The sequence below is a fragment of the Anopheles stephensi genome, chromosome 2 (assembly GCF_013141755.1).
Source record: "Anopheles stephensi strain Indian chromosome 2, UCI_ANSTEP_V1.0, whole genome shotgun sequence".
Classification (NCBI taxonomy): Eukaryota; Metazoa; Arthropoda; class Insecta; order Diptera; family Culicidae; genus Anopheles; species Anopheles stephensi.
This window is the reverse complement of record NC_050202.1, coordinates 64,888,381-65,139,229: the sequence shown is the minus strand read 5'-3', so window position 1 is coordinate 65,139,229 and position 250,849 is coordinate 64,888,381. Positions and strand designations below refer to the sequence as shown.

At 44.8% G+C, this 250,849-nt stretch overlaps 9 protein-coding genes across 39 annotated transcripts; 4 read left to right on the top strand and 5 right to left on the bottom strand.

Annotated features, from left to right (window-relative positions):
• Positions 1 to 10,884: 10,884 nt before the first annotated feature.
• LOC118508410 (ichor) lies at positions 10,885 to 35,891 on the bottom strand. 7 transcript variants are annotated; one of them, XM_036048175.1, is made up of 6 exons: positions 35,716 to 35,891; positions 33,293 to 34,008; positions 32,785 to 32,939; positions 32,560 to 32,670; positions 27,055 to 27,117; positions 10,885 to 15,520 (listed from the first exon to the last, which is right to left on the bottom strand). In XM_036048175.1, exon 6 carries the CDS (start codon positions 15,198 to 15,200, stop codon positions 13,251 to 13,253), a length of 1,950 nt encoding a protein of 649 aa, XP_035904068.1. In that variant the 5' UTR covers positions 15,201 to 15,520; positions 27,055 to 27,117; positions 32,560 to 32,670; positions 32,785 to 32,939; positions 33,293 to 34,008; positions 35,716 to 35,891; the 3' UTR covers positions 10,885 to 13,250. The 7 variants fall into 7 exon arrangements, with proteins under 7 accessions (XP_035904068.1, XP_035904067.1, XP_035904071.1 ...); XM_036048174.1 differs by lacking the exon at positions 27,055 to 27,117; XM_036048178.1 differs by lacking the exon at positions 27,055 to 27,117 and having other exon boundaries at positions 32,836 to 32,939.
• Positions 35,892 to 48,596: 12,705 nt separating this feature from the next.
• LOC118502442 lies at positions 48,597 to 49,574 on the bottom strand. The gene has a single exon (XM_036034670.1). The coding sequence runs from the start codon at positions 49,572 to 49,574 to the stop codon at positions 48,597 to 48,599; it is 978 nt and encodes a 325-aa protein (XP_035890563.1).
• A 17,561-nt stretch (positions 49,575 to 67,135) lies between these two features.
• On the bottom strand, positions 67,136 to 68,012 carry LOC118506297. Its single transcript, XM_036043236.1, has 2 exons — positions 67,853 to 68,012; positions 67,136 to 67,787 (listed from the first exon to the last, which is right to left on the bottom strand). Exons 1-2 carry the CDS (start codon positions 67,862 to 67,864, stop codon positions 67,221 to 67,223), a joined length of 579 nt encoding a protein of 192 aa, XP_035899129.1. The 5' UTR covers positions 67,865 to 68,012; the 3' UTR covers positions 67,136 to 67,220.
• An 11,641-nt stretch (positions 68,013 to 79,653) lies between these two features.
• LOC118505306 (ATP-dependent Clp protease ATP-binding subunit clpX-like, mitochondrial) lies at positions 79,654 to 99,131 on the top strand. 7 transcript variants are annotated; one of them, XM_036040940.1, is made up of 7 exons: positions 79,654 to 79,749; positions 84,030 to 84,499; positions 95,572 to 96,778; positions 96,868 to 97,144; positions 97,278 to 97,427; positions 97,504 to 97,725; positions 97,795 to 99,131. In XM_036040940.1, the coding sequence occupies exons 2-7, from the start codon at positions 84,427 to 84,429 to the stop codon at positions 98,014 to 98,016; spliced, it is 2,151 nt and encodes a 716-aa protein (XP_035896833.1). In that variant the 5' UTR covers positions 79,654 to 79,749; positions 84,030 to 84,426; the 3' UTR covers positions 98,017 to 99,131. The 7 variants fall into 7 exon arrangements, with proteins under 7 accessions (XP_035896833.1, XP_035896835.1, XP_035896830.1 ...); XM_036040942.1 differs by having other exon boundaries at positions 79,730 to 79,815; XM_036040937.1 differs by having other exon boundaries at positions 79,741 to 79,955.
• A 660-nt stretch (positions 99,132 to 99,791) lies between these two features.
• LOC118505304 (tumor necrosis factor alpha-induced protein 8-like protein) lies at positions 99,792 to 133,728 on the bottom strand. Of its 13 annotated transcripts, XM_036040934.1 has the most exons (7): positions 133,579 to 133,720; positions 131,525 to 132,101; positions 109,816 to 110,087; positions 108,610 to 108,816; positions 108,002 to 108,156; positions 107,907 to 107,921; positions 99,792 to 101,439 (listed from the first exon to the last, which is right to left on the bottom strand). In XM_036040934.1, the coding sequence occupies exons 4-7, from the start codon at positions 108,620 to 108,622 to the stop codon at positions 101,041 to 101,043; spliced, it is 582 nt and encodes a 193-aa protein (XP_035896827.1). In that variant the 5' UTR covers positions 108,623 to 108,816; positions 109,816 to 110,087; positions 131,525 to 132,101; positions 133,579 to 133,720; the 3' UTR covers positions 99,792 to 101,040. The 13 variants fall into 13 exon arrangements, 12 of the variants coding, with proteins under 12 accessions (XP_035896827.1, XP_035896821.1, XP_035896825.1 ...); XM_036040928.1 differs by lacking the exon at positions 108,610 to 108,816 and having other exon boundaries at positions 133,648 to 133,728; XM_036040932.1 differs by lacking the exon at positions 108,610 to 108,816 and having other exon boundaries at positions 109,816 to 110,109.
• A 495-nt stretch (positions 133,729 to 134,223) lies between these two features.
• LOC118505307 lies at positions 134,224 to 135,315 on the top strand. Its single transcript, XM_036040944.1, has one exon. It carries the CDS (start codon positions 134,463 to 134,465, stop codon positions 135,135 to 135,137), a length of 675 nt encoding a protein of 224 aa, XP_035896837.1. The 5' UTR covers positions 134,224 to 134,462; the 3' UTR covers positions 135,138 to 135,315.
• A 2,635-nt stretch (positions 135,316 to 137,950) lies between these two features.
• Positions 137,951 to 211,279, top strand: LOC118505859 (adenylate cyclase type 6). Of its 3 annotated transcripts, none has more exons than XM_036042240.1 (19): positions 137,951 to 138,306; positions 139,394 to 139,647; positions 171,659 to 171,819; positions 172,148 to 172,378; positions 179,343 to 179,439; positions 185,567 to 185,706; positions 198,016 to 198,202; positions 199,515 to 199,908; positions 203,629 to 204,078; positions 204,170 to 204,329; positions 204,392 to 205,210; positions 205,271 to 205,602; positions 205,674 to 205,758; positions 205,830 to 205,946; positions 206,025 to 206,105; positions 206,189 to 206,346; positions 208,902 to 209,142; positions 209,220 to 209,571; positions 209,630 to 211,279. In XM_036042240.1, exons 3-19 carry the CDS (start codon positions 171,706 to 171,708, stop codon positions 209,887 to 209,889), a joined length of 4,218 nt encoding a protein of 1,405 aa, XP_035898133.1. In that variant the 5' UTR covers positions 137,951 to 138,306; positions 139,394 to 139,647; positions 171,659 to 171,705; the 3' UTR covers positions 209,890 to 211,279. The 3 variants fall into 3 exon arrangements, with proteins under 3 accessions (XP_035898133.1, XP_035898132.1, XP_035898134.1); XM_036042239.1 differs by having other exon boundaries at positions 139,131 to 139,647; XM_036042241.1 differs by lacking the exon at positions 172,148 to 172,378 and having other exon boundaries at positions 139,131 to 139,647.
• A 128-nt stretch (positions 211,280 to 211,407) lies between these two features.
• Positions 211,408 to 214,408, top strand: LOC118505860 (SET and MYND domain-containing protein 4). Of its 2 annotated transcripts, XM_036042242.1 has the most exons (5): positions 211,408 to 212,167; positions 212,242 to 212,605; positions 212,672 to 213,593; positions 213,885 to 213,899; positions 214,088 to 214,408. In XM_036042242.1, exons 1-5 carry the CDS (start codon positions 211,609 to 211,611, stop codon positions 214,235 to 214,237), a joined length of 2,010 nt encoding a protein of 669 aa, XP_035898135.1. In that variant the 5' UTR covers positions 211,408 to 211,608; the 3' UTR covers positions 214,238 to 214,408. The 2 variants fall into 2 exon arrangements, with proteins under 2 accessions (XP_035898135.1, XP_035898136.1); XM_036042243.1 differs by lacking the exon at positions 213,885 to 213,899.
• Positions 214,299 to 217,892, bottom strand: LOC118505861 (proton-coupled folate transporter). Of its 4 annotated transcripts, none has more exons than XM_036042244.1 (4): positions 217,535 to 217,892; positions 216,276 to 216,871; positions 214,773 to 216,187; positions 214,299 to 214,701 (listed from the first exon to the last, which is right to left on the bottom strand). In XM_036042244.1, the coding sequence occupies exons 2-4, from the start codon at positions 216,294 to 216,296 to the stop codon at positions 214,566 to 214,568; spliced, it is 1,572 nt and encodes a 523-aa protein (XP_035898137.1). In that variant the 5' UTR covers positions 216,297 to 216,871; positions 217,535 to 217,892; the 3' UTR covers positions 214,299 to 214,565. The 4 variants fall into 4 exon arrangements, with proteins under 4 accessions (XP_035898137.1, XP_035898139.1, XP_035898138.1 ...); XM_036042246.1 differs by having other exon boundaries at positions 217,797 to 217,890; XM_036042245.1 differs by having other exon boundaries at positions 216,276 to 216,799; positions 217,535 to 217,886.
• Between the last annotated feature and the right edge of the window lie 32,957 nt (positions 217,893 to 250,849).

The window sequence follows — 250,849 nt, the reverse complement described above, 5'->3', positions numbered from 1 at the left end:
GGTAAAGCCAAAGCGGACACCACCACCACCAAACTGGCCGCGTTTGTTTCGGAATAATATTTCATTATCGTTCGGAAGACGCCGGGCCCAACGGTGACCGGGCAGCCTGACAGAATCTACCCGAAATCAAGGATCACCGATCGGTGGGACTGGTACGGGGAGTCATTTTTCAAATCACACCCCCTTCTAAGGGGTACCTTCGCCGCGATAGTCGCCAACCCCGCTATCTATGTACGGTTCTTTGTTCGGAGATCTCCGAAATCTGAAGTGATTTTTCATCCATCCTCGATTGGTTGGCACCGGGTGATGATCGAGCATGCTCCAAACGAGGGATTGCATGAGCCCAAACGAGCTGACAAAGAATGGGTTTGGGAGTCGTTGCGTTTTGAAACAAGTTGTAAGAGTATCGTGGTGGTGGACTGCGTAAAGCAGGACCGTTTGCAACCAGTTTGATGGTGGAGTTTTTTTTCCGTCTGAAAATGTTTTGATCTAGTCCACTGTCAGACAGTTTGCCCCATTATGCCATGGCTTGCAGTCAACAGGATAGTCGGTGAATAGTGTAAGAAAATTAACAAAATTTAAAGAAATTCTGAAGCTCTGGAATTTAATTTTAAAATGTTCTGGAGGATTTTAAACTACATTCAAAAACGCCACATCTCTACAGCGTAAGTTGAAATGTCCCATTTCGATAGTACTGGAGGGTTCGCGATTCGCACACCTTGACGTTGAAAATGTGCACGGAGAGGCTGCGCCATGGCCTAGACCCAGACCTCCTAGACCCGGGCTGTATGCTTGATTGGTCTCGCACAGCTGCCTGCAGATTGGACCACTACTACAGCGAATGCGCCACCGAGGGACAGTGCCGTGCAAGCCCCACGTTGGAACGTTGGATCGAAAGAGAAATGAAGGAAAGAAGAAATTTAGGTTACGGCACACTTTTTCCTTTTGCGCCGTTGGCCGTCCATTGCACGAGCGGATCGGGTACGGTACGGTGACGATGCGGTACGGTGCTGAGACGCTGTTACGAACTGAAAACTGGTTGCGAAGACTTGGTTGGGAAAAGGGGTTCGGTGAGGAGCAGCGCGAGCAGAGAAACGCCGTACCATGTCCAGCAGATTGACTTGGTTGGGGGCTTTGGGGAAAGAAGTTCGTGGTCTGTGTGTGTGTGTGTGTGTAAGTTGGGGCGCGAACGTTTCGGCCCTGGCCGTGACCACTCCCGACACTGCGACAGTGGGTTGCGCTGTGTTGTGGTACGAGCGACGTGCACTCGTTCCTCGTTGGGTTTTTATTATTGTCATCATATAGTCGTCCTAGTGCGCCGCCACAAACGGGCATTGGACCGTTTGGTTTAGAGAAGTCGAGGCCGAAAAAGTTTCCCTCTCGCTAGGTCGCTTGGTGCGTCTGGAGCGTTCGGAGCAGCTTTAAAGTGCGGTGTAGCCATCTTAAACAGCTTGCCCGTTCACGAGCGACCCGAACTCGCAGCGCTGCCAACATTCCACCAAAACTCGTTCGTGTTGCTGCGCCTCGGAAGACCGTCTTCGGCGGCGTGCCTTCTCCGGCGTAGATTATAGCCAGGGGGCCAGTTGCTTAGACGGGGCTTATTCGTTCCTTGTTTCATTTTATTATCATTATTTTCGTCTGTTTGTGGGCGATCGTAAACGCTGCCCGGTATGCATGCATCGCCCGGGTGCCCGAATCCTCGACAGCACGACACGTTCGAGCGGGATGGTTAGGGTGGATGAAATGTTTCTCCGCCGTGCGCTTTATTCGCCTATCCTGCCCGAACACCCGTGGGCCGGTTCCTGAAGCGAGGTTTTATTTTTATTATTATTTTATCTGCGTTTACCCCCAAACCTATACCAGCTACATTTTCGGGACAGGACTGGCTCTCGCGGGGATTGTTTTATATGTTTTGCTACAATGCGCCTTACAAGCGGCAATCGACCCCTACGTCGAAGCTGCTTCCCTACTTGGGGAACTGCTCAACAAGAGCCGGACGGTGAAGACGCTTGTACTGGTTAAATTATTTTTTGAATAACAATTAAAATTGATTAAAGTGGACTCCTTAGCATTCGTTTAGAGGTGTTTAATGAGTACATAATGGGTCGTTTGTTCGGTTGCCTCTCCAGCCTGGTTCCATCCGGTTACGGAGGTGGAACAAACCAGTTAAAAGTAACGAGAACCATTGCTTTTTAACAACATCTTTCCAGTTTCGATCTTGAGTCACTGGTAGACAGCGATGATTATGTATTTGGTTCGGTAAAGATCAGTGGGAAGTGATCAGCGGAAGATCATGTTGCTTGCATGGTTTTTGTTTAGTGGGTTATTTGAATGCTACGGACCTTTTGTTCAAATGAACTTAGCTTATTTTTGCCTGTTCAAAGTAAAACGTTGTTCAACTAGGAAGGAAGGCACTTGGTCACGTTAGGGGATTGCATGTTACACACAAACCTACAGGTACAAGAAGCAAACCTCAAAATGCTCAATTATTATCATCGAGTCTTATGTGATTTTACTTCGCTTGCGTAGATTTAGAAGTCAGTCGATGCAGCAAAGCTATGAAGCATTTAGTTGCGTTCCAAAATGCATTCAACACAGCTTGCACAAAACTATCGCTGTTTGTTAAATGTGAACACTGGACTTCTTGGTGCGTCGTTCTACCAGTAAAGGATCAACCGATTGAAAAGCGTTTCTCATCGTCACCGCGCATTATAGAATACGGTACACGAAGAACATGGTCATCAAGCGACGGTGGAAGAGATCGCTTCATCCAATAAAGTGTCGGCATCCGCAGCGCTGTTCAAAGCGGCCTAGGTGTGAAAAGGCGTGAGCTGTTAGGATGCATTCTCCCGCACCGGGCAGCGTTGTGCTGCGCTGGGAATTGGAAGGTAATTTGCCTAAAACACCCATCACCTCATATGTGCGCCAGCTCAATTGCACCTTTCTCTGGAGGTCCTTGGAGAATGTTGATGCGAGGGGATGGCTTTCTTGTGCCGCTGTAACAAGTGAATGGGTTGGCTGATTCTAGGTTGCAATAGAGACGCTAGCTTACGGTATTCGGAGCTTGGATTGCATGGTCGGAGGTCTCGTGTTTCTTGGCAGACTGGCCGGTCACAGCGGTGTCATGTTCATCGCACACACAACACGACGTCATTCTTTGTGAAGGGTTGGATGGGAAATGGAAAAGTAATGTCGGTACCGAACAGTCGAAGCGGCGGGCTCTTCCTGGGACTCGGTAAGTATCTCAGTAATGTGAGACCGGGAATGCTATGATACGGGTGATGGCACCTGCTCAATTGGACGGTTGATTAGTGGGTTGGAAATGATTGAATTTAAGGTGTATAGAAAAGAAAGGCTGACTGATGTGAAGAATTGAATAAAATGTCAGTGTCTAGGGAATGGGTTTGAATGTCTATCGCTAAGGTAGGATAGTGAAAGGCTTCGAGTATTTTAAAATTAAAGATTCATTGTCCGATCTTTGGGGCAGTTTTTTTTTCTCTACTTGTGAGACATAACTGTGTATTTGTACACCGCTGCACCCAAGACAATTATTTGAGAATTTCAACAAAGATTGAAGTACGCACAAAGCTTAACCTTCAAGCGAGTCATATTCATGTTGTAGTACGCTTTGCGATAACCTTCAAACGAATCTTTTTGGCTCAATAACGTCGATCGTAAGTGAGGTTGTACGTTTGGCTGACATTCAGGTCTGGAGGTTTGTAACCAAAGCTACCACAACATCCAAATACCGACGTACCCACACACCTTCGTTTGGGTCAAACGGTGCACATTCTATTGGCTGGCGCAAACCATTCCCAGTGCCTCAATTAACCGATTCGCGATCGGTGTGGAAGTCGGACATGAAGTAATTGCATGCCGTGCGGTGTAATTGCACAAAGCATTAGCCTCTGAGCCGGGCGTGGGCGCAAACATTGAGTTCGATCGATCGGGCCGATTGAGTATCGGACATGCGTCGGACGGGCCCGCATGGCTTGGCTATGAGCTTGTAGCAGTTCGGTACGTACTGCCACTGTTCACGCACGCAAATGATAGCAATCAATCTGAAAGCCCCCACCAGAGCGGTGTGTGTTGGAGTGAGGGGCGAGACTGAGGATGCTGGTGGTAGTGTGGATGCACAATTAAGCATGTGTATGCGAGACGTTGGGGCGAAACCGTAAACGGCACAACATAATCGCACTAATCGATGCTGAATATCAAGGCCACACGGATATGCGTGATTTGCGGACATGGTTGCGAGGCGTTGGATGAGAAATGTGTTAATGTAAAATGTAAATGTTTTTATGCACGATGTGTTGACCGATGTTTGCATCTGGATAGAGGTATTTAGTACAGTTCACAGTTAGCAATTACCATGCAGGACGTCTTGTTTAGGATCAAAGTGTTACTATGGCTCTTCAAGTATCATTAAGTTCTTTATTTGGGATAAAATATCTCCAATGATTAATTTCGATTAGTTGAAAAGATAGAGAAACGAAAAGTATTGTTTTACAATGAAGAACATTTAAAAATAGGCTCTACAAGTGCACTGACAAGCGCATTTGTTTTGTCTTTCGTGAACACTCTATAAAAATTTACAAAAGCCCACACAGCCCGTAGCAGATTCAACTGTGAACTTCAGGCACAGCGGCACATCTCACGACTCATGAAGATGTCCCAGAAAGCCGGGATAGGTTACAGTCCCGGTGGATACACTCCACGAGACCTGGCATCGCTCAGCCAAAATGTCTTATCTTTACGAGTCATTCCGAACCGATACCCGCCCGACGTCCTCCAATCCACGGATTCGGTTTCATCCTAAACCTTAGAGAAGCTTTTGTCGCTTCCTACCCTTTAAACTATCCGATAGCCACTTGGAAAGCACTCTTGTGTTTCCTTCATTCTCGGTCTCTTGTTGCTGGTGTGTGTGTGTGTGTTTTTGGCAGCCAGTTTTGACATCTTTTGCCGGCTCGGGCAAGATGGATGTAGCGCTGTAGGTATCGGTTTAAATTGAGCACTCAAGAGCAAAAGGGGGGGTTGTTTTGCAAACAGCCCTCACTGGGAAACACTGCTCCAGTCGCGCAGGAGAGGTTCTGAGCGGTGACCGAAAATCAACTTTGTAGTAACCTCAATTTTCAATTACGACGACTTCCCGTAACTAAAAACGCGCTGCAAAGCGAGCTGGTGGCGGGTGATGCTGCGGGAAGGCTCACGGAACGCAAACGATTCGAAGTGATCTGCAAATATTCCAACCCTTGTTAACGGTACTGCAGGGATTAGACACGGAGGATTAGTTTCCCATAATGGGGAGAGTTTGTCCAATGTTTAAGCAAACAGCCAAATAGAGTGTAGAGAGCCGTGCTTAGATTTGTCTTTGGCTGGTATTTGAAGATAGTTAATACAATAGGTTGAATATAGCTAGCGTTTAGAATGAATGCATGTTTCTGAGTGCGGTAATTAATGGAGAGCAAGAGTTTCCTTTGTTGACTGCTCTACCTATAAATGATAGAGTACATGAAATATAATGCTTTCCATCAAATATATCAACTTGATCATGTATAAAGCTCAATAAACATGCAGACTACTATCATTCTCTGTGTATCAAATCTAAAGCTCTAACATAAAAAAAATCAATCGTTTCACCCCCTATGCCATTGCATTCCTCTAATCTAAACAATGTTCTCATCTCCCATTGCATTCGTGGCGCGAAAACACATCACAATACACAGCAACACCCAACGGCAAACAATCAATGCACTCGCATCATACGAACGCATCTCGGTGGGGCACTTAAATGGAATGGTACGTCGGTCATTCACTCGACACTCACGCGCGCGCCCAGCACCACTCCACAGTCCGGTGGGTTAGTCAGCAGAGGCGACAGTGACACTGACCGTGACACGGCCTCCGATGGTTCGCGTTCGCCTGTGCAAACCGTCACGTTTATCCCGTTCATACCTGGTGACTGGTTTACTGGCGCAAAATTTTCATTATCATGGCCATTTTTCCCATTGTGGTGTCGGTGTCTGTGCGCCACAGATTGTGAGCGCAGTCAATGGGGACGTCGAGTGTTTGGTTGCGGTGTGCAACTTTATTGTGTCTCTTTCATGCTGGTTTGACGAATACGGTGCGGAGGCCTGGCTTGCTCTGTGCCGAGAGGTTTGATCGTGGCTCGTGCTTTGTTTTGGACTGATTGAATTAGCCCTTGAATGGTTAAAGCTGTCGAGAAATAATAAAAAGATTATTTTAGGAAAATATTTTATTTCTTATTTGATTTAAAGCTATTGTTAGTTAAAATGCTTTCGAGTGCGCATTTTTGTTACTGAATTTTAAATAACAAATTTAGAAATTTAACATAGAAAATGATAATTTTCCGTACACAAAATATGAAAATTCTTAAGTTATGAAGTGCTTTTTTAATCTAATTTATGTTATATTAAATAAATCTTATGGAATATCTTTACCATTCAGGGTTAGCGTTGTGTGCAGAGTAAACGAAACAACTAGAGGCCAAAGCAAACTCAGAATGGATTCAGCTTTCCATCAGCACACCACCGGTGGCCCACCCAAACGATTCGATCACGGTTCAGGAAGGGTGTAGGGAAGACGGGAACGACCGAAGAGTGGCAAGCATGCAAACAAATTGAATAATGCCGATGTATGTCTGTGTGTGCACACCGACGGGAGGAGGACAGTCGGGTGGGGAAATGCACGCCCATCCAGATGCAGTTGAGATCCAATGCACTCGGGCGCCTTAGCTGCGCATTAGCAATTAAATTGAGTGACACAATTTATGCAATTCGATTGCACGCGCGCTTCGTAGTCGCGGGCGTGGGCGTCCAGATGCCTTCCCGTGCGGATTCCTGTGGAACTGATCTTACCGCCCCGGGGGTACGATTGCATGATGCAGCGCAAGAAAGTGCGGTGCTTTCTTTGCGATTTCGGACCGACGGTAGCGGTGTGCAGATCTCCGTTTGTATTTTCTTGCCTATGTTTGATGGGAGATTGCTGCAAACGCATGCTACGGAAAGTAGGACAGCTAGAGACACTGGAGCTATTGTACTGCACGGGATATAGTCATTGTGTTCCGCAAAAAAAATACGGGGAAAATAACTTCGAATGAAAAGATCGCGCGTTTGAGATTTTTTTACTTTGGGAGTTGCAGCATAAAACAAGACTGATTGGATTAATAAAAGGATCGGACAAGCGTCAACGATTGTAAATTTATTGTAGCTTTATTGAAAAAAAAAAACTCGCTAGTTGTACGTTTTGAATAGATAATAGCTCGCGTCGGGAGTTACAGGAAGAAACCGATCCAATCGATCACAGTATTTGCTCTGCGTGCTTGTACTTCATTCGTTCTACATGAGATGAGGTTCTACGGGGGGAGATGAGGTTGGGTTTGATTTACTTTCCGTGTGGTTACGTCTGTGCCGCTTGAGCGTGGGCGCGTATGCGTGTTAAATTGTGATAAATATGATGCGATGAACATAGATCCAGCGTGCGAAGAGACGATGTTTATGGCGGGCTAGAAAATGCTCACCCATATGCTTGTCTTCAAGGGTAGTTTTAAGCAAACGGCGTGATGTCTTTATACTTTGTTGGAATTCGCACTGGATGTTACAAATTATGTTACACTTTGAATGGTTGGATGGAAAGTTTATTTACACTAACTGTTTAATTGATAATCGGAGCCTCGCTGTGAGTGCTGTTTAAATGAATGGTAAAGTATGCTTTCCTACAGGAAGATTGACAGTTTGGCGAATGTTTTTATTTGCTTATGTAAGAATTATGTTTCTAGAACGACGCAGTGTGCCCGTAATTCATTCTTTGTTGTTCTTCGAATGCTGCAAGGGTGTTTATTGTTATTATTTTATCCAATATGTCGGGCACCATAGATAATATTTAAAATATTAATCACAATATTCAAACATGAAAATCATTTCACATCTGCTAGGCTTAATGAACGATCATCACAATTTTATATGGTTCTGGATTTCTAAAGATCGAATCGTGAAAGAGATGTAGAAGAAAAAAATGTAAGAGTCTTTTGTTTTTATTCATCCTGAACGGGTAAGAGTTTTAGTTTTAAGTAAAATATCATTGGTAAAAGCAAGGGTTGTCCATTTTATTTTAAAAATTTAGTTTATTATTTTCTATATTAATTATATTTCTATATTATTAATATATTTTCCATTTGAGGAATTTTTTGGGAAGTTTTTTTCAATCAAATCGATTACTTGAAATGTGCTCTGCTTCTTTACTAACAGCCCCTATATCAAGTAGTAATTATTGACAACAACTATTTTGGTATTAACTTTTGTAAAACATCCACTGCCCGAAACTAATAACTACAATTTTTTCGGCCCTGTAATCGCCGATCGAAACACAGCCTTAGCCAGCGCCCTAGCTTTGGGGCTGTGCGTGTTGTTTCGCTAGGAACTTTCCAACCGCACCGGAATCGACATTCGGTGGCAAACCCTGTTGTAACCAGCTCGGCGTAAATGAATTACTAAATCGGATGAAATAGACGAATTAAGGTCAATTTACCTCTAAAAAAAGAAAAAGGAAAAAAAACACACACACACAAACCTAGTGAATCGGGCAGTATGGCACGGCGTGCGGTGTGCGCAAAGACGAAAAGAAGTAAATCGAGGTTAAGATTATTTAGGAAAAACCTAAACACGGGTAAGGTGCGCAGTGATTCGCATCGGATTCGACTCATTAAAGAGTGGTAGGAAGAAGGAGCGAACCCACATACCGCGCCACATTTCGGAACCGCGCGCGAGCGAGATGGTTTTCCACGTACTGGTGTGTGTGTGTTTTTTTTCTTTTAGAAATTGCCCCACTTCCTTCGCTTGCGCTTAGCTCGTTAATCGCCAAGCTTCAACAGGGAAGTAATGATTGAGATTGAGTGATCGCGACGTTTGGAAAAATTGCAGTTCATTTTTCTTCGGTTGGCAATACGTGCGGAGTGCGGCAAACGGGCAAAGTTGCTACCGGTGGTGGGCACTTTTCTTTGGGCCGTAAGGTCGAGAAACCCCGGTCGACAGAGGTACACTAATTTGTCAATCACCTTCCTAACGCCTTCGATAACTACCATCATTATGAGCTGTCCGCGAGTGACGGGTTGGACACCGTCAAATCAGAATCGATCAATCGGTCGACGAAATTGGAAGTAAATTTCTCCCGTTCTCGTTCCGGCCTGCAATGGGAAAACAATTCCGTTGGGCTAATCGGTGCTGGGCAAAGCGTCTGAGAGCTAGGTTTATCGGGTAGCTGATCAGATTACAATAAACAAAAAATCTCTCCGTAACCGGCTCACGCTTCAGACCAGTAAAAGTGAAACTTGGGATCAGATTCGACTTTGATCGAATTGGTCCACTCGTTCGCGGAGATTTGTTATAACGATGTCGAAAGGAACCTAACAAAAAAATCGATCGTAAGTCCAATAAACGGACCGACTAATACCACTCATTCGCTCTGGTTGCGGTTCAATCTAGCAGCGGGGCATGGTCTTCCTTTTGAGTCGATCCAATTTGATGCAGAGATCTTCATTTTAATCGTGTTTTTCTTACCTTACCTGGTAGATTTAGCATTTTGGGGTTTGTCACTTGGTAGGCGTTGAAGTCGTTTATTTTATAAACACCAGCAAACTCCAAGAGTATTTCCCCAGTATATTCAGCAGAGCGTAATATTGAGGGGGAAGTACAGTAGTTGGGAGCATTGCATTGCACATTGCGGCCCTACTTACCACAAGCTATCGATCTGCAGGGTTAATCATTTACAGCTTTACAGCTTATTAGTACGAAGCATGGTGTTACATCTCGTCGGCCCCCTCCAGCATCCTTCGAAGGTTCATTTGGACACAGGGGCAGCTGATGCATGCAATTGTAGGGAACGATCATAAGAGACATACCCGGCATTGCCTCACGATCGCAGATCACAATAATCAACCGCGCACGATGGCGATAATTTGTGGACCCGTTGGTGAGTTTTTCTTTACCACCGGGCTGGATGTCGAAGTCACCGGTCGAGTCGCGCAAGGTGCCACGCGGTTGAAAACGGTTGCCTCAATTTTGATCGCCATTCCAATTAAACCAATATATATCCAGCAAACCAATATCTCTGGCGTCCCCTTTTGCTGCAGTTTCTCATTTCAGTGTTTCTCAACGGTAACTTACCTTCATGCTGCGACCGAAGCTTCGATTTTTTGAACCATTTTTCGCCACGATGCGGAAAGCTATAAAATGGAGGGCATACGAAATCGAAGACTACATCTAATCGCACTAATCCTTTCGGCGGGCTGTGCGAATGTGCCCACACAGCCAATGGGGTTGTCGTTTGTTGGCTTTCCAGTAGCGTGAGAGAAAAAAAAAACAGGGTGTTACGCGAGGTTTGGCCAATTACAATCTGGGTTGTGTTCCGGGATGAGTGAACCGAACGATGCATTTAAATTTCCGCAACAAGTCAGCATGTAGTAACGGTTTCGGTTCGTTGCTTGACCAACTGTATTTTGAAGATGGTTCCTGTGTGCAAAGTGCAATTTTGTTAGCCTGACGTTATTACATTGAATTTTCGGAGTGCTTTTATGGCTGTGAGAAACCAAGATCAATACGTAGATTGGTTGCGAAACAGAACGTGGTTGAATAGTAGAAATGACAAAAGTTGATCGTGGAAATGATGATTGGCGTGTTACAATTAAATATGTACAGTTTTCGAATGAGATTGAGCAAATGGAATGAGTTTTCCGAAAATCGTTTACATAAGAAAAACTAAGAAAAATACTCCAGAAGGCTCTCGTAATTGCCGGGTGAAATAAATGTCATACAAACCGATAGATTCCTGAAAACCGTAGAAAATGAGAAAAACAAACAATCCACAAAATTCAAAACTTGCATGCATCTCCTAACTGTAGGTAAGATTGATTTTATTTCTTCTTTATGCGTGTCCATATTAATACATTTATATAGATGAGTCCGTTCCGCTTTGGAGACTGTCGGAAAGATCGCTTACCAGGCTAACACAACTTTTCCTATTAACGCTATCGCCTACCGCGGGAAACTGCTTTACACTGCTTTACATCCTACGCCGGCGCTTGTCTCAAGCTTGTAGCTTTGCAGGCTTGTGTGTACGTGATTGTGTGCGTGTTGTAATATGTGTCGATTTTTTCTTTACAATACATCCCTACCGAACTAAGAGTAACACAAGAAACAGGAGCTGAAGAGAGGTCGAAAAGGATGTAAGTGTCTATCTCACAGGTTAAGGGTTAAGCTATACGTAGCAGCAAGTGTCACAATGACTGTCTAACATTCGTTTGCTACACTCGAGTGCAAGAATCGCTCTAGGTCGCTCTAGGTGGAAAAAGTGCAGCTGCCAGCAAACAGACAGACACACACAGCGGAAAGTAAAGAAAGAAGAACGTTATAAGAAAATTAACGTAACGTATTCGCACACCTACTTAAGAAGTGGATATGATTAAAGTTAAAAATTGCACATGTTTTTATTTCTTCTCCTGTCGGCCTTTTCCGCCTGCCTACCGTCGCATCATTTGTCGCTTGCCTGCCCCGTTCATACTCTCATACACCTATACATACACTCACTCAGACGCTTACTGCTAGTGTATGAATAGTTAACCGATCGTATTTTAATTTCCCACATCCCAGTTTGTTAGCTCTACTGTACCCTACACGTGTAGTTTTTTTTGCGCTAATCTTTATCTGACAGCCGAACGTCGAATCGTAACGTAGACGGTTAAGTGAAGTTTATGGCGCCCGAAGAATCGTTGACTTCGAAAAGCTGATGTTGCGTGTTTTTTTTTATATTGTTCTATCAATAGACCGTACCGTTCCGGCTTTGTCGCGTTTTTCTCTAGCACGCTAGCTTTACAATGCACACCTATCGATACTGTTTACCTCCACGCAGCGTTCCACGTTCGGGTGCAATCCTATGTACACCACAGCTTGTTCTCGCTTCCGAACCGAACCGAACCTGTACAGATTGGTGTTTTGTATCAATTAACTATAAGGAAGACAGAGTTTTGTTGCGTCCGTATTAAGTGTTTGCGTTTATTACAATTATTACTAAGCGAAGGTACTGAAGGCGTCGCACAGTTTTGTGAACTAGAACTAACGCGAACTAAGAGTGGTAGAAACTTACATCGTACCTATGCAATTGGAATTCTTTCCTTTTTCGTTAGAGGGAGGAGCATTTTTGGAATGAACGTTTTGCACGAGAAACTCTAATGGACGATACTAATATAAGTTGAACAAATGGAAGAAGAGTACAGATGTGACAGCGAACGGGAATTAAAAAATACAAACAAACATTTATAAAACCAGTAACAATAACAAATCTTTAGTTCCCGTTTCGCACTGTCACACCGTCCCCAGTCTGTCCATCTGCATATCGTGACAGTAAACTGTTAGAAGTATGGTTTCTTCGTGCATGAAAGACGATGCCCTAACCGTTACTATCGCTTACCTTCTAGAAAGGTTGATCTGCAGCAAGCCCTAAAAGACCAACAGCTGATGTTGGAGTTAAAGAATAAATATCTAGCTTAGCGTTACATCGTACATTTGTTATAGATATAAATTACATCCACCAACAGCCCTAACTCTATTCTGCTCTTCCCGCACACGGATCAACAGCGGTCACTCTCAAAAAAAGCTTTGACAGCAACGTGTTGCCAATAGTGATAGGTGTAAACGCCGGGAATCAATGCCGGAAGGAAATAAATATGTTTTGTTTGAGTGTTACGAGTGCTTCCGTTGCATCGGTGTAACACCATCCGTTCTATATGTACACACCGGAACCGGGCCGTCCTTGTGGCAGGGTGGGGCCCACATTCAGCTGAAAAGCAGAATGGATTGCAGAATCTTCCTCCCAGCAACTACATCACTAATCTCCTGAGGTACGAGTGTTAACGTGTTTTGTTTCTTTGACATTGGCTGCACAGTGCTGCCCAACCCGGGTGCTTGAGAGTACGCAGACTCCTTCCGCCTGAACACGATCAATGCGAGCCACGCAGCTCATACGAACGGTACGTAGGTTCGATGGTACCGCTGATTCGATTGATCCTGCTCCAGCTCCATGTCGAGGTCCAGCTCCTCTAGGTCCAGGTCGGATGCAATGTTGTGCCGGTCGCCGTTGGGATGATACTCGTCGGTGACGGTGCTGTACTCGGAATCGTCCGACGTTCGTTTGCCTTTGCGCGAACCGGACGAACTCCTCGACGGCACCGTCTCTGATGGTCAATCGCGCCCAATCCGTTTGTGGATCTGCTGGTGCTTGATCAGGTGTGCCTTCTGGCGGAAGGCTTTGGCGCAGACCTCACAGCGGAAAGGCTTCTCGCCCGTGTGCGTCCGGAGGTGGACCTTAATGTTGCTTTTGTTAAGGAAACCCCGGTTGCAGATGTTGCACCGGTGGACCGGTTTCTCCTTGCCGAGAAGCCCGCTGAGATCGTTCGCCGCCTGGAAGCTAAGTGCTGCGGCCTGCTGCGACTGAGCGTTAAGCTGATGCTGCTGCTGATGCTGCTGCTGTTGTTGCTGCTGCTGTTGGTGGTGTTGTTGCTGTTGCTGGTGTTGCTGCTGCTGTTGATGGTGCTGTTGCTGTTGCTGCTGTTGATGGTGCTGTTGTTGTTGTTGTTGTTGTTGTTGTTGTTGCTGGTGTTGCTGGGCAGAGAGGCCACCGTTAGGCGTCGGTACGAGCGTTCCCGGTTGCTTCGACTGCTGTTTGTGGTTGCGCCGTTTGCTTTTTGGTGTCGTCGGGGAGTTGCTAGCGCTCGAGGAGGACGTCGAGGTGGTAGTGGTCGTGTGGGGATAGTTGCTCAGGCCGAGCTCGGGACTGCAGAGACCGTCCGGTTTGGTGAGCGAACCCATGGACCCGAGCCCGAAGTGATGTCCGTTTTGATGGTGGTGATGTCCCTGCAGGTACCTGCCGTTGAGTATGAGATTGTCGGTGGAGGTCGAGACGACCGAGCCGGGTGGACTAGTAGAGGTGGATATCAGCTCGCCGCAGTACGAGGTTGAGCTGGGCGCTTCCAGTTTGATCGGCGGTCCGTGCTGTAGTCGGTTCTGTAGCAGAGGCATGTACCCGTGCGTCAGCAGACTCTGCAGGGTGGAGCTGGTACCGGAGGAGGTATGTACAGGGGAGCTCGGCAGTATGAGTTCGCTGAGCGAGTCCTGCTGCGTCACGATTAGCTTACCACCGTCCGGCACACCGGTACAGGTGCCCTCGATCCACGCGTCTAGATCCATCCAGGAGTCGCGCGTATCATTGCCATCCTCCTTCTCGACCTTACTGCTTGGCACGGTCGTGTCAGCGATCGCAGAACCGATGATCGCCGCAATGTCCTCGATCGAGCTCATGTCGTACTCGGACAGCTCCTTCGTGTCGACGAATATCCGCGCACCGGACACCGAATCGGCCCCGTTCATGACACAGCTGTCGGCAGGTGCACTGTAGATTTTGGTACCGTCAAGCGACCCATCGGAGAAGAGCTTCACGTCCGCCAAACTGCACGCCGCGCCACCATTGTCCGCACTTGAACCGTCCGGATTCAGTACCGAGTCGGGCAGGCAGGTTGATGTGGACGAAACGATGTTGTTGTCGCTACCGGTCGAACCGACACTGGTTCCATTTCCGGTACCGTTTCCGTTGCCATTCGTGGTCCCACTGTTACCTCCCAGATGGCTGGACCCGCTGGTAGCTGCACTCGTGTACGAGTTCTGGGTGTAGTTGTTGTTCTCCTCCGGCAAGCGTTGAGCGATCGCCGTATAATGGTAGCCCGAGATACCATTGATCGAGAGGTGACCAGTGTTGAAGGAGGTAAACGAAGGCAGCGGCTTCACATCACCATTCCCGAGACCTCCTCCTCCTCCTCCTCCGCCACCACCACCACCACCACCTCCTCCTCCTATGTGACCGTTCGAGTGTCCGTGGCCGTTTGCACCGTTGCTCGCGATGGAAGCGGCCGAGTTGAGCAGCAGGTTCTCTAGGACATCCATCGAACTCTTTTGCGTTTCGCCATCGCTCGGCAGTGAGTCGAGTTCGGCCTCGAGCAGTAGCTTGTGGCCGTCTAGCAGGTACTGATCGGTGACGCTGGTGGACTGGTTCCAGCAGGGGCTCATCAGTAGACTTTCCACCTCGACCGAATCGTTCTGCGAGCTCATCTTGCAGTTGACCATGCTCTCGATGTGCATGGGGCTGGCGTTAGGTGCAGGCGTTGTCGCATGCGACGCCTCTCGCGTTGGCGATTCTCCGTGAATATCCGTGCGATCGCTTCCGAACTGGTTGATGGGTTTGGAAGTAGTTGTTGTTAGATTGAATCAAAAGTGACGTCGCTCTTGTAGCGTGTGGTTTGGCGAGGCTAGGGGCTTGCTGCCTGTGATGAAGACTAGGTACCCCACTAGGGTACCCTGGTGCACTATGCTATGCGCTAGGCAACGTACGTGCGCCCGTAAAATATGCTCCGTTGAAGATTCTCCGTTCGCATCCGAAGCTGTTCGTGCATGGTCTCGGCCTGATGTGTGTTATGGTTAGGAAAAACCGGATCGTTTATGAAACGAAACGAAAAAGATAGAAAAAAGCGATTTTTTTTTTAGTCAAGTTGGACATCTCAGTGGGTTGAAGTGTGCTGATGGATACATTTCAATATGAACTGGCAGTTATGGTATGTTCTTTCTAAGCAACGTTCAGGAAGCTACTATATCTATTACTTACTAAAATCTAAGCCACTGTATGTGCGTGTTTGTGTACGTGATGGTTCAGTGATGAGTGATGAGCTTTCAAAGTATACTTTTAAACTGTTCGCTTATCGCAACCCTCATAATCCCCCCCAAAAGAAAAACAGTCTAATTGCATGAGCAAATACCTGTTGTTGGTAATGTGTTCGAAAAAAACAGACGCTTTATTAATACGCAAACATATTTTCCGTTGTTTTACCAGCGTATTATTTTACGTGTATCTCTGTCTCGATCCCCAAAGCCCCCAAAGCAGGTTACTGTTGTTTGTCAAATGCATTAGAATATTTTTAACATCGGTCAAGAGCTGCGTGTGTTTGAGTGGGCCTATGTTTTGATTGTCATTGATGCCGCAAAGTTAAACAAGCCAATTGTAGGTCGAGTACATAAAACCCTTTCCTGCCTAACCGCGTAGATTTACCGAGAGTGTGTTCCGATATGCATACAATTCTCTCCCGCCGGGAGATGAACAAATGGCCGGGGTGATATGGATGTTTCCCCGTGCCGTTGACGCTTTTCTCAGACAAATCACTCATTTACCACCGCAAACAATGCACCGGGAACTCGTGACGCATGACAAAAATGCGTCAAATGAACACCGAAAATAATGGAATAGGTGCCAGTGTGTCACATCATCTGTAAACGTCAACGAACGCAAACGTCGAGAGTCTGCTGGCACTAGTACACCGGGGTACACTTTTGTGGAGCTATTTCATGCAAAACGGTTTCAATCCCGCGCGATCGGATCCCTAGCAGTGCCACCAACCCATCTGTCATCTGGATTAACGCGTTAATGGTAAAGCTCTATGCGTGTGCGACGCCCGGGAAGCAGCCCCTTGTTCCATGGGTGACTTTAATAACCTAGAAATGAATGTAGGTTTGTGGATGAGCTCTTTCACCTCCCGTGGTCCATATCCATAAGCATCGAGTGCTCTAACCGCAACACAGCGTGCTAGATTTTGTTGTTGCTGTTTTACCCTAACCCGGTTCCCGGCGCTCCGATGCTCGTATGAGGTTGCAGTTGTCATGTCTCTTTTTTCCATACCCTCGCTGGATGGGTTGGTTGTCCGGGTTTTTCTGCTTTAGCAGTGCATGCGTGCTGCGTTCCACCACTTCTCATTTGCATGCGACACCAAAAGCGCAACTCGCTTCACACATTGCTACCTCGTTCGTTCGGGGTCGTTGAAGCGCAGGCTTGAAAAATACTGTGTTTATGTTCCTTCCAGTCTCATTAGCCTGGGAAGGGTTGAGTAAAAAGGGGAATGTAGGGGGTCCAGTGGGTGGAAAAGCACAAGAGACAGGTTCGCGTATACCATCTGCATCAGGGAAGATGAAGAAGGGGAGGGCAAGTAAACAGATCGGAGAGCAAATAAACAAAAGTAAACAAAACGGAGCGCTGGCTGGGGCACGATCTGAGTGATGGAGTGTCACCTGGGAAAGGTGATTTGTCTTCGCGAACGTGATGTATTGGGAATTTATTCGCGTGGATTTGTTTGCCGTGGAACCGCTTTTTGTGACATATTTACTTGTGTATTTGTCTTTGTCTCATTGTCGCTGGAGGATGAGTTGTGTTTGTGGGAGGTAGAAAGAAGGAAAGAAAAGACCATCTTGCTGAAGTTGTTTGATGGCATTGAACATCCAGGCAGTTAAGTATTATAACGAAAAATAGAAACGATATTTTACTCGAAATTCTTTGCTTAAAAAAATAAAACAATTATTATCAAGCAAGCAAGCACCTATGCTGTAGTCGACTAAGCAAATCTACAGGTCTTGTCATAAGCTGTAATAAATGTCCAGCAAACGTGTAATCCATTTCCTTTCTTCTTACACATGATAGCGAAAGTATTCGACGGACCGACGGACGAAACAATCGTCAGTGGCACTGGCAGGAAATGAAAATCGAAAACTCCCAGCAAAATAATTACGAAAATAATGCCAGCCGTCGGCACGCGGCCAGGCACGGAAGCACGGGTAGACGTTCTAATGAGCGGGAATGGAAGAAAAATGGCACCCATGAAGTGGCAGTAAAAGCTGCCGCCCTCTCCGTTCACCCCCACAACCCCCCCTCCCCCTCCCCCACTTACCGATTTAAAGCCCACGAGAAGTTAAAATAAAACAGAAATCATAAAACATCCCGACACTCGGTGGAAGAATAATGCGAGAAACACGGAAGGTAGCAAGAGGCAACAAAAAATCACTCTTCCTATCATCCGACCCGTTGGTCCAATCATAAACATGGTTCTGTGCTGGCAGTGCTGGCAGTGTACAGGCTCCGTTTTGCAGGAGCATTCCTCTTGGGGGCATTATTATCGGGGCACAACTTCCCACCGAGAATACCAAGCGCAACGCCGCATCCAGCCAGTGCCAGATTGACCTATTTTCCACGTTCGGGTTTTTCCATCCACTGCCAACGCTCGGTGTGAAGCGGACAGAGTTGTCTGCCGTGGCCAGTGAAAGAGCGAGAGTGTGAGTGAGAGAGAGAGAGAGAGAGAGAGAGAGTGAGAGAGAGAGAGAAACCCAAGCGCGAATGCGTGGTGCGGTGGATGTTCTTCGCGAAAGCGTACTAAAATGGCCGGTGGATGCATGGAATGAAAAATACGTACACATCAAAAGATCGCGCAGGAAATGTGCCGACCAATTCCATACACCGTGAAAAGGGAACGGGAAAATTCGCTTTCAATCCGACCGGCTTCGTACCGTTCGGGAAGAGGCAGAGCGGCCTGGGGATGTTGGGGATGTAAACCTTTTTTTGTTTCTGTCAGTACCAACATGAAGGCGATGTTTAGTGCTATTGTGTTGCAATGGAACTGATTGCCACCTGCATTGGAATAGAATGGAGGAGGAAATGAACGAGCAGGCAAATGGCCATCATTGCTCGATGGTTAAAATGAATCCCCGAGAGTAGTTGTCTATTCGATTTTGTATTCTTCAAAATGTCAATCTTTCCTTTCTTAACAAAAATCCAATGAACCATCCACTCAAGCAATAATCCACCTTAAACTTAAAAATCATAAGATCAAAATTTTAAAATCACTTCTTCCACCAAGAAACATCTTTATCGCACACCCGGTAGGTTCGTCGCTGCTGTCGACGTCGAAGTCTCTTCGGTTATTTTCCTTCCTAGCCAACGGATCGGCAAAGCGTTATGTTTTTTCTCCTTTTTTGAAATCACATACTCCCCAAGCAAACCGCACTACCCGGACCCATCACCCAACCCCACCGCTGTCAACCGTTGTTGGGCGCACTTGAAAAACGGGTCTCCCCGGCACGCACGCACATCACCCGGGCGCAGGTTTGGTGGCCCCCACCGCAAAGAATGGAGCATAAAGCGGAGACGAAAGTAAACAACAACAACAAGAAATACCGTTATTCGCGAGACCTGCTAACACACTTCCGAATGCGCTGTTCGCAAGCACGAGCCGATCGTGGCGTCGAGCATTACTCGATCGTGCCCCTCTTGGGGTAAACTGTGTGTGTGTGTGTGAGTGCGAGTATGCGCGCGGGAGACAAGGAGAACAATGGGAGCCAACGAGCGTCAGCATGTTCGCGGAACAGAGATATATCTTCGCTGATCGCGTACGATCTTTCTCTCTTTCTTGTCTTGTCTTGTCAGGGGGGGGCAGTTACTTCTTCGTGCTGTTTTCCTGCTCTTCTAGCGTACAATTTCTCTACTTTAATGTGCCATTCGCATTCCACACTGGGGAGCAGCGCATAAAAAAAACCGAAGCTTTTCTTCTCTAGTGGTCCTATCAAAGAAATGTTCAAACACTTTAGATTTAACTTAAGCGAAAAAAGCTAGACATAAAGCAAGCTAGGGATAATCCACTTGAAGGTTAACAATTTCGTTAAACTTATGAAGCTCAAGTTTAAAATTACCATAAGAATAATGCTTGTGTGTTACAAAAGGTGAGCTAATTTTTGGAACATGAAACATTTCAAGTACTGAGGACAAAAAAGGCACCTGTTTGAAAGTTCGATTTTTTTTACATCTCGCTTTTGTGCTTCTCGATCATTCAGTTCAAAACGCAAGCGGAAGGAATACGGATGAGGGAACACATTGATTTCGATGCCCGTTGCTGCCACTGCGATTTCCTCTTTACGATTCCTTCATGCTTTCTTCGCCCGAGGCATGTGCCGCGAGTGCCGCCGCCCGAATGATAATGATGCTAAATGATGTTGATGATGAGGATGATGATGATGATGATGAGGATGCGGTATGCTCTCGTTTGCCCCTTTCCCATATGGCGACGTTGCTATGCAGGTTTTTGGGGTGGTGTGCTAATTGTTATGTTTATGGAATATGTGTGTGTGTGTTTTTTTCCTTCCAACAGCTCGACAGTGTGAGCTACATTTATGTTACAGTTTTCCGCATCCCGTCCCTTGCCAGGCGTCCCTCTCTCTCACGCACTTCTGTCGGTGAGCATCAATCGTAATCGAACGGCTGCACATCGTCAAACTCAAAGCACCAGCAACAATGTGTGCACCAATAATTTTCTTAACGATGCTGCTGGAAACATTTCGTCCGTGAAGAGTTGTGGGTTTGTAGGTTGTAGCTCTATCGCCTTTTTTACTCTGAGCTCTTGGAAAACGTATACTACGTACAATTAATGTTTTAACTATTTTAAAAGAGGCATTTGGACACACGCTGAAGGTGATTTATCTTCACACTCATCTGACCCATAAGCAAACAAAAGATGCAATACCACCAGGAAGGTATATATATATCTTTTTCTCACAACCGGCTTTTGATGTCTAACCTTTGACTATAAGGCACGGTGACCTTTCGGTGGTAGGGGGTATAACATATACCACCATATTCGGTTGCCACAACGCCGATTCCTTTAATGTCACCATTCAACCACAAAAGACTGGTCTGCCGGTGGTGTTTGTTTGTTTTTTCCCCCTTTCGGTGCTTTATCACCAGAATGATAATAGGCTGTGTGAAGAATACCCAAACGAGGCAGCAGTGTATCGTCGGCTTTCCATGCTGGGGTAGCTATTTTTATCTTAAGCTTAAACACAGCTTAAAATGAGATGTGAAGAAATGTGAAGCCGCTCATAAATATTCCTTGATAATGGTGCGTTTCGGACGGGGCGAAACCCCAAACTGGTGGCGCTATTCGCATAGGCGACACATGAAAAAAAAGTAGCTTTCTTTTGCTATACCGTTAGGGGAAGCATGCAAATTGAATGGAGAAAAAGCGGCGGCCAGCTGGCCAACTGACCAACTGGTTAGTTAAACTATTGTTGAATTCAGAGACGCGCAACATTATTCAAAACGATTTTGCGCTGTTATCGGAGTAGAATAAATGTTTAGAGAACTTTGGTGTCAATGTTCATAGCTTATTAGCACATGCAATTGATTGATTGATTGCGTTGACTAAAGTAATTGCGATAATTATGTTCTCAGTTCATCTCTTAACTCATTGGAATTTTTGGTGAATAATTTGTTTGAAAAAATAATCTCCCAGAGTCATTTGTCGACAAACTTTTAAACGTTGGTTGGCAAGACGCGGCATAATTTCACCACAACCGCTGTCCATCTTACTGCTGAGCGACAGCCATGCGAGGCCAAAGTCAAGACCGAACCACATTAAAAGGTCAAAAACGTTCTACCATGGACGAAATCCCGCCGAAAGAATCAATGGCACAGGGGTGTACGAGCACACTCACGGCTGAATGTGGGTCAGATAGGCCCCAAAACGAAAAAGCCTTCAAAATCGGGATACGATAAAACATGGCAAGAACTTTAACCCCGCGGGCGGTTTTCGTGTTGCGATGCGCGTGGTAAGTCAATCCTGTTTTTTTTCTGGGTGGGCAACAATGGCTCGCCGTTGGTTCGTGATCGTGAGATGCAGTCCCTCGGTTTGCAAAGACCCGCATAGAGAAGCATTTTTGGGTAGCTTATAGTACCCACAAAAAAAAGAATAACGATAAAAACCGTACACATATCATGGATTATTTGCCTGCAGCAAAGTTCTTTATGCGCCTTGTTCTTTGCCGGCGATTTAAGCGCGTGTAATCGAGGAAATAGCCAAATCAGTTATGAGGATCAAGGATCGATTCATGCAAACTTTTTCGAGAGAAAAAATAATATTCTTCAAAAAAAAACCACAAACCACGAAAAAAATATGACAGCAAAGAAAAGAAATGCTTTCTTTCAAAATTTCTTTCTCGTGTCATTAAGAAAGAATTTCTTCTGTCTTGTGTCGGTTTCTTCCAGTTTTTTACACGTTTCAAGGCAACGATTATTTTTTGCATCCGAGATCTTCGTTACGGTTCGTAGCCAGCTAAAACTCGATTCGGAGGTTCCTCGCCTGTCCGACTGTTGGAGTCTCTTGATGTTTTTCGTCGATGATGATTTACGACTTTCTGTGCAAGCTTTCGTAAGGCCATGGAAAGCAGCAAAAAAGGCATTCCCAAACGTTTTGCATACGAAAGAATTTGATATTTATCGTGCCGATGGGCAAGAAGGCGCACACTTCTGACAGACCGTTCGTTTTTTGTTCTTATGGTAAATTATTTTTTGGTTGAAATTTCGGCAAAAACTCATCATCTCATCGTATGAATGAAAAGGTTGACGATTGCAGCAGCGTAATGATAAATGAGCAGTACCGCTGCTGTTGCCCACCCGCTTCCACCCATTGCTCAGTGTGGTGCCATAAATCAATCGTTCACTAATTTGTCCATCAAAATTTTGCCACCGGACGCAATTTCTACGCACGGGTGAACTGTGGACAGCGTCGCTGTGGGCAGACTGAGACTTTTAATTTATTAATGAAATGTTGCTCGAGAAAGGTTGTACAATTTATTGCGATGCGTTCGCTCGAGGCGATCGTCGAGCGATCGTGTAAGCAGAGCGTGACCGCGAACCGCTCCATTGCAAGTGCAGTGCGTATCGTCCCAACGCGTTCACGGGCAAAGATTCCACTCTTCGCTAGCTGTCATCGTGATTGCCAGACTGGTAGGTTTAATAGCATAGCTAATCCCAGGCTAATAGTACTCCGGAAACGGGTTTTGTGCACCCAAAACGGCTACCGGAAAAATGTGTTATCAACCGGTTACAACCGGGCTACCAGCGGAAATGTGCAGGAATTTGGACTACGCACTACCACCAAAGGGCTAGAACCTGTCAGCAAGTGCAACCCCGAAGCACCGGATTCATTAATCACCCGGACAGTATGCAACCGGTGCAGCAGCAGTTGCAACCGATGCCGTGACCCCGGGGATGGATTCATTTTTCTCATTTAGCACCACACCCTGCTCACCGTCCGGGCTACCGATTTCCGAATGCCGAGTGTTTGGATACGGAAAATGTGCCTCAACCTTGGTGTGGAACGTCGGGATCAACCCAAATCCACCGGGCAAGTGGCAAAAGGAACGAAAACACACAGCGCAAGTGTGCCGGTTGGAAGGATGTTTTCCAGCTAGCCGTCCGTAATGGCGGCGCCCGGTTTGCTGCCGGGGCCATTAAAAATTAATCAGAAGCGAAAACTAGATTCCCTCCCGGTTACATCGATCCGACGCGGTTGTCTGTATGTGTGTGAGTGTTGATTTTTCATGCCTTCCTCCCCCCCCCTCTTCCCCCTCATACACCCGTATGAACCTGGTTGGCTCGGTGAACTTAGCACTGTCATCACGCCTAACGATGGTTTGATGGATGATGTTTCTCTCTATTACCGCGGCTGCTGACAGCGAGGATCACGAATGTGGCAGCAGATCAGAAGGAAGGAAACAAAAAATCAATCCATGTACGGGAAGAATGCTTTGGGAAGGAATGATTAATATTTTCATGTACTTCTGCTCAGCGCTTTAGATCAATCTCCCGATTTCAACAATTTGTAGATTCGGGCGTGAGCGTGAAAAGGTTAGAAGAATCGAATCGACATCATTCTGAAGCGTGTGGGATTGGGGAGTCTACTGCTGTATGGGGAAGGTTTGCTGTATAGGCTTGGGATTGTATAATTAGTTTGGATTCATTTGCTTTGGATGGGAAATTGAAAATATGTAGTGTGATGGAATATTTCCTGTTCTACCAAACAATGGAGAAGGTGGGAGCACAATCCAACCATAAGTTTGATCTTTTTTTTTTATTCTATTGATGCCATGATCTTCCAATTAATACCTTCGGAAAAAGCAATCAAAGTAAGCAATGTCTAACTGTCCTATAGTTGTCCACACAAATGCATGCATTATTTTGCCAGCCACCAGCAGTCACATAATAATTCGGCTGTTGCGACTAACAAGCTCGGGGTGGCCCATAACAAAATCACCGAAGTGCAGGAGTGTGTCTGCACACACGAGGCGTTCTAATGCGGTGCTAATTAATTTGCTTTGCTGATTAGCTGCCACAGCCGGGGCGACCGCGTGACGCTACCGCTCGCTAACGGCAATTAGGGGCGGGTGAAGAAAAACGACCATTTCTTGGCGGCGAACCGAACGGTGAAACAATATTTTGAAACGCCGTGTCGGTGTGGCTTGCGCTGCAGGTGATTACGATCGCTAGAACGTCGGGCAGAACGTCGGTAGAGATCGTGGAAATGGTACGCCCAAGTGTGATCAAACCCAACAAGTGTATTTCGTCTCTAAATGTGTTTTTTCCTATACAGACCTCGGTGACTTACGATACGAATCTTGAACCACCGTGAAAAGTTAATTATTTGCGGATCGTAGCTGCGCGGTGTGGGAAGTGGTGCAATAGGACGAACGAATCGCGCGTGCCTGTCTTGGCTAGCTGCGTCATCGTCGTGCCGCAAGCGTTGTCCGATCGAACGAATGTGTTGCGTTCGTCGGCACGTTCGAGGACTGGCTTGTTGCCGGAATAAGAAATGAAGCTCAGTTTTGCGAGCTGTTAGAGAAGGAAGGAAACCTCGATCTTACAGGCTTACCAGGTGATTGGAATTGGCATTGCCGTCGTCACCACCACGATCGGAAGGTTGGGGTAGACTGGCAGCCGTGATTCCTAGCGCCGACAAGACATGGTCGATGGTTTTGCGATCGTAAAAATCAGCGAACCATCATTACTGCCATATCTCTATTATTACTATCATTAGTATTATTAGCCGCGGTGAGGCGCTAATGGTACTGCAAAGGGGTTGTGTTAGGAGTTTCGGAGATTCCGCACAGACGGGTGCATGCATCTCCTTTTCCTTTCGTCGAACCGTATGCTGGAGGATTTATCGTCATGTGTGTGTTGGTTACATGTGTTTAGGTTTGAAGCTAAATGTGTCAGCACACCCCAAACGGTATAAGACCGAACTGTAGCCGGTCTGTTTCTTAGGCTACCGTTGCGTGCTAAGGCTGCCCCTTTGGTGATTAGTGTCCGGGGGGAGGGAGTGTCGTCGTTTACCGTCTATTGTTGGCGTCGTTTTGGGACTGGTTTCGGCAACACGCGAACGGTAGCCAGCAAGTGGAAACTGTTTCGGTGCGGCTTCGGAAAGGGTTGGAAATTGCATCGGATTTAGAAGAACGGCCCCTCCTGCCTTACGGTTCTCGCCGCCTGCAGTTCATCGTCCGCTCAAGGTGTTGCAGTTACCTTGCGATGCTATTTATTAGATTGTTTCGACGATCGTTACGATCGTGCCGGTGTTGCTGATTGAATTTGAGTGGTCGGTAGTATATTGCATCGCACGGTTTTGGAAGGTTTTGAGCCGGCCGAAGCCGCTCGGCGCAGTGTATCGATGTCTCAAGGAAATAAAATCAAGATGAGGCAATACCATCAACTGCTTCGGTTGACCGCCCATTCATTTAATTAGCTCATCCACCGCACACCAACCGAAGGGCACCCGGATTGATCACGGCACATTTGGTTCTGCCGTTTGAAAAGCGGGCTGCGTTTTATACGCACTGGAGGACCGTAAAAGAATGTGGAATTAATAATGGAGAAGAATTTCGAACTCGAACCAAAAAAAACTCGGCTTTGTGAATTAACATTTTGATGATTGAATATGTGATCATTATGACATGCAAAGATTTGAATGCATTTAGTGGTAGCATTAGTTAGATTGCTTTTCGTCTATCACGAATGCACGAGCATGACATGGAATAGTCCGAGGACTTACGAAGGGCTCTACATTTAAAACACTGCAGGAATCAAAAATTTAACGTATTTCGAGTTTTTGGAAGCAGAAAGAAGGATTGCTGAGCTTTTCGAAGACAGAGAAAGTCTCAATTGGGTTCCAGTAAATTATTTATTTATTTATTTATATTTATAGTTAGACGGCTTGGCGCCGTATTTACAGGGTTCCAGTAAATTGGGTGTTATATTTATTTATTGTAAAAATATTCCAAAAATGTAATTTAATTACTTTGAATCAACTATGCTCCTTACTTGTAGCACAAATAAATGAATGGATTAATGACTATAAGCTTTAATGTTTCATTCGAAATATTTTACTTAAGTGCGAAGACTTGCCTCAACTCATCATATATGGGTAGTACGCAATCGTGAAGCGCATGATATGATAAAGGCAATGAAAAAGAACAAGACAAAAAACGCACACCTCAAAACATTCCCGATCATCGCTCGAGCTTCGAGGCCAAACATCATGGTCCATTATGAGGTCAAGTGTGCGCCCGAGTGTTTCCTATGCGTGCCATATGCACAGGTTCATATGCTCAGCGACCTAATGAAATTATCAACCCTCCGCAACGTTTTCCTCGGGAGTTTTTGCTCCATCGAACCGTGTTAAAAAGCCAACCCCCCAAAAATGAAGCGATGCCCCACGATGAAACGAGCAGTGCACCGTTTGTAGGGGGTAGGGAGTTTTATGTTTTCTTCCCTTTTTTCTTTCTTTTGCGGTCACGGAAAAAGCACAGCAAAGAAAATGGACGAATTAATTATGATTGGGTACAAGAAATGCATGTTTTTTGGAGGGGGGAAATGAATATGAAACAGATAAAGATACGATACATGTGTTGATAGTTGTATCGATAGAATCATAAATGGATGTTATATTGTTAACTAAATACTCCACTTTGAGACACTGATTACCTGATATTTTTGTTATGCTTATCGGACTTTATGCTTATTGGACTTTTGTTTCTTTTGAAGGCTGCATTGGAATTAAAATATGTAGTCGATAAAAGTCATGAACTTGATAGTTTTGTTGTGGATCGTTAAATTCCAATACAAATAATCAATTAAATACACTGAGAACTTAAAGCACAAACGTTACTCCAGTGTTTTTTGCTTACTTTTCTTTGGAGCATCATACGACAGCACCATCTAACGGTATTGCTGTGTGGACCGCACGAGACAGACAGGCGAGAAAAATTAAAATTTATGAGGTTTTAGGTGGGAGGCTATGCTTACCTTCCTACGCTGAGGACGCGTTTTATTTTGTCTCGTAGCTCGAGCCGACGTTGATACGTCACCCTGTGGAAGCAGTGATTATGGTGCTTTATCATTCGATTACCAAAAGAAGATCAAGAGATTTAAACGGTGGCGTAGGACAGGAACACACCGTAAAATAAAATACTATTCTCAGCTCCAAAACTTCAAGTAGTTCCAACCGGACCGGTGTGGCTTGAATGTGTACCTACTCGTTCCCACTGGTTGCTATGATCGCACGTGTAGCATATTCGGCAGTGGTAGTAATTTAAACGACAATTGGTGTGAGCGTACCGCACAGCAGAATGCTCATTTTGCCAGTTGTTTAATTAAATTCAACAAAGTTTTGTTTTGTTGTAGCCTTAGTTCTGCAGCTCAGTTCTGCGTGGGTGCTTTACGGGCCGGGAAGAAACAGTTTAATGCGATGCATAAAAAGGAGCTTACTCGCTCACCCTCGCACTTGGACAAATCTGGCGTCGAAGACGAAATAAATAAATAAATAAACAATATCCATGCCTAACGTGAGCAAATGGCGGTGTAGCCATAAGGAACCTCCCGTGCGGTAAAATGTAGTCCAGCCACCGATGCAGTTATGTTTAAATGTTCCATCTAACGGGTTTCGGTATTTTACAACGCCACGCGGACCAAACGCTCGGCCACAGGGCCACTGCGCTTCCCACCTGTTGGAACGGTCCGGTGCGATACAGTTCGGAGCCCGGTTGCCTTACCGGCTCGGTACATTAGGAAGCGTGCCGGGGCCTGGCGTAAATGTGACTGGAACCGAAGGTGCACAAGGCACGCAAACTTGGCGAGCATTTTTTGTTTCTCTACTCTCCGCCCAACGGGCACCTGCGCATCCGTGCGATATGCACGAACGATTTTGAAGAAAATAGAACAGAACCGAAGGCGGCACAGAAGCTTAGGTGGCCACCTACAGCTAATTAGCGCGGTACCGTACCGGACGGCTTGGGGGTCCTGGTCCGTTTGCAGGTGCATTGTTTACATAATAATGCAACTGGTGCATGCAGGCGCGATGGACAGTGTCGAGCAAAGGCGGACACAGAAGGAAGATCGTTGGTACAGACATATCGGTTCATAACATTGGACGAATGCTTTTTCGTGACCAGCGTTAGCGGGATTTAAACTCTGTTTAAAGCACAGTTGCTTATCGTAACAGTATCACTAATGTTGGATAGAAATCAGAACATCGTGCAGAGGCGTTTGGCATCTGATGATGATGGAGCTTTGGCGGAATATATTTGTGTCTTACTATAAATGTACGACACTGCAGGTAATAACCAGAGGTTCAGAGAGTACAAATTTCATATAAGTAATGCAAACAAGACGCTTGTGTTGATCTGCATTTATATTGTACGTTTCATACGTACATATTGAACATCCAACTTGTGGTGATCGTGAGAAACAACTTGTCGTGGTCCTTATGTAAATTCTTACTGTAATGATCAGATATAAACAATACCATCCATAATGATGAACGTTATTCGAAATGTTAAGCTTATGCCAAGGATCTCTATTAGTTCACGATTAGATCGTGTTTTACGATTACTTCAAGAAGCGATTCGACTTATCACCGTCCGATTTTATCAAACCGATTGCAACAAAAACGAAGCCTAGCTTGCTCAAAACTCGTTTAAATTCTAAAGTGCAACAGGGTGGCAGCGTTGCAATAAATTTTCCAAAAACCCTTAGCACCACAAATTAGTGCTGACGCGTTCGACCGTACGCATGCGCTCACATAGGGTCAAAGGCCTTCACATATTGATATTAAAGTAACGGCTTCCCAAACTTGATCTTGTTGCTCGCTGCGTTCGAAAGGGCACCCGATAACGGGTGCGTTGCCCAACAAAAATCGATGAGCAGTGTCGGCGCAGCACCCGGCGCGCGAGGGAGTGATTTGGTGAGCGTGCGTCGACTTATCTAAAATTAGAAGCCTTATTTCCAATTCCGATCGCGCTCGTGTCGGATCGGAATCGGAATTGGGCTCACAATCCGAAACCGTTTCGTATCGGCGTTGCGCCATTGGAGCTGCAACCGGTTGCGCGGTGTTTTGATTAGCCGTTCCGAAGTTCCGTTGCGACAGTTTTACGAAACCTGTCCCCAAGCCGACAGCAATGTGCAGCGATGTGCCACGCTGGGCCAGCCAGCATGTTCAACCCAATGGTCAATGTCAAGCGCTGCAATGCTCTGCCACGCGATGTTTTGGGGGAGGGAACGCATTCGCATAGGGTTTCCGACCCACAGCACAGGTTTAAGGTCACCCTGGTGAAGGAGAGAAGAGGTTGCTGATGGGTCGTTGAGGTGGTTTCGGTTCGGTGGTAGAAACAGGTCCACGGATGCGTAAGGAACGATGCGTTCCATAATGCATCTGCCCCCAGTGTGCGGAACGTATCATGCATAAATTCATAAACGGTCCCCACAAACCCTTCCCTGTGGGTCGCCGAAAAGTGGCCGAATCGAATTCGAAGTTCGGAACCTTCGGCAAACATCTGACCGGCGACTAGATGGATTCCTCCCCCAGCCGTTCTTCCTCTCGTTGGCCGTTAGCCCCGTTCACCGTTAAGACATCCATTAAGTGGGCCCACTAATTTGCTCCGAAAGCAAATTGAGACCCACCCGGGCGTTGTTGCGTAGCGTTCGGGTACGCACTTTTTCGGTAAGCATCTTGCGACTGGACGAACCGACCGACGGTACGGATCGGGCTTGGCGACGGGCGGCGGAATAATGGAGCACCGACCGGCCAGGCAGGGTCACGGAATTGAACGCGATGCGTAAGCGATACCAAACGAAATGGACACTGAAGGCCGAACCGTGGGGAGACCCGAGTGCCGTTAGTTTTTCACAGTCACTGACCATGATCATGATCGTCTGGTGGTGAGCCGTGAGATGCTGTTCGAATTGGGGGGAAGGGAGCATCTTGAGGACCACTCTACCAACAAGCCTTTTTTTTTTTTGGTTTGGTCCACTGATGGTGGCTTTTTAAGCGATTCTTGCATTATTATTCTTCGTCTTTTCCAGCGGTGACTTGATTCTCTGTTTTTGAACCAACAGAGAACGAAGAACTTCAATGGGTGTGAAGGGTAGAAATGCTCCGGGTTTGGATGGAATCATATTGCTGGTTCGCCGGGTGCCGGATACAAATTATTAGAGGTGGTTTAATTTGATCAAACAATTTGGTTGTTCCCGATCGAAACAATAGCCGTCGACTAGAGACAGGAAGGTTGCTCAGCTAGGGCACCCAACCTGATTCTCATTCTCAGAGCACACTTAACAGCTCAAACAATTAGCGGTACCTACATTTTCTCTAATTATGTCTGTCAACTCGTGCCAATTGCCTTTCGGTGCCTCATTTATACCAAGGGGTTTGTGGTTTTTCTTGCTACCTTTGAAGTGGACGTTGAAGCAGGTTGGGATTTCTATTAGAGCAAACAAAAATCATGATGCATTTGAGCCATAAATTATGTTTGATACCGTGGGCCGTAGATTGAGACCGATGACTGTTTGACCATGTTGCATAAATTCATCCTTCGCCGTGCGTTTTTGAGCGGCGAGTGCGAAACGAGTTTTCCCACTGGGAAAGAAGTTTTAGTGGGAAAATGTATTGCAATTTTTACCTCCCGTATACCGTATACCCCATATAATGATCGTGTTATCGATCAAACAAGTTTCGTACGCCACGGTCGCTTCCACACGTATCATTGACGCTGGAAATGGACACGATTTTGCATCCGGGAGCGCTCCAAAGACGATAATGTCGGTAATTGGAGTCCGTAAAAGTTCTCCCGTACTCCCGGGAGAAATTTATTCACGCTCTGAATTTCGCCCAAGGCACCACGCGCTAAGTGTTGATGGTTTTATTGCGTGGTCAGTTCGGTTTTCTTTCCCGCAGAACTTTGGCCTCATGCTTCATCCATTCAGCCCAAAAGACTCGAGCGCGCTTGCTCGGAAACCAGATCCATCATGCTCAACCTTATGTTGCTGGGCTCCTGCATTGCTCAACCAACCACCAGCTCGTACCTTTACCGTGCCTGCCGACGGTCAGTTCGGGAAGAAGCCGGTTTCGGCTTACGGCCAGCATGAATGATTCAAGTTACCGATAAACGCTACGCCATGTTTGCTGGTCGACCGAACCAAAGCGGGCAGACAGCATCATTCTTGGCGCGGCTGACAAAACGTTGCGCTGTCCCGGAAAGTACGCTGCGCAAGAAAACGCTCCGGCGGGATGGAATTGCATCCGTTCGGCGCAGACGACGGCGATGATGACGGTGGCGAGTCAGTGAAATGGAAAGTAGGTCATGCAGCCCGCGGGACCAGGATCTTGTTTTTCGGACCCTGGGCAAGATTCTTGTACCGGGCCTGCTCCCGTACCGTTTACACTCTACCTTGAAGCAAATGAGACGCGTTTGCTCGTTTGCAAGAGGTTTGAAATTGTTATTTTCGGTTGTTTTATTTCATACCTATCAATCATCGCTGAGAAAGCATGTTCCATTTCCGGAAAGGGGGTTTCCAATTTTAAGCTCAGATAAGTTGGAGGCGTTTGGTGTAATTGTATGGTTTTTGCTCATGTACAAAGGTTTTGCGTAATGTATTTTGCGCTTCTCAATGCGCAATGGCGATTTATCATAATTATTTGATGCCTACTATTAGCGGTGTGGGTCAGAGTGTTTATTGTTGATATGAAAAATGTTATTTAGGGTAGTTTCGTTTGGTGCTTTTTAATAGGTATACTATAAATACTTGGTTACTAACAAATCCAGTAATTGTCTGTATGAAAGTCGAGTATAAAAATTAGGTTGATTTTGATAAGTATTTTTGTGATGTGATTACCATCTGGTATGATGGTTAAGAATGGGGATAATAAGCAGAAAAAACTACGACTTTAACGATCGACAAGATTACTATAACAAAGATCATAGCCAGGTTTCAAATAAATCTTACTTTATGGTTGTAAAACACAAACACAACCGTTCAATATGTGATCGTAATAAAGGGAATGCCAAATCATCACATATTCCCATGTATCACTTAGCGCGGATGATGCGAGAGTTAGTAATGTAGGTCAACAAACTTTAACACTTAACTCACTGCGAATATCTTCCATCGTTCGTTGGTGACTCACGGACGTGTTTATGCATCATGGATCGTAGTGTATGGGTAAAACTACTACCGGTTACTATGCGGGAAGGATCGCAACGATGAGTCAAGTAGTTCCGCAGATTGCGCAATTCAATTTTGGGAAAATACAGCTATGCATTTACTAAGTGTACTATCGGTTCCGTGAATGATAAAGGATCACTATTTTAAATGTGGAGTCATGTATGACTCATACAGCCCGAAAGTATTTCAAGACTTAAGTCTATTTCTAGTAGGTTCAGTTTTTCGCAGAAATAAAATATTATTTATAAGGTAAAAGCTAAAAAGTGTTGCGAAGAAAGCAGGAAAAGGAGAAATATTGCAAAGTAAGCCAACCTTCAGTCAAGCAGTTAAACTCCAGCGGTGGAAGGATATCGCCCTCGGCATCCGTGTAGTACGGTTACGATCCATCGTCAGCGGAACGGTTCAAAGGTTTGGCGTGCGTGACTGATACCCATGTAAACATCGTAAAGAAATCATTAAAACGATTTACGGAACCTATCTGTCGCCGCAAACGAATCACACAGCTGCCGAACGAACGAGAACGGGCAGCTTACTTACTCTGTACTGCGCGTACTTTCGACTGGGGTAAAAGTATTTAATCACACTCACTGCTCTACGATGTCTTACACTAGGCGATGTCGTACATTTTTCGGGAGCTTTTTTTTTGTTTTGGAACAGCCGACGGCTCGAGGGGTTTTCACGGTCGGGGCAAACTTGCGTATCCGGTTGTAACGGTGGAAGAAATTTGAGAATTCCCCAAAAGACGTAAAATGGTCATATTTTTGGTGGTTTGCTTAACAGTCGGTTAGTTACAGTGGAGATAGGGTGAAGAAATGTTAGCTGGAATGAGGAAACTTTGGAAGCAAGAAGCAGTAGCTAGTAGTTAGCAACGTAAGTGAGCTAATCGGTTGTACTGATAAGAATGAAGTAAAGAAATTGGCAACAATTTCTTTATGATAGATTAGTAGTTAAAAGTTCTTCTCTAAAAAGCTACTAAGCAAAAAGGATAGACAAGTTCTAGCAGGTGAAATGATTTACAATAGAAAAGGATAAAGGTTGTACTCACGCAAATCGTTTACGATAGTTCGATGATAGAAGATTTGGAAGAGAGTATTTGCATAGATGGTGGAGTGTTTGTTTGTTTTTTTCTCTATCGATGTTCACCTCCTTTGGCTTTGGGGTGAATGGTTTAAAATCGTGTTCTGTACAGATCCAATTACAATGAAAGCCCACTTAAATTCGGTCATAAGAAGGAAGAAGGCCAACAAGGACGCATAGAACAGGAGGTAGTGGTGATAGAAGAAGTTTCAGGCTGTCAGCCGAACAAAACTGAAACTAAACGTTCTTTTGAGGAATTTCCAAATCATACGGCAGAATGTGCAGTATTTACAGACGGAAAGGTCACGGTGAAGAGGGGTGGGGGAGGGAAAGACGCGTGCTGCAGGACCACACAGATGATCGGCGTTGCTGTACTCGTAACACTTTTCGACGAATGCTGCGACGATTTGCACACAGGCAGCTAGCACTTCAGACACTTCTTGCTCCTACTTTGGAGCTCACTTTGGAACGGTTCTTCCGTTAAAGAAATGCACTTCTTTTTTATTTTTATTTTTTTTTGCGTAAAACGATGTAATACTATCACTTGCGTGTAATAGTTGGCGCGTGTTGATAATGTTGTGTTGGGTGATGAACTTCACGCGCGCAACCGGAACTTGGTTTGGAACTCACTTTTAATCACTCACTGTATTGTGAACACTGTACGATGTACCTATGTCACTGTCACTGTATCACAAGAAGAAAAAAAAACAACTTCGTTAGAGATCATAAACCATCATTATTAAACACCATGCATCGTTTGGGGGATTGTCGTTATGGTGATTGGGATAACTGATAGCACTGTTAACATATTCAGGTTTCATATGGGTTTTCATTGCGATCACCGTTTATTTCGTTTATATGTAATGCACTTTATCTAATTAGCACATGGTTCACTTCCTTCTTGGCGGGCCGAACTGAACCAGAATGAGCCACGTGTTTTTATTTATCTTTTTTTTCTCACACTCGTGGTACGGTAGCACGGCGATGGTTGTTTATGTGCTTACTGCTATAAGTATCAAAACAAACAGATCGGACATCGGCTTTGAAGACAAAGTAGGGAAAGAGCCCAAAATATGTTGTGTTAACATTAGTAAAAAAAAAACACTCAACGAAAAAAAAACTTCGAAACAAAGTATGAATAATGCTTTCAATGTACTTTGACACACTTTTGGGAAGTTGTATATTTTTGACGAGTGGCTTCATAAAACAAACCGCACTTATTTCCTGTATTTTGTTCCAAATCCAAAATATCATAATCTTGAGGTACATTCTTTGAAGCATTTAATCACATTTGGAAGACCACTTAAAGACAACTCCCGACACCTCCATTACTTGATTCTATCACAATCACACACTCACACAACCACACACTAGCTCACATATGTTGTCTTCCCGTTCACAACTTCTTCCTACACTTGTCACACGCACCAGCGACGTGGAATTCCAGCACGGAAAAGAAAACTATCCAAAGCAAAAAAATAACGACCAACTATAAAGTGGGTCATCGTCACCATGCTTTGACAGCGGGCTCCGGGGCAGTACCGTCTTCTGGTGCGTGGTAAGTGGTCACTACCGCCCATCAAACTAGCACCTCCACCGAAGCAACGCTCGACTGGTGAGTGGAGTGCCCGGCCTGTATCGGGTAGACGTCGAATGTGCGTTCTATTCACAGCAGCACGTTAAACAGTCACTCTCGTCCGCAGTAATCCATTCTGCACTATTCGTTTTTATTTACTTATTACACACGATCTTTATTTTTTTCCACTATCCGGTCGGCCGGTGAACTAGGGAAGTCAATTATCATTACTTGGTGTTAAACCCATTTTTAACTTCTCACTAATATGTCACTGGCTGCTAGCTTCGCTGCGTACGGCTGTGATAGCAGCCAACGATCCGAACCTTATCTTCGTGCACGATCACTTTGTTTTCGATTGGCAAAAATGAGCCCGGAAATAATTTGGTGCTTGCTTTACCATTACATCACACTTATGCACCTGTATGTCACATCCTGTTTTGCCGGGGTGAAAGATTCCTGACACGTGCTGGTTGTTATTCTTCACTTCTTGTTCACACTTGAAATGTGGGTCACTAGGGTACTACGTCACACTTTCTTCCTGGCAATGTCGATGATCGACGATCGCTAGCTAGTAGTAATGGCCCGAATGGCTGCTGGTATAGCCGTTCACAGCCGGTAGCAGCCGTTCACAGCAAGGATACGTAGTCAGTTCACCCCATTTAGCTTTCTTTCCATTTGAGAACCATAAGGATCAAGTAAATTTTCACTTCAGCTCAGTACGGATTCTTGCTGCCGTATTGATCCGATCACTCACACATTGATTCCACATACACGCATAATTAAAAACTAATCACTTGAGCACGCAATTTACTCACTAATTGCACTGGAAGTCCTGCGAACTGCAATGACGACAGCGACAGTACGGTCAAGGGTGCTGGCGGTGACGACGACGACGACGATGACGGCGGTGGCGACGGTGCTGACACACGGGACGGGACAGGCCAAAACCAAAATAATGCGCACGTGAACCGCACGGACGCAAACGCATAGAGCAACGATCGAAAACAAACTGGCATGCTGGCCACGGCCTACCAAACGGTCCGGCTGGCTTCTGGCAGAAGGGATGCTCGTCTTCGTGTCTCGCTTCCTCTGCGTGGCCACAGCCGCAACCGTCCTTCTCTCTCACGCACACTCTTTTCTTATACCTGGCCGTGTGGTGGTATGGGTAATGGAGGTCCCAAACGCACCACCAACCGTGAACTCGAATTCGGCCGCCTATAGGCACCGTACCCGTTCTTTCTCTTTTCCACCCACGGCTGGACGACCGAGGGTTGGAATTCACTGCCGAGGCAAACTGGAAAACTCTCTTCACATGGAAATCCAAAAGCTCGGCTACGATCGGAAACGCGATCGGTCTTTCTCTTTTCACCCTCCAAGCCCGATCGTACCCAAGGGGCTGCACGTGCGTGCGTGAAAGTAGGAGAAAGAAGAAATGGTAGGAAAGAGACCGTGTAAACAGTCGACGAGGGCGAGCCGACAATGCGTACGAGCGAGTCGGGAAGAGTGCAGTGCGAGCTTTCAAAGGCCCGAAAGCTCGGCACGATCGCGAGCCGAAGAAATGGGGTCATTCGTGTGCGAGCGGGACCGTACGATCGTCACCCATTTGGGGTGGCTTTTTAGCGTGGCTTACAAAGGGGTGGGTTGGGAAAAAGGGGTGAGGGGTGGGTTTGCGCGGCCAAGCGCGATGTATGCGTGAGCGGAGAAATGGTCCACTGGGACAACTGGGCGGCGGTAGGTAGCGAAAGGTGTGCGATCGGGAGAAAATTTCTTTTTGCGGTTGTGTGCGCGAACGATGTGGCGGCCTGGCACGGTGTCGTATCATGTTCTTTTTTGTGCTCTTTTTCTTCTTGTGCTGTTTTTTTTTTATGTTCGTCGGCGACCATGCCATCTATTGCCGTGTGGCTGGCTGGTGGTTTCAAGTGGCGCGCGCCCGTCTTAAGCGTGTGGTTTTGCTGTTGCGATTTAACTGAGTTGAAAAATAATATAATTATTGTAAAAATAATTTACTGATAATTATATTCCGACATTTAAATTATTAATTTAAAATTCTGCAAGCAATTGCAGCATTTTTAAATTAAATTGTACAATAATTTAATAAAGCGCTGATCGTGTCTATTTTGATCATGATAAAGATATTCTCATTAAATTAATTTTTGTAGTACAAAACCTTAAAAAAAAAACAAAATATTTCAATTACAATACTACCCATTTCTCGCGCCAACTATCGGCCAGCTGGATTGTTGTGTGCCTCAACAAACGGCCCGGTTCCTCCGTTCCTGGCTTCGCAGCATCATCAAGGAAAACACGAACAAACGGCAAAAGGGGGTCAACTATTTCCTCGTATCCATTTCAGTCGCGCACTGGTTCGCCAGGCGGCCCACCGGTGAAAAAGGCCGCCCGTTAGTGGTGTTGCGCTCGCTCTCGTGCTCGGTGCTTTCTCGCTCTTCTCCTTGCACTTGAAATTGGCCCTCCGGCCGGATGGCTTCGCGAGCCATTCGAATCAGGCTAGGGTCAGACAGAAACAACACCAATTCAATGCGACACGTAGCAAAGTGCTTGCATTGCGGCAGTGCTCCAAGCGTGCCGGGAAGGCAAGCGCGGGTTTGCAGTGTTTTGGCACTGGAGCTTTGCAGACACACACACACACACTCACACGAACGCAACCAGGCACAAACAGGCCACCCCAGTCAGACGATGAACGAAGAGCTTCCAACTACCCTAGAAATGCGGTGGAACGAAGAGAATAATAAAAGCAACATTGGCAGGAGCGGGCAAACAGTAACAGTGTGGAGCAAAAACATTTGAAAAGCAAAAAAACCAAATCATACACATCCCCAACCGGCCCGATCGAGACTTTGCATCGTATGGCATGCAACCATGTGGGAGGTTTTTTTTTGTTTTTTGGCCAGCGTTGTTTCCTTTCGGCAAACCATCGTTCATGTTTAAAATAACTCTAAAAGATGCAGCGCAAGCAAATATGGCCAAACGCGTAGACACCGAAAAGGGTTTTTTGGGCTCAGTTGACGAACTATTTGCATGGGTTGCGATCTACAGGGGAACAAAGTCAATGAGTGCCAGTGGTGAGAAATGATTCATACAGTGAGTTACATATAATTATGTGGTATAATCACGCGCACTTAACGTATAGCGTTGCTGCTGGTATAACTGGTATAAGACCAGCAGAGTTAGAGTGATAGAGTTGAAGGTACGCGTTCGAAGCGAGTAAAGCTGCACGTTCTTCTCTCTCGGAACGCCAAACAGTGAACATCTAGATTGCGATACTTAGAGCTATTATAAAATTAGGGTTTTTTAACGTTAGGTTTAGTTAGTTTAGATGTAGTTGTAGGTTAGGCTTATCAATAAATTATAATTGGCGCTGTAGACAGTTCAGGAAGTGCTTAAAAACAGTGGAATAGAATTGGATTAATAATCCTTTCTAAAGTGGTTCCCGCAATTTGCACCGGCAGCTAAAGGATTGAATCCGTTGTTTGGTTCGAGGACCCCCCGGCATAACCTGCACCACACGTAAGTAAAACTTTTTTATTAGTTTTACTAACGCATACTCGATACTACAAGATAGGTCGATAATTGCAAAAAGTGTTTATAATTGTAGTTATTTTCGTTATAAACACGTGGTGCGAGACAATTCATCGAGTCTTCTCCACACACACATCCAACCAGTACTACTAGATAGGCTGAGCGGACATTGGCATTAGTATTATCACTCGTGATAATAGATGCCGAGAGAGATCGAAAGAGAAAGAGAACATTTTGACCAACACGTTAGCTGGCGTTCACCTAGTGTTAGGTCAGATTCGGACACAGAAACAGATTCTAACAGTTCCATAAAATCCGTAACGATGGAAAATCAAATTGTTGAACAACTTAAGCAGTTAACTTTAGGTCTATCTCAAATTAATGAGAGACTTAATATTCAGGAACAATCTATTAAATGCACTCAGGAACAAATTTGTGCTCAGGCTCATCAAGTGAACCACGTGGAACCTACCACTACATGCAAGGTTGAAGATTTTTATAGGATCCCCGATCCGATCAAATCTCTTCCTACTTATGACGGTAACAGAAAGCAACTGACCGCATGGCTTGATACTGCTGAGAGCACATTGAACCTTTTCAAAGACAGAGTGAATAGTGAAGTGTATGGTGTGTACGTAACAGCTGTTTGCAACAAAATCGAAGGAAAGGCAAAAGACACAATTTGTGTTGCTGGTAACCCGAAGGATTTCGATGAAATTAAAATAATTTTAATCGATGCCATTGGAGATAGGCGTGAACTTTCGACTTTTAAGTGTCAATTGTGGCGACACACAATGACAGAAGGAATGACAATACATAAGTATTACCAACAGGCTAAAGAAATTATTCAGAATATTAAATCAATTGCAAAGCAAGAAAGAGATTATAGGGACAACTGGACAGTGATCAATAAGTTCATCGATGAGGATGGTTTGGCAGCTTTTGTGGCAGGGTTGAAAAAACCATACTTCGGTTATGCTCAAGCAGCTCGCCCAAAGGACATAGAAGATGCGTACAATTTTCTATGCAAATTTAAATCGCAGGAAGTAAATTCCAATAGAATGAACAGTCAACCACCTCCCAGTTCACCATATAAGCAGGTTCAGCAAAGCAGACCAAATTTTGGTAATTATTCACGAGCACAATCGGGTTATTTGAAAAAGCCTGATAATCAATATCCGCAACCAATGGATGTTGACAATTCCATGAGAACAAAACACACTAGCTACAATAGAACGGTCAATAACACTGAAACTACGAATAACAGTGAAAATAATTCAAATTTTCAACGGGCCACTTCGATAGAAAATCTGACTTGAAAGAATCATTGAATTTTTTGCCATACATAACTGTTTACGACAGCTCTTTGGACAGAACTATACGGTTACTTATTGATAGTGGAGCAAATGAAAATATTCTTAAACCAGGAATTATTTCCAATTGTGAGGATAATTGCTCTGCTACAATATCGAATGTTTTTGGAAATCATGCTACGAGCAAGAAAGCGACATGCCAATTGTTAGGAAAACAAATAAAACCACAAACGTATTTCATTTACAATTTCCATAATTATTTTGATGGACTTATAGGCTCAAAGTTCATGGCCGAAACTAATACTGTAATAAATTACCATACTAATACTATCACTATACAAGGTATAAAAACCAAATTCAAAAAATATTATGCTGACAAATATTTTCATCACACTATAACAGTAACAACTGATCGCAGTGGAGATTGGTTTGTGCCAACTTTTCAACGAATTGATCAAGATACAATAATAGAACCTGGGATGTATTCTTCACTAGACAATAAATCCACCATTAATGTGTTATCAACAAAAAAGATCCCTCCAGAAATTACAACGCTTAAAATAACTGTAAATAATTTTGAAACGATTTCGCCCATTCCGTTTGATTCTAATACCATTCCAAACAAAAGTATGATTGAACAATTAATTAGAACTGATCATTTATCGAATTTTGAAAAAGAGCAAGTTATCAACACCATTTTGAAACATCATCGAGTACTTTTAAAAAATAATGAAAAACTCACGAGTACCACCATAATAAAACACAAAATAAATACAAAAGATGATATCCCGGTGTACACTAAAACTTACAGATATCCACACGTATACAAACAAGACGTAGAAGCTCAAATTAAAGAAATGCTAGAAACGGGCATAATTAAACCTTCAAAGAGTCCTTACGCATCTCCTATTTGGGTTGTTCCAAAAAGAAAAGATGCATCAGGAATACAAAAAGTTAGAGTTGTAATCGATTTTCGGAAACTAAATGAGAAGACGATTAGCGATAAATTCCCTATGCCTGAAATTGAAGATATCCTGGATAGCTTGGGTAAATCACAATATTTTACGATATTGGATCTTAAATCTGGTTTCCACCAGATCGAAATGCATCCCGATCATCAAGAAAAAACTGCATTTTCCACAAGTTACGGTCATTTCGAATTTACTAGAATGCCTTTTGGGCTAAAAAATGCACCAGCTTCATTTCAGCGCACAATGAACAACATTTTAGCAGAGCTTATCGGTAAAATTTGTTATGTTTACTTAGACGATATCGTAATTGTTGGAAACAGTTTGGAAACCCATCTGGAAAACGTTTCAACAGTATTAGAACGATTGGCACAATTTAATTTAAAAATTCAGCTGGACAAATGCGAGTTCTTAAAAAGAGAAACAGAGTTTCTTGGACATACAATCTCTCCTGACGGGATAAAACCAAACCCTGATAAAGTAAAGAAAATTTTGAACTGGCCATTGCCCTCAAACGAAAAACAAATCCGACAATTTCTGGGTTTATCTGGATATTATCGTCGATTTATTAGAGACTATTCAAAGATTACAAAACCATTAACTAAATATCTTAAAAAAGGGCAATCAACATCAAGATTTAATAGAAACACCGTTCGCACATTATAGAAGAATTATTATAAAAAGAAGAGAATACGATGAAAATACGATCACTAATATTCTGCAGAAGTACCATAACGGAAAACAAACGGCCATATTAGCTCCAAAATGTATCATATCATTAATACAAAGTTCTTTCAAGAATCATTTTAGTTGCTGTGGTTACATGATCATGACACACTCACAAGTCAAAGATGTGACGTCGGTTGAAGAACAGAACCAGCTTATAGCAAAGGAACACGAAAGGGCTCACCGTGGCATAAATGAAGTTGAAAGCCAAATGAAGCGATCGTTCTTCTTCCCCAAGATGCATGAGCAAATCAAATCCGCAGTCAACACGTGTACTGTATGCAATAAAAACAAATACGAACGGAGGCCATATAACATCAAAATATCGCCGAGACCGACAACAGAAAAGCCAATGGAACGTGTCCACATGGATATTTTTTCCATCAACTCGAATAGTTTCCTTTCGTTAGTAGATGCGTTTTCGAAATTCGCTCAAATGATTCCTATAGAAACGAAAAACTTGATAGACGTTAAAAGTGCACTGGCAAAATATTTCAGTAATTTTGGAATCCCAAGACAAATAGTTACTGATCATGAAACGACGTTCAGATCCATACAGCTAAAACAGTTCTTGAGCAGTTTAGGCGTTACTCTTACATACGCATCATCCTCAGAAAGTAACGGACAGGTAGAAAAAACGCACTCAACAATAATAGAAATCTACAACACGAACAAACACAAGTTTTTGAACATGAATACGCCAGATATTATCGCCATATCGATTTCGTTGTACAACGCAACAGTTCATACTGCAACAGACTACACTCCAAATGAAATATTGTTTAATCAATTGAATCATACAAATCCTATTGTAATAAAAGAACTAGCAGAGAAACTATTTAGCCAGGTGAAAACGAAAATTGAACTATCAAGGCAAAAACAAATGAAAGGAAACAATAACAAAGAAGAACCACCTTTGATACAGGAAGGCCAGCACGTTTATGTTAAACCGAATATCAGGAAAAAATTAGATGAAAGAGCTAAAATAACTACAGCACAAAATGTAAAAGATAGGACTTTCGAGAACTCAAAACATGTTAAGAGGCATAAAAATAAGATCAAAAGAACTAAAGCCGCTTAGGAATACGTCCGAGGACGTCCGTCTTTCGCCCCGGGGACGAATTATGTGGTATAATCACGCGCACTTAACGTATAGCGTTGCTGCTGGTATAACTGGTATAAGACCAGCAGAGTTAGAGTGATAGAGTTGAAGGTACGCGTTCGAAGCGAGTAAAGCTGCACGTTCTTCTCTCTCGGAACGCCAAACAGTGAACATCTAGATTGCGATACTTAGAGCTATTATAAAATTAGGGTTTTTTAACGTTAGGTTTAGTTAGTTTAGATGTAGTTGTAGGTTAGGCTTATCAATAAATTATAATTATATATTTGCTGCATATTTTGATTTTGGATAACAATTGAAGGAATTGGTTTGCTATCGATGTTATCTATAAATTTTATTTCAAACAATTTAGAAAAATTTAAAACTAGTTCAATTTTAATGTAAAAAAAACGAGATAAAACCATAAAATCACATTGAAATTTAAAGTCATAAAGCAATAAAAGAAATTTGTAATAGTTACAAAAAATGATAAAAGCTGTTTATTCCTAATAAGTTTAAACTACGATATAACAGTCGATTTATTTACAACCAGCATCGTCTGTCTACGAAATGCAACGAGAACACCGCCGTCAATTCGTCTGTCTGACGGTTATGGAATGTTATGATCGGCGGCACGCAGGTGCAGCGCATTCAAAGGGAGAAAGTCATTAGGTTGGGAGGAAATCTTTGGCGTAAGCACCGGGAAGGTTAGCTCCGTGTCCATCCTTACGTAGGTTGTGCGAGGAAAGTGAAGCCGGCGCTCGTCTTGCCCGGGGTAATGCGTTAGCCGTGCGTCGCACTGATGAAGGAGTGGCGAGTAAATGCGAGATGATTTTGCGGTTGCCCGAACGGCCCCGACGGAACGGCTGATGGGCCGGGTGTGATAATCAACAGACGATGGTACTAGGGCCGGAGCGAATCACGGGGGTACGATACTGTAAAAGATGCGATTGGTATTTTGAAGTTGTCACGTGCCGGTCGAGTGGAATGCAATTTTATAGTTTGATGATTGGCTTTTCGGCTTGCCTGGAAGAATAGGTTCGTTCTCTCTGCGGGCGTTGAAGTCTTTTGGTGTCGCTTTGAAAATAAAAGATGTGCAACGGTCCTATGAATGTGATAATTATTATGCAGATTATGGGTGTTGATACTCGCGTTGGGTTTGGTTGTTGAGAAGCTAACGCCATGAAAAACACTCATTGGGTATAAGATTTTTTGAAAGCAATTGCTTCTCGGGAAATCAGTGTTACTGCAAGATATTAACTCGATACAAGATACTCTATTTAGGTGGAATGACAACATTTCCAGCACTTTCTTCACGCAAACATGGTAGCTGCAAATGTGTCATCTGGACATACAAATAGCAACACTGTCTACAAATACGGTGCTCAAGTTTTCGCAACAAAGTGGAGTTTGGCACTTTGTTAGGCCGCACGATGTTTCGTGTGTCCCAGTGAACCCCAGTCCGTCCCAGGCCAGTTCTGTTGCGGTGGGTCCTTTGTTTGACACTTTTCCCCAGTAACCCAGAACACTCGTGTCAACGTGGGGTGCGACATTCGTCAACCTTCTCATCATCGCCACCATGCGCAACACACGAGCTGCGGTGATTCGATCCATGTCGTACCCGGTTTGGTGGGCATCTTGCACCGCAGTTGTTGCAATCCCGACAGGTTGCATGCTGTAGAGGAAGCGAAGAAAGGGTGAAGGGTATGTGGAGGAAAACTACATCCAGTGACAATGTTACTGTAGACTGTGCCGACTGCACATGACCATAAAAGCAATTAAATCATAAAGAGAAAGTTTTCAACCTGCAGCCAGCACCGGCGCACCACCGGTGAGCTGATCTCTTGCCATGGCCGGAACACGGATCGGGTGGCCCAGCACACATATTAGTCAAGCGCAAATAACAACAATAAAGCATGCTCGTACAGTTCGCGAGTCGTTCGTCGGCAGGTCTTGGCAGGAGCACGCAGGGATGGTCGAGGAAGAAAAAATCGCTCCAATCTGTCGGAACCGAAGTAAGCGATTGGGGCAATGTACGGGAAAAACAACAACATAAAATGGAACGAAGGATTGAGGGAGAAAGAGAGTACTAAAACTGCGAAAAAGAGAGAGAGAGTGAGATAGAGAGAGCGAGAGAGCACTAGCAAATATTTTCAGAAGGAAACAATCGATCGCAGGATGCCTGCAACAGGCAAGTCAATAGCAAATGGTAAACGATCGCGGTCAGAGCAGGATCGAAAGTATCGAATCGCGAGAAAAACCAACCATTGTTCGGGCGGGGAGAAAAAGCAGGAAGGCCAGTAGGGGTTGGTTGTTTTTTTTCCTTTCTCGGCCGCGAGGAAGAAACAGCACCCAGCGGCTTTTGTGGCAGACGACGACGCTGGCGCTTGGGCTCTTTTTGGAGGCATCGCAGCATTTATTGCCAGCAGTAACAGCATCGTCCAATTGTTCAAGTGAATTTGACCTACATCACATCGTTTCGATGTAATTTTCCCTTCCGTTCCACCTGCTGCTGCTGCCGCTGCTGCCCGTTGCCGTGTGCTTTCTTCAGTTACCTGCATGCCACAAAATGGTTTCGTGTTGCAGTTTCCACCAGCCGGCAGTGCTAGTGTGGGGTGGGTTGCCAATGTCGGGTGGGCTGGCCCGAGATAGACACTGCGAAGTGCAGGGCATGAAAACGATTTATGAGTAATTAATTATAAGTGGATTCGTAGCTTTTGGAGGGGTTTAAAACTGTAAGAAAATATGCTGCATGTGCTGTTCTTCAGACTATGTTAAGCAGGGTTTGTTAAATAACAACTATTGGGAGAATTAGAGAAGACCCGAAAAAAATCTCCAAGGGTGTATAAAAGCTTCTAAGGCACATTGGATTCTTTGATGGGATTTTAATCTGTTTTTATTTTGTTGGATAATTCGATATAATGATATCAACACCTTAGGATCCAATGCAGTATTGTTTAAAATTTGATGTGCTTGTTGAAAGGCCGTTTAACATTTTACAACTTCAACATTTATTTATTTATTTATTTATTTATTTATTTAGTTCATATTGTCCGCCAATGATGGTTCAACAATGTTCATTAACACTTAAAGGGAAAGCGAGGATGACAGTCAGGATTAGGTGGCAAGGAAAGAGACTTCTCGAAGACGGACACGAAAACGAGACAAGGAGACATTATAGTCGAACAGGTGATAGCACTTGTTGAAAGCCGACAAAGCTCGTAGCAGAGGATCGTTCGAACCGTAACGGGTGTGGCGGGATGGGATATAAAGGGGAGGTCTATCGCGGAGGCGACGGGAAGGAGCATAAAGGGGGATGGCAAACAGAAGAGAAGGGACATCAAGTTCATTTAACAGGAGACCTGCAATGAAGCTAGCACGGATATGGAAATGCCTATCCTCAATGGTTTCTAGCCCAAGAAGACGGCAACGGACTGGATAGGGAGGGAGAGCAAGATGATAGCCGTTAAGGAAGCGACGAACAGCCACACGAGTGAATTTGCGCTGAACACTCTCCAGTCTTGCCATCGCAGTGGAGCCTGGGGGAGACCAGACTACAGCCGCGTATTCCAAGGAGGATCGCACCCAACAGCAGTACAGGGACTTCAAGCAGAGGGGATCGCGGATTTCGGACGATAGCCTAATGATCAGACCCAGTGATTTATTAGCCTTGCTAATTACATAATCAACGTGGGAACTGAAGGACAGCGTTTCGTCGAGCCACACACCTAGATCTTTTACAGAGGATACACGACGTATTACTGTATCACAGAGGGTGTAGCTAAACGGGAAACGAGAACGAGAACGAGAAAACGAGATCACACAACACTTATCGGGGGACAGGAGTAGGCCATTCTTACGACACCAAACAGAGAAGGAATCAAGTACAGTTTGGAGAAGACAACAGTCAGCAGACGAGGACACAGGAAGGAAGATCTTAAGATCGTCTGCGTAAAACAGAAAACCTTCGGCGGGGAGGATGGAAACACAGTCATTAACAAATAACAGAAATAAAATAGGACTAAGGACACTACCTTGAGGAACACCCGAGGAACCTACGAAGGAATCGGACAGACAAGACGAAACTCTAACTCTATACGATCTCGCAACCAGGTAAGTCTTCAGCCAGGACAGTAAACGACCCCCGATACCAAGTCTTTCGAGTTTGGCAATCAGCAGATCGAGAGGAACACTGTCAAAGGCAGTACTGAAGTCGGTGTATACGACGTCAGTTTGACCACCGGATGACATGTTCGATAGAGCAGAGGATACAAGACACATAAGGTTGGAGGAAGTTGTGCGTTTGGGAATGAATCCATGTTGGCGCGGGGATAGGTGACCAACAATGATAGGAAGGATGGAGGAGAGAATAATTGATTCAAGGATTTTGGAAATGGGGGGGAGTAGTGAAATACCACGGTAATTGGAGCATACAGAGCGGTCACCTTTTTTGAAAAGGGGGACCAGCCAAGCAGACTTCCAAATGGTAGGAAAGGAACCCTCATTGATGGATCTCACAAAGACGCGAGTCAAAAGGGGAGCAAAAAAGGAAGCACATTTCTTAAGGACAGAGGAAGGGATACCATCAGGACCAGGCGAGTAGGACAACTTGATCTTTGACAGGGCAGACAATACAGAGGGAACATCAACGTGAACATCGTTTAGGGAGAAGACGTCACAAGGGGTGTACGATAGACCGTCGACTAAAGGCACTGCACTACTGCAAGGATCAACGAAAACACTAGAGAAGTGTTTGGCAAAGAGGCGGCATTGATCGAGAGGATTGGAGGCGGTTTCATCATTAAGGGATAGGATAGAAGGGATGCCGTTAGGATTACGACGCGCATTACTGAACCGCCAGAAAGATCTGGGGTCGGTTGTGAAGCGGTCTTGTAGCCGTACTACAAAGGACGCGTAGCGCCAACGGTTATAAGAGCGATAAGCGCTGGATGCATATTTAAAAATACGAAGCGTAGTCGGGTTACGGTTGCGACGATAATTACGAAAAGCTCGATTCCTGTCGGATTTCAGAGTGCGCAACGATCTGTTCGACCATGGGGGGTGAGGAGGGGGATAGAGGAAGGGACAACAGGAAGGAAAGGCAGCGGTGATCTTCTCATTGAACTTGGAGACAGCAGCATCGATGTTGCAGGATTCCTCGATGAAAGACCAGTCGACAGCCGACAGGACGGCAATAAGTCTCGAATGGTTCATTTTCCGGAAGTTGAATCCACGGAGACCACGGTCACTGCGAGGTAGATGAGCGGCTGGGGGTGACGGAACCGAAATAGTGGTCTCCAGTGCGGGGTGATGCAGGTCGATAGGCACAAGGGGGCATGGTGCGGAATGAACAAACGAACAGCTTTCAGCGGCGGCAGGGTTAGCGAAAAGTAAATCCAGCTGGCGATCGCGATGATTTTTCACCCCTGACAATTGCAGCAATCCATTGTAGGTCATGCCATCGATGAGAGAGCAACCGGATGATGAATAGTTGGGCATGAAGTGGCGTGGTGGGTCGGTAGCGGCATGCCAGGTAATAGCTGGCATGTTGAAGTCACCAAACAGCAACAGTAGGTCGTTTTGCGACATACGTTCGGAAATGTCACATACACTCTCATGCAGATTGTCGAACACATCCACAGAGGAACTGCGTTCAGGAGCGATGTAGATAACACCGATGAACAGGCTGCAGCGATGAAGTTTTACGCACACCCACAGGAGCTCAAGCGATGAGAAAGCGTGACGTAACATGAAGCTGTTTAACGAAGCGGCACAAGCGATGAGCACACCTCCACCACGAGAGTGTATGCTGTTATCAGTACTTCGGTCGCAACGGTATACGATGAATTGCGTGTCAGCTAGTAGTGCGCTGGGTATCGATTCGTCGAGCCAGGTTTCGGTAAGTACCAATACATCGAGATCAGCCTCAGATAATGCGAGTCGGGTGTTGTTCAGCTTGGTGCGCAGTCCTCTGACGTTCTGGTAGTATAGGAGAAGCTCTAAGTTAGGAGCCTGTGCATGTGTCGGCGGAGTATCACGGAGAACACGTGTAGTTAAGGCAGTGGTGGCTCGGGCATAGTGGCGTGGTGCGGATCGGAGAGCGGCGGATTCAGGTGGTTGGGCGGCAAGTTGACTCGTGTACTGGTGGTCGGAAGTGGTTCCCGGGGTCCTGTGTGCCAAAAATTCTGTGCTGTTTGTGAAGTGCGGTGGTCGGTGAATTCACGGAACACTATACCGTTGTGCCAAGTGGATGGTGAAAGCGCCTTTTCTTTTAAGTCAGGCGACATCCCAACTTTAAAGGAGATAAAGCTGAGAGTGCCTGGATCCTTGTCACGTGGCACCAGTCTAATAGTGATGACGTCATCAGTACCTAGCTGAGAAGCCACCATCAGCTTGAAATCGGAGTCCGACACCGATGGAGCAATTCTGGTAAGGTATAACCAGAATTTCGGCCCGTTGGACACATTCAACGGGACGGTCAGCACGGTACGAGACGATGGTGAAATCGGTGCAGTGCCAACGTTGAGAGGTGGCGCAGAAACGGCATCAGGAGGCGTGAAATCGACAAGCCTACGTTTAGGCGCATTGCGGTTAGGAGCGTTTTGGGACGCTCGGTCCAGTTCACCGGGGCGGGAGCTTAATGGCGTTGCTGCGGCGGTTGATGATGTTAGTGGTGCGAGTGGCATCAACGTGTGCGTGTTGGAATTGCTCCTGTCAACAGCCGACAGTACATCAGCACGCACAGCATCCAAGACGGCAGTAAGACGACCGTCAAATTCACGAAGCAACTCGTCCTTCAGAACATCGAGAGCGGTATTGAGCTCATTGAATATAGCTCTACCGCTAAGCCGCGATGCGTTGCAACTTGCGCAAATCCAGAGGGCTTGAGCATCGGGCCGTGTGAATTCCGGAAGAGCAGCTTCGGGGACTCCAATACAACGAAGATGGTAAGATGTATCGCAGGAGCCCGCACACTTGTACAGTTCTTCGTTGTTTACAGGCAGGGAGCACGAAGGACAGGACGTAGCCATCGTAAACACTGAGCTGCACTGACACAGGAACGAAACGCACTAACACAAAACAAGAACGAGTGCGTGAAACGTCGAGGACGCTAGCTCGAATAATAGTCGATAACAGCGCGGTGATGCAACAAATCAGGCCGGAATCTGACACGAATTGAGGACAAGACACCAGTGCAACTATAGACAGCAAATTTCACACGGCAAGGCACGCAGAACACGTTGAAAACACGTAAAAACAACGGAGCTCGAAGAAGTACCAATCGAACGTGACGAAGTCCAAGATGGATCTCTCTAAACAGTGATCCGAAAGTGATTTTTAAAGCAAAAATCAGCAATCAATGCTTTGTTTCGGTCCAATGCTCAGTCCATACAATTATCCCAGCTAAACAGTACCCACATTAATGTTGAGTGTTTTGGCTCCATTCTACAACTCTTCTCGGTCAGCGTTTGACGCCTTGCGTTCAGCATCAACCACCCATCCGTCCATCCATCCATCCACCCACCCAGCAAAACGCAATTGTGCATCGCTGTCAGTGCGATAATTGTAGCACACATTTCGCGGGTTCAACCAGTGCGGTCATAAATTGGGTCGGTGTACCTCGGTGCACCGATTGAGCAGCGAGCCCACGGAAAGATGCAAACAATGGTGAAGATGAGGTGATGAGCTTACGTGAAACGAAAGAAAGCAAACCGTAGCGCTTCTCTATCCGGTCCGAGACAAACAGAATTAGCTTTAATCGATCGACAAATTGACCGCGCTCTGAGCGCATTAGATGGTTGTGTGTGTGTGTGTGTGTGAGGGTTTTTTTGTAATGTGAAGGTAAAGGCAACTATGCTCTTGAAGATTTGAAGTGACCGTACACCCAACATCTTTGTTGGGGTGATGTTCGCGGAGAATGCACGCTAAGCACTTACCGAAAATGTCGAGCAAAGCCAAACACACACAAATTGTTCACCTTTACGAGCGGCCTTTAACGGTTTCAATGCGACGGTCTGTTCTCTGCGCCACCCGGCTCGCTTTCAATCCCACTAGAACCAACAACCCAATCTAATTGTATCGCATCGATCGGCGGTCGAGGTCTTGGAGGTTGTAATTGATTTGAACGATGGGTAAAATGGCATCGCTGACTCACGAGAACGGATTCGTAAACATAATGACAGACGTGAGGCGAATATTCAAGAGCAGAGGGTACAATTTAACTGGCCTGCTAATTAATTCGTACGGTTTGTGTTTTAGTTGTGATCAATGGTGTTATGGGCTCCATGCAGATGGTTACCTATTTTGGCTGGTCTGAAAAGGCTTTAATGACCAAACGAAAGCTTAGCGGTATAAAACTACAATTTGTGCTATAAAAAGCTTTAATACTTGGGGAGACTAGATTTGTTATGTGCATTCTACCACTGCATCTTATATATTTACAAGTTTAAGACGATGAAGCTCACGCTGCATGTTTCAAACACTAAGCCATGCAACGCCATTGTAAAAACCTACGCCATTGAGCCTGTTTCTTCGAACTTCATTTCCATAACATTACGCGCAGCTCTTCCTGTGGACATGCGGCTCGGTGTACAAAGGAGTTCTATGTAAATCAAATTTATTGGAGCAGTTTTAAGCAGCTACCTGTTTATGTTTTTCTTCATTCATCCTTTTTTTCTCCTCTCTCGCTCTCACTCTGCATGGTGTTTGTCGTCCACAATGTGATACACAGTTCGAAATAAAAAGAGCAGTAATCCCGTGCTTCGATGAATGCCGTGAAGAAACATTCCGACAAGCCGCATTGAACTACCGGGCCGACCCGCGTAACAGGTTATGCGGCAAGTGATCCTCTTTCATTTCTGCTGAAAGTGGAACCTGCTGCACTGTCGACTTCTGGGTCGCCACGTCCTCCACCAAAGCTGGCCAGATCCCCTTGGTCAGACAACACATTGTGTCCGGCCTATCCTATTGATCCCGAACTCCGGATCTGTGTGTGTGTGTGTGTATAGATACATACATGAGCGTCCAGATGATCGATTTATCATTTATGCTTACTCCATACACACTCTTTCGCATGCTCCCCCCCCCCCCCCACTATACATCGTGTCTGTATGCTTTTTTTCTTATTTCGATCCACTCTTTTCACGTAGCCCACGCCAAATAGCTTTACCACGAGTAGCCGGTTCGTCGTCGAATTGCTCGTTGAAGTCGTTCGTTTTGTAGTGTTTGGCTCGGCTGCGCTTCATCAGTAGGTCAGTTCACGCGTTTTTACGGGATGATTAATGTCAGCTATATCCACCGCCGGTGTGTATGGAGTGTGTATTGTAACCATTTGCATAGCCTGGCCCATGAACTTGACTCATGAACGTGAGCCGCGCAGCCGGTGGAACGTTGAACTTCAGCACGGTCGTAAGCGCTGGGATGGAATTTCGCACTGACGACGGTGCGAAGGTGCGGGGAGCACGAGTCGGTTTTTAAACGGTGTTTACAATTTTATCGGCTTGTGGTGTGTTTATGTGTGAGAAGGAAGATATACAATTGCCGCATTTATGATAGTCGAACACAGCGTAAACCTAAGGATCGAAATTTAAAGTTGTAAATAAGTTATACAAAGATAATATATTGTTAAGCAAGTATTATCCATTTTCTACTGATAAACACATAAAATTCCATGAATTTGAAAATTGAAACTAAACTGAAAAACTGAGGCGTTTCTGTAGGAGCAGACCCGAAACGGTGTAAAATTTATTATCGTTATTAGGCTACGACACCCTGTCTTTTGTACCGTTCGTAGTGACCTTGATTGGTTGATACATCTCCTGTTTGGTTTTGCATTAATAAACATGCATCAAATCCAGCAAACAACATTAATTCTTCATCTTTGTTGTAATAAAAGAACGACAAGTCGCTCGATCACGTTTTGTCTCCTGGCAGTAAAGCTAAAATTGGAAAGTGAAACTGTTGTTTCGATTAGTTTATGGTTGACACAATTGGATACTGTGGGATAGAAGAGAAATGGAGACATTAGCACGGCTAACAAAAAAAAGAAGAAGAAAAAACGTTCGTTATCGGGTTGCACTGAACTTACAGAACTGCTAAGCTTGGTGTAGAAATATGATACCAAAAGTTGCTTGATTTCGCCCTCAACTTTCACATGTTATGAGCTACAACAATATGGCAATATTTAGCTGCTAATTAGCTGGCATAGTTATATGGGATACTGACCATGTTGTTGTAACGGGAATATTTATCATGAGTCGTTATGGTAAATGCGGTATCTTCCTAAATTGCGTTAAAAAAAATAGCCGATACATTCAATCAAACTTGAAAGATGACTTTAAGTAAAGAAATGAAAGTTTTATCGATTCGAAGTACCGTTTCGGATACTATTTGCTAGTGAGGCTACACACATAAACTACAGTGACGCAGTAACGAGCCAACTGACCGAGAAGCTATGTTCGAAACATCGAATCAAACAAAATGATATTAAACACCGAAAAACCTGATCCCCAAAACCCAATTGACCCACAGCCCGAGGCCACCGAAAGTTGTTCAATTACGTTGTGCGTGCGACAACTACACGAAAAGGGCTGGGATCGGTTCGGGTTTCGAGGTTGGCTGTAGTTGTTATTCTTTTCCTCCCTTTTTTGCTAGAATGACACGTACCCGGGATGGGTTTGACGGTGAAGCTGAAGTCCCTAAAACGGTCTCGGGTTCCTTTTAACACAGTCGTTCGATATTTTTGCACACCCCAAAAATACGACCTATTAAGCGTAATTAAGCGTGTGCGGAACGGAGGGAAGAGTTTTCTGGGTATTCGCAGCAAACGGCTCATGATCGGCAAAAGCAAAGGGAGGATTTTAGAACGTGCGCACGTAAGCGTCGTGTGTGTGGTGGATTTCGTTCGCTGATAATTAATCTTAGCCTTTAAGCACCAGCGCTTGGCTCGTGTAAAAATGCGCCGAAGAAACGCGATCAAGGAAACAAAACCCGCCAATCTGCCGGTTTCGGAAAAGGGACTATCGATTGGGATGGCGATCCTATCATCAGGGCATTAAAGGAAGGATAGATAAAGAAAGGTAGGGCCGAGATGATAGCGGTTTCTAGCTGACGTTCTTCGTTCGCTTTTTCCCCTTCCGTACAACAATATTCAAGCAACAATGTCAAATCGCATAGGTTTACTCCATACCATCGTGGGGACAGCGTCTGAAAGGGCCTTTATTGCATGAGCCACGCTGCTAAATAAATCAAATTTCACTCTAATCAGATCAACCGCCAGGAGTATGCGATCATGAAGGTCTACGCGGTCGTATCGGCGGTCGCGGCTGTGTGTTGGTATAAGGTTCATTATCAACAGAAAGAACCGCCCCAGGGTGTCCACTTTCAGGCAAATGGACGATCCGCGCCGGTCATTTGGTGAAATGATCCCACCGCCACACGATCATACATTCCTTTGGTAGTTGCTGTGCGGCCGTAGTCGGAGCGGTCATGCTAACATAACGGCAACTTAGTCGCTGTCCAGTCTGCCTGTTTGACGTACATGTCGTCGCAACATGTCGATTGACAGAATTTTTAAGTTTGATGGCTTGTGCCTTCTGTGTCTTTTCTATTAATCGCTTTTATATTGTGACTGCTCTGCAAGCATGCTATGTGTTACTGTTATTTGGGCTACGTTATTTCAAGTTTCGACGATTAAATTGAATACTTTTTTTTGCTGATCGTGATGAGGTGGGAAGCTACGAAGCTTCCTCTACCGGTGGGATCTCTCAAATCGGATTAGGAGAAATGCACACAATTAAGGCCGATTAAAGGTACGTTTTTGCAATGCAAACCTTTCGGCGGGGTTTCTTTATACTTGCCGAGTTTGCCTCCAGGCTTAAGGGGGCTTCATTTTATCGTCGAGCATGAACATACGTAAGCAATTAGAAAAGATAAAAATTAACGCACACGGTTTCATTAGCTTCTTTCGCACAGTGTGCCTGCTGGTGCTGCTGAGCGTATGGCTCAGAGCTCTGTCAGTCGGTCAGTCGGTTAGTGTTGCGGGTTGTTTGTGGTACGTTATCCACTTTTTCCTTTGAGTAGAGACAGCGAACTTGGTCGCAATAAACCTATACGTTTAATGTTAAATACGGTAGATTTTTACCTTTTATACAACTAGTTTTGAGCACAATTATCTAGAATTTAATTTAACCCACTAATTGTGTATTCTTTTAAGTGTTCGATATTTTAGACTTCATCTATAATCACCAAATTTCACATATTTGACTTGAATCTCAGTTTTGCTTAAAACCGTTTACAAATCAACTTAAAAAGATAGAATCAATCAATTCACTGGTGAGCCGATAGTCGCTCGGTGAAGCAAAATATTTATTTAATCTATTTTCCTCGTGACCTACAAACGGCTCGGCGGTCGGCAGCGGTAAACGAAGCTCCAATTATTGCTCAATTTATCTTGCCCGATATTGGACTTGAACTTGACATTCCCATGGACCGTTGTGCCGGTGCTGTACTGACGTTTGGCTCGCGGAACTAGCAATCAAAACCCGGTAAGAGAATCCAAAACAGAGGAAAGCATTATAATCAATCTTTGCTCGCTCAACATTGCTTACGGGTGGTGGGCGCGTAATTTATTCGATTCAAAATTAAAATGGACTTTGCAAGATTGTTATCATGTTCGTTGCTTAAACCATCGTTCAAATCATTTGTTCTATACGGCCAACCGCCCTCAACAGCTCGAACAAAATGTTGCAACCTAATAGACCTCATGCTTTGACGAATAAAGATATTCGAGCCAGTATGTGTGTGTGTGTATGTAGTTTTTTGTCCACCAAGACCAAAGGGTGGATCGTATAATGCTCAAGCATGATTTATGCCACTTGTAAAACGGGCCACTTTGCGAATAGACCCCGGATCTCGGATGAGAGAAAGCATTGGTTTGAACCCAGGAGTATGTTTGTTCGATAGCCAATATTTGGCTTTCGGTTAGCAGCGGATCGGGTTGATGAGTTCCCTCCCGGTTATGTTTTATTATTATTTTTTACTGCACCCTTTAGCCCTGCGCTTTGGTCGCGCTCGCTCACTTGGGACCCATATGACGGGCAAATTTATGACAATCGTCAACACGCCGTAAGTCGAACCATAGACAAGCGATTGTGGCAACGTCAACAACATCATCATCATGATCGTCGTGCACCGCTCGTCACCGTAGCCGGGTTCAAGTGTGCATTTCGTGCGTCAGGATTTTTGCCATCAACCTTTCGCGTCTTCCAGTCTTCCGGTGGCGATGATATACACGTTGCGCTAGCGAACGATAAAACTTTCTTCAAACAACGTGCAATAGAGCCGTGGCTAAACAACATCATCTCCTCCTGCGCGAACCAGCATCGATGCCGTCATGTCCCGATGGTTAGCGGTTAAGTGATCATAAACCTAAATTCCTGCGGCTTTTGAGAATGGGGCAGTTTGGAAAATAAGCACTTCTCATATATGCCTTCTTCACTGATAAAATACCCACTTAACCCTTTGCAGGCGTGCCTGTTCGGTCCAGTCCGGGGCACCGCCCTTAGGGCAATCATCAATCAGTGGAGAAATTAGCGACAAATTTTGCATCGTTTTTTTTGTTGTTGTACGATCACCACTAGCGGGGCCAGGGTGCAACCTTGCTGGGTGGTTACATTCCGTGGCGGTAAACATTTTAAGACAACGAGACAGGTCAGATCGGACGGAGCTTTGCTGGAAATGTGCTGGCGCGTTAAGTTGTAATTTCAGCATTTAACGGTGGGCCATAAAAATAAAGTTTCCCTTCAGGGTGGGTTGAGCTTTTTGTTGTTGTTGCTGCTGGTGTATGTTATTTTAGTCTCCCGTTATCGTCCCGTCTGCGAAAAGGGTGATGAGTTAATTGGCTAGTTCAGTGGGTCAGCCCAAAACTGTAATGACATGAAATTGGATGTTAGGGATTAGCTTTAAAATGTACTTAATTTGGGGTGGATTAGAATTGAAGTAGATGAATAGCTTTTGTTAATTTGTTGAACAATAAACATTACCTTCAAAGGTTTTTTTAACATTGTAGTATTTTTTAGATAATTGTTAGAATCACTTGGGTTACATATTTGGTTTTCCTTTTTAAGACGATGGATATGAGCTGACAAAGTAAAAAGCATGACATCAATCCGTGCAGTCTTCGTTGACAGATTTATGGTATCATGCTGCTTGCAACCGGCAGCAAAAAGGGAGCCAATATTTTACTGTTTTCCGTGCGAAACGAATTTGAAAAAAAAAAATCAACACCAGATCTTCAGGGTGCCTGGGAAGTTTGTTTGTTACAGTATTACGTCGAAAGCTTTTCCGCAGCAACCTGCAGCGCGACTGAACAAAATAAACACGAAAACAGGTAGCACCGGATAACAAAGTGAGTAGGTGCAATAAACCTGACCCAATGCTAGCCCAAGCTGCGGCCGCTGTGCCCGTAGCATCGATGTTGTGCTACAGAAACGCATAACAATCTCTAGGCAGGCAAGTGCAGTAGCCGAATCCTTGCTGTGGATGGTTCGAAGAATACCAAGAGAGCTCTGGTGATGCTTCGGCAGGAATTCTTTTATGACCTTTGTAAATTTTGAATGAGTGACTCAAGAGGAAAATGTAAAAAGATGCAAAAAGACGGGTTTTTTTGACACGGTTGGAATCTCTGGTGTTCCCAATTGCAGCTGCTCCCACAATTATAGAAAAATAATATTAGCAGTTAGAGCGTGTTGTAATCCTGGCCGCGGTACGTTGCGCGGGAAGTTGGCGTGAGGTTTTCGTTCGACTGTTTTACGCAGTCGGCTGACCTTCGGTGGATTATCCGTTTTTGTACGGTTCGGTTCACGCAACGGAAGGAGATGATGAGGAAATGTTCCTTTTTCATCGCTGTTATCGAATGGTGCTGATCGGAACCGAACGGTAGGTTAAATGCAGTCGAAGAGGTGTGGGACCAGCAAGGGCGTTCATTGGGAAGGTCGTAGGGGTTTTTTTCATGTTTTTGAATAGTAAAGGATAGGCGTAGGCTATTGCGCCGAAATCGTCTGTTTCTATCCGGAATTATGAAATTATTAACAAAAGTAGAACTATTACATAGAGAGTTTTAAATTTAATAGTAAACAGTTAACACGTGCGATAGGTACCATTGTTCACGCTGCTGCTTCCTAATTGCTCAAGCACCGCATTCAGTGCGGTCGGAATGGCTTTCCGACACTTGCGCACGTTTGGTGCGAAAACTGCAGCGCACGGTGCACACTCCTTGCAGCTGCATACGAAATCGGAAACCATAAACCATGAATGAGTGCCAAAGAACGGTGATTGTAGAACCGAGTGGCGAGTGGTCGGTCTAAGGCCGTTAGCAAATTCCGCAATCGTTTCGGTCAATCGAAGGTTTTGAGGGCTCGGCTCGAGATTCGAACGGTTTTCTGGCGATCCGCGAAATCGATCTGTATCCGCAACAATTTACAAACATTCCGAGCAAAGAAACTGTGGCACACACGTGGTGCATCTGTGTGAGCATCGTGCCAGTAGGTGTGGAGAATGTTTGACAAGTACTCTGTTTCTTAAATCAACGCTGGATGCTCATAAGCCGATCACCATTGATCTGAGGCTGAGTATTGGGGAAGAAAAACGTCAAACACCACGCACACACATGTAGCAATTGCTCCACGCGTTTTAAATCAATCTCCACACCCGCGATAGCTTTTTTGCTGTAGCTTAGTCACGGTTGGAAACTGTTGGTAAAGTTATTATTTTTTATATTTTGCGTAACATGCCCCTCCCTTCGGTAGCACCATCCTTCCCTTCCTGTGCTCAGTTCCTCCGTCGCGTCTGACTGTTGGCCGTCATGCTGCTGTAGAGTCAATTGCAGGACACTTGCCACGTTCCACTCGAAAATCGATTGAGCGTGAAATGGAATTAAGAGATCCGATTCGGTGTTGAGCCGCGACCAAACAGCCACGCGATTTGGTGTCTTTTTTTGTAACGAGGATTGCGTGTGTAAACACGGCTCGATGCCACTCGTCGATGGCTAAACCGTTGGCTGGCAGTCATATTTCGCTGTCCTTTGGTTTGTGGTGCAGTTAAACGAAATTTTGCGAAACATTTAACGTCTATCGAAATATGTGGGTTTTTAAAACCGAGGAAACGAATCAGCTGATATGGGTGACCTTGTGGCGTGGTCGGATGTTCGTTGGGTAAATTAGAAGAAAATGGGGAAATTGGTTTATTTTTTGCTATGTATTACTGTCTTTAAATCAACCTGAATCTACACACTTTACTCCCAATTATCGATGCTAATGTCTAGTGGTAAGCATTAATGTGTGAAATGCACTCCATAGCTCCTTATCTACCAGGGTATTATTTATTCTTGTTTTTCCTTCTAATAACTCATTAAAATTCTTGTTAATCGTGTCTTGAGATTGAACCATAAATCATACACAGCAGGTCACCAACCCCGTTATACTGCGTTGGCCACTTATTAGCTGCACCATTATCAGGTGGCTTCAACATCCTTGAGCAGGAAGCAGACTTTTTCCTGCGTTCAATGCACTCCCTCGCCAAGACTGCACCATTCTGCGCCAGCCCGCCATGAGGGTCAATCGATTGCTGTAGCCGAGTGTGGTTAGCGTGGTCTGCGCGACTGCCAAGTTGCGATTGTGCAACTCGCTAAGCCAGTGGTATTAATTGTACGCCTACACACACACACACACACACACACACACACACACACACAGCCACCGCGATTTGCTCAGAATTGTGTTGCAGTTCGACGCGGATATTGCACCAATTAAGGTGGTGGTACCGGCTGTGTGCATCCGATGGGAAGTTCAACGTTCTTTGTCGATTTCTATTTCGGCGCTCGGGTGCAGTTGGGCCGAATGTCATTGAGCATGTTGGTGGTGCATAGATGGAAAGGATTTCAGCAAGTTGCAAAAGAAGCTATTTTGATAGAAAAAAAAAATCCTTCTAGAAAATGTGCGCTAATTTGACCTTTGATGATCGCTATTAATCGTTTTCAAATTGTTTAATTCAAATGAAAGGAAATTATATTTTGTCGAAGTACTCATTGGTTTCTTGTAAGTCCTATTTATCAGAAGCAATCTATCATCAATACAGTTCTTTACCGTGCGTTTAACCAAAAGAGAGAATAACGCATTGTATGTTTTGTGCTCAAAATTCATAACCGATGGAACGCGATCTTTCCTGATAGACTGTTGAATAATTAATCATCCGATTAGTAATGTATTCTCGCTATTATCAATGTCTAGCATTTCCACGAGACTGGACGTGGTTGCCAAAACCTCCAATCCACCGATAGCATAGGCCCGAACCGATCGACCGCTCAAGAATCCCACGCTCCTTTCAGTGGGGTCACACGGCACAATCTCTTGTGGAGCTCGTGTCTTCTTCGAGGTTCGAGCATAATTTATTGATGGTGCTGTGACGATCGATTGAGTCCGATGAAAGCGAGCCAAAATGTAGAACCCAAGTAGGTCAGCGTGAAGCCGCGCCCTACCACGCAATCGACCTGCACTACGATTTGACCCTTGGTCGAATGGCTTTCGGGACACGCCGAGAACCCCAGGCAAAGCCCATGCCGTCCCTGCTTTCAATCTTCATCGCACACCAGGCTCGATTCCGGGATCGGGTCTGAGCCTCCCTTGCCGGGCCGGGTTCGGAGATTCGTTCCACCTAGCTACATATTCACGTAACGCCAACCGATTGCACCGCACCTCACGAACACCGGAGCTCGAACACACCTCCGACCGTGCGATTCCGACAGACGACGGAGACTAATTGAGCCGAAGGATGTTGGAAAAGCGAAATGGGAAACAAATAGAGGGTACGCCATATACGGGTGCTTCCGTTGGATGTGTTGCAAGTGTTGATAAATATTTTCCATTGCACCGAGTGCATCCCATTGCACCGTGTGTGTCGTCGGTGGTTCTTTTTTTTTTGCAAGCCCCGCCCGCCCGGTTGAAGCTGTAAAAGCATCTTCGTGTGTGGGTTTTCCTTGTTTTCTTTCCTCTCGCGCATCGTAAGGGATGGCAAAACAAGGTGCCAATGGGCCAATTGAGCTAGTATTTTGCTAGCACTTGCGCTACTTCACTGCACCTGCTGGGCGTCACCTGGGGCGATTGTTTGCCGTCCAGGAAATGCATTGGCCACCCGCCGGGAAGGAATGCGTTCCGACAAAACAGGCGACGCGGGTGTTGGGAATCAATGCCTTCGTGCTGTGGCCTGCTTTTGCATGAAGTTCTGCAATCCACTTGGCTGGGAGAGTTATTGCTCAATTGCAGTTCCGAACATTTCGGGCAGTGCTGATTTTATAATGGTAGGCCCAAAGAAGTATGCAACCGGTGGAAAAGCCACACAGGAAGGACACGATTCGGTTTTGCTGGTGAAGGTCAGTCTTTTTTGAAGGCAAGTGTTGTTCTAAATCGTTTTTGTGACGGTTGAGCTGGTAAGATTTGTGAATAGATTGTTGGTAGTGTTTGGTAAATATTGACACTCTCTCCGGGAGGTTGTAGCTATTGTGAAATGTGGTTAAAAAAGAACTTCTGTAGGTCTTCTGTAAAAGTCATGCATGTCGAAGGGTTTGAAGAATCGATTTCACGATCGATGTTACCTTCTTTTGATGTACCGAGCTTTGGGAAAAACAAACCGCTCCAAGTCCAAGCATTTAAAGCTATTTTTTAAAAAAATTCTAAAAACCTCATCTTGGCTCTGCTCACAAAATTATGTCACTCTTACAGATGTTTACCATCCCGCTGATTTGAATATCATTTTTTAAGTTTCTCAACGTGCTACCCAGAATCGGGAAGGAATTCCATTAGAATGCCATCATAGTAACGCTCGGCACGGTCCCGTTAGCCGAGATAAACTCCTTTGGCCCGGAGATTTGCCCTCATTTATTTCACCATATTACCATAATACCGACACCTATCCCATTCATCCATCGCTCGATCGACCAGCGGCAGTTTTACGCTCGAATTGCAGGTGGAAAAGGCCCGGTAACGACAATACTTAAGATACCTCGGGCAAACACATCTCGCGCAATGGTGATCAAGAATACAGCGCGTGTCTACTGGCGACTGGCCATGCGTGACATCACCCACCAAGAACCGTGCCACAGTTCTCCACAGCCCCGGTCAGCTGGATCAATCAGCAGTTGTGTGTTTGAATGGGTTTTCGTTTCTGCCTCTCCGTTCGGTGCTCGGTTCATTCAACCACGGGTTCACCGGGTTCGAAGCTGCCGTCGGTGCGTTTTTGCTGTATTTTGGCAATCGACCACGCATGATGCCATCGTTACAAATGTACAGTTACAATCACTTTGCATGCCGGACAAACGGTGCGCCTACAGGGCCACCTTTCTTTGTCGTGCGGCGTGGGGTTAGCTTTTTTGCGCACGAAAATGCGTTGAGATTTTGGGAGGGTTATTTTAGACACACATATGATTACCTTGAAGCTTTGAAGAATGATTTATAATTTTTTGACATTTTAATCGTCAATAAATAATCTTCAACAAATTTAAATAAAAATGTGTAAGCGTTACAAAAATATGAGCAATAACTAGACAACCACACTATCACTGACCGGCGGTAGAAGCAAATCTTCCAAGCCGGCGACGATGATAACGAAAGCACCAGCATCAGCACTCACTTCCTCCGAAAGAAAGCAAAACCGTCAGCAAATGCCACACGCATGCTTTCGAGCTTCACAACCCGGCGAAAGATTCCACACGGCATTCTTAAATTTGCCAGCACGCCATGCCTTGGAGACTCGCTCTCCGTGACGAGGCCGGTGACGACGAGCGATGACGAATTAAAAACTACAACCCCCGACTCGCTTCCTTTCTGCGTGACAATTCCAAAACCACGGAACCGTCCTTAACGCTCTCCGCGCCCTTCCGTCTCCTGCACGAAACCACTAAACCGCTTTTAGCACGCGCGCCGGCCTGTTGAGAATGCTTCTTGTGCGCGGGATTTTGTGTCACTGTGCGGTGTGATATTGAGGTTAATGATAGTTTGTTCGCCTGCATGCGTGTATGTTTGTGTGGCTGTGCGCGGTTGAGGTTGAATATTTACCTTCCCGTTCACACGAAACCCTTCGTGCTAGACGATTTTTGTTGTCATCCCAACTGTCGTTTCCCATTTGAAGTGACGGTTGGTTATAGGGTTAGCATTAGCGAAAGACGTTATGCGTCTTTCACCTCAGAACGGTGCTTTAGGAAAGGGTTAATTGCAGCCTAGGACTTCCAACCATCCATCCATCCGACTGGTAACATTTATTTTTCAATTTCATTTTATGAGCATTACTTTCGATGGACACTTGCGGCTGGTAACATGGTGTTTAGTTTGTTGCGCAGGTTCCGTTCCAGTTGCACACACAGCGAAACACACGAACCAGTACAAGCTAGAAAGCATGGTACGCGAGACAATTTTGTCAATTTTTGGAGCAACACAAAAACAAAGTACTATTTCGCTCAGGTTCGGTTTCGCTTCGATTGATCGATGCTGTCGACTGGCCGACATTATGCGTATGCTTCCCGTGACGATGAGAAGGAAGGTGCTTTTTTTGTCAGATCTTGAGCGCTGCTTTCCTGCCGGCATAATTTGCAAGCTCACGGGAGAAAGTGCTGCGTAACAGAAGCGCAGAAGTGGTGCGGTTTTTATTTGATTGTTTGGCTAGTAAAATAACAAGCAAACAGACAAAGTCAGTCTGTTCTCTTGATCGTGGGAAGATCGGATGCGATGCGATCGAGGTGTTGGTGTGTGAGAGATCGTTGCTCATCGTTGCTGATGTCTTTTTTCTTATTCTGTGTACCACACAATATATGCGAAAAATTCTTTGTTTGTCTCGTCTTGCGCCCTCATATTTTTTACGATTTTCCTTTGATACAAAAGTGTTTGATTTGTCCAGAGCGTAACAGAGTTGTGGAGGTTTTTTACAGTAATGTTTTTGATAAGTCATTATGGCTTGAAATAAGCTTTCGTTCTTTGCTGTCCCTTTTTTGTTGGGTGACGTTGCTACCTCACGACGTCTTCATCCAGTCAACTCAGTTACTGGCGCGGTCGTCCCGAATGTAGGTCACCGCCAACGCATGCCTTGACTCACCACCTTGCGGGAACACTGCGTGGTCACTTTACCTTTTCGGCTAATGAAGACGCACTGGAAGCGAGCACTTAACCCTTCGTCATTGTGGTTGTTCTTGCGGGCTGTACGGTGCTGAGGGCTTTTTTTGTATCTCTGTGCGTGTGTCGTACATTTGTTTTTACTAACCTTCGTTCCCGTCGGCCGGAAAGCGAGCTGATGAAATCGAAAATGATTCAGTGAAACCAGGCGGGACTCTTTCCTGGTTGGGCCACGGTTGTGAGAGGGCGAAAAAGTTACCGGAAAGCCACCACGGCCACCGCAGAGTGGCCGAAAAACAAAAACAAAAAAAAACACAAAACGGTGGCAAAACCTTGGCCTTGGCTGGCTGGAAGAAAGTGATCGTTTTGGGCGCCATGGACGCAGGAAGTGTACGCAAAGCAACATTCAGCAAAAATCGATCGTGACCTTCTATTATGCCGCGATCGGTTCCCATAATAGCTACGGGCAAAAGGGCACATAAAAAGTCGCACTAAACGGCTTGAGAACTTTTAGTGCCTGGCTACAACAAAAAACAAAAACGAGAGACTTCAACGCCCTCTCCGGCGCAAAACGGTAGCGACGAACGGCGAAATGGATGAGGCTGGATGTGGCTCGATGTTGCCTCCAGTTGGCTCCATACGTGTGCATGTATACGTCGACTATTTGTCTGGCAAATGTCATACCGGTCGTGCCGAACCCGTTCCCGGCGATTGACCTACTTCCGAGGCGGATCTGGTCCAACCAAAGCCAAACCACCACTGATCTATGGTTTTATTTTCTATATCATCCCAATAGTGTGCTTTTCTTCCCCCTCGGTAGCCACACAAGGTTTTAAGCTAAAGAAAGGAAGGGTATGAAAAAAAATGGCCTAGCACACACACGGCCGTGCACGGGCACAGAATGTGTTGCGGTCACCAGACTCTTCGTATCGGCCAGGATGGACTGGCTGACTGAGCTTGGCAGTTGTGCCAGCAATCCGATCGCCATCTACGAATCAGGATTCTTCAATCCGCGTCCGACCATTCGATGACAGGCATAAAAAATGGATGAAAAGAAAAAAAACTCGTTCCAGTGTTTCTTTATTAGCTCCTGATTTGCTGCTGGTAGGACAAGTCTGCTCTCTTATTATTTGTAGTGTTATTATTTATTTCTAGTTGGACGTTTGGTTTTGTTTTTCATGCAGGATTCGGTCTTTTTATGGTGCTCAATAAAAGCAACAACATTGGTTGGCGCAGATGTGATGCGGAATGTGGCCGCATCTCTGTTTTGATTGTTTGTTGCACCTGTGCACCGATATGAGAACGATGTAAACAAGAAATTATTACCCTAAGTCCCATGAGGCATATGAGTTTCATCCTGTGTGCTGTTTAACCTTAATTAATGCATAATGCAATAGCGCGGTAGGAACGGCGATGTGGATTTGTAGCCTTCAGGTTATTTGCCGATTTATCAAAGAACATTGAAGAGTGGTATACAGAGAAAAAAGGTATCAAATCACAGAATAATCAGACTTAAGGCGAAGGGTTCCAAGAAATCGCATTGGTTTGAGAACGTCTCGAAATAAGGTAAAAAATGTCTCAAGTAATTGCATATTTTATCATCAATTGTATCTTCAAAGTATCATAAGATCTTTGAATTTAAAGTACTTGGAATGTATGAATTAGGTACGACACCCTCCATTATTTTTGTGAAGCTTCAAATTGTCTTTCTGTAAAGCAGTGAGCACCAAAAATTTAATTCTGACAATCTAAGCACTAAACATGGGAAAGAATATAAACACTTCACCCGACTGATTAAGCTCAAATACTTACTTTTATGGTCTTTCGTATTCCGATAACGTCAACCGTCAAGTTCTCCCATAGCGCCTGCTTTGCATCGCACCGTCCTACCGAGAGCCCGCGTCACAGCCCTACTGACCAACCTGTTGTGTAGTCTCCCGACACACCACAATAGCGGGAATGTCAGAAGAAACACACCATCACCATACTTGGTGGCTCACTGGTGTAGTGATTTCGGTCCCAAACCAAAAACCAAGCTTCCCGCGAATTCCCGCGGGTGTATGAAGGAAATGAGTCGGCCTCGGTGGCCTGAGGCAGTTCATCTCTCCACCTCAGCAGCAGCATCAGTGAAGGAAGTCACAACAAAACACAACCAAACATCCATATGCTACCCAAACCGAAGGCACGGCACAGCACCGCAGACGGAGAGGTAGCAGTCGGCCTGCCCGAACCCTCGTCTCCCAGTCGCGTACATCCTCCGACACGCACCGATTTAATTACTCATCCTCCACTCAAAGCCTCATTCGTGGAGATTTGAATTAATTAGCTAATCTGCTGAAAACTGTGCCAACGGAAGTGCCAACGAGCTGGTTCCTCTCCGCAGCGATACTGCGAGCGGTTTACCTCCGGGTCAGGTTTCTGTCCCTGTTTTGCACCCACTATCCCTGCACCCTCTTTTGCCGCCGAACCCGTTGCCCCGACGCTTGCCATGAAAGGCAGTTGTATTGAGAGAAATGAAAAGTTTTGTTTTCGTTTCAGCCCACTTTTCATCCGCCCGATAGCCGCCCGCCTTTGCCCGGTGCATTCTTTTCTGTTTTGTTTCCGAGCTTTTCCGCTCGCTGCACTGCTCCGCGTTCGCACTGTGGGACTGTCAGTGTCAGGTCAGAATAATTCCCGTCCCTGAGGTCGCGCAAGCTTCCCGCCAATCCGCACAACCGGGAAGACCGATTAATAAATTGTTCCCTACCGGCGTGTCTCACCCATTCGCGAAGGCCACACAATGGGGTGAGTTGGTAGCTGGCGAAAGAAGTTGACGGTGGTGACGATGGTGGTAGCAGAAATTCACAGGAACTACTTGCCTGTACCCTTTAGCCCGTCCACCCGGTTTCTATTCGCCGCGATTCGCAGCGTTCGTCACTTGCGCTCGTTCCCAGCGTTTAAGTCACCCGGAGCATCGGCTGATGATGGTCGTTAACCGAGCGCTTGGCGTCACCCGCCATGATCGTCTTCCGTTGCGCTTTTGCACGTCACGGGATGCAAAAGGAGATACGGGACCGGTTAGTTTAGCTCGATTTAGCCGTTTGGGCTTAAAGTTTTGCCAACGCCTGCTGCAACAGGGACCGAGCTGGAGGAACGGGAACGTTTTCCCCCCAGAAGGCTCGTTAATTTGACAGCAATGAGATGAAATGAGTCGCCGGAGCAAGTTGCTCCGGCCGTCCGGGCCCATAATTCACCCCTGTTGCGCCGGATGCACCCCGGAGACAGACTGTCCCGGATGGGGTAGATTGATTGGTGTGGCTGACGGTTGCCTTACTTCTGTCATAGCTCCCTATAAAACTGGCAGCTGGATTTGTCTTTTATAGTGTCCCATTCATGTCTATCCGGACCTTAAGCCGTGTCTAGCCGGACGATCGTACTGGTGGACAAATGAAAGCACTATGTTTGGTGAAGGCATTTTTATTGAATTAACATTATCGGCATTCTTCAGGTGGGCACTTCATGATTCATGATTAGACTGGCAGGAAATCAGTTGCGTAGCAGAACGGTGGAAGTTTGTTGAGGAGTGGTGAGCAGAGTTGGACGATTGTTGCCCGACACCAGCTGTCCAGCGGTTTGCGGTTGTCTGAGCAAAAGGGCCGGCTGCAGGGTGTGTACGATCTGTGCACGCGATCCTACGGACGGCTGATGGCGTACGACTGCGTTGAATCCGCGCACATCGTCAGCGGTATAGTCGACGATGCGTTCCGTGCCGTCCGACTCGAGCGTTCGATACTGGCCTCGCACTCGATCGCCGTTGCGTGTTTCCTGCTGGCTCTTGATGTCACCCGACAGCTCATCCCGCACGGCGTATCCATAGCTGTAGTCGTCGCGATCGTAGTCGGAGGATTCACGGCGGTCCTGAAGGTCCTGGTCCTGGTTACGACCCAGGTAGCGCTGATCGTTGTACTGGTCGTTGTAGTTGCGGGAGGATCGTGCCCCGTCGTCGTAGGATCGGAGCTGGTTCAAGCGATCCTGCGATCGACGACCCAACTGCTGACCGTACTGCTGTGCATGGACGTTCGCCAGCAGCAATGCGAAAGCGACGATGGAGATCTAGGGAAAATTGGATGAAGATTCGATTATAATCCAATCCTACTAGGCAGTGCAGAATGTTTTACCTTTGAAACCATTTTGAAATGCTGATAAGAAGTGGCAGACTTGTAGCAGATTCACTTGTGTTACACTTAGAACGCTCAACTGCTGAATGATGTCGTTTGTGTCACGAGCCAGATCGTTTTATAGTCGTTCTTGGTGCCGTTTGGTGAGCGGACTTGTCACACAGCTGAGGTTTTGGAGCTGCGTGAAACGGCACACTTAAGGTGAAATATCCTGCTGTAGGCTGGGCAACACTATCGCATTTCATCCAGTTGATCTTCATGCACTAATTGATTACAATGTTCACATTTGATGTTTCAGCAGCACGAAACGCATGTCGGTTTCCTTGTGGTTAAGGTCTTAGTTTCGGATTACGGATCGCGCACGGCCCGGTACTGTGTGCTCGATAACGACATCACGCTATGGAGTAGCTGAAATATTAGAAGCTTGATGACATAATTGAAATGTTTAGGTTGAATGATAGTGTCAAGTATAACTTTATACATACTAACTAGTTTATATCATTTAAAAAAATTGCATTTTTGTGGCATTATTTGTTCAATATTTTATATTATATTTATATTTTATTATGTATTTTTTAACATATATCTTCATTAATAATTACAGCAATTCCTCTGATAGAAGGATTTGATTTTTTTATATATTTTTCAAACAAGCCCAACATCAATGTTGATCTCACCCTTTTAAATAAAATTAGCCGTTCACCGAAACATTCTTCATATAAAGTATATACCTTAATATAGTTATACGACTAAGCCGTTCCCAACGAATAGAAACAAATGTTTATGGAATTTTATCATAAGTTATATTATTCAAGTACACAAACCGAATTCCCTTCAACTGAACAAATATAATTACAAAACTTATAAAACATCGAAATGAAACTCTCGTTTGCCTGGCGAAATGATCCCTTTGGAATGTTTCCGTTTGCCCATAAAATGCAGTGAGCAGAACGTTAACCCAATTTTCGTTAAAGCAATTCGATCGAATCCATAAATAAACTGCCGCTCCGCATCGTCCCCGTCAACCGTAACACAAAGTGTCAAAAATATCGAACCACCAATTTTGGGCCTGGTTTCCCAGCGTTGACCGCTTCCGGCCGTGCGGCAGTGATTTATGAATGAACTAGATTTCAATTTCCATCGACACACCACGAGGCTTGATTGCCTCCGCTCCCGGCTACCTTTCTACCCGTCCCTACCCGTACACCCATCGGCTCTTCCAGGCGTTTCGAACCACTTCGTCTCATTAGAGACAACAGCCAGCACCGAGCACTTGCTCGAGCTCACTTGTTCGGGCTTACTTCCGTGAAATGCGGGGAACGCAAAAGAAAGCAAAAAGTAAGCCAACCACCTAAAAACCGGCTTCGTAATTTTGAGACCCCTCCAAAAAAAACCGAAACCCACCCCACCCCATTCAAAGCTTCAAACGAGCGAAGCCGCTCGAGCAAGCGGGAAGCGGGAAGAGAGCGGGCAATTGGCCTAATGTTGGTCCGACGATGGACATCGGAACATGATACCGTCAGCAATGATCATAATCACGGTTCGATGACGCACCACTGTTGTGGCTAAGCCTTCGGAATACTTATCGGCTCGAGGTTCAGTTGTGGATGGTTCAGATAGATTGGCCGTCTGATCGATCGTCTATTTCTTGTTACCTACCACGAGCTGCGATCGATGCAGACGTAATGGCTACTAATTATATTTGTCAGTGTGTAAAAACGTACGAATAGTTCGTTGGTTAAAACAATGGTTGTCTCAATGGTGGAGCCGGTAGACAGCGCCACTAAATCGGCCATGCAACTCATTGACATGTTTTCCTCGGTGAACCCGAGAGCGAAGCAGAAAATATAAGGTTCTAAAAATATCGAGACTTCATTCGCACGGCTTCTTGACCTACATACTAGTCTCGCAGCCCCGAAAAAGAGCGATTCACTTTCCTCCGCTGCTGTCGACGCACGACATAATACACGCAGCCGGAAGCGATAACACCTTCGTCTTCCGTGCACTTACGAAATGAAGCAATAAACCTGCGATTCAAACTCGTGATCGTTAGTTTACCCAGTTCCGGTAAAGTTTTTTTTTATTTCTTTGCCTCCTTCCACTCCATCCAGATGGGATGGGAAGGCCAGTGGGAATCGAGTCAGTGGGATGAAGTGTCTTTACAAAAGAGTCAAACTCCTGAGAAAAGAAAACTACACGCACACACTACTTGCATCGAATTCGGGAAATGGATGATGGAATGATGATGATGGGCGTCGTTAGGGTGCAAGACACTGGAGGAAGTCCTAGATCTGCGTGGTTTGTTTGGGGCTCGCCAAACATCGTTGACCTTAATTTTTATGACGCGAGCAGATGACGGGACCGAGTAGTGCGGAAGATGTTGGACGCCCCGGTAAACGGTCCGTGGCCCGGGTTGGTGCCGAAAAGAGCTAGCACATTTCTTCTTTTTGGGAGTCACCGAGCTAACTAGCAGTGCTTGAAATTGTTTGTTTGTGGTATCGGATCGAGATCGGTCAGTACGTGAGGGTAGTGTAATGGAGAACCACGTCGGTGACGATAATGATGATAATACTGACCATAGATGTGTTCCCCATCTAGCTGGAAGTTGAATGAGACTTGCGGAACTTTTGCAGAACTGAAGACTGTAAGGTTTTCGCCTGAGAACTGATGATGTTTTGCGGTGTGGTTTGGTGTTCCGAACCAATTCCGAAAATGATGCATCACCTAAGGCAACAAAATCATTAACAGTAAGCATTCGACGGTCAAGCAAGCAGTGGCGTTTTGGTTGGGATGGTCGGTTTGTTGAATCGTTTGAAGTGGCTGGGATGATTGGGTCTGGTTGGTGAAGTTGAAGATGGCTTAATTTAAGACGGCACCATGGTTCTGCAGATATTTTTTGTTTGGCGCTTCTCGCTGACACTAGCGTTCAAGTCTTTCAATTTGATCGTTTCTTTACATAGCGGGTTGCAGGAGTTTGAGTTCGCATTAGAAGTCTTTGGCTAGAGTGCCAGCTAGAGCAATGATTTGGGCAGGAAGTGAATACCTATAGAATTGAGAAAACTGTTCAGCAAAGTGTGATTATATGCTCTAAGTGCTATTGGTTAAAACTAACCGTTCTTTGAATGATCTCCACAATATTTTCGTACAGTTACTAACAATTACGAAATTGTCATTCACAGTGCATTGCGTCAGTGCTGTTGAAACGTCGCAAAAAAAAATACAACGGAACAATTCAAACCGAACAAAAGCTGTAAATATTGAATATTGATATGCACTCACTGCATCCACCGAATGGTGCGAGACAAACACACTTCAGCACTGTCCATCCATCGTTCCTGCAGCAGAGGTTTGCTGCGCGATAATTGAGTGCTTAAAAATGTCCTCCACAAAACACGGCCGACATGCCATTCGGTTCTTTTCAGCGCATGCAATCGATCGTAAAGAACTGTTTGAAGGATGCGTAACGGAGGATGCAAATTGTTTGCCTGTGTGCTCAGCGCTCACGCCCTTGACGCCACAGAGAAGAACGCAATGCATTCACACGAAACAGTTAATCGATGAACGTGCTGTTTCGTTTCATACAATTTACCGTAAACAAAATTTGTCATCCCTTTGTTACGATACACATTGGGAAATGGGCAGATGTGCGCCCAAGTTAAGCTTCTCCCACTAATTGCCAGGGCCGTTGGAGGCCGTTTGTTTCAAAATATTTGCAATCGTGTTTTTCCATCACTTTTCCGTCACATAAATGCAATTTTTCATCTTTTCATTCAACGCCTCCTCCATACGGGCGCCTTGTTAGAAAACATGCAAATACTCAAGCAGGCACACGCGCGGACGATGCTTTGTAGCATTGACCCTTAACGGGCGTATGGGAAGGACAAGGCCGGCTCTCAAAAGATTCGGTTTATTGTGGCATTGAGTTTTAAGGCTATTATCGTTCGCCCGCTACACATGATCGTTTGGGAAATTGGAATCGTTTTCTGGTTGAAGATCGATGGGATCGACACATATGTGTCCCAAGTTCCAGTCTGCCCGCTTCCTGCATCGATCGCGTTTACCCGTGCTCGTTTTCGAAGGCACATTTTATGATATTTATGATCGGTCGCTTCATTTGCATGTTCGGTCACCATAAAAAATGCAAACAGGGGATGTTTTCGGTGCAGTGTAGTGAAACTTGCCGAATCCGCTCGTGGTGCGTTTGTCGGCCCGTTGTGCCGAATCTGGGAGGGGCAATAAATAAATAATTATTATTATTATCATACAGCACTAAATTTACTTTCATCCCGCCGGGACACGGACGTAGATTACGAGTTAGGGCAAGGAAGAAGCAAATGCACACGCATTCCCGTCTAACCGGTGGATGTAATAGGATGATTATCGATTTATGCTCAATGATTTGCGCCCGTTTTATTACAAACTATTCCTACCCGTACATAGTAGAAAAGCCCTATATGAAGCTGTTTAACACCACTACACTTTAAAGTTTCGTTTAGTTGTGGCCTGTGCCCTACTTTTTCACTGTCAACTGTTTTTACCTTCACTATACTTACAGCACTGTGAAGAGCATCGGAGCAGCGCCCGCAAGAATCAAGTCCCCAATGCAAATCATCAACATTGAACATTAATCAGAAATAAATCACAATTTTTGGCAGGCGCATTATAAAAAAAAGCTACAACAACAAAATCTCCCAAAACCGAAAAACGACTAGCGGCATCACCGCAAATTGGTACCCGCACGAATGGGCTGTAATTATCCTTCTACGGCTTCACGGCGGCAAAGGCCCATCTGTGGATGTGAACCGCTGGACCAGCTGGTTTAATAATTTAGCTTTCCTGTTATTTCGCTTGTTTACAAAACCCTCCCCACGGTCGGAGGGGTTACCAATCATCATCTCGCCCCAAAAGCAAACCGGTCAAGACTGATGTCCTGCAGCAGCGAGACGCGATCATGTTCCGCTACAAACTGGCTCTTCCTTGCCATTCATCATCGGCCGGTCGGGAACAGGGGGTAAGCAAAAAGGAAATACAAGTGAGCTTCGGGCCCAGGTTCGTCTTATCACAAGGCTCGCCCTCTGTTTCCCTCTCTCTATCTCTGCCTATGAAAGGAATATTCGGCTCAGCGCATCGAAACATCTTACAGAAACAAAAAAAAAGTTGCGTCTCGATCACTATTTCTTACGAAAAAAAAGTAAGCCAAAATAAAATAAAATCCCGTACACGATCCTTCCTCACACTACAGGAATGTACATATACGAAACAGTTAAATTTAAAGACGCTTCTCAGCGTTCGTTTTATTCATTCAACTGGCCCGAGGGAGCTTCCGGCCTTTTTTGGAGGGTGCACCGGTCCGAGAGAAGAAGCAAAAACTCAACCACCAAACGAAGGAAGGAACAAAACGACGTTGTAGTCGAGGAATTTAGGACACCATGCCCGAAACCTCGAACGTGGTATGATTCCCTGTGTCTGCGTGAGGCGACTTTTTTGTTGTTGTTTGGTGGATGTTTGAGAAAAAAAAGAAACAAAAACGCATAAATACTCTCACACATACGCGTGTGTGTGCTGCTCGATGCCGTGCTCATATCATATCGTTGCGTCAAACGATTCTCTTCCTCACATGTGCGGCGTCGGACCCGTTACGCGAGCCGCACGGATTCGCGGATGGAAGCATTTTAATTACATTTTTATGTTCTCGCTTGTCCGCCGGACCCATCGGTTGGCCACTCTTGCGCGAATGCTAAGTCCTGCGGGCGAAATGACCAAACGACCCAGCCCAAGATCGTTGTGTTTGTCTTCATAAATAGGCACCCCGCTGCACACCTCACCCGACGTTAACGAACTGCACACGTACCAGCATCGTCCGAGGTTCGACCGTTTGGCCGTGACCGTGGACCTGTATGGTGGTCATCCGTTTTGGCGACGGAAAAGGGCATAAGGAAAAGAAAACAACATAAAAAAACCCCCGTGATGAAGTTGGTAAGTAATTTGAGCGACGGATCGTTCGAACAGCACATAGTTTATATTTTGTCACACAGCAATTTTGGAATATCTTACTAAAAGCGATATTCTTTTCCGATCATCAGGTAGGAGATGGATTCCCAGTTTCGGTGTCATCTCTCGCGTAAACGCGATCGTCCGTGTAAAGTACAAACAATTATTATATCGAACGCAAAACGCCCGACGCACCTTACAGATTAATTCGCGGTGCAATTTTCGGGCGAAGGTGTCTTCTGTCCGGGGATGGTATGATTTATTGCCAATGGTGTCCAAAAGAATGAAGCGGGAAGATGGAGCATGCCTACCAGCCGCAGCACGGAGGAAGTACGAGGGAAGGAATAAAATAAAATGTTCATTACGAAAAGTCAGCATGTTTTAGCCGACTGACCCACAAAACCTGTCCGGCTGTGGTAATGGTGGCGCACAAACGGAACCGTGCTTCGACAAGGGATGGTAAGTAAAGGCCCAGACTCATCACGTACGCGGCTGCATTCGCATTCTGAATGGAGGCGAATGAATGAAGTCGAAGCGTGCGTACTGGCGCAAAAGGCAACATAATTTCACAAACGAGAAGTAATTTACATGTTACGCGGATGTCGGCGGAGGAGTGTGTTCTAGACGGCGCTTCTTGTACGATATTTGTTCAAGAGAGCCGGTGTTTTCGATGGTCAATTTACATATATCATTCGCTATGGAGGTACTAAATCCTTTCATGTAAAAAAAATGTTACAAGCAGCTACCTCACGTTGTTTTACTACATTTTTAATAATATTTCAAGTATGCTTTATTTTGTTTCTACTTTATCAAAGAATTTTAAAAATAGCTTGCAATTATTACACCTACTGTTTGGTTTGTCATGCGACCACACAATCATCCGATGTGTGTTTTGATTTAGACTTAATAGCATGATTTTATTTGCAAAGAGCAGAATGTCCATTAAAATTGCAATACCAGTTAGTAAAATTCGTAAAATGAAACAGAAACTCATAGGGAAAATCGAGGGCCTGATCGCGTTACCGATCTGCTCCTTAGGTATAGGTATAGGAGCTTCCATGTAAATGGTGTAGAATGTCTTGGATAAGGTGGATATTGCTATACAAAATTCATAAGCAAACAGCACCTTTCCGACCAGTACACAAATGCTAAAAGTATATACGATAAAGGTTCATTAAAATTGCTTCAACAGCAACCATAATTATTTTTTTCTGTTCTAAAACAGCTGAAAGCTGTGCTAGCGTTTGTTCATAAGACAACCGTAGCTAAGATGCCATCTAATTAACTCAATACCATCCAGTGAGAGGTGGCAGTATTCAGTAATTAGATTTTGGATAGCATGAATATAAAATTCAATTAAAATTGAATTTGCTCAATCTTCTGTAGAGAACTTGTTTCAATTTTCAACTAAATACTGCTGTAATGCTTAAGATATTTCAACGTTGCATCAAACAGGGGTTAATGCATTTTAAAAACAACGATTAATCATATTTTTTATAATGCATAGATAATGTGTTAAGATAAAATGCGATCACCATGATCGCACCAACTGCGTGATCTAGTCTAGTAGATGCTCACCCCAATACAAATCAATTAATGTTAAGCAAAAACATCACAATCGAGTATGACAAGTTGATAAATTCGGTAAATTTTTCCATCGACACAGCGTTGATCGAGCCACAGGTGAATCGAATCCTTTGTTGGCTGCGCATAACCAGCAAACCGATCGTGAGTGCTTCCGATCGATACTCACGACGAAACTGACGCGAATACTGCAGCTGCAACATCCAATCGGTCCCATACAGCTTGTCACCGATGGAACGATTCTTTGAAGCGGTGGAAAACAAAAAAAAATCATTGTAACACTCTATCTACTGAACATGCTTCACTCCCCCATTCTTACCATGTCCTGTAATCTCTCGACCAGCTGACAGAAGATAAAGTATTCCAGCACCACCGAGATCGGATACTCGCTCAGCACTACGTTCTCGCGCAATGCCGGTCCACGCAGTGTCACGTAGCATCCGGCCGTCACAAGTCCCAGCGAGAAGATGTGATGCTGAAGAAACACGAAGCTGGCCATTCGCTGCAGTTTCGGAAGCATTCTGTAATACCATTTGCAAGGTACATAAGTTGGACCACAGCTAGGAAAAGGCGCAGGCGCAAATATTTACGTGAATATTTCACAATATCGCTTTGCACACTGGCGCAGTTGCTCGTGTAATGTGATCCAATATGTGGACCGATTGTCTGCCGCTTTCTGGACCGTAGGTTGCTTTTCAACCGTTTCGAAAACGTCCCCCAGACAGGTAGCCAGCAGTTCCATTTCGCCCATAAATCCCACCAAAATTGCATTCACTATCGAGCACCCCATGAAAAAGCCAACGGTCGGGAAGTACAGAAAGCTGACGTACAACAGCTGATCAAACTCGGTCCCGATCGGTTCGCCGCGTATAACCAGCATGGTGTGCTTCTTTCTGTGCTGCCGGGAAAACCACGTTTGCATCAGAATGAGTATGATTCCGCACTGTGGTCCAAGTATTAGGCAATTGCTCCACCGATACCAGCGTTCCCGGATCCTGGCGGCCTGCGGATGATCTCGCGCAAACGAACGATCGTTCAAAAAGTCACCCAACTGTACGAAAGCATCGTAGTGGATGGTGAAAATGATCATCAGCAGCAGTACGGCCACCAGCACCGTGATGCCTCCCGATACGAACGAGACGTAGTTGATGTCCTCGGGCCGATAGAGCACGTAGCAGATCTTGTGTATCAGGCTGGCCAGATAGAGAAGATACACGACGATGCGAACGCCGGTCACTAGCTTCGCCAGCACTGGACGTAAATTGATCGGGTAGCCTGCCACCAGCTGAAATGGGCGCAGACAGTGAAGATAATCACGGCCCTCGTGCAGATGCCACACAATGTTAAGCTGCTGTCTAATCCACTCCATTTCTGTCGATGTACTGATCCTGAACCATGCTTGAGAGGGTCATCAAGGGTATGTCAGCGAAGATAGTCTTTACTGACGGGCAAGCCATCGCTGTATGGGAATTTGTTTGATCCTGCACGTCTGGCTAGCTATTTACCGTGGAATGACAATGATAATAAAACTTAATCACTCGAATCCTGTATCAATTTATTATTCTACTCTAAACAAAGCACCAATCCTTTCTTGGTTGACAAGCTGTCTTAATGTATGCGTTCTTTGCTCACAATATCGTTAGAGGCTTGTCCTGCTGTTAAAAGTTTTCCCAACGACAAGATCCATTAATCAGGTGCTATGAAAAATGCATACCGTATCGTTGCCCCTCGCTAGTCAACTTGCTGGATGTTGTGCACCAGAATGTGCAATTGAAGGGAAAAAAGAAATTTGAAAGGCTGCCTTGTAATTAGATGTTTACGGTCAGGAGGGTAACAATTGTCCCTCCTGTTTGATGTTGGTTTATAACTTTTAACGTGGTTCCACTTGATCCTTTCGATGACCTGTGGTTGGGAACCGTTTTGGATAAGTGTAATTTTCTTTCAATATACTCTATGTGGAATTTATTCCTGAATTGGACATAAAAATCAATAATTATTTGAAAATAATAAACGACTTATACGATGATTTTGCAGTAAAGGAAGTGTAATAAATCTAATTATAAATAAGAAGATATAAAAATACACGAAATTTTGTTCTTACAATTCAACAACTTACAGGTTAGCATAAAATCTTATATTTGGCCAATTGTTCCCTACATCGCATACCAGCAAGCAATGTGGCTGGTTGTGGCGCAAAGGAGCGAAAGAAAACGATCAATAAAATAATGTGCAATAAACTTGCAAAACAAATGGGCACGCATAATGGGAAAATCTCACCTCAACCTGCCCGAAAGCGTGAGGGTGAGAATAAATCGCACCTGACCCGATTCGGTCACCGCCGACCTCGTGGAACTCCGTGAGGCAAACGAAAATTTTCAACATTGACCTTCTTCCACTACCACTTGCAATCGTGCATCATTCAATTAAACTACACCCAGGGAGGATTTTTCTTACGGTCAGCCTGATGCCTACCAGGTGCCCGGTAACGAAGCACCTTGTTGGGGAAGCGGTATTCGGCCATTGGATGGAAGAAATACCAAAAAAAAAAAAAAAAACAATGGCAAGATGTTGTACCGATCATTTTCTGGTCTGGTAATTGCATTTATCAATATTTTGATCACGCCCTGGGTGCGTACGGTTTCCAATACTTCTTCCTATATGCAACCTTCCATCGGTGTATCTTATGTCCTGCGAACATCAGAGTTTATAATGCGATGATGAGACCAAGAATGCCGGGAACATATTTTAATACAAGAATAACGACGTCATCGTGTAGCATCATCAACTCACACAATTATTGTTGCATTTGCACACCCACCCCGGTGGCGCTTATTGTGACCTCAAATGCGGTTCACGGTTGATAACTTTCACCCAAGGTCACGTCCTATGAATTGATGGGCACAGCACTAGAGCAGGAAGCGGATTTTATGATCCTCATGGTATGGCGCTGATGGGTGATTCCAAATCACATTCGGCACCAGACGGCACCGTACCACTAATCAACGTGACACAATTCCTTCCGCGTATGGATCGCGCTGGTACGGCGAGTTGGCACAGTTGGCCGAGGTACGCTAGCCAAACCGACAAAAAAAAAAAAAAAAAAAAAAAAAAGGGCTAACGGATATTCCACCGTGGTCGATGAGACACTGTGATAAAATATAGCAAATCCGCGCTCGTGAAATGGAATCGATTCGGAACGAAACCATCGGGTTTAAAAGGCGTGAGCTGCATAACGGAGCTGGCCGAAGAATATAATTAAGTAAGCCCAACCCGGTGGTGGTTTTTGAACCGAAATTCGTCATCGGCCGAAGACGTCTGGCCTGCAGCAAGTTGAGGCACACCGTGTCGTACCCGTTTTGTTTCCCCAATTCTGTGCACATACATTAGTATAAGTACACGCCAAGAGCCACAGAGCAGCAGGAAAGCATTTGGACCTGACGAAATGAATTTATTCATTACTGAGTAGCTCAACTAAATAAACACATTTCGCGTATAAATGACATAGAATTGCTATAGCCAGGGCGCTCGGTTGGTTTTATTACACAGATTATGAATGGAACAACGTAACGCAATCGATTAGCTATCCTATACCGGTACCAGAACGATCGGCACCGGATTCGCGGAAAGTTTACTCGAGAAATAAATGAATTATTAAATGAAAATTGTGCGTAACACAAATAATTTTTCAAGATTCAAAGAGAAATATGGCGAGTGTTGAGAAATGTGGGCTAGATTGCAGATGTTAGGAGTCTTGAAAAATGAGTCAAACTTTCAAAGTTGCATTCAAAGTGGCATCCAACCAAGTTGCAGTTGATTTCGCACACAAGTTCGCTTGCAGGTTCAGGGCACTGTGGAAATGGCTGATGGTGAATATGGTAGATTAAAATAATTTAATTGTTGAAGTTTTGGTTGTTTTTCTTATGAAACTTAATGCAACACTTATTTACAATTGCGACATATTAAATTGAGCCTTTCAACCAGGATTTTCGACTCGGGATTCTGGTATTCATGTAGTAAGCTCTAATAAAACATTCATGCGGGGAGCTGCATATGCGGGAATACTCGAGAATAAGAAAAAATTAATCAGAAATGATGCGATATCAAAATGATAATCTAGTATTAAATTACGGATTATTATTATTTTAACTTAAATTAATTTGCTCATTTCGTGCTAGTGATGGCCGTTCAATCGGAAGCCGCATGCGGAGCGGATCGGAACGAGTCCGTTGTCAAACTGACAGTTGGTTTGTTGTTGGTTTTTTCTCTTCTCTAGAATCGAGGAAAAAAGGAAGGAAACCGAAGAAGAACAAATTACGCACACGGTAATAATATTGCAGACCAGAAAGTGAGCGGAAGGAAGAAACGTACCACATCGCGCCACTGCTGGTGTGCTCTGGATATTTCATTTCTGTGCAGTAATTTGTCATTGTCTGGTGTTTGCTAGCGAATTTCCATCAGCTTGTTTCGTGCACGGCGTGTGTGCGCGGCATTAAGTGACGGTGGTGTTCGGGTTCGGGAAAACGGATCGGTAATGGGCCACAACGGGAGTAGTGTTTTCGTGCGTGTAAAAGTGCAAATAATGGTCTTTGAGAGCAAAATATTGATTGTGGACATGTTCCTGGGAAGCTAAAGCCCTTCGCATATCAACGTACAGAGTGATAGGAACTGCTAATTTTCCAAGTCATCGCGGGCGAGCGTATGAAATTGCAATCATTTATGCAACAAGCGTCGAAGCTAAAGAATGAACAAAGAGCAGACTCAAAAGGGAAGCTTCACCATTGGCTAAATAGTGCAGTTCTGCTTCGCTGGATGCTCGCAAACCAGTTCTGCGATCCGTCGATATTTTTTAATGCGTCGCAGTTTATTCGCCGTGATATGGTTCGTTCTGACAAACCGTTTTCTTTCTCTTCGTAGCAGCGCGCTGAACGGGAACTCCAACACCACTGTGACATGCATGTGGCTGTATTTATTTTGCTTTGGATTTGCTTTTCTAAAACGGTCTGACGTTTGGTACACGCGCCCGTCGCCACCACCCATCGTTCCCAGCACGAAAAGTGTCCCGTGTCCCGGCACTGGGGCCGTTCGGGTGGGAATGATTTCATAACAAGTGGTGAAATTGCGCGTTCTCTCCCGCTGTTCGATGGAGGAATTCAAAGTTCTTCACCGAGGGTGCACAGCTGTTTTCGGAAAGTGGAGCTCGTATGCAGTTTGAAGCGATCATGGCATGTGCTTTAGCAGCATATCAATTTTTAAGAACCGAATTTGAGACGCATTTGAAAACTGTAAACACTGTCCTGTTTCGTAATGGGGTGTGCTGTGCGCTTTCTGCGCTCTTTGTCCCCGGTGAGATGATGAACAAAACAAACTCACCTTACCCGCCACCATATGGATAGCAAAAGGGAATACTAATAGCAACTTGAGAAGGAAACCGCGAACGCTTTGAGGGAATTGCGCATGTCGCGGACCGAAATGTAAACAAACAGCAGCTCGAGTGGATGAATTCCATACCGGGAGCGGGATGTACGATTAATGGCCTAAAGTTTGGGCAAATGTAAATTTGCCTCGATAACAGGCACCGATTTGTCCGAGTACCCTGATGGAACCAATGATGTTGTTCACCTAGAATGACTGTCACGGAATCCTGTTTTCTACACGCGGTGGATCTGACCGGCCTTCCTTCAACATTACGAAGTCGAGTCATCTTACCTTATGCAACCCTAAAAACCAGTATTTCACTCAAATTATTGTCGTCATTCGATTTAAAAATAAGAAATGATCTCTAGAACGAGCTATGTTGGTCGTCGGTGGATAAAGATCACCGCGTGCAAAATCCCGGAGTGGCAATGGACGGTTTTTGTTGAACACCTTCAACGGAACATAAGTGGCACGTTGTGGGCTCGCGCTTCGCGGTGGTTTGCCTTAGAACGAAAGTGGGCACGGAACCGGTTCACTGCGCGCTGCTGGGAGGTACGTACGGCGAGTCTTCGGTAAATTATTTGCAACAGCACCTACAACAACACCCGTAAAGACATGAAATACGCTTAATTTCAACGAACCAGTCTCGATCGGAGACGATTGAGAACTGAGCCGTCTCAAGATCGGTAGTATTTTCAAAAATTCAAGGTTACCCTGTGCTCACGACCGGAGAAGTCTTTTCCAAGGGTGGTAGTAGCATTGTGGGATGAGCCACAAACCGGCATTTTCTGTTTGCGGCCTGTTTTTTCGGTGTTCATGTGAAGAGGGCCTTTAAGTGGTGGTACAGCTGACTCGGCACTTTTCGGAATAATTAACTCGTTAGACACGGACGAATATTTGCCGATTAGCTTAACTTCCGTCATGCGGTTGTCCACTGATATTTGTGCCGGTTACAAACAGCTGATGTGTTGTTTTGACCTATTCGGAAGGGTGCAATGATTGTAACCGTTTTTTTTTTTAAATTCAAATGAATGAAATAGATTATTTTAATCATATTCAACCATACATTAGGATAATACAAGGTTACAAGGTATGATATCCGCCCTCATAAAACACGAATTAGTTCAGGGTTTCGGCAGCTCCGGGATGGGGGATGTTCAGGGTTTTACTGTGACAAATATGCGCACGTACTTTTGCTGTTAACGATCCTCACCGGGGAGGGCAAAGCTGGAACCTATTTTGGCATCGTGCAATGGAAAACCTTCCCTGCCAATGCTGTGCGCCGCCAAGGTGGACAAGAACGTTTCGCGTTGATTAAAATCGCCAAAGCCTGGCGGGCACATTCACTAATGTGATATTGAGCACCTTTTCTTCTCCTATCTATGGTAGCTCTGACTCTGATAAATCACACTTCCGTTTGGTGAGAAATTATGTAAAGTGGCATGGTGAACCTCTAAAACGCGTCGATCGATCGGCTTTTTTATCGGGCCCACGAAAACATTGGCTGCCGGTAGATTTTGTTTGGATCGTTGCACATACAATTTTTCCCACCCTTGTAGATCACCGATCGATCGGTCGAGCGTTTTGCTATGTATGTACCCGGCGCCCATCGCTCTGTGCGCGAGTGTGTGTGTGTGTATCTGTATTAGCAACCCGCATGCCGGGGCAGATTGTTGGGCCGAGGCTGATTACGCGTTTTGGTGGGGTGGCTTGATGTTTCGCTCGCTCTGAATGCCGCTCTACCCGATCGGCGGTTCAAACGCGATCTTACCGTTGCCGGTGTAGGTTCGTGCTCGGTTTGTAAGTCGTTTTCAGTGGAGTTTTTTTCACGTTTTACGTTCTGTTAGTGTTTGTAAACGACGTTTGCATCAATCAAGGTATAGTGGATAAAAGGGAACAACACAGAAAATTAGTAATCGAAATCAAAGCACCGCGTGGCCAAGTTTTTTTTTTGTGTGTGAAAAAAAAGATCGGTGCAGGAGTGTTAGAGTTAGGTGGTCAATGATGTGGTTAAAATAATGTAACTTTATATTGTGAGCAAAAAATGCAACGTATCGGTGAATCAAGATGTACATTATCTCGATCGCGCTCGATCCTCTCCCAATCGAACATGTTTTGATCGATGATTGCAATCAATCCCGAATGAAAAAAAATGGTGGTGGAATAAAAAACAATCCCGTTTCGTGAGCACGACAAAGACCCCAGACACCGCTGATTGCCTTTCGCAAGCTGTGTTTGATCTCAATCAAAAGAGTTCAATTTCCTCACAAGCCCACGAGGAACCAAAAACGGACCAAAGTCGTGTTGGCTTCTTAGTGAACGATAGGCAGGAAAGCACCGGTAATACCGGTGCAATTGTTCGCTAGACGAAGAAGCGAACCCCTTTCCCTTTCTATGCTACCCGAGTGCCGACTATTGTTCTTCATCACAAGATACCTCTTCTTGCAAGATAGAAGAAGGCGTTTTGATGGTGATGCAACAATGATAGTGATGAGGCTGCTGCTGCTGCTATAGTGCTATAGCTGCAGATTCAAAAATCAAGTCTACTTCTTCATCCCGGCGCCGCTTGCTGCTCTCGATCGCTTCCGATCATATGCTGCTAGCAGCTGGGTAGTGAAAGTGATGCGATCTTCCTGGGCGTGTTTTGGTGTTGCCCACTTTTCCGATCCTCTATCTTTTCTTTATGATTGGATGCTCGGCCGCATCGAGCGGAGGACTGGTATGGGAGGTGTTTTGAATGTGGGAATTAAACCATTTTCGCTCGCGTTAGATTGTGTTCGTTCCTTTTATGGCGCTTTTCCGCGGTTTTCTATTCCTGGTGCGCCGGGCATATACATTCTCTTTTGCATCCTTCCCGCGCTGCCTGGGCCCAGTTGCGGGAGTCCTAAAAAGGGCAATAAAAATTGGTTATCAGTTTTTTTGTTTGTTTCAAGATTGTTTTTTTTTTCGGTGTTACTTTTTATCGTGCCTGTTGTTGATCTCGGTTCATGGCCGTTGTGGCAGTCGGTTTCTGGTAGTAGCAGTAGTGGGTCGAGAGTTAGTTTAAGTTTAACAGTGCATAGAGTGGTGTCTAGGAAGTGCAACTTTATTTCATCATATTGTGCAGTTCCTTTACTAACAACACGCACGCACACAAATGTCGGTGGATAAACGTTGTACACAATTAACTAAATCTCTTCTGTAATAGTTAGTAGCAACGTGCATACGCGTCTTTCGGGCTGCAACGGGCTATTTTCGTCTTTCGTCGTGTCGGTGGCTACAAATTTACACTAAAGTGGTAAAACTTGACACTTAAAATTGTTCTTGCGATCGAAAATCAATTGTGAAAACTCGCGACAGCGTATCGGAAGAGAAGCGGTTGACCGTGGCCCAGTGCGTTACGATCGTTGGAAATTAAAAATTTAACCAGAAAAACACGGTGAACGACGGTGACGTGCGGTGCGACGCAGGAAATCGGATTACAGTCTTCGGGGAAACCGGAACCGACTGGCGCACAAAACCATCTTCAGCAGCAGCGGTTGAGCTGGTGATCTATACACCCCCGATACCACCCTTTCCCGAAGCTCGTGTTACGTGCGTTCGAGATGCGTAGCGTGCGCAGCAGCATCACCATCAGCCGGTTGGGGATTTATCCGAAAAAATCAAACATTCGCACTGGTGAGTACTTGCTTATTTTAGGTTAAGTCATGTCTGCTCTGCTATGTAGTGTGGTTTCGTATTTTTTCCACAATTAAAAGAAAAATGTCTCGAAATGGGAAAGCATCAATGAAGTTAGGTTGAGCTCGCTTAGGAATACTGACCTTCCTTTTGCTGCCCAAAGTAGGGACTTTCACAAGTACTGTAACGAGTTGCGTTGGACACTTGCTTGCTGAGAGATACCGTAGGTACCGCAAACTCCCGGTAACTAACCTTGAGCATTCCATGGTAAAGCTCCATCGGTGTGAGCGATTTGAAAGGACGATCGGCTACTACAACGTTGGCGATCGCTTGCGATTGAAGTTTGCACGCCCAGTCGTAGCTCTAAACCTTTCGTTGGCAAACTGTTTTTCATTCTTCAATCGATTCTGTTGTGCACAACCGCTGAACCGAATCATGCAGAGACACATACACTGTGCAACAATCCATATCGATGGGTGAGAGAAAAAAAAAGTATCAATGACTTGAAACATTCAGTTCCACGTCAATGAACCAGACCACCTTCACAACATAAAGCCATAGCAGGGGATCGTACATTCTTGCGGGGAAGTGGCTTTTGTGCTTTAAAATCACATACGCACCTGAGTCGTCGCGTTGACTGAAAGCGAAATTTTGTTATGGACAAAAAAGAGGTTTTACGAAATCAGAAATAAAGCGTGCCAGAATCCTCTCGTCGTCGTCAATCCATTCTGCTCGGTCTGTTCCGCATGTTAAGGTAAACCGGTGAGGTGCTGGGTGGTTTTTATGTTTTGTCGGAGAAAGGATAAAGGTGAGAACAACCATTCGAAAAATGCCACCACCAGACAACGCTCGGTGGCCACACCGAAGATCGTCTCCATGTCTCATTGAGGACAACGGTTAACGAATCAATTATTTTATTTTATGTTGTTTACCTTCCTGTGGAATATTATTTAACAACTATTGTAACGAAAGCCCCAAAGGTGGAGGGGGTGCTAATTATTCGTGGCGTCGCTTCACAACGGATTATAGTAATTATCGGTTGGTTGGCGAACCAGTATCGTGGTAAAATTATATATTTTTTCGCGCAACAAAAACAAACAAACATTGTGGCTTTTCTGTGCCCTTGAATCGTATGCTTTTTGAAGGGGTGTGTGCTGTTTTTCGGAGCATTATGCGGGAATGGTTTTTTGGAGAATGTTGAAAGGGACAACTGTTGTGGGGAGTTTTTTTTGTTTTGTCTGATCTCTCACCACCTTTGGTTGGTTGTGGGACAAACAAGTCGCTTTTCCTGGTATCAGATCGATCATGTGGAGATCGCTTTTTTCCCACACCAAATTGGTAAAACCTGGTCACAGATGCGACAGAAGCTGCGAGATGCGATTGATAGTTGTTTCTGCATGATTTCAAGGTCGAGGACTTCCGTATTATGCGATCGTACCACTTAAAAGATACGTGAAAGATCGCGCTGAGCACAGTATCTTTATGATAGTGACAAAAAAAGGAGTAAGCCATAAAATAGTAGGATTAGTAGTAGCTACCTACTGCTGGCTTGCATCGACTTTTGGAAGCTTTGTTTTTGACCGCCAAACCATTGGTGGGACCGTTGTGCAAAAGGGGCCAACTACGTGATTGTGAGAGATAAAAAAAACACAAAAACTTCAACTCAAAATAAAGCCCATTCTGTCTCTAGATGTCGGACAAAGACCGATTACTGCTCTGTGACCTTCCGGCGGTCGAGGATAGTGTGCAATTAAAAGTTGACCCTTTTCTCCTGACCTAGACGGTTTTAAACGTTTTGGGCCGGTGGGCACAGCTCGGAAAACATTATCGAATGTGAACTTGACATAGGCCCGAAATCCTACCTTACTTCTGTTCGGCAATAGACCGTTGTGACCGATATTGATCGTATTTTCTGGTGGTTTTTTTTTCTGTAAGATTGGCTCTATAATTGACACCAATGTTAAGGTTCCTTATTCCTTTTTTTTTGTGACTAATTGGTCGTTAGTTGGTTTTGCTTTCAAAAAACTGTTAGCGGGACAAAAATAAGGTTGTGATAGTGTGTTGAAATTTCCCGCAACATCACAACTGCAAAGTGTTTTTGTTTTAGTGTCGGGCGATAAAAAGCAACTTCTTATCTTCTGATAACGGTAAGACGTTACATCGAACGATTCCCGCTGCAATCAGGGCCTGAATTGTGTTTTGGGTGGGACAACACTTGTTTATCGCCGCCATTTGCTTGTTTGGTAGTAACATTTGGTTCGTGTTGTGATGCTTTGCTGCCTGCTGTTCATGCTGCTTACGACATGCACATTACACGAAATTTCACAAATCATTTTTATTCCATACGCTGCATCATATATCAAATCAAGCTGCACATTTGTCTTACGGCTGTGAGCACTGGTGGACATTAATTGTGCATAGAATCGGCTCAATGAATCAATACACGCGCACCATAAAGGGTACTTGAAGCAATCAGCGGTAATACGCATTTTTAATGGCATCATTATACAGGCAGACGGGTCAGAAAGGACTTGTCACGGGTGTCGAAAAGGAGGCTGGAGCGTTGGAAAGCGTGTTTCTCTTTTTTCGCGTTTTGCCTTTGTGTATGGCGACCACTAGTGTCAGTGGTGCAGAAGGTGGATAAGGTGTGCGCGGGTAAGGTTGCTGTGCAGATAGGTTGAGGCGTAAGGGCGTTGGGCCTGGAAGTTCCTGAGATCGACCCAGTTTTGTGCGTGTCCGTGACACAATTTAACGAGACGACGTCCTCATCGTTCACCGTTGCAGTGTGCAGTCGTCCGGTTGTTTCCCTGTGTGCGTGCATTGTACCATCGAGAGGATGGTCATCCCGTTGCGTGTGAGGAGGAAGGATGCAACAGAAGTAAAGGATCATGTTGCAATGCGCGTTAATGGCGCTTTAGTGAATTGGAGATGTGGTTTTTCTTGGGCATGGCGTGTCACTCAAATGCATATAATGCTTGAAACGCTCCTATGTCTTCTCTTTGCCCCTTGGGTAGATAATGGGTACGGACTGGGAGCGCTAACGATGTAATATCCTGTGCATCTTTTGCTTTGCGTTCGATACGGTTGTTTCAGCTGGGATGGATTGGTTGAACCGGTAATGTTTCGCACAAACTTTCGGGTTATGGCAATAATACTGTGTTTAACAATTTATTATGAAGATTCGTATGTTATGCTGAATTACCAAGAATTTATATGTATGAAGTATCTTGCCTGCTGTTGTAGCTTAAACTTATTGCTGAGTAACTCCCGGGATTTACGTCAGCGATCGGGGGGGCGGGCGTGCTCACACCAAGCGACAAACTCACCCGGCACGGTATTCGATCGAGGTTTGATGGTTTTATTGATTATCCAAAGCTTCCATAACCCCAACCCCCCCCCCCCTCCCTCCTTTCTGTTTCTTTGCTCTCCTCCCTACGGCAGAATCTCTGTCTCATGGTCAAGGTTTTGCTGTCCCCCTGGAGGGTGACTTGACGAAGGTAGCTTTATAGCGTCCCAAGGTTCATCTACGTTTTGCTAGATTCGTTTGATCGCGTACGGCAACGGCCTGCTTGGTTGTTGCGATTTATCGGAAGGAATACATAAACCAGGTTCCGCTCGGTCGTGGAGATCCGTATGGTAATTGGTTTGGATGCTGGCGCCGAATTCTTGCGCGGCACGTGAAGCAGAAGAGCGGTAAAAACTGCGATAAGCAAAGGATCGGATGGACAGGTTTGGTTACGGCAATGAACGCTGCTATGTTGAGCTTGTTTGTCACGTCCGATTTGTCACGTAGCTTTGCGTTCAGGGAGAGTGAAATGATAAATCTATTTGATGCGAACATTTTGCATACTATTTGTGTGCTAAGCTCTCTCGTGTGGTTATGGAAAATGATGAAGGCTGTTTGATTAGCTTCCTATTGGTTAAGAGGCCCATTCTGATGTCCTCCAGCTCAAGAGTGACCTTGAAGGTTCTGAGGTCAAGCGGTTTGATAAGCACACACACTACAACCGCAGGCCACCTTATCATGGTTCGTGATTCTATTTTAGCAAAGTGACGTGGTCTTCACCAAAAGCGAAATCTTAAGATTCAACTGAAAAAGCTTGCTGACCTTCTGTTCGCCAATCATTCGTTGATTGGATAGGAAATTGAATCGCGGTGCATCAGCTGATCTTATGCTCTCCCCACAACGGGGTGAAATGATTCTGCACACCAACATACTGCTACCACCACGCTCACACGCTGTCTTACGTGCTTTACAGCACACCTAACAAACAACATGACTGTGTCGTGTTGTCGAGCTAGTATTAGTACACAAGATAACCGGGGCCCAGCAAACAGAGGGGCCAACTGGGGAAGATGTTGAGCGACGGTGTTGTTGATGGTGGTGTGGCTTTATTTTTCTTTCCATTTTTTTTTTACAACATTGTTTACCTTATTTTGTTCACGTCATACATACGCGCGAAATACATGACGGCGTCGCATGGGACGAAGCCCTTCTACACTAGCGTACGTTCGCGCTGTTTATCACTTGACGCTACGTTCTTGTGGGTCTTTATCAAGCTCAATCATCGGCCCACAACAGTCTGGCGCATATTTGTGTGTATATGTGTGTTTGTGTAGCATCCCCTGTGCTGTGTGCTGTCTTGGTTTCTCGTGGAGTTGCAAAGAACGCGAAGCTTGTGTCTACGCAAATCGCGCAACGTGATAGAAGAAACTCGCCGTCAGTGGCGGTTGCTTGGCGTGTAAGTGTACGCGTCCACACACGGTGGACTATTTTTTGCAAACATTTGAAGTCAGAGGATGAGCATAGACGGGTGTATAAATATTTTACTTCCAAGGTCATTTTCATTTATCGAGTGCGTTGAGACGACGTGGATCGCTCAATAGCCGATCAGAAGAGCACACACAGGAAGTAAGATGAGTAAGTGGCCAAGCGCTGTGTAAACGGAATGTTAATCCTACAACACATTATTTTACCTTTTCTTCGTCTTCTGCTTCGTTCGTTACTTAAACATCATACTGTCGGGGTATGCGTGTGTTCAGACAACGATTTAGATTCGCGAGATCGCGTTTTATCGTTAATTGGTGTGATTTTTCGCATCTTTGCTATCGTCTCTTTTGCGCCTCTTTTTTTTTTGTATGCGCAAAGAGTGACGCTATTTGCAAACAATAATTTTTGTGAGGAACGAAAAACAATAATGTTATCGCGATTGATTGAGCATAATCAATCAACCATATCTGTGGGGAATTCGGGTTGCAAATCATACCACCAAGTCTCCACATTCAGGGTATGAAAACATTCATATACGACGGGGGCTTGCCTGTTTACCGGTTACACTTTGTTTTGTGTAGCGTTGTTATCTTTGAAGGATTTCAGTATCAAGAGCAGCTTCCATATGGTACTAGAACAGCTTCAGCTGTAGCACCATATGCTATATGCTACAGTTTCACCGAAGGACACGCCCACTCCTGACCGCATGACCTTCGACATCGTGTGCAATTTAATAAGTCTGGCCACCGTGATACACACTCTCTCTCTCACACACACACACCCGCATTTTCGAACTGGGGTAGATCGTAGACTCATAGTGCACACGTCGTGCGGCGACTCCCCCACGCATTGAGCTGGAAGTTTCGCTTGCAAATCACGCGATCGTGTGTGTCACGATCGTGTTACCGTGGCGCAGAAACGCACACGTTTTCCAATCGCATCATATGCATCTTGCGACATTTCGCTTTCCTGCACTCGCTTTGTTTTCAGGTTCGTTCGATTGCTTACAACGCCGCCGTTTCTATTGCCCAGGTTGCCGATTGCTGCCAACCGCTGGCTCGCCACACTGTCGTCGATCGCAGTGGGGTTTTTATGGTGGAATGAACGTTTTGTTTTGATTACCTTTACCACCACGCGGGGTCGGGTTCGTTCCCCGGGCCAGTTGCGAAGGGAGGCTGGTGGGGTACTACTATCTTGCCAGCTGCTGGCAATGCCGAGGTCAAGCCGTCCGGCAGCAGCGCACTTATGATGCCGCAAGTAATGCCGCGCACGTATGCACACTCGAACGCATGGCGAAATGCAGCAACACGCGCACGTGTACACACCCTCAACGCAATAAAACTAAAGGCCACTCTTGCAGTACGGTTTCGGGGGCTGCAGGACTCGGTGGCTCAAGCGAAATAAAAAAATTGCTTGATGCACTGTAAGCGTAGGATTTTTTTGGTAATGCATTTTTGATTCGCAACACTAAGCGGAATGCGATGCAAAACGGGCAGTTCACCGGGGGGGTGTTCTTTGGCGGCTTGTGCGTTAGTGATGCCTTATTTTGCGCCAGCAACCCGCTACGGAATAGATGGCTTGTCGCACCGGTCATAATCACTGACAATAAAACTGGCAACCGATTTGTTGTGGGGTTTGGGGGAACGATGTTGTTGCAGCGACGGGCAATGCGGGCGATATGGGCAAAGAGTGAACTATAGCACGAACCATAAATTACGGAACAATGGCAACCGAACCTCCATACCGTGTGCCCCATATCATGCCAACATAGCTGTTTTACGTAGTGCGTGTAAGCAGAGGGCGATGCAATATATCATACATACCGCGATCGATGGGTGATCGATGTGTAGCCGATCGCAAGTGTGAGAAAAAGGTATCGAATATTAAAAGGTTCGTCGAGTCCTTTATTTTTCTGCCTCTCTCACCTCTTTTCTCGATTCGGCGCATGAGTTCGACAACAAAACTGTGAAGTTTATATAAAAAAACCGAGGTAAAACTATATATGCTAGGTCGATTTGGGGAATCAGATGTGGGACAACGTATTGCAAAAACCGCTTTTACAATCGAACTGCGCGTGTGTATGTGTTCGGGTTCGCTTGTCGGTGTAGACACTCTTGATTGCCAAATAATTCCGGCCGAAGTTTATGTTACAAAAGTAATTCCACCACGGCATGCAGGCGTTGGCCGTTCGTTCGAGCATTTACGAATTCCAGCAACGGAAAGGGGTTGATCGATTCGATGGCTTGGTTGGTAAGGCGTGGAAGGGATATATGTTAAGGATTGTTTACAGTGTGACACTGATTGTATTTATGAGCTTGTATTTTAAAGGTTTTGATTTAGTATATATATTTTTTCCCTGGCACTACAATCTCGAGAGGTCTCAGCCTGCCATTTCTGACTTTCTGTGGCTTAATTTTGCCTGCAGCAAAGTAGTCAGTCCCACGTACGGGGAGGCGGTCTGGGTGGTATTTGAACCCCGGTCCTGGCGTGTGAAGACTTAACGCCTGCAACACCTGACCGCTCCAAGTTAATTTAGTATATCAAGAGATGAAATCGCTTGGGATATTTTTTTATCCATATATCATACTGTAAGCTCATGCTCAGTGGTTTCATTGCAAGGACATTTGTGTCTCTTGATGCTGATATTGAACAATCTCCAAAATCTAACGCAAACGCCCATCCCGTCGGATTTCTTTTTGTCTCCCCTCTTGGACGTTGTTCTGTTTTGCACGGATTTTGGTTTAGGCGGTGACCTAAAACTCCAAAAAAAAAAAAAAGGTAGCTCTTCCAACACCTTAGGCTCCAAATCACATGTTCAAGCTCATTGTGGAAGTTTCGGTATGTTCGGAATATTTTTTTTTTGCTGTGGTACGTCAACGCGCAGCGTGAACAAAGCTGACCACGCATTTTTTTTTTCCTAGAGTTGCCCTGGTCCTTCCAAAAATTTGAAGCAGTGGAACCAGTGGATGTAGCAGTGGGCAGCGTGATAGACACTCGGCTTATTGTGTTGCATTATCGGCAGGAGCACATTGCGCCACATTTTGCAACCTAAAGTCACCAGCTTAAGACGTGTGAAGTGTTCTCGAATCTCTTGAATGATTCGATTGGAATGGTCCTCCAAAAGTCATAATACGTCATTGTCCGATACTTAGCCACACGTTTGTGAAAAGACGTCACATTGTAGCGGTGCGTTGTCGGCTTAGGCGTGTGTAGATCCTACTACGGTGGCTACGGTGGCGCTCTAGAAAATTAAAGCACGTAAAAACGCGGCAACGCCTCTCCAGCGAGTGTTACCTTGGGTGCAACTGGTGCAGGTCATTAGCGCCATCCCTCAAAATCCCGTCAAAATACGGTATGGTGGTGGACCGTGTGGTTAAAGCCGCGGATCATTAGAGCCTGAAGGGTTGTCTAGGAATCAGCTCGAAATCCACCCATACACGGCAGGTAACGCATTTTTGAAATCATGAATTCATTAATCATTCCGGCCGGCGGTGGTAAGACCGTGTAAACAAAGTCCTTTTAGGGTGGCAGTGTTGATTGTCGGTCTAACTTTAGAGCTTCCAAGCTTTGGAGCTGCAAGTGTTAAAGCAGCGAAAGGCGATCAAAACTGTCGAGAGGGGCTCTCTTTGGGTGTGATAAATTTTATATTAAATGCAGAATTTCCTTCTTTAAAAAAAATCATTTAACCTTTGTGAGATCACCTTTGGCTGTCCCATGGCATAGCTGGCTGCTCCTTAAAATATGACATCCCCTTGTCCTGTCCGTCCCATCTTTATGTAGGACACTTCCATTTACATTTTTCGTGGTGGGTTCGCATGTCAAGCCACGGTCGAAAGCGCTAGCCTTCACAATGCTTGGCCGACATTTTGGATGATTGAGCAATGAGGAAAAATAATGAAATTAGTCCCTTTCGCCCGATGTCTTCAACAAGTCGAACCCGATCCTTTGGGTATAAATGATGATGTCAGATACACGAAGGCAGAGAGAGAGAGAGATAGAGAGAAAGAGAGAGGACGGTCAAAATATACCCCTTCACACCCCGAAAGCATAGACGCCGAAATGACTAACCCCAGATGGGCGATCTACAATTTCTAACAATAGGGAGTGCGGTGGCCTCATTTTGAATTTCAAGCCCCGTGTTGTAAATTTCTTTTAAAGGCCCACATTTTCCGTTCATGACACTTAAGCCGTGTAACCTTGAGCGAAGAATGGCAAAAGGAAAAGAAGCAGAAGAATCATCCCGCGCGCTGTGTCATCGTGAGTAAGAGCGCGTAGTTCGTATCGCAAGTCGTGGGAATGGTTTCGGCTGAAGAACTCATCTTCAACCACGCTTACCACGACGCAGGTGGTGGTGCAAAAACATTCGCGGTACTGAGCATTTGTTTACCATTTCACGTATGTGGCGCGATCATAACCATTTCACGCATAGTTTAGCAGCGCACGCAACAAATCGGTGTGGGCACATTTGACGAGGAAGAGCGTTTGCTTCAATGTTACTCCCCGACACTAAACGATAGTAGGTGTTTGTGCGGGGTGTAGGGTTGGGGAAGGTGGAGAACTCTGTTTATTAGCACTTGCCAGCAACAACGGGCGCATCTTAAAAGGGCTCGAAGTAGTTGGATGCTGATCGGCACTCGGCTGCAGTAATTGGCGCTATTTGCTTACAATGCTGGCGATGCTGGCTCGTTGGGCGCATACGTCAGTTGTTTCTCATGCCGCCCGTTGCACGTGGATCGTTCGAAAGACAACACCGTCGACATGTGGATGAGATGTGCGGCAGAGCTAATGTTTGTATAGTTACGGTGTTTTATGATCTAATGGTTCGTACAATTGCGCCGAGCACGCTGCGTTGCTATTGTACGCAAAGGCAAGCGGTGTATGCGCCCGTGCATCATGATCATCATCATCAATCAACAGCGTACAAACATTGGCGCAGAGCAATTGTACGGCGGTGAAAACACTCGTCATCCTTTGGCCGGGACACTTAGACACTTTAGCGGCACCTGGTGCGAAAGGTGTCGTCGGATTGCGATCAACGAACGGGACGGGAAGAGACAGATATCCCGTCTGTTGTCTGACTCCGTAGCGCCAATCCTAATTAGGATTTGCATTTCTTAGTGTTTACCGTGTGGGAAGACCCTCTAATCTCCGAAGCTGACAGAGAAGGAGGGAGAGCCCGACTGGCCGTTTTACTACGGCTGATGGAAGGCTTTCAGTTAGGAAACGTAGATTCATGCTTTAATTTGGCAGCTCACATCTTCTCGCCCGAGGAGGGTCATGCACTCTGTCTGGTGAGCTTTTTTTCCATTCCCCGTACGTACGAAACTGAAAGTCTGTGGTGGGCCTGTTTTTTTTCGGGAGCTGAGTTTTAAGTACATGATCATTCGACTTATTACATCAGTTCGTAACGCAACGGATTGTCGAGGGGCATTATAGATGCTTGCCGTTTTAACGGCAATTATTTTGTGATACTCTATTGACGCCTGTTTTTTGCGTATCTCCCCGCGTCAACCTTTGGGACATGGAGCCGAAAGACACGTGAGTGTCTAGATGTGATGTGCGCTAATGATTTTTGCAGCTACGAATTCCAGGTCAAAGTGTCAACACACAATGCACGCTGTTCGCTTCACCGGATTTGTAGCAGAGTGCATGACCAGCAGCAGCAGCGTAGTAATACTGGATAAGGATTTGCCAAATCATTCGTACCGAGGATGGGTGAAAGGGTTCGCAATTGGTGTGTCTCTAAGACATTGCGCATTCGGCTGAAGATTAGTATTATGTCACGCGGAAGGTTACCGCCATCCGTTGGGACACAGTTTATGGAGGGTTTTTTTTGTAGTGGGATCGTGTCGATTGATGCAATAGACAATGAAAGATTATTACTCAGGTTTGAATGTGCGAACCTTGTGAAAATTACATTTATGTTTCATAAGAGATACTGGCACGATCTTTCATTTATGTGTGCTATTTGAATAGATTTTTGCTGAATCAATAATTGCTTTGTAGTCTTGACAGTCAGCATTCTTGGTCAGTTTCCTTCTGTGCGATTGTCTTTAGCTCGCGATAGGTTGTGCCTTATGATCATCAACTTCCTAACTTTGGGATTGACGACTGTCTGGGCCATATTTGCTCCAACCCAATTGACACATCGACTCAATGTTGTCTAGCTATACATCGTAGCCTTAAACTATCGCTTCTTAGGCAGAAATAAATTTTATTGTACTTCAAAACATTATTCAACAATAAATTATGATGAAGCAAACATTCGGTAGAGACTCATGCATGTTATTTCCTCTTTCAGGTTCCATCTGCCTAAATTCGTCCACTGCCACCAACGGCTATCAGTTTCATCCTCACCATCCACAATGTAGCCTGGTCACAACACTATGGTCCTGCAATCCCACCGTCACATCGAGCGATGCACCCCGGAGGACAATCGGTAGCCACAGTCACAGCGTGAAAGCGTGTTCCTCGCCGATTCTACTGTGTGCCACCACCAGCAGCAGCAGCAGCAGCAGCAGCAGTTGCTCCTCATTAACGGATATCTCTTCCTGTACGTTTCCGCCACATCCACAGCGAACCTTTCGCCGCTCGCTTCACGTGTCCGCGGTCTGTGATAAATCATCATCGAAGGATGGTGGCAGCGGAACCAACCCGCCGGGAGGTAGTGGCTCGGCGGGCGGTAGTGGTAGCGGCACCACCGCCAGTGGTGGCGGTTCTTCGTCGGTCGGTGCCGGCGGAAAGGATGGTGGTAGCGGCGGTGGTAAGGAACCACCGAACAAGAAGAACACACTGTCCTGTCCGAAGTGTGGCGACCCATGCACGCACGTGGAAACGTTCGTCAGCTCGACGCGGTTTGTAAAGTGCGAAAAGTGTCACCATTTCTTCGTGGTGCTGTCGGAGGTCGATTCGAAGAAGACGATTAAAGACACGGAAACGAAGGGCGCACGGAAGCCGCCACCACCGCCGAAGAAAATTATGGAGTACCTCGACCGGCACGTCGTCGGCCAGGAGCTGGCGAAGAAGGTTCTGTCGGTGGCGGTGTACAATCACTACAAGCGCATCTACCACAACCTTCCGGCACCGGCCTCCGGGTCGTCGAGTGCGCAGCAGCAACAGCAGCAGCTGGATTCGATGTCACGCAGCGGTGATCTGCTGCACATATCCGGCATCGGGCACACCATGATGAGCTCGGCACCGTCCGAAGTGCCACGACCGCCGATGGGTGCGGGCGGCGCTGGGGCCGTACATGGGGGGGCCGGCTCGAACGCACACCATCCCGGGTCGGAGCTGCTGGACAAGAAGACGCACGAGCTGAAGCTGGAGAAGAGCAACATTCTGATGCTCGGGCCGACCGGCTCGGGCAAAACGCTGCTTGCGCAAACGATTGCCAAGTGCCTGGACGTCCCCTTTGCCATCTGTGATTGTACGACGCTAACGCAGGCCGGTTACGTCGGTGAGGATATCGAGAGTGTGATTGCGAAGCTGCTGCAGGACGCTAACTATAGGTAGGTTGCTTATTATAGCAGGCGGAAAAGACACCGTTCCCCTAATTATTCCGCTTTCTCTCTCTCCGTACCGCCGTACCGCGACACAGCGTCGAGCGGGCGCAGACGGGCATCGTGTTTCTGGACGAGGTGGACAAGATTGGGGCCGTGCCCGGTATCCATCAGCTGCGCGATGTCGGCGGCGAGGGTGTGCAGCAGGGCATGCTGAAGATGCTCGAGGGAACGATCGTGAACGTGCCGGAACGAAATTCGCCGCGAAAGCTGCGCGGCGAAACGGTGCAGGTAGACACGACCAACATTCTGTTCGTGGCGTCCGGTGCGTACACCGGTTTAGATCGTCTGATTGCGCGGCGGCTGAATGAGAAGGTGAGGGGGGATGAAGCGGGCGATGTCAACAACAACAACAACACACACACACACACACACACACACACACACACATGCGGGACGGATTATGAGCATGATAATGATAATATGCTGTTGCTTTCCTTTCCTACAGTACTTGGGCTTCGGTATGCCGGCAAGTTCATCGGAAGGACGCCGGGCCGCACAGGCGTCAGCGTCGCCGATGGATAACGATCAAGCCGAGCGGGACGCAAATCTGAAGAAGGTGCAAGCGAAAGATCTCGTCGAGTTCGGTATGATTCCCGTAAGTAGCGCCTGTCCGTTATAATCTGGCCGACGGTCGTCTTTATAATCTCTCTCTCTCTCCAACCTGCTCACAGGAATTCGTTGGTCGCTTCCCGGTTCTGGTGCCGTTCCACAGTCTCGACGTGGACATGCTCGTACGCATTCTAACCGAGCCGCGTAATGCGCTCGTGCCCCAGTACAAAGCCCTCCTCGGTATGGATCAGGTCGAGCTGTCCTTCACCGACGATGCGCTGAAGCAAATCGCTCAACTAGCCATGGAACGACAAACCGGTGCCCGTGGTCTACGTGCAATTATGGTAAACTTCTGTCTTTATAGACCAATCACGGGTTCGTTAACCGTAGCCATGTGTCTCTTTGTGTTACAGGAAACGCTTCTCTTAGAACCGATGTTTGAGGTGCCCGGATCGGACGTGAAGGGCGTCCGAATTACGGAGGAAAGTGTGCGCGGTGCCGAACCGATCTACGTACGCCGGGGTGAATCGAACGCCTCGAACAAGGATCCGCCCGCATCCGGTGAGGCTGGCCACACGAACAGCAGTAGCACGTCGGAGGAAGAGGAAGCGACAAAGGTGCGCGTGAAGCAGTAACAGGTAAAGCCGGGATGGTCGTGCGGGCGCGTGCAAAATTGTGCGACCTTCTTCTGACAGACATCGATCGTGATCATGAATTGTCACTGTTTTGCCCAATCATCCGATGGATAAAAACGAAACTGAAACATGTATTTGTACATACGATTATTTTCACATAGACGGGCCGGTGTTCCTATTTCGTTTTTCTACTCGCAACATAACGATCCTAATTGCTTTTGTTGAAGCCTTGTTTCATCCGACACATTTAGCTGAGAGACTAGTGTATGGCTCTTAGCTTATCCGGTTCCTTGGGACCATTCTTTCTGTACGTGTACAGTCCTATTATACATCGGAGATCTACCGTGAGCGAAGATCGAAACTCTAAATCAGCGCGTAACGAAAAAGAAACCTTGTTGCGCTGGGTAGATGTAAACTTTGGCCTTAAGTTCAGCGCCTATTTTTAAAATGTATCCCTTAATTATCCTTACAATTAGCGTTCCACGGTTAATGCTACTCAAAAGCGAAAGTTGAAACTTCACCGAGACGAAATCAGGTGCCACGCTATTTAACAACAAAAAGGGGTACGCATGTAATTTAAAACAACCTCACTAGTACAGGGGTTGGACAGTCGACAGAAAATAAAAACTACCGTTAACCGTAATGTTTTGATTCGTGCGATCGTCCGTTTTTGTGCGCCGGGTGAGTTAATTATGCTAAAGGCGGAACACATAGTGGAAAATGTTAACGAATCTTTTGATGAGTAACTGCGTGCAGTAGTATAACGATTAAATAGGAACTCGCCCCCCCAATCTGTGAAACCGGAGAAAACAATACAAACAAACAAAAAACACACATCTAACGCCTTTTATGAGCCCTCTTTCTGCGTGTGTGAGCGCAGGAATAGAAAGTGGTACGTGTAAATTAGCATCTCTTGTAGAAGAATAGATTTTTTTTAGAAGAGTAGGGATTTTTAATTCCTTATTTGTTTCTTTTTTCTTCCTATTTCCCTCCCATATTCCTTAACAATAATATGTTGTTCGTCGGTTAGGGACGATTGTACTGCTAGGGCAAGTTGATTAGGAGGTAAGAGAATTTAAAACGTAATAAACAATAAAGATCGAGGAGTACTTAGTGTGTGCGTGTGTATTGAAGCGAAAACGATCGTTAACGCGATCGGGAGGAAAGAAATTAGCTCCTTAATTTGATGCGATTTCCCTTTCGTCGGCTTAATGGAAAAAGTGGTACGGGAAGCACCAAAATGATCTCCCTTTCAGTCTAACGGTACTAATATGTGGGGTAATTGGTTAATGATGCATGAACGCGGCTGCGATGGTGCATCTTTTTATTGAATTTAATTTGATTTTAATTAATTGCTTTGCGATAACATGAGAAACTCATGTTGCGTTGTGTTACTGATTCTTCATATGGTGTTGCTTGTTTTTTTTCCAAAATAACATAAAACATTTAATTATAACATTGAATGCAAATGTTTAATACATTTTTTTAAATAAAATAATATAAACTTTAAAGCTTTTTTGATTCCTATTTTGTTGTAAAATACGATTCCCGCGCAATTGATTGCGAACATGAAATCCATCCATTGTCGACTTTTCATTTGAAAGTCGATGTTGTGAAATATTTCAACCACGTGCTTGAATTATTTCATTCAAACCCCAAACAAATGAATGGTGAGAGCCAAATTTCTTCTCTTTTGCTCTACGATACATATTAAATCTACAAATTAACTAATAGTTCGGGTTTTATGTAGAAAGAACAGAGTTAATCAACACTTCTTTAGGTGCCCATTCAAAATATCGTCGGTTTTTATTTCCATTAATATCAACTGTTTTGCTTCCCTTCACACAAGCGCGCCTTTCTACCGTTAACGTCAGAGTGTAGGTAGCGGTACTCTGTCGTCCCTAAGTCAGCTTTCCATACCATTTCGATAAGTAACATTCAATATCGCTCAAACAACAACACGATTCGCTAGGAAAAACATTCAACAATCCTTTTATCCTGTGTCGGTACACTCTCATGCTAGGGTATCTACTCTACTACAAGTAGAGTGTCAGTTTTGTGTGTGTTCTGTAATACATTCGTGGTTCACTTGCCGGATTTGGGTAGTTTTGGGTAGTTTTCTTTCAGATCTCGTTCAGCTACGTGTTGTGCTTTGTGATACGCTTTTTAATATTGCTATAGAAAGATACGGGAATAGATTTTTCTTGCCGCAGTGAGAAAAGTGTTCATCAAAAGTGGTCCTTTCGGTGTGGTTTTTGCATGTAGAGTCGGTACAGTAGGGGTATAAGTTCCTCCTTCGTGTTCCTCCTATGAGCGAGATATGGACGTGTTTCCCGTGTCAGAAGCAGTGTTACACGTTGTGTTTGTTTCGTTTTGGTGCGTAAAGTGAAGAGAGTGGCGTGGAGTGTAATAATTCATGTTTCCATAGCTACTGAGAAGTTCCCCTTTGCTTCAAGTAATCGGCGTAATTGATATGGACATGACCCCAGAGTACAATGTTCGAGTTTTCTTGCTTGTTCGGCGCATCACTTACAATCTACTCATATTCTGTGCAGTAATGGCTGCACGCCATGTTCACCGGCCTTAGCGTACCTTTGTATGACTACGTAGCTATTCGTAACTTAACTTAAAACACGATCGTTGCATTAAATAAAAGCTGAAATGATTTAGCTTGGTTGCCGCCCATTCCCCCATTCTCCCCACGCGTAATGTGTGTTTGTGACTTGTTTTTCGATTTGGGATTGAAATAGTGCTACTTCCTTGCTTGTTTGGTGTATCTTTTAGCCGTCCCCATCCGACAAGTGGCAGTTGTATGAGTGTAGGCTGGCAGATACTGCTCAGACCTGCTGCTGCTCTGAAGGAGAAATCTAAAGCCTTGCGGTGCTCGTGCAAGATGTGCATTTTTCACTGGCCTCTAATCGAGCTCGGGGTTTCTTTCCACACTGGCAGCAGATGAAAGACATCTGTTTCACATCCCTGTCCATTTGCTAGACGGATGCCGCAAAGCAACGCGCAATGGCCGCATTAAATATCACCATTCTCCATCGCTTTGTTAAGATCGACCACGATCTTGTCCATGATTTCCCGGTACGGCGAGTCTTGCCGGAAGGCCGTCTCGAGCAGGGCGGAGTCCGTGAACGTGTCAAACACCTCGTCGATGCGACCGAGCGATTTGTCCGTCAGGTGGCGCACCACGCACGACCGCAGCAGATTCCGGCAGTCTGCGAGCGACTTCTGCAGATAGTTCAGGTCGAAGCTGTAGTCCACCTCGTAGAAGGACAGGATCGCCATCTGAAGCGTTTGGAACTTGGACCGGAAGCGGTCCGCTTGCCGCAGCTCGTCCGCGTTTAGCTGTCCGTTGCGATGCAGCACTGCTATTTTGATCACGATTTTGATAATGTTCTTGACCAACCGTTCGGCATCTGTAGAGAATTTACTGGATGTGATATCGTGATTGTCTTGCGATAGATGTAACACGTCTGGTTTCTTTGCGAGTGTGAATTCAATTGTCCTTTATTCTTATGCATTAATTAGAGTTCATTACAAATTCATCATGATTCATTTCTACCCTATAAACATTTTCGTAATTCGAACATTCCGGCCACCAAGAATGAAATTCTTTAGAGTAATTAATAAACAAACGTGTTCGAATTATTATTCAGGTGAGGTAGTAGGTAACAATGCTAGTCGTGCTGTCGGTCGCACGATGTACTTGTCAGGTGCCGTTCGTAAAGTGACGACACGGATGACGTCGTCCTTGCCGGGATGGAGTTTAACAATGCGCCCCTTTGGCCACTCGGTGGGATGAGCATTATCTTCTCGTATAAGGACTAACTGATTTTCTTTAAGCTCAACTACTGACCTGCTACCGAACGACGATCGTGCTTGTAATTGTTGTGTATATTCCCTTTGCCATCGTTGCCAAATAGATCGTACATAGCGTTGCACTAACTGATACTCGTTTAAACGATTAGACGCAATGTTAGTGTAATCAATATCGGGAACAGATTGCATGTTACCTCCGATGAGGAAATGGCCTGGTGTGAGCACTTCAAGATCACACGGATCTTCTGACATTGGAACTAAGGGTCGCGAGTTTAAACAGGATTCGATCTGTGTTAACAATGTAAGCATATTTTCGTAGGTTATACTTGTTGTCCCTATGGTTCGCAGTAAATGATGTTTCGCTGATTTGACCGCTGCTTCCCAGAGCCCGCCGAAGTGGGGAGCTCGCGGTGGTATGAAACGCCATATCATGCCGTTCTCCGCACACCAATTGAAGATGGATTTACGATCTTCCTCATTCTGCTTCAGCATTTTGTAGATACGATGTAGTTCATTTGCTGCTCCTTTAAACGTTGTAGCGTTATCTGAGTGCAGCTCCTTCACCATTCCTCTGCGTGCTACGAAGCGACGAAGTGCTGATAGAAATGCGGTTGTTGTCAAATCGCTCACCAATTCAATATGTACAGCTCTGGTTGAGAAACAGACGAAAATTGCAATATACGCCTTGCTTGGACCGCGATTCCGAACATTTGATTTGATTAATAATGGCCCACAGTAGTCAACGCCGCAAACGGAGAATGCTCTGGTTGGGGTCACTCTTGACTCCGGTAGATCTGCAACACTTTGTTGGACTAATGTTGGTTTGGCCTTGAAGCATTGAAGACAGCGATGGTAGATTGATTTCACTAGACTTCTTCCTCCTATCACCCAAAATCGTTGTCGGAGCGTTGCTAGCAAAAGTTGCGGTCCGGCATGTAATAACCGGAGGTGATATGCTGTTGCTAAGAGAACTGCCATAGGATGGGCGGCAGTTAACACGATGGGATGTTTAACCGAATGCGATGCTGTCATGTTGCCCAGCCGGCCACCAACCCGAAGCACTCCTGTTTCGTCCAAATATGGTCTCAGCCACTTCAGTCTTGATGCTCGGGATACCTGTCTTCCTGTTGTTAAGGCGTGGATTTCGTCGTCGAACGTATCTTGTTGGGCGAGTTTACATAGGGCGATTTCGGCTTGATAAAGATCTTCAGTTGTGATGGTTGCTTGGACGATATCTGTATCAGCTACATCTCGTTTGTTTTCGGCACGACACCCCTTTGGATGTTGTGAAGAATATGCCTTGGTTCTCAGGCACCGCACGTATTTGAATATGTATGCTACCACACGGCGAAGTTTGTGGTAACTTGAATACCTAGCGAAGAGTGTGTTGGAGAAGGCTCGTGCGATAGTGGTGCAAGTGATGGGTTGAGCAGCCTTCCGCTCTTCATCTGCCAATTCACCTTCATCGTTAGACGGAATAAACGTTGGCCAATTGCTTTCATTTTGTGCCAACCAATGTGGCCCGTTCCACCACCGGTGTCGATTGATCAGATCCTCAGCCTGTACACCACGTGAGATATCGTCTGCAGGATTGTCCCTTCCAGGGACGTGCTTCCAGCTCATACCGTCGGTGTCCCGTTGAATCTGTGCAACATGATTAGCCACAAACGGTTTCCAGCGACTCGGCAGTGATTGCAACCAGTATAGTACCGTGGTGGAATCAGTCCAGAAATACACCTTGATGTTGAATCTCGTTGCGTTGATGATCTTCTTGTAGAGTTGTGTGGCTAACCTTGCGGCACAAAGTTCCAATCTTGCTATTGAATGCGTATTTGTCAACGATACGACTTTAGATTTTGCCGTTATTAGTTGTACTGAAACATACTCCTTCGTTTCTGCACGAATGTACCCGCACGTTCCATAAGCTGACTGTGATGCGTCTGCAAACATGTGTAGTTGAACGCTACGTGCTTGCACCAGTGAGACGAATCGAGGTACTCGGACCTCTCGCAATCGGAATATTCCTTGATGGTATTGATTCCACTCCTCCTGAAGCTGTGGTGGCAGCGTGCTATCCCAATCTAACGCCGTTCCGTTCCTCTTCAGAGTCCATAGACGTTGCATAAACATTTTTGAAATGATTATGGTGGGCCCCAGTAGCCCGAGTGGATCGAAGATCTTCGCGATGAATGATAATGCTTGGCGCTTGGTTAACGACATTGGTGGAGGTGGTAAATCTACTTGAAACCGAAATGCGTCGTTTCTTGGCTCCCAAACCAAGCCTAATGTTGAGACGGAGTGATCTTCTAGCTCGTGAACGGATTGTATTGCTATATTTTCTGCAGGAATGCCTTCTAATGCTTCTGGACAGTTTGATACCCATTTTCTAAGCACCATTCCTGCTGAATTCAGCATTGCAGTTATCTGAGTTATCTTTTTTACCACATCTGCGATATTGCTTGCTCCAGATAGAAGATCATCGACATAGAAATCGTGCAGAACAGGATCGACCGCATCAGGAAAGCTCTGCTGATGATCACGTGCAATTTGTTGAAGTGTTCTGGTGGCTAAAAAGGGTGCTGATGCTGTACCATACGTTACTGTAGCCAGTTCATAAGTAGAGATTGGGTCTGTGGTGGATTTTCTGTATCGTATGCGTAGCAAACTTCGATCTTCGGGGTGATGTAGTATTTGGCGATACATTTTTTTCGATATCAGCGGCTATAGCTATGGCATGTGTACGGAATCTCAGGATGATGGAAAACAGATCTTCTTGGACAATCGGGCCTACTAGTAATGTGTCATTGAGGGAGTAGCCGGACGAGGTCTTGCATGATGCATCAAACACTACCTTAACCTTGGTAGTGGTACTGGAATCTTTGACGACCGCGTGGTGCGGTATGTAACAATGTTCGATTGTATCATCTACAGGCTCGGGAAGCTTCTTCATGTGACCGAGGTTTTCGTATGCTTCCATGAATGCACTGTAAGCTTTCGCCATTTCAGGATTGGATCTCAATCGACGTTCTACGCTCAGCAAGCGCCTATCCGCAATTTCTCGTGAAGCACCCAGGGTTGCACCGTTAGTAAAATTTCGGGGAAGTCTGACCACGTACCTGCCCGAAGGTTCTCGATTTACTGTTGATGTGTAGTATTCCTCACAGTAATTTTCCTGTACTGAGAATGCTGGTCCGTCATCAACAGTTTCTAGCTCCCAAAAACGTTGTATCATGGCTTCGAGTGATTCTGATACGATGGCGGCACTCAATAACGCAGTCCTATTGGATGGTGTTTTCTTGTGCGTTGCATTTCCGGCAACCACCCATCCAAACGGTGTTTCCATAAGCCATGGTTTGCCTGGACCAAGTGCTCGTTTGCGGCCTGTATGCAGTTCCCAGAAGGCCTCCCCACCAATTACCACATCGATCTGGCTTGGAGTGTGGTAATTTGGATCAGCCAGTGTAACGTCAGGAACCTGCCATGAAGAAACATCAATTGGAGCCGAAGGAATGTCTGATGTGGGTGCCCTTAAAATAAAGAATTCCATTTTAGTGCTGAATTCTTGATTTTGAGATTCAATAGTAGCCACGATAGAGTTTTTAACTTGCTGTACTGCTTGCCCAATGCCAGTGATGACGATGTTGACCCTTTTCTGCGGCGTTTGCAGACGTTTAGCCAATGACTCCGTGATGAAGTTTGAAGTAGATCCGGAGTCTAGCAGCGCTCGTGCTTTGATTTGCTGGCCATGGTCGTCTACAATGGTGATTATGGCGGTTTCTAGTAATACCATGTCGCCTTCCTGGACCTCATCTGATTGTGCTGACATGCTGATTTTTGCCGGAAAATTCGGTTGACCGAAAGGTGTGGTTGTTGGTGCTGGTGATGTAATATGCAGCAGTGTATGGTGACGCGCGTTGCAAAACCGACACGAATATTTTGAATTGCACTCAGGAACCTGATGATCCATTGACAGGCAGTTGAAACACAACCGCAGCTTTGCCACAATGTCCCGACGATCCTTCACCGACTTTCTATCGAATGCTGGGCACGTGCGCAGTGGGTGTCGGTCCGAGCAACCCAATGAACACGATGTTGGTTTCACTGCGACTGTCTTCTCACGCCCTGTGGTCACAGCATAGGATTGCGAACGACGATGTGATGGGGATGATGTAGTTCCTTTGACCACGGCACTCGACTTGTGTTTCACCCCGGCCACCGTGATCGCAACCAGCTCCTTGCTCCTTTCCAGGTTGAGTGTTGATCGTAGAATGCGAACTCTGTCCTGTAAAAAACTGATTAGTTCCGAATACTTATCTTGAGGCGACGTTGACGAGTGTCGTTCCCAAGCCAATAGTGATTCGGAGTCCAGTTTTAAGAACAGGATGTTTATCAGCGGCACGTCCCAAGAATCCACGGGTTGATCCAGTTTCCGAAGTCCATTCACGTTTCTCGTGAATTCGTCCACGAGTGAGGCCAGGTCATCCACGTTAGTTCCGTCCACCGATGGAAGGAAATGTAGTCTCCGGTAGTACTCGCGACACAACATGCGTTTGTTGTCGTATCGTTTCAGTAGCATCTTCCACGTTACGGCATAGTTGTCAGCCGTCAACGATGTGTGCTCGAACGGCCGAGCAGCATCACCTTTCAAGGTACCGAGCAAGTACTGCAGCTTCATGATCGGTGGGATTTCGGGCGAAGAATCGATCATAGCAACAAATCGATCTCTGAAAGTCAACCACTTTGTATCATCACCGTCGAAAGTCGGTAGCTCGACTTTGGGAAGACGAATGTTCACTGTGCTTGAGCTGTTTAGAGCTGCGGTGCTCGAAAGCAGCAATGAATTGTTCACTGTATGGTTCTCCATTGGTTTATGTTTGAGGAAGAAACCACGCAACTTTCTATAACGTTCGTCCATATCACACCTATCGTTGATGCACGCTTCAATAGTATCTTCTTTGTCATCTAGTTCCTCTAGTTTCCCGATCGCGTTTATGAAACTATTATGATGTGAGTCCAACTGTTCTAGGCATGTGGACAACTCATCGACTTGATTTTCATCGTACCTCAACATAAAATCCTCTAATCGCGCAATATATGCTTCGGATTGCCTTTTCTTCAACAGCACATTTTTAAGTTTTTTGTCCATAGTGACATATGAAATATTTCGCACTCGATACGCACTGAAAGCTTTGTTGTATGCAAAATTGTACGCAGGTCCAAGTACGCGATTCACTTAGCACGGTTGCAGTAGTAACAACACCTTTACTTTACAAGATGGTGGTGAGATGACGCTATGAAATTGGCGCGCGATGGTGATGAGGTTGTCGACCGAAGCTTGGATGAAGCGACGCTTCCACTAACACAATTATCGAAATATAAAGCGGATGAGAAGGACGATTGTTCACGGAAGTCTGCGTTGACGGAACGCGGTTCACTTTCACACGCGAGCACGGATGACACAAAAACACACTAGTAATCGGCTGGCAGGAAGGTCCGTGATAATGATTGTTCACAATATTGTTCTATCACTGAGCACAGCACTAACGATGTACGAAAGTTACACTCACACGCATATACATACATGCACACTCCGTGGGAATGTTTCGATCTCTTGATGCAGAGTGACCACACACGGATGTTGAAACGAACAGACGCGATGATTCGAAAGGAATTCACGATGGATGGGTATCGTGAATTTCACAGTAGAGTAGGATACTCAATGTTCGTGCCCTTGATAGCGGGGCGATGATTGTACTACACCGTAAGCCTAGTACAACCGGAACTGGCTTGCACAAAACTGGATGAGAATTGGTAACACGTAGTGCCCTAATTCACTATTGTACAAGGATACAAGTCACGACACACGATCCGGCTCGAAGGACCAAAATGTAGAGAATTTACTGGATGTGATATCGTGATTGTCTTGCGATAGATGTAACACGTCTGGTTTCTTTGCGAGTGTGAATTCAATTGTCCTTTATTCTTATGCATTAATTAGAGTTCATTACAAATTCATCATGATTCATTTCTACCCTATAAACATTTTCGTAATTCGAACAGGATGCCTTTTTGCTGCCAGTCTGTACGGGAAAGAAGCCAAACAGAGGGGGTCACATAAAAAGGGATCCATATTCTGTGAAGCAAAGTTTCGTTTACTCACATGCACTTTCACCAGCCGGTATACATTGTCCAGCAGGGATGCGGTCGTACCGTCGATGAATACTTTCGCCACATTTTTGCTTGCCATCCGGGAGAGGATTTTCTTCTGCGCCCGCAGCCCGATGTCCTTCGCTTTGAAGGCATTATCCGTCATAACTGCAATGGATGAAAGATGGGGATTAGAACGTTGAGGTGGTGCGTCGCAAGCAACCAACGGACGCCGAGTGGAGGCCGAGTCGTCCGACAAACGCCTTCGAGTACATTAAGACCACTTTCTTGCAAACAGACGTTCCTATCTTCTACGCAAACACAGGCTTGTCCCTCTCGTCTGCTGTTATCGTACACAATTTACAGAAGAAACTCATTTCCCATTCGAAACGCATGTGTCATGCCTGTTGTCGCCGCGGTATCACTGAACGACAAATCAGATGATTGGTGTTTGTCGCTTTCTAACAATTGTACCGTGTTTGTGGTTTATTTCTCCAATAGCAATAAGCAATAAAGGGAATTGGTGTGTGTGGTTTTGCGTTTACAGTAATTTGTCTTTTGTGGTCAAATGTTACCGGGTTGACCGACTTCGGGGTGTGCTTGTGGCCGATTTCTACGTACCTGTATCAATCATTCTGGAGAATCAACAGATTTATGCAAGTGGTGAAATGCTACGGTATAGTGGTTCAGTCTGTCTTAATCTGTGGATCCGCTTGCTCAGTACAAACCAAAATACTGTCAGGAAATAATGTGCTGTGGCACGTCTTACGATGCAAATGATAATACTGACAAGAAAATCAAAATTTAAACGAACTTAGTAAACATTTTCTGCAAAAAAAAGAAAAAAGAGAAAGAAGAGAAAACAAAATTAAAGAAAGATGATAAAAAAGCAACAAATAAATAAGCAAGTGCAAAGCATAAAAATTTCAACATATAATTACCCAGTAAAGCAAACTAATTGTAGCTTAAAAGCAAACTGAGGTACAACCAAAAAGAGGTAGCCGGACGAGCCAGTCTAGCCAGTGGAACGCCTTCCGTTGAAATTATTATCGTTGAACATGCGATATTAGGCTGATCTGCCATCTATTACGCCGCAGCAAAGAAGAAGTAATGCTGTGGGTCGTCGGCTCCATTACGATCATTTTCGCTCCGAAAGCTGCTGCCAAGTGAAAGGATATTTTATGGCCTCCCAACCTCCAGACGGCTAATTATACATTCATAGCATAAGCTAATAGTTTTCAGAAGGTATAGCCAATAAAACCACCTCTGGAGGACACCCTTATGATGACCTTATGACATGCATCGCTTCGTAGGTGAAACCATTCATAAGCATCAAATCGAAATGAGCCATGTGCGTTGGCAGTACGACAACATAATGCTTAAAGGACACTGTCATGCATTATCTGACGTCGGAAAATGGTTTACGCACGTGGCAACGCTTCAGTAAGAGGATTAAGGCTTTCCTTTGGCCATCTTCAAAAGCAGTCCCCCTGGTTGACACCAGTACGCTTGACCGTATCGAACACATAAGCTTCCGAAAATGTGTTGCTAAAGGCTTTCCAATTGTAGCCTGGCTGTAGGACCAGCAAGACCTTGCAACGAGGATTACACGGGGGGAACGATTCCGACGGGTCCTGATTAACCCTTTTTAGCTACAATTCCGCCGTTCCCGGGATACCGGGTGTGTATGGGATGAGGTTTCTAGTAATGCTATCCGAGCTTTTACCGAGGGCCTTATTCTTCAACTCTTATTTGCAGCTTCATCCCTTCCGAGGGATTGTAATCTTTAGGTAGAAAATTGGAATCGGTTCCAGGCGGGATACTCACACAGACAGTTCGCACACTCGACTGCGATGCGCTGGTACACGATCCACGTTTGAAGCTCGAGAATGCTGGCCGCGCTCATGTTGTACATGCTTTAATTAAATTTTATGCAAGATGAGTTACTGAATCACTCTGCGCTGATGTTTCCAGTTTCGTTGTGCACAGCATGTGCCTTGGTTTGTACTTTGTGACGGATGGATTCAGTTCGTTTGGCTGGATGGAACCGACAAGTGGTCGTTTTTTCTGATAAGTTGTTACAACGGCGATTCAAATTGCTGAAAAAAGAGAGAAGAAAACCTTTTTCATTATTATTAAAGAAATTCATAATTTATTTAGCTTATCTTAATTTTCTCAACATATGATAACACTTCATTAAAAATAAACCGTTGGATAGATAGCGAGAAAGCTTGAATTTGGACAGCGTACTGTCCGCAATCAGCTGTTATTGTCCCGGAGAAACGTTGCACCGCTAACAAGCAAGCAAACGGTGCATCACAGCCGAATGTGATAAATATCTTAATCAACATTGAAAGTTTTACTGGTGTAATAAATGCGCTTCTCGGAGCTGTTTGCTGGTTTGCTGATTAACAGGGGGTTTTCCTGCTTACACGTGGAGTATAAAATATACCGCCTGAATCTTCCATCACGCGCCGCTCGATTTACCTTAGCACAAGCGAAATAAAACATAAGGAGAAAATCGATTTGATAATCGCTTTTCTTCGATACAGCGAACCAACTGCCGCTCTTGACATTGGACGGCGGGGATTCGATGTAACTTTCATTGCAAAAACAGCCGATCTGTAAAGCACTTTTCCTTCCTGATTTTTTTTTTTGCGCTCCGTTAACACATGCTCATAACGCGCAGATTGTGATAACAACAAAAAAGGTATAATAAATTAGTTAATATAAAGATAATGCTTTGTAGACATCGTGCAACAGACAACATCGCGAAGAAAACATCACGAACAACAGAAAACACGAGAAACCCATTCCATGAAGGTTGTTTGTGCGCCCTGGTAAGGTCTTTGTGCAGTGAGCTAATCTTGTTGACAAGCTTGCTGCCTCTTCTGATAGTTCATCATTTCCATAATTCTCACCATGCCTTTTATGTTTGCCTGCTAAATGATTCCCTTGTTTTTTGCTTTGTACAACGACACGACTACTGTCGACTGTTGACGGAAGCGAACAAACCCGTTGAAAGGTGTTTGGAGTGATGAGTGACGGGATGATACTGCTGCTGGAGCGCTGGGGCTTTCAGATGATAGTGGCAATGTGGCTTTCTCACTTTTCCTTACAAAATGGCATCAATTTCGCTTGCACAACCCACTCGCAGCACGCTTTTCATATGCAACTAGCGCTGGTTGATGCTTTAGAGCCATCCATCTTTCACACAATCTTTGGTGATTTCAATTTACAAAACCGGAAGCTACAAAACCACCGTTGGCCACTACTTCCTACTTCGCGCTAGTGTTGTCTTGTCAATCTACACATTCACCGCGTCTTTTGTGACGGGAAAGAAAACCCCCGATGATGGAGTCACCTGATCGTCCGCTTTCAACGGCTCTCGTGGTGGTGGGCTGAAAGGAACAAATGGCATAATTTCCGAGCAGGAGGCCACTTCAAACTTCCACCAATAAAAATATTACTCCCTGTATGGCCATCACCAGCCATCACCGTGTGGACCACCGTCACCGTCATGTGTTGTTATAAAAGTTTGGAAAGCAAAACATTTGATCGAATGTCGTGGGGGAAGGAAACTTTTACTATCGATCAGCTCTACCGATGGAGGGATACAGGGAACCAGGTTCGCTCTCTCTCTATCTCTCTTTCTCTTTGGTGACTGCTGATCAAATTATTGACGCGATCAATCATCGAAACGAACGTTAATGGTTTAAAAGCGAACGCTCGCTCAACTGAGGCGGTTAAAACAACCTCCTTGATATGAAGATGGTGACGAACAGATCTCTGTCACTGGTTAGCGAACAGTGAAAACACCGTCTCGTCATGCTAGGACATGGTCACATAATGGAGATGATTCTTGACACAACATCTCGGCGGTAAATTCTTGCTTTTGAGATTCAGCATATTCGATCCACGTACAACTTAACGCCAATGGATTACTTTAATAATGTGAAGCAAACAATCGATGAAGATGCCTGCGTGCCTTCATCGAAACCCCATACTTTACTGTCAATTCACGCATATTTGGTTACCAATTTCCCAAATTGAGCTGAATGCAAAAACAAATACATCACGGAAAAGGAAAAAATTACCATACATGATTCAATTTCCAACATTGGCTTACTGCTGCTAAACGAAGCCGGCGACTGCCGAAAAAAACACCCAATGAACAAACCCATTCCCGGACGGTATTCGGTTGTCGATTTGTGCGCCAGTGGCGCTTTTTGGGTGTTTCATTAGAAGTACGCATCGCCCACCGTCTCCTAGAGCCAGGCCAAGGAAGCAAAAATCAATTATTGATTGTCCCCACAAACTGCTGGGAGGTAAGTGGATCGATGGAGGAAATTAGCTTCCTGCGCTGTGGAAGCTGAAATAAAAAACCTCCTGCCAAAGGACAAAGGTACGGTAAAGGGAGAAAATGAGAAAGCAAATTAGAACATTGGCGATTGGCAGCTGCAAGGACAGCAGAGGATTGCACGTGCTCCGGGCAAAAGGGATAATGAAGCTGGGCGAAGCTTTAAGAAGGGATCTAGTACAAGCTATCATAACGCTACTCACATTCGACCGGTGTACTATTTTGGACGTGAGTAGAAGGTAATAAATATGATTTCAGCTAAAAAAAGATCACAAACAGAACGGTTCATTTGCCGCCATCTGTTCTATTCGTATCCGTCCTCATTCTGCTCGTAAAAAATCATACACACATTTCTACGCCATAAAAGGACGTAGACGTTCATTTACACTGCGTAGGTGCAACGATTCATGATATTAATTTGCGCTCGTTTGTTGTCAATTCTAGCGAACCGCGTAACAGATGCCCGTACAAAACAGGGCACACTGAAAGCAATTTAAAAGCATGCACAAGCATTTTTAACATCAACTGCAAACAAAAAAAAAACGGAGAGAACAAATTTCCACCAGCCCAAAACTTTCTCGAGGCAATGATTAAATTTATGATTACATGCAAGCATGTCGGCAGCACAACGGGACAACGGTTCTTTGAGCAAGGTCACGTTAAGCAAAGAACGCCCACAGCGCGCCAATGAAAAGTTTTCTCGCGTTCTTGCGCGATGTGGGTTTTGAGAAGAAAATGATGTTAGTAAACTTTTTAAATGACTCCCTCGGGAGTCATTCACCCGTATGGGCATCGTGAGTGCCGGAATGGGAAAAGGGGCACTTTTTTGTGGAGTTCACACAGAATGTAAGCACAGCAAGGACACAGAGGACTCGCTAAATTTTTTATCACATTTGGAACATACTTTTTTGCTGAAGGATTCTTCATCCTTTCTCTTACACGATGAACACAATTTCAAGCTATATTGTGTCGTTTGCTCATCGCTGCCAGATGCAGTCAGGTCTTTACGGCCTACAACCGTTGATAACTGGCACATGTCCCTACCCAGAATCAGCAGCATCAGCAGGCAAATTGTCAAGGAGCATACCACCCCCAAATCAGTACCAGTGACGCCGGCTTTGTTCCGGTGCTTCGTTTTAGCCTTAACCAGCTGCTGGTCTGGACACGTGTCACGCTTATTGCCTTCCATGAACAACGCTTAAAACTTCCCAGGCGACTATTCACTGTTATGGTAACGCAGTGAGTGTTCTAAAGCGAGTACTTGCTACTTGGAACGACCATTGAAAGCCTTTATCATCGTTGTGTTGAGTTCAAACGGTCGCTCTCGGTACATTTTGCATGTCAAAGTGAAGCAAAGCGAACATTGTGCGGTCCGGATACGGATATGGCTTTTCAACTCAGCCGCTCGGTGCACAAGCTTCAAAACGATAGCAGATAAAGCGGGTTTTTTCTGGAAGCAAACGCACCCGAGCGGATATTGCCGCATCAGGACTTTAAGATTTCAAGGAAATTTAGCCTCCATTTTAAGAATTAGTATTTTATCTGGTGCAACTATTCGGATGTAGAACTGAGTTGAAGAATCGACCATTAAGCAAACAAAATAAGAAGATATTCCTTCCGCTTTCATTACTGCCCACTTGAGACGTCTTGATTGGCTATTGCCAGTTCTCGGAACAATAACGACCTTACTCGATCGGTGCGCAGAGTAGGAAAGATTTCTACGAAAACAGATTTACAAAATTGTTTAACCCGTAGGAAATCTTATTTACTGTACAGCATAGAAATTTATGTTATGCGCATGCAAATCGATAACATCGTACAATCGCGTATAAACGCTAGACAGCATTCTGTGAATAAAAAATCTTAAACGATATTTTTTCCTGCAATTTTTTCGGTTTTTGGGAGAGTTATTTTCATTATTCTACAGCAAATAAAAAGGCAGAAGCTAAAGCACAGCGCTGGCAAACCCCAAGCGACCCAGGATGATCTGCTTTTAATGTACTCCAAACATAAGGTTGGATTTTTGTTCCACACGAGAATGGCCAAATGGGTCAGTACGGTTACAGCAGCGCAAGGAAAACGAAAAGCGCAAACTCATTCGCTACTGTGCCCGGAAATCGGATCTCTTTCCGGTTCCGGGTGTCTACCGACGTGGCGCACCGCACCAGACCAAAAAAGCGGTTCAAGTTGCTCGCTGTCGGAAACATGAGAGCTTATGTGACCGCGGGAGTAAACAGCACTACACGAAAATGATGAAACATCGGGGCGAGCGTGTGTTCTGGAGCAGGTAGAGCGAAGAAGCAACAAACCACACACTAACACACCGGCTATATCCAGATTCCAATAACGATGACGGAATGGCGATTAAAGGAATGCTTAACGGAATTCCAGACGTTCCAAGGGACCGGTTTATGCTCGCTGCGGTTGATCGTTTCACCAGCGACCAGCTGACTAGTGTTGCAGTGAATCGAGCTCTAGCGTGATCAAGCAACCGAGCACCGGAGTTTCCCCGGCGATAGAGCTTTGGCTTGAGCAGGTTGACGACGGTTGTGACGTGACACCGATGCTGGTAGCCACCGGTGAAGAAGCCATCGGATGCGGTGGTTGGACGCTGCAGAAGCATTAGGAGGTAACGGTTATTGGCATATTTATAGCGCCAGATGACCGCCGAAACCCCTCGGGGCGTATGCTGATAATCGGTTCGCTGCGTTTGTTGTAGGGCTTTGGTTTCTTGCTGACTGTAGCCATTATAGCAATTGGGAAAAAGGAGGATGAATTTCAAAAACCTGGCGGTGTTTTGTTCGCGGCATCAGGTACCAGACCAGCGAGAATGGATGCAGAATGTTCTAATGAGGCGATTGCAGTAATACTTTAAGCATTGGGAGTAGCAAATTGATGTTTTCGACTCTGTCGTTTTTTTACAAGTCAATGTTACGATTAGGGTAGGATACCGGAGTAAGTACTACTTTAATATAGTTTTAATTAAAATACGCTTTTACGCGATTGCTGTTTGATGTCATCGTTAAATTGAACTACACTGCTTGTCGAAGGAGCATTACTGCAGCTGGTCAGAACTGCTCAAAGAGGGCAGTAAATCAGGCCGACTCGCCGCCAGCTCTATGTCACTCAACTAACAATTATCCAGTCGTCAGGCATGACAGAGAATGAGGATGATGGCTAGAGAACCAATTAACGTAAAAATTATGATCTCAAAAAAACCTGGATAAATCTTTGGGCAAATAACTTAAATAAACGTTTTAAATTTGATTCCATAAATTCTCGAAGCTTTTCATTAATTATCAAGCTTGTTGACCAAGTTGGTGCAAAGCTCATAACGCTTAAGATATGCATAACTTTATCTATCTAATTTAGATACATATCTAACAAACCAGTTGGAGCTCGGTAATAAATTCAACCGAGCAACTTTCCTTCACGTCGATGCTTTCGTTGAAGAAGAACGTTAAAGCACATCATCACCACCAAAGCATCGTAGTTGCATACAGCCAATCTTTCTGGCTGGCGAATGTTAATTAATTTGATTAGCAAATCTTTGAACTTACCCACCGTATCGGGGATACAACTTTTTCGGCACTTACGCCATCGCCATCGTAGCGTGCAAATTTTCTCGCCCGGGCTTTCAATGCCCTGCATCACGAAACGTCCCCAACCGTCGTTACCGCGTTACATTCATTTGCACATTTTTGTTTACATCCAGCACCGAGCTGCCGTCCAAAAACAATACAAACACGCGAAAAAGTGGGTTCAATGGTGGTGGAGAGGGCTTTCCTGCAACATGGCTTAAAATTTGCATTCCGTGTGCAAGACGGAACTGTCCGGTCACTGGCTGAAAAAACGTGAGCGAAACCATATGCCGTGCGATCAAGAAGTATAAGTCGAATGTCGGCTACTGCACGACGTGATCAATACCCGGCAATTGCTGAGGGTGAGAAATTTCATCTCGCATACACCACCGTTGGCGAGTGAATAAAATTGGATTTTATTTTCTTCCCACCGAGCAGGCGGTTTTTGCAGGTCGGAGTGATGTGTAGGAAATTGGTTTCTCAGTCGCTCACTTTTGGTGTAAAAGAACTACGCTGCAAATCGCACCGCCCGTATGTGTGTGATGTTATGAAGTGTGGTGTGTTCCGTGGCTCAAATTCCCACAAACGCTCCAAAGTGCACCTACGCGAAACGACAGTGGGTAGAACAGTTTGGAGTTGAAGGAATGTTTATGAAATACCAACGAAGGTGAAGGCGCATTCCGCAGGGCGTTAGGGGGGAATGATTGGCAGCTGCCGAAAGGTAGTGGTACGTTGGCGACGACTATCCAAAAGATGCACTTCGATGCAAAACACCGAGACGATTATGCGACCGCAATCGTTTCCCGCGAGTAGAGCAGCAAACGGCTTCGACGGCTGCATATATGCGATTGTGGATGTGATTTTCATGCGAATAAGCTACGGGCACTTTACTGGCGTCTGGTATCTGATTCGGGTGTAACAATGCACCTGTTTTCCCTGTGCTGTGACGCATTCAAACAGATCATGTGCATAATAAATGTGTCTATTTCACATGATGAAGCGCTTGGTTAGCTTAACCTCATAGACAGTGAGTTTTATAAAACCAGTAAGAAGCGATTTTTATCATGTTTTTTATGGGTTTGTATGGCAGCTGTTGTACAAAGCCCATCGAAAGCTTTATCCCTGTAGTGAAATAACACTCCACCGTAAGCTACGTTAAAAACAACCTCATTCACCATTCAGGTCGGAGAAATTTCGTTAAGTCTCGTACACACAGCGAGCCAGCCAGCAAGCTAGCAGCTTATATGATGCATTTTAAATACCGCGTAGGCGAGGCAGAATTTCTAATTAGTTCATTAGCCTCTGCTAATGAACCGGTCTGCGAGACGAACGAGAGGTGAAATCGTTTATTTATCTATTTTCCAGGTGCCACTCCAGGTGCGCGTTTAATCTCGTTCTTTAATCCTCCCAATGTTTCCATCACTCCGCTAAGGGAGTTTGCTGTGAAGAAGGTGTCGTAGAACTGACTCCACCCCAACTGCTTGAAATTCACCAGATGTGTGAAACGATCTCGATCATTCGGTTAGAAGCTGTACGTGTCGTAAATCTACACACAATACAAATCAGTCAGTCCGGGAAAGGCTTTAGTGCGGCCTAGAGATTCCGTTTAGGCACCTAGCAAGATCAGTGTATTTCGAGAATTTTTCACTCAGTTGTGTTGGGACGAGCAATAACAGATTCTATTTGCTAGAGCTAACCCTTGAAATGGTTCTTAGGTGCGAGTAGTTGAAATGGGGTAAAATAGTGTGGAACTCGTACAAGGTTTTTCAGAATCTAGAATGTTTGAGTTTTAGATATCTGAAACTATTTCCTCGAAAGAATTCGGCAAGCACTAATCCACTTTGTCCTATTATTATGCCAATCAACTACATGGATGTAATATTATTATACTAACATAAACACACATTCTAGAACATTGAACAAATAAACGCTAGTAAATTGGACCAGTCCTAGATCCAACAGGCAGTACATCAAGAGGGTTTAGCGCTCGAAGCTGGATACGTGCAATCCGTTTTGTTTGTTTTGCTTTCCACGCGTCCACGCTTATACCGTGCTCGGGAGCCACTGATTTTTATTCTCGCACCGACGATGGAATAAACATTCATTTACATTAAACCGTCCCGAAAACCCGTGCCCGAAACGATTTTTCCTAACCTCTGGACGCACATACCCAAATTCACCTCCCCGAGCCTCTGGTGGATTAAAAACGAAACAATAGCCGTTGGGAAAAGAAAAACACAAATCGAAGATTTTCTTTGTGCTTTCAATAATAAATTATACCAACTGTGTGGTGGGATCCCAAACAAAGATTCCGCATCCGGTGGAGTTTTCCTGTTGACCGATAGAACGCTCGTCCAGTGGACTGGTCTAGTTGGCAGGGGAAAAACACTATGTTAGGGAGAGGCAAGCAGTGGGAGCTAACCTAGGGAATGGATTAGTCTGGTGGGACGCTTGCCAATCGCAAGATTGTCTGTCTGAAGGGAAAGACAAATCTTTAACCCATTCTCGGCTTCGATCGAAGCCACTCGAATGCGGGGTTAGGAAATCGTTAAGAAGTTGTTTACCTCGAGCGAATCCAGTCGCGTTGGGGGAAGTTGCCGGTGGTGTTGCCGATGTCGTCGTCGTACTGGCCTGGAGCCAGCTCGATTGTTTTATCGTTACGAGATGGTACGAAGGGGAGGGGAAAACGGATCGTTGCGCGATGTGAAGCAATGAAAAAGGTGAGGGAAAGAAACGTCGAACGAAATTGTAAGAGTTGGTGCTGCTGGTACTACGACAACTACTACTATCAACCCTGTTGAACAAGTGAACGAGACTAACATCGATTGAAGTTATGCAGAGAGACATAGATTTTTGGGTAACCTATTTCCAAGTGTTGACTTTGAGTTCAAGCAATGCGATTACTGTTAGAAGAGTTTCGTGAGATATTAATTTAATTGCTGCTAAGTAAATGCACACAACCCGTCACGTGTTGCTCCCGTAGCTCAAAAACCCATCTCACGGCTAGCTCACAACGTTACACATAAGCATTTCATTAAATTTATCTAAACAACAACGAAAATAGAGCCGTACTCGCACTAGGCCGATGTCACGCGATCGTCTTGCATTTAACCGGTTGTTGTTGCGGGTTTGTGTGGTCGTAAGCATGCATTTCGTCATGCATTACAAAACACTTGCAATCTCAAGTTTTGAAGTACAATGAAAGACTAGCACGCTGCTTTTGCAACACGCTGAAAACAAGTTTATAGCGGCGCATTACTGAGCTGGCTGTGAAAACTGGGGTGATTCTTGAGAAGAAGCTTGTAAGTTAAGCTAGAATCGGGAATCATTTTGAGATTCCCAACCATAACGAAGTTGTAGGATAGAACAGAAGCAGATAGAACAGAACCTGAGCAGAATGATTGGACTTGAACCGGTAGATTTATGGGTGTTAGTTGTCGGCTATAAATTTCGCCAGTAATTTTTTACTCCAAATATTCCTAGCGCAATCAGCCCGGGCTAACTTTTAGCGTCTCCTTCCAGATGAATACGTAACTTCCCTCCAAAAATATTGCATATGTCACAGACTTCCAATGTTTCCAAGCTCGCGCCAAGCAGCTAGCCGGGGAACTAGCCGATCGGTTTACATTTATCACCATAAAACGGAAAAGGTGCTAAGGCGGAAAATCGGCTTTTCTCCTGATATTATCACCGTCTACCATTTAAACATACCTATGCCATTCTGAGGGATCGAAAGCGCGCCCGTCGCTTTGGGAAATGTGCCATGTAACAAAACGAAAGTGTGTGCCTGGAATAAAATATTCTTTCTACCCATTACTGTGTGTGCACGGTTGCGTTTGCCACCGGGTCTAATCCGGTGTCATGGCTGAGATTGGGCTGGGTCAAAAGTTGCCCTTCCATCAGCTCAAAGCACCGGCTCAATTCGCCATTCGTTCCATTCGGACGGGCGGGCGGCCTTGTTCGGGGTCGTGTTATTTTGGTAGCGTATAAAAAAACGAAACGAATGGAAAAATCCGCCAAAGTAAGAAAACCCTCTACCGGCAACGTTTTTTCGTTGGCAACGTTGACATTCACCTGCGCCTGACAGCCAGGTCGTGGGTGATCGTATATCCAACAGCAGCAGTTTGTCATCATGACATTCTTATTAGTACGAGTAAGAAAAAGAAAACCAAAAAGCCCAAAAACCTTCCACAAATTTGTGTGCGCCTTCTCAGGTGGCAAGTGGTTGTGTGATTTTCGAAGAAATTGATGCAATACTTTACTTTCAACCTTTGGCCCCGAACAGAGGTTTTAATACGGCACAACAACGACAATGTTATTCGGTTTTGATTTAAACACAAATCTCATATACATCCCATATTGCAGTCTATTGGCTGTGTTACGTCCGAAGACGGCCTACGTTGTGTTTTTTTTTTTTTTTTTTTTGTTGAAACCAATATTCTCTTTCAATTATTAGGTGGCTCTGAAAAGAGCCGATTGGATTGGCTTGGCTTCCCTCCGCGGTGTGATCGAGAATGACCGCGCTTTGCGATCAGCACCTCTTTTATAGCTTTCGGAAAAGAAGCCGAGTGTTCTAAATTTCTGCGACGAGCACTTTCTCGTCGCACGGCAGCTCACACTTTCTGGAACGCTTTGACAAAAGCGCTCCACACGGTTCGACTTCTTGGAAGCCGAGTATGGAAACGGCGGCACGTGTGGCGTGGATTCGTTATTGTTCTTATTGGTGCCTGTGTGCTCTGGATCCACTGTTATTGTTATTTTAGTTCGGGATCGAACATACCGGCCACCTTTTGGGAATACATTTCCCAAAATTTACACTTCCTGATGACACTCCAATGCACAAATTTTGGAAACTGGACGTTTGATGATCCCATTCGCTGTACGAAGAGTCACGACACGTGTCACTGAATCTGGTCCAGGATGTTTTTCCACTATACGCGCCAAAGGCCACTTCACTGCTGGTAATTGCTCGTCTTTCACTATCACCAAATCACCTACATTCAGCTCCTGAATGCTCCGTTTGACGTTGCGATGACCGTTTAACGACTTCACATACTCGTTGCGCCAACGGTGCCAGAAACCCTGGGCATATCTCTGAACAAGCTGATACTGCGACAGGCGATTAAGCGGGAGATGGGATAGTTCAGGTTCGGGAATTACTTGTGGTTTCTTGAGCATCAAAAAATGTGCAGGAGTTAACGCCTCTAGGTCATTAGGATCTTGTGAAAGGGGGACAAGAGGTCTGGAATTCATATGGCCTTCTATCTTTGCTAAGATAGTAATCATAGCTTCGTAAGCCAACTGAGCTGCACCAAGCTGACGTACTAAGTGAGTTTTTGCCACCTTTACTGCAGCTTCCCATAAGCCGCCGAAGTTGGGAGCGCGAGGTGGAATCATATGCCACTGGATACTGTCTTTGGCCATATAGTCACTGATTTTTTCACTGTCACGCTGAAGAAGAACGTATAGTTCGTGCAAGGCATGTTTGGCACCTACGAAATTAGTGCCATTGTCGGAATACAAATGCTTCGGCTTGCCCCTTCTGGCCACAAATCTATCCAGCGCCATTAAGAAAGAAGGGGTACTCAGATCACTAACGAGTTCTAAATGAACAGCCTTTGTGCTCATACAAACAAACACTGACACGTAACACTTGGGAGAAGCTGCCTTACGGTGTGTTGGGCGCAAATAAAACGGTCCACAGTAATCGATTCCAACGCAAGCGAACACTTCGTTTACCGTAACACGTGACACTGGTAGCTGACCAATAGGTTGTGCTATTGGAACTGGATTGGCCCTTATGCACCGATAGCAGGTTCGAAGTACACTACGAACGGCCCGCATGCCATTCAGAATCCACACTTCATCACGCAGGGACGAAAGGGTCATTGTAACTCCACCGTGTAATGTTTTATGATGCTGATCCCTGATCAAAAGACGCGTAAATGGGTGAAATGCTGGCAAAAGAACTGGATGCTTCCCATCAAATGCCATATTTGATTCACGCAACCGGCCACCAACGCGTAATAATCCACAAGAATCGAGGAATGGATTCAACAATCGAATGGATGAGCTCTTTGTTAGACACTTTCCCTTTGTGATAGCGCGAATATCGTCTGAAAACACTTCTCTTTGCACCATATGGAACAGGATCGTTTTAGCCGACTGTAACTCTTTCACTGTTAACGAAGACGAAAACTGTTTTGGTTCACGCTTGCGAATATTGTTGATGAATCTAACACAGAATCCAAAAACCCTTAACAGCCGTTGAAACGATGAAAATCGCTTGAAGATTAGATCCGTCTCAGCAACTTGAGCCGTGAGAACGATGGCTCTTTTCTCCAACTCTGTTTCACCTTTCTCGCCGAAGTGTTGAGAAGGCCAAGATGATTTGACTCCGCCAAGCCACGAGGGACCATTTCTCCATAGATCACTGTTTAGAAGCTCGACTGTTGATATACCCCGAGAGATCATATCGGCTGGGTTTTCTTTTCCGGAGACATGTTGCCACTGCGCACCATGTGTTATGTCTTGTACTTCAGCTACCCGTTTGGCCACAAACGGTTTCCATGTTCTGGGAGCTGCCTTGAGCCACTGAAGCGTAACAGTTGAATCAGACCAAAAGAAACACTCGTCGAATTTGGTGTCTAATGCATACACCACCTTTTGGTAGAGTCGAGCTCCAAGCAAGGCGGCAGACAGCTCTAATCGCGGAATTGTTAAAGGTTTCAGTGGAGCCACTCTTGATTTCGACGCTAATAATGTTATGCATATTGAACCGTTGCTGTCGATTGATCTGATGTATATGCATGCACCATAGGCCACTTCAGAAGCATCAACAAAGCAATGTAGCTCTGCATGCTGATGTTCTGGTATGAATGCAAACCTAGCTATGCGAAATTGTGCTAAGTTTGCTATTTGTTGCAGAAATTCTGTCCACTTTTCTTGCAACTTATGAGGAACTGGCACATCCCAGTCCAAGCTCTGCAACCACAATTGTTGCATGATGATTTTCGCACGTATAGTCACTGGTGTAATAAGACCGAGGGGATCATAGAGTTGAGCTATTGATGACAATATACTGCGTTTTGTGTGAATAGTGGACTTGTTTTCAATAGAGACATTCATACGAAATGAATCTGCTTCGGGTTCCCAGCAAATGCCCAGTGTCTTGATGCTTTCTTCAGCTTCAAACTTTATGGCGGATTGTGTTCCAAGAAGTTCTGCAGGGAGATCCGCTAGCACCTCTAGCGAATTGGAACACCACTTTCGAAGACAAAATCCACCTTTTTCGAGAAGAGCATTGAGTTGATCACGCAGTTCTTTTGCTTCTGCAATACTTCCCGCTCCTGCTAGTAGATCATCCACATACAGGTTTTGTTTCACAGCGGCACTGGCTTTGGGGTATTGCTTACCTTCATCATGAGCAAGCTGTAACAATGTGCGTGTTGCTAAGAATGCTGAGGGTGCCAAGCCATATGTCACTGTGCTTAGTTCGTATGATCGGATGGGCTGAGCATTGTCAAATCTCCATAAAATACGTTGCAGATGCCGATCATCTGGATGCATTGTTACTTGTCGGTACATCTTTGCTATGTCAGCGACAATAGCTACACGATATTTTCGGAAACGAATTACTAAAGTTAGCAACTCCTCCTGAACCACGGGACCAACTAGCAGAGCTTCGTTCAATGACCTTCCAGTCGTAGTTTTAGCAGAGGCGTCGAAAACAACTCTCAGTTTCGTAGTAGAACTGGACTCTTTCAACACCGGATGATGTGGAAGATAATATGCACCGATTTTTTTTTCTTGATTTTCAGAAACAACAGCCATGTGCCCCAGGTCTAAATATTCCTGCATGAAGTCGTGGTATTGGCTTTTGAGGCAAGCATCCTTCGACAATCTTTTCTCAAGAAGGTGAAATCTTTTCAATGCATTGGTTTTCGACTCACCTATTATTTCCTTGAAGTTGGGCTGCTTGGGCATTTGAACAATATAACGGCCGCTTCCATCACGCGAAACGGTTTGTTGAAAATGCCTTTCACACTCCTTTTCATCAAAAGAGTATTCGCTCACCTGGAGTTCCTCGATCTTCCAGAATCGCTCCAATTGTTCTTCGATCGTAGGACGGACGGCTACCACATTGCACCGAACCGCATCACTCGATATAGCAGGAATGTCACCGGTCATAATCCAGCCGAAAACACTTTCGACCAGCACGCCTTTGTTTGGTAGACTATATCTACCGTCACACAATAGTGAGTAGAAATACCCTGCTCCAATAATCATATCGATACGACCGGGCGTGCAGAAATGCGGGTCTGCGAGAGGATATGATGCAGGTATATTCCACTTTTGCACTGGGACTTCGTGGGATGGAGTATCACACGCCACTTTTCGCAACACTAAGAAGTCCATTTCCGCCGAATAGTTGGTAACGCGCGACTGTACCTTTGCACGAACTTCATGATTGGCACTGGATTCTATTCCGTCGACACCAACGATCAAAATGTTCACTTTTTTCCGCGGCAAATGCAATTGTTGACACAGCGACTCACTAATGGCGTTAGGTTGCGAACCATTGTCCAACAGCGCACGCACGAGATGCCTTTGTCCATATGCATCATTTACTTCCAACAACACAGTTGAAAGCAACACGTTTTTGGATACACGATCAACACTATTTACATGCGCAGCTGCCATAATGCTCGAATCAGACGAACCTTTTTCACAGGGCTGTTTAGCATCTTCCACGAAATGTAGCAATGTGTGATGCTTCTTTTTGCATTGCTGGCACGTATATCTTGATCGGCATGATTTTGCAAAATGCCCCTTTTGTAGGCAATTGCCACAAAGTTCTTTGCCATTAACAGCACTCTGTCGATCCTTAGGCTTAAGATCCAGAAATGCTTGGCATTGCCATAAATAATGGTCTTTAGAGCACAAAACACAAGGAACCACATTGTTCCCTTTCATGCTTGCAGCATTGACACTAAGCCTTTTAGATGTTTTCTGGTTTGGTACCTTTGCGTTGGAAGAGCTAACACGATTTCCTACCTGCAACGCTAGAGACTCACTCGCTTGCGCTCTTTTAAGCAGAAATGCTGTCATGCTAGGATAGGTTAACAAAGCTTCCTCCTGAGCGTAGTGTTCTTCCCAAGCCTTCAACGATGCCTTGTCGAGCTTGCTGGCCAAAATTTCCATGATAATGCTACTATCATCCGAAACGGTTTCTCCTAGCTGTTTTAGAATGTCAATATGCAGCTGGAATTTGCTCACTAATTGTCGAAGCTCTTGCGCACCACTATTGATCATGGAAGGCAACCCAAATAATTCACGCGTGTGCATTTTACGTAGATACGGCTTGTTACCATACCGGTCAAGCAAAGCTTTCCATGCCACAGTATAATTTTCCGAAGAAATGGGAATTGGGTGCACTATTCCTGCCGCTTCCCCTTTCAATGACGCGCGCAGGTAATGAAACTTTTGTATAGGTGCGATATCGTCACAGTTGTGCACAAGAGAAACAAAAGTGTCATGAAATAACAACCATTGCGTTACCTCGCCACTAAAAACCGGCAACGATATAGTGGGTAGTTTCACGCTTACGAGCTTTGAGCGTGGTTGCTCTTCTTTCTCCTTTTTCACTAGCTTTGATAACGCAGCCTTGGTTTCGAAAAATAGATCTTCCGTTTGCGCTAGGATATCATCGTTGCTTCTGGTAGCGTTTTCCGATTCATCTAGCTCTTCACACTCTTCATGGATCGATTGGAAACATTCCCAACACTTCACCAATCTTGCAAGACGATCAGGCACTTGATCTTGTAGCTCGGGGGTGTAATCCACTGCGAACTGCAGTGAGCGTCGCATAGACTCAATCAGCGATCGCCTTTTGGCCTGCTTGGCCTTAAGCTTGTCCGCCTTGGTCATTTTGGACTAAAAACTACACTCACACGCAAAGTCACAGGCACGCGAGGGCACGAACTCGCGGCAACCACACACGCGCGCGAAAACACACTCGCGCAAAGTCACACGCACGCGAGGACACGAACTCACGGCGAATCACACACAACTGCAGAGTCACACACACACACGAGGACACGAACTCGCGGAGAGTAACACAATCACATACACGAGGACACAAAACTCGTGGTTAGCCACACAAGCGAGGACACAAACTCGCTGAATAAAAGAATGCACGCACTCGCACGAGGACACGAACTCGTGACAAGTCACACACACACGCACGATGAAGCACACTCACGGAGAGTCGCACATATACACACGAGGACACGAACTCGTGGTATATCACACCCGTACACGCGCGAGGACACAAACTCGCTTAATCGTTACACGCACGCACTTGCGCGACGACACGAAACGCGTGAGAAAAAATACGTACGCACTTTACTCACGGATCACAGGAGTGCTGAAGCCCGCCAATCCTGGTCACGGCACCAAATGTTACGTCCGAAGACGGCCTACGTTGTGTTTTTTTTTTTTTTTTTTTTTTGTTGAAACCAATATTCTCTTTCAATTATTAGGTGGCTCTGAAAAGAGCCGATTGGATTGGCTTGGCTTCCCTCCGCGGTGTGATCGAGAATGACCGCGCTTTGCGATCAGCACCTCTTTTATAGCTTTCGGAAAAGAAGCCGAGTGTTCTAAATTTCTGCGACGAGCACTTTCTCGTCGCACGGCAGCTCACACTTTCTGGAACGCTTTGACAAAAGCGCTCCACACGGTTCGACTTCTTGGAAGCCGAGTATGGAAACGGCGGCACGTGTGGCGTGGATTCGTTATTGTTCTTATTGGTGCCTGTGTGCTCTGGATCCACTGTTATTGTTATTTTAGTTCGGGATCGAACAGGCTGCCCAATAGCACTAGCCCACTAACCTGACAAAATGGTAATCTAATTTCATGCAAAGATTGCTGGCAGCACGGGACGAGTTAATTAGAACGATTATCTTGACGCAGCTAATGATGTGGTAATGGTGCAATCTGGAAAGCTTTTTGCCGGGGCACAGCTCGCGTAAATTTAGGATCATCACATATCCCTAGGCAGCACACCAGGGTGTTGTTATTTTCGAAGCAAGTAAAACGTGCCTCATGATGTGCGGAAGGCACATCATAAGCTTCCACATTAGATCGACCTAGTCATGAGCTTATTCTCGTGCTAAAAGGCTCGCAAGCGCTGGTAGACGTATGACGTACTGAATTGATAACTTCCGGTAATGGTGAAATTGTTGAAGGTTGTGCAGTTTCCGTACAAAATTGTTTTTATCTATGGTGGATTATTTGTTAATATTGAGGAAAATAACCATAAAAGTTTTTAATAGATATACGAATAATTGAATAAGTTAAAATTGGCGCAGTTCTCCCAATGGTAAGCTAATAATTTTCTGTCAATTATATCTTATTAAGCTAACCGTTAGTAATATTGACAACAAGCTAAATTGAAACCAAACTTTTCATCCAGCACCGTAAACACTTATAACGCAAACCAACGCAACGTGTACAGCAGCAGTCAGGTGCGCAAGGATATCGTTGAGTCCTCGTTAAAAATGGCACCATCAACGTGATAATGAGATCCACTTTCCTTTCCATGCTTTCCTCACCTTTTTATCCCCCCCCCCCACTTCCTCCTCGTGCCCCCTAACCAACATCGTGTTTCGGGGTGCGAGATATACAAAAATAAATTTCATGCTTCGTGCAAAAAAGTCAATTTTACTTTCTCTTCCTCATTCGGTACTGAGACGTTTCGGTGGCCACCATCATACGGAAAAATAGAGGCAAAAAACCCCGGCAGCAGCACACCCAGCATACAAAAAGGTCGCTCCTCTGGATGCTCTATGCTATGGGGCTAAAAATATCAAAAACAACATGCGACAGCAACCGACAAGCTTGATGATGTTCTGGTTGCGCTCCATTTTTCGTGTCCACTTGCTTCGTTACTTCAAAGCCGTTGATGGGACTGTCGAATGATTATGTCCAGCTTTGCTGGGCGATTCATCAAACCATCGGATGGCATCGAACCACACACACACACACACACACACAAACACCGTCGGGATCAATCATTAAACGTGAGCCAAGGACTAGAACCCGCGTTCAAGGTAGCCAGTGTAGCATCTGACTTTTCCAGGCTTTTCCATCAACCTTCACCAGCGATCGATTCGCTGGTTGTCCTGACGATGAGCGTTTGTTTGGTACCTGTCGGTTTGCTGTTTTGTACAAAAGTTGGCTTGGTGGGTTCGGACGGTAAAATTCTGCTCCGCTACAACACAGGGTCTGGCTGACCTTATCCTCCAAACCATTACAGTTCCTGCAACCGGTACAGCGATGCTTTAGAATCGATTTTCTCCTTCGGGCGGGTGTACTGGGGCTGTATCGCCTAGTGTGTGTGTCGTTTGCGCCGAACGTTAGAGGTCAGGGCGAAAAAATCCCCGCTCATAAACGGACGAAAATATCGTTAGCCGAACGATGATGGCAACATGAATGGTTGACGTTTGACTGTCGGCTAGAATGACTAGTGAGGCGTACTGGGGAATGGATTTCATCATTCGTAGCGTCCAATTTGCAGGACGAGGGCACTATTTTATAGATTTCGCCACACTCTAACGCTTCTCGTTAGGGATCAATCTATGGATCCATAAAGATGTTGTGTTAAAAGGGGATTATCGTTGAGGGTTTGGTTGACAAATTTGCAACCGCTCAGGGAAAAAGAATAGATTTTCGTTCTATAAGGAATAATCCTTATCTTCTTCTTTATAACGTCCAGGATTCTTGGTTTGATAATGTCGTGTCCTTTCTACGGGAGAGCGATCATGAGAATAGGATTCAATACCCACATCGAGTGAAAGATCTGCACCACTGCCCTCCCGGTTACTGGATAGTCTCACAAAAATACATATACTCAACCTTAATTTAAATTAAGTTAACTTTATCTGCACACTTTCATACTCATAATGTGGTATCAACCGTATGAATAACTACATATCAAATGCTGTTGTGTTAACAGTTGTGAGTTAAGTTATGATCAAATGCTATTATTGCAAGCCACTGAGCACGCTATATAGATAAAATAAATAGAATGTTCAAATTCAACTTTTATCAATTCAATATTTGATTTAACAGCTGTACAAACAGAGCTAAAATTTTCTCCCACTTCTCCTATTCTAACCCAAAATAGTTGATATTTACTTTAACGTCTATTTCACATAGCAAATATAGCTATTCAAATGCTGCTAATATTGACTAAATCTTTCAATATTTCCCTTTAACAAACGGAGGCATGCAAACAATGAATTAAATTTACAGTCTTATCCAATACGCACCACGTAGCAGTGATAACAAACAACTCAAGTGCATGTTTCTGCTTTTTTTTCTTTGATAAATCAATGTGTTCATGCTATAACTGCTAATCGTAATCAAACACGCACAGCGAGCGAGCAGAAGGGTTTTCAGTATGTAATATGTTTTGTATGCTTCATGTGCAATTAGGTGTGAAAAAGGTAAGATTGAAGCTGAAAGAATAGGTTTGAGCAAAAGTAAGATGTCTTTTCCCCGTCAAAATGCTAAACAGATTTAGTGACATGATGAAAGGTATGCCCTTATCGGCATTTTGGCTGATTTCCTACAGTTACTATCTGTATGTCCAATACTCACAAAAAACTGTAGTACATCCTACTGCATTTTTAATCCGCTCTCTGCTAGATCCACCGACACGCATTTCCATACGTACCCATCAGTACCGTCATCACTCATTCATAAGAGCACCCGCCCTGAAGGTGATGATGCAAGCAAGCAGAGGCAAGCATGGGAAACAGGCCGGGGCAACCCTTTTACCGGTCGCTAAATTTAGCCCCAACGGCTTTTGCAGTCCAGTAGCAGATACAAAGCCAAAACACAAGCGACCGAGCGCAAATCGATCCCTCCCGTGCGGTCACTGGCCACTGGCTTCTCCTTGCGAACGCAGCACAACATGCGCACACTTGGAGGGTCCGGCTATGGCGACATGGAAACATTGAACCGAAAAAAAAGACAGGCTGTATGCTTTGAATAACGCAAAATGCGTAAAAACGAATGGACCATGCATCATTTGCGACGTTTTTGTGTAAGACGGGGGTCTTTTTTTCGATTCGTGTGGCTTTTGATGTTCCATACCCGGCACAAAAATAGGATAGCAGTCACTTTCTTTTTCTCTGTGTGCGTGTGTGTGTGGTGAAAATCAAAGTAAGGAAAGTTACCACAAAATATGATTCATGATTAAAGTTTTACTGCGTTCGCTGGAAGATAGCGCCACGATGCCCTAAAGAGGCGCGCACACTGTCCACAAAGTGCCGAATGACTCAACTGACTGAACTAGGAACTGCAGTTGGACAAAGAGCAAGACACTTCAAAGTGTTGGGGGATAAAGAAGAAGGTACATAAAACAGTCATGCTTGGATGGATCTTTCCCTGTTCCGGAGGGTATCTGCTTTATGGCCCACTTGATTTGACGGTGACGACATAAGCAAAAGGCATGCTACTTTCATCAGTGTACTCGGCGCTCTGCAGGCTCGATCGTATTATGCGTATCAGGTGGAGGGGGATCGGGTTGAGTCGAGTTGGTGGTTAAGAAATCTTATCTTACATTTCATTTCAACAACATTCTGTCACTTCATATTTGCGGTTGACATTACGACGGCCTTGGTTGGGCGAATGATATTGGACGGAATGAGTGATATGGACGGTACTTTGCTGATAAGCGTTCCTTTTGCTTTCGATAACGTGACACGCTATTCGAATCAGTTGTTGAGGCACAACACAAGCATAGTCTTAAACTTTGTACCTTTAAATGGTTTATGGTGTTTTAAGAACGAGTTCAATAAAATAGCAATGTCTGTGAAATTTTTCGTTGTATTAAAGACTTCTCGGACATGATTTGGTCATGAGGCATGCGAAAGCGTCATCAGACAAAGCAAATCTCGATTGCTTTCAATTTGAGTTCTGGGTGTGCACGTGCAACGGATACCTAAGCGAATGAAGAAAGTGCATTAGCACAAGGCATGCATATGAAGAAACTGCATCGAGCAACGGCAATTCATCTGGCTTGATATCGTTCGCAGCCAGTTACCCAAACCCCTCCTGATGTGCTGTAGAAGTTTTTCCATTTTTTTATTCCACGGCTTCAACTCGTAGCGCTACCCAGAACCCAGATGGTTGCATCGACCGTCGTTTCTTGATCATCGTCGCCTCAAAGAATGTTCGCCTCACAGCTGCTTCCGTTAAGAGGGTTCTTTCGTCTAAGACAGACGAGTGCGCGCTCGTTCCGGTTGAGGGCCCACACAGATACATACAGATGGAACAGATGTATGGAGCATGGGCAAGAAGACCCTTTTGATTAACGCAGGACGTTGAGAATATTTTTCTGAGGGATGAAGAATTCTCCAACTTATCGTATTTTTAGCAGGCATATGATGAAAAAATATCGATAAACCGGTTTAATTAATTATATTAATCAATCTTAAAATTTCAGTTCAGCACTATATCCTTCTGCAGCAGATCAAGGCAATAATCTCTCTTAACGGTCATAGACAACAAAACGCAAACTCACCCAAAAAATGTTGTCCAACTGCTTTTCCGAGACCGTTGACCGATAATCAACCGCAAGACGCAACGCCACCCCCGTCCGTTTCTTGACACCTTCCAGCTGGCAGCGCTCGGAAATGTGCTTTTCCTTTCGTTGCCTTTGCTTTTCTGTTTGGCCGGTTATTAATCGATATCCTTTTTTCTTCCTTTCTACACACAGGCACACGCACACAGAGGCTCGCTCTCCGCGTTGCGTACACGTTTTACTTCTCGCACACACTATCACTCACGCGCGTACACATACAAGCTTTGCTGGCGAGTTTTCACGTACACGGCGATAGGCGTCAAGGACGAATGGACCAGCTGCTGTGACAGGTGCTGGTTTTCGGGCACGCGAGACCCGACGCACAAACGCACACACACACACACACACACACACACACACACAAACAACCACTTAAACACGGCCAAAGGATGAGTTGGTGTTATCGCACTTCCCGCGGTGCTTAGGATAAGGGCTGTTTTCTTTACCAAATTAGGTTAGGTTTGTAGGTTACTACGAACAAAAGCTCATCTCGATTCCGTTTATCATAATCTCACAGCTGTAAATGATTAAGAAATTAAGACATCTTATCCCTGCATCGTTTATGGATGCTGTTGACGCCAAAAGTATTCGCTGTTGACTCTGACCTACTTTCCCGCTGCAACCGAACCTTGCACAAGATTTGTTTACTAATTTCAACACCCGTAGTAGGCTTTGCGATTCCCGCGAAACATGAAAATTGAACGACAAAAACAACCACCAAAAGCGTTTTTCGTAAGCTTGAAAGCAAAATCAGCTCTTTCTCACCATCATGACTTCATCAAGTTGGCGTGCACCGGTCTCCATCGTGACCATGATGCCAGCGAAAAGAGGTATTTTGATTGCGTTTGAACGAGTCTCGAGTCTGCAAAGCAGCAAACGTGGGAAGGGAACCAGCCCAACGTTAAATATCGCTGACGGAATTCGTCACCACTGCTGCTGACTGATCCGACCGTTGGTCCAACGATGACGGCATGAAATTAATTATTGCCCAACACGTTCGACCAGGGCAGACCACACCATTGGGGGAGGGACACACACACACACACACAAACTTTTCACATAAGATACACAGCTCCGGGAATGGTATTGGATGGCCGTTTGTAAAATGCTAATTACACGAGATGAAGCGCGAAAGGCAATAAAAACATTGTCACAACCGCACCCCATCCAGACGTGCTGTGCTACCCTACGAATGAGCTAGCAGCAGTAGCCGCATCAATTAAGATTAATCAATTCATCAACATGGCACCGTTGTTGCCATTGGAAACTGTTGTAGCTCATGGTGTCATTCTGCTCGTACGCTGAAGACCATTCTCCAGCGGCAGCTTCGAAAAACATCACAGATGGCGTTAAACAAATTTCCAACAGTACGAGCTCATTCCCGCCAAGGACATCAGCAGGTTTCGTACGCGATTCGGCTCTTTGGCTGTGTTAGTGCACCAGTTTCGACGAGCCAAGCCTTCCACAATACAAATGCATACGCGTTCCTTCCTGCTTGCTTGCCTTCGTCTTCGTCTATTCACTTAGCAGTTTTCCTGCAATTTTCCGCCCAGCAATTTCCACGCTCCGCGTACGGTCGGGATCTCTCCGGGTGGGATTTAGTGAGAGTGCACGACATGGATATACCACCGGTTGCATGGCCATGGGGGCCAAGCCTTCTTCTCGCATGCTGCTGCCGTATATACCGTTCGGGGTGTTTTCTTTGACCACGCAAAACGTCGCTTTACGCTATCGCCGCACGGTACGTTTTACTCCCGATTTTTAACGATCTTTTTTTGCATGCTTTATGTTTCATAAATATTGCTCACACTAGCATACTTCTTCAGCACTGGAAAACATCATCCACAAAGCACGCGATCTGGTGAGTCACGACCAACAGTCGGGATATTCCAAGGCGACGTTCGAGACGACGTTCTTGTATCAGCCACTTTTCACTTCTTATTTTACACCAAAATTGCTCTAAACACTTAAAAGATTTCTTCACCCCTGCAAACCTTTAAAATTATTCACCATTGAAGTCGGTTTATTTCAGGAAAATATTTAGTATACGATTGTAAACGAACTTGTATTGTGAAAACGCAGCGACGCATCGGCACGTCCGCACGCCACGAACGACGAGAGAGAATTCGAGGCTCCGTGCAAACGGCTGATGCGTGTGAGTTTCCTCAAGCGTTTGTAGGGTACGGTGGGGCAAGAATACGTTGGGAAATTTTCCGATAGGGATATTTTTGGCAATAATTTGTTCTGAATGATTTTAAACGTTATAAAATGTGTAAAGATGTAGAAAACATGAAAAATCGGTTCTGTTCCATGAATTGATACCTTACTGCCGCACGATACCTTTTATTCGTGGAAATAGGTAATTTTCGCAGTTCACTATTGCCGAAGAATGAAAGCATAAGTTTTATTCAAACAACTTGTTTTACTTTGCAAATAAGTCATTTAAGAAGAATAAATAGAATTGAAGGCACCCAAAATACGATTATTCTTCAATTTACTCGATAATTTAACAAGAGCACCCTTCCTCTACCAGACAATTTGAACGTGAAAAACGCTTCGTACCTCTCACTTCTTCAAGCGTTGACAGCTAAAGCGTTCGCAAGTCTGTTTTTGTTATTTGGGAAAGGGTGTATGACATTTCGTGAGAAAAAAGAAAACAAAGCTCGATGTTTATTTTCACAATATTGACGACTGGTGTTGTTTTCAATCGATTTGGACGGAAAGATAAAAGCTGAACAGAATACAGTATCCAAATATCGTGAATGTAAACTTTCTCCAGCTTTTTGTAGCTTGCTGGCATAGTAGGACGCACTTCCACGGCCAGTATTCTTCAACTTTTGATCGTGGTAACATCCAGCCAAGAAAATGTGTCATTAAAATGAGTGAACAAAGCAACGACGATGTGACGGACGTTACGAACGAAAGCGATCGATGCGTCGAAATGTTGAACAAACGGCCACGGTTGCTGTCTTTCCAGGGGCTAAGCTCCCATTCGCGTGCCCTCGCCGATAGAGACGTACCCGTGCCGATGGCCAGCACATCGTCCAGCTCTCTCGAACACATCAGCCGTCGTGAACAGCTGGCAAACGATCTTCGCAGCTGGCAGGAAAGTCAAATCGCTGCCTGCATAGATGACAACATATTAAACATGGTATTGGAACGGTTTCTGGTGTTCTTCGAGCGACGGAACAATAGTACCAGCAATAGCGTCCAGCAACGTCCCCAAGTAAACGAAGACGCGCTGCTAGAAGATGAAGCAGTTCGAATGGCAATAAGCGCACGAGGACTGTTACCTGCCAGTGGGGATGAATTGGCTGGACCTTCCTGTAGCCAACCCGTTGTACCAGCTGTTGCGACGGAAAGTAATCCTGCGGTAGAACCACCCGAACAAAGTTGGCCGGAAGCGAATCGAGCTGTGCATGACAATTACATCCTTGAGACGGCAGTGGCCGCTGCCATTCAGGAAAAGGGCTTGATAACGGGTGGGTCAGAGGGCGAGGAGACCAGCGACAGTGATGGCAGTGTGCACGGGGAAGAGGATGGCGCTAGGTAGTGGAAGGCACGGGGATCGGTCGAAAGAGGAATTTGTAAATGAGTATTCATATGTATGTTTGTACCGTCCTAGGGTTTATGCTTAATATATTTAGCTCCTCTTCGCAGGCATATGGCAATCGATTATATACCTGACTAAAGTAGTAACAACGAATAAATTACCAATTGATTAACCTTAATACATTCTGTTTTATATATGATAAAACTACGTCAGAAAGCTATGAGAAAGATTTGTTTCAGCTGAGAGAATTATGCAGAACATTAAATATATTTAAATCCTTGGAATACGTTGATCGAAAAGTAATCCAATAAAAATGTACAAAAATTCGCTGCCTGGTTATCGATGAACTAAACAGCGAACTTGACAGCAGCGATACTATATCAAACTAAACAGCGAACTAAACAGCGATACTATATCAAAAGAAGTGTTAGTAAACTTTAAAATAGCAACGCCATACAATGGCATCGCGTATAGACACCAGGCACCGAGCAAATATCGCGCGCTAAAGATGCTACGGAATCAGTAGTGCGTGCAGCGGTGATTAACACACACCCGGTAAACAATTACGATTTCTGTTTTACTCCAACGGCCAAACGAGATGTCTGGTTTCGACACCATGGCTCCATGCCCGTGCTGTTTGTGCAAAACCTTCGTCGCTGTAGACGCTCTTCGGTTCCTTAAAGCAGGCCACCCTGACCCTTCTAAAAGTGTGCCAAAAACCAAGGACCGAAGATGGAATGTTAGAAATGAAAAGAACGAAAGAAATTAAATTTTGTCTATTTTAAATTGATCCATAAAGCGGAAATCGATCCAGAGACTCCAGGGCCGGGTGTGTTCGTAATCGTAAAACAGTAATACATTAGCTAACGGTCGTAAACAGATCAGCGGACCATGCCATGCAGACAGAGAGAATATGCGCTCGCAGCTTATTTCTAATCGACCAAAGGCAGGAAATGCATTGGAGTTGCTATGCGCATGATTTATCCATTGGCGCTAGGACCGTTTGCCAGTCGCGGTTTATATGGTTTTGTGTTCTTTGCGGGAAATAGACAAAGAGAGGCGATCGTCCGATGGGCGATGGCGAGCTCGGCCATCTGTTTGAATGCACTTGTGTAATCTGCATGGTAACGTTCCAATGTCGGAAATCGCCAAGTTCAAGTTGATAGTTTTGATGCTGTGATATTAGCAGACAAGACAGTCGAATCGCAGTATATTTTTGGAGCGTACTTTCAATACTGCTCCGAACGTTCCCCCAACTGTTCTCAAAGCTTTGCTAAAGCTTTGGTAGTATTGCAAGACACCCACATCAGAGATAATAGATGTCAAAGCTACCCAAAGCTGAGGGGGAAAAGCTTTTTATTTGTAAAACATTTTCCCCTCAAGGAGAAATCCGCCCCACACTCCCCAAAGCTCCAACACACTAATTGCGCAAACTCCAAACAAAGCTGTTGAATGCTCTGTGCGATGTTTTATTCGTGCAACCGACACGAACAGCGTTGACGCTCTCCTTCGCTGCTTGATATCGGGATGTTCGGATTTTTCCGGATGCAACCTCATCATACCTTGAACGTGAACATGTCCAACAGGTTACCATCAGCTCCGGAGCCGAGCTCTCACTCACAAATCCGTGATCCGTCTCCATCTATCGTCTCCCAGAGTATGCCGGGGGTATGCGTTTTGTTCGCAATTATCTCGCTGCTCCCTTCTTACCAAACGCACAATGGCCGCGTTCGCTCGTGTTTATCATCAACCATGCACCCCTGCGTACATTCTGCCCCGTGTGCTCTAGTGCTCACGCACGCACGTGAGAGATCGATCGAGTTTCGAGCTGTAGCAGCTCGCCATCAATTTCCTTGTTTCTAGCCTCGGACCCGCGCACAAGAAAACGCTCATGAGCTGAGATGCGGAGCAAAAAAAAACTGGGAATAGTAAAATAGCAAAAAAACAAAACAGAACCCCCAATCACCCACCCACTGGCCCTGCGGGAGATAAAATCTTCTCATCCTCGGTGGAGAACAATCTCGCCGCCAGATGCTTGGGAAAATGTAAACAACCCGAGCACGGCAGGGCAAAAAAAGAGTGGCCGACCGAACTGCGGCATTTTCGTGCGCTGAGTCGGTCCAGCTGGACATGGCCGTACCAGCAACCTGTTGTATTTGTTGCTCGTTTTTTCTTTGCTGTTGCTGTTGTTTTCTGTGTAGTTGTGTGCTTGCCGCACAACGCCATTGAGGTGTGTGTTGTGGGAGGGATCGGATAATAATGATAGCACAAGATAAGCATTACTTTTCGGGGCAAAGATAATGAGATGGAGCTGTTCCGATTGGCAAGAAGATGAAACACTTTGTAGATGTAGTTGTTTTGAGATTTATAAAATAATTAGTTTTATGATATCACTAACCGCAAGCGGTGTGTTAAGGATTGAACCGTCTACTACAATAAAACAATACGCTGAGTATCTACAGACAGCCGTAAGAATTATGGAAGTTTTAATAAAAGAAATATTGTTTTAGAAATATTTCTGCTAAGTACAACATTTACACCAACTTGGGAAAACCCCAACACTCTCGGTGGATACAATCAAACTGAACGTTCTCGGAACCCCCCTCTACCCGTATACATTGGGCGATGTTTTTTCTCGAGCTTTCGATGATTCTACTCATCATCCCCTCAGTACGCCAAGGTTTCAAAAAGCTTCCCCAGTTTTCCTTGCCAGAAATCGACACACGCACACACACACACACACCCAGACCCTCGGCCGGAAGAGGAGATGCTTTTCGGTCTCGGCTTTAGTCAGAGACTGTCTGACTGTCTCCGCCATCGAGCGGCATTCAATCCGTGACCGTCGGACGATCCGGACGTGTTCGTGCGTGCGTGCGTGTAGCCCGGGGCCATTGTGCTTTGGCAAAATTCCGAACCTAATAAGATTCAAGCCGAAAAATCACTCGGAGCCAAAAACGGTGCTAATTGTGCACACTGCCACCGGGACCTACAACGGCGGTGGAGATTATTTCGTGCGCGAACCAATCTCGGACCATCTTCCCGCCCTTCCCGTTCCTTCCTTCCCATTCCCTTCCGTTCCCTTCCCTTTCCTTCCCTAGTGATTGTGTAGCGGTTTGTGTAAATAATCAAAATTTACTACGTGTTCGGACCGCGGAGACCAGTGTTACATGTGAGTGGAGTGGTTGTCGGTTTTTGTTTGCCTTTCTGCTTGTCTACGCCGAAATCTTGACCAAAGATCCAGCCCGCCCCGAAGATCTAGTGCACGGAAAGACAGGCCAGTGGGCAAAAACATTGAACTTGCCCCTCCCCCCCCCCCGTTCGTTCGCTGGTGATCGGGCTCCGAGACATTTGGTAGCTAAACTATCCGTCCCGTAAGATCTCATTACGCATCGAATCGTATCGAGTGATCGAGCTCATGTGTCTATTCTTGGGTTGCAAATAAATACAGCTAGCATCCCCATTGGCAATCGGCACATGCAGACCGCGGCGGTGGGTGTTTGGCCGATTGCGGGATATTTGGCGTGCTGTATCTACCCCGCCAAAAGATAAATATTTTCTGTGCAAACTGTCGAGCGAACCGGGGCTGCGCGTGTGTTCTGGTTTCTACGGTATCGGTCAATCGATGGTGTGTGCTGTTGCCGCTTAATAGACGCTCCTGCCAAGAATCGTATGCATTTGGAGGGATGAAAACACACGAAAAAAACGATCGAAAGTGTATCGAAAAGAAATAATGCTGGACCAATTCAAACCGGAAAGATAAATATGCAAAACGGCAACGGCGGGTTCGTATCGAGGCGATCGCTCGGCCCGTTCGGCAACCTGGCAAAGCTGGTTGATGATGAACGCAGTCCAACAGCGGCTGTGAACAAAGTGTGCATTGAAATGGAAGGAGCATTTCTAGGATACACTTGTTGCTATGGGATATAGTCGGGGAACGGCTCTCTGTTTGACATTAGCACTCATCAATCGCTTGCTTTTTTCGTTCCATTGCAGTTCAAAAATCTCTTTGTAAATAGAACATAACACAAACTGTAGCATAGAGCATTGGAGCTTCAATTTGTTTATCAAAAGCCAACTAAAACAGGGTAAAACAGTGAAGTAAGTGCTACATTGGGAAGACTTAAATCAGGCACGGTCTAAAGCTGTCCAGCTATTTGGTGCAAAATTTGGTGCCCGACAGATTGATTGATTTTCTTTTTGCAACCGAATCGATTTTCGGTCGAACCTCGGCTGTCCATGTAATGTTGTGTCCGTAGTGAAAATGTGTACGCATGTGAGTGAATTGGTGTGCTTCAGAATCAGAAAATAAGGTGTCAAGTAAATCCTGGTTGCGAAAGGCCGGCGTATGCCACAACCGACCGGTGCTGGTCTGGGCCGATAGGCTCGAATTCGGCTTCGGAACGGCAGCAATAGAGGATCTGAGTGTCGTTGAGAACGGTTGGCTTCGATTACCTCGGGCCGAGTGTGTCTAGAGTGTGGTGCAACAACGACAACATCTTCAAGAAAACAGGTACGCATACCCTTATGTCCCCTGTCCCGTCGACACAAACGCCAGTCGGTTTTTAGGTATATCTTTTATCCCGTCTCCGTGTTACTGCTGATTGGAGTGTTGTTGTCCTTGAGCGTGCTCCATTGGTAAGGTTTCCAGTCTTCTGGTTTTATTACATCTTGTACTGTCGTCGGGCTGGTTTTAATCCATCTGAGACATCCTTTGCAAAAGGCGTAATCCCACAGCTCGGAAACATTTCATCTCGTTGGCTCGATCCGTCCAGGGAGAGGCCAGAGCAGAGACAGAATGGGATAAATAAATTTACACGGTGTGCTGTGTTTTTTTGGGCTGGCATAAAACTCGTCCGAGAAGCCTCGGAAAAGAATACATTCCGAGAAGGTTCGGATGTCACAATGGAATCTTGTCATGCATAGCACGGGCAGGTGCAGTGAGCCAGGTTAGGCTAACCATTTTCACCATGACGTCATTCGTTACAGAGCACAGTTCCGTCACATTTCGAATGCTTTACTAAAATCACAAACTTCTCGTAACAACATTTTTCTTAAGTGATTGAGCACAAAACACACACACACTTGGTCGTTGAGTGTGAACCGGTAAAATCTCGTCCGAAAGCCAAAAGAACGCCAAAAGCCCGACCGGATGAATCATGGCAGTGCATGTGTTTATCTTGCCCGGGCCTCTAACCATAACCTAACCGAACGGTTCTCCATCCGAAAAAACCAAAAGCCAACGAGCCCGGCCTATTGCCAAGCACCGCAGCGCACAGGCATGTAATTACGTCCAATAAAGTCCAAGGTAAACGGCTTGTACAGATGAACCCAACCACCACTCGTGCTTGCTATATTACTCGGTCGATGAGCAACCGGGTTCGGGGGTTTGTTGCGGGTTAAGCGTGTGCCATCGATAAGAAATTTCCATCGCCAGGTGATAGCACACCTGGGAGGTGATGCAATGCAGGTTCGATGTCGAGGCAAACCCAAATGAAGTAACCGAAGCAACCGGGACAAATCGGGGTCCTCTAACGACCGCACCGAACCAGCACGATTTGAGCAAGTTCACCGCTGACACTGACTGTTGTTGGAGCACTGCTGGAAGAATTTCCACGCAAAGAAGACGAGCTGAAAGACGAATTCAAATGAAAAGCTAGCGAAAGAAAAAATACACCTTTTTCTCGCACACCCCACATTCATCCGTTCGGTTGCCTCATAGTTTTCTATTTTTAGTTCGTTTTATTGATGGTAATCGATGATAGGTTTCATTTTACCTACATACATACACACATACTACGCCCGCATGGCCCGCCCCGGACTGGCGTGATGTGGTTGCGGTTCGTTTAGAATTTAAATTTCAAGTTAGGAAAACACTGGGCTGTGGTGTAGGAAAAGCGGCCAAAGTGAACGACGCCTAGCATCGATAAGATTGTGTTTGTATGGGCGGGTTACTTTTGCTGTGCCGTGTTTTATCATTTACAGCGTAAGGCATTCGGCCTGGCAAACGGTAAAAGGTTGAGATATATGAAGTGATTTTTGTTCCTTCGTTTGTCGTTTTTGTGTGTGCTTGATTGCACCAATTCCATACCCAGTTCGTTTCTACTCCTCTTAATTCTGCTGTCAGTATTTATGTTTTCGTTTAAGTTATGATTTATTGACTGCACAATGAAAACTCATTTGTCAGTAACTTTAAAGCATAGAAGCTTTTAAATGAAGTAGTTTTATGAAGACATCTCAGACAAGTAAGCAGATATGTATTATATTTTTAATGTGTTTCTCATTGTCACTAAAACAAAATAAGTGTCACAGCAAGAAGAGCAATAAATACGAAATCGCCCTGGCGAGTATTCCGTTACCTTGGCCAGATTTCTGCTGGACTGCACAATGAAGAAAAAGAATGAAAAAGTTCCATTGTCCAACTGCAAGGACGACTTGTGTCCTTGGGCATCCTCCGGTGAGCGTACGGAAATAGCTTCCACACACAAGACCAGATCATGTTTCCAGTCATAATGTGCTTTAAAAATACCGTTCTTATCGTGAGGACTTTGTGCCAGCTTTGTTGTTTAATTTGCCCTTTAAAAGCATCGTTTCGATGCTCCTAACCCTGCGATGCGTGAATAATAATGATAAACAAATGTCTGACTTCCACGAAATGCATGTATTTGTGTAGAAGAGCATACGTTTTCTAAACTTGCAAAATCATTGTGAATGGCTTTTCAACTCGCAAAAACACATCAACAAAGTTCAGCGTCGACTTTAAACAATATTTATTTGCCTGATCAAAACGTACAGAAAACAACTTTGAAAACAAGTTCACCGTAGACGAGTGATTGAAACCATTCCTGCGAGGCAACTGTTCAGTTCGCTTGAAAGCAGCATAGACAGCCGGGCCAAGCAACAAAACCTCAAGCCTGGCCTTGGTGGTTAGTTTCCGCAGTAACCTCCCCAACCCAACCCAACATACTTAAATCTGCTCTTGGCATGGCAAGACCGGACAACATCTTCCAACTGATCCGGATTCGAGAAATGCAGCGAGCCGGCGAGCAACTTTTCACTGCACTTTTGACTTTTCCCGCGTCCCCCGAATCCCCATCGGAAGCCATGTTAGGGCATGTTTTTCTCTGCTTCTTGCCTTCACACTTAAGCGGCGTGTATTAATTTGCCAACGTTCGCTTCTCTCAAGCCGCCGATGGGCTTCTTGAGGTGGAGTGCACAAAACACATTTCTTCTTAAATTACAAATCCAAACAAAGTGCTGCACCGAAGCTTCCGTCTCGCGCACCACTACTTCATTATAGCGATAGTGTGCGATCGGTTTGTAAAGGATGCACTGGATGCAGACAGCGATGGACGAGCGTTAAAACAAAGCAAAAAGCTTCCCCCTTTTGGACCGTGGCAAGGGCGAACAGTAAAACAGATACGGGAAAACAACCATTATCGAAACTAAATCCATGTATACGCCCGGGTCGGAAGAGTGAAAGTTTCTCAGCCCTTTTGTTGCAGGACAACGCCGACCGGTCGATCTTTTGTTGCCTTGGACCTGGCTTCGTCCACTCGCACGTCGGCTATGTTTGCGGCGGAATGGTGTAGCTTTGGTAAAGTTGTAATGAAATGATTCTCTTATTTCAGCATGACTTTCTACCATGGCTGTACCGCACTAGCACCACCCAAGCGAGCGCACGGTTTAGAATTTCTGGGAATTCAGATGAGATGCGAGTGGAGGGAAAGAGTGTGTGTGTGTGTGTGTGTGTGTGTGTGTGTGTGTACGAAAGACAAAGTGCATCTTAAAACAATGCAACAAAAGGCACATGATAGCAGTGCATGTGTTCTTTTAACACGCCACTCATTCGAACCAAGCACCAATCCGTTTTATTTGCCCCTTTCAATGGGACGGCTGGCTTTTGCTGGAGGTTCCCTAGCGTTCGAAAGAAAGAACATGGAGACCGGCGATTGGCAAAAAAGGGACATTTCGTTTGACACTTTGCTCGAGTGGCTTCTCCTGTGTCCGGTGTCAAAGGTGCAGTACCTGTTTTCTGAGCTTTCTGGTGCCGCGTGTTGAGTACGGTACTTCGGAACCATTTACTACGACGTAACACAGCAAACACAGGCGGCAATTACGTTGGCAAAGAGAGAACGGTTTGTCTTTTGTAAAATGAACTCAAGACAACGACGGTTTTATTTCTGAGATAGAGACAAATGGGAGTTTCTTTGTTTGCTGCCAAGTTGAACTTTGCACCCCAAAACGATTGCAATGAACAAGCATTGGGGTGCAAGAGTGACAGTGGACGGAAACAAGGTTGACTGTGTTTGAATGGGTATTGTTTTGTATAACTGAGACAAATCATGTAATAAGTTTGTTTGGGGACAAGTTTGGGACCTAGTTTTATAGCAATCTTTATGCCGGAAAATCGTGAGTTTTATACGTTTACATTGATTTCTAAGCAATACGGCCAGGCCGTTCCATACGAATAAAAAAAAACATTGATTATTTAAAATTTTAAAATTTATTATCGCGATTGAAGACGATTCAATTCGAAATCAATATCGTTTCCATAAAATTTCGATAGACGAAGCGAACGGAAGTGCTTGAAGCGGACTTTATTTTCAAACAGCGAAAAGACAAATATTTGCCGAAAACAAACAGCAACAGCACGATCGGTAGAAAGCTTTAAACAATACTTCAGCTTCAAACGGACTCTATAGGACGAAAAGTTGAAGATTCGTTCATATGATTGTGATCATTTTCAGCACGAAGGTCACGATTGCGCTGAACACAGGAAGAGATTGGTAAAGTAGAAAATTTGAAAACGGGAAAAGTTTCTCCCATTCGTGCTAACGAAGGAAATATTGAAGTCATACAAAACCGTGCTGAAAGTTGAAAGGAAGGAAGCAGGAACTGCTGCAGCAGAAACGGGAAGCAGGAACTAACCACAGTTATGTGTCGGTAAAGTCATTGCATTCCCTCGATGATCGATACGAGTGTGCTGACATTTGATACACTCTGCCGGGCGTACCTTTAAGAGCCGTAAGAGGATTTTGGGCTTTGATCTTTTTGGATTACAATTTAGTAAAAGCTTATGCTTTCGGAACATTCCTGCGGTTGATGTACGATGCAGCACGGTTCAAAGTGCGTTTGGAATTTAAATTTGTAAAAGAAATATTATGAATAGAGAGACACGTTGCCGTGAATTGAAGTTTCTCTTCAATATTTACCAGAAGGGGAAATGCGTCGCTAAATTTAAATTAAACAACAGAAAACCGTCTTCGCAAATTAAGTTTAAAAGTCATGTTTAAAGCAACAGCACTCTTTAAAAATTGACAGAAAAGTACTTCAAACACCATTCGGCACGCGAAAACGGCTACAGACTCAGACTTAATAATTGAATTCACTTCTTTCGGCAGTGCCGAGCGTCAGCGATAAAGCTGTAGCTCGATTTTGAAAGAGAATATTTAATATCGCTCCCTCGCTAACACTGCCGAGCAGCAATTCGCAGTGCTGTGAAACACCGCCCCTAATAGAAATGAAACCCCGGCACCGACATGGACAGTTCCCCATTCGCGGAACGTTAAATGGGACGGCAGCATTTCACACTGGCAGGACTGTTGCTGATAAAGTACAAAGCTTGAAATTGAAATTTGTCCACTGAAGACCCCAAGATTTATGGCATTCTACGTTAAGTGTGCTTTGGGCACTTCGGTTTCGATTTAAGCAGGCTGTTCGCACCGAAAGGTGTAGCCGATGTTTTCCATTTCGCTTGCGCTTCGTGTCGTGACGGACTGGGCGTCTCCATCGAGCTTCGATGGAAAAGCTTCCGCGTCTATTGAGCGATCCGTGACACAAGTATGCTCGCTTGAAGTGGCCAACTTTGATTGATTGATTGCTAGCAGATTTAGTTAACAATTGAATGCGATGCTCTGCCGTCGGTTCGGTGCTCGTCGTTCGGTGAAATTGTGCATCCGAGAGAAGCCGTTGTCTGGTGGCGGTTTATATTGAGCTTTTCCGGTATCATCGTCGTTTAGCGAATGCAGCTGATGATGATTGATTGAATTTTATTAAAATTCATGAACTGTGGAGATGTTAGATGAGCTTGTGGTTTTAACTAACATTTGAGATGAGCTTAATTTAGAGAAATGATTCGAAAAGGTTTTATTCCTTGCTATCTTGTTAGATCAATAGTTTACTTTTACATAATTTTTTATTATTGTAATAAAACCTTTTGATATATAATGTTAATTATTAAGCATACTAAAATGTCGAAAACAAGCCGTTACAATATGCTTACTATTTTCACGTTTACCCAAGCAATGTCGAATAGTTGAATTATCTCACAGGTAAATTTCTCATAATTATTTGATGAACATAGAGGATGGCGGACTTTTATGCATACGTAGTGAATTTAAATTTACATACATTGAAAAGTTTGCTTTGATAAAAAAGTTAATTTAATTATTATTTAACGTTGTTCAACGTACCTTCACTCTCATGAAGTAGTAACGTGTGGGAAAACCGCGCAAAACGTTCCCCGTATTACAAACCGGACAAGCTGACGTTTGACGATGTTAAGAATGTTGCAATATGTATATATCATGTAAGGATTAGTCTTGCTTTCATCCTGTTTTATTCAGTGGAATGTGCTGAAACCTTCTGACCGAGCATGAAACACGACGAGCAAGAAATATACGTCGGCCCCACACGGCAATGGGCCAAGCGGAAATCTGGGATCAGTGTGTATTACTGTGGAACACACTGGGATACAGCATCAGCTGCTGCTTGTTTTAATGCAATCGGAGCGAGTGCACAGGGCATCCGGTGGATAGTTTATCCTACAGCTGTCGGATGAGTTGATTTGAAATGTCACAATGAATGCTGTTGTTGATTTTTCAACACAACCGGACGATAACCGAGAGCGAAAGCTAGCTAGTGACTATTGGTACAACGGATTATTTGGAACTTTATCTCTCTTGTTCTCGGTGTATATTCTGCTGGACCAGCAATCATCGTAGACCATTCAAATGGAAGAAGTTTTTTTCTTATTTTCTTGTTAAAACTGAGAGCATTAATGCCCTTGGGTTGAGCGAACTGGTAACCAGATTGGATGGGAAAGTAGTTCGCAGTCGACGGAAGTTGTGGAAAGAGCAATAAAATGGATTTTAAAATTTCAACAGCTTTTAATAAATTAATAGTTAGCCTTTTGTTCCGGTTTTATGGTCAGTCAAGGTTGAACAGGTCATTTCATTTTCGATGTCATTTGTCCAGAAATTAATTAATATTGTTGATTAAAGCTTTGCCATGAAAGCTAACATAACTATGTTAGATATTAATTCGATTTTTCTTATACAAGCTTACCAAATTTTCTCATGTTCTGTTCACACCGCGTTTAATTTTTTAACACCGCACACTGTGAAAATACCAAGTTAAAATTAACATTTGTGAGCGACAGTTAACTTTTCCCTTCACATTAGGCACGTGAGTACGTAGGCACCGTATCTGAAGATATTTATAGTTCGTTCAAAATCTAATGCGAATCGTAATGGGCTCAATTATTTCTTAAAGAGCAAAGTGAATGGCAAACTTTCCGAAAGCTTCCTCCATTCATCTCAACCCCTTTGAATGCGCAACCGAGGCAAAGCGGATGTATTGGGAAGGTCGAGAAGAAATCGCATCGTTAGCTTTTCATACCACCTCCCCGATCGAACCCGTAACGAGAGAGGTAGGCAGCCCTGGGATTCCAGACCAGCGCAGGTGGGGGGATGTGGAGAATCTGAGGGCTCGGGACAGTCTATACAGATGTGAAGGAGTTACCTTAATTCCCATCCAGTTGTCTCCAGCCAGCTGTAGTAAAGGATAGGCCAATCCTTCCGTGCACCCGTCGTCGATACGCTGAATGGTGACGATGATGTCGATGATGATGATGATGGTGCTAATGGGGGTAATAACGTCCCAGGAGCGTGGTATCCTTTGGTGATTTTCGATCGCATGCGGAGGGAAATTGGATCGGTTTGGATTGTGTGCGAAAACCCCGATGATGAAAGGTGTGTGCGAGCACCGAATGGGACGCGAAGGAGTGCTTGCTCGTGCTGTAATATTAATGTGCTTGAAGCGTTATTGCTTTTATTCCTACATTAAGCATATTGAGTTAACGCTCACTGGGCAGAACCGAATGCAGATTGGGGGATCATTCGAGGTTGGAAAGAGAAAGCGGGAGAGAGAGAGAGAAAGAGAGAAACGAAGAGAGCGAGTCGGATCTTCTTAACGCTTAAACTTTGGATGAAGCGAGTAAGAAAAAGCGGTCTAAATGTCCTTGTGTGGTACGTGGTCTCTCTTCCCTTCAGCCGTCTCCGCTCCGCAACTTTGAGCTCTGGTTGATAATACCGGATGTCGTTCTCGGAAGCCATAGCGGTTCCCACGTTTCACCGACAGCTCGATTTTCCCATTTTCCCTTCTTAGTCGATTTTTTCCCCAGTGTTGTGCTCGGAAACAGCAAAAAATCAGTCAACGTAAAATTTGTAACGATTTCCCTTAAAAAAAAGGTGGTCGTAGTGCTTTCTTTTGAACCAACACTTCCCATCGCTTTCTTTCCGTGGCTGAGCTTCGAAAAGTTCAAGAAGATACGCAAACGCAAAAGGGACAAGATTGCCTTTGGCATAAAACAGAAAAAGAGGAATAAAACAGGATAATGTGGTGTTTAAAATTTCTCAACCACTGTCGTCCCCAAACCATTTGGAAAGCAGCGGGGATGAATTGTAAAGGTTCACCGTTGCTCCAAATTGGTACATAGTAGAAAGGACAAATTTACGTATGCTTGATGCGATTGTTAATGGGGATCCCTGTTCTTCGTGCTTCCCCCTCTGAAGCAGCGAGCATCTCATCTGCATATGCCGAGTACGGTACGGCATATGTGTGGATCGTTTGAATTTTCGGAAGTTGCCGGCACGAAGATCTTTGAGTCTTTTCGGGAAAGGTGATACGGAGCGATGTTTTCTTTTTCGTCGTTTTCGTCCGCTAACTGGTTAAGTGCAGTTTCGTGTATGATCTTGCCTGTTAGCGTTTGATATGGGAGCAACAGTGGTACGCGTTTAGAACTGACGGGCGTATGAAGGGATTTTTTTATTTTTTATTTTTTTGTGCTGCCATTTCGATTTCCACTCTTCACCAATCGATTGTCAGCTACGGTTGAACGACACTCCCATACCACTCACGTAAGATAATGGGTGTAGGCTCGCTGGGTTGTAGAGCTGATCATCGCACACTTTTTTACTGGATGACTTTTGGTTAGGGGTGACGTAGAGTGCGCAATTGATTGGATTACGATTTTTTATTTTTTGATGTTTTTATTGCAGTTTAGTTGATAATGTGAGCTTTCCATGACGTTTGGAAATAATTGGAATATGAATAAAATACCAGATAAAAGGGGAAACATTACACAACTTTAACTAGAATGACTTAATTATAGTAGTAGAAACCTAATGTGGATTATTAACAATGAATTACAGTTTGAACAATGAATTACAGTTTGATTAAAAAAAATCGATCAAAATTTAAGATATTATTGAAAACATACTTTAAACGAACATCAACATTTTCTTTAATTTAACCTCATTCGCATCAAAAAGCTGTTTGTTTTAACTTCGAATTCCACGTAAATAGCCGCATCGATTGTCCCGTGCAAAAATTTCCAGCATTGCATTTTTAATGTAAAATCAGATTGCTGCAGTAATAAGTGGCCTTTCAAATGCATGCCCAGTGCAATTATTCTTCCGACCGGCCGTTCGTTAATACCGCCGTACTACTGTTTCAATTTCATTCCATTATTTTGCTGCTCATTATTTGACGTGCGTATCATATCATGAAGCGAAGCACCCCGGGGCCCCGTAGCAAAATTTTAACAAGCCTCTGTAAATTGGCTTCCGAGAATAGCGGGCACGGGTAAATATTTTGGTTGCCGATCCCACGTGCTAGGCTGTGGTTTATGATCCTTCAAGTCGCGTTGCGTCGTTTTCTGTTTACTCTTTTTATGCATGCAGTCTGTGCCAACGCGTCTCGGTCCCTTAACAAACGGTGAAGCGAATCGAAATCATTTCTCTATTATGCCTTCCCAAATCACGAAACTAATAAAAACCCGTTCAAACATAAGCTTCTCCTCCCACGAAGCTCGGGTTATATCCTTCATTTTTTTGTTGGTGATTGTTTTTTTTTCTTTCTTTCTAAATCAAAATGTGCGAAAAATTGAACCCGGGTCGGGAGTGCTGGAGCGGGACGAGCCGGTCGGCAATAACTCAATTGCCGTTGACGCGGAAGCTTAAATGCTGCCCGGCCCTTCCTAATAGATATTTTATTATCGCACGCGCCAAACTTTTCGGACTTTGGATTAGGTCAGAGAATCTTTCCAACACGCCGTGAGCCGTTTTTTTTTCGGTGCGCGCATTTCGGTCACAAAGCTTATTGAATTTCACTCTCACTTTCTGCCGTAGCGCACCTTCTGAAAATTGCTTCTGCGTGTGTGTGTGTGTGAGTATCCCCGTTGGGCGAAAAGCAATTCCCAGCAGGTGACAAACTTTTGTCGTCGAAAAACGATTAAAGTGACCCTAAGTGGAGCTCACCCTGACCCACCGATGCGATGTAGCGTCGCGGGTAGCATCCACCGGTAGACTGGGCTGCTGGGGAGTCGATAAAACATTACGCTACAAGGCCAATTCGTCCAGACCGTTGGGAACGACCCAACACAAATAAAAACAGCCAATAGTCGGAGGGCAATAAAGCGGGTCAGCGAGTGCAATAAATTTATAATCTCAGCCCTGTCCACCATCGGACGCAACGTATCGAAAGTTAAGGCCAAGTCCGTTAAGGTATCGTGGTATTCTGCGCCACGATGCGGCATCACGATGCGGAGATCTACGGGTCGTGTCAAAAATTTCGATTAGCGGCTGTTGGGTGAAATCTGCCGGCGGACGAAAACATGCTGAATACATCATTTTATTTAACTTCGCTACTCGGGGATTAAATCTCGGGTAGCGGCACAGAACGACGAAAGAACAATTATTTATAGCTCTCGCTGGAACCAGTGCAAGATGGCTTGGCAATGTGGAAATAATTTATGTTCATCTCGTTCGCTCTCGCTCGCCCGTCGATGGCCGCCCGTGTGTTCTGGTGCGAACCAGGAAAGAAAGCCAATTTTGTCGACACGTTGAGAATATTTTGTGACGCCGGTGGGAAATGGGGATGGGCCCGGCGACACATTCCAAACCTGCTGAGTGATTAATTTCTCTCACGTAGTGATTCAAATTAAATTAGATATCCTAGTTTCGTTCAGCCTGGTCAGCCTACTCCAAAAGCCAAAACAAACATACGGGGCCCGAGTCGGTTGGTGCAAAGCATACTCGCCGAAGCAGAGTGCTGTGGAATAATTTCGAGGACCAGGCTTTACTAGAAAAACACAGACAGTGCTAGTGCTTGGGGAGGCCTTTGCGCAAAAATTCGGGCAGTTTTTTGGGCCCTCCTTTTCCTTGCTGGAGGGACACATCAGTCTGGACCGCGTAAGAGCTATTCGATCGCTATGTTGCCTTGATAGTGAATTTCCGCTGCGTGTGTTTCTTTGTTCAAGGGCATCAAACTGTTTCCTACGCGACCTTTCGCTGCGAACTCGTTTGGCAACATTCCTAAAGCCCTGGGCAGCTTTCCAATCAGCTTAAAGCGGAAAGTTAAGAGCTAATACCATTAGACCGACAGTCGGTAGTAATCGTACCGTTTGCTCCAACATAAGAGAGAGAATAAAAGACACTCCTGGCAGAAACGATAAGCTTTCCTTGCTCAGTAAATATGTATCAAAGCAAGGATAGAACACACTCAATGAGTAAACAGGATCGAGGCTGTTTACAGGAATGAGTAAACACATTCCATTAAACAATTCTACGTGATGTATTTTTTTATTGTCAAAAAGTGTCATTAAAATCGATTCCAATCAAAAACTCGCTCACTGGCTCACTGGCTTGTTTATCAAGAGTCACGTTTATCTGCTACTACACCGGCCGATGTTCCACGCTAACCGTACCATCGGGTCGGAATGTCAATTTTCATTCGTCATCAATTTATTCGTGTTTATTATTGAAATGCAAACACCTGCAAACCTGGGAGGATTAGTTCGGGTGTACCGTATGTATGGAGTATGGAGCCAGAGGAAATGAACAACAGTAGTGACATTTGATGGCTATAAACCGATTGATGTACCGCGCGGTACTGTAAGCTGTGATTATGATTATTTATATTTTGACTTAATGTGACATGTTGATTATAGATTGGCGGGATTATGCTGAGCTCATTAATTTTGTTTGCTCGCAAGATCGGGCGGGTATTGTAGCGCGCGAGTGTTGTAGAAAAAATAAACATGGGAATCGATAACAAATGAATTGTAGGGTGGTTTGTTGATTCTTTTTGAAAAATATTATAATTAGAGCCATGTTCATAAACAGCACTCTAATAAACAAATCTCATTATGGCTTTAGGAAATAGTGTTGTATGTTGTTGACTTAACGAAAAGCTTGCCTATAGCGAGTTTATCGTATTAGGAAACGATTTTTATTCTCAGTTTAAAAACAGCTCTTGGATAAAATAATTACTGGAAATCTATAACGTTTCATTTAAAATGAATCCTTCAGCCTGAATGACTTCACTCCACAATTTTGTCCAGATTGAGTTCGCTAGAATTTCATAAGTGTTAGATGGAAATTTCTAGAACATGTTAATATTTCCATCTCCGGCATTTAAATTTGGATGGTAAAAAAAGAGAATAAGCTTCATAACCGGGCAGGCACGTACGGTTTTGTTTTTTGTAGAATTCGCAACGTGCTGATGTATGTAGCAATTTGTCGTTTAGATGATGATTGAGCATAATCCTTGGGAAAGGATTCCCTTCATCGCTTTAACATCGTCAGGGAAACTTCTGTTGATAACAGATTAGAGTGTGATGGATGGAATTCAACCAATCTTTTCACGACTAATTTAATTATCCTTTCTGAAGATAAGATCGAAATGATTCTTGAAGCTAGCCTCAATCATAACCCTTTGTTCGCGTCACATGATTAAAGCGCATCATATTTCTAAACAAACCAATAGACTGAACGTTCAATTGTACCAGCACGATTTTTTCCATTAGTCCCTTAATCAATAGATCCCGCTGAAAAGGTCCCAAAGATAAACTTCTAATTATATCCTTTGAATAAAGGATTGAACCGCAACGAAAAAAAAAAACGAAACAAACGATAACGTTCTGACTATTAAATTTCAGTCATAATACGGAATACTCAACCGGGCGGAACAGTGTATGAATGCGAGAAACCTTCTTGCTCGTTGCGATCTAATCAAATCAGAGAACCCTCATTTCACTTTTACTGACACGTTGTGGATTCCGTACGACTTGCATACTGTGCCGTACACCAGTACGGTGTACTCTTGGATGTGGGTCTGTGTGCTAAGGATACGCTGGAGGGTAGAAAGCATGTGGCCAAATGGGAGGGAAAAATGAAAAGGTCATAATAGCGAGTAATGTAACGAGTGGCTGAGAATCATTATTTTCCTTCCATTACCCACCCATGTTTATGCATAGGAAAAATGGGGCGGCTTGTGTTTGAGTCAGCTTGAGGATAAAGCAAGATTTAAATACTTCTATACTAAGGCGAATTTTTACGAGTTGTTTAAACTCGTTTTACTCGAATCGCTAACCTTTGCATCGTGGGCAAGCCAGGCAAATGAATGTTTGTCATCAGTGGCCGAATGGCCGAAGGGCTGTAAATTGCCGGATGTAGTTGATTTTTCGGTGGAAATTCGATTGAACGTTAATGTTTCCGTTAGTGGCCACCGTTCGTGCGTACGAAAGCGGCCATTTGGAGCAGAAATCCAATGGTGCACTGGCACCAGCCATCCGTTCTTGTGCACGTGTTTTTCGGGAGGTTATTTTTCGTTGTTGACTTGTGTCCCTTGGGATTGGGATTCCACGGCAGTAACGGCAGCAACCAAAATTTGATTTCACCCCACAACATACACACAAACACAGCTCTCAAAGTACTCAAAGCGAAAGCTCGGGAGAAATAAAACGGAACGAACCAAATGTCAGGCCTTTCCTCGGCGTAATAGATCGATGTGTTTGCGTGCCGAGACCGTGCCGGATGTGCAAACCGAAACCGAAATCGATAGGTGAAACTGTTCGTTCGCCCTTCAACAGAGGGCTGATCGCCAATCGGGAGCGGAAATTAATTTCCAAATAGCTTCACTTGCAAACACCCTGCCGCTGTCTCAGGGGAGACCCGTGAATGGACACGAGACGAGCAGAATCAGGCGAACAACAACGGCAACAACAACGAGAGGCCACTTCCGGCCGATTCCGAGCTCCTATGTCAAGACGATTTGTTTTCATCGGAGGACGAGCCGGCTTTGGTCATGATACCGTTGTCAATCCGCTTCACAGAACACAGACACAGAGCAACACAGAGAAAGTAGGCTTATCTTGATGAATACGGCGTAGGATTTTCCGTTTTTTTACTTACCGTTCAGCTTTTGACCATTGACGCTTTACAGCGTTTCTGTCTGTCGAATCCTTGCCCACGAGTGTGTAAGTTTGCAGCCAGTATTTTTTTTTTCAAAAAGCTCCTGGAAAGGTTGAACACAAGCTCGAGTCAACAACACGAGTTTGAGTGAATTGGAATCCGGTTAAGTGATTTACTGGTTATCTCTGGTGCGCCTTAAGTAGATACACTCTCCAGTGGCAACAGGATCTTCTGCTTCCCGGAAACGAAATATGGATGGGTTGAAAGGTAAAAGAAGGACTTACGGCTAAGATAATTAGCTGATAAAAATGCAATTAAAATACCAGCACGTGCGCACCCCCAAACGAAACGAAGCAACCACAGGACGCTTTGATGTGACCGGTTGATGATCTTGATTGCTGGTTTATAGCGCCGAGTCGAGATGTTTAAGAAGTTTTTGTTTGAATTTTAAAATTCATTGGAAAAGCGGAATTTTATAAGATCAAATCAAAACAGAAAGAACATACTTTTATCGACTGTGGAGATCTAGCCCTACCATGAAGCGTCATAAGCACCCCCAAGGAGTCCTCAAGGAACGGTTATGGATCACTGCGGTGTAAAAAACTAATTCAGCTCTGTTAGTTTTTATGTGTAGTAAATCTGTGCAAATTACTACCACCGATGTGTATGCAATATCTCTTGAAGAAACATTTTCATTGCGTTGTGTTCAACTTTACGACCATGGCGCACCAGTGGTGCCAGCGAGTGGTAACGATGGCGACAAATTGGTTAGTTTTGTAGATACAAATACCACCGCAGACAGTAGCAGAGACAATCGGGCGTCGTATTTCGTGACCTTCGTTCGATAACCTTGACATTGCGGGTACTGTTTGTAAGCTTGTGTAATTATAGATTGGAGTTTCTTATCGCGATATACCCCCACGCTTATGGTTCTATTTTAACAAGCAGATTTGGAAAACAGTCAGCTAGAGACTTTTTTACGTTTATTTTTAGAGGCTTTGGGTCTCAAAGATTGCATTCGTCTTTTGAAACATAAGACTGAATGTACAATTACTGGTTACAGTAATACATAAATTACTGGTTATCTGGAGTTGATCATACCCGTAGCTGGATTGTCAGTCTTTCGTACGTGGAGATGGTCCGAACGGGATTCGATGTACAGGTCAGCCATATCTTCCTCCTCGTTCACAGCTCACTTTTGTGTAAACATTACTTGAAGATTAATCTTATGAATTGGGGGCTCCGTTCCCTTTGCTCTAGGGTCAACTTTGGAGCAAAATTAAATTAAAATGTCTCTAAGGCAAAGCAAAGCAAAAAACCGCAACGATGTTTTTAAAAGCTTGCTCGTGCCAGTTGAAGTAAGGCACAAGTGGCCGTTAAAGCAGAGCATTAAAAGGTGCTTCCTTGTGGTCGGTGGGTTCATCGGAAAGCACGCTGGACGCTGTCCAATGTAAACAGTCCTCGTGAACTTTCTCTTTTTTCTGGTATGTGTGTGTGTTTGCTACGGTTGGTTTGTCCAAAAAGGTTAAATGATTTGCTTTCACGCGCACGCACTGAAGCTGATGCTAAAGCAGCAGCAGCAAAAAGGTGCGGGTAAGCACCTTTCAATGGCGTTCATCCGGGTACTTTTAAGGGTCGGTTGTTGGAAGTTTAAATTAGAAAATTATTCAATTTGCGGAAGATCTAAGGAAAACCTGGCGGACCGGCGACTCATTGCAGTGCATGCAAAAAAAGCTGTAATGAAATCATTGAAAGCTGTGCAAATGGGAGAAAAAAATGGTGGGCCAAAAGTAAAAGATTGTTTGCGTTTTGGCAAACTTAATCACATTAAGGAAGATTAGAACACACATTTGTTTCAGGTTAGAAAAATAATAAAACTAGCCAAACAATTTAACATGAGTTTATCTGATGAGAAGGTTAACATATCAGACAGGTCTGAAGCTCCCTAAACATCACATAAACGTGAGCGTAATTAACGAACCACAAAATCATTACTACTCCAACCGACCGACCAAGACCGTGCAACAGAAGATCGGGATGATCAAGTTGCCCGAAATCGGTAATTAGTGTTTTCAGTGGGTATAGTCTTATGTTTATCCTTTTTCACCCGATAATGGATCATGCGCCAATCACGAACACACGCACTGTTGTTGCATTATCGATTGCATCGAGAGTACACTCCGCCAGATGGATCGAGTGGTACCAAATTCTGATTACCCAGCATTTTGCTCGCAGTAGACGCATCATTTTATTGTTTGCATGGTGTTACTTGGTGTTCCTGTACGCGCGCATCAACGGCATCACTGCCGTCCAAATTATCGTTTAACGCTTCGAGCTTCAAGCGTACGTTATTAATTACCGATTATGAATGCATGGGAACTGTTCTGCCCCCGCAAAACCTGCGAACGCACTTTACAATCGGATGCCTATCGTGCAGTTGCACAACGACTACAGCCGCATACTAATTAGGCGTGGAAATATGCATTCTAGACGACGCTGGCACGGTTCGCCTCGCTAGCATTTCCGGCAGAAGATGCACGCTGACGAAGTGAATGCATGCACATTAGGGGTACGTTTCAGCCGTGCCGACCGACACCGGTGCGTTCATTTTGGCGCTTAGCTCGCGCTTAGCTAGGGCAAAGATGCAGGAAAGCTGGTTGTAAGAGGGGTCAATAAGCCGGCTTAGGTTACGAGGCTGTGGAACGCCGCTGTTCTGCAATGGGGATGGGTATCAATAGTGCAGGTGAGGGGAGGGTTTGTGCTCGTGTTAAAACTAAAGCCTTACAAATTGAAAATATGGAAATGTGAGCTTCTGCTGTAGATGCAGGCAGACGTTCCTATTCTAGGCAGACTAATGCACCACAGAAACTGTCTGCTGTCACGCAATGGCAGAGAGAATAATGTTTACAGCACCATTTTTTCCTTCGTTTCTTCAGGTTTGTGGTTGAGGATGCTGTGGCAAAATCATTTTCATCTCAAATTTCCCACGTGTGCAATGCTAGGTGAACGATAGCGTAATACGCTCTGTACGCGTGTGGGTGTGTTCGCTTTAAAGGATTGTGCAACATAGTTGATGAAATTCTCCACATTTTGAGATCAAATTGATGAAATTGAGCTGGATGTTGTGGTTTTTTAGCATCCGATCAATGCGTTCCTTCATAGGTGTTGCAGTATTGGTGGTTGGAGAGATGAACTGTTGGCACTTACTTTAATGGAAAATATGCCAATGAGTTTTAGAGGCAAGAGAAGAGCCGGTTTATTTGAATAAAAATAAATAAATAAATAAACTCTTATCAAATTATCAAATATATCACACCCATCAGATGCACAATCAGAGTATATTATGCAAACATGTTAATTGCATGTAACTTTTCCCGTGGTGAGCTGAGTGTCGCATGATTAGCGACTTTTGAAAATAATCCGACTACCCGCATCAGCAAGCGATCATAAGTATTTGGCAGATTAATCAAACACAAAAACACATCAGTCACACTTGTGCCAGGCACACTGTATAGAGAGGGGACGGATTGAGCTATAAGCCACTTCAAAGTGTAGCGTACTGCATTGAACGATGACGAAACGGTCCCACCCAAGGGAATCGGTGTCTAGGGCACCCGCACACAACGAGACTGTTCCTTGCAGCACCAGCAGTCAACAAGTGAAAGTTACTCATATTGGAAGACTAATTGACGAATTTTCAGTGTGTACCCCCTATAACCCTAACCACCACCACCGTCACCGGTGAAGGCCCGTGCCTTCGGTATTGCTGGTAAATTTGGAGCGTGAAAGTTTTCTCATTTTGGATCCGAGCGCATATTAGACGGGAGGGAGGCCACCCTATAATAACCACCGAGTGGTATGGTAAGGTTGCATGGTGAAGCAATTTTGCAATATAGCTGTGTGTTTAAAGTGCTAGTGAACTGGGCCAGTAGTGGCGGTATTGGAAAAACCACCGTTGGTGAGCCTGAAATTTGCTAGGGCAAGGGATCAACTAGCTTTTGTTGCTAGAAGGGGGAAGGAAGTTTTGTGCTAAAAAAAACAATGTAAAAACAATGGGAAAGCTGGTGAATAGAATACTTTTGAACATTTAGCAGGTTAAACAGAACCGTAAATAAATATTTGTACAGGTTTCCATCACTTCAGTTAGTTGGAATGCAAGACGAAAATGATGATTGCTCAGTACGAAGAAACGTGTTTTTAATTTGAAAAATTATTCGTGTGGAACTTACTTCTTAAAAAAAGCAATTCTAAAACTAGGTCAAATAAACGATAAAGCGTACAAATTTCGTTACTTGCATTCGAGTCAAGGTATGGCAACTCCCTAAGAGCACTCAAATTAATTGAATTCGAAGGAGTTTACGCAAAACCATGGATGAGGAATATTAAAGCTTGCTTAACGAATTTGTAATTGTAGGTACTGAAGGCCTTCGGACAACATAAAGGCTTCAGTAGGTGACTCACTACCTCAACGGGTGTTTGATTGGGAAAAGGTCAAATGATAGCAATAGAAGGCGCTGGAAACTGGACAAAATAATCTTTTGTGATTTTTATTCAATTAGTTGTCGGTATAACAGAGATGCCGGGGGAACTAACAATCACTTTCATGCTACGAAAATTGGTCTGACTTTCTATTTCATGTTAAACTTGAAGTTAAATTAATTTATCAATAGTTTTTCTTAAATAAATGACAATATTGGATCGGATTTGAAAAGTCGTAACGAGCACGAAATACCACTTTGTGCGGTATTGTTCGATGTAAATTTAGTCTGACTTGGTCCAGAGAAACTTCTCCGAACAAGTAGATTTGTTTCTAGATATAATTGAATCATTGCAAACTTTGCACATTTTCTTTCCTTGTATGGATATCGTTGTGTTTCTTTATAGCATTCTTCTTTGCTACATTGGCAATTAAATAAAAGCAAAGCATCTTGAAGAAGTGTGATGCAACATTTTTCCTGATGAAAGACAAACTTTAACGCTCCATAAACAGTGTCGAAGGCAATCTGCTGTGGAAAGCGAAATTTTAACGATTTCACCACGAATGTAAACCACTGTCGCTCTCAAGTGGATTCACGTCACGTTACAGTTTTTAAAACATTATGAGCCTGGTTTACCCTGAAAAGTCGTTCACTCTGCTGTATTGCTCACACCCACAATTATTTTCGCTTCTCGGGTGTAACGAAAACGTGAGGACTGTGCCTCCATTGCGTACGAGACGGTGAGACGAATAGAATCGACCAAAACAAACCAAACAGCGCACACCACTCATAAGCATGTGCAAAAACATATGATTACTTTTTTGCAGCTTCCCTTAGGAGACCGCAGCCGGGGTTGGTATCAGGCATTTCTTGCGACGCACCAACGGCTGTGGTTGGAAAAAGTGATCGAAAAAGTTTGATTACGTTCTACAGCAATTTCGCCCAAACGTGCCCCTTCCCCACCCCAAAAAGAATGGATGGTTTGCCCGTGGGTGTAGCGATAGCGCGAGCAGATTCTTCTGCTGTAGCTGAAAGTAGCGACAGAAACATATTTAATCACAGGCACAGCAGCGGCCGTGAGTGTCCTTATGGAACGGCACGAGATGAAAAATGCGTCATGTAAAAACAAAGCAACACGAGGCAAATTGACTCACCATGCGCTTGCCCGTGCGTCGCCGTGCGCTTCCCGGGAGTGTTCTAGTGCATTCTAGGAACATGCTTAATAATTCAGCGCACGAGAAACTTCGGTTGCCAGTGCAGCCCAACGTCTTGCAAAAGACGGCGTTTGTGTGATTGGCTTAAACTTTCGAAAAACAGGTTCCTATTGCTGCTACCCTTCCAGCCAGGGCACTCACTGATGTGAGCTTGTTTGCTTGTGCCCGGTTGATACAAAAAAATGGTTTCAAATTCAATGTAGAAAATGCTTTGTATCAAACGCGACTACCATTCCATCGTCATTAATCTTCCCGCTGTTGGCTTGTTTATTGTCTTCGGGAGGAATTTTTACACGTCACCAGGCGTCTCCATCGGTGCTGTGGGTTTGGAAATGCTGTCAGATAAGGCAGAAACGTTCGGTGTTGGCACATTTTGCGACCACACAACGTGTTTTACGACGCGATTTAAATTGTGAGAGTGTGTGTTGAAGGGTGGGGTATTTTTGGAAATTTTTACATAAGTTATGGATTTCATGGATTCTAAGCTGTTGCCTGATAGAAGGAAAAACACTCACGATCAATACTCATCTGATATGTTAAAATTGTTTGTTTCAATATCGTTTATTGGGTGAGCTGTTTAGAATTATTCGTAATGTACAAAATCTAACTCGAGATAAAAAATTTGACCCAATTTGATAGGCATCTCGCCGTTCTGAGTAGTTGCTGGAGCTGCTACTGTTACTGACAGTAACAAGAGAAAAAGCAGTTAAAACTTTACCAATTTACATACTGCCAAAAGCATAGTTTTGGAAAGTTCTAAACCACAAGGACAAATTAAACATATTAACGAGAAAGTGTCAATCATCGTTGGATTTGCCTTTCACGGACGGAGGAATCTTCTGACATGAACATGTTGACGTTTCATGGGTAAGAAACCCATACGCATTTCCGGCACGTGTGTGTTTGTCGGATACCGACGAGCCGTACCGTGTGCGATTATCAAAGTTGTCCAAAACGATCAGTGGAATAAATATTATGTGTCTGTGATGAGATGATGAAAGGTGAGGAAGATCCGATGCATGGTCGAAAGAAGTCCGGCGAATACAAAAAAAAAACTGACACGCACTATTCGAACGCATGCTACCATGCATGATAGGGCACATTAATGATTCGCCCTTCGCTTTTTATCATGTTCTGTGTTGTCGTTGTTTTGTCCTTGCTAGGCCTTCAGAACAATCTGCCAGCTCTCGGAAGAGATGGGTACACAAAACAGGCTTGGCAATACATAAATAAATGTCGGTTTGCTTGAGGCGAGGGATGTTGCTGATGCGGGAGGCATACGGACTGTGTCCAGCATTCCGGTTCTCGAATGTCTTGGTGCTGTCTTGGTGCTGCCAAGCAGGAAAAGCGTGAGAAACAAACCAGCTGCACACTGTTGCCGATCGTCAAACGAAAACAAATGAATGGGCAGCTTTCGGTTGACCGGTCAAGCGTTTTTGCAATGGCTGGGTTATTATTTATGTTGGTCAGGGTTTCCATGAGTACGGTCCAGAAGCAGTGAGGATGATTCTTGTACACAAACACGAGGAATGCTAGCAAGGAGAAAATGCCAATAAACAACAACAAACTGACAACATGCGTACAATAAATATACATTTTTAATTTAAAGCTATGCTTTTCAAATCGTAGCATTTTACTGCAATATAGCGTGATAAGTTCAAAAAATGTTTGAATTAAAAAGCTGGCTACAGGTTTTTTTATATTATTTACAAAGAATGTTCAAAATGGCTAACGGTGTTTGAAATGACGCAGAACGAATGAACTATTCATCAGGAATCAAAAGCTGCAAAAGATACTCAAGAATTGAGCTGGTCCTGCTGTCCTTTGCCACTCAAATTAAAAAAAAAACAATTCTTTACTAATTGCTTGCAAACAATAGCATGCAAAGCAAATAAAAATCAGCCTCAAATTCTCCAGAACACTCAAATTATCATGAAATTCAACAGCTAACACAATTATGCTTTCGCGTGCTGCTTGTCTCTATCTACAGCTCGGCTTGGTCTATCGGATCGATTTTATTCGCTGCTTCGACGAGATGTACAGCGTGTCACATGAATCAAGTAACATTTTTTCGTGGCCATCCATTCGGTAGAATATCCGAAAAACCGCTGGCACCCATTTTATGACCGTGGAAAACAAATTGGTCGAGGTTCCATTTCCCATCGCGGATGATCGACGAGGGATCGAATTTCGGACCGGGTAGCCGTGGACGCGTATATTTGATCATGGTCTTAATTTTACGGCATTGAGCGCTACCTCACAGAGCCTCACTCGCTCTCTCTCTCTTTGTCTGTGTGTCTCTCTACCTTTTTGGTGGTCATTTGACTATGTGCTAGCTGTTCGTCCTATCAATAGGAGATGGGTACTGCGGTTGTCCACATGATGACAACATCACCAGCAGCCGGTTTTTGGTTGCCATGCCGGACGGTCGGTGAGTGGCCCCGAAGCCAGCGTTCGTCGATGGATTTGCTTATCCCAGAAACCGAACGCCAGTGCGTGTCTCAACCCACCGGGCAGCCACTCACGAACCACGCCCCGGAGGAAAGTGCATCGGATGGATGCCGTATGCTACATATAGCACTGGCAACGTTACGGAAACGTGCCAACTTGATTACCTCATATTCTACCGCTCGAAACAATGGACCGAAAAGCCACGGAATGCAACACCACTCCGTGCTCCGTCTCCATCCACCCTTCGCCAGACCTCTCCACGTCAGTGTACGGTGCTGCAATAACGGAAATGTCAATCAAAATCGGCTTCAGCCCCACAAAGCGTATCGAACGTGCCCGGCAGGCTTGATCTGATGCAATGGTTAGCTTTTACATGCGACCGTCCCTCTCATTTTCCCATGCCACTCCATGCCGCTCGCAACACCATCCTGAACACGCACCCGTTGTATCTCTTTCCGGGCGACTAGGACGAGTGTCGAGTAATGTCCCGAGTACGGTGGAACCGGCAGACGTGTGTTGTTATGCAGTCGAATGCAACGGGTACAGTTTGCCAAATGCATGCTAATGTCGCTGCAGGAAACCGACGAAGATGGGCATCGAGCAGAGCGTTCAGTCGTCGTCGTCGTCGTCGTCGTTCGGTGTTACAGAAGATAAACTCTCGAAGATGTATCAGAAATCCCTGTGAGTTGTTAACAAGGCAATATATGGGAAAATATTTTAAAACCTCCCCGCTTGTAGCGCTCGTCCCTACCTTTCTTTCGGCCGTTTGGGCTGGGTGGAAAATAAGCATAAAGGTACGATTTAATTATTCTCTCGCAAGATGAGCTTGGCAGTGGCTGACGATAGTTTCACCGTTCGCTGCAGGTTGTTTAGTATTCAGAGGGAATTTGATCGGTTTGATGATTGGTTTGATTCGGATGGACGTTTCAATCGGAAGTGCCGGGTTTCAGGTTTGCCTTTTAGTTTTGTGGGTGGCTTTAAAGCAATTTATATTCATACAATTATTGTGCAATTTTTGGTTCCTCACGTTATGCAAGGAAAAGATTTACTTCATTGCGATATTTTTTTTAAATAATTCATCTGTGAAGAAGTATTTATTTCATAATCCACATCGTAACATTTTTCTACGTTGTTTGGTATGTAATTTAGGGAAAATATTGAATACGAAGGACGATGATTGATTTTCCTAGGCCAAGATGTGTTATTTAAGATTTCAAATACGTATTATAGCTCTTCTCTTTATTCGTACCTTTCCAATTTGTAGTGTTTTCTTACTAAAAGCTTTTTAAGTCAAACGATCCATGCGCTATTAGTTCTTTTTTACCGTTTTTGATTTTCTTGCAGAAATGGATCTAAACGAATGGATAAAGTTTTCATAAGGAATTGGCGAAAAAAGGAAAGGGATTTAGGTTTTTAAGACCGTGACCCCCCATCTATGTACTGGACATGCTATTCAGTTGCAGATAATTCAGGTCACAGATAGCAAACCACCAGGAAAATCGGGTCAAAACTTGAAGAGATTTGTAAAGGCTATCGTATAATAAACGTGAGTCAACTCTTTGATTCAGTGGGCAATCGAGTTCGCATCTCGTATTAGAAGTTTTCATAACAGCAGATAAGAAACTGGTGCCCCAGATGCTTCTACACATCCAATATGTTCACTCCTGGAGTCGATATACTCCGAAACTGGCGTGTAATACCAGCACACTTTTCGTGATTTTTTATGAATGTAATCATAGAATTTATTTCCTATCCATCGATTTTGCGCCTTTTTCTACCAAACCGGTGATGAAGTAAACCACGACGCATGAACGGTTGGAACATGAGTTATGGTTTCCCACTATCTTTCGTACCCGGTATTAATGTATATTTTATGAACGCCCTTTGGATGTGGTGTAAAAACATGATAAGCTGGGATTGAGATTTCCGATCGAGTGCAGCATATGAGTTACGGAAGCATCAGTTATGAATGTGCTTTCAACGATGAAATATAACCCGCACTCGCACTTGCGACGTGGCCTAGCGTGGTGCGATGTAGTGCGAGCGGACTTGCTGGATGGGTGTAACCAGCTTTGTAATGTTTTTCTTTTTGCTGAAGGTACATTTACTTTTTAAAGTGATTCTACACTTTTCGTTTTCTTTTATAGTTATAACTTATTCCGTTGCTTAAAAATAGCTTAGCTTGAAAAAATTCCTATACGTTCTTACCCCAAAACAGTAAAAATCTGTACATCTGAAGTAATAGCACAACCACCAATCGCTTCACATACGGCACTAAAATCAAAACCAATGGTACCGTCTCCTCAAACCGAGTTCTTCGTTCATACTTCTCTTGCGGCTACATGGATCGAAGAACGCGAAGACTTCCATTGGTAAGCTGTGAAGAAGAAAGCCAGTTATTTCAACCTTCACTACCCAACCGAAGCCATCGAACGCTGCCACCGGGAATAGAAAGGGAACATATGGTGCTGGGATTCAGTTGCTGGCTGTGTTCATCATGCATCGATTTTCGAGATTCCATTCTAAAGTTTTCCACCAAGAATTTGAACGCTGTTCACAAAAAAAAACAGTCAAAGTGGTGGTAAACTTCAGCCATAACGGAAAACTTTGGCACGCGAAAGCTCGCTAGACGCGGAATATTCTTGCGCTTTAGTGAGTGAAAATGATGTAGAAGTATGGTGCATGGCATCGTTAACGGAGGTAAAGACTGATTGACGGCCACTTGGCATATGCCGGAAGTTCGTACAGAAAATCGTCAGTAGCTAATTTGTTGCCAATTTTACCTAAAGTAGGTCGGGGCTGCGATTGAACATTGCGGCACATGGAGCATAGATTGGAAACTTTAGCGACCGCCTTTCTATCTGGGGTGTGCTTTCCGGTGCCGTTAAAATGCTTTGATTATCGATTGGCAAGGGTATTGATTTGGAGTGGATGATTTCTAAGCGAAATGAAGGTACACATTCACCTAAATATGGTTTAATAAGAAGCTCTCAACTGAGATTCCTTCTCTCTAGAACTTTATTCCCCATTCAGTACAATCTGTTAGCTGCTGGTTCCCAATCTAGGGGAGAAAAATTATTTTAAAGAATGGAAATCTGTTTCCATCCTTTGTGGAATATTTTTAGATTTGTACCGAAGGTACGGTGTTCCCTTTGTGGGCAGATTTTGTTATTAAAGGTTCTTTGCTAGATCAAACATCCCTTGACCCAATGGTGAAGCTCTGCTTGGTTAGCTAAGCAAGTCAAGGTGACGCTTTTGCCCTTCATTCAATCGGACACCCAGTAGTAGTTTCGTCCAGCGAAAGGAATGAAATGAGACCGAGAAACAAAGAATTCCTGACGGTAGCATGGTTCAATTGCTGCATCACATAGAACGTTCAATCAGAAATTTGATTTATGTAGATGAATTAGATAAAGGCTATAATTGAAATAGGTGGTTCTCGTTTTTGCTTTCTTAATATAGTTGAAAATAGAAATAATAAACATTATGCCATTTTCCTCATTCTTCACACATTTTTATCATAATTCCGTCTATCTCCTCTTGTTTCTCTCTGGTCTTTAAATTTATTTTATCTTGCACACGATTGGAAAGCCCTTTCGACAGCTAGTGCTCCTGCTCACAAGTTTAATCGTAATTATCTGAAGCTTTCCCGTTTTTTGTCAGCCAGCAACTATTTGACGCTTTGTAGTTTTTAATCTCTTTCAACCATCCCGCCATACCGGTGAGAGTCTACTGCCCGTGTGAGCACTTTGACCATTGTCGTTCAATATGACAATACGCCAGGCGAACACCGATGGAATACCGGAAACATGAAAGGTTAAGCAGCAAACGCCCGGCAGCAATGTCCGGACCGTCCCGGGCGATACCTTCCGGTCACACCGTAAGGTTGAACAGAACGGGCAAAACCTGCACACGAGAACCATGTACAAAACCCCACTACATCGAGTTTGGGTTTTTATGTGTAGTTTTGCTGTGTTTTGTTTTTGCATTCCTACACATGTTTTATTCATGAGGCACGCTTTGTGAATCTTTTGTTATGCATTGTTTCGGGTGGGTGGCCGGTAGAAGGATCCTGAACCTGAGGCGGGATTGTCCATTTTGTTTCTGCCAACCACATTTCAGCGCTCAACAGAAGATCAGCAGTGATAAAGGAATGGAAGACGCTGGCAATGGTCCGTTCGGCTCTGTGGGGCGTGGGAACGTGGCGTACCGTACAGCAGATGTTTGACTGCTTCTATTGCAGCGTTTCATCTTCCGGCAATGATTTAATCTGAGAAGAGAGATAATAAATTGACTTTAGCCGGTGAACCGCAGCTGCCCGGTGGCAGTGTTAGTAAAACTGCAGATACCCGAGATACCCAAAGAGATCGCGGAATCTGAAGAGTGGTAAGGGCGGTGGTGAGCCGTTTGAAAATTGACTGAAAATGAACCAAATTCCAATAACCTGAGCCAGCAGAAGAGAGCGAGAGAGAGAGAGAGAAAAAGAGAGAGAGTGAGAGAGACAAAGGCACAGCGAAGGTATGATCGGGAAGGCATCCACGATGGAATATGTTGGCAGAAATTGCCTTCTGGCATTTATGGAACGTAGACGAGCTTCTGCCAACTGATTTAGTAATTTTAAGTCCAGAGAAAACAGTGTCGTAAATTTGCTCGCACTAGCAAAATTACTTTAATCTTACACAGGTGTAACGGCAGTCAGTTTAAGTCAAGAGGTACAAGCTTACTTATACCCCCTATAGAGGCCTTTTCCACCTCTTAAAATAGCTGAATTAAAATGTGATACTCTACACTTATGTTTCAAGTTAAATATTTTTGAAAAATACAAACAGTCTTTTATCAGTACATTTTTTCTTATTTTATTCCCGGTGAACAAACTTCCACCTTTCCAAAGTGCCATATGTGTAATAATCCGAAATTGAGTTTCCCGCAAATTGCGCGTGGAAAGTGTTACAAAGTTCTTTAATTGATGTTGCCTGTTTCCTACCAGCGTAATAAGATTAAAATCCAGCCCCAGTGTCGGATGTCAACGGGTAACAATATACCCATCCGCACCACAAAATTGGGAAGCAGTTTATTAATGAGCACCAAAAGCTCGATGCGTGCTCATTAATCATGCGAAGATAAATGAAACCATCGTCGATCAATGCGCCACTGGTGATAATCCGAACCATCGGGAAGACTGAGAGTATGTCCATGTGTCGCAACACGCGCATGTGACAGTTGCTGCTCTTACACCTCATTTCAACTCGATCACAAGATTGATGGGATATCCGAAACCTAGGATCGCGCCATGTGTGCGATACGACAGTCCGTGTTTTAAGTTAGTACCCATCAGCGAATCTTCATCATTAGGGCTAAGTTTCGTTAATTGAGCTATCGCTACTACCAACATGGTTGTGCAACTGGTCGTTCGGGCATAATAATGATCGATTGAAAATTAGCTGGCTCACGCATTGCTACGCCTGCCACGAAATGCGTCATTTCCATTCGATTGATTTCAACCGAGCGATAGCAGCGTATGTTACTGTTTCATGCTTCAATTTACGCTTAATTTCATCAGCTCGGTTCGGGAAACAGGATACCGGGATACCAACCAGGAAAAAGGGTGGAACACAACGTGAAGGGCAGCAAACGGAAATCAAATTATTTTTCGTCGATGGTCATCGTAAAGCATCCATCAATTTCGGTCCGGTCGAATGACAAAATGCGGACGGAAGTGACAATAAAAAAAACACAGCGCTCGCTCGCCCTCTCTCTCTATCTTGGCGAAGGTAGGAATCAAAATAACCCGAAAAAGTAAGGGACAGCATGCAAAGCGGAAAAACAATCATCCATCAATAAATATGTTTGAAGTTATTTGGTGGGTTCTTTTTTTGTTTGTTTTACTTTAGTGCTGTTTTAATTTTTGCACCCCTTGGCGATCGGAGCGCGAGACCCCGCACGGGACGACCTGGTTGACAAATGGTGATTGATTTTTCAAACTGTCCGGTTCCGGTGCGTTACGGAAAGTTTGCGTGTGCTCACCCTCTGTCGCTCATTAGTGTACAATAAATACAATTTGTCGTGCGATTTTCGGGTTCCCTTTTTAACGGGGAGCAGTTAAAACCGTGTGATCGTAACGAACCCATCTGCTAACGGTGTCGCGATTTGGTGGTAGCAAAAACTTTAGTAAAAAGTTGTCCGGTCAGCAGTTACAATTTAGGGGTTTCCATTTCATGCTCAACTTTTACGAATCGATCCCACACTAATGACTGTGCTGTTTGCTGTTTGTTTTTAATTAGAGCTTACAATTGTACTGGAAGGGTCCAACGGGCCCCTTAATTGTTTGTTGAAAAAAGAAAAGAAAACAGATTTGTTTGCCCCTTTTTAATGAATAGATCAAACAAAAACAGAACATTTTTCTTTAGAGTAAAATGCATTACAATTTTTGTTGTTGCTTTCTGAAAAATCCATCCGGCAAAGGGCTTTTTGAAGGCATTAACGCATATAAATATTAAACCAAAGCAAACACATTTTTTCCTCTCCATACACCATGGATTGTGCCATTTAAAGAGCTTCCTTTTTGCGCATCAATCACCTTAACCCACCAACGGGTACAGTGCCGTGATGTGTTGTGTGTACGGCTGTCAGATTACAACTCACAACACTGGTGAACGGCGTGTTCACCGGGCTCAAATGTTCCGGTTTTGGGGCTGATGGCTTTACAGAAGTGAATGCATAAAAGCTATCGGATAAAAGCGGCTGCTCAAGATGGCTCTCGAGAAGTCTTTTTCGAGCTGTTGAGCGTTTTCTCATGAAGCGAACTTTCGCTCGCTGCTGCCATGTATGATAACAATCTGCTCTTTTCCACGTGATGGTTTTTTTTTTCATCGCAAGATAATCGAAAATCCCATCCCATCGAACAGACGATTGCTTTACAAGATTTTTATGTGCGTATTGGGAAAGTAAGTGGGAAGCAAGCCGACCGATACCCGAGTGAACGGGAAGATGATCAATCGACCGAAAGGATGGGAGAAAAACTCATCAGACACAGTTTATTGCTGATTGACTGTCAAAGTCAGCGCGTCTGTGTGTAGTTTTTATTTACAGTTTGACTCACACACTCGCTAGGCTGAACACGCAACACATACGTTCCCTGAAGGCTCACAGGCACAAAATGGTTTCCTTTGCTAAGGCTCACAAATACCTCAGCGGGATGAAGTGGGTGGTAGGATTGGGCTGTTTTGTTTTTTGCTCCAATTTCTATTTTATTTCGTTTGCTATCCATTGTTCGACCAGCGTTCCAATTGATAGCGTGGGTATCTGATGGTACGGTGGTGAAGGTGAAACCACAATTGGTTCCATCGACTCGCGATCTAGCTAATATTTACGCGACCACAAAGCGGCCACCAACGAGCGGTTTTGTGATTCGCGGACACGAAATCCTCTTGCCGGCGGTTGCGGTTCAAACCGAAAGTCAAACAAAAGCGAGTCCCAAGTTGATAAACAAATTCCACCAATGGCGTCCTGGCTCTTCTGGCTGCTTATGAAGGGCGAAACTGGGACTTCTACCTGCCAAACAAACGCCGTTGCGATATGGGATAGGAGAAAAGTTGGCAGAGTTTTTTTTATCCGCTCTACGAAGCCTCTTCATCAAGGTGGTTCATTTAATTTTTCCACACCGGAAAACCACAAATGTATCGTAGTTTCTTTTGCTGTTGCTTATTTTTACGAAAAGCTTTTGAAAATCAAGTACATAATGTGGCTTTTATTGCCCAACAAAATCTGAATTAAATGCAGCTTATCTTTAAAATCTAGCTTATTGTTTAAAAGCGTGCTAATGAAATAAATCGTTGACATTAGTATTAGTGGTAGAAATACCACAGAATTTCGCAACCCGCATGAATAATGAGAAGTGTCTGGCAGCATTAAATTATCATAATTAAGAACGGCTACGTAATGCCTGCCGCAGTCATGGTTTTGATTTTCCAAAACGATGAATATTTTTCGAATCATTACAGCATCAGCTGATGATTGCGCTGGAGGAATAATTTAAATAAATCATTACCTGGAAAACTGCAACTGAAATAATTGAGGAAAAATAGTATTAACGAAACATAATTGAATTCATGCTGGTTCGTCTAGTTAGCACGTGCTCAGTACTGGATATTAATAAATCATTACAGAATAAGTACAACAATTGATTGAGTGGAGGATTTTACTCGTCAAATATTTGAAGTAAAAATGGAAAATAAAATACTTCCATAAATTATCAAACATTTTAATTTAACCAACATTTTTAGTTCATCTTACAGTAATTTGCTACTGTAGGAAACTTTAATCAAGGGAAAAATAGTAATTGAGTCGTCCAGTCGTAAGCAAACAACGCAAGACAACACTCCGGCCCCGGCAAACAATCAAACTTTACCAAGACGATAAAATAATGAACCTTGTGGAGCAAATTCTCCCGAATAGTCGAGGCTCGGCTATGAGATAAGCTGCCAGAAACAAATATTTACCCAAGCTTTCGCTGGCACTTGCTTACTACCAATCCACCAATGCAGTTTCTGCTTTCCACTGCGAAGCAGCTCCAAATGGTTGATGAAACGAACCGAAATCAATTAGACAAGGCGGTTCTATTATTGTTACTGTCATGTGCCTGCATTCCCGTGACGAATTTCGATTCCAGATGAGAGACAAAATCAACAACTCCCAATGTGCCATCATAGCGCGTCCGTCGTCGATCGGCTTTGCCGCAGCGCCTGATGGTTCACGTCTTCGTCTTGCCGTGTGACGAAGAATTACGTTTATTTGACTAGTCGCTTTTGCGGTGCCCGGAGGAAGTTTTCGATGAAGTGCTAAGTTGTACGGTGGCGTTGATAAGGAGATCGAATACACATTGCGTGCTTTCGTAATGGTGTCGAACAGGTGGCAGGTGATGGCGTGGCTCATGAAATCAAATCATAGCTGGGTGATGCGCACCGGTACCGGTGGGTGGGGTTAGGTTTGCTAGGGAAAATAGCCGTGAGCCTGTTGTCATTCGATTTGACTGTTTCTTTGAGCTAACTTGCAATCCATTTGGGGCCTTCGGGAGTGTTAGTCTTTTCTATAACTAAACTATGAAGGGTTATGGTCAGGAATAATGCAAATGAGCAATAGCAGGAAGCAAACGTTTTATCTTGCACAAGAAATTTCAATATTAATTTCGTTGCATTTCGCATAATGCATCTAATGAATTGATTAACATATTTTACTGCGGTATAATGTGGCATGTGACTTCTGAGAGTATTTGTGGACAAGTCGGGACTAGACTCATTATTCGTTAGATGAAGTAAATTATTCGTATCAATGTTAATTAATTTACACTTCAATGAGTGGAAATCAACTGACTCTTAGTACCGTCAGGTGCATCAATGTATAGACTAATATGTTTCTGTTTTTTAAAGAAATTTGCCTTGTGCCTTGTAATATTTCAATATTATTGTTTTTTTCAAATGAGCTTGATTTGTGCATTGCAAAGCTTTTGCTGTTATTTTATTTTCATTCAAGTAATGTGCAAATCATATTTTTCAGTCAACAACTAAGCGCCTCCACTGAGCATCAAACCGTAGTAATAAATAAATAAACAACCAGGCGCCTCCATTTGGAACATGTGTTTTTTTTTTGACTAGCCTATAACTACTACTAGCCTTTTTTGACTAGACTATAAATTAATTAGAAAATTTTTTTTTTATACAAATCAAGCTGTTAATTTTCCACTAAGAAGAATAAAAAAATGTCCATTTTCAAGAGAAAAATAAAATCATACGAAATAAGTTCGAACATTGTTATTCATGCCGTTTGTTCGCATTTCATCATTTCAGAACATTTCCCGTAAGTGGACCTAAGTTTCGGACATTCTACTTCCAACATGACGTCCCCACTACCGCTGCTGCGTTCCTTTTCAACCGAGAACCAGAACCGTGACTGGAGCAAACGGTTTTCCCTACGCATCAAGCAGAAAAGCAGCAACGATGGCAAACTGGTGAGTATTAAAAAGCTTTCAGCTCGTCACTTGCGGTATGGCTTCATGCCCGCTACTAGGATTCCCTGGTGAAGCTCGTCTCCTGGATTTTTTATGTGTAGCTTGTGTAACACACGGGAAGGGAGGCACTCCCACCAACACTTCCCTGCCCTCTACCGTCTACACATTTACACCATACTCACCAATTTGTACCTACCCGGCACACTCACGTTGTTCCTCAATTTTCTTCTTTCTTTCTCTTTTCTCTCTCTGTCTGTCTCTTGTTTATTCTTTTTTCCCGTCCGGAAACGTTAAAACTCCCAAACGCACATCCCTCGGCACCACGCAGGACTTTGCATCGTTGCGCAAGAACAAATTTGCACGCCGCTGCTCATCGCTTCGCCAGCAGCCCACCGAACAGACCACATCGAGCGTTACGCTCGAACTGGAGTCCGCCTCACCGGCACATTCCATGACCATCCACGAAAACAGCTCACCGAAGAAACCGAAGTGGGAGGTCATCGAACACTTCAAATCGAACGTCCGGGGACAGGAGTCGATAAGCAGCAGTCTCATCGCGGTAAGTAGTGTTATTTTTGCGTTTGCCGTGTTTGTGTATGTTTTATTCGTTCTGCTGTGTGTATTTGCGTTGGGCAGTTCCGTTCCGCTTTGGAGCTGGCACTTTTTGCAGTGCACCGGAAGAGGATTGGTGTTTGTTTAGGGAAGGTGACATGGAAGTCGGTTCCCAATAGCGAAGCTCTTATCCTGGCAATTCCCGCAGCACAAAGCACATCGCACAGTAAACAAACAATAACAAAGTATGATTTATGTGTGTGTGTGTGTCAGACTGTTTGTGGTCGCTGACTTACAATTTTTACAAACAGAGACCGCATAAAGCAAGCCAACGCGATACGCAGTTGCACACCTGGCAGGATGAAGATTGAGTGTCCAGTTGATGAAGCTTATGATTGGTTTGTGGTGCTGAAAAAGGGCAAAGTTTACTCTTCCTATATCGCAAGCTTCACTTATTCGGCAGGGCTCATGCTTCATGAAAAAGATTGTTAATTAAAATAAAAGCAGCGATAAGAAGTTCTTCATAATAGATGGCCTCTCAACGCTGCGGCCCGTCATCATCATCATCATCAACAACAACAACAGCAGAACGAATGGGCATGCCTTCGGAGGGGGAATTTCAATTGGAATGAGAATTTCTGCCGATGATCAATCGGCCGTGATGAAACTTTTCCTTCCGCAGCAGGGAAAAGAAGCTTTCACGTTCGAATGGAACGGTCTATCACCACCGTTAGCATGCCCGAGTCAACGTACGACGCAAAATTACGAATGCGAAACGTACGGAAATCGGTGATGCAATCGTGCGTAGAATATTTCCACACGTTCCCGGATCCAGATTGATACCGTTTCGGTTGTTACCTTTGATTTCATTCACTTCTGCCGGCTCGCACGAAACGGAACGTTGTCACCGGAATGTCAAGTAGAAAGGCGCGCGAAGGCTTGTATTGGTTGACGTAACGTTGACAAACCAAGCGCCCACAGCATCCTGCTAGCTTGTTCCTGTTTCGTATTCAAATTTAATAAAATGTAAACGATGCCATGCCGATGATAGGATGCGCTGGATAGCTTTCGCTGGCTTTGGCTTGTGATCTGAAGCGGAAAGAGATAGTTGTGTGTGGCGCTGTTTTCGTTTAACAGACAAGCCGTGTATAAATAGATATATTTGTGGGAATGATTTTTTTTAAGTACGAACCATTTATTTGGAAATAGAAAATGAGATATTATCACCAGATTCGTTGGAACAGAAGAAAGGAATGTCTTAAATATGTTGATGTGTTGAATTGCGGATATTGTGAGATATATGAAAAGATTGAATTTGACGCATGTCATGAATTTAAAAAAAATCACATAAGTCAAGAAAAAGTCCTAGTTTGACGTTTGTGGATTTTGAAGCTTATTTTACAGACGAATTTTGTAGTCTTATGTGACAAATTATTATATTGAACAGCTGCTTAACATTGAATATTATTGACATGGTACAGCTTTGCTAGGATCGATAATGATTTTTGTGACTTCTTTTCATGTTTTATTGTTTATTTTTTAAACCTTTTCAAGGTTTATTGCTTGGTTTGTAATCAAGTCCTTGAATTGTATGAGCGTTGAAATTGAACACAGAATTCGGATTCGAGCTACGGGTAAGTTGGGAAAGTCATAAGACCAGGAAGACCTGTATAGAGCTAAAGAAGAAGAATTAAGTAGAGTTCTTGATCTTTAGGCTAGAAAATACATCAACCGTAAGAAATCGCGAATAATGGTTAAATTTGGTTAAAAAAAAAAATGGTTAAAAGCCAGCGCGTTTACGCTAACCAGAAGAATTAAAACCGGAACACTTCAGCGGATCACTTGAGCTTTAGAATCTAATCACTTCTTTTTCCCAGAAGAACACACACACACATACGCCTGGGTGCGGTGTAAACGAGTACGCGTATCAAAGAAATTCCTTTCAACTCTGTTGGTTTTTGTCAAGGGTAAACTATTCTGCAGCTATTAGAGCTTCCAGAGTAACCGGCACCCGGCAGAAGCTTCATGCTGCCGTATCAACGTTCAACCCATCTCTGCACGGATGCACGGGAACGGGCACTCACTTACCAAAGTAAACTGTGCGATCAGACGACACTTCCCCGACGCGACGACACACATGAAGCGGAGCAGGTTGAAAACGGTGCCCATGACAACCTGTGCTGTGCTGTGCTTTTGTTTGTTTCCTTGCCGACGACTAGCAACGTGGAGCGATTACGGAACGATGCAACCGACAAAGGCCGTACGCCAAACAGGAGATTGGAATCCGCTTCCCATCGCTCGCCTTACTGTCCGCTTTGGGTGTCAGCCGTTTCGGGAAAAAGGTGTCTTTATTCGTTGTGGGTACGCGAGTGTGTGTGAGTGTTTGTGTTCGTTTATGACTGTGGTGCAAAGCGTTTAAGGCAAGTAATTGTTTTATGCACGCGAAGCGATAAAGCGTGTTAAGGTGAAAACCTCCGCGTGTACTCGCCGTCGTTGTCCCCACCGTATCTCGCTGGGCGATGCGACGAAGTATCCGCTTTTGTCACACACAAGCGAGATTGTGCACCTGGGCTGTGTGCGTGTGTGGGATGGTTCTTATGCCCGCAGCACAGCATAAAGCCGAGATCGGATCCCGTTGCCAGGACAATCGGATCGTTCAAGGGAGCATTTTGTGTTTGACGGTGCAAGTCGAGAACATAAAAGTACAAGCCAAGCATTAAAAGCAGCTCCCATTGTGGAAGCTTCACATGCTGGCTCCTGCTCTCAGCGCGAGTAGCCTTTGTCCCATCGTGCGCACCTTCCCAATGAGGATATGTTTGTACACAGGTGTCTTTCACGGGTTTACCGTCGTATGAATTGGTACCTTGTCCATGTACGTTCCATTCTTTGTGTTTGATGCTGCCTTTTTTTGTTTCAAAGTTTCACGGAGGCTTACCGGCACAAGCTTTCCAGAGCAAAACTGTAAGCGATGGGGCCGATCGCTTTGCTGGTCAAATCAAAGAAAAGGGCTTTTGTGCTGGCTGGCCTCTGAACGCTTACCTCGCGGTGGTGTCACCGGTTTTCATTCAAAATCGCTTTTGCACGCTTGAAGTGGCCCGATGTAAGCAACAATTCCGGTAAGTCAGGTCGTAAAGTGAGGCCGCCGCCAACGCATGGCACTCCGTTTTGTGGCAGCTATTTTTATAATCCCACGGCCCATCATTTATAATCTTGCTGCCCTCCCTTTCCGTCGGGGACCCACCATTTTGTCCATCGGATGCTTTCCGCGGACAGGTTCATAAACCATGCCTTGCGTTATTTTTTGTGTCACCGCACTCGATGTCGACTGCCGCAAAGAGCTGTTACTTTATCGTCTTTCAGACGTTTGCATCCCGTCACGTGGGGCGGCATCAAGGAGTTTTGAGCGTTTTTCGGCTTGTTTTCCGACGCTGTACAACGAGCCTCAAATCAAATAGGAAGTGACGTAGAAAATTGAGCACTGAGCTGTAGAAGTGGAGCAATAAAAGTCACTCACTTACAATTCACATTGAGTGTTGTTTACAGAGCTACTTTCGGGGGGTTATTTCGATCGGAAAACACGCTAAGAAGGTGCGCCGGGGGAACGAGTAACGCTCCGCCCAAAACCCGCTTGTTTACGAACATTCCCGTGTGCTCCGGAAGACTCCCCCAACAAAGTTTTACTGTTCAATTGTGGTCGTTGTTGTTTGATCGTATTTATCCAACCACTTCGGTTCGCGCAGAGACAATTTACTATTTTATGACACGGACAGAAGCGATTTCGGAAAACACACCGGCTATCATCGACACTTACTCGGTGGGTGTTTGTCGGCTTTTGGGAAACGCTTACGCATTAAAAATATGGTAATTAAAGGTTTTTATTGCATTCAGCAGTTTGCCCTGGACAGCTAAATGTCGCTGCATCTTTACGAAAGCCAGCAGGGCGATGAAAAAAGAGGCGCCTTTTACTGTCGTCGAAATCTGAGGTAATTAAGGGTAATTAAATTTTCCAGTCCAGAGTCACTCCTTCCACCGTTGGACCGTGTCAAAATTATAATTAAACTTTTCAACTATGAAACAATGGCTGAAAAAGGGTATGGCTTTGCTGAGCTGTAGCGTGAGTTATCGTGCATTGTCGCAGTATCGCAAAAGGAATGGTTTGGTTGTGTAGCGTTTAATTACGTTTGATCATCGCTTACCGAGACCTTGTTGGTTTGTGGGTGAAATGGTATGAAATAATTACAGAAAAATATAATTTCAACTCGCTTTTGATGATGGGATATATAAACAGCTTTAAACGGTTAAATATTGTAAGCGTTTTTAAGGCTGATATTCCCTTATTTTATGTGTTTAAATTTATTTTAAAATAAATTATTAAAAACGACTCAATTCGTAAACTCAAATCACTATTAAACAATCGACGGAATACTCTTTTTGCCGTGAGTGTGAAATCGATCTGTTCCGAATGCTTTTTTGAAAAAAGATTGAATTTCCATCTTCGTTGCAAAAATGCTTGTAAAATCATAATGCATAGTTTAGTTGAAATATTTCTGCCGCTCGTGGTAATGTTGAAGTGTTTTCTTAGCAACATCTACCACACAGAAAAAAATAACCAGCAAGGTTCATCCCTAAAGGAGCACCTAGAGATGCAATTTTATGGTGCCATGGATCTGTGCTCTGTAAATCTCGTTCCGCAAAAGCTTCCATTCAGCTTCCGGTACACACATTTCCACGTATGAAGCAAGAAGGCAAGCAAGAAAAAAACGCCACAAAAAAAGAGAAGAAGGAAGAAAACAAAACCACGATGCGAATGGTGGAACAAATTTTAACTAGCTCCCCGTAAAGAAGCGCCGCTACGAACGAGCTGCATTCCTCGGGCGATAAGTGCGTCTCGTGAACGAGAGCGAAAGCTGAATGGAAAATGCACTGAACATTTCGGAAATGTGCAGTTTTTATTTGCCTATCCCGACTCACTCGCTCGCGCAAACTTTAGACTGTTGCTAACGAGTCTGTTGAGTGGCGATAGAGCCAACGGCATCTTTCCTTTCCGACAATTCGGTCGGTACGGTGCACGAATGCAAATGCAACCCCCCCTCCCATACACATGCACACCTTGCCTTGTCTGGGGGATGGAGACTTTTGCGGACGTGTGCTTGCACAGGATGTGTTTTTTTTGTGTAGTTGTTGTTATGTACCTCATTTTCTCCATACCGGAAGATGAGGTAAAGGAAAGAAAGCAAACAGCAAACCTAAGGCTCAGACGATGTGATAATGATGATAAGCACGTTGCTGACGCTGTTAACAAGGATCAGCATCAGGGTGATGAATGGGTTTATCTCTAGTGCTGCCGACACGGTGGGGGGTTGTTGGTTTATTTTTTGCCCTTCGTTTGTATTCAAACACATTCACAGCCACCCGGCACATTGGTGAGGTATTTGTCCAGAGAGAGAGAGAGAGAGAGAGAGAGAGAGAGAGAGAAAGAAAATAATGGATGGTAATTTGTAGGAAATAGTTTTTTTTTGTTATGCTGGTAAGCTGTCACATTGAAGTACATCTTTTTACAATTAAACACAACAGATTTAAATGATTCCAATAAACACCATTTACAAATTTACAAAAAAGAATTTCTCCAGCGAGAACGATTTTAGCTAAATTATTCATCATTTATCGAATTCATTTTGATTTTTTGTTATTAGAATATTTTCTTTAGGGCTTTAAAACTAAAAGCTTAATATTTAAACTAAAAGCAATTAATATTGTGTAAAGCTTTAAACTAAAAGCAATTAATATTGTGTAAAGCTGCTTCACAAATAGACATTTGTGCCGTGCTTTTTTATATTAATTACAGAGTTTGGATTCATTTCTAAAGTTTCGATACAAAATTGAACTCTAGGAAATTGTTGAACTACTAAGAAGAATGTTTGAAATAGCTAATAGAATATTGCAATCATATGATAAAATATTGGGGTGTACTTTGTCTACAGAGAGTATAAGTTTGTGAGATATAAATCAGCATTCCGGCAGTTTGATAGAGTTCTGCCAAAGACCCGAAAAAATATGCAGATGATTGCAATTTTCAGCAAGAGCCCTACAAACGTCCACTAAATCTCCTAGTAAAGTTCTATCAATGATCCACTCTAGAAATATTCAATCAAGTCAATCCATGCTGTGGGGTGACGGTCTGGATGGGATTTGATCTCAGGTCTTTCTATGACTTTCTATGACACGCCTTCGAAACCATCGAACCGGATGAATAATATAAAATCTCTAAAGCTCACTCTCCAGTGAACGATATTTAAGTAAACCTGTGAAAAAACACTTTACTTAAATTATCGATTAAATTAATACAGCTGGGTCAGCCCGAGAACTGGCAACATCTTCATCATCTTCAAAACATAAACGCCTATCATTGAAGCCTCATAAAGCAAGCCCTTAACAAAATATTAACGATTCAACGATGGTCCCATTCGTCGACCATTCCCCAAGGTCAAGCGCGATCATTGCACCAAGGACCAAGGCTGACCGTTTGCTGGAAATTATTCGCCAACTCAATTTGGCCCGTTGGATTAACTTTGGGTGTGATTTATGAAACATTTAACGATGTCTCCGTCGGCGTTGCATGGCTGTCCTGTGAGCCATGGCTGGAACGCTTACCAAACGTTTGTATTATCCAGCAACGTTGAATGAGTTTGCGAGATTAGTTTGTGTTGATTTTGTTGTGCCATGGTCTCGGCTTGGACAGAAGCTGGGAAAAAAACTAAACCTTAAACAGGTCGACTTTTGCAATTCCTTTACTTCTCTCGGGGGCAACCGTTCCGTTGCGGAGAGCCTGGTGCGCCACTGAGACTACAGTCGCCGAGTAATTTCGTGGTTCCTTGAAAAGTTATTAATCTGCAACAGCTAAGCATGTTTTTGTTTTACTCCCAAAACGAATCACTAACATGGCGCTGTTTTCCCCACCTTTTTCCTCACAGGCCGGTGTAACAGCGTTTAACCTGGACGATACCACCTCCAACTACTCCGGTACGCCATCAATACGGAAGAAAAGCTTCCAGATCTACAGCGGCGCAGGTAGGTACTAGATGGATAGATATGGAAACGTTTAATCACGCGATTGGGCGTAGATGTTCGTACCGAAAGGAAGATACAATTTCTTTTCTGTGTTTTTTTGTTTCTCTCTTCATTTTTCGCTTTCCATCACAAGGAAGAAGCAAGTTTCCCACGGGAGTCAAAATTTGACGAATTTTGTGTTCGTTAAGAAAAATTTTTCCTCGCCAAATCCCTCGGCTCGTCAGCCCCGCCAGGGAAATCATTATCAAATTGTATTAATCATAGCTGTAGCCTAATTGAATGCGATGGAATTATCGCTTGGAAGGATAACAATTTCGTCCTCATTTTTCGGTGAACAAGCAACACTCCACACCGGAGCGCTCGAGTGGCTTGGAGTGCCGTCGCTGTTAGCAACGATTCGATGTGGGGCAGCTCGTCCCGAAGGACACAGATCGTATGGGTTCATTGCGCCTGATCCTAGATACTGCTGTCTCATTTTTATCCCACTTTGCCCGGGAAAGGAAGCAACCTGTGTTTTAGGGAGTACACGCTAGCGACGCATCATTATCCCCAGGACCCAGGTACGAAGCGTCCTGTCGAGCTGCTAGTCATCGTGCATATTCGCTGGCGTCGGTTCGTGCTGTGGCATTAATTAAAAATTCATATTACATTAATTAATAATAAACCATCTGGCACCGGTTGGAATGGGCCGCAAGGTCGTTGTCTGCCGGCGTAAGTGTGCTGGCTGGCTGCAATTAGCAACTGATTTTTGTAGTTTGCTAGTTTTAAATCAGTTTAGCTTTGAACCATCCGCCATCGCTTTTCGGCGTGAACCCGAGAGGCAATATGCAAATCGAGATTAAACTATCCGAAGCCGCACATGCTCACACGCGCACACGATGTAAAGTATTCATAAACAGTAAATTGGTGCTACCAGGCAACCACAGCGAGAGCTTTAGATGTCGTGAATCGAAAGGGTAAAGGCTTGCTCGTTTTCCTTTTATTGTGGAAATTTTCAGGAACCCCTGCTCGAAATTGCTTCCCCGCCCAAATCGGGATCTGGGTGGTAAGTTGTTAGCACCGGATCTTACCGGGTACGCTTTAGCGCCCAAGAGCCAACACGTCGGGGAAAGCTATCAAACCATAACACACCTTTTGATATAGAGATTTACTTTTTCCCGGAAGTTCATTTAATCATTGTTTGCGTTACTGTTTGGGTCTTCCGTTAAAGACTTTTTTCCGTCCGGTGCCCTGTGATGTCTAACGCTGAAATCGAACGATGCTGCTGAATGAATATTCACTGTCATACTACAGCACAGTGGGCATGTCAAAATGAGCAAGAATTTTGACCAGAACTAAAACCTTCTTAGAAACTATTTTTCATACGTTAAATACCATTTCAATCTGTGGTTCGGTAAGTGTTAATTTCAAAACTAAAACCCAAATGAACCGTACCATGATTTTGAATTTTCCGGATGCATCTCGCCATTACGCCCAAAGTGCCGAGTTAGGTCAAACACGCAACGGTGTGGAAAATTCGTAACCCTTGTTGAAAACTTGTAACATCCTTGTTCGGTTGGTGTTAAATCGTTGTTGTATGCATAGTACCAGACAAACTGGTTGCTCAATTTGCAATGCATGACACAATGTTAGGGGTGATACATTATTAAATTGTTCTTCGCATTGCTCGACATCCGACACTTTCGACAAAAATGCATGGCGGAGACTGACCCTTTTGTACAGAATTCCTCTCGGACCACTGAAACACACAACACAACTGTTTCCTATTCGTTTCCTGGGACCAGCAGCACATGAATTGAATGTTCCGGTTGCGAACCGAGACGAAAGTATCCCGACCAGTCATTAGACAACGATGTTCCTCAGTGTCAGATGTTTTTTTCATGCAACACGTGTTGGCTGCAAGAACTTCACTGTGGAAAGTTTCCCGTAATTGAATTCACCTCTTGGACCGGACCACCGTGACAGCGAAACCAATTTGCTATTGAAGATCTGTGACACTGTTACGGTGAGCTGATGGAGATATTGACAAGACTGCACAGTGTTTGAACTGTACAGTGAAGCGTACGCTAGCAGCAAAACGTCGGAGCCCCGAATGGCCGGATGGTTTATTTCGAACCATTAACGATTCGAGCGTTTCTTCGAATGCATCAAACACACTGCTTGCTTTTATTCCGTTTCGATACTGTTCCCCCGTTGTGGTGGCCTCGGAAGACGGTGGTGAGCGGAGTGTGCAGCATAAAGATCTCGTTTCTTTGAAGTAACTGGCAAGCAACTTTCCCACACAGTGTGGGGGTTTTCTCCCCCGCTATTTTTCTTACTGACTGTATTGCCCATCGCCGTACAAAGGAATCGCATTTCGAAAACAGACCGACGCTCGCCCCGAAGGCAAATAGCGCAAGCAAATGTAATCATGCTCATGTTTGCCTTTGTTTATTCCCTACACTCCCGTGCGGCCACTTCTGCTGAACCGAAACGCATTTCAGATACCGAATTGAACTGTCGTGTGTCAATGGTTTGGGCGATTCGCTGACGTGTATTTGTGTGCAGAGCCACATCATCGAACAGAGAGCAACGAATCGAGACACCTTCAACCCTGTAACAAGGTTGTTTGCTTTCCATGGTTAAGACTACCAATTTCTGAGGTAAAAAGATCTTAAAATTAATATTTCGATCGCCGATTATCAACATAAACAATCTTTAAAGCAATCGCTCCGATTATCGTTATCGGAACCTAGGAAACACCTGCATCATGTTCCCTTCATGTTTGACTGACCTTCCAATAAGTCAGACAACAACTTTTACTGTTGATGCTCATCAAACGTGTCTCCTGGAGCAAAATATAAATACACAAAAACTGTCTGTTCATTGTCAAAGCAAGGATGTGGTGAAGCGAGAAAAGAGCACCAAACTTTCTCCCAAATTCCCATTTGCCGATGATCAGCAAACTTCTAAGCACTTTGTCACCACATATGACAAACTGAGTTTTTGTGGGAAAGAAAACTTCGATCCCCGCTAGTAACAACGCACGGATGGGATCGCATTATAGACACCCTTCGGACAGCGGAATCTTGAAAGAAGCGGTGGATAAAGTTTGGCTAAACTTTCCTTTCTTTCGCTTGACAGCTTGTTGGGGTGAAAGCCCTTGCCCTTTGGTACACTGATAATGAAAGCTCTTTATCACCGTTGTTGGTGATTGTATTCGAGCGGTAACTCTTTACCCTGGTCACATGACCTTCCCCGTTGCTTGAGCAACAGTAACAACAATCACCAGCAAAATAATTGAGTTTGCAAACTGTTTTTTTTTTTATCAATTTCCACCATGCTCGCACGCGTTCGGAGGAAAATAATAACAGCGAGTGAGAGCGAGAGAGAGAGAGAGAAAGCGAGAGTTTGCGAACAAAGTTATTCTGACACCCGCCATAAGCATCGAAAATAGCTGTAAACGCTGCATTACTGTGAGCCTCGCACCAAAATAATTCGAACGTTTATCGGGGCAAGCATTGGTTCGGTGGGTGGGTTATGAACGATCCCGGCACAGTAATCGCTTCATGGGGTCGTCGTCGAAAATCCTTTGCCGATGGGCCGCAGGCATTCTAAAGTCCATCCCCCATTACCGTACATGCCGGGAGCCTAATGGAGCATCATTTCGACGGGTACACCCTGCACCGGCATTATGCTTGCATGATATTGTTCGGTCGTAAACGATTTCTTGTTGCCATTACGCCGGTGTACGTTCATCGTAGGCCTTTGTTATGGTGAATGGACTTACTCGAAGCATTCGACACAAACCGCATGAATGTTGGAAATCTCTTTAAGGCTTGTACCATCCATCGAAGAAGTCGGGAGAAATCAACCATGATAAGCCTTCCAGCAGCAGCACCAGCAGCACCAGCAGCAACAAGAGAAGAACGGCTGCAGTTATGAAATATGATGTTTATGTACCTTACCAAAACGGCCTCGGGCATCCCATTTCACTGTGGTGCTGCTACTGTCTTGGCCGTACTGTACGGAATCGAGGGAATCGTTCGATAGATAGAGCGAGCCATGATGCAGATACCAGCGTGCTAGAAGGCAGATGCTTCAATAAATGATTTCTGGACGAATACTTCCGATTTACTGGAACGTCGAACGGGCGAGGCAAGCAGGTTTGTAGCAGTTCCGGTCGTTACTCTAAGTGTGTGTCATAATGTCGGGAAGGAGATTTGAATTATTGAAAGCTCGCGTATTTACGAAACCAATAACGAGTTTAAAAGCTTGCATAAAATGATAAACCATATGACGCAATTAAGATTTCATATTTTCGTTTAAGTTAAACACTTGGACAGCTTGGACAGCTTGTGAAGGATTTAACTCTAATCTTCTTAATGGATGATGACTTTTATCGATGCAACTAAAACATGTCATTTTCAATCTTTAAAATATTCAACATTGATTGGCCACTTTGAAGCTTGTGCGCCCGTATGTTGCTAAAAGTATAGAAATACACCCTAACTTATTTTCCTCTTCTGATCTGGGTTGAAAGCTCGAACAGATCCTACCTTACCCCGGTAATTGACTGTTCAGCTTTGGATAACTTCAAACGCCCCTAAAGCCGTTAGGCGTGGCAAGTCAAAATTGGAAAAGCTTGTAGAGCAAAAAAAACAAGAAGCATAAAACATCCACCCACAGACAACCCTTACGAAAGTCAGGGCAGCACGGAATATCTGCAGAATCTTGCTCGCACCGTACCATCTCACAGAAAATTCATCTCCCGTAAGTGATTTTCCACTTGAGCTTTGCGTCCATTTGCTTTCTTGAATGGTGCCCGCAAGAAACGCTCGAGAAGTTCTTTTATCGAATGATCGTGGCAAGAAAAGAAAGAGGTTCCAACCATTCCGGTCCAAAGGCAAATCGATGCTGAATAGCTTAAGGGTGCGATTAGTGATTGTTGCGGCGCTGGTAAGCAGTACTTAAGAGGGTCGAAATGGCCATGGTTCCGCTCCCGGCCGAACCCCCGCGGTTGGGTTTTGCGCTGCACTCACTCGCACGGCGTTTGAGTGCCGGACACCACAAACACCTGTTGAACGCTAAACGCTGCCAATGGGTTTGTTGGATGCTCGTGTACGGATTTTGGGTCGATAAGGGTGGTCTCTTTGGGCTATTTGGATAAGAATATTTGCATTCCTGCCATTACTTACCTACACTTTAGCGGCATTAGCAATCAATGCACTGTGTGCCGTAAAGGGGTCGTAACGATCTAACAGTCCATTCAGGACAATTAAACCCAACCGGAACATACCGGCCCCATTGGCGGCAGCGGCTAGTGTTTGTGCTGGTGTTTCGTACGATTCAATTACAATTTCGGATCCGGTGATGCGGAACTTCACGTGTCGGGTGTGAGGTTGCCAACCCGTTTCTCGATGTGTAATTATCAGTTAAAATCAACGAGAGATAGAGAGAGATCGAGAGCGAGCAAGAGAAACGAATAGGGAACTGGTGTGTAATTCTGGAATCGTATTCGTAAGTGTGTAGTTGATTGCGGCGAAAAGGGCAACTTGAGCTGCGTTTGACTTGCATCTGTTTGAAAAGAAAACCACATTAGCCGGGTTTACACGGCAATTAAATGCCAATTACTCTAATTGGGAGATGCGTCAAGGTGGGCCGGGGTCGAACGTTAAATGATTCGGGTCCGACACGATCGGATTGCGATTACGGGAGCTCATCTCACAATTGGTCCCGTGCAATTAGACGGAACATCATTAGTAGTTACAGTGGGACAGAGCAGAAGGTGTTAGCGCTTAAAGATTAACCCCGAGCTCATGAAACATTTAAATCTGTTTATATGGCATTATATTCGAATGATTTGAGTACAATTTTGGTAGATAGAAATGATATGTAGCTCAATTTACAACAAACAAATAGATGAATTCTCTCTATAAAGACTAAGCACCTCTTCAGTCGGCATAAAATAAATATTCTTTACGTATTAGAGTAAAATTATCAAAAATAGGATTCTCCCAAAGGAATCCCACGTATAAAACTCCAATTCAATGATGGTTTATTTTCGCCAAATCTGATATGTAGGTAAATTTCATTAATTAATATTTACATTCCTGTCTCTCTGCTTTCTTTTTTTGCACCCAAACAGCCCAGGAAGAGCTGGAACCGCTGAACAACCTGAACATCAACAACACAACCGAGGGTGTGTTCGATACATCCCGCTGCTGGAACACGGTCAAATGTTTGTTCAACGGTGTCATCTGTTCGCACAAATTTAAAAATGTCCAGGTAGGCAAAAGAAGCAATTAGACTGAGACGGTTTCCCTCGTGTCCGGCCGTTTCATCGTAGACGGTTGAGTTGGACGATGCGAAATAAATGTAAAATGTAAAGCTCGCCAGAATCTCGATGCCACATCCGCGGGAAGTGCACACGGTACGAACGAACGAAATAACGACGCACGTAATCTTCTCATCAAAGTTAGAGTCGCCGAACCGGTCGCGGCCGCTCGAGAACCGGCTTACGCTAGTCAAATTGCAATATTACGATGGACTTTTGCAACAGGAGAGATCCTCTCTCTCTCTCTCTCTCGCTCTTTCTATCTCTCTATCCGTATCTTTTTTATCTGTCTCGCGAAACATCTCGCGAGCAGTTGCTTGTGCGGTTCGAGGATAATGCGATAAGATTTTCCGTTTGCACGTTTCCTTGCCTTGCAACGGTTTTCACTTCAAGATGGTGAAATTACATTTAATCTACTACTGTTACCATTGGCAGCAGAAGCAACGCTAAAACAGGAACAAATCGTGCTTGTGACACATTTTACGAGTCAACCAGAGCGGGGTTGGGCAGGCTTGTGGGAAATGGTGGAAATGGGTTTTGCATCCACCCGTCCGCATACAGACTTGTAGTTTAATTCCATTTTATACACCGTTTGGAAACAGAATTTCTCAACAGAAAAATCTCCCGCTTCGGTTGGCTGGGAGACAAGCGCTGGGAAAAGTTTTGTCCCATGCCATTCGAGACCGGGAAACTGTGGGCACTCGTACACCCCGTGTTGCTGACATTTGCGTTGCCTTCTCGGACATTTCACTGCACAAAATGTGTAACAGGCCGGCCTGGAAAGGTGGAAGACTATGGATGAAGTTAAATATACTGTGGAAGCGAAGAGAAAACTTGTCTGCAAACTAGCAAGTTTGTTGATGGATTTTTCAACGAAAGCTACATTTAATAGCCAGCGGTGCTTGGCCGATCATAATCACACCGATTGGAATTGTTTTTTTTTTTCTACCTCTCAGGTGCGACCTGCTACCCTTGTGTTTGTCCATTCGTTCAGTTTTATTTGAATAATTGTATTTGTTTTGTATATTTTATTTGTGCTGAAATACATCATGGTGCAGCGCATGAAAAATACACACAACAGCAGCAACAAAAACACACACACAGAAGCTGGCTAGAATGGCGAATAAATAAAAACTGAAATTGGAATGGAAATAAATAACGCGCTGTCCTACTGCCGCATGTTGCACATCGAGTCCTGCTCACTGTTGCACCTGCGATTTTGTATTCCATTTACTATAACCACGTTTCGATACCATCTGCGTACGATTCGGATGAAAATGGGCTAAAAAAAAGGAGTAATGTTTTTCACTTTAATTTACCAATTCTGGTTCCCCTTTCCCTGGGACAGTACTCTCGCTTGCGTCACTTCCTTTGCTACCTTTTTTTCACTCCTCACAATTTCCTGACAAAGGGAAAGATTTATACCGAAGAAGTAAGTCAATGGAACCAACAGTGCGATGGGATATAAGCCTGTACTCACACACACAAAAAAGGGTTAGAGAGCGCTTCCGGATGGGCACCCGTCGCAATTGCACCGGAAGCAGTAGCAATAGCCGTGAGCTTTTGCATCTGACATTGAAGTCCTCCTTTGGGCGAATGCAAGAATGTAAGAAATGGACACCAAATGAAATACTCCCATTTTACCGAGAGCTACGAGCGAGCATCAAGCTTTCTGTTACATTCGGTACGGGTGTCTGAACCCTTTACTCAACATGACCGTAGAAGTAAGCAGCTGAAGCCAGTCAAGTAAACCAATTCCAACTTGGTTCGCATCGTAGCGGACAAGGTTTGCTGCTCTGCCAGTGGAGGGTTTCGCTTTTCCCGCATATAAAATTTGCATAAGCAGGAACAGAGTCAATCCCATCTTTCGAGACCCCAGGAAGAACCGAACCCAGGGCAGCTACACGAATCATTACTCCAGGGTGCTCAATCCTGGGTGTGGGTATAAGACACACGCCACCGGTCCCTGGTTTTTGCCCATTATGTCCTAGAAACAGACTGAAAACACACGCTATTCCACTGTCTGCCGTTAGCACACCGTACGAAGCACTGTCGGTGGGCAATTTTTTATCACTCCATTATTACAGCCAAATGCAACACTACGGAAAGCACCAGCATCGCTGGCGGTTCGGTGAATTTGTCGTGACATTGATGGGGAAAAGTGTTGCGTTGAGGACAATGGAAGATGACATTCCAGTCGTAGGAATATTTGAATCCCTGTCATCGACGACAAAAAAGGGGTTTCAATCCTTAGCCGGTGGAGAAGTGGCGATGGCACTTTCTTTGTGACATATTTCTTCATTGTGTAGCCTGCCACCTGCTAACCGCTTTTTCCCGTCGAGGGGACCCCGTTTCCTTCTGAAGATCGTTTTGAATAGGAAGTTTTGAAGAGAGAAAGCTTTCGAAATACCTAATCACCGAGACTGGCTCGGGCCTGGGCTAACGTTCACGTAGGGTTTCTTTCTTATGGTGTTGGTTGGTCGCATCGTTGTGAAAACCACCATGACCACATCCTTTACTTTTTGCCTGTCTATAGTGGTGCATAACGCTTCACGCTGGACCTATTGCGGCTAACAGCTATCGTTTACGCTTTAAGGTTTTGGGAGACTGTTTTCGCATTGGTTGTACATGAGTGGAACACCGTTAAATCATCGTTTTCTTATGGTTACACCCCAAAACGAACCACTAATAAAAGGAAATGTTAATTACGAGCTAGCCAAGTGGCTCTTTGGCAGAGGACTTCGGTTTGGTTGTGGTTATGCGTCGAACTCGTCGATCTGGCAGAAGCAGCCCAACGATACTTGTACTTTTTTCAGTTTTATTGTTATGAAAGTGATGCGATGTTTTCATAGCTCGATTTTGGCATTGTTATGTAAATGAAGCTTAATAAAGAATCCACAATTTTTGGATGGTGCATAACTTGCCTTGGGACGGTACAAAAACTAAGGCAAATTGTATAAAGTTTTGCAAGGCGAAATGAATATCAATTATACCAAGAATACCCATATGAATTATAAATTAAATCTTCTCCATCTACTGCAACTGAATTTGGGTTTCGTTCTGTATTCTTGAAAGATAATTAAGATATTCTTCCATCTTCTTCTTTCTTGGCCTAACGATATCTTAGGACATGCCTGTCATTTCTTGCTTACTAGACTTCTTGTTACCGCATAGTTGGATAGCCAGTCCTCACTATAGTGGAATGACCCAAATGAGATTTGAACCCCGGTCCTGTCGTGTTCGACGACTATCACATCCACCACCGTCCATATTACTGTTAATATTTGAACTCATGTAGATCAAATTTTAATTTTCATTTTGAAAAAAGTTAATTATTACCGTCATGCCGCTGTCAAGCCGTCATGTAGGAAATATAAAATTTTTAATTATTTAAGCTGTTTTATGGCGTTGTTTTAAAACATATTTCACTGCTTTTTTACTTGAAATTCTTATTAATTTGACGATTTTACTCTGTCTGATTTTCTTAGCAGCAAAACGTACTATGTTTCGCGGTTTTAAACCACATTTAATTTTTCAATCCCAAATTTGATAATATTAATATCAATCAGAGGCGTCATGAACGTCATTTACGTGTGATGATTGCGAATCCGTGAAATTCAATGTACTCTTCAGCCCCTACTAACAATACCAGCTGGGCTGCTCACTTCAAGTCCCTCGAGAAGCAAAATACTTCTCTCGTTCACTTGCGTCACACCTGAACGGAATGAAAGTGAAAATTAACGAAGCTTTCAAGATAACAATTATCCACCGCCCTGAGAATCCTTCACACTGACAATCGATCCAATACCAACCGAGAAACGTTGGTATGTGTTTTCTATACACGAGAGAAAGCTTTCCTGGAACTCCGTAAAAAAAATAAAAAAGAATGTGAAAATTATCCCGTAAACTTTCACTTCAGTCGAGCGATCAAACGGGAAAAAAGAGGGAAAACACTCACGCACCATATGTGAGCCACCGGTTCGAAAGCAGTTGGCATCCTGCATGCTGAGCCGTTTCGTACACAGTTTTTGTTTCAAAAATTTACCCCCCAGGAGAATATTTGCTACTACCGTTCAGCACACCATTGCAAAACAAGATTGCAAAGGCTGTGTGGCGTATATTTATGACGTTACTGATTCGCACGTTGATACGAGTTGTAAACGAGACAAGGAAACGTATCACGAAACACATACGGCCGCTCGTCCTTTTCCTCGGGCGATGGGCGATACAGCTGGGGTGTCCTGTGCTGAGAGATAGTTTTTCTTCGGGCAATAACACTCGACTCCCCATGCTCGGGCGAACGTCTGTGAGAGATTATGTTGCGAGCTTTTATTCGTGCGACTGTTGGGCCCGTGCACTGCGAAGGAAATGCCACGGGCGTGTAAGTGCACTTCGTGCTTGCCATTGTGCAATGTTGCAATGCAGCCGGGAGTGAAGCGCATCTTTATGGCACAATGTTTCAAGAGCTTTAGCTTCTGAGTGAAGTGGTATGTGAAGCTCGTTCTTTCTTTTTTCGCGAGCATGCGAATGCGTGTGCGTATCTTACATTCCGCCTTCCGTCAGCAGTGGAGCTGAGCTCGAGTTGTACAAACATCAAATTAAATGCGCAACCGGGATGACTGGATGGTGTTTTATTGTGGAATGTGTGGATTTTTTCCCCTGCTCGCCTTTGTTTGATTGAATATCTCATATAAATGGGAGATGCATTCCGGAAACTTGGCACCGGGAGAGCTCAATCCTATTAAAGGCTTATTGCTGTCGGTAGTTTTAAGAACTAAAAAGCATCAATTTTTGTGACCTTTTTAAACTGATTTCTATGCATTGATGGTTACTGGAAAGGAGAATACTAAATGTGATTATTGAACTGCATGAGCGCCCTTTTGCTCAAAATTCTACAATAAGCATGAGCAATTTTAAAGCCTACATTTGAATAATCCACATTTTATAGTACTAACTGCCCTCAGAAATAAAAACACAACAGCAAGCATGAAGCAAGTAAAGCAGAGGAAGTAAAACTGAACGACACCCAAGAACGGTTGACCACTAGACTCTGTGCAGCCTGCACATCGTGTTCTTCCGGTGCAGTTGCAGTTCATGCTGGTTAAAATAAGCATTCTCCTTCGTCGTCGTCGTCGTCTGCTACACAGTCTGGTGGCTAGGAGTAAACTTTTGCTAAAAGTTTTTAATATACTTACCCATTACTATCGTCAACTTTCCAACCATTCTCGCGTCTTCCCCTAGCTACGCCCCATTGCAATCGATGGATGCAAAATGACGCGTCAGCGCGTAGTAACGAAGTGAAAAGTGCTCCCATTACGCAAAGCTGTGTAACTGCTAATTGCATGCACCGTGCACCGCTCGCGTGAATTGAGTTTACAAAGTTTGCAACAGCTTGCAAACGGGGTTTGCTTTATTTAACGCAGCACCAGTTCTTATTATTGCCACCGTGTAACGTGAGCCAGTTTGCTAGCCAAATTAACCCATTCATCGTTAAACTCTCCACCGGTGCACCATTTGCTTCGCCAGCGCATGGTGTGTTTTGTTGCACGTAATGAAGCTGAGTGAAGTACGTCAGCTTTAACGAGCTTTGATTGGGTTCGCCATACACCGGCAAAAATCATTCTCCGAAGTGGATGAATTATGGTTCGATTTAGTGTCTACATTATTCATTACGCTTCAAACCTAAGTCGGTCGGGTCGGGCCGGTCTTAGCATCTGCATTCGCGTTCCCGAATGGATTTGATAATTTATGTTCCTACTCGGAACTGAAGTACCGGAAGCTTGCCGTTGCTTGTGCCCGTGGTCAGTTGCTTAGCTGAACTCGAGAGCGTGTTTCGTGTGGTCGTACGCACCTGCAGCACGTAAGCACCCGTGATTTATTCTGTGATGGCGCGTAATGAACGTAGCGATCCGGAACGGACATTGAATAATAAGATGCTATTTCGAATTAATGTTGTGATGCTGCTGTGCAGTTGATGCACATTTAAGAGCAGGGAAATGTGGTATGCGTTACGCTTCTAAAGGAGCTGCTATCACTGGTGAGACTTAAAGTACAAATTTACTTAAAACATACAAATCACCAGATAATTTCAACAAATCATGCGTCAGTGTAATAACAAAAACCGAAATAAATTATTTATCCTTCTCGCGAAAAAAAAAAACGAATGATGCCTACAGGTTTAAATTCTCGTTGAAAACCCTCAAACAAAAACATTTGTTTTTATACTTTAAAAAACCATGAAATACCACATCTCTCTGTGTAAATGGTTGAAGGACGATAAAGCAATGTAATCTTGCCGCTTTTCACTAGAATTTCCTTTCCAGAACAATATTTTGTACATTTTTATTTGCCCCTAATGTCTCGTTTTTCCATCCCGAGATGTAAATTGGATGGTATCAGCTAAAACCACATGATAAAAACGACATCCACACTCACACACACACGCCAACATACCCGTACATATCGCAATGCCAAACGGTTGCCGAAAAAAGTGAAAGTAACGACAATAAAACCCCCGGCCGAGATGGGGAGGCAGCAAAAAATGGTGAAACGAAAAGACGCGCAACAGGAGCATCTACCATTGGATATCTTTGCCTACCTTTTTTGCGGCTGTCTCGTTTGTTCTGCTCTGGCCGCCCTCTACTTGCAATTTTTTTGTCTACGCCCAGCGTACAACCTTCAACTTAAAAAAGAACGAACGCGCGTCCTGTTGCTCAACACATTCCGGGCGAAGACTTATTTTTATCATTTTCCGTTTTGTTAGTTCTCGTGCCTTACACGGGGTCCTCCACCGCGGTAAACCTTGTGCCGTGCAAGTTTGCGTACCGGTGTTCCCAAAAATGTCCCTTGGGTGCAGAATTTCTGTCATGCACCAGCAGAAGACCCTTGCCCGTGCTGTAAGAAACAGAACGACAACAAAAAATAGCACATAGCGACGGGAAAACACAAGAAGAACTACGCACAGCAAGAACACACACACACACCAGTGTTTGTCCAGGTTTCGGCCACGTTTTGAGTTTCGTGCAGTGTAGAAAGTAAATTGATGCTCGTTATTTTTGCGCCCAAGTGATTGCTGGGAAAATCGGCAAACTTGGGACCGCTGGTCTGGGCGGGAAGCTGGACGGACGGACGGACAGAACCGGAAATGGTGGAAGGGTAGGGCTCGTAGTGGACCTTACGGATCTGTACATCTTAATGTTTTCTCGTTGGCGCTCGGTTTTTTGTTCCGTGGAAGAATTCGTTGGCCCACCCATCGTTTGTTTCTTGTATGACGTCGTTATCCTCTTTGTCACATCATAAAATTGGGTGTATTTGTAATGGTTGTCAGGTCCGGTCGGTCGGTCGGTCGGTTCTTTGCAGCCCGGATTGCAGCACTTGGCTTGGGGTGTGCTTGCTTGTTTTCTCACTCATGTACCGGATGCTGGACCGGTGCTTCGAGTGGATAATATAATAAGCTGTGCTTTGGCGAAGATACGCCAGCAAAGGTCGATTCATCTTCGGAGTTCGAAGAAAAAATAAATTTTCCGTCGAAAATATATCACCGATTATAGCCGATGTGATTGATTTTGGGTGAGGTTTCGAGCAATCAAAGGTACAACAATTTAGTTTGTATTTATTCTTATTTTTTTTATTCATAAAGAACGGCCTGGCCGTATTGCTGTTTATTCTTATTGACTGACAACAAAATCACAATCACAAGATCAACTCTTGCTTCCCTTAACCTATTAAGAAAAATAAAATGGTGGCTTAGAGCAAAGCAAAAATTAAAAAAAAGCATCAAATTATAAAACGTGTTCAAAAATCACCATTTTCTCAGACTTATTGTCGTCCAGTTGCACCTATTTCCTTCAATTATCCGCACTAGCTACTCTACGCACAATTAGTGTCAGTAGAGCTGAAACTTACCAGGCGCCTCCATCGTTCGCACTCGACCAGCACGAAGAGCTGGGAGGTGGGAAATAATTACGGCGAATTTCCTTCGTCTAGTACGATGCGACAATCGCAGCAAATACCCGCTGCCGTTGTTTAAAAGGTCATTTGCAAGAGTGTCGGGAGTGGAAGGACTTCGCGGATGTAATGACGACCCCATCGAAACACGGAGGCACGTTTCATACCGTGGCCAACGTAATCATCATTCCCGGCGGTTCATTAACGGTCGTCCGGGCATGCTTAAGTAAACAGGCAAGCCATGCTTCAATCTGTGAAAATCGACCCAATCTCATTCTTTGCGTTTTCGGCATGCCCTTTGGTTAATGAAATTGCCTGTTGCTACTTGGAACTGCTCGGCGTTGGATGGCATTGGGTGGCCCATGACCTTGGACACTGTGATAGGTGGAATGCACACGCATCTGCAACCATTCATATATTGATCGATGCAATGGCATTCCTTTGGAACGGGTGCGTTATGCTTTATTGACTAATGAGACGATTGATAGGGAATTGATAAAATCTAATCCGTCTCTATCTATACATCCATTAATCATGGAGATAGTTACGATAAGTAGGAATATGAGTAGATCAATCAATTTTTAGTAATTATTATTTTATAAAAGGCTGAGACTAAAGTTTACCATTTCAAAACGACCAAAAACTCTACCAACCAATTTCCAAACCCAGCTCCAGAGGCATCCCTTTCGCCTGTTGGACCCATGCCAAATGTTTCCGAAAAATATTGCGCATGCCTTCAAAGTTATGCTTTAAACTCCCTCGCTCAAAACCATTTCTGACCGATGTCGGGAGCACTCAAAATCACTGTTCCGTTGTAATAAATTATTGACAAAATGGGGACCGGTTCCAACCCGGGCGAGCCATCGAATTCCCGGAAGGGTGTTTGCTGCGCAGCCTACCGGGACAGAAAACCCCAGCCAAAGGTATAGCGGCTAGTAGGCAAATCGGTTGACCCAATTTGTGACGGGATAGCAAATTTGGCGAAACTGTCCGCATCGCAAAAGAGCAACAAGTCCGACAGCAAGAGGGTGGTAGCCCTACAACATTCCACAATTGTGGGCTGTGTTAAAATAGCTGTAATGCGTTCGTGTTCCGTGCCCGGGTTGTGAATGGTAAAAGAATGGAAATCGTTTCCCAGCAAACGAACAAAAAACAAGCGATATATTGTTTTGTTCTACCCACACGCACCTCTGCTGCAAATGGGTTCGGTCCGAGTGTCCGAGAAGGTTAACTTTATCGTGTAGAGAGTAGTCAGTGGGATGAAAAGTAAATATTGTTTGTTCACATTTTTGTTTGGCCCATCACAGCGCACTCGGCACCACTATCATCCGGGTGATGTATTTTAAAATATTTCATCAAATTGACCGGTAAGTCTGATGGTCCGCCCGAACCAGCAACAAGCCAAAGTCTGGCATTTTGGGGTTCACTTTTTGTTTTTGTTACCGTTTCATCCATTTTTAATACATTACGCTTCTGGGTGCGGCATTTTCCATTTTCCATAAAAGAGGCCTTTTTCAAGAGTTTTGATTGGTTGTGCTTTTCCCTTTTATTGCTGCAAAAATTTACAATTAAACAATACCGAACGGGTCAACGGCCAAGACGCTTTTTCTTGAAATTTTTCGAGAAAATTCGTAAAACGATGCTGAGTGGCTTCTCGGTCGCCTTTTCAACCTATTGGTTTAATAATGCTATAAACAACCCTTTTCAGTGAACATTTGATGAAAGCTTGTACCATTTTTTGAGAAAATCATAAAATTATTAGCTGCACTTGGTTGTCCTCCTAGACAAGTCTGAATACAATCTTTCATCTTTTTAGGAATTAAATATAATCAATTATACACTTATTTTAAAGTGCTTTTTAACCCACTTCAAATGTTCATTTTGTGCAACTTTCAAAAGTGGGTAAACAAGGCTGACGAGTGGGCAACGAGGCTAGGCTGGACGCAACAGAATCACACAACCCAACCTGTTTGTTGGTGGCCAAAACTTTATCCGGGCGAAAGTTTTTCACGGTTCCGGTGGGAAGTTTCGCACCGTGTTTTAATCTTGTGGAGGGAGCGTGGATTAAAGGTAACTCACAATCAGAGGGGAATTAGCTAAGAAAGCATCGAAAGTACTTTCAGTTGTTTGCAAAAAGGTAAATTTATCCAAATCTGCAAACCTTGGCACCGGCTGCGTGTACCCTTCTCACCATGAATGAGTTTTGAAGATTCTAGCACAATGAGTCTTTGCGTCTCGGGGGCTAGGTTGTTGCAGCTGCATAAGCTTACGCAAGGCTTTCAGAATAAGCTGAGCTGACCTCGAAAAGCAATCTTAGCCAGTGACCGGAGCGATTAATGAATTGGTCTACTGAAGAACTTTCTGCATTATGCTACGCTGGTTTAATTAAACAGAACTCAAAGCTTTGAAGTGTAATTATTTTGTTCCTGTAATATTGTTATTACAATAGGTAAAATAAACCTAAATTAAATTAATAATCACACCAAAAAAGCGGCATACAGCTTATCAGTAGCGGCTACATTCTTCGCAAAGTTGGTCCATTCTTGCCACGATAAGCAAACCACGCTGCAAGCTAAATCTCACCGTCCGTCTCACCATAAAACATCACTCCCCATGGTGATAAAGACTTCAAACAGTCTTTCTCCCGTGACGCGCGGTACCAATCTGAAGCGTCAAATATTTTCCATCAAGCAGAAAATGGAACTTAATACCATTCAATTATGTTGTTGCATTCTTGCCCGCCTTCCATTTTCCAAAACTCGCCGCTTTTCGCACGGTGGGTGTAGGTTAAGACATCACTGAAACACACAGACATGTTTTGTGTAATGGACGAGATGACAGGCGGCTGTGACGTGAGCCACTTGCTACCCGACAAATGAGCGCTAATAACAATAGCGATTATCTTCATTTACCACTCAAAAAGCAGTTGAAACTCTCACAAAGGACCGTGCCTTGTAGCGTGAGGTCCAAACATTTTTTTTAAACGGATGTGGGATGATTTGGGGGAGAAAACTCACCGAAGTATTGTTCAATTTCCACTGTAATACACTAGCACTGTCTGTGTACTGAAATAGCAGTGAAATTTTATTTTGAGTAAGGGGAATTCAGCTTGGTTGACAAAGTAGATGCTTGATAAGTGACAGTGTTTTGCTAGCAATACGCTTCGGAAAGCCAACACTCCAGCAGCAGGTGAGTCAAACAGACACTGTCAACGTTCAATTTCCATAGAACTAAAAGACAATGAACTTGCAGCTGGAAAATTAATTACCGCTTCCGTGTCAGTAATGTTTTTACTATCACCGCTTCATTACACAACAGTCCTAATGACGTCAGGGCACCCAGACGCTGGCAGTAAACATTAAAGAGCTTAAATCACATCCCCTACCGGATATGGCTTCAAGCCGTACCGTGCTAAGAACGATTCCAAGAATTCTGTAACTTTTTATGCTAGCTGGTGGGGCTCCCCCGAGAGTTCCGGGAAATAATGGATGGCCAGAAATGGTTGTCCAGTTCAAAGTCATTATGTAATGAAATTTATTTGATAATCAAGTTTACAGGTGAGAAGCGTAATGCAATTATAGTAAGACGCGTAAAGAACAAAGCATTCCAATTTGAAGCTGCTTAAATTTAGCTTAAATTAATTTAATTTTAAAGACAGCTCAAAACAAAATATTCAAGAGGGAATTTAAGTAAGTTTTTCTCACGTTGATTGTAACCCATGTGACATAAATTCTTTAGCACCTTTCAATCATAAATATTTGCGCCCGATGGACATTATTCTCCAGCCAATCGCCAACAGGTCCCTCCAGACCTGGCTGCAATCAATGTTCAATCACTTCCTTAAGTGATCAAGCTGCAGAGCTTGTAATAATCAACACAATCAATTCGCCGCTCAGCTTTTACCATCAGTGTCGCATCCCTCCCGGGATGTCCTCAAGGTCTCGGTGCGGCATGCATGTTTCTATCGACACAACGCGCCCCAGCGGAGGAAGTTTACCGGCAGTAATCTGTCGTCACCATTAGTCGGAACAGAATCGCACACATCACAACACCACCGGCCAGGGTCCGAAACAACCCGTGCCCCGATCCCAACGTCACTAATAACAACTTGCCACGTCCAGCTTCACAACTACATCTTGTGGCCCGTGTTTTCCCCAGGTCGTTGATGTTCGTTCGCTTTTCCCGTAATGGCGACAGCTAATGAGATTTTGCTCGTGATGTTTTCCTCCTACTAACGGTATCTCTCTCTCTCTCTCTCTCTCTCTCTCTCTCTCTCTGTGTTTGTTTTTTTCTTTCTCTTTGCTCGTCCTTAGGTGGAAATGCTATACCAGCGGTACTTTCTTCGCATGAATCAAAGCAATGCGGTACACATCGTGTGGCTTCTGTTAGGATTAATATTTATCTTAGCGCTAATACATCTAGTGTTTACGTTCATCCTGCAACAGTCGCTGGAAAGCTGCTACGAGTCTACACCGCTGGACGGTGTACACGTCGGTCAAGGTAAGGATAACGATTGCGAGGGCTCGGGTTTTTGGGGCGGGAAGCTGCCCGGCAATGGGTTGCTACCACAATAGCGTACAAGTGCCAATGTGGGATCGGATTTATCACACATGGGTAGCAGCGTTCGGGGAGATTGTGTGTTCTAGTTTCGAGTATTTGTCTATTCCCTACCCATTGAAGGTGGATCCCACGCCAAGGCACACACACACACACACGCTGTGTGGCCTTAAGCCTTTCTCCCAGAACATGCTCTAACGGACTGCCGTTCCGATCCGATTGGAAAAGCATTTTCCTCGCCGTGCTGGAGCACACAACCGCACAGTCAACATAATTCATAACGCTAAGTACAGCGATGCGATCCGAGTATGACGTACCGGCCGGACAGCTCAGTGGCCGAGTGAGTCTTACACAGCGTGACACATTAATGGAGGCAGGATTAACGGTGTGCAAAAAAAAAACGCAACCACTCGGACGTACATTATGGCAGTTTGCTGACGTGGTTTGTGGGGTAGGATATTATCTCTCCATTTCCAACCAGGGCTTTCCAGGGGGAGGTAGATAGCGTCGAATCGGCCGAGAAATTTTGCATTGCGATTAAAAAAAATTCAACACCAGCATAATAATAATCAGGGGTATTACATAAACAACCGCAAAGCTCGTTCAATTCCGCACAGCAGGGTGCGATTTGCTTCGCTTTCGTGACTGCACAAAGTTGTTCGATGGTGAAATATGGTTTATCACTCGTATGGATTGAGTACGGTACATTAATTTAGCTGTCAGTACGTTCAAACTGCTTCATAATTCTGTGTCTGCTTGTTTGCTGGCAGTTTTGGGAAATCGGGGAGCATGAGGGAAATGAAAGTATGCAATCAGATTTATAATTTTAATTTCACATTTCAAACTAATTCCTAGGTTGCGTTGCTCCAAATGTAAATGAAATGCCTTTTCCCAATGGCTTCAGTTGGCTTTACTGAGAAGCATTGAATAATATTATTTTCCCATCGCTTGACGCACAATTCTAGATTTTTTTTCTCAACCTGCACAAAACATTTCCACAACAACTTTCGCGTCTATCAGAGAAATCGACCCGCCCATTTCCACCCTCCCCGAAACGTATCAGTTTTCCAGCAGATGATAGCACAATAATAATGCCCTGCATTAACTTCCGTTTAGCTAATCTTCTCCGAACGCCCAAATCGTGCGCTGAACCGTACAGACCCACCGTGACTAGATGCCTGGCCTCTTCGGTCCATTTTCAATACCGAACAACTTGCTTCAATCGATTTATGCCACCATTTGCCCCATTTCACAGATCCCCTCAACGGTACCACGTTGGCGGCGATTGCATTCGGAAACGGTACCTACGAAGATCCGCTCGAAAGAAACAGATCCGAGGAGGTGCTGCCACCGGATCGGACCGACGAAAGCGAACGGAGCGAAACGGTCCAACCGAACGAACGAGAACGCAACGACCCACCGGTGGCGGAAGGTGTGAGCGGGTTCCATGGCAACGAAAAGGACGATCCGGGTGGTACGGATGCGAGAAGCTTCAACGAATTGGTTGACGAATGGACCGGCAGGGATGAACCGGTGCGAAGGCGACGAAGACGTTCGGATGCTGAAACTGGTGAGACTGTCGTCGTGGTACCTGTTGCTGTTGGTACCGTAAGGGCAAGACGCTGGACTCGGGGACATGCAAATCATAGGTGAGTAAGCCACTGAGCTGGAAAAAAGGACGATAAAGCTAAGATTGGGGTAAATATCTTCACATAAATCAAATTATTTAGAATAAAGCCAGCGTGATTTGGGCAGAGCTTCCCTCCGAGGTTGACGCCACAGAGTGAAGTGGATAATGATAATGGAAGAAGGGTGGAAAATGTTGCCGGATAGTTTATGCAAAATGGTAGAGTTCACCTTCTCATACTTTGAAGTTCATATCTCTAGCTTATTAAAATGGCACCAAGTAGCTTGGAATCGTATCTCTTTCACTGCGGTTGTCGACCCCTTTTTTCCATAAACACACGCCACAAAAGGGAGCAATTCTATACCGATTATTATAACATAAATCCACTTCCATTCACTCAATGATGAGCTTAGAAATCAATTGCCCTAAACTGATGTGCAAATTGAATTTTCCCTTTTGCCAAAATCAGAGTGACAGAGTGGGGAGTCGGTTCTAGTCATGGCTGTTACGGCTACGACTGCTGCTGCTGCTGGCACTGCTGCTGCTACTACCAGCATAATTTCGACGAAACATGAATTGACTTACCGCCTTGCGCCATGCGCCATCATAAGCAGAGCTCCAAGGATCCGTTTTCCCCTCCCCTAGCGGCCAAGCACGTGTAGAAAAAGGACGTCGTCATTCGCTTTTACAAACGAGATAAATGAAGGAAAGCTCACGTTTGCTTTCAGACGAAAATAACAACAACATCCTTTTCATTTGTTTTCGCTTTCGGAAAGGATCATTTGAAAAGATTTCAGGCTACCGAAGCAACAGCGGCAGGGTAAAAAGCTCATGATTGGCTTTAATGTGAAAATAAGATTGTACCGATGATTTGAAAAACAGCCAGCAAGGAGATAAATGAAAGGCATGAAGCTTTTCTTGGCTCCCGTCCTTCTTTTTTGTGGCAATTGTACTAAGAACTTTAGTAGCAGATCCTGTTTTCCACAACTTTAAATCTTCCCACACAAAAGCTGCTTGGTGTGTGTGTGTGTGTGTGTGTGTGTGTGTGTGTGTGTATGTGTGTGTGTGGGTTTATGTGCGGTTAACGGGAAGACCATCAATTTCCCATTAACAATTGAATAAACCCCGTGAGAAAAAATATCGACATTTGGTGCACAGCTCGGCATCTTTTCCTTTCATCAGCACCGGGCCGTGCGGCTGACCATACACACCACAATCGACAGTTGGCGGTTGGCGGGCCAGATAATCAGTGCTTTGTTGACTGGTTCGACCGATGGTCACCAAATCCTCCAAGTTGAAAATAAGGCTTTGAACTCTGGCTTTGGTGCACAGAGAAACGGTAGAATTTGTTGATCAAAACAGCACGAAAGTCGGATTAATCTGGCAGGGTGATAAATAGTACGGCTTTAAGGAGATTAAGCTGCGTAGTGCGAAGACAATCTTTTAAAGATGGTTAATACAATTCACAACAAAGGCGAAAACAGAATATTGGTAAATTTTCAAATCTTTTCTAAAAGCGGATCACAAAATATTATAATCGAAACGGAAATATAAATTTAAAAAAAATCAATGTCTTCCTACAGTGCGGAACATAGTTATATGAACGGTAGATTTTTAAAGACTGTTACAAAAAATATGAAGAGATGAACAATAAAACTATTATTTTTATAAGAAGAAGAAAACAGGAATTTCATATAAAAATTAACACAATTACCGGGAGCAATATTATTCCACGGAATGATGGTAATTATATTGCGAACAATTCCATTGACATCGAAGTTAATTTGGTGTTACTCATCTACCAAATGTGTGGTCACTTATGAATTATATATGTTTGAAAGGGATTTATTTTGAGAGATTATTTATAAAGTATCTTAAACAAACTTTACATAAAAGTATTTCCAAGAAAAAAATTACTTTAGAATCTAAATATTTGAAAAACGTACTATATAAAAGCAAGCTTTTTAAATACATTCCCTAAAAAAAAAGCTCCAATAAAAAATATCTACTCTTATAATTACGCATAGCACCCTACATTGCTCAGACATAATTTAGTGCCTCAGTTAACGATTCTACAAGACCGATTTTTATTTTCAAAAAAAAAATTACTTCGCTTAATAGAATGTCCGTGAAGAGTATCATCAATTCTCGTTACAAGATTTATCCGTATTGCAAGGCGTTCGAAAAACGAAAAGCAAACTTTATGCAATCCAAGCTCACCAGCATTCCGCGACACAAAATACTCCGAGCACATTTTCCACGATCATGAAATACTTCAAATTTGCTAAATGAACTTAAATATACTTGATGTGGCAGTAATTGGACCTTTGCTGGCACCTCCTCATTCTTATCCTCATTCACCCACAGGCCCGACGCATTAGACTAGAGGAGCAGATAAAACTTTCCACCGGGTTGCTTATTTCCATACCCAAATTTAAAGCTTTCCCTTTACACCATTAAAACTAAACACGGCGAGGGACTCTTTGAACTCGGTCGAGCAAAACTGACGGTTGACAATAAATACCGATTACCGGTTGCCTAAGCGCACCGACCCGCGGGGATTAACTCTCCCGGCCACACTGCCAGCCACAGACCAAATGTAGCAGCTGCTTCTGCTGCTACCGGGTTCATCTTAATTAGCGCGGTTTAGCTAGCGTCTCTGTGGTGGTTGCGAATGCCGCCAAAAATCCACGATTTCTTGCGTCGTCCACAATCAGGCGAGCCCACTAGCCATCTACAACAACCGTGTAGGCCAAAGAGAGTGGGAGAGTGTACAAAATTATGACCAAAATTGTCGTAATTAATCATGATAAATGGTGAGCCGTTGCCTCCAACGAGGAACAACATGTTGCTTCGTGCTCGGGTGGAAAATGTAGAGTGTCCTTAAGTGGTACCGTCGCTCCTTAGCAATCGGATAATGTCCTTCATTTAGGTCGGTTTCGCGAAATAATGTGACACATCTTCTCCGGTTGATGCCTCGCCATTCGAATGAGGGCTAATTGATCGCAAGAAGGGGTTTTTTACGAGTGTCCACCTTGGTTGCTGTTGCGGCATGCAAAGGATGCACACTACCAGGGTCAGTGGTAATAATCGTTAAAAAGCGGTGCGAGACATCTTTCTCATGTTTCGAGCAGTTCATTTTGCTTTATTAGCGCGAAAGGCTTCAACCGTTATCGTTGTGATTACACACCTTCTTCTCCGGTCCGGTAAGCATGCAAGTATGGAAGCTTGGTCTTTTTTGGAGCTTGGTCTCATCCATTATTTCACAAAAAACCGAACCTTCTCCGAATGTTACGGGATACTGGTGAATGTAATGGGACATAATAAGCGAGTCCTTTTTTGTTTATTTTGGTTCTCTCTATTCCTGCGCGATGGTTCTGGTACGGCATCGTCGGTAGAGTATGATTGTACACATTTTTGCTCTAGACGTGCTGTACGCTTCAACAAACTATCCCAATGCACGGCATTACGCGAATGACATAATTGAAGGGACCGTAAAAAAATGCTGCGTACCTGGAAAAGGGTATGCCGAAACCACCATCCACGCATTGTTATCCAGGGAGAATGTGTCGTTCTGCTGCGGTCTGCTAGACAACGCATCAACCACCGTCACTCTAATTCTATTCATCGCTTCTGCACTGTTCGCTTCGCCAGATCACAACAGTACACCACACGTGCCTTCTACTTTTTCTCTCTCCCTCTCTCAAGTTTCCCTCCATCTTTCTCTCCTTTTAAACCTTAGAAATAATGTGGAGTCCAGCAAGCACGATGACAGCTTTGTCGCAGAAAGTGCAGCTGACAGCACGCTGCACAATAGGGACAAAGACGACAAGGATAAAGGGCGGAAGTATACCACCACCGAGACTGCACGCGAGCCGGACACCGGAAGCGGATCGTACGGCTCGCTGGGCACTAGTACGTTCACGACGCCTCAGGTGATGCCGGCCAACGTCAGCAGCGATTACTCGGAGGATGGCGAAATTCCGCTGTGCAATCGCGACTACTTTACGCTGCTGAAGGACAACATGACCCAGATCATTGTGCTGGGCGTGTGTGCCACCGTGTACGCGCTGCTGCTGATGTGTCTGTACAAGCAGCGCATCAACGAGATCTACCTGTTCCAGGTGTCGTACGTCATTATGGTGACGCTGCTCGTGCTGGACGTGTGCTTCAGCTTTACCACCTCGGCCAAGTGAGTGTTTTTTAAAAAGCTGGCTTGATGTTGCTTGGCTTGACTACATAAGGCACAGCTTTACTCACGCTGGTTGTTTTTATAAATGCAGAAAATTCACCTCGTCCGGCGGTTGTACAGTGATTGCCATCTACATCATCTACACGATGCTACCGATACGACTACGCGAGGCCGTTGTTGGTGGAAGCCTGCTGTCCATCTCACACATCGTGCTGATGTTCTACATGAACGAGTCGGACGATATGGATGTGGTAAGTCACAAGTATTCCCCCTACATCCTACGTCCGATCTACAAACCGCTTCTCCTCCACAGTTATACTGTGATCTGATCACACTGGCCTGCACCAATGCGACCGGCATCCTGCTTCACTGGCCAAAAGAAAAATCCCAGCGCAAAGCTTTCATGGAAACGCGCCAGTGTGTCGAGGCACGGCTCAAGATCCAGCGCGAGAATCAGAAGCAAGAACAGCTGCTACTGTCCGTGCTTCCCCGGCACGTCGCAATGGAGATGAAGAACGACATCGCGGGACAACCGCGGGAAGCTCAGTTCCACAAAATCTACATCCAGCGGCACGAGAACGTTAGCATCCTGTTTGCGGACATCTGTGGTTTCACCAGCCTAAGCGATCAGTGTACGGCGGAAGAGTTGGTACGGCTGTTGAACGAATTGTTTGCTCGGTTCGATCGACTGGCACAGGAGCATCACTGTTTGCGCATTAAGCTGCTCGGCGATTGTTACTACTGCGTGTCGGGATTGCCCGAAGCTCGTCCAGATCATGCACTGTGTGCTGTTGAGATGGGACTGGACATGATCGACGCGATCGCCCTCGTGCGTGAAGTTATGGCAGTAAATGTGAACATGCGTGTTGGAATCCACACGGGCCGAGTGCATTGCGGTGTTCTGGGACTCCGCAAGTGGCAGTTTGATGTGTGGTCTAACGATGTAACGCTGGCAAACTACATGGAGAGTGGTGGCGTACCCGGACGGGTACACATCACGAAGGAGACGCTCCGCTGTCTTGGCGATCATTACGATGTGGAGGAAGGTCGTGGAGCGGATCGGAACAGCTATCTGAAGGATCATCAGATCCAGACGTATCTGATCGTGCCGAAGGATGCATCGTATCGACCGGTAAGTTCTGTGAAGCACTTTTTTGGTTTGGAACGACTCTAACCGAGGAACATTTTACAGCACACAATGTCGAAACAGTCGTCGTCTGTGAATGGCAACATTTCGAAGGAGCTGCGCATGATGGGCCACTGGTCGAAGATGGGCTTTAATGACAAAACGGAACCGAAAAGCACCGAGGAAGAGGTGAACGAGTATCTGATCAAAGCGATCGATGCGCGCAGCATAGATCGGTTGCGGCTCGATCACTGCAAGCGGTTCCACCTGACGTTCATTAAGGATGATATCGAGCGAAAGTACTGCCTGGAGCCGGATCCGATGTTGAACGTTTATTTCTACTGCAGCATCATCATCTTCCTGGGCATCATGTCCATACAGGTGTTAGTCTTTCCAATGTAAGTGTTTATATTACGATTGTGCTTGGTGTATTGATGCCATTGCTAAATATACAATTTCCATTCAACAGCGATCATTACAGCTATTGGGTGTATGGAGTTCTATCCCTTACCCTCTTAGTATCCTGCGTTCCGGTGTTTACACGGGAAGACATGGTAAAAAAAAAGTAACATTTCGATTAAATGAGGAAACGTTGTAACCGCTTTTACTCGCTTCCAATTTGCAGAAGGTGTCTACATTCTTTCGTGCATTGTCACAAAAAATTCACGGCCACCGTGAAATAGCTCAAGTGATATCGCTCTGCGTCGTCATTACTGTGATATGTTTATCTTACTACAAACTGGTAAGTCGCTGAGGAACTTCAGACACATTCCTTACGCCGAACTCTTATCCATCTCGATCGTTTCTTTCCCCTTCGCAGACTTTAATTTTCTATCTTTCGCTTTACGACGAGTATCCGCTCGTTCGGCCTAGTAGTTGTAAGGAGTCAAAAATTATTAATGTGAGTATCGATACGTACACCACAAAACCCCTCGCGAGGTTTCAATCCGCTCTACTCACCACGTTTGCCCTTCCAATTTACAGATTCTGCTATTGCTTACCTTGCTTGCCTTACTGACCTGTGCGGTACATCAGTTTATTAAAATTCTATTCAAAATTTTGCTGCTTATTGTCATACTCGTGCTGTACGTTGCGTCCATCGTCGTGCTGGCACTCATCTTCGAACGTCACTGTGAACCCTGGTAAGTTTCACCATCCATTATTTGCCCCAACCCCTTAGGTACGTGAGCGCCCGGAAGTATGGTAATGCGTTGACTGTGGGTTGCCACAAATCGAATTGCAATTTCGGTACGGTTCGGAGAACCGGAAATTGAATGTGTTCAGTTGAATAAGTAACTGGTTGAATAAGTTCGCCGGAACGTATTGATTGGACACATTATTAATTTAAAGCGCATAATATATTGTGTCACAGTTATGGCTGGGTGTGCTGCCCGAGCATTTGGCAAAACGTGTGAGCTGAGTGGATAGGGTTGCCTTAGCATGAAATATTATTGCGAAAAGTGTGGTTTGTACAGTGTTAACATTTCCACTGAATTCTTGCAATGAGCTAGACACTAGGGAAAACCCTCATTTGAGTAATTGGGCGAACAGTTCTCTGGTAGTCGGTAACATAATGTCTTAAAAAATGAAATGTATTTCTGAGATATTCTGGGAAATGTAAGGTGCCTGGGAGCTTTTCAATCGTGTTTGAATAGCTCCAATATGAATTGCTTGAATATCCATGGGAAAACTTTACTGTTTACAGCGAAGAACTATTAACAAGTGAGTGAGTATGATCTCCCCACTTTTAGCACGGATATAAATGCAAAAGAATTCCAGCTTCCTGCGTAACTTACATACAAAACGACAGCTGGCATCGATCAGCCAGGATTAAAATTAAATCATAATTACAAATAAAACTCCTGTCGCCCGAAGGTGCCGCAAAGATTATCCTCTCCCATTCTGCTGCCCCTTAACTTTACAACCTTCCAATCGTTCGTAAGTCCTTTCGCTCCAACTCGATCGAAGACGATGTTAGCATTTCGATAAACTTTGCCCTTCATCGCCTCGCCACATAATCGGGGTGCGGAAGCGATGGAGTATTTTTTTTTTTTTAAAGCAGCAGGCCAGTTTGTACCTCGCAGCAATGTCTCACCAAGTCCTTCGCTGCTCGAATACTTCCTGCACCTTTTGCTTACACTTTGCGCCGCACGCTGAGGATTAAAAACTTCCCGATCAACTTAATAATGTGGATATAACAACCATTGCTTCCACTTGGATGACCATCAATTCTACCACCATCGGCATTAGTCGGCAATCGAGCGGGTGAAGCAAGCGGGTTGCGATTCGATTAGTGAACAGCGGAACGGGGAAAATGACTTTAAAAAATTCACCTTTTAGCTTGTTAATCACCCTTGGAGAAAAGTTTTCTCCTCTCCGTGCCAATATTCCGGACCGGCATCGGAAGTGATTCATTAATTTTGTCTGTTGCTTGGCAAAGATTTAAGCGCAATAACTTTTCTTTTTGTGTGTACAGGGAGTTTTATGGTTTGTGTTGATGGTGAAGGCGTGTAGAAAAAAAAATCTCTTCTGATTTTGCCCTTAGATCGATTATGGATTTTTTACCGGCTAAGACTTAATATTCAATGCGGTTGTGTTCTTTACATCGGGTTTTCCTAGGAACCATGCTTTTTTCTGGATTTTCTTTTATTAATCAATCCTATCAATCACATTGTGGCAAAGTTTTACCAGTACCAGTGTATAACATTCAACCCAAAATTTGTCCCTTTTGCTGTTCTAACAAAGGATTATGTACTAGCCCAGCTTACATTAAAACCCGATCATGAAACGCCCTTCAACACCGTTCAACAAGCCTCCCTTCACTTATGGTAGGGTATGGTGGAAAATACGCTCATCAGTTACTAATTACACCGCGGCAGTTTGACTACACCACAACAAAACCACAAACAAGCCGGAAAGCTAATTTACCCAACCGTACACAGTCTGCAGGTTGTGGTGTGTCTTGGCGGACCATTTTCAATTCGGTGCACGTACGCGAACTCGCGAATCTGGCACGAAACTGGATTGAAATACACGAGGGTGCGAGGATGCAACAATAGAGTCATCGTTATACACCCATTAGTCGGATTACGGCTCAATTAACTACGTCGCTTACTTGCATTGGCTGAGCGAACTTCACGTAAATATGCCTGTCTGAACTCATCGGGACAATATTTAATTAACCTTTTTTCCGTAAAGTAAAATAAAAGAGAACCAATTTTGAACTGATGTTAATTTAAATACACTTTGAGGTTATGTCTAGAACGAATCTGGGAATGAAATCTAATGGCTCAAAATAATTACTAACTTCATAAAACAAAAAGTAGTGAGCTGCTACTCGTTGGATGCAAAGAGCAGTTTTTTTAAATTTATGTCATGCCTTGCTTTTAGGTTTTTTTGTGAATATTTCCCAAAATTTGTGATAAATTCAGCACAAATCATTGTGGTTTACGTTGGGTTTTGTTCAGTGAATAATATTTATTGCCATCATTGATCCAATACTACCGGTTAGAAAATCTTTTAAAAGTTCGCCGCTACTCCCCAGTAGGTGGCGCTAGTAAACGCACGGAGAATTTCAGAACCAGTGCGGGATTTTTTAAGCAATAGAAATCTTACGCAGTTCAGCTAATTATTTCAAATAACTTCAAAAGATCTAAGTTTTTTTTTCATCCTCATCCTTTTCGCACATCCTTTCCAGGTTTCTAACGACGGAAAGATTTCTGATAGACGTAGCGTTCCTGGTCGTGTTCGTGACCGGTCAGATCATGCACAGCCAGCAAACGGAAATCACGCGCCGGCTCGACTTTATCTGGAAGCTGCAGGCGACGGAAGAGAAGGAAGACATGGAACATCTGCAGGCGTACAACCGCAAACTGCTAGCCAACATCCTACCGGTCCATGTGGCGGATCACTTTCTGATGCGTGAGAAGAATATCGAGGTAAGGGCGAAAAGCGCAACCGTAGCTGGTGATAACTGCAAACACTTGAAATATATTTGTGTTTTGTTCTTTTATAGGAAATCTATCATGAACAATGCGACACGGTGTGCGTAATGTTCGCCTCGATACCAAACTTTTCCGAGTTCTACATCGAGCTGGAAGGCAACAACGAAGGCGTCGAGTGTTTGCGGCTGCTGAACGAAATCATTGTCGACTTTGACGAGCTGCTCGGGCTGGAACAGTTCCGTTACGTGGAGAAGATCAAAACGACCGGCTCGACGTACATGGCGGCATCCGGGCTGACCGCAAACAGCTGTGACAAGAACGATTTCCAGCACGTGATCGCCATGATGGACTATGCGCTAGAACTGTTCCAGAAGATTACGGACGTCAACGAACATTCCTTCAACAACTTCCGGATGCGTATCGGTAAGCGAGTAAACTAGGCGAGCGAAAGCGATTGATTAATCGTTAAAATATTTACCAGGTATCAACATCGGACCGGTAGTGGCGGGTGTAATTGGCACCCGGAAGCCACAGTACGACATCTGGGGCAATGCGGTTAATGTCGCATCGCGCATGGACTCAACGGGGCTGATGGACCACATACAGGTCACGGAAGATGTGTACCAGATCGTGAAGGACAAGGGCTACAATCTAACCTGCCGTGGAACGGTCAACGTGAAGGGTAAGGGTACGATGATCACCTACCTGATGCCGGGGTTGGCAAAGGAGCAAAGCAACTAAGGTGTCGTAGCGTGCCTCGCCGGCACAGTACCAAAAACGGAAGTTATTTGAGTGTTATGCAAAGTTTCAGTACTTCTACATCCCTTGAGCACATTGGCACAATGTTGTTGAAGCATTTGAACAGAACATATCAACGCTATTCTGTTGGAAAGATAGAGCAATGGTTTGCTTGTATGTTAGTCAATGTTCCTAGATCCCAGTAAGGACATACCTTAGGTTTGGCCACTGCACTGATCATGAACTTTCACGGACTTAAATTTACGCGATTTATCGTTTGAGGCAAACTGGCATCCAGTCCAAAGGCTTATGCTTCTGCCTGTGCAGCAAGTAACACAATCGAATCGTTACCATCAGTATTACGCAGCTAGTGTTCGTTCACGTGCTGCAAAGAAAGACATACGAACAATCAAACGTTTTATGGCCCGAAAAGCTTTAGTTCCATTCCACTTTCATCACACGCACAGAAAAGTCACGCAACAAGGTAGAGCATAGTTTTGTGTGAGTGTGTGAGTAGATTTGACCGGATGAATGTGCATCGAATGTGTAGCCGGAACGGACATCTCTTAGAGTAGTCAATTAAGCCTGTCTTGACCAAACGCAAAAGCGGAAAGCTCTAGCAAAAGCCGACACAAAAAAAGCGATCAGAAAAACGAAACGTATAGTTACAATAGCTAGGCGCCAGAGGTGCGTGCATAGGCCAGGATGGAAAGGAAAGATGGATATATTTTTGGAAGACATGTTATCCACGTACGCACCCGTGAATTAGTTGAACCGTTGTTCCGAATTGTATTTTCCCCTCCGCAAAACAAGACCAACCCGAATGGAACCGATCTCTTGAATTGATTTTTCACATAGACAAAATAATCCTGTACGTGTGTTTGTATGTATGTATGTATGTACGTGTGTGTGTGCACATTTTCATCGACCAAGGAAGGCCAAAACCAACCAAATTGCCACTAATCATAGAGGATCGCTTTACACCGCCTAAACTGTTGGTAAAGCGCGATGAGTCCTCGCTCCCAGTGCGGGACACACGCTCAAGGGCTGACGTGCAGAAGAAGTTCGACATACTCACCGAGACAGTGACGGCATAGTGAGATCATTATCAATATTAATATACATATAACGCTAGCGGAAAAGGGAGAACGATGTTGGAAGGGGGGGAGGGCATAAACGACAAACTCTATATACAAAAACGAAACGAATAGAATTGTATTGATATTTAAGGGCAAACCAAAGATGATGTTAAACAATATCTGGATGGAATTTAATTCGATGATAGATAAGCAAACCACTCATCCCACAGACACACCGAGATAACCGCGCGATCGGTTGACGCAAAAACGAAATACAACAGCTACACGTTACAAATGTACATGGACAATGGTAACCGGGCGACTGACGACTCATTTTCTTCCCGAAAGAAATCATTGAGCCGAACGTGCGCTTGTAAACAAAACTGTGCGCAATCGCTTTATCGAGCAAGAAACATTTGACATGCCTGCTACTAATGCGCCTGCGCGCTCTCCTTACTTTTTGACGGTTTGAAAATGGAGCGCCGACAGCATGCCGGGAGATGCATTCTAAATTTAGTGCACTCGTGCTTACAACACTACGCGCGCTCCTTTCACTTCATTCTAGTTCCAAGTCGTCTCACGGTGGTAGGTGTTTTTTCAGCGTTTCCATTCGCCAGTTCCGGTCAGCCAGCCAGCCCGCAAGATGACCTCGATCGATAACGATCCTCTGTTTACGTCGCTGTGCAACGAGAAAACGCTGCAGTCGCAGAAGGAAGGCTTCTTCAACGAGTTTTACCATTCGGTGGCCGAGAACTTTACCGGCAAAAGTGCTCGCTGGTTGACGGAAGTGTACCAGAAGGTGCCGACCGACCAGGAACGGTTGCGCCTCATCTACGAAGATCCGGTCGTTTGTTATGAGGTGCAGGGTACGCTCGAGCACGTTGAGCCCGTGTTTCGCGCGAAGGATGCAAAGTTTTCCTGGCAGCGTCGTGAGCAGGCGTTGAAGCTGCTCGGCGAGAACAAGCTGCAGCAGGCGCTCATTATGGCGTGCCAGGCGGTGATGCGTGCTCCCGGTCAAGGTGTGGATCGCTTCATTGACAAGGGACTGACGCTAGCGCTCGCACTGTGGACACGGGCCGAAGTGTTCATTCGAATGTTGGATGGTAAGCGCGGTTTGCAGGATCTTCAGCTAGCCTCGAAGTGTGGCCTGCCGGTTAAGCAGAACGCTGACTACTATGCACGAGTTGCCAAGTGCTACGCACGTAAGTGAACCTTTACCAGCGCAAAGATCGCACAATCTACTGACTAATTTGTGGTTTGTTTTCCGCTTGCCCAGTTTCGGGTGAGAACAGTCGTGCCGAGGTGGCGGCCAAGTTGTTCCACCAGCTGTCAGGACATAATGATTATGCGCTTACGCGTCTGAAGGAAGATATGGAGGATTTGCGTGTGCTTAAGCAGGAGACGCCATCGGTCGAAGTGGAACGGGCGCTGCCCAAGCTGGCCGGTGCAGGGGAAAATAGCGAAATTGCTGGTGCATCGACGAAGATCAAGCTTGCCGGTAGCAAGGAAGATCCACGCGGTCGTTACGTCATTGCGGCAGCAGATCTCGGTCCGGGCGAGGTCATTCTTACCGAGCCGGCCTATGCTGCCTGTCTACATCCGAAGTACTTTGGCACGCACTGTACTGCCTGCTTCTCGAGGTAAAGTGAAGATGGAAAATCGTCTGGAAGTACTCTTTCTTTGATGTTCATCTTCCTTCCTGACAGATTGATAGCACCGGTCGCATGTCCAGATTGTTGCGGGGTGGCCTTCTGCTCGATTGCCTGCCGGGACAAGGCTTGTGCCACGTACCATCGCTTCGAGTGTCGGTATCTCGATCTAATGATCGGTTCCGGTATGTCTATCCTTTGTCACGTAGCATTGCGTATGGTCACGCAGGCTGGTACGCCGCAGAAAGTGATCCAAGAGGGTCACATGCTGCGGGACACGTTTTGTGCCCACACGGAGCACCGTGACCCGGAGGATCACTTTAAGCGCACGCTCATGACCGCCTTCCTGCTGCGCTGTCTGCAGAAAGCCGAATTCTTCGGACGTCGCACAACGGAAGCACCGGAACCGACCGAGCTAGAGCTGCAGGTTGGTGCGGTTCTGCTGTCCGCCCTTCAATCGCTACAGTTCAACGCACACGAGGTGTACGAAACGCGCATTACCGGCGAGCATCGGTTCGATACGGCCAAGGTGCAGTACATCGGTGTGGGCATCTATCGTGGCGCATCGATGTTTAACCACGAGTGCTATCCGGGTGTAACGCGTTCGTTCCTCGGCACCTCCATGATACTGCACACTAGCCGTCCGATACCGGCCGGTGCTGTAGTGCCGGAAAACTATGGTCCACACTTCTTGCGCCAGCCGAAACCGGTGCGTCAGAGGAATCTACGTTCGCGCTACTGGTTCAAGTGTGATTGCCGTGCATGCAATGAGGATTGGCCAAAGATGGATAAGCTTCCGGACAAGCCAAGGCTGCGGTGCACCACCGCAGACTGTGGCAATGCACTGTCCTACCCAAGCAAACCGTCGCAGCGGAACGTGAAGTGCAACAAGTGCAAGAAGCAGATCAACCTGGAGGCGAGCGTGAAAATGCTCGAGGCCAGCGATCAACTGTGCACTACCGGTGCGGAAATGATGGCGGTAAGTGAGGGGTGGGCCAGGGGCGAGAACGCAACGTGTCACCTAATCTGATAACTGATTCAGCATCACCACCTCACCACGTCTGTCATCTAATACGGCAAATTGTACTATATGTTTTCCCCCTCAATGCTGGACCTAGTCGCAGGGTCCACGCAGCAAATCCCACATTCCCCACTTTCCTACTGTAAAGAAGAATGTACATGTGCATACGTGTCTATGTGTCTGTGTTTGTGTGTGTGTATGTGTGACCTCGAGTTAATGTACATCCCTCTTTTATCTATTTATCTACAGTCTCATCAGTTGGAGGTATATACCTAAGATGGTTGCATTTACCAAACACAATTGCTTCTTCTACTATTCTTTAGCCGTACATAGCGGGATGACAACAGTGGCACCACAATGAACCACATACCCGGGGGTTTTTCTTTTGTCAGGGTGAACTACCTGAACTCTTTACTAATCGGTCTCTCTGTGTACTCCCCCCCCCCAAACAGGACGAGCGCGTTGACGAAGCGATTGAGCTGCTGAAGAAGGGCATCACGCTGTTCGGACAGGTTGCAGTGCCACCGCACAAACCGACCCTTGTTGCAGAGGAATCGCTGCGGTCCTGCTTTGCAGACAAGGGCAACGCTAACCGATACTGACGGCATCCCGGGGATACATTCTAACGACACGGTTACGGATTTCTAATTAAAAAGCGTTCAGTTTCTTATAAAAAGACACCACAGCACGTGTTGGCACAACTACTCTATTTACGGACTCTTTTAGCCACCGTAACACCGTAACGGACTTCTAATGTATAATGTTTAGTAAAGGAAAAAGGAAGGTTGATAAACACTACTTGCCGACGCACTTCACTTTCTAACAACGTTTGCTTCGCATTATCACACACGCGATCGTCGACAATGTAGCCGCAATCAGTCGTCCTCGTCACTGACACTGAGCAGAAGGGAACGATAATCGTTATCATCGCTACGATTGAGAAACAGCTGGTGCTTCATCATCGATCGCTGGCCCTTTCGCTTCATCGATCAACCCAGCTCCAGGTGGTTTTTCCTTTGGAATGCCATCTTCCATCGTACGTCCGCGGAGGGAAATGTGTATTGCACTGTAAATACAAAACGGAAACGTGGTAAAAGGGGGTGTTTTTTTTTTAAATCCACAATCACTATCACTTACAGTGCAATGAAGAAAACCACCATCTGAGTGCCCATCGTGAGCAGAAAAATGGCCTGCGGATAGGTGTTGATGGAAGCGTTGTAAACCTGCGTATAAAGCACACCGCTGAACAACGGCACCGCATTGTCGAACACGGACAGAAAGGAGAATATAATGCCTCGCTCGTTTGTAGGCACCATTTTCGATATCATAGACCGCAGGACGGGCGCCACAACTGGTCCAACACTCGAGATTGTCGCACCGATGTACAGTACCCAGCCGACCTGGGCAAAGATGTACACGAACCGAGCACTGGCATGCGCTAACGCACCAATCATGATGATAAGCGTATCCCTGAGTCCGAGCACCTTCGTAAAGAACGGCACGCCCACAAACATCATCACGACGTAGGCCGCCGATTGATACGTTTTGAAGTAGCTGTACAGATCCGTGTCCCAGTTGAACCGAAGCTGGGTGTAGAGATACATCTTTGGCTTCTCGTCGCGCTGGAACGTGTAGAAGGACATGGCCACCATCAGCAGGTACATGTACGTTCGACGGTGCATCGTACGGTGGCGCACGAACGTCTTCACCGATCGTACCACATGCTGCCGATCGAAAAAGTCCAGCGGCATACGGTACCAGGGCAACTCCCGGATCGAACACTGGCGCTCGGTGGTGCGCGATTTAAGCCGCAGCACTGAGTACACGATGGAGCAGGCTAACAGCGATGCGTTGATCGCGAACATGATCGTGTACGATTTTCCCGTATGGTTAAAGATCACATTACCAAGGGCAACGCCGATCGGCATCGTGCTGAGGTAAGTAGCGTCCAGTATCGTAATGCGCAGCGTTCGTTCTTCCACCGTCGTAATGTCCGAAATGTACGCAAAGCAGGACGCAAAGATCGCGATGTCAGCGCCGGTCAGTACACTTGGGATCGTTGCCGTGTAGATGATGTATTCCACCGGCCAGGAAGGCATGCGCGTGTTTACGACGATCATGATCGAGTAGATGAATTTACCGATAAGGCCCAGAATTAGTGGTAGCTTGCGGCCTCGCCTGTCCGACCAAGCACCGAGAAATAGTGCCAGTATGATGGGCACCACGTACATAGCGATGTTGTTCCACTGGTGGAAGGTGGACGTTGTGACCTGCACCTGCTTCTTGATGTCCTGATACTGTTCGATGTTGAGACATATCTCGTGCGAATATCCATGATCGACCGTACACGCTTTGTAGAGAAAGAATGCCTGCTCGACAACGGACGTCAACATGAACGCCATCATGTACAGGAACATCGATGGTTCGACGGAAATTTTCTCGTACCATCGTTCCACTCGACCATTTTCCACGGGCTGGTGGGTCGCTACGTTATCGTTACTATTTCGACGATCATGCTGCGCGCTGGGCTGGCACTGTCCACCGTCCCCAGGCTAAAATTAAAGAACGAAAACACCACCACGATTAACAAAATAGCGACGCATAGGCTCTCTCCGAAGCTCTAAATAGACTTTCGCTTACCTCGGCAGTTTCATCTGACATGGTCGCAGGGAACGCTGGAACGTCGTCGTCATGCGAAACTCTCCCGTAGCCTAGCCTGATCGACGGTTCGCTGACGACTGCTGTTGTTGTTCACGCTGCTAACGGACATGCCTTAACGAAGGGTACCGGTGGTAGCGAAGCAACTGTGTGGCATCCGTAGTTGATTATATTACAAGCGTCATCTTTATCGTAGCCAAGCTTCGAAAGGGAATGTCCTATCAGGCTTCAGGGCAGACGAACCTCTCCTCTCAGTGTCATCTGAACCTACAACACTTGGATGGGTCGGTGTTGGGGAGTGTTGCTGCAGCGGCCAGATAATACTATCTCTCGCATGTGATGCTGTGTGTAGTGCTGGCCGGTGGGTGAAGATTCTACAATCACTAATTGAAGCTGTTAACAGCGCCGCCCAGCTCGCGAGTACTGCCGTTCATTCAATTTCGCAAACTGTTTACGAGCGACTATCGGTGGTGAAATTGTTCGTTTGCCACTTCGGTAGCTCGCGGCTGCTGGTCGTGTGTGCAAGCCAGATGAATCCGTTGATAAGAGATAAGAAGAGAGGAAAAGAAAAAAGGAACCTGAGAATGAATTAGTATCGATTGTTCTGCTACACGTTCTCTTTTGCTACGGTGTGTGGAGTGTGTTAATAAGGAAGAACTGATTCTAAATCTTTGTCTGACAAGGTGCTAATGGTTTCGATTCAGTGCCTGTATACGTGCGGTATGAATGCCATGAATGAACGAAAAGAAAGAAACTTGATTAAACTGTTTTTTTATGTATATTCCATTTTGATATGTAAATTATCACGCAATGCAACCACATTAACGTATGCCGCTGACCTGGCGCTTGAAATATTTCAAACCTTACTATCGCTGTGCACCGAAGGGTTAACGCGCGTGAACAGCACGTGTTTTTCGAGCTGTCAAAGCGGATTTTGGTTTTGTTTTGATTCGGCCACTTCCCTACCGGGATCGACCGGCGGCCAAACATCCTTGGTGGAGAGTATTGTCCCGTCACAATACTACCGTCGACCCGTGATATGAAAGATAAGTGTGTGTCTTTGATGTTTTTTTCTTTTGCGGCACCTCATGCTCTGCCTCAATTGTCTATCAACATCGGCTGCCGCCGTAGATTAGTGTAATTACTTGCACAAACAGTACACTTTTATCTGAAGTGGTCCCGATTGCATCTGCCCACCTCACGCGCGTCAAGTATCATTCCAATTATCAAGATTCACTTACTTTGTTGCAGCACGGCAAACGGTTTGTTTACAATTGTGACAATGTTTTTTGATATGTGATAGCAGCGATAGCGTTCCTTCTGCAAAGCGACGGGCACAGCGTAAAATGCATTACGCTCAGATTGCTCTATCCTTTCATCTCACTGAATCCTTTTCCTCTCGTCAAACACTGACATTCACCGATTCACGATATTTCACCTTTAAACTAGCCTTTTTACACTAAATGACGCTCTTGCGAGCCGTCTTTCTTGCTATAAGATTACCAAATTAAATGAGAACCTGCATAGCAACCAATTGGACTTCAGGTTCAACGCGGGAAAGAAACACGGAAGCTGCTTGGTTTCATAATTGGTTGTTTGTCTCGTAACAGCTGTCCAGGGATTGACAACTTTTTCCCAACACAGGTGTCTTGGCTAAGGTTTTTTTATGCGATTTGAAAGCGATATTTTCCCAAAATAAGCGTTGTTTTCCAGGTTGTTTTCGTGTATTAAATTTTGACATGAATTTTATATCAAAATTAAGGGTAAATTATTATAGTACTGAAGCACCGAACACAGTGCGCCGAAAAGTTTGTTGTACGCAAGGTGAAATGTTTGGGATGGCGTGAAATATTTCAAGCATACGTTTCAAACGGCTTCTCTTGTAACGGAAGTTACAGAAGTATCGGGAGTTCGAAAGCATCTGCTTGAAATAAGAGAATAAAATTGAAAATGCTTTTACTTTTCTCAACATTGCCTTGAAGGATCCCTCTCATGAAAAAAGGTAAGGAAACCACCTAGATAAGATGAAAGAAATTATTTGAAAAATAGTATATCTGGTGTTACACTGGTACATGTAAGGGGTAAGTATGGTTCATGCGATTCTTCCTCTTGCTATGCTTTACAAATAATAATAATAACGACCAGAACTCCCGTTCCCGTAAGTAAAACTGTCCAGTAGTAGGTTAAATCAAGTTACTTGAAGCAAGCAATGGCAGGCCGAGGCCTTTCGGGGTTGTAGAGCCAAGGCAGAAACATAAGAACGTCAAGAGCTTTGCTGAAGCTGGCGATAGAAGTTGACTCCTTTGGCTTAAAGTACTTAACGAGTATTATCGGTCAAACTTCGTGTTCCTGAATGATTCGTGTCTCTGAAGTGCTAGAATTTTGGTTAGAAGCCAAAAACTTATTTCCTTTTTAAAACCTAATTTGTTTATAAATTCGCACCATCCTCCGTCACTGATGAAACTAATGATGAAGAAATAGAATTTGGATAACTTAACCCTCTCTTTAATTCCTTGTGTTCATTTTTACACTTCATCGAGACACATGTACGAATAATTCGGAATACACACTTACTCACCTATTTCTCACTCACACTTACTCACGATTCTTCAACGTTAAGTGCGTACTTATGGACGATCTGTAACTCTTTATCCACTGTTTAACAAATTATGCAGCGAAATCCTCCAGCCCAGTTGATTTGTCATGAAAAAAAACCAAACTGTCCTCATTCCTTTCATCAATCACCTGGGGTGTGCACCTGACGAAAGTTAACCGTTTCACCTAATGGATCCATCAAATCCTTTCGAGCACTATCCAAACTAGCGCAAAACACCAACAAAAAACACATCCCACATCCGAATGCCAGTATTCCATTGTGTACACTAAAAAATAAACCATACATTGAAGCGCCCATTTGCTCCGAAACTATGTGCGCCCTTGACCAACATACCACAACCATCCCATGCCCGGGTTGATCGATTCGGGCCTCGTCGGGTGCTGTCGAAACATCATTTGTCATGTAACTAGCACGCGGATGAAAATTCATCCCGCTCCCATTAGCGATTCTGGTCTGGGAAAGTGTAACCGACGAAGGAAAACCCCCTTATCCGCCCATAGCGCGCCATTCATACGCTCCACTCCTTGGCACAAGTGTTCTGCCACGGGATCTAGGCATAAACCAGTGCATAATGAGTGGTTTCATCCCACAGGCAGCCTCTGTGCGGTGCAGGTGGATAATCACCGCCCTCCGAACGCGCCCCGATCTTCTGGTGCTGAACTTGGCTCACCCATAATTACCTACAGCCAGTACCATGGCTCGGGCACAACACTCGAGTGCAGCGAGGACTATTGTGCTGTTGCATGGCGCTTTCATGATTACCCAATTTCGGATGCGCTCAAACCCACCAGAAAAGACCATTCGTTCGTTCCTTTCGAAGGGAATATCTAGGGGATGGGGAGATGCTAGAGCGGTCCGTCCGTCTTTCGAGCGTTATTACCGGCGGAGTTGTTTTGTTCCTCAAATTCCGGCCACCTCGAGTGGAATCAAATCGGGAACAGTTACCACACTCACTGGGACCGCCCCGCCAAACTTGCGCCGCCGCTTGGAGACGCCAGATGCACTGGGTGGCTGTGCATGGAGCTGGAAAGGCAGATGGCGGTTTCATTGATCGGTGCTTCATGGAAGTGCTGCTGAAGATCGGTTTACCTTAATCCCGCCAAACTTAATCCGCCACACCGCAGCAACACGTTCGCCATCTACATAATGCTCGCAAACGACTTTCGGGAGTCAATGAAACATTAACCCATTTTCCTTCCGGCCGGTCGGTACGGGCACTGTTTTGGGCAGAAGAAGAAGAAGAAGCATTATTGCTTTTCTATTACGCCTGCGCACGCAGACGCTTTGGCCAGGGCACAGTTGCTTACTAAGGCAGCGGTCTTATGTTTGGCACCTCTCTTGCACAACAGCCGTTCAGCCGTTTGTTTCTTTACTGTGAGGATCTTTTCAGCAATGCGGTCAAAAGCTCATTGCGAAAGAGCATTGTTCGTGGTTGGATTCGACCATTTATTGGGGTATGGAGTGGTTGCGAATTGTTTGGCATCGTTATTAAATCATTGCTTCTCTTTGACCGTCGATTTAGTGCTTCTTCCGTTTCATTTGCTAAGCTTCTTTATATCTCATAACAAGATAGTCAGTTCTTGCTACGAAGTGACGGACAAGATGGGATTTTTTACTCGTCCCACCGCGTGGAGTCCCACCTCAAATATGGCCACCTCGGCGTATATTTTTAGGATTCAATTTTGATGTTGTGGAAGGACAATGAAGGAGTCGCTATAATGACGAGCTCTACAATGATCTCACCATCGTGCAGCGAATTAGATTCGACAGGATCCGGTGAGCTGGTCTTGTCTTGAGAATGACACCGGACGATCCAGCCCGAAAAGTCCTTTTAGGCCGTCAACACGGACAGGGGAGCCGAGGTAGGTCCAAACTGAGATGAAATGATCGCGTGGATGCGTCCGCCAGAATAGCCGGGATAATGGATCAGCGAGTGTGTGGTATCGAGGATTGTTCCAGCAAGCCAGGATCGCGAAGTAAAAGGTAGATCATACCGGGCGTCGAATCCTATTCGGACCGTTCCTCGGATCGTAGGTATGACTAGCCAGCAGTAGCTAAAATCAAGTCAAGAAAGCCAGAAATAATGACAAAACAAGATCTCTCAAAGTTGTAGTGCCAAAAGAAGACATTTTTAAATGCTCTGATGAACTGTTGGAAAGATTTGGGCACTTCAATTATTACACATAAGGCTATCAAAAAGGAATCTTTTAGGATTGGTCACTGTTTTAGAGAGAATCAGTCAGTCACTTATGTGAGGATACAGTATGCCTTATTTAAGAAATCTTTCGTAATTTTTTATTTGGTTTATTTTATTGACTTTGGTCAAGCTATCAATATTTAAAAACGTTCTTTGGCGGCTGTTCATAAAGATGTTTTTAACCGCTGCCTTACATATGGCTTAGAAAGTAGCTCAAACTTTAAGAAGCTCATCAAACTATATCTACAAAGTGTCTGCCAAAATGATGCTGTTTCCCACCCGCTCTAAAATCTTTCAAATCCAACACAAACCACCACCACCACCCCATTGCCATCATTCAAAAACTCATTACACTCAATCATTCTCCCATTTGAATCTTATCGTGCTCGTATCTTCCCAGAGCCGTTTGCAGCGGTGGAGCAGCCAGCTTAATTTGTCGATCGGATGGATTAAATTTATTCCTACCAACACCGGCTGCCAGCGTTGCACTGTGTCACGGCGGGTGGAGAAAACTTGCCATCCAAATCAACCCAATCGCAAGATGCGCCCGCTGCACGGGGGAAAAACAGAAGAAGCAAAGCAACGGACAGAAGAAAAAAATAAATCTCCTCCCGGAAGCGGTGCAGGTGCCCTAACCCATGTGGTGCATAGCACACAGCACAATAGGGGTCGCAATGTCTTCATTAGTGCGCGCTTTCGCGAGCCATAATTGTTCGGTAGGCAAATGGCAACCGATTTTCCCTCCATTGGCATTACGCCGACCCGGCTGACGATCGGGAGTGATGCGAGGCAGTGGCGGGGGACCCTTGCCACATCTTCAGCACACGAGTAGACAGCGAAAGCTCACCGCTAACCCAAATCGGGATGACATTGAAATCATTAACTCTTTGCCATCCGGAGGTGTAGTGGCTTGCTGGTTGTTTTTTTTTGCTCCGCCAGCCACTACACCGTGGTAAACGACTCGCTCCCTAACGAAACGCTGCCCAGCGTTCGGAAGGGTTCATTAGGGCATTCGGTGTGGGGTTGCGCTTTTCCGTGGCGCTGCTCGTCATTATTTCCCTATCGAGCAGAGCAGAAGAAAAGGGCAGCTCGGTGCCGGGCAAAAAATCCAACTCCAAAGTTCCCTAGCCTCGTTTTCGCTACCTTTGACATTGACACTCACACCCGCGAAGGTGACTAGATGCAGCTGTGCAACATACATTTGTCCCACGGTGGCGCTCCCATTGTCACATTCGTTTGCCAGCTGCTGCCTGGTATGTGGTACCAGACCGTCGGGTGCTTGGTACCCCGTGTACAGGGTTAAGTTCAACGATCATTTGCATCTATTTACATCTACGATCGGTGTTGCACCGGGTAGGCGAAGCCGATGGGGGGAGGGAAGGTGGCAGGGGGTGTTGTTAGGGTCATGTTTACACCGGGATCATCCGCGGGAACTGTGTGTGCCAGTGCCGGGATGCAAGGAAGAAAATAAAAGTAAAAATGAAATAGTTGTAAATGAGCAGACCGCTATTTTGGCAACTGAAGCAGTTGGAATATATTTGAATAATTCTAGCCATAGATAGTTTCACTTGGCGTGCAACGAATGCGCCCAGGTCGATCTGCTTTTGGCCTGTGAAGTATGAGAAGCTAGAGCTTTTCTCTTTCAAATGGAAGATTTGTGTTTGGGGTTGTAATGATATTTATGTTGAAATAGAAACCTTTATTACAATTTGTTTATGATAAAATCCGTTTTAGTTTGAATCCAGTTCAAAAGCATTTTCACTAAAATATAAGTTATATTTCTATTTTCCAAATACAATGTTCGAAACGTCAATTTAATTGCCGACTAATTAGGGGCCATTTAGCGAACGTTTTGAACTCCTATTTCGAGGCCAACATGCATCGCTCCCATTGCCTTTAGTGTAGCGATACAGCAAATGGCTGCATTTCCACGTCACTTACGCCGTCGCTCATCGCTGATTGCATCGAGGTTGACATTTTTCCCTAAAAGGTTCTTTTCCCTAACTTGCCCACCCCACCTAGCACCGCACGCTCCACACAAACCCATCCATCATTATTTTGTCCACCCGGCGTACGCGTGAAAACGACACGTCAAACACTATAAACGTAACAGCCGGGACGTGGGAATGTCGTGATTGCCCAAAGAGGACAACGACGCTGTCGAAACCCCACTGTCACGGGGCTAATTTGCATTTTGCTACCCTGTATTCCCAACCGTCGCAACTTCCCTCCATCCCTCTTCCAAGCCTAGGCCACCATTTTTCCTGCGCATAAAGATTCCAAACGGTGTTAGAGTTAATTTGTTATTTTCCCTTTCATATGACAGATTCGTCCGTATTTTTTGTATTCACCTCTCGACGGTCTTATTTTCCGTGCCCCCCAAACGCGGGAATGTACCGCCGGAAAACGGAAGAAGACAATTTGTCTGCTGAAAGGTGCAAATTTCACGACCCACCTGTCGCCACAATGCCACCGGGGCACCGACTAGGGAGTAGCATTTTATTTGACCAAATCGATTGCTCACTTCAACAGTCGGTCGATTCCTTGAACAGTTTTCACTCGCTAGCCTCGGGGCAGGTGGAGTCACTTTTGTGGCCTCGATTCGATACGAGCTGTGGCCTTCGATTTTAAGCGCGCGCGAAGAAAGTAAACGCACAGCACGCGCCGATTCACGCGGATATTTTTGCCCATTCGACAGGGTAGAGCCCATGCAGTGTGTGCCACGATGCCTCCCTCAACCGTGTGCATCGGATCACCCTAAACACCCCAAACCTGCCGATAACGGAACAAGTCGGGGAACCACTTTTCCAGTGCAACTTTTCAGCTCAGCACCATTTTCCACGCAGCCTAATCGGAAAATCTGGCCACAACTAAATTGGGCCACACATTGGTGAGCACGCCTCATGCCATTCTGCATTCAATCGCAGAGAGCCTCCCTCTGTAATCAAAACCGATGACACGCGCCGGCTGGTCCCGCGCCAATTGGAAAAAAAGAAACGCTGACGCCTACAACACGATCGATGGATGTACGGACCGCGGCAGTACGAGACTGTGATAGTGACAATTTATTGCAATAATTAACGAATTAAGTTCTGCGCAACCTTCGCCGAGTCGGGAAGGAGATCAATTTTCCTTTCGCTTTCACCGTGGCTCGGATTCGCTCGGGTACGGGGGCGACAAATCGGGCCAAGTCGTCAGGGAAACAGGCGCCAGACACGACGCACGCTGCAACGGGATAATTAACCGTTGTGAGTGGGAGCGACCTTCCGATCACTCTTCCATTGCAACAAGAAGCTGGCAAGCATCAATTGCAGAGACTGCAACTGATTATTGGGATGTGTTTTATAGTTCGAGTGTGGGAGGAAGAATGTCTGTGGGATAGGTTGAGGAATCGAGGCTGATAAAAATGGAATAAAGCCACATTTCTTAATCCGTAGCTATCTTCCGATAGCAACTTGTAATAGCAAAATGTGTAGAATAAAAATGTATATAACAGTTGAGTGATTATCTATAATAAAACGGCCAGAAGATGGACATTTCACAAAAAGCTGTTAAACAATTTTGTACATAAAAATACTTGCTTTCGCGAATGAATCTGAGAATCGGACCTCAATATGCACCTTGATGTCCCATTTGTTATGAGTTGTTATTTCCATTCAGAGTTTTGGAGTTGAAGAACCGACACAAGAAGTTACCCTTATAATTATGTCTTGCTTTTTAAGGTAGCTTCAGTAAACATAAAGTCATAGAAAGGCTTTGTTAAACCAATACAACTGTTGATGGTTATAACTATTGGATATCTTTGTCGATTCCATCTTTGCTACTTGCTAATTTCTTTTCGATTTTTAACGGACACACACAGCGAAATGTGTTAATAGCTCTACAATACTTTCTACACTCTAGATACCAGCCACCCCAAAGATTGATCAGCCATCTGATAGCCTACCGTTTAACAGCTGTGATCCGCTTCCGTAGTTCCGCACGGTAACGTGGAACTTTCCATCGATGAAGCTTCTGCTAGATCTGGCACCCTTTATTGGTACAATTGATAGGATCACTATAATTTTACCACGATCTTACATCGATCAATGTCCTGATCCTCTGACATTTAAGTCATTCCAGCACTCGGAACCACCACCACCACCGATCACTGATGATCATCGGTAAGCACTGCACTGTCCAATGTTTACTCCAGTTGGAAATCGGCTTGAAAACACTCCTGCAGCAAGATAACTAACGCGTCAGTCAGTCACTTCTGTCGCGGCATTCTGTAACCAACAGCTCAATTGGCATATGTACTAAAGTGAGAAATACAGGAACTAGCGCACCAGTTCAGCAAAGTGTGCCGTAAGGATTTACGATCGCAAACATTGGTGAGTCCCAATTCAAGACGATTGCTACGAGCCGTTGTGTTGTTGTCGGATAAATTATCGGTTGCTTACCACGATCACTTTAACCGGTGGCATTTGGGTGGCAATTGGCCTGCCAACCAGCTGGTAAGGATCCCGGAACGGAAAGATCTCCTCTTCCAGGCAAGAAGTGGCACTTGCTGAACAATGTTAGGATCGTACCATCATCGATAGTAGCGCTTCGCGGCAGTGGAATCACGCTAGTTAGTTTTTCTACCGCTTTTACTGTCATATAAACGAGGCGTCATCAAGGCAGCACTTGGTACGTGATAGAAAGAAGCTGATCGTAGCTGATTTTATCACCGAACCGAAAGATGCACGGCAGGTTCTTCAGCTTGGTTTGGTTGGGCAGGTGGCGCTCGTTTCACCCCGAAGGTGACGCGATGATTTGGCGCTTGTACATCGAACCGCTCATTAGGGCATCGCTGAATGGGGGCTGAAGGGTTTCACTTTCCATCGATTGTATGTACCCCTTACGATCCTCGATGACCTCTGACACTGACGGGAAGAAGGTACAATCACAACCATCGCACAACTCGACAGCGAGTGATGAATTTCGCCCCTTTTTTTCGAGGATGATAATTTACCGATTTTATGATTTCTATCTACCCTCACAATTACGATCTTAAGGGGCCTTCATGATGGATGCTCTTCACAAAGCCGATGGGAATCTACCGTCGGCGTTGTGGCGGGTATGAATTTTATCTTATCATAGCGCATCGTGCTTGTAACGTACGATCGTGCTGGAAATGTTTTTAAGTTAGAAGATCTTCGTTCGAGTGGAAAAAGCTCAATGCTAACCTATATACGATCGGTATCTTTTACCGACTGGAGCTCACTCTTACTGCTATCGATCCATCCAATTTCTCACTATGATACGAAAAAATCTATCGGTCTAGTGTAAATGTTTATCCAAAACCAAATATTTTATTATAAATAGTTGTCTGCAAAAAGTTCGATTGACCTACATTTCTAGGACCTTGGACCAAGTAGCGTGAGTGAGTAGCTTTCAAGGACAAATTTAGGCTCTGGCAAGCAATAACACTTCCAAATAATATTCTCATACGTGGTGGAATCTCAGTCACGGAAAGTTGTTAGCCAGAAGACGGCTGGTTTAAATAAAACCCCATCACCAAACGATAGACACCGGAAGTTCACCGCTTCCAACAGCTTCCGTGCATCGAATGGCCAGAACTGGGGCAATGCTTTGTTTTTCTGTTGATCATCATGCCTGATGATGATCGTCGGAACCTAATTAGTTTTTATGTTCACTGATTAGCCACGGTATCTGCCACAAACGATCACCGACCAACATTCTTCGAACAGAATCTTCGACATCATCGCCCTTAAGCGCGGAACACGTGTGTTGCCAGTAGCTCCGTTGTTGTTTCTATTTCGTAGGCTGTAGAGAATTTACTGGATGTGATATCGTGATTGTCTTGCGATAGATGTAACACGTCTGGTTTCTTTGCGAGTGTGAATTCAATTGTCCTTTATTCTTATGCATTAATTAGAGTTCATTACAAATTCATCATGATTCATTTCTACCCTATAAACATTTTCGTAATTCGAACATTCCGGCCACCAAGAATGAAATTCTTTAGAGTAATTAATAAACAAACGTGTTCGAATTATTATTCAGGTGAGGTAGTAGGTAACAATGCTAGTCGTGCTGTCGGTCGCACGATGTACTTGTCAGGTGCCGTTCGTAAAGTGACGACACGGATGACGTCGTCCTTGCCGGGATGGAGTTTAACAATGCGCCCCTTTGGCCACTCGGTGGGATGAGCATTATCTTCTCGTATAAGGACTAACTGATTTTCTTTAAGCTCAACTACTGACCTGCTACCGAACGACGATCGTGCTTGTAATTGTTGTGTATATTCCCTTTGCCATCGTTGCCAAATAGATCGTACATAGCGTTGCACTAACTGATACTCGTTTAAACGATTAGACGCAATGTTAGTGTAATCAATATCGGGAACAGATTGCATGTTACCTCCGATGAGGAAATGGCCTGGTGTGAGCACTTCAAGATCACACGGATCTTCTGACATTGGAACTAAGGGTCGCGAGTTTAAACAGGATTCGATCTGTGTTAACAATGTAAGCATATTTTCGTAGGTTATACTTGTTGTCCCTATGGTTCGCAGTAAATGATGTTTCGCTGATTTGACCGCTGCTTCCCAGAGCCCGCCGAAGTGGGGAGCTCGCGGTGGTATGAAACGCCATATCATGCCGTTCTCCGCACACCAATTGAAGATGGATTTACGATCTTCCTCATTCTGCTTCAGCATTTTGTAGATACGATGTAGTTCATTTGCTGCTCCTTTAAACGTTGTAGCGTTATCTGAGTGCAGCTCCTTCACCATTCCTCTGCGTGCTACGAAGCGACGAAGTGCTGATAGAAATGCGGTTGTTGTCAAATCGCTCACCAATTCAATATGTACAGCTCTGGTTGAGAAACAGACGAAAATTGCAATATACGCCTTGCTTGGACCGCGATTCCGAACATTTGATTTGATTAATAATGGCCCACAGTAGTCAACGCCGCAAACGGAGAATGCTCTGGTTGGGGTCACTCTTGACTCCGGTAGATCTGCAACACTTTGTTGGACTAATGTTGGTTTGGCCTTGAAGCATTGAAGACAGCGATGGTAGATTGATTTCACTAGACTTCTTCCTCCTATCACCCAAAATCGTTGTCGGAGCGTTGCTAGCAAAAGTTGCGGTCCGGCATGTAATAACCGGAGGTGATATGCTGTTGCTAAGAGAACTGCCATAGGATGGGCGGCAGTTAACACGATGGGATGTTTAACCGAATGCGATGCTGTCATGTTGCCCAGCCGGCCACCAACCCGAAGCACTCCTGTTTCGTCCAAATATGGTCTCAGCCACTTCAGTCTTGATGCTCGGGATACCTGTCTTCCTGTTGTTAAGGCGTGGATTTCGTCGTCGAACGTATCTTGTTGGGCGAGTTTACATAGGGCGATTTCGGCTTGATAAAGATCTTCAGTTGTGATGGTTGCTTGGACGATATCTGTATCAGCTACATCTCGTTTGTTTTCGGCACGACACCCCTTTGGATGTTGTGAAGAATATGCCTTGGTTCTCAGGCACCGCACGTATTTGAATATGTATGCTACCACACGGCGAAGTTTGTGGTAACTTGAATACCTAGCGAAGAGTGTGTTGGAGAAGGCTCGTGCGATAGTGGTGCAAGTGATGGGTTGAGCAGCCTTCCGCTCTTCATCTGCCAATTCACCTTCATCGTTAGACGGAATAAACGTTGGCCAATTGCTTTCATTTTGTGCCAACCAATGTGGCCCGTTCCACCACCGGTGTCGATTGATCAGATCCTCAGCCTGTACACCACGTGAGATATCGTCTGCAGGATTGTCCCTTCCAGGGACGTGCTTCCAGCTCATACCGTCGGTGTCCCGTTGAATCTGTGCAACATGATTAGCCACAAACGGTTTCCAGCGACTCGGCAGTGATTGCAACCAGTATAGTACCGTGGTGGAATCAGTCCAGAAATACACCTTGATGTTGAATCTCGTTGCGTTGATGATCTTCTTGTAGAGTTGTGTGGCTAACCTTGCGGCACAAAGTTCCAATCTTGCTATTGAATGCGTATTTGTCAACGATACGACTTTAGATTTTGCCGTTATTAGTTGTACTGAAACATACTCCTTCGTTTCTGCACGAATGTACCCGCACGTTCCATAAGCTGACTGTGATGCGTCTGCAAACATGTGTAGTTGAACGCTACGTGCTTGCACCAGTGAGACGAATCGAGGTACTCGGACCTCTCGCAATCGGAATATTCCTTGATGGTATTGATTCCACTCCTCCTGAAGCTGTGGTGGCAGCGTGCTATCCCAATCTAACGCCGTTCCGTTCCTCTTCAGAGTCCATAGACGTTGCATAAACATTTTTGAAATGATTATGGTGGGCCCCAGTAGCCCGAGTGGATCGAAGATCTTCGCGATGAATGATAATGCTTGGCGCTTGGTTAACGACATTGGTGGAGGTGGTAAATCTACTTGAAACCGAAATGCGTCGTTTCTTGGCTCCCAAACCAAGCCTAATGTTGAGACGGAGTGATCTTCTAGCTCGTGAACGGATTGTATTGCTATATTTTCTGCAGGAATGCCTTCTAATGCTTCTGGACAGTTTGATACCCATTTTCTAAGCACCATTCCTGCTGAATTCAGCATTGCAGTTATCTGAGTTATCTTTTTTACCACATCTGCGATATTGCTTGCTCCAGATAGAAGATCATCGACATAGAAATCGTGCAGAACAGGATCGACCGCATCAGGAAAGCTCTGCTGATGATCACGTGCAATTTGTTGAAGTGTTCTGGTGGCTAAAAAGGGTGCTGATGCTGTACCATACGTTACTGTAGCCAGTTCATAAGTAGAGATTGGGTCTGTGGTGGATTTTCTGTATCGTATGCGTAGCAAACTTCGATCTTCGGGGTGATGTAGTATTTGGCGATACATTTTTTCGATATCAGCGGCTATAGCTATGGCATGTGTACGGAATCTCAGGATGATGGAAAACAGATCTTCTTGGACAATCGGGCCTACTAGTAATGTGTCATTGAGGGAGTAGCCGGACGAGGTCTTGCATGATGCATCAAACACTACCCTAACCTTGGTAGTGGTACTGGAATCTTTGACGACCGCGTGGTGCGGTATGTAACAATGTTCGATTGTATCATCTACAGGCTCGGGAAGCTTCTTCATGTGACCGAGGTTTTCGTATGCTTCCATGAATGCACTGTAAGCTTTCGCCATTTCAGGATTGGATCTCAATCGACGTTCTACGCTCAGCAAGCGCCTATCCGCAATTTCTCGTGAAGCACCCAGGGTTGCACCGTTAGTAAAATTTCGGGGAAGTCTGACCACGTACCTGCCCGAAGGTTCTCGATTTACTGTTGATGTGTAGTATTCCTCACAGTAATTTTCCTGTACTGAGAATGCTGGTCCGTCATCAACAGTTTCTAGCTCCCAAAAACGTTGTATCATGGCTTCGAGTGATTCTGATACGATGGCGGCACTCAATAACGCAGTCCTATTGGATGGTGTTTTCTTGTGCGTTGCATTTCCGGCAACCACCCATCCAAACGGTGTTTCCATAAGCCATGGTTTGCCTGGACCAAGTGCTCGTTTGCGGCCTGTATGCAGTTCCCAGAAGGCCTCCCCACCAATTACCACATCGATCTGGCTTGGAGTGTGGTAATTTGGATCAGCCAGTGTAACGTCAGGAACCTGCCATGAAGAAACATCAATTGGAGCCGAAGGAATGTCTGATGTGGGTGCCCTTAAAATAAAGAATTCCATTTTAGTGCTGAATTCTTGATTTTGAGATTCAATAGTAGCCACGATAGAGTTTTTAACTTGCTGTACTGCTTGCCCAATGCCAGTGATGACGATGTTGACCCTTTTCTGCGGCGTTTGCAGACGTTTAGCCAATGACTCCGTGATGAAGTTTGAAGTAGATCCGGAGTCTAGCAGCGCTCGTGCTTTGATTTGCTGGCCATGGTCGTCTACAATGGTGATTATGGCGGTTTCTAGTAATACCATGTCGCCTTCCTGGACCTCATCTGATTGTGCTGACATGCTGATTTTTGCCGGAAAATTCGGTTGACCGAAAGGTGTGGTTGTTGGTGCTGGTGATGTAATATGCAGCAGTGTATGGTGACGCGCGTTGCAAAACCGACACGAATATTTTGAATTGCACTCAGGAACCTGATGATCCATTGACAGGCAGTTGAAACACAACCGCAGCTTTGCCACAATGTCCCGACGATCCTTCACCGACTTTCTATCGAATGCTGGGCACGTGCGCAGTGGGTGTCGGTCCGAGCAACCCAATGAACACGATGTTGGTTTCACTGCGACTGTCTTCTCACGCCCTGTGGTCACAGCATAGGATTGCGAACGACGATGTGATGGGGATGATGTAGTTCCTTTGACCACGGCACTCGACTTGTGTTTCACCCCGGCCACCGTGATCGCAACCAGCTCCTTGCTCCTTTCCAGGTTGAGTGTTGATCGTAGAATGCGAACTCTGTCCTGTAAAAAACTGATTAGTTCCGAATACTTATCTTGAGGCGACGTTGACGAGTGTCGTTCCCAAGCCAATAGTGATTCGGAGTCCAGTTTTAAGAACAGGATGTTTATCAGCGGCACGTCCCAAGAATCCACGGGTTGATCCAGTTTCCGAAGTCCATTCACGTTTCTCGTGAATTCGTCCACGAGTGAGGCCAGGTCATCCACGTTAGTTCCGTCCACCGATGGAAGGAAATGTAGTCTCCGGTAGTACTCGCGACACAACATGCGTTTGTTGTCGTATCGTTTCAGTAGCATCTTCCACGTTACGGCATAGTTGTCAGCCGTCAACGATGTGTGCTCGAACGGCCGAGCAGCATCACCTTTCAAGGTACCGAGCAAGTACTGCAGCTTCATGATCGGTGGGATTTCGGGCGAAGAATCGATCATAGCAACAAATCGATCTCTGAAAGTCAACCACTTTGTATCATCACCGTCGAAAGTCGGTAGCTCGACTTTGGGAAGACGAATGTTCACTGTGCTTGAGCTGTTTAGAGCTGCGGTGCTCGAAAGCAGCAATGAATTGTTCACTGTATGGTTCTCCATTGGTTTATGTTTGAGGAAGAAACCACGCAACTTTCTATAACGTTCGTCCATATCACACCTATCGTTGATGCACGCTTCAATAGTATCTTCTTTGTCATCTAGTTCCTCTAGTTTCCCGATCGCGTTTATGAAACTATTATGATGTGAGTCCAACTGTTCTAGGCATGTGGACAACTCATCGACTTGATTTTCATCGTACCTCAACATAAAATCCTCTAATCGCGCAATATATGCTTCGGATTGCCTTTTCTTCAACAGCACATTTTTAAGTTTTTTGTCCATAGTGACATATGAAATATTTCGCACTCGATACGCACTGAAAGCTTTGTTGTATGCAAAATTGTACGCAGGTCCAAGTACGCGATTCACTTAGCACGGTTGCAGTAGTAACAACACCTTTACTTTACAAGATGGTGGTGAGATGACGCTATGAAATTGGCGCGCGATGGTGATGAGGTTGTCGACCGAAGCTTGGATGAAGCGACGCTTCCACTAACACAATTATCGAAATATAAAGCGGATGAGAAGGACGATTGTTCACGGAAGTCTGCGTTGACGGAACGCGGTTCACTTTCACACGCGAGCACGGATGACACAAAAACACACTAGTAATCGGCTGGCAGGAAGGTCCGTGATAATGATTGTTCACAATATTGTTCTATCACTGAGCACAGCACTAACGATGTACGAAAGTTACACTCACACGCATATACATACATGCACACTCCGTGGGAATGTTTCGATCTCTTGATGCAGAGTGACCACACACGGATGTTGAAACGAACAGACGCGATGATTCGAAAGGAATTCACGATGGATGGGTATCGTGAATTTCACAGTAGAGTAGGATACTCAATGTTCGTGCCCTTGATAGCGGGGCGATGATTGTACTACACCGTAAGCCTAGTACAACCGGAACTGGCTTGCACAAAACTGGATGAGAATTGGTAACACGTAGTGCCCTAATTCACTATTGTACAAGGATACAAGTCACGACACACGATCCGGCTCGAAGGACCAAAATGTAGAGAATTTACTGGATGTGATATCGTGATTGTCTTGCGATAGATGTAACACGTCTGGTTTCTTTGCGAGTGTGAATTCAATTGTCCTTTATTCTTATGCATTAATTAGAGTTCATTACAAATTCATCATGATTCATTTCTACCCTATAAACATTTTCGTAATTCGAACATAGGCCTTTTCTCGCTCCCGCTGCGAGAACGTGATACTGTGTGAGTCGAGTAGCTGAGTGCAGTCTACACTCATGTTTTCATAACCTGCAGCGCATGTCCGGCTACTGGAGCATCGTACACAGGCGAACGGAATCAATTTTAAACTCCACATTACATCATCATTAGGTTCGTTCGTGGCGGAGTTTTCTTCTTCAGTTCTAATTTAGGTAACCTTTTTTTGTTATCTTGCCGGGTGCTTGTCATTTCCTGTAGTCACATTTGACACTTCAATAGGGTGGCAGCCTTTTACTAGGTTTGCTTCACATACACAGCTTTTTCTGAGGGTAAATTAAAAAGGAGCTTAATATAATATAGATAGTTCAGCTTTTTTATGATTAAAATTGAAGGTGTTTAAACCTATCATAGAGAAAAAAAGCAACACCACTTCCATAACCCGTATCTGCACCTCATACGGTCGAATGCTCCAGAACTCAAGCACCCAAACGAGTGCCCAAATTAAGGGCAGTCGGGCGAACGAAGGTGCATGGGGTGCCGAGCAGAGGACGACACCATTAGATGCGTGCTCAAACGTTTTCCGGATCCCTCGTCTCGCGCACACTCCAACCAACCACCAGCCAACCCCTTTGCCGTGAGTGAGGCTCACCTTGAGCTCCTGCCGGGAGGCGAGAATTAATGGAGATTCGGTAATTGGATAACTCACTTCTTGTGGTCCAGCGATGAAAAATCCGCTAATGCGCACCTTGGCGAGTGTTACACCATTCTCGGGAAGCTGTACCCCAGGGGTAGCAGGGTTGACCTTAATTCTCACCTCACCGAAACTAATGGGCCCACTGCTCTGCTGGGGATTGTGCAACAGGGCAGCGTCTCGTTTACCGTAAGGCACACATTCCGAACCAGCAAACCAACTCGAGATAGAGAGAGAAAGAGAGAAAGAGGCATCGGAAATGGCACGTTGTTAGGGCTTGTTGGTTGCCGTCAAGTGTTGCGTTCTGCATAGTCTTTAGAAATGGATGGGAAGAAACGTTCCATTTCCTTGCTGTAGTGACTGAAACAAACGAAGTGACTTGAGCCATCCATAAGCGACGAACCTTCTATTTGCATTCAACAAAGAACCTATAATATCCTGGATAATCACAAAAACTGATCCAACTTATACTTGAATGTCTAAAAATCTGAGAACCGTGTCCATCCATTGTCGCTTTGTCATCGTTCAAGCTTTCCAGCTGTTCACTGTTTAGTATAATCCGCACCATGTTCACTTTCATTCTCAAAACCAACGCCAAGCGCCAACAAGCGTTCGATGGACGCACAATGCAATGAAAAACAAAATCCAAATCCGTCACCCCGTTTCGAGGGATTTAAATCGACAAACATTGTGCGGACGTTTTCATCGCTTCAGTGCACCGGCGGCGGCGTGGCCTGCGTGGGAAAGCGAACTTTCTATGGCAAGCGAGTTTTCACCAAAAATTTCCTTACCCCCCCTCGAGTTGACCAGCTCTGAAGTGGGGCGGGTCGGGTAAATGATGAATTTGAGAACCCACATCAGTACCGATCTACGAGAGCCGAATGCTTAACGATCTTGTCGCTGACCGGCGTCAGTGTTGGACGATTTTTGACCGCTGTCACCTTTGGAAGGAGCAGGCGTCTTTAATTGTAAGGTTTCAATGAGCATTTGTTTAAACAAAAGGGAAACCTTTGTTTTGGAAGGGGGGGGGGGGTGTCAAGTGGACTTATCATTTCTCTCACCCGGTTTATGCGGGCCGTATTGTTTGTTTAATTGGTGTATACACCGAATGCTCGGACTAATAATGCACTGCTTCTGGGATGGCATAAACAAAAGTTATGCATTTATATCAGCGACGGACAGAGCTTACACCGGACTTGGAGGGCTTTGTTTGCGTTTAAATCATTCCATGAAACTGGTGTCAGATTTTGCTTGTCAACCCGTTTGTTAGCGGATCGTTTGGGATGATGCCTTGGCCATAATTATCAATTTGAACTGATGAAAAGCTGACGGTAAGCGATGAAAGTGTCTTGTGAAGTATTTGGGGCAGTAAAAGTGAGCATGCTGCTTATGCCTAATCTATGACTCTAGCGATGGTAATTAAGCTAATTTATTCGAGTGAGAATAATGACTTCGAGCTAAGGCCCAATCAATGTTAAATGGTAGCATGAACATAGCTCAGCTAGCGTCAGTGGATGATTATTATCATTTCGATCCCTGGTAGTCCATAGACCATAATCGCTATGAGATTTCTAAAAGCTAAAATTTAAACGATTTATGAGAGATTCTTTACAGATGCTGCCAGAGTACATAAATCATGCTGTAAATCTATTAGATCAGTTAATAAAACGATCTGCAATGTACGTATTTCACATGAAAAAACTCTCAAACATCAACACCTCATGTACTGCCTTTCTTTACACGAATCATTATGAAAAGCTCCTTAAAAGTACTACGAAAAAAGCAACCACCCATGCGACAAAGCAGAGGAAATTGAAAAATGATTCGCCTTACGCCGTAGAATTGCCACTGAAAACGGGACCACAAGAAAGTTTCGCGTGTGGTCGTGGATAAACCATGAATGTCTGCTTTGCCTCTAAATTGTCTCCCTTCATCGTGCACCAGTGTTCCGTACGATCGGGAGTAGAATCGAAAATTTATTATCAGCACGCTTTGCTGCGAAACCACTTGTCCCACTGCTGCTACCACGAACGATGTAACCAATCGGAAACAGTCATCAAAAATCAATCTGCCAATGTCATCAACGCACCACCATCCCTCCTTCCATCCAGCCGGTCAGACCGGATGACAAAAATACCCGATCACCCATGGTCGCCCATTATTAGGCCAAACGGTCTGCCAAACTTAACCAGTGCACTGTCGTTTTGTCTTCCCATACAGCCATTTTCTTTGCGCCATATAGCGGTAGCCGCTGGTTTAGTTTCCAACCACACATTTTCCCAGACTCTTTCTGTATCCGGTTTCACATGTTTTGTTGCGAGGTGCTCACCGAAAATTGGGTGATTATTATCATTTCAATGGATTATAGCAAAATATTCAACAGTATCTGCAGAGTTTGGAGAAAATATTCAACTTTTAGAGTTTTTGTCTTACTGACATAGTTTCGATTCTCCTAGTTGTTAGAGATCCCAAACATCTACGATCTTGGAAATCACCACAGCAACTGTCGCCATCAACAGCGATCCGTAGTCGATCATGTGGTGCGCCCATCGTGCCTGCGCATCGGTCATGCGTATTTCATGTTTCCGCCGTATTTCATGTGCGTTTCCGCCTTGTAACGGACACTCGCCATGACGTCTGGCGTTGGGTTCTACACGTACAGCCATCGCTAGCGCTACTCAGAAGTACAGTATATCGCGCGGTTTTAGTTCCTTTTCTCACCGATCGTTGAACTAACGTTACAAGGCAGCCGACCATTGTCCATTTATCATCTCCCGAAAGCTTATGCCTCAGGATAGCATCATCTCCAAGGCGTGTTTATGCTATTTTTTGCTCTCTCTCCCATTCCAGCCTAACTGTTCTATCACACCCAGGAACTAGGAACCAGCGAGAAGCAACGCGAAACGCGATACAAACAATAACCATTTATCAAACCCTTACGCAACGTGTTGCATTTCGATCGTCGAAAACTTATTCAACGAGCCGGTAAATTGGTTTCCGTTTGCAGGCATTGCTGCGCCCGGTTTCGGGTGTTTGTGGCGGAAGATGAGTCGCCTCGCGCTAACGGCAACCGACAGCGAAACCTAGACGTGGACAGGAGGTGGACTAAACTGGGATATTAATATGTTGGTAGCTTGATTGAAACGTTACATTCGATGGAAGAAGCTGGCTGGAGATGCGCACGAAACAGGTAGGATTGTCTGCCGATTGGTTGTTTGCGGCGAGTGTTTTCCGCCGATAACAATGGACATATGTTGACCCAATTTTCTAAATAGCGGTGAATCTGTTTGTTGCTTAATGTTTGTTGTCACTTCCTTTCGTGTGGCTTATTTATTTGAAGGAAATCCCGTACCTTTAACATGGGAAAAACATTTCAATAAATGTGCTTTTAAAATATAGAATGCTCCTTTTGGGGATCGTTATCGGAGGCTTTTTAATAATTTATGTTAACGTTTCTTTAAACATCGATCCTCAGGGATGTTCGTATGATCGTGAGCAAAAAACTGGTCGGGAAGCAAACATCGCCTCCATCACAATCACCAACCCATCATCAGGATCGTGATCTTCAACTCCGCTAAACTTCTCCACTAACTCGGGCCGGGATTAAAAAGCGAAAGCGGAAACAAAAGTTTCGCCGGACAACCGGTCGGGACGACGTGTACGTGTTGCCGTGAGGGAAAATAATATTTCACACCATTTTGCTAGCGTGAAATTGAACGCCAAAATGTCAGTACGAATTTTTACAGCCCGTTGCCCTCGATTGCACCGAAGAAAACTCGGCCCACATTTGGTTGGTTCACTCGCTCTGGATCGGATTTCGATTTCAATGCCAGCCCGCCAGAAGTTTTCCCGACCGAACGGCCATCGCCAGCCGGCAAGGTACACGCACATGGCTCGTGCTTCGAGCTATAATTCGCACCTGGCATTAATAATATCGTTGTACTCGACATCCATCCGCCGCGCGCGAGAAGTGTGCGGCACGATCTTCGGTCTGGTTAGGGTGCTTGCATAAAAGTGGTTCCCGCATCCACAACGTACCCACCCCGAAATCTTGTCTCTCTCGAGAGCGTCTCTAAACCGGCTATAAGGAAAGGATTTTAAAGGTGGTTAGGAAGAAAACTTGGATTGAAACTGGTTGCCGACTTTAAGCGATGCAAATTTTCGTGAACGTGGGTTGTTTGGGTCGTGCGATCGGGCAAATGGAAGCGCCATTTTAGGGGCCGTACTTATTATGCTCATCTTTTAACACAATTATATATTTATACAAACATAAGTAACTTTTACCGCCTTTGATAAATCTTTTCGCATCAATTGAGGTATTCCATTCGCACGATATGAGTTTAAATACTTAGAATGATGTGTATTATTTTTTGTAGAAATTTATAGTTTTGTCTTTGAATTAAATCATTATAACTTAAATTCAAAAGCTTCTAACAAACTGCACAACATTTTCACTCAATGCAAGAATGACTAACACTAATTTAGCTCAGCAGATCTCAGTGATTAATATAGCAGCTCAACAATCCGGAATAACCCGAACTCGACGCCTTAACCAGATCACTCCCCAGTTCGCGTGTGAAGCTGGATGAAATTTAAGATTTAGAAGAAGCAAAAAGACCACACGAACCAGTATCACCGCGCCAACTACCCTTGCAAATAAGACCACAATCCGACGCCTATCAGCAGTGACGGGTCGTGGTGGTTCTTCTCACCGTTGTCTTCACCGAGCACGACCATCACGATATTCGATCGTGGGCCGTATCGGTGCATCCCGTGAGGAAAAAAACAACCACGAACCACGGAGACCCTGTCCCACATGTAATGGACTTCAATTAGATCTGGACCAAGGTGAGCGAGGAAGAGGGTCGCCAACGGACCGCCAACCGACACCCAAAACCGACCGAGGCGTTGAAGAGAGAGAAAGTGGTTCTTGGGCACAGATTAGGCCAGTAGGTAGTACGGGTCTCCTATGGGCTTAACATCAAGAAGCAATGTCGCGGTGTTTGTTGTGCAGGAAATCGATTTTATCGATCAAACGAGAAACGAATCACGCCCTAGACAGACGGTGAGCGACCACACTTTGACCACGAATGTGTAACCATTTGCGATGAAGCAGCCGGAAAATGGGGCCTCTGTTAAGCTGCCAATTTTCCACCTCGACACCCAGCCGAGCAGTCGAGGGGGTTTTAGCGGTTGGAAATGGGTTTCTCAGGCGGGTGCTTTTTTGCTGGTCCTGTCCTGACTATTCAGAACGGCTCACGGCCACACAGGTGAACGACGGTACCCTTTTAGCAGCAATATCGGGAAAAGTGAAGCAAATGGGTTACTTCCGATACGATTGAATGGAGCTTGATGCCAGTGGTTGCGGGTATTAAAAATCGAAAATGAGCTTTTTATGTGCTTGTTAAAAATCGATGACATTTAAAGGGCTGCGGGAGAATGAAAGCTGGAGGTTGGAATCGCCATTTATTGTATGTATGCTATAGATCAGCTTTTTGAATTTTGGTACAAAAAATACAGCCAAGAAACTTCGCCGTCATAAATTATAAAAAAAGGGAAAGCATTCGAAGAACAAACAGCTGACAGCTCTTAACAGCTAATTACATTCCTACCTTACAGTGCATTGACTTTTCTTGACAAACAATGAAGGGATTGTTTCCACTATACTACAATGCATACCACAACAGACCACAGCATAAATTGGAAGGGTTTTGAGGTTCATAAAAATAACTCATTTTGGTCACAAACAACAGCCGGGCTGTCTTATTAAATATAACACCGTCCCAAATGAGCTACGGCTTTCACTGAGCAGGTAGCTGGTAATCATCACGACACATGTCCAACCAATTTTAAGCTAATCCCTCAGCAGAATGAAAGGGCTGCTTTGAATGGGGAGATGAAACATAAAATAATCTTGCCTTGGTGAAAGACGCTATGTTGACACAAGAATTATGGGAACGACAATATGTTTTACAACAGCAGATGGGAAAGGGTCTATCAACTCGCACTGTCCCCAAAAGACAAAGCTTTATTGGAACATAATCATCATTGGCTGTTTATTGTTTTACTGTTGTTTGAACGATCTAACGATACAATTCCACCCAACAATGAGCTTGATTGGTTCGAAATGATCATCAATAATCTTCCTCTCACGAACCCATCGACCAAAATCCACTTGCTGGCTTGGAAAGGCCTTGTTTTGGAAATTGGTGTCATCTGTTGGTAAACTGGTACAGCCAGCTGTTGGTCTGATGTGAAAGAAGAAGCGTTCTTTACTATTGTTACATTACTGCAAACCACAAATTTATTTTGCTTCGAGCCCTGGAAGCCATGTCATTTCTCCCACCACATACTGCCCGGAAATGGATATTTAATCTACCGCGTAGATCCCCATCGGATATCCAAGTCCGCGTTCTAAAGGGTAAAACGTCACAACGGATGGACGGTGGTGGGCTGTGCCCACCTAACTGTTCCACGACCTGATCAACCATCCCCTGCGCGAACAGCCGGGAAATGGTTTGCTACGTCACATTGTTCAACTGCGTGCGAGATCACCCGAGATCGACCGAGCCTGCAGCGAAACAGCATTGCCGGAATCGGAACGGATGCTGCTATCCAGGCCGGGCGAAACCCCGAAAGGTTAATCGATTGGGCGATGTTGTGCAAAATCTGGGGCCACGATTCAGGGTCAGCCGTTTGCCCGGAATCGGTTCGTTTATGCTTTACGGAGCAGATTTGGCAGACGCTACCAGAGCGCGGTGCCAAACGATTTTGATTCCAAATTATATCGTGCCAGCCTTTGTGGCGGATTAGCGCAATCGCAGGAAGGGCGGTAGTTTGCAAGTCGGCGCTTGAAACAGCTCCACATTTTTTCGATCGTCTTTATTTCCGCGCGCGCGGGAAAAAGAAAGTGATCGACGGAGCACAATTACGTTTGGAGCCCCCGATTGGAAGCAGGAGGCAGATTAAAGAAAAGGTTCGCCAAAAACCTGCCAAACCTATGAGTGCCTTCCTGTGAGCTGTGCCCACCAACTTTTGATGGGTCGAGCTGGAAGGCGAAAGGTTATCGAAATCGAATCGACCTCGTTCGTGATGTCGCTGGTGGTGGTGGTGCTTTTCCTTGGTCAGGGAAGTTTTTTTTGCCTCCTATTTCCAATGCTGTTCTGGTACGAAATGAAGCTATTGGTGGTCATATGATCAATTAGAAGATTGGAAAAAGCTTTTATTAGTTCAACCAGCATGAAGCTGAACTTAATGATCATGTCTGAATTTCCCTGTTTCATTTGTAATGGTTAGCATTATCTTCTCCCGGCTGTCAATTAGTTCCCAAAAACTAAATTACTAATCAGAGCAACCCACCATTCGGCACCATTTTTGACCCACATTTTCAATGTCACCTCACGGCACTTGGCATGGCATTCTACTTTTGTCTAACCTTAAAACCCATCGTCACACACCGAAAGGCTTAATCTTCTTCTACGTTTCGTCAGGAAACAACACTCCCAGACGTGCTCAATCAGACACACTACAACAACGACAAACAAAAAAACCTCCAAGGGAAATGGAAAATACGTACAGAAGTCCTCCTCTCTGTTCCAGCCGATCTCTCATGCATGTCTGCCCCAGCCCCTAGACGTGATTATCCAACGAAAATGTTCACCTTGCTCGGTCACAAAGATATTAAGCTCAAAGACATAAAAGAAAGGGAATCTATCAGACCACTAATTCCCTGAAAATGCTTCTGCAGCGAACCAGATCAACGGATCAGTCATCTGTGAGCACAATCTGGCTGTGTGTGTGTGTGTTAGCGAATGTGGAAAGCTTTTCGATCAGTTGGCCATTTCGCACGGCTGGAACCTGTGCGTCCTCTGTTACCCTGGGGATCGTCTTCGAAGCTCTGGCATATTTGGTACTGGCAGCGCAATCCCAAACCACCGATTGTTCGCACTTTTGCCTTTCTCGCGTAATTTGCCTATTATCGTATCACCCTTTTGAGCACGATGATTGACATTGGCCTATCAAATACCATTCTGAACCCACATCGAGAGCCAGTAGCAGCAGCGAACGAAATCACATCCATTCAGCCTGTCACACGAACATGGAAGCCCATGTCGAACAGTTAATTCGCTGGGGTAGGAAGGGGAGGTTGAATTTAATTTAAACTTTTCCGAACTACTCCCTTACGAGCTTTCACGCACTTTGGCATCCGACCACCCGACGGGCATGGGCACGTGCCCCGATCAGAAAGAAAGGTTCATCCAGCTGGTAGGGAAACACATTCGGGGAAGCCACCCCGATGGGTGCGTGCCGTTCGCAATGAAAGTGTTAAATTGCCCGTTTCAACAATGTCACCCCGAATCTCTGGGGAGGAGCATTGCCCGGTGAGCCATAATTTCGCATCAGCAATCCGGAGGCACTTTCTAGACGGCTCTCCTTGCCTGCATCTCCAATTGGTCCTTTCAACTTGGCGATGCTTTGTGAGTACAAAATTCCTTTTGGGTCCGTTTTTCCGCCCCTGTGCCTTTCAATTACTTCTTTTGCATGGATCTATTTTCGGTTGGTCCTGTTAGCGAATCGAATGCGCCATCGAGCAAAACGAAATGCGCAAACCAATGCAATGGCGATCGAACAAAGATCGAGCTTTTTAGTTGCGTTTTGTGGCACTTGGGCTTTTCGTTTGGTGTACAACATGTTGTTCTTTTTAGTAGTAAACTATTTAAGAAATAATATTTGGAGAAATTCTTGTAGCAAATGATTGGACATTTAAAAAAAATCATCTAAGATACAACTAAATTTGACTTAAGCTAAACGTTTAACATTTGCCCATTGTTCATGATATTCCTTAATTGTGTTTAAACGGTTCTTTTCCGAATGGAATTTTTTACACCAACTTCAACTTCATTAGTTCCCTCGACCTCAGCACGGTCAAACCTCAGATCGCCACAGGCACCGACGACTTTAACCTGTCCAAATGGCTTTCGGTTAGATAAATTGTAACCATTTATTAAATTTAATTTACCATCTCACTAGCCATTGTGACGAACACTTTTTGCCCTTCGCCGTATCAAACAGACACTGATTCATATATAGTTTGATGTTGTGCTCTGCGCTAGCCCCCGGTCCGCTCATTGACCTTCTACCCCCGCGCGGAGAAAGGCTCCCAAAAAAACCGCAACAAAAACAACAGTCAATTTAGCTGGCTCCTCTTTAACAGTCGTCATTACTCGGGATGGGGGGAAACAAATCTCGTACGCTGCCTATATGTTTTTCAGCGTCATTTTTTCCAATCCTCATCAGATTTCATTTTTCTTCGCGTTTTTTTTTTTTTGTGTGTAAGTGTGTTTTGTTTCTCGTAATGTTTTTCCCAGGCAGCTTCGCTCTAGCCGGGGCCAGAAAGTGGAAAGTCTATTTCAATGCTAATGACCATTGGACGGTGGTGGTGCCGCCGCTGCTGCTACAGCCACAAAGCCCCCAATTGACCGCAGCCAGCTCTCGAACTAACTCAAATTACCTGTCGTATCCGATTTATGGAGTGTCCATCGTGCAGACGCACGCTTCCGAACTGAAGCCACGCTCAACGTTGGCTTTTCACCAAACCACCAAGTGGGTACCGTACCATACCGACCCCACGAGGGATCCTCCGAGAACCGGCGTCAACCCTCGGTCACTTCCCAACCTGCACGTGCGCGTTCCATTCTGAATGACATTTTTGAGCTCCCTACCTGACAACCCTAGTTGGGTGCGGAAATGCAGCAGAGAAGAAGCTGTCCGAATCCGAAACGGCCGGGAGACCGGTGCAATCACGATGCAGTGCCGTGCAGTTGCCGGGCCGCGGATGTGACCTTTTCCAACGGTTGATGATGGTTTCGGGGATGGAATCCTTTCCCGTATACGACCAGAAGGGTTCAATTAAAGATTTTCTTCCTTCGTTGAAGGGCAGCTTTCGTTGGCTTTCATCTGGCAGCACTCGACCCCCTTCTTATCGTGCTCGCGCTGAAGTGCAGCACCAAGTGCAAGGCTTAACCCTAATGTTAGGCGCACTGTTGGGGCCTTCGCAGCGAGCGAGACACTCCTCTTCTAGCGGACGGAAGGAAGAGGATGCTGGGGGAGAAGGTGCTAGAAAGTGGGTATTTTTAGGACACAGAAAAACGAAAGTACTAGCTCATCTTAATCTTATCGCATTTTTCAACGCACTAATGGTTGTGACTGGTGGTCACGGGTGGAGGGAGCTTAAACGTGCTTACAGTTGGATCCATTCCAATGTATCTCTACTTACAAGAGACTTGATTCACATCTGATTTGTACTAACAATAGATCAAATCTTTCAATACGTGCTCATGTATCTTTTGTCAACTTTATGACAGTTACGCAGCAAAATTTTCTATTCACGAATAGCGGATGGATTTTTGGATAATTCATGCATGGGAGACACTTATTACACAAGAATTTTTGGGAAGCTGCCCTAAAAAGCTCGGACACGAAAGAACCGAGGATCAAATCCCATCCAGACCGCCTCTCGTTACGATGGACTGACTATCCAGTTAAGGGTAAAATCAGGTCACAGGCAGCCAGAAATGACAAACCAAGTTCTCTCGAGGATTTAAAGTAATGGCTTTAGACTTAAAAAGATATAAGAAAAATCTGAAAAGCTTCACGCAAACTTTAAATAAAATCCCTAGACCTTAATCATCTCATTTTTGTCAACCAAAAGCACGTATTATTATGACTGTTACTTCACTTACTGTGATAATCCTATTTGTGATTAAGAACCGGTAGGAATAATAATATACTTTACACTTTATCAAGAATCACAAAGAAAAATCTTTAATATGCACTAATCGAACGATTAACAACGATCGCCGCTTTTAAAGGGCATATTTTTCTCACGCAACAAAGCCTCTATAACTAACCATTCACACCTCCACTTTACTGATTTTTGCAACATTAACACTACGTTAAACTGCTCTAATTGGGTATGCAATAGCAATTTGTTGGATGTGAATGTTGGTGAAGTGAAGTGAAGTGAAGGTGAGTGAAGTGCAAAAAAACAAACTTCGCTCATAACATAAGCTCACAAGCTCCCCTTTTCATTATGCCGCAGTTAATGTAAACATACCGGTGTTCGGATGCCGATTTTAAACTTCTACCGGTTTTGCTAGCTGCTCCATTGCCAATTGGCTACGCAAAGATGCGTTCTGCAAATTTAATGGCAGTGCCGAAGCGATCGAAATGTGTACCGAGAACCAAGATTTGCCTAACACTACCAGTGCAAAACAAACCTTTGGCTTCGGCATCGCTTGATCGTTAATGGGCTACAGTGCGTAACACATTTAACGGTAGGCTTAGTGGCTTGGCGAGCCACTTTGTAGCCAACTCTTAAGCCATTGGAAGGTTTTTCTTGAAAATTAACACACAAACTAGCTAGGAGTGAAAATAAATTTAAATATACAATAATTAATTTATTTTTTTATATTTGTCTGTTTAAGATTAAGTTTTAAATTAATTATTATACACTATGAAGTCTTCGGAAATCAGTGTCATCGAACCTAATCTTTAACCAGAAAAGTAAAGACGGTTCGAGTCCTTCTAATCAAACAATTCTCAAATAGCTGGTGGAAGACCAAACCGGGCAATGACTGTAATTACAACGCCACGGCGCCTGAACTGCTGCAATGTTTACATCCGTGCGTATTTAGTTTCTAATTAATTAGCTTCCTATTTTTCCTCGTTCCTGTTTACCACTTGCTTCTTGCCTTTGAGCTAGCGGTAATTGTGACTGTGTTCGTACCGTTCTTGCAAACAAACAGGAAAGAAAATAGTTAAGATTGCAACACGATCAAATGAATAGCAAACGAGCAGGGAAAAATGTTATACCACACATAATCTGACTAAATTTTAACCGACCTTCAGGTCCGAACGGAATATATTAAAAGTATCACCCTCTAACGGAATCCAATAACAATACCTCGACTTATTAGCTTAATGCTCGGTGCTCGAATCAAAATGTGCCATTATCGGCTATTAGTGTCAGGAAGGCTTGACTACGCTCGCCGATTGCACTACACACGCGGAGGATGTGCTTAAGATGACCCATCCAGAAAAGATTAATCGAAGAATTGTGCTCAAGTTTTGCACTCTTTCTGTACCATCGCCCCAAGTACCACCATTCACTGCTCTTCTCAACTCCGGCTCGTGCGGTTTATCGCAAAACAGTTACTCGATGAATGAGAAGCATAAATGGGTGCCCCGATGCGAAATGGAAGTATGTTTACAGGAGGACGCGAAAAATTCCATGACCGTGGTCAGTTTCCGATTGCGATATGCTCTTGGGCTGTGGAACGAGCCACAACATGTGATGAAGATACTATTTTCGCAAAAAAACACTTCCAAACGAGGTGAGATATCGATCAAACGGATATCGTTAGTGGCATGGAGGCAACGTTCAACCGCCGATTAAGCCATCGATCGATCCGTCTAGCTGGTGATCTATTACCGCAAAACCGTTAGCGATTCGGGTAGCGAGATTTTTGTCAAGGTGGTAGTGCAAATTGGACCAGTAACTTAATGAAAGCAGGGAACGAGTTGGACAATTATTTTGTGTTTTTTTTTTGTTGTTGTTTCTTTGCCAATCAAACAATGTTCATGTTTCCTATTCCTCGATGACGTGTTTCGGGCAGAGGATTTAATTACGGTTGACTCGACTGAACTGGTTCGCTTCAATGGTTAACGAATTATTAAAACCCGTTACCTAATAGGAGCAATCGTTGATAAGCATCAGATTTAATAATTGGCAGGCTTTTTTTTTTGGAGCCGATCACAATTGCGCAAAAATCTGTATCAGAGGCTTAAATCTGCTTTCTGTTATTTGGTTTTTGATTTGATATTTCTCTATGAAAACTTCACAAAGCAGGGAATCGATCCAATTAAATTATAAATCTAATTTTTTTTTCAACTGGAGCATCCATTCCGTTCCGGGTTAACCACAACAGTTTCTAACACCACCGTTTCCTGAGATACTCAAATGACTCCCTGCCGGATGTGACATTTGATCCGAAAGCACCAAACACCGTTCACAAACGTTCACGTCCACGATCGACTACTTCCGGCTGATCGAAGATAGAGCAACCGGACTGGGCTGCATTAAGATTCAGCGCATTAAGGTCTTTAAAACCGCAAAAATGACCAGAAAACCAGCACCGAACAATTACACCGAAAGTGAAGTGAATCGTCACGAGTCTCTTTCCACTTGCAGAATCTCTTTCATTACTTCTGATTTCCAAGCGAGAAATTATCAACAAAAAAACCTCAGCAAACGGCTCATTTCCGAGGACAATGGCGCTCCGATGGCGTTTTGTCGAACGATTTGCTTTTACTTTCACGAACCACGTGCTAAGGACGATTTAACGTAATGATTGCAATTTCGGTAGAAGTGTAGAAAAACACCTCCGGCCCACTACGGTCGCAAACGATTAGGGCAAAGCGATCCATCGGGATCATCAACAGTGTGGGGTTTAATGGGAAAGGGAAACTGCCCCCGGTTGAAATCGATTCACCTCGAGCATGTCTTCCTTGGGTTGAGCATCTCGCTTCTGCCTAAAATGCCATTCGAGTCTCCATTTGGATGGAAAGCCCGCAGGAAAACTGTGATTGTAATGTAAGATTAATTAATAAACTCGCATTACCATTTTGATCATTAACCCCGGCCTTTGGGGGAGGGCCGTATACGGCCATTACGGCCCTTCTCGTACGCAATCTCGTTCCCGTGGGTCGTCCCTTTCTCTAGCGCTGTAAGCCCTTACATTACAGGGTGCTTCCGGTCGCCTCGAAAGGGAAGTGAAGTTGCGCTTTTTCAGGCGCACGATCGGACACGTTTATTTTCGGGGTAAGTAATCGCCGAGTACTTCAAGCCGCTTCGGTCTGGAGCTAGGGCGAGAAGGAAGGTAGAGAAACTGGTGGAAGCATGCATTTAAAGATCGCTTTGTCGAGATCGCTTTACTGTTGCCTCTGTGAGTTGCCGCATGCCAACAACGCCAACGCTCTTTTTTTCGTCTTGCTCTCTGTTTGCTTAACATCGGAGGCCGCGTGCCGCAACCTGGTTTGCTTCTATATTTAATGACAAACAAACAATTCGATGCATAGATGCACCGAAAGGAAGTGAACAGGCGCAAAACAAAACCACAAAGTGTTTTCACACTTTCTCTTCTTGGGCAGCGAGACCAAAGAAGTTTTGGAGAAGCCATGCCCGTGAACGCAATATGGCACCCGGTGAGCATGATGAGCAGTTTGCTCGTGTATGGGGGGTGACTCTGTAGCGGGCGACGTTTGCTGTCCGTTTTGAAGAAATTACCGATCGAAACGGGGTAAAACAAGCGCGCCAGTATCTGCACGGTAATGCGTATCGTGATGCCGTTCCGTTTGTGGTAAACCATTTCCGGTACACATACTGGACCCACATGGGTTCCTTTGCATGGGCGCGAAGCATTTGTCAATGGCGCGATGTGTTCAATTTGTTTCCCATCCTGTTTGTAAACCAAAGTTTCGAATCTGCATTTTAATGGTCCTTTTTAACTGCAGATCCCACCGTTTAGCAAAAAAGAAATTGTGGTGAGGGGGAGGGTAGGGCTTTCGGGTAAAATTCTACTCAAGGCGCTTTTCCAGAAGACAAGACAATAAAAATAATTTTTGTTTTGACACCCCAAAGAGAGAGAAACAGCCCAACCAGCCCAATAGCCCATCTCTACACACCTCCCCCCCACCAGGTTCCAGTAGTCAGCCAAACTGTCGTTCGCTGGATCGCTTGGTCGTTTGTACGAAAAAATTTCCATACAATCGAGCACTTTCAGCGACACTTAACGATACGAACCGGGCTGCGTTTGGCAGTTTGGCAGAGAAAGAAAGATGTTTCTGCGCAAATTGAAGAAATAAAACTTATGGCTTGTGAAAGATGCATATCAGGTAGCGCAATGAAGGGAGCGAGCGAACGGACGCACACGTGAAATATATGCTACAAAAAATGTGTAAAAAAGAGCATTAAAATATTAACTTCCGCGTACCCAAAATACCGGTAGAAAGCGTCAGCCTGCTGTAACGGGAAGACATCAGGGAAGCAACAAAGAATGTTCACCCAGTGGCGTTTACATTACGCGCTGAATGTTTGGTTTTAATGATTCATTTTCAGCTGGGAACAGAGTTTCACGGTTTATGTAGAATTTTATAACACTTCTCACAAAAAACGCTTTGCAAAAAAACCCCAAAACATTACTAAATAGTTAGCAAAATTACTACTTTCCACCATTGAACCCGTGTCAAAACAGTGCTGGACGTCGAAAGACCTTCAAAAACAGATGATCGACACGACACGATATGAAGTGTGGTTAATTTTTTGCAACTTTCATTTTAAATGACAATCAGTTTCAAGTAACATCTTCCACAAAGAAAGCCTTTCCTGGCATTGTCATATGCTACACTGCGCGACTCGCAGAAAAAAACACGGGTTTCGGAAAGAAAACATTCCTCACTGAATGATGCTTTCCATGCTTCCGCATGGATGCTTCCGCAAAAAACATACTTCACATTCCCGGAGCCACGCAAAAATGCGTTTTGTTGTGATGCAAATTTTGACATTGAAGCAGAAAAAAACAGGGTTAATTTGCACTACGCACCAGAAGTGCGTAAGTGCGAAGAAGAATGCAGCGTATTGTGCTGTTATCATCTCGAGTACTCGGATTGTGTGAGGGAAGTGTTTTTCCTTTATTTTTCAATTCCCATTTGCCACCAGTTTTCCTACATCAAAATACACACACCCAACTAGCTCACTGGCGCAAAAGCCCACTCGAAGCTCTTGCTGTCTGTTTTGGGTTTCTTTTTTCTCTCGTTGTTGTGCGTAGCTTTATGCTGATCTTTAAAGCACGGACTGGAGTAACTAGCATATAGGAAAGCAACTAAATCATATGCGCCGAGTGTAGTACAACTGAGTAGAGAGAGATCCCCGATTGCATATGAGAGAGCCGGAGAGAAAGAAACATAAGTCTTCTCTTCACAATTGCAACGCGACTAAGGTACGATGATCTATGCTGCACTCGATCGTTTTTTGTACTAGTGAGTGATAGTGCATAAACGACGCATAGAAAAGAGCGAAAGAAGTGATCGATGATGAAAGAGAAGAAAAAAGTAATCCTAGAGAAGAAAGGCACTCAGACTCATAGTATGCTTCGAACGCCTTCTCCAACTTCAACATCTCTCATGCAGCCACGATTTTTTCCACTTTTTTGCGGTTATAGCCAAGAAAGAAATTATGCTGCTCTATCTCTCCTTTTCCCGGCACTATTTGCGCATCGTTTCGCTCGGTTCCGTTTCATTATCGCTACATTGCTTTTTACTCAGCGCGAATCATCATCATCGTCATCGGCAAGTTCTGCTAAGATCTTCTCTTTCATCTTTCATCTCATTCACTACTCTAGCCATCCAGCTATCTCGGTCGCACCGACTAGATCGGATCTCCTTTCTTTCATTGCACTTACAACGATCGCGTTGGATGATCGCGGTTGTGAGCGCGCGCGCTCGCGCCCGCGTACACCGCAGCAGCTTTAGCGCATTTCATTCATAGCTTACTTTTTTCACTTTCCTTCCCCGCTTCTTTTCCCTACGTTACCTATCCACACACACACACCCTTAGGCAGAAACTCGCGAACCATGAGTTCATCGGTGTTCATTCGCGCGGTGGCTCAACCGTTAGACCACTTTCCCACTCTCGCAATGAATATTTCAAGATGTAGCAGGAGAAA

Coding starts and splice junctions, on each gene's coding strand:
- LOC118505860 (XM_036042242.1), top strand. CDS start 211,609: ATGACCTCGATCGATAACGATCCTCTGTTTACGTCGCTGTGCAACGAG. Junction 212,168..212,241: donor AGTTGCCAAGTGCTACGCAC/GTAAGTGAACCT, acceptor CCGCTTGCCCAG/TTTCGGGTGAGAACAGTCGT. Junction 212,606..212,671: donor TGTACTGCCTGCTTCTCGAG/GTAAAGTGAAGA, acceptor CCTTCCTGACAG/ATTGATAGCACCGGTCGCAT.
- LOC118505304 (XM_036040924.1), bottom strand. CDS start 125,859: ATGACCAAGGCGGACAAGCTTAAGGCCAAGCAGGCCAAAAGGCGATCG.
- LOC118505861 (XM_036042244.1), bottom strand. CDS start 216,296: ATGTCAGATGAAACTGCCGAG. Junction 216,188..216,275: donor TGTCAGATGAAACTGCCGAG/GTAAGCGAAAGT, acceptor CTTTAATTTTAG/CCTGGGGACGGTGGACAGTG. Junction 214,702..214,772: donor GTGGTTTTCTTCATTGCACT/GTAAGTGATAGT, acceptor TTGTATTTACAG/TGCAATACACATTTCCCTCC.
- LOC118505307 (XM_036040944.1), top strand. CDS start 134,463: ATGAGTGAACAAAGCAACGACGATGTGACGGACGTTACGAACGAAAGC.
- LOC118508410 (XM_036048175.1), bottom strand. CDS start 15,200: ATGCACATCGAGAGCATGGTCAACTGCAAGATGAGCTCGCAGAACGAT.
- LOC118505859 (XM_036042240.1), top strand. CDS start 171,706: ATGACGTCCCCACTACCGCTGCTGCGTTCCTTTTCAACCGAGAACCAG. Junction 171,820..172,147: donor GCAGCAACGATGGCAAACTG/GTGAGTATTAAA, acceptor GGCACCACGCAG/GACTTTGCATCGTTGCGCAA. Junction 209,572..209,629: donor CAACTTCCGGATGCGTATCG/GTAAGCGAGTAA, acceptor AATATTTACCAG/GTATCAACATCGGACCGGTA.
- LOC118505306 (XM_036040940.1), top strand. CDS start 84,427: ATGCGTAGCGTGCGCAGCAGCATCACCATCAGCCGGTTGGGGATTTAT. Junction 96,779..96,867: donor CTGCAGGACGCTAACTATAG/GTAGGTTGCTTA, acceptor ACCGCGACACAG/CGTCGAGCGGGCGCAGACGG. Junction 97,145..97,277: donor CGCGGCGGCTGAATGAGAAG/GTGAGGGGGGAT, acceptor CCTTTCCTACAG/TACTTGGGCTTCGGTATGCC.
- LOC118502442 (XM_036034670.1), bottom strand. CDS start 49,574: ATGGCTACGTCCTGTCCTTCGTGCTCCCTGCCTGTAAACAACGAAGAA.